Source organism: Chelon labrosus, assembly GCF_963514085.1.
Source record: "Chelon labrosus genome assembly, chromosome: 5".
Lineage (NCBI taxonomy): Eukaryota > Metazoa > Chordata > Actinopteri > Mugiliformes > Mugilidae > Chelon > Chelon labrosus.
This window is the reverse complement of record NC_140341.1, coordinates 22,249,388-22,537,745: the sequence shown is the minus strand read 5'-3', so window position 1 is coordinate 22,537,745 and position 288,358 is coordinate 22,249,388. Positions and strand designations below refer to the sequence as shown.

The 288,358-nt window shown below is 39.9% G+C and overlaps 20 protein-coding genes across 23 annotated transcripts; 4 read left to right on the top strand and 16 right to left on the bottom strand.

Moving 5' to 3' along the window:
• The first annotated feature begins 56,723 nt into the window (after positions 1-56,723).
• Positions 56,724-135,491, top strand: asic4a (acid-sensing (proton-gated) ion channel family member 4a). Its single transcript, XM_084544213.1, has 10 exons — positions 56,724-57,314; positions 123,576-123,720; positions 124,110-124,237; positions 124,371-124,524; positions 129,748-129,801; positions 131,839-131,992; positions 132,781-132,872; positions 133,042-133,121; positions 133,710-133,820; positions 135,191-135,491. Exons 1-10 carry the CDS (start codon positions 56,739-56,741, stop codon positions 135,326-135,328), a joined length of 1,632 nt encoding a protein of 543 aa, XP_084400339.1. The 5' UTR covers positions 56,724-56,738; the 3' UTR covers positions 135,329-135,491.
• A 4,517-nt stretch (positions 135,492-140,008) lies between these two features.
• Positions 140,009-148,385, bottom strand: chpfa (chondroitin polymerizing factor a). The gene is made up of 4 exons (XM_084545052.1): positions 147,971-148,385; positions 145,796-146,360; positions 144,161-144,343; positions 140,009-143,983 (listed from the first exon to the last, which is right to left on the bottom strand). The coding sequence occupies exons 1-4, from the start codon at positions 148,258-148,260 to the stop codon at positions 142,721-142,723; spliced, it is 2,301 nt and encodes a 766-aa protein (XP_084401178.1). The 5' UTR covers positions 148,261-148,385; the 3' UTR covers positions 140,009-142,720.
• A 2,615-nt stretch (positions 148,386-151,000) lies between these two features.
• On the top strand, positions 151,001-158,949 carry LOC311488134 (pyridoxal kinase-like). Of its 2 annotated transcripts, XM_084544647.1 has the most exons (11): positions 151,001-151,516; positions 152,460-152,514; positions 154,886-154,990; positions 155,096-155,179; positions 155,264-155,298; positions 155,489-155,574; positions 155,723-155,768; positions 155,845-155,956; positions 156,085-156,221; positions 156,714-156,780; positions 157,607-158,949. In XM_084544647.1, exons 1-11 carry the CDS (start codon positions 151,436-151,438, stop codon positions 157,732-157,734), a joined length of 936 nt encoding a protein of 311 aa, XP_084400773.1. In that variant the 5' UTR covers positions 151,001-151,435; the 3' UTR covers positions 157,735-158,949. The 2 variants fall into 2 exon arrangements, with proteins under 2 accessions (XP_084400773.1, XP_084400772.1); XM_084544646.1 differs by having other exon boundaries at positions 154,886-155,179.
• A 1,163-nt stretch (positions 158,950-160,112) lies between these two features.
• agpat3 (1-acylglycerol-3-phosphate O-acyltransferase 3) lies at positions 160,113-177,609 on the top strand. Of its 3 annotated transcripts, XR_014699064.1 has the most exons (11): positions 160,113-160,321; positions 169,148-169,205; positions 169,437-169,667; positions 170,323-170,492; positions 170,623-170,784; positions 171,921-172,074; positions 172,161-172,263; positions 173,342-173,417; positions 173,667-173,865; positions 174,057-174,247; positions 175,408-177,609. XR_014699064.1 is itself a non-coding variant. In XM_084544493.1 (10 exons), exons 3-10 carry the CDS (start codon positions 169,490-169,492, stop codon positions 174,146-174,148), a joined length of 1,134 nt encoding a protein of 377 aa, XP_084400619.1. In that variant the 5' UTR covers positions 160,113-160,321; positions 169,148-169,205; positions 169,437-169,489; the 3' UTR covers positions 174,149-177,609. The 3 variants fall into 3 exon arrangements, 2 of the variants coding, with proteins under 2 accessions (XP_084400619.1, XP_084400620.1); XM_084544493.1 differs by having other exon boundaries at positions 174,057-177,609; XM_084544494.1 differs by lacking the exon at positions 160,113-160,321 and adding an exon at positions 161,003-161,135 and having other exon boundaries at positions 174,057-177,609.
• A 929-nt stretch (positions 177,610-178,538) lies between these two features.
• LOC311488036 (GTPase IMAP family member 8-like) lies at positions 178,539-181,962 on the top strand (the record flags this gene model as incomplete). The annotated part of the gene is made up of 3 exons (XM_084544539.1): positions 178,539-178,584; positions 178,919-179,635; positions 180,270-181,962. The coding sequence occupies 3 exons, from the start codon at positions 178,539-178,541 to the stop codon at positions 181,757-181,759; spliced, it is 2,253 nt and encodes a 750-aa protein (XP_084400665.1). The 3' UTR covers positions 181,760-181,962.
• Positions 181,963-184,273: 2,311 nt separating this feature from the next.
• On the bottom strand, positions 184,274-185,374 carry LOC311488035 (olfactory receptor 4E1-like; the record flags this gene model as incomplete). Its single annotated transcript, XM_084544538.1, has 1 exon — positions 184,274-185,374. Exon 1 carries the CDS (start codon positions 185,225-185,227, stop codon positions 184,274-184,276), a length of 954 nt encoding a protein of 317 aa, XP_084400664.1. The 5' UTR covers positions 185,228-185,374.
• Positions 185,375-205,052: 19,678 nt separating this feature from the next.
• Positions 205,053-206,052, bottom strand: LOC311488131 (olfactory receptor 11H6-like; the record flags this gene model as incomplete). The annotated part of the gene is given in 2 exon segments (XM_084544643.1): positions 205,053-205,967; positions 205,969-206,052. Coding segments are annotated over 2 exon segments (918 nt in total). The 3' UTR covers positions 205,053-205,133.
• Positions 206,053-207,748: 1,696 nt separating this feature from the next.
• LOC311488034 (olfactory receptor 1D2-like) lies at positions 207,749-217,712 on the bottom strand. Its single transcript, XM_084544537.1, has 3 exons — positions 217,215-217,712; positions 208,129-208,460; positions 207,749-207,950 (listed from the first exon to the last, which is right to left on the bottom strand). The coding sequence occupies exons 1-3, from the start codon at positions 217,506-217,508 to the stop codon at positions 207,830-207,832; spliced, it is 747 nt and encodes a 248-aa protein (XP_084400663.1). The 5' UTR covers positions 217,509-217,712; the 3' UTR covers positions 207,749-207,829.
• A 368-nt stretch (positions 217,713-218,080) lies between these two features.
• On the bottom strand, positions 218,081-219,380 carry LOC311488132 (olfactory receptor 4E2-like). The gene has a single exon (XM_084544644.1). It carries the CDS (start codon positions 219,015-219,017, stop codon positions 218,196-218,198), a length of 822 nt encoding a protein of 273 aa, XP_084400770.1. The 5' UTR covers positions 219,018-219,380; the 3' UTR covers positions 218,081-218,195.
• A 5,820-nt stretch (positions 219,381-225,200) lies between these two features.
• LOC311488129 (olfactory receptor 6N1-like) lies at positions 225,201-226,431 on the bottom strand (the record flags this gene model as incomplete). The annotated part of the gene is made up of 1 exon (XM_084544641.1): positions 225,201-226,431. One exon carries the CDS (start codon positions 226,429-226,431, stop codon positions 225,499-225,501), a length of 933 nt encoding a protein of 310 aa, XP_084400767.1. The 3' UTR covers positions 225,201-225,498.
• A 1,546-nt stretch (positions 226,432-227,977) lies between these two features.
• LOC311488033 (olfactory receptor 52J3-like) lies at positions 227,978-228,916 on the bottom strand (the record flags this gene model as incomplete). The annotated part of the gene is made up of 1 exon (XM_084544536.1): positions 227,978-228,916. The coding sequence occupies one exon, from the start codon at positions 228,914-228,916 to the stop codon at positions 227,978-227,980; it is 939 nt and encodes a 312-aa protein (XP_084400662.1).
• An 11,334-nt stretch (positions 228,917-240,250) lies between these two features.
• LOC311488032 (olfactory receptor 2G3-like) lies at positions 240,251-241,734 on the bottom strand (the record flags this gene model as incomplete). The annotated part of the gene is made up of 1 exon (XM_084544535.1): positions 240,251-241,734. The coding sequence occupies exon 1, from the start codon at positions 241,181-241,183 to the stop codon at positions 240,251-240,253; it is 933 nt and encodes a 310-aa protein (XP_084400661.1). The 5' UTR covers positions 241,184-241,734.
• Positions 241,735-243,666: 1,932 nt separating this feature from the next.
• Positions 243,667-245,006, bottom strand: LOC311488031 (olfactory receptor 6N2-like; the record flags this gene model as incomplete). Its single annotated transcript, XM_084544534.1, has 1 exon — positions 243,667-245,006. The coding sequence occupies exon 1, from the start codon at positions 244,594-244,596 to the stop codon at positions 243,667-243,669; it is 930 nt and encodes a 309-aa protein (XP_084400660.1). The 5' UTR covers positions 244,597-245,006.
• A 3,449-nt stretch (positions 245,007-248,455) lies between these two features.
• On the bottom strand, positions 248,456-250,025 carry LOC311488125 (olfactory receptor 6N2-like). The gene has a single exon (XM_084544637.1). It carries the CDS (start codon positions 249,851-249,853, stop codon positions 248,810-248,812), a length of 1,044 nt encoding a protein of 347 aa, XP_084400763.1. The 5' UTR covers positions 249,854-250,025; the 3' UTR covers positions 248,456-248,809.
• Positions 250,026-255,242: 5,217 nt separating this feature from the next.
• LOC311488133 (olfactory receptor 10J4-like) lies at positions 255,243-263,039 on the bottom strand. Its single transcript, XM_084544645.1, has 2 exons — positions 261,791-263,039; positions 255,243-257,539 (listed from the first exon to the last, which is right to left on the bottom strand). The coding sequence occupies exons 1-2, from the start codon at positions 262,012-262,014 to the stop codon at positions 256,765-256,767; spliced, it is 999 nt and encodes a 332-aa protein (XP_084400771.1). The 5' UTR covers positions 262,015-263,039; the 3' UTR covers positions 255,243-256,764.
• A 649-nt stretch (positions 263,040-263,688) lies between these two features.
• LOC311488128 (olfactory receptor 10T2-like) lies at positions 263,689-264,773 on the bottom strand (the record flags this gene model as incomplete). The annotated part of the gene is made up of 1 exon (XM_084544640.1): positions 263,689-264,773. The coding sequence occupies one exon, from the start codon at positions 264,771-264,773 to the stop codon at positions 263,826-263,828; it is 948 nt and encodes a 315-aa protein (XP_084400766.1). The 3' UTR covers positions 263,689-263,825.
• Positions 264,774-268,500: 3,727 nt separating this feature from the next.
• On the bottom strand, positions 268,501-270,122 carry LOC311488127 (olfactory receptor 52J3-like). The gene has a single exon (XM_084544639.1). The coding sequence runs from the start codon at positions 270,004-270,006 to the stop codon at positions 269,053-269,055; it is 954 nt and encodes a 317-aa protein (XP_084400765.1). The 5' UTR covers positions 270,007-270,122; the 3' UTR covers positions 268,501-269,052.
• Positions 270,123-275,958: 5,836 nt separating this feature from the next.
• On the bottom strand, positions 275,959-277,063 carry LOC311488126 (olfactory receptor 2A12-like). The gene has a single exon (XM_084544638.1). It carries the CDS (start codon positions 276,942-276,944, stop codon positions 275,973-275,975), a length of 972 nt encoding a protein of 323 aa, XP_084400764.1. The 5' UTR covers positions 276,945-277,063; the 3' UTR covers positions 275,959-275,972.
• Positions 277,064-281,888: 4,825 nt separating this feature from the next.
• Positions 281,889-283,304, bottom strand: LOC311488071 (olfactory receptor 4B13-like). Its single transcript, XM_084544577.1, has one exon. It carries the CDS (start codon positions 283,111-283,113, stop codon positions 282,142-282,144), a length of 972 nt encoding a protein of 323 aa, XP_084400703.1. The 5' UTR covers positions 283,114-283,304; the 3' UTR covers positions 281,889-282,141.
• Positions 283,305-285,841: 2,537 nt separating this feature from the next.
• LOC311487874 (olfactory receptor 6E1-like) lies at positions 285,842-286,960 on the bottom strand (the record flags this gene model as incomplete). The annotated part of the gene is made up of 1 exon (XM_084544274.1): positions 285,842-286,960. The coding sequence occupies one exon, from the start codon at positions 286,958-286,960 to the stop codon at positions 286,013-286,015; it is 948 nt and encodes a 315-aa protein (XP_084400400.1). The 3' UTR covers positions 285,842-286,012.
• Positions 286,961-288,358: the final 1,398 nt, after the last annotated feature.

Here is a 288,358-nt window from a genome sequence, read left to right as displayed (position 1 = left end):
CGTCATTCCATTTCAGCCCCGTCCATGGTCCACTGAGTGGGGACACCTACTTTAAATAACCCAGCTTAACATTTGCATCGGTATGGATAAAATCTGTGTGGTTAACATTGTCCCCCTCCCCTCTTTAGTGTCCGTGACTTACTGAAAATAAATTATTGCTTTCAATTTGACAAAAAAAAGAAATTGTGGATTTATAATTTAATGTACTGGGATCTAATTAAAAATTGGGCATATGATTTGTGCAATAAAAACCAGTGGGCATTATTAAAAATATATTTATTAAATCCCTCAGAGTCTTAGAAGATTTAATATTCTGAAGATCACACCATGTCATCCTGAGCATCAGTGATGGTATAGTGTGTAAATGGTGCCAGTGAAGTAATTGCTCATCAGCAGTCCTGTCATTAATGAATCCAATTCCAAATAGGAGGAACTTTCTCTCATTTGAAAACCAGACTGAACAAATGGTTGTGCTACAACCATTTCTTACATCTCTAATTATCATAGAAAGTAATACATTTTCAAACTGATATGTAAATTGCTCTGTTCTCATTATTACTTGTCAAGTATTAAAAAGCATCTGTGCCCTGTTGAAATCCTGTCACGCATTTCTCTAGCTGATGAACCAGCCCTTTAATGTTGTCCTTTATGGAGGCGTACTGTTGTTTGTTAGCTCAGCTAGTTAGCTCAATTGCAAGTGGTTGATGCCAAAAAGAATTACAGAAACTCAGATAGCAGGCAACACTTGGAAAGGAAGGTCGCCTTTTTCCTTATTACAATTTCTTGGGTGCCCTGCTTTGAGTTTATTACTAAATAATAAAATAAAATAAAAATACATTCAGAAAACAATTCTTACATCTACTCAAGACTTGCACTCTAAATGACTTAGCCCTTTCTTGGCAAATAAGTGCTATGTGATGGGTGCACAGATTTCAGGATTACCCTCAAAGAAGTCAAATTTTGGGCTGGAGTGGAAATATGGATTGTTGTCAAATTCATCAGATATTCCCTTCCACTCTGGAGGTCTCTGTACCCAGACCACACCATAACTGTCATTAAAAAAACACCAGTGCCATATTTTGAAGAGTGGCACATTTACTGAAGAGGCTGCCAAGTGCTACTACAAAAATGGCCGTAAAATGTGTTTGGTTTCTCATTTGTGTTTTATTGTAATTGGTAGAGCTGCAGCTGAAACTTTTTTGAACAGGTGCAGGAAGATCAGCACTGATTTATTCATTGTTATAAGGGAATTTACAGTTTTAAATGGGTGGAAGTTGAAAAACAAAACAAAATCAAAAGTGTCAAACTCTCAAAAATGAACATTAGCTGTATAAGAGTGCATTGTATTGTCGTATCCATACTCTTTTACAGATAAAACCACACGCAGTGACATGTTAACACAGGGGAAGGCTGTATTACCTGAGGTTATTTTCAACAACAGATGTAAACCTATAGCTAAATAAATGAAAATAAATTACACTATACTTGACAGGCTGTTTCCATGTTTTCGGGGGACAGTAGGCTGGGCTGAAGGACACTACAAAACACCTTTCTTCACATGCCAGTAAATAAGCTAGGGTAAAACAGTTTGGCCAGTTCATTATGACACTGAAAACTGATATTGAGATCAATTAAATATTTTTAGTTCTTAGGGTTTGGGGGGTTTTATTTGCACCATCTTTGCACAGTGACTTTGTTCAAGTTGTGTCCCTCCTCAGAATCACATAAGCATCACACAGCTAGTCTTCCTCCATTTTTTTTTCATTCAAAATGACATTTTGAACACCACCCCACCAAACCGATTAGCACCGTACACCAGGAGCTGCTGATGTGTTCAATTCAATGATTCCAGAAACACAGAGAGGAAACAAATCAATTATTGTCTAAACACAACGCTCTGACAAAAGGCTTCTATGTCCAGGAATCAATAGAAGAGCTGTATTACACACAAGATGTTTTGTAGAGCCCTGAAAGTTCTTTTATCCCTGTGGATCGCAATATTGCATGGAGCTCTTTGTCATTTTTGACCTAGTTACAATCCCTGCTAACATATTACTGTCAGTACCTGATACATTGTGCACCGCAAATCAAAATCTTATTTACTGAAAGACAAAATCAGGCAGTGCTTTGTGGACATGCACTCATACACTGCAGTGTTGTGCTATTATTATTCCGCTTGTGATGAATAACATTCAACATGAGGTGTATAGAATTTTGTTTATATCTTCTTGTCTTAAGCATTACTTAAACCCATATTCTAACTCCATAAGCATCAACACAGTGTTTAGTCTGGGGTAAGTGGAGGTGACTTCACATCTATAACATAACAGTTTCAGAATTAAACTGTACGATAAACTACATGTTTGTATTTGTATTGAAAATGTATTGAAATCATCCAAGATGAAAACTTGTGTATTAATTGATTAAAAGATTAAATGAAGGCTAACTTGACAATATGTTTTGTATAATTGCCCTTTACTGGTCTGGCATAGCCAGACTCAATGCTTATTAGAATATGAGGATGGAAATGCACCTTTTGGACTTCATTATACGGTGTTATGCAAACAGTGGGAAAACAATAGCTCATGCAATTGGATAGTACTACAACCAACCAATCATTTTGTTGAAATTTATCTCCACGGCACTCAAAACTTGTGTATGACTATGTCGCTGTTACTCTTATGCCCATCACAGAAGCACAAACTCCACCCAACAGAGTCTGTTGGCTCGGCAGGTCTTTGCTGGAGTATAATCAGACCATTTTTTTGCCAAAAAAAATATTGTGGGCCACAAAGCTGGTTGGGCTTCCAGTATAGCCTTTTACAGTGTATGTGTTTCTTTTTTTGTTGTTTTTCTATTATTGCTGTGTTGTATTGCCAAAGCTGGCACTGAGGTGCTCCACACTAACGGTCTACAGCTTTCATGTGAAGGTCATCGTAAGCAATGACTGAAAGAAATTTCTCATTTATTTGTGAACTCCCACAGTTGGATAATTTGTAATGGTATCCAACACATTGGCAGAAAAATAAAGAAACTAGTGGTATTGTATTATGCCTGCTGCCATCATGGAGTGTCATTGCTATGGAGTGGGGGTCCCTGGTCTGGTCTAGGTGGATGAATGCCAGGTCCAAGGGTTTCCCAGCAGAACATTGAATTGTCACAAGACGGTTAATGTTATTCACTTCAGTGTTCATAATGTTTTGGCTCAATGTGTGTGTTTATATATAGATAGATAGAGAGAGAGAGAGAATTTAGACTTCGCACTTTTGAATTATACCTTTAATTTGAAATATGAAGTGACGACATGATGAACTGCTCTTTCGCAATCATTATTTCACCGTCACCCTGTCACTCAAATAAATTGTGGCAGAATTACCCATGATTGCATTTGAAATGCAAAACAAGTCGAGTATTTTAAGGCAGGAGTGCTGTTGAGTTGCCAGCAGTTCCAAGGTAACACAAACTTCATCACAAAGGTCTTATTAAATATTTCTAACTGTACATCTGTATTAAGGTGATGGTGCACAGCGTGCAGCCATCCCCTGTATCCGACTCCTCCTATTAGACGCATCCAGCAATTTCATTAATTACTTCTCTAAATCACAAGGTGTATGCAGGGGGTCTAGTGTTCATAGTTGATGGATTACAAGAAATGAAAGAAGACGCTTGTGGTTTTCGCCTTTAGTTCAAGTCATTTCTTGTTGTGGTTTTCTTGACTGCAGCAAGGGTACATATGATGTTATTTATCAGAAGCCCGCTACCTGTGATGTCTAGTTTCAAGCAGAACAGCAGGAGATGCAGTTGACACCCTGAAAACTCAGTTGTATCATGCAGTGGAGCAGCTGCCCTTCAGCAATTATGGTTATGAAGCCATAAATCAGAGCTTAATAGGCAAGAAAGCGCGGTGAAGCTATAAGACATTTGCTACCACAGTGGAATTGTCTTCTCATGTATATTGCCAGTTAATTTATTTAAAAAAAAGTCTTCAGATGTATTTTTTACTGACTCTGAACCTATATATGGATCAGAATAGCCTTCAGAATTACAGCTTATATTGGTTACAATACATTCTTGGTGCAATGTATGAAATAGTAGTTTTGTGTGTTTGTAATGCATGAAATTTCACCACACCACTTCCCATTGAAGTAAATGTTTTTATTTCACATGTTTTCATCAGCACACTTGCCCAAACAGACTCTTAGTGGAGGTCTTCATCAGGGTTGCAGCACATTTTGAAGTTACATGAATGATTTACTAATTCACAGCCTCAGCATGATGGCTCTGCTGCATGTGTTCTCCTGTAGGGTGGTATTTATTGTAGCTTTTTCTTCATTATGGTTTGGTAACATTGATAAAAAATACTAAATTTGCACTCAGTGATATAGATTATGAGAGAATACAAGACAGGCACATACATGCATACAACCCCCCAGCTCTCCTACAGAGGTATAAGATACTTCAGGATGATTGTTTTGCAATTATTTATAACATTTTTAAATAATTTGTGGTAATTTAGTATACGCCTTTGAGGTTATTTTTCAGTTTTTTTTTTAGCTCCTCATTAATGATTTGGGGTTGTTCTGCAATGTCTTTTTGTGTCAGCTTGTGGTTCTATTGTCCTTATCATGTATATTATGTGTGTCATGATTATTGTCCATAGTCACATATATTTGAACAACACAAAGTATTTATTCAACTAAAATATCAATGAGGGCAATATTCCTCTGAATAAAATGTTAGTCTATCCATGCCCCCCTTTAGCAAAAATAACTTTTTCCATAAGTATCTACCTCTCTTTGACACAGGCTTACAGGCATTTTTGACCAATTTTCCATGCAAAATGTCTTCAACTGCAAGATGTTTGATGGTTTTCTTGTGTGAACTGCCCATTTCAAATGTTTAATGTGATTCAAATCTATTTCCAGACATTTTTTATCCCCCCCACCACCACCACCCATTTCGTCTTTTTGAAACCTTCCTTGGTGGATTTGCCGGTGTGTTTAGTATCATTATCCTGTTGAAAGGTCTACCTTTGGTTCAACTTCAACTTCCGGATAAGTGGCCTCACAGTTTCTTCAAGCACTCTTTGATATGATGCAGAATTCATAGTGGAATTGATGACTGCAACCCCATACCATTTTTACAGTACCAACATGCTCCACAGTTCATACAAATTTCTTCTGAAATGCCCTCTTTAGTCTGTTCTGTGAGACAGACCAAAAGATCTGTGAGACTTCAGTTTATTTCTGTTTGAGGATACGTTCTACTTGAACACCAATAGCTGCCAAAGTTACCTGCAGATCTTGTGATGAAATATTACCGTTCTTGGAGAGTTCTTTTTGCATCAGATGGTCTGCTCTTAGGCTGAATTAGCTTTATTGGAAATCCTTGCCAAACTTAGGAATCCACAACATTTCTTCCGAAGGCCTCAGGGAGCTCTTTAGATATTGCCGTGATGACACACACACACACTTCAATAAATTAAACAGGTTCAATCTGTGACTCCTAAAAGGTTCATATTACTTACTGTAGATGGAGTTAAAGGTGGAGTTAAAACTGGGGAGCACTTAGTTTATTCATGTGATTGCTCTTTTTTTCGTATTGTGTAAATTGTCCATATCACATTTACTGATATGCACTGTTTCAAAGAGGATCAAATGTTTGCCTGCTCAAATATATATAAAATCTATTTCAATGAAGTTCCTTTGGTGGACATTTCTGCAGTTTTCATTAGAAGTACCTCCTTTTGGACATGAATGTATTACATTGTGATATATTTAAAACATTTAAATTCAGTCTTGTCTACTTTTATTTATATTAATACTATTTGCACTGATAATAATGGACAACTACAAAACATCTCGAGGAGATGATGCAAGGTGGAGGCCTGAAGAGGGCATGCTGATGCTCCCAGTGATCCCAGAGGCACTCGGCTGGCTGTGGAAGCCCTTTGAGTGGAGGCTGGGATAAACAAAGGTTAATCCTCTTAGACAGGCAGTGGAGAACAGCTCTGGTGTGACAAGCCTCCTGTTCATTCACCAATGCCTGTGTTACCTAGAGGCAAAATCTTTCCTGTCTCTCCATAAAGGCTCTTTGCTTAAACATGGACAGACACTTGCTGTCCTGGAGTGAATGGAAATGCACTGTTGATATTCACTATGAAATGCAGACATTATTCCTGCCTCTGTCACAAAGTCAGTTATAACACATGTACGTAGGGCATTTAGACTGAAACAAATGCTTCTTCAGTGATACAATATGTTCTATACGTGCAAACATATTCTTTCACATAACACAAAATAGATTTACAAAGCCACCATTACTTTCCCCCCTACTTTATCTGAAATGGTTTGTATGGCTACTTTCTGGATGCTGGCAGACAGATCCCATCGTATGTGGGTTCCCAAGCAACAGGATGTGAAAATGTAAAAGCAAATACACCAATGACACACTCAATATAGAAGGGCGGCGGTGGTAGTGAGTCACACCATAGTTTGTCAGCTGCTTTTAGGTATAAAAAGACATTTCAAGAACCACCAGCAACCTGAGCATTGAACATAACTGAATGAATTCAATGTTAATAAAGTTGTGGTAAAATATATATAAATATATATATATTTGAATTCTGATTGACGATTAAGAACACGTAAACACATATATGTTAAGGGATAATTTTATCAAGCATCCATGTGAACGGTTCATTTGGAAACTCTGGTCAGAATGATTTCAATGGAGTGGAAGAAATATTGTTAAAATGTAGACAGTGTGATTGCTGGTTTTTACTGAGGTAGTGATTTTATGTTTGATGTGTGAGCAACCTTAAACAACCTGTTGTATAACAGGAAGAGTATTTTTTAAGGCACAGAATAAAAGTCCAATGATAAATCTCAAAACATATGTACTTTCATTTGTTGTTGTAATACTGATGTATGGATACCCTGTTGCTGCTGTGAGGGATTGTGGCCCCCTATAATGGAATTTAAAAGGGACTTTGGTCTGTCTCTGGCCCCTTTGTGTATTTATCATCTATCAAACACAATATTTTGGATGGCACTGATTGTATTTCCACAAAAATGTACTGAATGAAGTGTCCTTTGTGGCATTTTAAAAATGATAATTGAAAAAATATCCAAGGGGTCTGGGCAACATGGTCTGTTCACTGCCTGTATGTGTGTTATACACAGTGCTGACTCGTTGTAATTGTCTTTACCTGACACCTGATCATTGGACTTTACTTCATTGTTAAAGGAAATGTATGTTTGGAATGCGAATTTGGCCGCTTTGCTGTCAAGAAGCATGTGCAATTTAAAGGGACGCCTATCAGCTTCATGTCTGTAGTCATTTTGATGATGCGTTTCAGCTTGTTGGGTGTTTTCTTTCCCTCAGTATAGCTAAACAATGGAGACTACATTTGCAATACCTCATATGTGATGTGAGACAGACAGCTTGCAGCTGGCACACTTTTACACCTTACATGAACTTGGCTCTGTTTGGACAAGGTATCTGTCATTGAACCCCTTTTCCATTTTTAAAATTGGACTAAAAATTACCAGAGGACTGTGCTTTGTTTGGTTCTTGCGTAGTCATCTGTTTTCAGTTAATACAAAACATGACATATTTCACCTGTTCCTTACTCATCTAATTATGTAATTGGGTCTGTCAGTCTCCTAATAATTCCATCTCATACTTTTCTATTTTTAGATTCATTATGGTTATACTTGTCCATTTTCAGCTTGGCCAAGACTAGTTGTCATGAGAAAATCTTTTAAACAAGCACTTGGTGATTATCCATTGGTTTAGTTCTACGTGACTGCCGCAAGCAAATATTAAGCAGTGATAATTATTAAAATATATTCTTGTAGCAAATTGCTAGGGGGAAAAAACGCAACTTGTTGCCCAGCTGTTTCATCTAAATGTAAAGAACCTGCAAACTAACCCTCTAAAAGGAGTGTCTGTGGGTGTAGAGGGAATAGGGATGCTCCTCTCACTCAACCCTCCAGGGTGGCAGGGGCAGGTCAAGGGCTGTGATTGTCAGTGTTTATTAATGGGCCCTGCAGAGGGGAGTGACAGCAGGGTGATCTCTGTGATGATGATGTCTTATTGCTTTCCATGAGCGCCCAAGGTACATACATATTTATGATGTGCTGCCTCCTTGACGCCAGCTAGAAATATCTGTTTAACACCCGGCCGGTCGAATGCTTTACCAAAGTACGGCCAGAACAAAACAACCCTTTAGCACTAATGCTTAGTGTGCCACATTAACATTAAAAACCACCGAATGAATTTCCACCATCGCTTGCATGTAAGGTGGCACAGAAGTTTGATGATTTGACATGGTGGGCAGTTTAGAAAGTGAAATGAAAAAACGCTATGTGCTCACAAGAGAAACCCCGCTGACAGCCACCTCTAAATCTCTACGGGACTGATGTCAGCACTTTATGGTAATCAGATGGCTTTTTGACCACCAATTGAATTAATTTGGACTAATTTGTATGACAGATTGATTTGTGACACTACACGTGTATGTATTAAATATTAACCGCGAGCACTTCCCCAGGGACAGATGTGATTTTAAAGGGCAACTCATACGCAGTCATTTAGGTGATTAATATGGGTCACTCATTTCGGGCATACAGATTTGTTTTACTTACTTATTCATGTCTTCACACGGTACAAGTCTCCTCGGTCTTGTTCCTTTTATTTCATTGTCATTCATCCAACGTGGCACATTCAATAGTTCAGTCCTGTTTACTGTCTGCACGGTGACATTCCTTTTCATCACAAATCAGCAGCATAATAATGTAATCAAAGTACTTCTTTACAGGAAAGACACGCAAAAAGGAAGCAAGAAAAGAGTGAGTTTCAGGGAACTATAGCTCATAAGGATTTCCACCACATATAATACTGAAAAAATTGGAAAGCACATTATTTATGTTTTGCTCAATGATTGATTTTAGAAGAATTACTCGTAAGGCTCTCTGCTGTACAGGGAAAAGAGGGTTTTCCCCATTGCTTTTAGTTTTGATAAATGACCCCAAAGCTGAAACAAGGTGTTAACTAATGGATTAATCTGGGTAACTGAATATTTGCATAAAAAAATTAATAAAACTTCTAACCACTTTTACTTTTAGTGATATTTTAAGAAATATATATATACACCACACAACTAAGTGAAAGCATAATTGTCACACTGATAAATAATGAAAATAGTAATAGTCATTGTTCTAAAGGCACCAAGGAATTGTAATTTTGTTTGTTAATTCAACAATTCATTCTGCCCACACCAGAAGTGTTTGAGCGATATCTGAATAGTTTTATAATAAAGTTGCACAGTAGTCTTGACAAAACAGCCACGAGTTCAAGGAAAAGTTTTAGACAAAATCCACTTTGAACTCATTGAACATACCATACTTACCATACTTACGTGTTCATCAACTAGCCATTTAGGGCATGGCTCTGATAAAAATGTTTTTTTGTTACCAGCCATATTGGTTCTCCATTTTTGCTTTTGCTTGGGTATCAGTGGCACCAACAGAAAAGGTAAAGCACTCTTCCTGAAAGGATTGTTGGGAGCAGCTGCTCACTTACAGACAATAAAACTGCATGTCTGAAAAAGGGTTGAAAGGGGGCAGATATGTAGAGCAGAACACATTGTATATACTCCTGAGACTTAAATGAACTCATTTAGTTTAGTCAAATACAGTATACTGAGTAACATGTTTTTTTGAAGTGCTTATAATACTATATATAAATATTACAGACCGCAAATGTATCTTTTTAAATTCATATTTAGAAATACATTTCTGATCAGCTGAGCAGGTATAATTTTTGTTTGCTTTTGAAATTATCTTTAATTGTATTATTTACTGACAATAACCAGTATCAGTTGTTCTGTTAAAGTGATGCGCTAATCCTACTAGTCATTGTATGAACTACAGTAGATTGTGGTTTGAGTGCATCTCCATTTTGGAAAAGCAGATGGGAGTGATGGCATAGAAGATAAGCAATGGACTATTATGGACAGGTCAGCAGGAAGAGATCTTTTTTTGACTTGCCGTCAGTCTTTTATGACTATGGGAACTGTGATAACATTTGTTCAAGGCTGAGCTGTGACAGAAATCTTTGTAAGTCACGTTTTAAAATGTATGTGTTTTTTTTATTATTATTATGTGGCACATATGAGTATATGCAGCTGCCAGGACCAGTGTGCATTAGCCAGTATAGAAAGTGTAATTTGTGCAATGTTTCTTTAAAAGCATTGTTGGCATTGGTTTGCTGAGGCATAATTTTTCAGACAACATGAGCGGAGGAGACAGATGAAGTTTTTAAAAATTAAATTTAATTGATTAAAAATGGAGGATTGTGTCCTGAATTGGACTGATAATGAATAAATGTAAACAGAAATATTAAGATAATATTTTTGGCCTATAGCTACTGCCCTGCCAGGAGTATGCTGGTGCTTTTCCTGGCTGTTATTGGGTTTAGCATGTTGCATAAATGCATCAGTGGTTCATGTACTATAGATAAACTCGAGGTCAAATGGCTGTTAAAGCAAACTCTGAGAGATGGGCCACAAATCATTTTGCACTAGATCTCACACTAGTTTGGTGTCTGCTGCACAACGTTTAGGCTTTTAAATCAAATTGCCTTTATCTTTTGTACCTCTCCTTTTAAACAAACAGAAAATATCTCTCTTCTGGAAATAAGTTGTAGGATTTATCTAGCGTGCCGTTTGCTGTGATTTGTGATGACAGGAGTTGAATATTATGCTGATACTGTATGGCACTGTAAATCCACCGCCTCATCTCTGTTCCTGCTGTCAAATGTATTCTGAAGTTGTATTTCAGCCATGTCCCCTCAGCACCGAGCTCACTGAATAGAGAAATAATGAGTGCTGTCTAGAGACAATGTCACTATTATTTTAGATCTCCCAAAACTCTCTCTCTCTCTCTCTCTCTCTTTCTCTCTTTCTCTCTCTGTGTATGTATGTCTGTGTCCATTTTCTTGGAGGCTTCTCCTGCACCTCGTTTCTTCCCCACACTCACTGCATCTCTGGCTCTGTCCCCTCAAAGCAGAGTCACACCACCCACTCAGAGTTGATTCACTTGTCTCCCTCCCCTTTTGTAAGCTGCACTGTTAAGATGCTGTCATTTGTGAATATGTGTGAAATGTGCAAAGGCATCATGGAGGAGGGGTTTCAGTCATCGCATGTGATGGTGCTTTAGAGAAATTGGATGGCTTTATGGCAATGCCAAGAACATGTCTTAAAGACTTGGATGCATCATGCCATCTGTTTCAGTGTTATCCACTTGTCTTTGCTGCTGTCACACAGTATGTCACATTAATGTCACAGTAATTGCAGTAATCACAGTCACATCACAGAAATAAAGTCTTGCATACAATCAACATATACATCTCAAGGACCTATACCAATTAGCAAGAATGGGAGGGACAGGTCTTGTGATCCAGTCCAACACTGACTGCTATGACACCACTTTAATGCTCACTCTTATCCTTAGAGTGGAATATTTTATGCTTTTTGTCCTTTTCTTTTCTCATACGCACCAAGACGTCATCAAAGAACTAGCAGAAACCGATGCTGACTGTAAAGTTGCCTTTGTCTGAGCCAAAAAGTTGACCCTGACGTACATTTAGCACGTACATTTTGCTTGTGAATAAGAGAACATACTTCATATCAATACGTGGCAGAAGTCTACTGATTGTTCAAAAGGGCTACAAACCGTCTTACGGTGCTGGACTCTGCATTGTGTGGATCAGTTGGTCTTCAGTTTATTCGTTCTGTTTAAACATTCAGATGAGGTGGTGATGAAAAATGAGAAGAGCCTCCTGTGTATGTCCTTTCGACTTTGTTGTTTGCTTATTTTAACCACTTCACTTTCAACCAATCAGAGTGATCTCTCACTCTCTCAATCTCTCTCTCAGACAGGGGTCTGGCTCGCGATAGTGGACACAGAACATGTAGCTTGGAGCGATTACACAAGGGTGTTATTGTATAAGATCAGTAATGTCACATTTAGTTACGTTTATATCTATTCAATTTATTGTTTCATTGTTTCAAAGCATTGCTTTCTACTGGGTTCTTATTAGTAAAGTCATCAGCGACTAGTGGGTGTCGACTTGACTTTCATCACAGTCAGCTTTCAAAAATCTGACATCGTCCAACCCCTAATACCTACCATGGTCACACATTGTTATTTAAAAAGCTGGATATGACCCTTAAAAATACAAAGTTGGTTTGTAGCCTTTATATTATGAATTTTTAATGCACAGAGAATTCATATTGTTGGACCTTTCCTACAGCTTTGAACTAATATTCCAGTTTAAAGAGTGAACGTGAGAACATATAGGCAGGGCCAGCGGGGGGAAACACTAATGCGTGAACTGTGCAGTGAGCAGTGAGCCGCACAATGTGGAAGCAAACCTGGAAGCTAGAATGTTTTTTTTTTTTCTTCTAATGTGCCAGACATGCAATTTTAATTCAAGTGAATGGGTACCATGTTTGAGAACAGTATCCAGTTCACCTTAATATGTCCTTGTTGTAGTTGGCGGGCGGTGCTTGTTCTGACCAGTCAGAGTAGGATGGACTTTAAGAACTATTAAGACCACATGTAGAATACAGTTCAAATACATCAGTGCTGCAGAGTTTAAGATACCCTGACTATTTAACTGGGTTCTTTCTTCAAATAGTAATAGTGTCAGTGTGGGGTAAAGTGCTGATAGTGTAGACTGGGCATTGTAAGCCATACTATAGCTGTTACTATGTGCTTTGTCCCATGTAATATGTACTCCAATATGTTTAAGTTAACAAATCATATCACATAATTTTTTTTAACGTTTATATGACATCGGACACGTTAATTTGTCTTTCCTGTGAGTGCCATGGATTATATCAGGAAAAACAAGGCAGGAAAACCAATATGGCGAGTCATGGAATCAACAGAGGATGATGCTATGCCTGTTTGAGGACATAAGGGACTGCATACCCAAACGTCCCAGTCAGACAGATTTTTGATTGATGCTGAAAGGAACGAAACGAGGGGATTGTTTTTTTTTTTTTGTCATATTTTGTGGGTCTCTAGACACACAAATGACATGTAATTATGTCCATAACAATTTAAAAGTAGATTTTGAATAATATAATATATAATATAACCCCTCTAATAATAGCTCAAATCCAAAAATCAACTGCCCACCATCCACCCATTCCCCACAATGCCTCAGTACTAGAAAGCAATTTGTTAAATACATTAACACCTCAGTGAGGAATACGATGAGGGAATTCATCATTCTGCCAGATGCTGAAGGAGCACCTGATTACTTCTGTTACTTGAAAAAGAGATATTATTCAGACATGCATCTGGGAAATACAGGCACATATTCTTGGTGTGGATTACCCTTTATCTTTTTAATTCAAATGACTGTGGTCTGTCTGCATCTGTTTCACCAGATTTTGCTACCATATTTTGAACGAGTTTGCTTGTTTTGTATCTTGAAATTTTACCTCAAAACTCATCATCTTGTGAAAACCATACACTGGTGAGATGAGCATTGCAACTTCGGTTCATATCACTCACTTGACAGCATTTTCAAAGTCACTTGAATGGTAAATGCCACCTTTAAGTGGCGAAGCCTGCAGGCAAAACAATAAGACAATAATAGATCTTTTTTTTCTCCATAAGTGGATTCTTTCAAAACCTTCTGTGATGATTCAAAATGTAGGTCTTGACAGTGGCTTTTGAGTCGTGAGAGAAAGTTTACATAGACATACCTGTCCTGGTTATAATCAGAATTTATTAGAAATGTCTTATTTTTTTGCATTAAAAGATCAGTTGCTGAACTGTGGAGATACCACACTTATCCAGGTTTCTGAGAGATGCAGCAACCTGCAGACATAGCTGCAGCTGACTGACACAAAGAGAAACAAACAGTGGTATCAGTGAAGGGGTCTCATTTTGGAGTGATGAAATAGAAAAATGCTGTCTTTCAATGAAACCATATACATAATTGCTTTTTTGGCATGGCAAACAAGAATCCTTGTTAACAAATATGATATACTCAAACAAATTACACACATATAATATTCTTTATAATTTGAATAAATAAACAGATCACTTACATGGAAATCTACCATGCCTTCAAACCCTTAAAATTAGAATCAGCTTTCAGGTTAGGTACCAGGGATTCCTTATGGAATGACAGGTGGAAGCTGTCTTATTTAAACCTCTGACATCTTGGGTCCGCTGTTCTCTTTGCTATTGAAGTGTGTGGTGTCATCATGCTTAGATCTAAAGAGCTGTCTAAGGCTTTCAACTGGTGCACATAAGAGTGTCAGTGGATTCCCAAAGATCTCCAAATTATTTGAAACAACCAGTGCATGCAATTTAAGGAATTTTGAATGGAAGAGTGGTCAGAAATGTCAGCAAACTGATGTCAGATAATAATAATTATGCAGAACATTCATAAGAAGAGATTTCTGCTCAAGCTTTATTGATATTTGTGTTGAATAAATTATTGAAAAATGCTGCGGTGGTGTTCAAGTATACCACATTTAGCTGCATTGTATTAAAAAAAGGATTTCTTTTCCAAATAGTAAATAAATTAAAACATTTATATGGTAATTCATTTTTTACATGACTGTACATGTGATAATGAGACAGAACATGAGAGTACCGACCTATTCAAGTCTACAGTGGAGTAGTTTCACGCATGAACACATGGTGTGAAGAAGGTCTATACAAGGGAATCCAACTATGTTTGCCAGTGTTGCATACAAACAACCCATCACATATATAATCAATAACAAAACAGGCCTCATAACTGGAAAATCCATGTCTTTGTAAACACATTTGATGTGACAGTTTTGCAAAACACTGTTTCAGTTTAAAAGTGAAATTACTGGGGCTGATTGATGACTGAAAGCTCTACAACGCTACAGAAAAAAAAGTCAAACTGTTTTGTGTTGGTGGTTGTGATATGTTTGCCTCACTAAGCACTCCCTCAGACAATCAAGAGAATTTTCTACTGATACACTGTATGAAAGTGACTTTGACTGATATCATTCACAGGCACAAACAAAGGTAATTTAGTTCCTGCCTTATTTTGCTTGTTTTAGTGTAACCCAAGGCTATTTAGAATGGATCTATCCAAGTCCCCTAACTTAATCTGCCATTTATAGGCTGAATGGTGGGGGGGTGAGGACATGCATTGTGCTTTGTGATTGGACAAAAAAAGTAACCAAGGAAACCATACAGCTTTAAGTGTTGTAAATTGGTTAAAATTAGTTTATCTGTAATGCGAATTGCGAGATGGTTGAGGTAAACATGATCAATCAGCAACTGTGTCACGGCTCCATTTGTTTAGACACCAAGCTGTGTTTGTCCAATTGCTGAGTTAGGCGTGTGTTTTGAGGATGTTCTAAGCAGAATGAACAAGTTCTGTATGGAAATTTGGAACATAATTAAGGAAAGCATTTCAAAGGTAGCCTCATAAATAATGCAAATTAGTTGTTAAATGTCCCTGACAGCCACTGCTGGCGCTGCAGAACGTGAACATCAAGAAAGGCTGAGCTGGTCTCTCTGGTCATCAGGTGCCTCCCTTGGAGCACTATAAATTGACAGAAATAGGAGACAGCGCAGAATAGATGAGATAGCTTAAACGAGTAACACTCCCTTTTATTAAGATTCTCAATGTGACGTTATGAGGCTGTAATTCAGGACATAAATACTTAGTACAACATAAAACATATTAGGCTTAGCCTAAACTACATACAGTGTGCCTGAAAAAAAAAATATCAAAAAATGAGTTTGAATATAAATCCATGATAAATCCTCATTTATGTACTTTTATTCATAATGTTTTAAATTTGTTAAAGCGTTTTTATTAGGACAAAAATATGAAAAAACAACAACCCTAAACCGTGTTAATATAAAACATATGTGAAACACTTAAGACAAACACGCCTACATAACAGGTTTTTATACTTATCATAATATATGCAGTAGTTTGATGTTGCTGTGGCTAAAGCAGCCAGGAGAATCATTAACATTTTTATTATATTTTGGATAAGGATAAAGGCTGTCTAAAGGAAAGCTATGTGCATTGACATGACTTTGAACTGACTCATTCTGACTCATTACTTTTCTTTGGTTTCCAAAAGGCATATTTGGTGTGGTCCTTCACTCATAGAATGCACCAAGTAAAGAGATCCACTTACTGATTACATAATTACCTTCTACTTTAATCAGACACTAATTTCACACAGACGGTTGAGAAAGAAATACGTTATTTTTCCTGCCTTGGTTAGAACTGGTTGTGGGGTGAAAAAAAAAAGAAAAGTATTTTTGTGAGCCTGTTCATATTCCAAGTGTATAGTTCTTTTATTCTTTTCTTACCGGTCAAGTGCTACTTAATAATAATTTTTTACCTGCATCTGTGCCAAGAGGCTGCTGCTTGATTGGCTGAATCGTGAACTCCTACACACAGATAATCACATTAATTATAACTGATTAATTTGAACTTCCTTAATCAAGGAAACATATATTTTTACATGTATATTAATGACAGCTTTATCATTCTTTATTATTTTCTGTGGATACACGTGCACACACACGTATACACACACACACACGTACACCCATACACGTACACACATACACACACATACACAGACACACCCATGCTGCGTTAGCCTCCTCAGATGTGTCCAGTACAGTGAGTTACGAGGCCCACACTAAACTGATATTTTAACCACAGTGTGAGTTCAGCATTTCCAAAGTGTTAGTTTAGCCCAAAGGCCTGTGACGGATGTGGGTGATGTCTCTGCCCCAGATCTCTAGGACTTTGTCCCCTTTGATATTCCTTGACTCCGGGGCTTGCATAAGCACATTGAGGAGAGAAGTCAAGGTCACTCCCACTCTGGCGCTGGAGCCTCATGAATATTATGATTAATCAGAGTCTTTTGGCTCAAATTAATAACAAACAGAATTGCTGTGCACAGCCCGTAGTTTCAAGGCTATTTTTTGTGGCACTGTTTGTGCTGCCCTCCCCAATAACCCCCATCCCTTTTTAACCGCACGCCCACCCAGTACTCCCTAATGCCACTTCTTACTCAAAACAAAAAACACATAGCTTTGGCTAGAAAAAATTCTAGACATGACACAGTAAGTGGTCAGATGCATCAGGCCCTTGAGGTTCATAAAAACTTAAACATTAGTGTTTACACTCTTTGCTTGAAATAAACAACCCATCACCTCCCACTCCCTTTTAATTTTTCAAACAGTGCATTTTTCAGGATTTATTCATTCAGGAGCCATTCACATGTGACGCACAAACAACCAAATGATTAGACCGACCTACTAATTAGAAGGTCTTTGGTTCGTCTTTGTTGGTGATAACTAAATAATAAACCTTATTAACAATGATGTTTGCATCTTTTCTGGTTATACATATTCATGTGGCACATGTTTTGAATATAATTTTCCTGTGATATGTTTGGATAGAGTAAGTACACTCACGTCTAATGAAAATGCCTGTTTTATCCCTGAACATCAAATTTAATTAATGTACTAAAGATAGAAACATTAATATAATTGACTTAGAATTGTTATCACGGATAGAAAGTTGCCTGTGGCACTTTGTTAATAAAACCACAGAGCCTTATATCCACAAGGTTTTCTAATGGTGGAGAGAACTCAGAGTTTGTTTGTTGTACAGGTGGGCTTTGCTTCACAGAACCACGATAGGCACATGTAGAAGGCTTTTGATTTTTAATCTTAATTATATCTAAACATTCCTATGTGCAAATGTTTTCCTGATGACATTTCAAATGCAACAACTACAGACCAACTAATCAGCAGGATTCAAGAGACCTCTGGTCTGTGTGACAGTTTCTTTAATAACAAAGACTACAGTCACCTGCTTGCATGGAGAGTTATTTCCTCTCAAGCAGACACAGAACGTACATGCTAGCTGGCCGTTGGCTGTAGTTTTTGCGGTGTAGTCTAGTGCAGCTTTTTGGATCAGACACAGGCAACGTGAGCTAACGCCACAGTCTGCCTGTTCCTTGAGGTTGATTGGTTGTGTCTAGTCCTTGAGCTGCAGTAGCAGGATAGTTGTAGTAGAGTATTGTTGTCTTTACCTGGTGTGCTGGCTTTAGGAAACGTTTCATTCTGTCTGATATTAAATTTGCAGCCAGAACTGGGGGAAAATGGGGGTTAACCCTTTGGATGTCTTGAGTCCCTGATGTGATCGTGATCAAAAGTGATCGATCCGATAATTTTAAAAATGCGTGGATTGGCCCCCGATACCAATCTCTTAATACTGATCGGTCCTTTGTTAACCCATTCCCTAGCTAACTTTAGTTGTATTACATTCTGTGTTGTCGTTTGCTTTCTCTTGTTTGTGTTCAGGACTTCAGGGGCTGAGGTTCTGACAGAAAACTAAAGGGAAAGGTGTGTTTGTTTGGCTGTGGGGTCCAATTATCAATAATTGTTCTCAGGAATGGCTCACCGCACTCTGTATTAGTTTCATTTCTATGTATCCAGATGTTATGTGATGTAAAAAAAAAAAAAAAAATTTAGTTGATACTTAAAGCCACTGCTGCAGATAGTTATAGTATACATTAGATCCTGTTTGCCCTTTTAGCTAACATGTCATACCTGTCATGATATGGCCAGTCAAGAGGTTCCTGCTCTGCACAGGGAGGCCACTCGTCGGTCACCGTGCTACTAAAATTGTAACTCTGTTTCATTTGATGTTTTCGAGTTCTTCAGTGACTTGTCTATTTATTTTCGCTTCAATACTGCACACGGTCCTCTCAGACTGAGATGTTCCTCCCACTGGTACTCTCTGCTGAGTGACTGAAACCTCCTGAGATGTCAGAAAGCTTGATGAGTGCTGGACAGATTCACGTACAGTTCATTCATGAGGTCACCATCACACACTGTTCAGCTATCACATGCAGGTTATCACTGTAGATATTTCATTTATTGAAATGGTTTATGTTGTAAGGAGATGGAAGCATTCTTACCTTCAGTCACATCCTGCATTATTTATTTTTGTCTACTTTGTGAACTTAATATCATTTATAACTGACCTTAAAATTTGCATCTACTGCACCCCCACTAATGCTTTCGTGAGTCCTGCTTGAATACAGGCTGTAACTCAAATCTTAGACTGTATTAGTCCTTACACAGTGTGAGAAAAGAAAATGGAATAGTTTGAAAAAAACAACAACTTTATCACAAATGCTGACCTTTAATTACAAAACCTTTGCAGTGGGAGACCTTAGCTTTTACTGAAGTTGACATTTATAAATACCGAAATGTCCCACTGAATTGCTTTTTGTTGAAGTCAGTATTGTTGAGGCAGATAGCATCAGTCCATTCGTCAAATACTGTAACTGTTGGCTTAGAGGGCTGGCAGGGTGTGTGCAGAGGACAATGTATAGCTGATCTGAACTGTCCATGTATGTAGAGAGCAGACCTGCTAGCAAAGGGCCTCTCCTATCAGTCACAGTAGTGATGGAAAGTCGAGATAAAGATGGTACTCTACCCCGCTACTGTGTTTGTGTGCCCAGGACAAGAAATCGATCTAGCTGGTTTCAGAGACTGTTTTACAGTCAGGGCAGCTCTCAGCTTAAATGTTTGTCTGTTTTATTCAATGACACTTCTCTGCAAACTATTACCCACAGGGAGCAGAGAACAAACGTGAAACAAATAAACTGGCGACCCATCTCAGCATTGTTTGCACTTACAGATGGAAACTGGATTGTGTGGAAATTTTCTTTGCACAATGTCAAAGCAAAATCTATCACAGCTAAGATCCGAGCCATTATATTACAGCCTCAGAGGAAATATTACTTCTCCAGCAGGCTTGTTTTATCCCTAATCTTTCTGCCCACCCATCATCTCAGGGATATGGAGGCATCTGTGGGGACATGCGCCGTCCATTGCCTCTCCCCTGATGACAGAGGATCTCCTGTCTGATATGTAGTAAAGGTTATCTGGATCGCAGTCGTGTTTCTGTATAACATGCACTGGCAAGCAAAAACAGGAAACATTTCTTCGAAAAAACTCATCTCAGCTTTGCTTTTCATTATAACAACCTCGAACATACTGCACTTATGTGACCATAATTCTCTTTTCGGGAGCACAGCACAACTCTGATGCATTCTGGTCTGAAATGAAAACAAAATCTCTTGGTGATTCCAAGAAACCTTTAGGCTACCATTTTAGCTACCAGTATGTAGCAAGTACTGTATGGAGGAACATTAGATGAAAAAAAATAAATAATATATATATATATATATATATATGTATACACACATACACATATAATTGGAAGTCTGCACAAACTGTCAGATTACTGCCTTATCACAGCAAAATACGTTCACAGATTTACCACAGTGAGTGGAATAGGTTAAATACAAATTTGAAAAGGATAATGTTTCTTTCTACAATCCAATCTTATATTTTGCAAGACATCAATGTGCCTCTGCATTTATACAGATTATTTTGGAAATTATTTGCTGTAATTTCTCAAGAAAAAAGATTTTGCTTCTAACAGTAGGCCTCATTTGACAATTCACTGTTTAAAAAAAAAAAAAAAAAAAAGAGAGAGAGAAAAAGAAAAGAGAAAATTGAGCCTGAGGCTGAGTAGAGCAGACAAGCAACAGCTTCGCATCACTCACCTGGATTCAAAAAGGACAGAAATAGCACTAAAAGCACCCACTCTCACTTTGTAACTGGTCCTTTGTTTCCATGTCTCTTGCGTTAAGGTACCTTCATGGCAGCGCGAACACCCTGTGTCTCATTTCCCAAAGGGCTATTCACCCTCACATTACAGTCAGAGGTCATTTAAATAGTTGGGCAGTCAAATGAAATTGGCAAAAAAAAAAGAAAAGTAGAAAGTAATCTTTACAGGTGCAGGTTTACAGTTCAACAGATCGATCATATACATTATATTTACAGTGAAGAATAGTATAAGTTTAATTTTATTAAGAACCCTTTCCACCTGTCCTATTTTAGTATTTTCTAAATAATTTTCTTAAACATGCCAAGAGCCTGTTGATAAAGGTTGTGAAGTCCTCTGAAACAAAGTATGTACGAGTGGCATCAATGGATGTGTTTCAGGTTTAACTACAGTGGGTGCACAAGCCAGCAAGAAGTGATCTGATTTGTTAATGTCAGCCAGTGATAGATGGTGATGGTGAATTTTCCAAGTAGTTTTTGAAAGTGCATGTTCTGTCCCAATCAGTTTCCAAGGATGATTTCTCAATTCTGTATAGCAAACTGTATGGCATGGCAGTTTGAACCCACATAATTTGTGGTACTTGAGACATTTGTGACATTTGCATTATTGTTCCCTTCAAAATTCCCTCCAGAAATGTAACACCGTGCCACCTTAATCAAAGTTAAGACTGCCCACTGTGATAGATTGTCTGTCTCAACCAACATCAAGTTGATTTGGATTCTATGCTGCATGTTTTCTATTTAATGAACTGCTTGCTAATACATGAAAAATGAGAGGCCTTTTAACACATAAATTCAGCCAACATAGTCAAATATAATTTTCATTCGACCTCATACCTTCATCCACTGAGGTGTTTTTTGTCAGGTAAGGACGATTATGAGCTGCTGAGAGGTTGACGTTGTGCTACTATTGCAGCCAAGGCAATCACTTGTTGTGACAGGGACAAGGAAGCTCCCTCTACATGCAGGAGGCTGATTGATTGGGCAGTCAGAAGGAAGGAAACGCCCTTCACAATGGGCACTGAAGGACAGCAAGCCCAGGATACTCGCACTCTCCTCCAAAATGTTTCCTTTTGCTGAACTAATCCTCACTGTTGACATGAAAGAAGTACAGCTGACATGGGAATGAGCTATACTGGAAATGTTTCTGTCAAGCAAGATGGATGCAAGTGGTCCAGATTCATAAAGTAGTCCCTCCTGCTTTGACGGCACTTTTTCACACTTATCCAGCACCGCCAAAATGTAAGGCCTAAGCATCGGAGTGTCAAACAGAGAGGATGCTGCTAAGCAAATATTGGATGCATGCTGCACTACAGGGAAGATCAGGGCGATTTTGTAAGATCATTTATCTTATCCATTTAATAATATAACATTCTCTTATTTAACAAAATGCATAGTTTTTTAGATTCCAATACTGCACTTAATTTTGAGTAGAAGGAGAAGATGATAATTGTGATTCCATTTTTTTATTCTATCCCTTTTTGTGATTGTTTTTATTTTTAATTTCTCGCACATTACACCAGAGCTCATGTCTTAACAGTCTTATGTCATTGGATATTTATAGTGTTTTTGTAATGTGTTATTGTACTATTGCTATTACATTTTGGTAATGTTAAAAAAAAATAAATCTTTCTTTTGTCTGTTTACTGCACACATATTGATTATATAGACATAACAGGCGAATACAGCGCTGCCTGTTTTAGACATTCATTCATTTGAGTGAAGACCTTGTTAAATATTTGCACTGTGCCAAGTCATACAGAGCAATGGCGCCATTGCCATTAGCAATGAGGTAGACTCCCCTTTTAAATGTTAATTGCCATTCCTCACATGTTCTCATTACACTCATTCTAAATGATGTGCTGTGGGCTCCACTGAAAGTGTACCCATTTATTCTCAGAATGGTTCCCAGATCCACACAGTTGTGTTGCATTCTCCACACGTGGCATAGAAAAAGAGGATTGTTCCTGTGTTATTTGGCGAATGATTACGCCGGGAGATATTGGACTGTTTTTGTCAAAGAAAGTCTTTATTCCACTCAGTGCAATCCAATAGAGGACATTAAGAATGGACCCATGCATTTCTGTGAATGTGATATTTTAAGGCTTCTTCAGTACTATTATTATTAATGAAAAATCTATGACACTCTTAATATCGCGCTCCAACAAATCAGTGGGAATGACGATAATCAGTTTTAGTCAAAAGGCAACAATGGTTGTTATAAAAATCCTCACACCATGTACAAACTGAACACACATGGAAAGATTGGCTGGATAAGATGCATGCAGTAACCATTTTGTTTTGCTTTGAATGAGCACCAGCTTTTATGACACATTGTCCAGCTCTGTTGTCTGTCTCGTTTACTGTGTCTACATAACTGGTTTTATCTAATAATCAGAATAATCACCAAATCAGAAACAAAATTAAATAATCTAGTTAATGGGACTATAGTATATTTCTGAGGGGGACATGAACGTAGCGGTAGCAAAATGGGTTGTCCAAATAAGTGCTTGAAAAGATGCACCAAACCCCAACTGATGTAGGCAGCGCTGTTGAATATATGTATTCCATATTGGTCACCATCTTATGTTAAATGACTTCAGTGTTGCCAATCAAGCTGTGGATGTGCATATCAAAAAGTGCATGTACAGTATATGCTATGTATCAGACCATTTTATTTAGCGTCCATGTAAACTGTTGTCTGTAATCAGAATTCAGTGGGAAATAGGCCAAAAACAAAAAATAACTGCTCCACTTGGAACTGGTCAATCACATAATGAACTGATGCAAAAAGGTATAACACAAATAAACAACGTTGCCTAAATGGATGTATGGTGCTTTAAAACAAACATAGAAGTTCCTTTTATACCTTTCTGAGTATTTTTTTTCCTTTGTCAGGTTTTCAATTTGAGTGTGCCATCAGTCACCTTCCATCCTCTGCTGCGTAGCTGGTAGTAGAGTATGACCTCTCTCCAGGCTTTGTCAGTGCTTTCATTAATGATATAGGTACCCTCACTGTATCCTGCAACTCATATAGCTGTATGTCACCACCCAAACCATCTTCTTAGCTGTTTTTGTACCTGTTGTCTTATGAAGGATATCTGAACCTAGGAACAAATGTGAAGTCACACAGTGACACAACAATGCAAACTCTGATGGCCTTAATTTACAATAAAAGGGTTACTTGCAATCCTATATTGAGTATAGAGGTAGTAGACTTGGCTTGGATTGCTTCACATTCCTAGTAACTCTGAAATGCAAGTATTGTCATTTAACAGTGTTTAATAGCATCTGGCAGTGTTATTAAAATGTTTAAGGTAACCTAAGTGCACGGATGGTCAGAACAGTAATGTGCAAATCCATCCACGGTTGCCCATGTGCCAGCCACCAGGGAATGAGGCTGTGTGCCCTCTTCATCCAACATGGCTAAGCCTCCACATACTGTAGCACCAGCTAGGGAAAGTAAAACCAACCTTATCTTTAATTTAAGGTGCTGTTCTTTTTAATACTTTGGTTCTCTCTGAGTTTTTTGGTGGATACAGACAGTGTTGCTTTCAGTTATTGGAATACACATTTGACAAGGACGTTCAAAAGGAAGCTGAAGTATTTGTAGGAGAGGAATTTTCAGCAGGGTGACATGTCAGGAAGGGTTTGTCTGCTTGTCAGCCACTTAGTTAAACCAGTATGCGTCATCCATAAGCATCATATATCATCTCTGAATGAGCAAGCTGAAAATACCTTGCCTGAGGGAGCTCACCTCAGTATCACCAAAGTCAGCAGCACAGCACAGAAACTGTCATACACTGACACCTCTTGTGATCTTTTGGATATGGCATGGAGACAGCTTTGATTGGACAACTGCCTACCAGGTATTACAGTCAAACACTCGCTACATGCATATTTATAAGGTGCACGTTCACTTGCTTTGTACCAGGGTGTGGAGCGCAAGTTAAGAATGATGAGGTTCATTACAGGAATCCACCCATTTCTCACTGCATGTATTGACCATGTCAGCATGCACTTTTTAAATCTTTAATAAGTAATTAACCTGGCTGTAGTGGTGGAGTTGAGATGGCCTGCAATGGCAATCCGGCTGCATCTTGCTTGATGCCTTGTTGCCTTGGAAACATTGGATTGGAAGCACCAAGTGGAGGAAAAAGATAATGTTTTAAGGAGCGTCAGCTCAGTGAGGAGAAAAAAAAAGTTAATTGGTTTTGAGATCATCCATAACTGACCAATACCGCCTTTTGTAAACATGGGATGGAAACAGAAATATTGAAAAAAAAATGTATAATCTGAACTCACCGGAAATGAGGCTTGGTTAATGCCACGGACAGGAATATGCTGCCTTAGCCTGTGAAGGCTATTTGGATCGGGAGCTTAAGCTTGACACAATGTGGCTATACAATGGGTGGATCTGAGGTCTTGGGGATCTGCAGAGGGAAGCACAGCCATAACAGAAATCCCCACTACAAAGAGAAGAGGTGAAAAGACAGTTATTTAACCAGATGCCCCACTCAGCAGAGAGAGGATTAAAATGCACTACTGCTTATCTGGCATAAAGACTTTGACTTTAAAACTGCAGGTTCCCTCAAAAACATGGTGTGAAGGTCAGCCTTTATTTGATGCCTTTTGTGTGCTAATGAAAATGCAGGGGGATTTATCTGTCATTCCTCTGTTCCTTTACCCACTTCATGCTTAAATGGAGAAATAAAAGAATTACAAGGTTACGAACAAGTGCTTTTTGTTTTTTAAACATCTTCTTAAAGTGGTCTCTGATTACAATGAAAACACCTCCAAAGTCTAGATAACTGTTCAAGGTTTGAGCAGTTTAAAATGTGGTATATTACTGCTGAAACTCCACTTCAGATGTATTCACTATGTATCTAAGATTACATGTGCACAGTCAGGTGGGCAGCAGTCAGGGCAGTCTGTCACTGGTGTTCACAATGGTAATTAAAAGGCTTCATTTAGCCGTGTCAGTTGGAACAAACTGGCTCTAAGAGTGGTGGAGTAAGCCTTCTGTAATCTGTTCAGTAGTAATAATAATAATTTTCTGTGGATGTTTGACCCATGTGGGCTAAACCCCAGGGGATGTGATGAAGATGAAAGAAGTCAAAAGTGGTGCTGGTGATGTGGCTCTGTGCAGCCCGTCTAGGTCATCTTCTTCTATTGACTTATGGACAGTACCATTTAATCGATGTCAAAAAAGTGATATTCCCTTTGATGTATCAGGGCATTTGAAAGTATATACAGTATATCTTGGATTGGATCTTGGATTATTTTATTACGTCCATGAAAACAGTTAAGCTGTATTTCCGACGGGTTAAAGAAATATGATCCAGGTAAACATAGCTAGTCTCTTGGAAATTGCCCCAATTTTATTATGTCTGGACAATCACAATACTTGGTTAGGGTTAGAAAGAGATTATGCGCTTAGAAAATTTTGCTTTGTAACAAAGGTTAGGAAAGTAATTTCAAACACATATGTTGCCATTGTCCATATTCCGGGGAGAAATTAGGTCCAACGTATAGTTTTTGTTAAACCTAAATAGTAGAAAACACAATATCTTGCCTGGGGGATGCAGCCCAGAGGGGTCCCAGGGAGTTTGCAAGAAGATGCTAAAATAAGTTAATATAAAATAAAATCTAGAGCTGCAATGCTGAGTTGATTAATCGATAACCAGCAAATAATTTTCCTTGGCTTCATATTATTTTGAAGATCTTTGGGATTTAGAGTGGTGAATGGACAAAAAAAGACGATCTGATGAAATCATGAAAACTGGGATGGATGGGTTTCACAGTTTTTTCTTTGTTGTATAGACCAAAAAAACAATTGAAATAATAATCAAAGGCTTAATCAATAATACAAATGACAGTATAATTATAATAACTGCTGATTTTTGCCTCCACCTCCTCTCTGAGCTGCGATACGCTCAAACACACACTCACATGAGCAATAAAACAAACACCACACATACGCATACAAAGAGAAACAAGACTTTGCTGAATTCAACTCTGATGATGAAATTGTCTCTTAACAACACAATCGGCAACAAAACCCTCCACTAATGAAAACATTATTCATCATACACTTGCTGAACACAAACTTGCTGTCAATGTTTCAATCTATTCTTTTCAACTAAACCTGGATGTTTTACACACCCTGGTTCTAGTAATCTTAGTAATCCACTTGTCCATCTTATTTTAACTTTAAAAAAATGCTAACTGTATTCTATTTAGCTAAGTATATGAAAGTACTCAAATTCTTAAGTTTGAGGGTGAAGCCAAGTAGCATCTCCTCCTCTCCTCAGAGTCTGATATCACTCAGAGGTGAGGATAAGGCCACAGGCCGTTAGCTCGTTCAGTGTTAAAGTGTCCACGCATTTCAAATTAAAATTTTAAATCACAGACTAGGACATTATGCGCTCAGAAATGTTGCCATTCTGAGAAATGGCCAGTGGGGGAATTGGGAGTGTTGGTTGCAAAACTTTTTTATCCTCAACAGTAGATGTAGAGTTGGATGTTTACTCCTGCTAACTGACTAACTGACCTGCACTATTGGGCATATTTAATGTTTCTTAAAATAACTCAAATGTACCAGTGAAGCTATAGGGAATCCCTCAGCACACAAATAGCTGCAGACCATGTATGTGACCATAAAGCAACATGATTCCAAAAATGAATGAACATCTGAGAAGTTATTTTTGCACTAGTTGAACATACTTTGTGTTGTGTACAATGCAAACAGGGTTTTCCTCTGTCCTTTTATGATATGATATGGTGCAGCCATTATTGGATCCAGTGATACTGAGAACAATGCAATATATAACCTGAAGCAGCCCTCTCCCATCATAGCCTCCAGCTCTCAGGTCACTGAATGTAGCAAGCTCTTGATCCTGTGGGTCTATATGACAGCTATCTCATTCATCACCTGCAGTAGATATGATCTTATTACATTTTGGTCATAGCACAGAACATGGAGTGGTTGAGCGCATTAATCAGTCAATCGAAGGATTCCTATCACAGCCATATATATTTATATATATTTAATAGGATTGCATATTTTTACACTTTTCTCAGCTCCTTAGCACACTTCAAAGCCATCAGATCCTTGTAGTGACATTAGTATTCTGCTCACACGTACAATAGCCTGTAAGCAATGGGCATTGAATTAGGGGAGAGGTTTATGCCGAAGGTATGGCCAGAGAGCGCATTAATCTTTTATTTTCCTTCAATATTGTGGCACAGCTAATGATGAGTGAAAGATTAAGCAGCAGTAAACCCAACATGTTGTACACGATATAATGGCACAATCCCGACAAAACCACAAAACTATGTTGGTGGAATGATTTCTTGGTACTGATTACTATTTAGATATTTAGAGACAGCTGATCTGATATGTTACGGCACCTATTTTGGCAGTCTTGGCCACACAGCAATCTCCACACCTGAAGAAATGTGCTAATAGTCAGTCACCAACCTCTCCTGTTGTGTTTGTGTCATGACTTGTTGAGATGATACATATTTTGGAATATCCTCGAATCCTGAAATCTTCCATGCACACAATAATCTCACGGCTCGACACAGCTCCTTTGCACACATCAACATGCATAAAATCACACACAGCTTACTCATTAAATAATTTCTTTAGTTGATTATTGTTCGGATGTTTACATTCATTTTTTATTTGGTTAGACAACAGCTACAAGACCAAAATATTTAAAAGACTCTCATTACTATGCACACACGTCACTTGTGCTGATTTTTCCTTTTTTTTAGCAATCATTCAAAATGCGCCCCTTAATGGGACATGGGACACATTGTGTGTTCACACTACCAAACTGTGAACACACAATGCAGTCACACCTCCAAATATGATATGAGGTCAAATCATTAAATTACGTCCTGGGTGTGTTCACACTTGTACTTTGAGCTGGCCATTTGCGAATGGAGAGAATGTCAATGGATGTCAATGTAAGGACTGAACGGGGTCTTGGTTATCACCCACTTGTCTTAGCTTCACTCAAACATGTCACAATTTGAATTGTGAGTCAGCAATTTATTTTATGTAATGTTCAATAATTTCTCACAAACAAGTGCAGTAACTTATAATAACAGTGTTATGTCGTGTTAGTGTCTATAGTTTTGTACATATTTTTTATTCTAGTTTCTTTTTTTTGTTTTTTACATTTCCTTACCTTTATTTGTTTTTTTTACTGCACCTAAGGGGGGACCTCAGGTCACCTTTATTTCGTTGTACTTGTACAGTGACAATAAAGACATTCTACTCTATTCTATTCAGATCGAGTCAGTCACTGGCAAGTTGGCGACGTCCAGCTTCAGCACACCAAGCTTCAAAACCACTCTCCAGTTATCCTATAGTTGCCATAGCAGAGTGTGTGGTCATCTTCACATATAGTCCGTGGTCTTTACTTACATGTTTGAGATCCACAGTGTTCTCAAATGATTACATCTTACTTTATTCTAGCGGTGGATGTTAATATTTGTCTTTGTTTTGTCACTTGTAAGTGGAGAAAGAGAGAGAGAGAGGCAGAGACCATAGGGAAAATACTAGGTGGATATAGGTTGTAAAAGAGAGCACTTGTACACACAGAGCACACAGAGCAGTACCACTTGCCCCAATACCAGTGATGGCATAATTCTTTGAATGAAAATCAGTAGTAGTAGTCCTGCCACAAGGCAGCCTTTTGTTCAAGCCTAATGTAAGCCCTTGAGCATAATCAGAGTCCTGTAGAATGTTTCTTGCAGAGGACTGTGTTGAGTGGAAATCCACTTAATGTGTTCCTGTTTGCTGCTAAATAGCAGATTAACCCTAGAGGCTTAAACTTCCCTGCAACTGGCACAGAGTGTTGGAACAAGGTGTCTCCTGGGACCCCTCTTTCCATCTCTATCTTGTCCTTTTTGGTTGAATATGAATTGCCAGAACAGAGGATTTTTCACAAAAGGTCAGCAACACTCAAGTTATCAGAAGAAAAACAGACAAAGGTGTGTGGGGCTTAAGGACAGAGACAGTTTTATAGCATGATAAGGTTCATTTTATCAGCCCAGGTTGATTGTGATAACGCCACACTGATTAAGACCTAGAAAATCTTTCATATGAAATCAGACTCCAGCTTTTCAAAGGAATAGTTCAACATTTTTGAGTAATGTTATACTAAAGTATGCCTAGCAGCACCTATAAAACTGATTCACAGTGACAACTCGTTTATTCAATCCATACACAACAGAATTGCTAAATAGATGTTCTGTGGTGTTTCAGTGATTACTGGCCAGTAGCAGTAGCTAGTTGTTTGTATATGTACCTGTTATATGTGTACATTCTTTGTGCTAAGCTAAGTAGCTGTACTCAGAGAGTAAGAGTGGTATTAAAGTTCTTATCCAACTCATTGCAAAATGATTTCATGGCGGGTGATGTATATGCAGCCGTTTTCAGAAATGAACACTTGAACACCAACATTTTGTGTACATGGCTTCTCAGGTTGTAATCAGAAAAACACTTTTTCCTTTGGAAGGCAGCATGGGCCCATTGAGGATGGTTGTGTCATCCTCTGACTTCTTGAAAGTAGAAATAGATTACATTGCGTCCATTTATTACTGAGATTACTTTGCAAGCAAAGAGAGTTTCACTTGCTTATAAAGAAGCTGCAAAATTATCCAGATTGTTTCCAGGTCTGTCCAGTTTACACAATCCTATTGTTCCTGAGCGGCAGCTGCTATGATAGGGACACACACTTCATCAGAAGCTGTTTTTGATGACGTTGTTTGCATTTACGATGGCCCTGTTCGTTTAACTTTAGACATGCAAGGAAGATATGTCTGTGAAGGTTCTCAGTCGTCCAGGTCATAATACATTTTATATTATATAGGCATGAATTTTTGAAGTCGTTGTGTAAACATGATGGACACAACGTGAGGTCGGATTTTCTTTTTACTACTCTTTTAAGCTTCTGTCCATCCAGTAAAAATGTTTAAATAATGGACTGAAGACGCTCTTTGTGCTGTTTTAACACTAATCAGGTAAGGAGACACTAATATTGTATTGACATTAATGGTATTCCAATACCGTATACCGAGCAGAAAAGGTCAAAAGCCGCCTTATGTTGCATTACAAAACTAATTGAGAATCATTAGGACCAATACACTGACTGCTGTCAATTACAGCCTCAGGGCCAGTCACTTATTTATCAACAAGTTTACTGTAGGTTACATGTAAGAGTCTGTTTGTCTCTGCGTGTGTGTGCGCGCTTTGTTGTATAGTTTAGTGGTGAATGCCCTTAGGTTACTCCAGAGTTTGCTTCAATGCATTTGAAGGCTCTTTGTGAATATTGTTGGGGTAATTCTGAATATGTCACGGCACGCATCTGGAATACACATTTTCTCAGTGCCTGTGCTGCCTTTATTCCCATTTTGCTGTACAACACAATTTACACTTGTCATTTTCCTGAGAGGTCTTCCTTTACATAGTGCTTTTTACTTGAAATCAGAGCTTTAAAGTCCTGCTATGTGTCACACACTTGCACAAAACATATGGGGGAGTATTATAGGCCCTCTGAGGTTGGGAAGAAAATTGGCCATTTGTCTGTCACATTCGGCCCATTCTCCCATTACCTGTACAGACCCATTACAAAGCTACAAGTGTAATAGCTCCTCATGATCTATGGCTGATGTGGCAACCAGTGAAACACACGGACCCTGTGCAGGAGTGTTAGGTTTATGCCTATGTATGTATTCCCGGTGTGGGTTTTACAGCTTTGTTTATTTTCCTCTTTAAAGTTCAGTTTGTAGAGCGTTTTCCTTCTTGATCCCCAAATGACTTAAGTTCTTAATGTCAGTGTTTTTCACTGTACTCTGGTCTTACCTCCTGAGATTATAAAGCCAATGACATATTCAAAACCCCAGAACTCATTCCTTCTGCTCAACAGTTTCCATCCTCTTTCAGGTCCTTGCCACAGAAGGGGAGCTCATGCAGAAAGGATTTGCCCTATCCAAGTATTGTACCTGCTGTAAATGATAGATTTAGAGAGAGGCAGAAGAACTGCAAAAAAATAATAATCTCTTTGACGTAAGACATGACAAGTGAATAGACATAAAAAAAGAAACCAAGCACACAGAAAATTGGATTTTCAAGAGTGCCTTGTCTTGCAAAAAATGACCAGTCAGAGGGTGTTAGTGAGGCAGACTGGCTTTCATTAGCCTCGTCATTTGGCATCAGTGAACCATGAAGATGGTTAAGTGATATTATGTTAACCTCCTGTTTTACATCTAGAGTTGAGATTAAATGTAATTAGGTGGCTTTTGTACTTCCCACGTAGTCTTCTGGGTAATTGATGACTGGCTGTCTGCGCTATTGTTCTGATCACAGCCCTGCTGCCTGCCAGTTTCGCAATGATTGACCAAGACCACAGACATCAGCGAGTTTGCTAGGGCTTTAACTTTTACTCTGGCCACATCAAAAGGGAAACAGTGTGTCCCATTTAGCAATTCATGCTATCTCTGCCCTATTTTTAGCCTAGGGTTGGCCGAAAAGATGTGATGAATGTTGAATTTCTTCAAAAACACACAGAGAAAAAAAACACTGAAGCGCCTCTGTACCCTCTGTATGCATGGGTACGAATGACCTTTAAAATATAATTGATGGATCTGATTCTAGCAGCCTTTTTGGACCAAAATAATGTATTGCAGAATATTATTTTTTAAAAACGCATAGTAGGTCTGCACTGCGGTATTGTCACAATGTACTGTCTTGATTTGCACAGTTGGTTATGTGCAGTTATTGGCTAAACATACAGTAGGCTGTTAGATTCTGTGGCATTTTATTTCAATCATCTGATGAGGTTGTTTTACTGTATCTGTGCAGTATTAAATTAACACCCACGCTGTGAGTTTTTAACCCATGACATTTGAAAATAATATAAAGACTAGAAATTAGGAAGCAGCACATGTTATCCCCAGATGATCATACAGTACGTATATACTCCGGGCAATGCGCTACAGAACCCAGTCAGACTTTATTTTGAGTGAAGTGAAATAAATAAGTTGGTGAGTTGTACAACCCGCTAATTAAATCTTAATGCTGTAAAACTATAATTCACACAAGAGACTTATAATCACATCTGCACAATCATTTTCTGGCCCGTTTAAAGTACAGGTGTTAGACTGGGAGCAGTTATGCTTTCAGAAGGGCCAGTTAAATTAACCCTGAATGTAAGAGCGCTCAGTTTAGCAGCAGTGTAATGTAAAAAACATTTGCAGGAAAACCAGTAATATAATAATAATATATTGTAAAGTGAGACACTTTACATTTAATTTAATTAATTTAATTGCATTACAATAATAATGTAACATATTTTGAAACATTGCAATTCAATACAAAAAACTGTTGTCCAAAATATATATATTTTTAAGATTATATTGTGATTTAAGTTTAAATGACTAAATTGTGCTTGCATTTCATAAACAATCAGTGAAAATAACAAAGAAATTTAACTTTATAAGAGAAAAACTTAAATTACATTTAATTGCCTTCAATTTACTGGACATTGCAGGTGTTTAATCTGTGTGTGCTTTTGTCTGCACACATTTTGTACGGTGTAATTGGCTCATGCTCAAGAGGCTTTCTGCCGTATTAGTTTTAGATTGTGTTTCATTGTAGCCTCAAGTTATTGTAAGAAAAGTTGTTGACTGGTTTCCAGGTGAATCAAGTAGAGTTTATTTGTGAAACCTGAGGTGAATTTTCACACTGTGATGTCCAGTGTTGCAGCTCCAACAAGGCTGTCATTTTTCATCCTGTCCAGTTGGAGGTTTGAACACTGAGTTGTCAAACAGTAAACTGAGAGTGAACAGGAACAATAACCCCAAACACACCTCCAGGCTATGTAAGGTCTGTATGAGCAAGAGGGAGAGTGCTGCTTCAAATGACCTGGCCTCTACAATCACCCGACCCAAATCCAGTGGTTAGGCATGAGTTGGATTGCAGAGTGAAATCAAAGCAACCAACAAGTGATCAACACTCTGGGAACTACTTCAAGACTGCTGGAAAACCATTCCAGGTGACAACATTTTGAAGCTGACTGAGAGAAGGCCAAGAGTGTGCAAAGCTGTCATCAAAGCAAAAATCGTCTTACTTGAAAAAATCTAAAACATTAGTCTATACATAGTCTATCACATAGTCTATAACGTAGCAACTACATACTGTACTATACCTGCTATATCATGAGGGTGTGAAAGTATGTTTACAGGCACACTTGTGTTTTTTAACATATTATTTTATGGCATTTAAGCATCAGTCTTGAAGTTTTTCATTGTAATTAATATAGTTAACTGCATCTATGACCCACAGAAGAAATTATATAATTATATATTGTCATCACAATCCATACATAACTAGTGATGTTTGGCAACACACCTGCAATGACCATTTATTGTCATAGGTGCAACTAAACAGAATGAAATGGGCTTTAAATTACATGCGAGATGCTGAGGGCGAAGAACAGATGAATGCGATCCTTCATCAAGACTACATGGCATGGAATAACATGCCAAAACTGGAAAATGTGTGCAGGATGTGGCATGTTACTCATATGCTGTTGAGACACCTGCTGGAGATGTGTTAGCGCGCGGAAGGAATTCACACACTGTAGCTAAAGATTATTATCTTAAACCAGCAGCAGCTTTTAGTATCTGTAAGCCCCTTGACATTTATTTTTGACTCTTTGATTTTATTTTGTCTCGTCCAGTTTCATTTTCAACACGTCTTTAGTTAGTTCAGGTTCTTGAATGTGACCTCAGAGTCTTAACAGTTTCCAGGAACTGAGTTTATGCTGCATTTCAGTGGCTGCAGGCTAATCTTTTCTCCTACATTTCTGCCCTGCTGGATGATGATGATGATGATGGTGATGATGAGAGTAGCCTTGCGGCCATAGAGGCAGATGGGCCCTCATCCTCCCTCCTGCTTGCCGCTGCTCTGACCTCCCCATCCCTTGAAAGCATGATACCTGTGAATACCCTGATTATGGCCAGGCCAGACTGCACAGGCCCGCGACCCCTCACTGTGCAGGTGAGTGTTGAGGCAGAGTGGACATGATTGACTCTCACTGCAAACCCTGTTGGAGAGATGCGTTCCAACAGGGAAAGACAGACAGATAGAGGGACTGGGAGATGAGGGGGGAAAAGAGAGAGCCCACCCTGCACTCTCTGGCTAATTAAGTGTTATTATCCAGCACAACAGGAGGTACCTGAGAAATAATTGGCCACAGCGACAGCTAAATGTTCCAATCTGGAGGTGAAGCCAAAAGTACCGCAAAAGGTCACATGCCATTATGCATTGTGCTGATCTTATTAGTGCTGCAGCCTGTCAAAAGACCAACCATTAATTCATGGGTAAAATACTTCCGAGATTAAAAATACACCCCTTCCTTGATTTAAAGCCAGTCTTGTTTAGGTGAGAAAATTAGTTTTTTCTCTTCTTCTGTGATTTCTGACCTATTAGTCAAAGAAAAATTCCCCTTCAATTTTGGCTTTTTACGCCCACTTACCTTGTAAGGATTGTCTTCTTTGTAGTGCTAATGCCAAATTGGATATAATAATTTCCTGCTATGTGCACATATTCTCTTCTATATCACGGGTAAACGACATTGTTCCTTAGTGTGCTGAGAATTTAGTTTCCATTGAAACACTATTACTGGGTGATTTCACCCACTATCATTCAAATCGGCTGCTATGTTCAGTAGATGGCTTTGTCTATTAAGTGCCATACACAAGAACGTCTGTGCCATTTTTTTATTTAAACATAATTACAGCACACATTCGCTCTGGAATTGTTTCAATAAGCTTCTGCAATGTCACAAGATTTATTTCCATCCAGTGTTGCATTAATCTTTCACCAAGATCTTGTATTGATGATGGGAGAGTCTGACCACTGCACAAAGCCTTCTCCAGCACATCCCAAAGATTCTCAGTGGGGTTAAGGTCTGGACTCTGTGGTGGTCAATCATGTGTGAAAATGACGCCTGATGCTCCCTGAACCACTCTTTTACAATTTAAGCCCCATGAATCCTGACATTGTCATCTTGGAATATGCCCGTGCCATCAGGGAAGAAAACATTCATTGACGGAATAACCTGGTCATTCAGTGTATTCAGGTAGTCAGCTGATCTCATTCTTTGGGCACATAATGTTGCTGAACCTAGACCTGAGCAACTGTAGCAACCCCAGATCATAGCACTGCCCCCACAGGCTTGTACAGTAGACACTTGGCATGATGGGTGCATCACTTCGTCTGCCTCTCTTCTTACCCTGATGCGCTGGTTCCCTACTATCTTTCCAGTTTTTTAATAATGCATTTGACAGTTCTTCACCCAATTTTAGTAGTTCCTACAATCTCCTTAGATGTTTTCTCTGCTTGATGCATGCCAATGATTTGGCCCTTCTCAAACATCTTTTCCATGACCACGGGATGTGCCTTTAGACATTGTTGTTTAATAAATGAGAAGCAACTCATTGCATCAGTTGGGGTTAAATAACTTGTTGCCAGCTGAAAGATAATCACCCATGCAGTAATTATCCAATAGGAGGCTCATACCTATTTGCTTAGTTAAATCCAGGTGGCGACTTTTTTTTTGGCCAGGCAGTGTAGATTCTCTTGATTAACAGCATTATAAACCTGGATTACAAAACACGTCAATGGTGCACATAGCGCAACTCATAAGCCCGCAGCTGTTTATTTAATTAAGTTTCCATGCTAGAATGACTGCTTTCAGTCCAGCTGTGTTGCGATATCTTGTTGGAAGAAATGTCAACAAAGGAGAGCACCAAAAATAATTCAGCAAAATCTTGTAATTAAACCCCTCCAGCTACCTCGCCTACCAATTAACTTAGATCAACAATGTATGAATATGCCTCATTAGGAATTGATGAAAATAGTTTTGTATTATTTAATGTACATTGGATTCTAATAAATATAAAGAATTTCAGATAGTGAGACTGCTTCTAGAAAAAAACTGAAATGGTGTTAAGTGTCAAAATCAGACACAGTGTGATGTTCTAGTCTGTCTGTGGGACAACGGATCCTCTGACTGAACTAAGCAGAGACTCCAGTTGTTGTTTTTTTCTTGAGTGCTGTCCTTTTCTTTGTCTCCATACATTCTGCCATGCATTCAGCTATCATGCATTTGCCCCATTTCACGACAATTGTCCGCTTGTCTTTGCATTTGCCGGAACTTAAAATATGGCTGAAAACAATAATATGAGTGGCTAATGATGACAATGCGTTACATGCTGTACTGTATGCATCCCTGAATGCAGCACAGGAATGGCTGATATCAGCCAATTAAAGGTAACAAATAGAGAGTTAATTACTAAATTTAAATACACTGAAGGGATGTTACTGTAGCATCAAATTGGTGTTTGACTTCATAAAAATCTTATGGAACATAACCTGCAGCCTGTTTTGGCAGTAGATGTCTCATTTTTGAATTGATCTATTTTTTTTATTATTTTTTCCAGTTTTGTATAAGTGGATTTCAGTATGTCCATAGTAGAACCAAAAAATAATGAGTAGTGTCAGGAGTATTGGTTTCTTTTATGGATGCATCAGTGTATTGTCTTTGTCTTTAAACCTTACTTTTAATTAGTTTTGTCCTCTTTTACGTTTTTACTGAGCCACACAGACATATCTTCATATCAAAAACAGGAGTGCAAACGGTATGTTTCAAAGAAATAACCCAAATGTGAGAGCTGTGAGGCAAACTCTTTGATGCCGAGGCTCGATAAAGTCAATGTTGGTCTGCTGTGGTTGCACAGACTTTTACATAGCCGTTATGTCTCTAGGGAGCTTTAAGCAATACCAAAGCAATATTTCTAATATTTTACCCAAAATCTGATCAAAGTAAACAATCATATTTTGCAAGCAGTGTCTCAAACTGCAGCAGAGGTAGCTTCAGTTTGCACTATTTAAGAGGTATACATGCAGTTTGCTCTTTACAGCTTTGTTCTTTCGCTGATGAACGTCAATGTTCTGTTTTTAATTTAAAGCTTGTATAAACCCAGTATTACCTGAAGAAGTTATCTTCACTCCGTGGTGTATTTATGTTTTCAGGTTCAGTAACCATCATGTATGTGGATGACAAAAACCTTTATTCTCATTATTTATCTGTCGTGTGCCTTATTCAGTAGTCAAGTGTCAGGTTCAGTCATCCATGCCTATTGTCTATTAACCACGGCAGTTTGCCCAAATGTGATCAATTCATACCCCACCTAGTGATTGGCATTTACAAAGTGATCGCTTATAGAAAAGAATTTCTTACTACAGTAGACCATAGACCGGGAACTGTTAGTAGGGGTGGGAATGCATTAATTACGATTAATTAATCACAAAAAAAATTAACGCGCTAAAAAAAAATAAAGCATTTAATTGCAGTTTGCATTCCAAACAACGCAGAACTTTTGCCAGTGCACAATTTCCTGGTAAACTGATTACACTGATGTGCACGTCACTGCTCAGCTAACGTACGTTGTTAGGACTGATGGAAGGCAAATTTTATTTAAAAAACTACCTGATGGAAGCCTTGATAAAAGCAGGGTTTTGTGAAAATTGTGCGGAAAAAAAAAAGAGTTTGCATACCACCGAAGCACTTCAACCCTTCAGTGCCATCTAAGAGCTGTTAGCGCTAGCACTCCCAGTCCGAGTACGGACAAGACGTGTCAGCAGCCCAAACTTTCTTTTTTTTATTTTTTCTTTAAAAAAAAACAAAAAACTAAACAAAACATTTTAAGTCAATACTGCTCTGAAAAAGTAGCTAAAATGGCACTTTAACTTTAGGCCTGTTCAGTTTCGGCCAGGGATATTTTCTTTCTTTTTTTCACTGTTTTGAATTAAAATGCAATTAAATGCTTTTTTCCAGTTTCCAATATTCATGTCTGTGTCTATTATTTGATTCAGTCATCCACTAAAATACGTTTAAATTTAAAAATGTTGCTTTTTGGGGCAAATATTGTTATGCGATTAAAATGTGATTAATCGAGATTAATTAATTAAAAAGCCTCTAATTAATTAGATTTTTTTTTTTAATTGAGTCCCACCCCTAGTTATTAGACATTTACTTTTTTGAAGTTGGAATAGAAAAGTCAAGCTGGCTTTCCATGTCCTTACATGCGGCAAACTGCTACTGTACTGGAGATAGTCACCAGGTGCTCTTTAGTGATGCACAGGGTTTGCAGTTGGCTCCAGTGTTAACCCATCCATGGCAATACTGGACATCAGGAGGCTGTAGTCAGATGTGTTGCCCTCCATTCGTGCCTATTGCTCCTTTTCAGACAAGGACTGTTTTATTTTTTTAACCCTAAACCACAAGCTTTTCCTAAACCAAAACAATTCAGTCAGGACTACTTCAGTCAAAGAAACTTCATTTGCATTTACAGTCAATTATTTTTGGAGGTGTTGGCTCTGTTCTGGGATTTCACTGTCCTTCATATGCCTACACGGACAGCCTAAGGCAGGGAGAGCAGCAGCAAACACAACCAGATATGGTACAAAGCCGAAATCACTGACACAGAAATGACACTGATAAAGACATACACCATAAAGGGAGGAGCTGGGCTGGAGGTAGGTTGTGAAGCGGCTTGCTGAGGAGACAGCAAGGCGAGGTAGGCTAAAGCAGGTTTTAATAAAGCCCCCTGACTGAGATTTGCCAATGGGTGTGTCAGCTGAACTATCAGATGATACTGTATGTGGCTTATAGATTAAGCATCGGCTAATGCCTAAACCCAACCTTACAATGTGTGAAAACAAAAAAATAAATCCCAGCCAAGTGAAAATTGGTCCCCACATTTGACACAAACAGCCTTCTTCTAAGGATTTTCTATTGGTGGAAACATCCCGGCACGGCGGGTGGTTTAACATCAGAATCAGTTGAAAACCCTGTGTATCACCGCACCGATGCTCAAAGACACCTGGTGCGTGTCTCTTAGATGCCAGTGGCTTTGACAAAACAGCCGTATTGTGCAGTAAAAACACGTTTAAAAGTCAAAGGTCATTTTCACAGCAGACCTTTTGACTCGTCATAGCAGAATGAGCACAGGTGTTACTAATAACATTAACAGTGGCTCTGTTCTGTTCAGGTGCTCTAGTAAGCTGTGACAGGGAGCCAGCATGCACAATAATAAGACCCTGAAACTCAAACAGCTGAATGGAAATCACCCATTATTCATGTTAGTGACCCACAATTTTCCTGTGTGACACATCAGAATGTCTAAATACAATCACTTTGCCATTATACAAACTGTGTATTAGTTAATTTTGTAATTTGTTTGCAATTGCCAAAATTATGAGTAACACCCAGTTTATGATCAGTTTAAAGTAATAGTGCCTCTAAAGTGACTAAAAGAGGCGGTATTTGTTCAGTAAGGACAGTAAAGTTAAAATGAGGAAAATACGGAAATAAGATTGTCGAGTGAGACTATTTGTTCCTGCTGTGAACAAATGTAACATGAATTAATCACCAACTAGTGGCTCAGAGTGTTGTTATTTCACAGAGCGCTCTGATGAACTGAAGGAGCCATGGCAATACTTTTAATACAAAGGATTATTGCTTTCTTTATCTGTGCGCCACAGAACAAAATAAGAATCGACGTGCATTCATAACCTGACTGAACAATAAGGGATGTTGTCAGATAACTGAACATCATGCTGTGAATAGACGGATTTTGTTATAAACAACTGACCTGGAGTAGAGCGCTGTTCAGAGAAATAATAAACAGTTCCCATCAGCAGAGTTTGGACACAGCAGATGGCGGACATGCAGCCTTACCAAATAGAGTAAAATTGATCTGTTTTTATCTGTTATTGCAAGAATTCTATCATTTTGCAGTATTTCTGCTTTTCTCCCCTCGTTGCCCTTGTTATAAGTGCCTTCCTGCCCCCACGTAGCTTTTTGTCATCCAATCACTCATGTGATGCTAATGACCAAGTGTCGGCTTTACTGTCCCTCAGATATCATGCCCAAAGACTGATATATTGATCGGGTAAGATTGATCAGGACAGGGATGATACAGCAACATTACATGATTAATTCAGGATCTAATATCTTGCGTCAGGACAGCCCTCTTGGGACCGTCTGTCTACGCCCAGTGTACTTTCATCTTCCGTCCAAACATCACACCCCCTTTACAGACTACAGCTTCAGTTTCTCCAGAAACAAGTATCAGTGACAGTCAACTTAGTGGTGAGATGGAAAATTTACATAAATCACAGCACAGTCAGGAAGCCAGTCCTGTTTCTATATATATATTGTGTTGTTTGCTTTCTGCCTCTCATTTTACTTAACTGATTTGCACTCTGTGGATGGAAAAGTTTAAACCAATCAACTAAGCAGTTTCCCATTTCTCCAAAACAAGCCTTATCCAAAACAAGACAATCCAAGCCTCTCAAAGTAACATATTTGTATTCATCAGCTGGGAAAACAATTTGCGATGCATTAGACATACTCACTACATGTGGATGCTTTGCTTGGAGCACTTATACCATTTGCTTACAAAAACTCAAACACTTAATGAACACAGAATCACCGTCAAACTGTCTCAGAGTGGCAAGCAGTGAATTTGTTCAGGCACCAGTGGGGCAGCGAAGCAGGCTGTTCTGCAGAGCTGAGAGAGTAAATAGTTTCAAGTTTGCACGTAAACGCACACACTAATAAATAATTAAAAACATCATCCATATGATGCTAAAGGCTCTTTAATGAGCAGCTGACACTAGAATAAACATTTTAGTCTGTGGCCGTCCGGGATACACCTTTCATAGATCTCATAGGCCTGATATGCACTGATGCTACAATTATTTTTAAGGTTAATTCTAAAAGAAATCATTACATTATTTAATTTTTTTTCAGGGAGAGAAAGAGCATCCTCCTATGCATGTTTTGGTAGTTCACTAAATACTTTTTCCATTTATATTTACGCCATACATCCCTAATGAACATAATGTCTCAAAGTGGCGAACAGAGAATTTTTCAGGCACAGCAGGCTAGCGGTTCACGCTGTTCGACACAGGTGGTCGAGGAGTGTGCCCTGTTGTTCAAGAGGTGCTGGAGGGTAGGTGAGCTTCTGTCAGAGGAGGGGATGGGTTGGACCCATGATGTGTGTGCCATGTTGTTGGTGCAGCTGATGGGGAGGAGAAGGGGGTCAGCGGTGCCTCCCAGGCTACCCATTCTGTCTCCCCCATCCCATCTGTCCAGCCAGCGCTGACTGGGTGTGCGTAGAATAACAAGTCAGCATCTGTCCAGTAATGAGAGTCCCAGCTCAGCATCAAGATATCAAACAGGTAGATGGGAATGATAATACATACTCATCAGTTTAGTCCCTGTAATCATATACTCCTCTACAGTGTGCGCTAAGCAATAATTAGTAGTTTTGCAAGGCAGTGACAGCACTAAGCCAGTATCTTATCAATATCTCTATTTTGTAATCATTCATTCATTCAGCTTCTGTAACCGCTTGTCCCTCACATGCGCACCTACGGGCAATTTAGAGTCACCAATTAACCTAACGAGCATGTCTTTGGACTGTGGGAGGAAGCCCGAGTACCCGGAGAGAACCCACGCAGACACAGGGAGAACATGCAAACTCCACACAGAAAGGCTCAGTCAACCCATGGATTCGAACCCAGAACCTTCTTGCTGTGAGGCATCAGAGCTAAAACCACCACGCCATACTTGAGGCTGAAGCTTTGTGCTACACCAGATGTGCATTTTTCCTCAACAGTCAACAAGTGATTCTGGTCCTCACATTTCTGCGTCAATGTGTAAATTAAGTAATTGTATATAAATAACTCATTCACACACAAAATTAAAGTCTTGATTTATCACAGGAAAGGTTTTTATTGCTCTGCACTGGCAGCAGTTGTCATGGGAGGGATTGTATTTTCTGGTCAGTCATAGATATAGTCTTCTGGTGGATACGATACCTCTGGAACACATTGACAAAACTTCTTCATATTTGGCACATATGCACACTTGGCCTCATAGATTAAATGATTAGAATTTGGTGTTTGCTATACACTGTAACCAACAAATCCATTTTTGGCCTCAACAATGTGATTTTAGATGTGTGGTTGCAGTAGTTCAGAGGTGCCCACACTTTTGTGGCTTGCGAGCTACTTTTACAGTGACCAAGTCAAAGTGATACATCCTAAGTCATATTAATTGTTGCTACAGTGTTAAAAGCTCTATCCATCTCTGTTTTTATTTTTATCAAGAAAAATTGGTGCACTGCACCTTTAGAAAAATAGCGCTGTCTCTTTAAGAAAGACGGTAGTCTTGAGTTGTTGAAGTTGTGCCTGGCTGTGGATGTGTGCCGCTGAACTGAGGGCATGTTGCAAATATATAGTAAAAAATAAATAAACATGAAGGTTTGTCTTGCTTTGTGTTTTGGAGGTGCGACAGATAAATGTTTTAGACTAACATCTAAAACATTTTTTTCAATGGCACACGATCTACCCGCACTACCTTCGCGATCTACCATTCGATCGCGTTCCACGTAATGGGCACCCCTGCAGTAGTTTTTCTTATCTGCTTCCATTGACAGATGTGGTCAGCGAGCATCGGTTTTGGCTTGCTGTAATCATACAAGACTGTACAAAGATGGATGATGGAACAGCTCCTCAAAAGTGAAGCCAACGCCAGTAGAGCTCCCCCTGGTGACTGACTGCAGTAGAGGTCAAATAATGTCAGTTTGGCCAATGCAAAGAAGTGGGGACGCATTGTCCATATTTATATACAGTCGATGGCTGTGATAGTTAAAACACAGCTCACTAAATAAATCAAACTAAATCATTTTTGGACAAGACATAGCTAAAAGCTAATTCCCACCTGTAGTCCCTGGGTTAAGGTCACCAATTTTAACGATAGAAATAAAAGCAGTCCCCTGTTGGGTGAGTCCTCTATCAGAGTCTCACCCTCTGACTGCAAGAAGTAGAGATTTGTATGTTGACATAATCTAATGTCTGTGTGGTATAAGTCTCCCGGCTCAGAAAACCTGACACCATGAACTCTGAAAAGTGTGTCAGACTGTGTTATTGTTATTAAGAGGCTTGTTGGAAAGTAAACTCATTTATTATTTACAATAAACTACATATATTGTAGGTGTTCCGCTTGAATGCTTTTTTTGGTCAGAAAAGATTCAACTGGTGACATTTAGCTTTTGTTCCACTTGCTTAAGGTAAAGAGGTTTTCTTTCATTTTTAATGCAGGGGTCAGTTTAGAGAACTAAAAAATGCACTTTAGAAGAAGAAGCAAAGGATTGCTTCAGTTACCTGCTTTGCCGCTCTGACCTTCAGCTATAGAGGCAGAGCCTTGCTATTTTGCAAGTCCATTTTTTTGGTGCCCTTTGTCAAAAGCCACCTTTTTTAATTCAGTGTTTAAATAAATTATTTTACATTTTCTTCTATTTCTTAGGTTCTCTTGCAGGGAGTTATCAAGAGAAATAATTGACATCCATCTAATAAAAGGAATAGGACAATCCAATGCCAGAGCCCTCTGGAGAAGCTAAGGCAAATGACACAGTGGTCACATACATTACTTAACTTTTTGTCTGTTTTGCATATAAATGTTGAGAGTGTGTGTGTGTGTGTTACATGGCTTTGCCGCATAGAACAGTATGCTGTGTGTGTACATGAATAGAAGTGATCCTCAGGGCTATAAAAAATCCACTGAACCCTGCTCTTTGCACTCATGTGCAAAGCATGGCAATTCCTCAGTCCACTGCACAAGCTTCCCATATTTTCTCTTCCCTTTGGGCAGTGTGTTCTTACATATACAGAAAAATGAGTACCCATATGGTCCCTCGCAAGATACTACAACCTTAATAATGAGAGCTCTCATTAGGCAGTGGAACCTCTGACTTTCATCTGCTATTATAACATGGTTGCAGAATTTGTGCAAAGGCTGAACTAAGCTACTGAACCACACCCTGTCCAATCTCAGCATTAATGCAGGCTGATATGTTACCTAGCAAGCTGCACCAGTCATTTCAGCATTTTCATAGAGATGAAAGCTACAGTAAAACTCAAGTGTTCTGAATTTGCAATGAAGTGCTTAGTGAATGCCTCCAAATTCCCCTCTGCAGATTCACAGTAGAAGCGGCCTAAACTAGAATCACAAATGAACAGACATGTGTGAGTCCCACTGGGCTTTACTTTGATCATGTCTGGTCTTATTCAGTGATGTCAACATAATTCCAGGCCTGTTAGCTTATAGAGACTGACCACTAATTTCATCTTACTTTTTTGCATCAACTTTCCAAAACCGTAAGTTTCGATCACTGTAAATATTTACAACACACAAAGCTGCTCATGTCCCCCCCCCCTTTAACCTCCTTTTGTGTTACTGCTGCTCACTCCATTTTTAGTTTTGAATCCACAGAATAAAAAAAAAAAGAAACATCCCTCCAATCTTGTTCTCAGGTTTGTTTGTAGGCTAATTCTAAAGAACATTTAGATTTGTAACCAAGCTGCCATAATTATAAATATACAACAAAGACAAACCAAAAAGACTGCACAAAAACACGCATTTAAATCTTAAACACCTGTGTAAATATTCACATAACAAGAGAAGAAGGGTTCATCACTTGCAGCCATTACATACTGAAGATATAACAGTCATAAAACACAAGTGACAAGACACACCACTGTCTGAGTCATGTAGCTTTAATTAGTGTGGAAGGTACATACCACGCAAACTTGACCTCTGAGAAATGTGGAGGTCAAGTTTGCGTGGTATGTAAACTTGACCTCTGAGAAATGTGGAGGTTCAGTAGTAAGATGTCCCAACAAACGGTTACAGAAGATGAATGAATGAATGACATCAACCACAGTCTGTTGGATTTAAATACATATTGGAAAGTCCTACAATATTGTTGATTCACAGTATTGAAGATGTTACACAAAGAATTCCAGATATCCTTCTTTCCAGAAACACAATCCAGTTCCTCTTGAGAGATCCCAAGGCGTTCTCAGGCCCATCAAGATATAAAATCCCTTCAGCGAATTTTGGGTCTACCTTGGTGTCTCCTCTAAGCTGCCAATGCGAGGAATACCTCCAAAGAGAAGTGCTCAGGAGGCCAGACACCAGACACTAAAACAACCTCATTTGACCACTTTCGACAAGAAGGCGCAGTGGCTCTAATTTTAGCCGCCTGATTCTGTGCTGCCGTACTTTGGGTGACTGCCCAAAGCTCATGGCCATAGGTGAGGGTAAATTGCACTAGTATACGTAGAGCCTTCCTCTTCACGACAATAGTGCGATACAGAGCCCACATTACAGCACCCGCTGCACCAAACCAACGGTCCATCTGTCACTGCTTTCTGCCATCATTCTTGAACAACGTCCCAATATTCTTAATAGCTTTCTCTTGGAGGAAGAACTTGCCACCAACTTGGAGAGAACAATCCACTGTTTTTCAGAAGAGCACCATGGCTTCACGCTCAGCTTCAAACCATCCCAGTGCATATGGAATGTCCTGGTCTTATGATGCCAACAGGATCAGGGAGTCAATTCTGAGGTTCCCATACCAAACACCCTCCTCACCACAGCTGCGCTTTGAGATCCTGTCCATGAATACCATAAACAGGACAAGGAGCACCGTTGTTGAAGTTCCTGTACCTTCAGAAACATGCTTGACTTAGCATAGTTTGTTATGACATAGTTCTAACTTTGGATTGTACAATCACTAGGGGTGTGCCGACACATCGATTATTAGATTCATTGCGATGCGACACATGACGATTCGATTACGATTCATAAATGCTCAAAAACGATTATTAATAATAACTAATAGTGTAAAACCTGGATCTTTCGAGGGATTCGGATCATTCTGAGTCACACTGATATGAGCCGAGATGAGAATGGCGCTTCACTCGCCCACTCACTCGTCAGAGAAACGAAACTTATCCCTGCTCTCGGTTAAACAGGGATCCACGAGTAACGGTTATGAGTCGGGTAAGTTTATTTTCTCTGCCGGCCGAGTGATTGGCTGCTTACTGTCGGTTAAGCAGGGATTCACGAGCAGCGGTTATTAGTCGGTTAAGTTTCGTTTCTCCGCATATTGTATGCAAGTGAATGAGTGGCTGAGTGCCTTAGTTTGCGCTGCTTGCTAGTGGTCAAGTACGTTTTGTTTCTCTGCCGAGTGAGATGTAAGATGTTTGAATGGTGCCGTTTATTGATAATATATCAATCAAATGTGGTAGGACGCAACTGCGCAGGTTAAATAGACATCTAGATCCATGATTATTGAGTCGTCTTTGATGGCCGGTTATATGAGCCGGATCCGAATCTTTTTTCCACCGCTAATAATAACTAAATGACCTGCTCGTACGGAAATCTGTGAAAACCTCGAAGGATTTTGATTAAAAGAAGTCTTATTTATTTCTAAAGGCACTTTGTTATTTGTTTTCCTGAAAATGTGGAATTCATTCCACCGAAGTTATTTTTTTGTACTATTAATAGAGAATTCTATATTTTGAAAAGTATTGCTTGTGGTACAGCAACTGTTTTGCACTTAAGGAAGGTAATTGGCAATCTTTATTTGTTGTGAATAAGAGCAGCTTTTTGTTGTATAGGCCGCTGCTAAAGGCACACTATTTTCCTGTTGGTTCCAAGGTGGAAAATATGTTGGATCATTTGGTGGTTTTACCTAAATAAAAGATAATGGAGATACATTTGTTTGGTTACTTTAATTAATGGATACAAAATACTTTGTTTAAAAGTATGAAGTAGCCACAGAGTGAGAAAAATAGAAATCCTGAATGGGGAACAAAAGATGCATCGATAATCGCCATAATCGCCATAATCGCGATAATCGTTGAATGATCGAATCGTAGCACCCTGAATCGTAATCAAATTGAATCGTGAGGTGCCTTAGATGGCACACCCCTAACAAGCACTGGACAGCTTGTAGCTACAGCCCTGGTTCCCCATACTCCCTCAGTGCTGCCCCCAGAGATGAATACTGGTAAACACGGTTGCCTTCTCCAAATCCACGAAACACAGGTAAACTGGTTTGTCGAACTCCCATGACACCCTAACCAACAACAACTAGCACAAAGTATTTGGACTGTTAGTTAGTCTGTTTGGCAGTTTGTGTTTAGTGCGTGGGAGTTGTCCTTTCTGTTGTTCTTCAAACAAGAACTCATCAAAGTCTCTTTCAAGAAGATGCTAATGGATACTATGGCAACGCTGCTTTCCAGTGCATTTGCAAGTTGTAAACCTTTTATGTGAATATAGACATGGAACTAAACAACGTCAATTTCCATTAACGCTGTAAGTGGTTTTATGCAAACTTTTTCAGATAACACAGGTGCATTGTCAGTTCCAATCATCATTAACTGTCTTTCTTAATAAATGGTAACACAACATGGTAAGCAACACCTTTGTTAATTTGGTCTACGCAGAATACATTTTAACTTGTACAATAAATTAGAAAAAGTGAATATTTGTATCTGTAAAATAATGAAGGATTAATGGTATAATCTTATGGTAAGTCCTTAACCAAAGGACAAATTGCCTCCATGGATTGGGTGATAAATGTTTGTTGCAGCCCTATTTTTAATCCACGTCCGTGACCTTATAACTGTCTTGGGTAAATACGAAAATGTGTTAAAAACAATAACTGATATTATTAAAAGCACTTGCAAAATGGGAAGACATTCTTCATCTTCTGCACATTTCCAGTTTTGTAGACCCAGAGTGCTCCTGCAAAGCTCAGCATCGGAACCGACTCATTAACCACAGTTATCTCTTAATCAATTCTGGACTGACCCACCCTGACACATTAATATAAAGCTCACAACCTAACCAGTGGGCTAATCAAATATTCTTCAAGTTGGCTAAATAAATGTTAATACACAAATAAATGAAAAATGCAGTGATGTGTGCAAATTGAATAAGTAGGAGTGTTTTCTGTGCAGTTTAGATTGTGTTTTACCTCACACACACAACTGGCTCTTCCGATGCGGCAGATTTCCAAAGAAACTTAATTTTCATCCACGTATGTGCAGAAGAACTGTGGAGATGATAATAAAATAATTTACGATATATTAAATGTATAGTTTGCAGAATTACAACTGGTATCCTTGCAAGTACTTTTTTCTGTGTTGCTCCTCACTTTTCAAGATTTAAACATGAAAATAAATTTTGCAGATATAGATTAATATAAAATGAGGCGCTGCCATCCAGTTCATTTTGCATGAACATGGCATTACTGGGAAAGTGTAATGAACTATTGCTCCAGGAACCCTGCCGCTCTGCTGGTACAGTATGTGATCAAATAAGAGTTGTTACTGCAGCAAGAACACCACCATTCCATGCTTTTCCACCTGCGAACATCATTACATTATTGTACAACAGGAAGCAGGCACATTACATTTGTATTCAGCTTGCTACAGAAACTTACACACCATTATACCACAAACATACACAATATATATTAACGCCATGGGCACACAAATATATACAATACAACAGACACGCAGTACCTTAACGTAGCTAGCTGATTGATCTTTGTTATGTACCAAAGAAATTACATGGGAGAGGGGACAGCTTTTGTTGAAGCAAGTCCTCCTCTACTTGATTGTCCAGCATTCAGCTGGAGGGACGGAGAGAAAAGCAACAGTACAGCACATGGTCAGAGTGCCTGCCAACAGTATATGTTCTCTGTGTTAAGGTACAAGCTGCCAAAATTACCATTTTGACAGTGCATGTGAAATTTCAGGTTTTGTATGATGAAAAAGCCGACACAAGGAAATACTTCCATGTAATAAGACCAATGCAGTAGTTCCTCATATGGCTTACTTGAAATGGCTGTGACATGACTGTGATTATTGACCTGTCTATATGCCTCCTACCTTTGAAATATGATTGTGTAGTTCTGCACTGACACTGTCTGTCATGACCGCTGACGTCTGATCTTCTTGTGATTTTGCATCAGAGAAAAAGGACCAAGAAACACAACTCCCCATAGATAAATGGGCTTTACGAATGCCATGAATTCATTTTTCTGCTCACACGGGGGCGAGGATGGCTGTTTGGATATGCTGGGCTCCTTATCATAGTTTAGTTATGCATATCATGGTGAGAATTTGAATTGAGAATTTGAATAAGACAAAAACTCAGAAACAACAGACACTTCCATCACAACATAATTATACTATGAAGACGTCTGTATACAAAACTCAAAGAAGAAAAAAATAATCTGAAATGTTAGTGATGAAAGAAGGTGCACATAACCCACATGCTAGTTTAGATAAGAGGGTTGCAAAAAGCTAACAAGCAGATATCAGATGGGGATGCAGAAAACCGCTCTACAATAAGAGGCTTTGTGAACAGACATTAGTAACGTAATTCACTCAAGTACCCTTCAGTACATTCCCTCATTAGACTGTAACGGTTCAGTCTAAATATTCCTCTCATTGCTCAGAGATCTCTGATGTTTGCACAAGGAAAAAAAGAACAAATATCAGCCCGCTGTCTGCAGCCTCTACAATTCCACACCTTCAAATATGAAACATGGAGAAAAAAAACAAGAAATACAATATTTTGTGGCTTTTATGCAAATTTGACATTTCCCCTGCCGGTTCCACAGAGCCAGGCTTTCTGTTGACCACAGATACCTGCCTGCATTACTGCTGAGGAAGCAGCAGCCTCTGTTGCATTGGGTCTTCATTATTTGTTATCAACACATTCGTACCTGTCAAACAGAAATTACACACATGCAAGTCTAAAAGTAGAGCTGCTTGTGTATTAAATCTAAATGGGAGGTATCTGTCACATGCAGTAAATACAACCACAGACATCTTTTAACCACACCTTTAGAATTTAATTGCACTGCATAGGTTGTATTTTATTTCAGTTTTATTGAGAAGAAGGTTAAGACAGACAGTGGCGGCCTACGATGCGGTAATTTCCTGTTTGAGGTTCAAGCATTTCAAGCAGTTTAAACTGTCCTTCAAACCTATCAATAAAATTAAATCCTTGATTTGATATTTCCAGATGGAATTCATGGTACAGCCAATATTTTAAAAAATCATTGCCTCCAGCGTTTTGAATGACATTTGCAAAAATTTCACAAAACTTAAAGCAAACCTTGACCACAGCTTAAATTCCATCCTGTTCACTTGTTTTCAGGCACATTATCATGGAGAGACATCACAGAACAACGCTGCAGTAACTTCAGGCGTTCACAATCACTAGACCATCACTAATTCATAATTAAAGCTGCATTTGTGAAATATCTATTACGTTAACAGCTGTGACTACATTAGCGTGTTATTTGGTGATCACGTTAATATACCAAATTGCCTTTAGCGGCGCATGCATTTTAATAGATCACATAAAAAATAGAAACGCAATAAGGTCATTTAAGTTGATTCACTTGTCTGCAGACTTGGATGTTGTCTCAGTGTAATGTCTAAAGTATAATGCTTTACCACAGGATTTAGAAAACTTGCTTTGCACTTAATTTTTCTGTTAAACTGACACAAACACTCGATGCAGTGCGTAACTTTCACCACCAGAGGCCAGTCATGATACAGGCAACTGGATGAATAAGCAAGTAGCTGAGAAAGATTGTGGCTGACAGTGGAATTGCAGGACTCTTTGTTTTGCAATTTTGTTTGACGGTACCGCTGAACCAGCCAACCACAAATATGTGCGCATTTCTTTGGCCAATAAAGTTTGGCCAAACGGGGGAGCACTTCGGACTGGTATTGAACCGGATAGGATAGAACACAAATTGGACAAATAGATAAATAAATAAATAAAATTATTAAGAATAATATGGACGTTAAGCAATAGAATTAATTTGTGCAGTTACAGCCAGTTTACTTTTCAGTTTTATCAGCTCAGTGCTACAATAAAATACAGGTAGGAGCCATTTTGTGCTCATTCTTATTTTGTGAATTTTTTTTCTCCTAGAAAACGTTTTTCGAGTTTAAATGTTCACAAAACATTAATTTTTCTCACACTTCTCACACGCCCAGACTCTTGTTTTTGGTGAACTGGTTTGAGTGTGTGTTGTCCCAAACGGGTCGCTAAGCGGGCTTTGTGAAAATGTGTTACACGGTGCTTAATAGATAAATATCGAACATTAAATGCTAAACTCAGACCGAGTTGTGTTTTTAGAGGGAACACATTAATATGCAGGAGCAAACAGCACTCCACTAGCCATGCGATTTATATTTTCTTTTATAATAGCGACAGACTCCTTTTAGAAGTCAACATCAACAAATCAATCTAGCCTTGACTAAAGTCAACAAAGGAAAATCCTATTAACAAAATGATACAATCTTCAGAGAACTGAATATCGTTACAAAAGTTGGCATTAAAAACCATCACTATGTACTAAACATGTAATCATGGATTATTAATTAGTTTATATATTTGCAAGATCAGTGTATCAGTCAAAAGTTTGGACATGCCGTTTTATTCAATGATTTTTCCTTATTCTTATTTCGTACTGGATTAATACTGAAGACATCCAAACTATGAAGGAACACATACGAAATTATGTAGTACACACAAAACACAAAAAAGTGTTAATAACACAATATGTCTTAAGTGGAGTTTATGCCTCTGTGGGACATAGACAGCGTAACCTATGCTGGTGCAAGCCATTTATACTTATGCGCTTGTCAGTCTGGCTCACTCTGTAACAACGCCACCCAAACGCTGTATCTTTTTGTCAGTCGGGTACATTTTTGTTTCTACTTCCTGTTTCACTTTCAACAATGGCGACTGAAACCTTCGGCGAAATTTCGGCCAAACTTCTCAGAACAGGAGTCATACAAATGTCTGTATCTCCAAATCTCCTCAGTTAACCTTACTGATTCTTTACTGATCCAAAACAATCAATTCGAAAATTGCTATTACCAAGCGGACCATCAGAGCTCTTGCGTTCTGCGTCGCCGTTCCGTGTAGGCTCTGCGTATGTGTCTGTGTTGTCGCCGTAGCCTCTGCGTCAACATAACGCAGAAGTGTAAACCGCCTATTAGATTCTTCAAAGTAGCCACCTTTGTTTGATGACAGCTTTGTACTCTCTTAATATTTTCTCAGCTTAATGCGGTAGTCACCTGGAATGGTTTTTATTTTAAACCTGAATTTGAGGTCCTAATATGTTTGACACCATCAGTTGTGTTCTTTACAGTGAACCCCTCAGCTAAGTAAAGAGAAATGACACTACATCATAACTTTAAGACATGAAGGTCACTTAAGTGCAGTCATGAAAACAATCCAGAACATATAAAACATATTCTGGTTTAACTAATTTTCATTTAATGTACTTCAGTGTAGAAAATAATAAAGAAAAAAACTCTGAATGAGAAGCTGTGTCCAAACTTTTGATTGGTACTGTACGAGAAATCACCAAATCTGCTGTAAACATTCATGCTCTCGTGGCGATGAATACATTCGATTTTAAAGACCTCTTTATGGGTTTAATGAAGACTGTAGCCTCCAGGGGAAGCCAGCGAGGCTTCGGAGTTTAGGTCTTGAAAAATTACTATTTGATTAGTAGTGCTGCTGTTCAGAGAGCGAGAAGCTGTGTTTTTTAAGATTAGAAGAGAACTGCGGTAGGTCCCACAGCTTTCACTCCAACAAACACCCTTCAAAATGTTGCAAAATGTCCTCATTTTTACTCCTTTAATTATTTCATTTAATGTGTTCCTTATTGTAAACACTGTGTACATTTGAAGTAGCATCACGTTTAGCTACTTCTGACTTTCCTCGCAGAATCAAAAAAAAGTCTAATGTAGAAATTCTTGTCAGTCTATCACTGTCTGAGCCTGAACTTTCATTTGGGGTGTTTCACTCCCAGCTCTCTGCCAACACAAGACTATCAGCTCAGACAGGTGTGCAGTGTTTGTCTAATTAGTCTCTCCTCTGGAAACTGTAGGCAAAGCAGGCTTCCTGGCTGATGCTCTAATTCAGCTACTCACTAGTTCTAGGAGGTAAAAGTTGAAGTTCAAACTATAATTTAGCTGTAATGCATGTGGCTTGTCATATATCGTGACTTTTATCCTTTATTAAGAGACTCGCTTTTGGAACAGGTTTGGACTTAAAGATTGGGATGCATCCGGGGAGAGTTTGCATGGCTAAATGTGGCTCGCTTGTCAAATTAAACCACACCACTAGACTGGTAGCCGCTAGTATTTTATGTCTAGGGTTAAGACGTCTCTCTGAATCTGAAAGCTGAGAGTGAGATATATAGAGTTTCCCTGAACAAGAGAAAGAGGGGGCAATTGAGAGAGCTGACAAGAGAACAAAAAACAAACTGGAACCGGGGACATTACAAGAAAACACAAGGCCGTAATGTTGTTTGGTTGCTTGTGAAAATTGTGTGTCAAGCAGCACTGTCATTTTTAAATCCATTACTGATTGTTGCAGTCAAACACATTGCCTGCAGGACTTCTTTGTTCCTGATTTAGATCCGCTGCTGACCACCTACTGTGGTACCAAAAGTTATTTGGTTAACGTGGCCCAAATACTGAGAGGTTTTCACTTCAGTAACTGCAGTGAATCAGCCCATTTTTAAGCTCAGTAGTTTTCTGTTTATTGGTGATCATTCTTAAATCTTAGGCTATTATTTAACTGAACCCAGTGGTGATTTTACCCAGTAATTAAATCACTTCAGTTTATAATATTTAGAATTTTACATGTGAACATTTCAATAGACAATCAGTTCATGCTTTTTGATGATGATGGGGATGACAGGCTTTTTAAATTTTGCCAGATGAGTAGAAAATGGCTCGAATTGCCACACTCTAGTCAAAGCAACCACTGACTATGCACACAGATAGATGGAGCTTTTGCACAACATGATAAAGCTGTCAGCCTTTTCTCTAGGAGAGGCCATCATCTTCCAGTTCTACAAACTACTTTTATTTCCTGGTAAACAGGCCAAAGATGAGCAATTTTGAAGGGTTATTTTCTTTAAACATTTTTATTCTCAAGTGAGCTTCGTATTTGGAAAAGAGGAAAGCACTCATTTGTGCTTGTGTAAGAAGTGACCATGAGCTCGGCAAAAAAGCCTTTTGCTAATGTTCTTGCAAAATGAGACATTATTCATAGTGTCAAAAATAACTTGAAGGTCAGCGACATTTAATCCGCTGCATCTCATGTTTAAGGCATCAAACACAAAGCAGGCCTCGGCTTTGGAGTGTAATTGGCTCTGACAAACAAATATAATGCCATCCACTCCTTGAACGGTTTTCATGCGCCAGATGTGTCTGCTTGTTTTTTATTCACATTTGGTATTTAGTCATGGCGTGGACTGTGAGCTTTCATTCCCTCTGTGAGACTGTAAATAAGCCCAGCATCCTCTGGGAGTGACTACATAAAACACTCTGTGGTTAGCAGACCTCAGTGCCTGCCAGAGGCATAGCTAAACCATGGACGCCTCACTTCTATCAAGTAAAAGCAATATCCTACATATCTCTGTTTATCTTGCCAAAGAACACACCATCAAAAGACAATCCTGTCAGAAAGACTGCAACGACAAAAAAACCCAAAAAACATAAAGGACGAAAGACATTATTCAGTCCCTAAAGGAGATGGTCTATTTTAACCAGCCAAATAGATCAGACTGACTATTTAATTCTCATTATTCTTAACATTCAGTGTTTTATAATTCACAGTTATGTTTCACAGATCAACTGCATCAAGGGAAATGTTTAGGGAAGAAAAAGAGGTTTCTTTTGTTCCCCTATTCGTTCCCAGTTTGGAGTAATTTCACATGTCTGATGCCCTCTGTGACTTGACTTGGCTCGTGTGTTTATAGCGGTTGAATTCACTTTTAAATATGCCTTCTCTCCAGAGGTCCCAGCCCCTTGTGATGTGACCCGCATGACTAATTCCATTTAAAGGGGACTAACATGCATTAGGGCTCTCAGTTTTCTGCCTCCCATTTGCATAATTTTGTTTGGCAACTTGGAAAAGGGCCATTAACAGCACCAAGACACACACTGTAAAGGGTAGGCAAGGCGGCTGATCGATACTTTATTTCAACATGTTTAGCAGCATCGGGGTCCAGATCAGGATGCATTCACTAATTCAGATTCGTGCAGGAGTCTTGTGATGCTACCATTAGTTCTTGATAAGGAAACACTGTTGTACTGGCTCTCTTAATCTCTGACAGACACATTCCCTCAATCGATAGTCTTTTACTTTTTTGTTGCCAAGACAAGATTGATTGCCAGGAGTTGCCTTGTGCTCAATTCCACTTCTCGCTCTCCTCATTATTGTTTCAATTAGGCATTCCCTAGAGACCTTGTTTGGGGTGGCATTCAAATGCGGTGACCTCCTGCGATTCACATCAAACGCCACATGTTTGGCAACACAACCTCTGACACCAACTTTATTCAGGTCAGGAAGTGAAAGCACCATCCAAACAAGTGGATTAAGCAGGAGGGGGGCTGTGTGCGGAGAGCACAGGGATGACCGGGGGAAGTTGCGACTCGCGCCAGTGAGGAGGAAATAATCACAATGTTACCTTCTCATGAATAATTAAGTTCCCTGTTTCTATTTTAGCCCGACTGAAAATGCAGCATTTTCATCTGTGGGTCTGAGGCAGTGTGCAACGGTGTTTTTTTGACAGCTGTATTACTGCTGATAAGCGAGCCTGTGTGAGCTGATCAAGTAGTGAGACAAGCGTTCAGAGCAGTAGCAGCACAGCAGCAGCAGCGCTGTAGTCACTAGGAGCCGTGGCGGCAGAAGCAGCAGCAGCACTATCAGTCACAGCACAGGCAGCAGCGACAGCAGCAGCAACAAACTCTCTCCCGGTGTTTTTCTCTTCTTTCTGGAGTTTTTTCCTGCTCGGAGGACAAAAGCCAAGGAAGTAGGAGGGAAGTGATCCAGGGCTGATAGCTGCCATCAAACACAAAACCAAAACGCAGACCTGGCTGCCCCCATGCCTATCGAATTTGTTTGCAAAATCAAATTTGCAGAGGAGGATGAGAAGCAGAAAAACAAGCAGGATGGGGACAAGGAGAGTCTGATCGAGGAGAGCTGCACCCCTCCGGCCAAGGACTTGGCTGGGTTTGCTAACTCCTGCTCCCTCCATGGGATTAACCATATCTTTGTCTCTGGTCGCCTGGGCATCCGGCAGACTCTCTGGGCTCTTGCCTTTTTGACTTCACTGGGGCTGTTTCTGTATCAAGCGGCTAAGTGTGCCATTTCTTACCTGGAGCACCCTCATGTCACAGCTCTGAATGAGGAGGCGACCCCCGAGATGGTTTTCCCCGCTGTGACCATCTGCAACATCAACCGCTTCCGCTTCTCCGCGCTGACCGATGCCGATATCTATCACTTGGCTAACTTGACAGGTCTGCCCCCCAAAAACAGGGACGGGCACAAACCTACTGATTTAATGTATCCTGCTCCTGACATGCAGGACATCTTCAACAGGACAGGACATCAATTAGAAGAGATGCTCATGAGCTGCAATTTCAGTGGACAGAACTGCTCAGTGGAGGACTTCTCTGTGGTGAGTGTAAAAGTTTCTCAAAGTTCTGATTCGCCTGACTCTTACAATATCACGTTACTCAACTTTGATTTATTGGTTTCATCAAAACTTTTTTGAGAGACAAATTTTTATTAAATTAAAAATGTCATATTTCAGACATTCTGGTGAAGCATAAGTGTGTAACTTCACAGAGTTCTTCTTTTTCACACATAACTACGGCTAAGCGTGAAAGCAAAACGAGGACTTTGAGGCGAGAAGGACTAAAATTCTCTTTGTGTTTGTACTCTTCTCCGGGGACCATGTGCTTCCCACGGTGCAGTTCTGCATGCAACATTCATGGCTTTGACTCAGTCATTGAGCTGTATCTCTTCTCGCTAAGTTCTTCGCAGCAACAGTGTTTCTCTTCAGCCGTGCCTGTACCAGAATCTGTTATGTCAAAGAACAAAGGCTGCTCCCACAGAAGAAAACACGGAGAGCTGTCGTATGTGGTTGTGTACTTTTCCGAGGCAAACTGTGCTTTAATGTTACCTTCAACCCCCGTAGCTGAGAGTGCATGGCACCAAAATTGTCATCAAAAATAGCAGAGTCTCTACTTCCCCTCTTCTTCCATCTCTCCCTGTCGCTCCCACTCTCGCTTTCTGACATTGCAGAGCAGCTGCCTCCCTCTCTCTCGCTCTCTCTGAGCTCTTGTACCTTTCAGGAGGGAAGGAGTAATGCTTCTGCAGCGTTGTATTTCAATCTTGCTGCTGTTAAGATTAAATATTTAAAGACTGACATACATGATTTTTGCATTAGCCAGATTGACTAAAAGGAATGAAACAATTTCCATGAGAGGAAAGGAGCATAAGTGTGTGTGTGTGTGTACGAGAAAGAGAGAGGGGAAGAGAGAGAAAAAGCGAGAGAGAGGGGAAGGGATCAGGTAGGAAAGAGGGAGAGTTTGTGCCTGTGTTCTGTGCACTATTTATTAAAGGCACTGTCCTTGCAGGAGATGGATTTCCCCATCTCTCCTGCAGGAATAGGAATATGCAATTGGTTTAGTGATGATAAAGTGCAGTTGTCAAGTCTTAATAGGGTATGTTGAACATTGATATGCTCACCTTCCTGAGACCTAAAGATTCTGTCTTACCACGGAGATGGCACCGCATTATGTCTGATGTGCCAGATTACACCAAAGAAATAACGCCATTTCACTGCTCTCCTCTTGATACCTCCAACAAGATATTTATTTGTTTTTCTATGTCTAACAAGAGGGCTTAAAATTAACTGTGACATGAGAATGGATCCTTCTTTAACAAATTTTCACAATTTTTCTATCTGGCTAAAGAAAATGCCGTGTTCCTCGAGGGGGATGCGGAAAAGTTTGACAAAAATCTGTCTGAAGCGGTAACACCACTCCAAAAGTTTATTATGTGCTTCTAGCACGTTTGACGCCAATATCCTCTGACACTTTGACACTCACTCCTCCCTGAGTACATTAATTAGCAGACAATTCTGACATCCAGGAAATGTCTGTCCCGTGTCAGTCGATGAAACGTCCTGTAGCTGTCTTTGGACACTGGGTGACTTCATCACAGATTAGGATCCCGTTGAGGTTTCCTAAGATGCTGTTTCCTCTCTGTCAGCTGTGTGATCTGCATTTTGGGAGGCTGTCAGTTAGATTTGTTACAGGCTACTTGCTGCCTCCACGCATGACAAATCACTTACTCCGAGTCCTGGTGGGGAACACAACTGGGAGCGCACAGGGAGGAAGGACTGGGAGTAGTGGGAGCAGGTCTGAGAGCAGAATGTAAGAGTGCAAATCAAGCTCAGTCACATGCATTCGCCGCCGTGTGTGTGTGTGTATTTTCTAGCTACAAACTGCATGTCATTTGTTACGGCAGGAAAGCCATTATTACCGGTGACGTACTATTAATCACATGCAGGCATGTACAAACCCACATACACACATACAAAAGAGTCCTCCACAAATCGGTCATTATTCTTCCTCTCATGGGGCCCTCCTTCAGGATCCGCTTCTTGTATTGTATTTTTATTCGATTGATCATCCTGGGATGTTTTATTTCAGTAATAGCGTCATGGATGTAGGGCTCTAGGCAAAATTGCTTGATGAAATATAATTACAACATTTTCCGACATTTTTGCTTTTCGGCAAACACACCATATTCTCTGCAGCAGACCTTCAGTTTGAATTTTGCATTTTTTTCCCTCTGAATGTCGTATTTAATTTACTGCAAATGCTCATTTAACTTTGCATTAGAATGGTACATTTAATGTCTCATGTTTGTGCTTTGTGATGCTCAATTTTAAATACAAGTGCGTTTATCGTATTTATTTCCTTTTGAAAAATTATTGCTTTTTCCAGAATATTCTGAATTGACCTTTGTGCATTCACAGTTCAAAAGAGTTCAATAAATGTAAGTCTCAAGGCCAAACAAAATTGTCCAGCTGCTCTAATAAATGGCAGGAAATACATAATCACGTAGCAGAGAAATTTGTTTTCCTCCTTCCCAGCATCGGGGACCGGCGTGATTATTTGACGTAGGTAATAAGGCCATTCTTCATAATTAAAGATTACATTATTGACTTGGATTAATCACAGAAGATAACGCTGATTCAACAAGCCATGAATAAATAGATTAATATTTTTCTTCCAGTCCAACTCTGAATAATTGTTCATCTATTGTGTGGTGCTGTCGCCGAGATGAGCAGCAAGCCCTTTGGCTTTTTTTTTTTTTTTTTAAACAGAGCTCCGAATTGGTTTGCTCTGACTCTCAGCTGTGTTTGCTGCTGCATTATCAGATTTTGCTCTCAGCAAGGACAGATCCCCTCTGCATATATTCATGGAGATAACTAAACAGCTATAGGGTGGCATGTGAGGTGATCTATAAAAACCTGAGCTAACAGGGACACCTCTGAAGAGCTCTCCGCCTGCAATTTGTCATTTCACTGACTGAAGCCTCTATTGTGTGTTTTATAGATAATTGAATGTTTAATGGTGTAAGCCACAGATGATTTTCACCCTCTCCCCTGGTCCTGTCCTTCCTCGCGGGATGAAATCTTAAACCACATTAATGTAAATCAATACCGTATAGAAACGGCACAAAGGGGACATTATAGTGAGTTGATCTCATTGGGTATAGTGCCCTTGTGTGGGTCATGAGTACAAAGAACAGGTGACCAAAAAGAACAAAACATAATTTCAGTATAAATAGGAAAAGCAAAGTCCTGATGGTAACAAGCTGTGGAATCGGTTTGCACTTAAAGGTAGAGTTTGTACCTGCAATGTGCAGCATAAGACCGTGAGGTGCAATCATACGGAGATGACTCACAAAAACAACTACATGCCTGGTAGAGTGCCCCGGCTCAGTTTTGAATCATGTTTTTTTACATTTCCTGGCGTGCTAAAGCCATGCTCAACATTTATTTTCTGCTTTTTAAGGTGGAAGGTGAGTTTGTCAGTTTCTTACTCAGACACGATGTAGTGTGCGAGGTAGGTGGGTCAAGCTGATGCGTCTGTGGGAATTTACATGAGTGTGACTTTGGTGTTGTCTCAGAGTCCTACAACAGTTCAGCTACCGGCTTCCATTCTCAGTTATATATATATGTGTGTGAGAAAATGTGCTGTGTACATGTGCAGACGACTGTGACAGTGACATCCACTTCCCTAGTGGGTCCAAAGCCTGCACACCCACCCACATACATATACACACACATACACGCGCGTCTCCCCCAGCAACCCGCCTTCCCCCTGGTGGAGAGCGCGGCGTGTGGGAGCGTGAAAGTGACTGGCTATCTGGACTGGCTCCGTCTCCAACAGCCTGTCAATTAGCCGTCTACATTTCCACTGCTGTGGGAGTCCCTGCAGCTTAACATGCTGTCTGATATCTGATCCACACCCCCAACCCTGGAGGCCAGTGCTGAGCGTTATTAACCCCCCCCACACACACACACACACACCTCATAAACAAACAAACACACGCAGTCTTTTCTTGTCTCTAACCCCTCTTACAAAATGCAAAAGAAATAAAAAAAAAACACAGATTCCATATCTATGAGGCAAAGGAAAGGACTACTGCTTCAGTCCCACTGCACTTCTTCCCCACCTTCTCCTCCTCTTCCAGTGTATCAGAGGAAGATGAATTACATTGCGATTGGTCGGCTGCTCCCCCTGATATGCATCACTACTGTCTAATCAGATGAAACCCACCTGTGACCAGCCACTGGATAACACCAATATGCAAACAGTTTATATTTGGGAAGATTTACCTTTTCTATCGCTCCCTGAGCCGGTTTTAAAACCTCTCACCGCGCCTCGCTTCGGAGCGCTCGGTTTGATGAGGAGAATCTGCGGCTCAGGGATGGCTTTTAACTCTACGATAAAGGCTTCCGATGCTGTGGTACTGCTAAACCCCACTCCTCTAACCCCTGGGAGTCTTTTACTCACATAGACATTTGTCTCTTTCTGACAAGACATACACCAAGCTGTTGGTAGTGTTAATGCGGCTCCACACACACACACACACACACACACACGCGTGCACACACACACAAACATGTGTATTTAGAGTGTGTGCAGTGTAGATGTAATGCTTCCCCATACAAACACACAGGTCTCATCACAGATTGAGAGAGTTGGCTCGCAAGATTGATCATGACTCCTGAATGGGTGCCCCTCCCTCTCTGGAGGATCAATACATCCTTCAGTCAGATTGCTTCCCTGCCCTTCCTACTCGGAGCCTGGTGTGACTAATTATCTTGTGCCTGTGTTTTGGGCCCAGTCTCAGCTGCATTTGTTAATGCTGCGAGAGTTTGTGGAGAATTTGATCTTTAGAACAAGATATCTGTTTGTTTTAGCGTATATCCAGCCCAAATCAATCAATATACACTGTCTACCTTTTCCCTGAAGGGACACTGAAATTATCGAGCAATATGAGATGACTCACAGTTTGCACTGCACGGAGATGGGGAGGAATGAGCAATTTGATCATGTGAAACAAAATTCAAAGACCCACTTTTTATATGTGTATAATGTAGTATGGGTTCCCTCAAATACTTCCATCTGAAGCGTGTATCTGCTAATCTAACGAGGAGTCTAATGAAATGGAAACAATGGAAACCTAGAAAAAAGTGCTTCAAACAGTTGTGGCATTTTCAAGGGTTCATTTGCAGCTATTCGGTTTCGGTAACCCCCATCAAACAAATACATCTCCTCTTACAACTGCCCACAAGATGTATTATTTTCTCTAAAAAAGACTCATTAGCCATTGTGTTTAAGAAAAGACTGAGTAAAGCTAATCAATGATTTGAGCAGTAAGTATGTATTTGTCTCCCAAACATATAGTTAACTCAAACTCATCTTGGTTAATGAAGTATTCTTGGCCATCCGTCGTAATAAGGGCTTTTCCTTACACTTTTGCGGTGATGATGAACCACATTCATGTGCATATGAGTATGATTACGAAAGCCTTTGGCCAGGCGTGCTTTAAATATACACTTGTCTTCTTGGCTGCCGATGTGAGCTTTTTATTTTTTCGTGTTTCCCACTCTCTGAATACATTAGTGGAAATTTCTCTGAAAAATTAACCAAGCTTGCTTTTAGGCCGCCACATAATGGGTTAGTGCTTCTTCACTCCCAGTCGGCTGTAAGGTTTAATTACTCAGTGAGAGATAGCACGTGAAAGTGGACAAAAAAATGGAGACACCTTACAAAGTCATTCTTGACTATACAGAAGTGGTATTCTTATTAGCATAAAACTACAATTTGAAATATGTACATAAATGTATAAATATCGGCATGGTTGAATGGGTTGGTTATTATATGTTATATAAAAAGGTCTGTGTTACTGCACCGAAGGAATGTCCACATAAATATCACTGCCAGAGAAAGTGTGCCCTTGCGATCATGGACTTGAGCCACCAGATTAGTGGTTTCAAAGGATAGTTCAGTGTCTGAGATCGTTTTGAGCACTGACCAGAAAGTATAGAACTCAAGTGCTTGATGTCTTCCTGCAGCTGTCTGTGGTTTGAAATATATGCGAGACATAAAAAGATATCTCTCAATACATTTCAACTCAGATTTAATGGATAAAAGGCCCAAAAATTGCCAAACTATGCTAAAGTTCCTCATGTTTTATAAACGTTCTGACGTCTGAGGTGGCTCTGGTGACTTTCTATGTGAAATGAGGGATTTCCACCACACTATGTGAAACACTGACCTTCAAAACTTCAACTGAGCCAAGCTTGACCCATAGTCTATACGGCCCGGTGGTCAAATTGAGGTAAAACTGAGGTGAAATACATTTCTAAATGAATGTTCACAGAAATCAGTCTGGGTAAAGAAGTGAAATAGATGATGTCAAAAACACTAAACTCTGGGGAGTAGGACTGTCAGACATTTTAAATCGTCTCTGTGGATATCCCTGAGGCCAACAACATCACAACAACATCTTACAATCTATTGTCAGGTGGTGTCGCTTGCTGTATGCAAACCATGTATGTCTGATGTTTTAAATAGATTTGAAATGTAGAAATCACGGCCACTGTGACATGGATGAAAATGTCAGTTGGATACAAGTCAGCCGATGGAAATTGCATACAGCACAAATGTCAAAGTGAATATTTACCCCTGGCATAGTCTGAACATGAGGGGCTTGTCTGTCCGCTTGGCTGGACACTTGGCCCTTATTCTGAATTATGTCTAATGTCACACACTTGGCTGTGCCTCTTGGTTTTTGTGTGTGTGTTTATTTCCACCCCCACAAACCCTCTTTTTAATATCCCTTTTCTGTCTCTTTTTTCCCACTCTTCTCTGTTCCTCATTACCACTGGCCACAGTTAATGCATGCAAGGGTAGAGCACTGGTTTATAGACACTAAGGTGTCATGACAGGTGTGATATTTTGTCTGAATCTATGTGACTTTGGGGTTTAAACCACCTGAACAGGCATGGCTGTATGATGATGTTTGGCGTACCTCGGAGCTTCCTCTGGGGAGATGCATGCGATGATCTTTGAAATCGCTTGGAGGCTGATTCACAAGCAAATGCACTGAATGCATTTTTTTTTCTGCCCTGCGTTCATCCCTTACGTTTTATATTGCTTAATATTGTACAACATACCAGGATAGAAAACGCTGAATAATTCAAGCTAATGCTTTCCTAACGTCAGTAGCGCCTACTGGCTATCTTTGAGGCCATTTGTTGTGGAGGGACTCTTGTTGTGTTTATTCGGTTCTAAGAGAAATCAATAGTGGTTTAAAAAATCCACTAAAATGATTTTTTCCATTGCCGTTGAAGAGTTCCTGCACAGATAAAGCTTAGCATCAGTCAGAGCCACTTTATTCACAATACCAAACAACTGCACACGTTTATCCTGTCTAAGGTGTCCTGGTTGAGCTGGTATATTCTATACACTAGTCTACATGTCTGTAAGATAAATTAAAATCAAGCCTTTCACCGCAATATGGTAATAGCACACTGCTGGTAAGTTACATGTGACAGTGGTTTGATTTTGGCTGTCAACATGTAGTTGACAGCTGCGGTTTAGCTGCCAGAGCTAACGTTAGCGTCACACACTGACAGGAGAAGTTATTTCACCGTTGATATGTTGCTCTTAAAAGTTTAACTGGGAGATACCAGCAACTCTCAGCTGTCGTCTGCACCTGACAACTCGAGATATATCCACCGACATTGTTTATGTACTTTTGGCTTCCGTGTAACGGCAAAAAAAGAAAACATACAACTCACTTTTTATTAAATTAAATATCTTTGACAAAGCTGCCTTTACCTTAATATTACAGGCTTTTATTTTTTTCTTTTGCAGTGTAATCTAAATGAATTTTGTAGATCTGAGAATCTACAGCAGACTCCTCAGCTTAAATGTCCACTGGCCACCACTTATGAAGACACTTCTAGTTATTAATAAAATGTTAGTTTATCATTTCTAGTCTGGAATTGCAATATAAAAACAGCAAATTGTTAATTCTCAGAGAAACACAGAGTCTGTCCATCCATCTGGAGATTGTTGTTGCATCCTGTTTACCTCTTCCTCTCTTCTTTCTGTCTTTACAATAATCAATGTTTTGTTTTTCACACACATAATTTTGCATATTCACACTGTACGAGCATGCGCAGGCCTGAAATACAGCACAGTTCGTCCTCCACGCATGTACGTACTGTATTATTATATGAGCCTTCAGTATTTCAGAAATCTGCTTTTCCCCTTCTTTTTTCCCCTCAGCATAAAATAACCTGCCACCCAGCAGGATTTGCCTCCTCCTCACATACGATGTGTTCGTGTCTTGTTTGGGTAATATGTTAATATGTGGACATTAAATCTTTCACCTGATGCTTGGCAGCCTTGTCGGCCGGCTCTGTCCTTGTTGACAAAACACTTGACCTTCAGGTGCAGCAAAATGTCGTCTGATTTAGCACGCCCAGTTTGAATTGGCACTCATTTTGTCATCCAAGCATTGCATTTCGGTTAGGGAGTGTCAGGGCAAATGCATTACAGTGTAATGAGCTCGTTTGATGCGGGAGAATCGTGCTCATCAGGGTTTCTAATGACATTTCAATGTAGCATTTCCATAACTCTATGTTCCAGTGTAAATATAAAGAATATGAAAACTGATGGATATTCAATACATGTGAAGCGTTGATCGTTCGTGAGTCGTATGTGAAACATTTCATGCTCTTATGCCCTGCGTGACACAGATTTATGCTCTTGTGCTTTAATCTTTGAAGTGGCAATAATGCTGAAAACTGTGATTTTATGCAAAATGACAGTGAGGGGAAACCTTAGAGCACTAAGGTCTTGAAACATTGAAGATGAGCTCATGGGTTGCTTTATCATTATACATGTATAATGCGGTGGTTCATGGATATCAAGTAAACACGCATCCCTTTTACTTCCCTAATTCATGCCTTCTCTTAGCATAGTAGCTTTTTGTCCAGTATAACGTCTGTCGAGCTATATTTACCTACATTTGTCATGTCTCCCGGTCACGTGATCGCCAAGTCACTGTTAGGCTTGTTTGTTTAAACAAGCATGTAACTGTAATCTTGTTTCCCAATGGTGTTGTCAAGATTAATTCGGTGTTTTCCTAATGCATGCTAATGAGAAAGTTGTGTGCATTTGATTGTCAATAACGCGAAATACGGCTCTGCTCGCTAAATGCTGGCTCCGTTCAATATCCTATTAAAGTTGAATCACAGATAACTTGGCGCGCATCAGGAAAGCAATCTGAAATTTGTGCTGACATTGATCCAGCAGGAAGGAGACCTATTGCTCCGATTAACACTGTTGCCCCAGGAGAGGAGTCCCTTGGCCATTAATAGCCCACTGTCCTAGATTTTACTTAGACCGTATAAAATGCTTTTATTTATGAGACACATAGTGGCAAAGCATCATGGACACAGCAGAATGTACCGACCTTTTTTAACTATCCCTGTGTTGCTGTGTTGTTCATCAGGATGTGATTAATTTCCAGGTAATATCCTAGCTCATATTATTATTTTTATCTGCTAACATAACATTTGCTGTTTGATTACTTTGATGAATTGAAATCCATCCCATGTAACCCTTTACATGGATCGTAAATTAAATGATTTTTGTCTTTAAATGCCCCCGAATCATCAATGAAAATAGAACTTTTTTTGACATGTTCAAAGACATGTTCTGCCCACTGTGGAGCATTGACTCTGTCTGAAATGCAGATTTACGGCAGATTCCTCCCAGAGAGAAACAGTTGGACCAAGCGTTTGAGTGGTCAGTAGGAGCTAATATTTCCCTGTTGAACAAATTATCTAAAAATACATATCACTCCTCTCAGCCCAGTTAATTCCAATCAGGCATCAGTTTTGTAATCAGTTGTGGTTATTGAGTCATTTTTATTCAGATTGTTAGTGGAATACTTTTGTCTATGTTAACACAGCCCGTGTTAGAGTTGGAAGTGGACCTCTATATAAAACTTATTAATTCAATTGAAATACTGGTACAGATAATTGTCATGAGTTCCACTGTTAATGGCAATCTGTTAGTGGTTCCTCTCAACCTAAAAGTCGGAGTTTATGAGTTCCCATCAGGAAGCTTTAACTGGAAGTTAAACCCTAACTTCAAATTCCAACATGATTTCAATGTGCATATTCAGAGGAAAAGCTACAGTAATATATTGTGTTTGCATGCACAAGATATGGTGTATGCAAACACATCATCTTGGAATTCCAGCTTTTTATATCAGGGCGCCGTGATCTCAGATCTGACAATATTTCTAGCACCGACTTGCAAGGCAAATGGAACGCTGCATTAGTTCATTAGTATTGTGGACCATAGTTGTTTAGGTTTGTTGCCAGGGCAACTGCAGTGGTGAGCTGAATGAAGATGGTTGCCACAGGAAAAGAGAGACAAACTCTGGCCCTGTGCTGTTGATGGGTCAGTGTCAGGTGGGGCTTTCATCTAAATGATATCATTTATATTATGGGACAAATGGGCACACGTTTTGGAGGTGTAAAACTGAATGTGAGATCTTGTCATTTAGTCTTTAACCCAGAAAAATGCAAGGGCCACCCTCGCATAAAAAATGTGAAATAAATGTAATGACTGCAAATCAGATCAAGAGAAGGAAGGTTTTACTCCTGTTTCTGAATGTCCTTGAAAAAAAAAAAAGATAATTTCATAATATTGTGGTTTTGTGAATAAAAAACATAAGGGAATTATGTATCTTTCTGTAATACTCCCATTTGACTAAATCTTTTTTGTTGTTCTTTTATTTTTTAGCTTTGTTCCAAGATCTTAAAGATGTGGCATTTATGGTGCCCCATCGCACCAGACTGAGCATTTGAAGACAGGGACGTTTTGAATTTGTTTTTTTCGCTTTAAGAATCGTCTCAGATCCAGCTAATGGGTGTCTTGACACATTTTAAACAGAGAACATCTGTAAAATGCCACAGAGCCTTTCTAAGTGTGCCAATTATTTGAATACCAGACGTCGGTGCGCTGCCGTGGTTTAATTCCAACTCAAGGCAAGCTGCTATAATTACACCCACTCGGAATCTGATCGTCTGATCCTAAAACTCGATGAAACGTATGTAACATGCATCATGGCTGGAAAAGACAAATAGCTCATCCATTAAAAGACCACGACAAGCTGGAAGAAACAAAATGACAGATCTTTGTTTTCTTTCTTCTTCTTCTTTTTTTTTTTTTTTTTTAAAGCCGTGGTCTCATCCATTTAATTATAAACACTGTGATAAGGGCATCTCCTTAGAATAAATATGACCAGTAATGAGCTGTGGCATCCGTGTTTATGCATGTCCTTGACATTCACTTTGAGAAGAGGTAAAAGGGGGATACCGGCATCCTTCTAAACAGATCTTAAAAGTCCACTGGAAGGGATAAATGTCAGTGGGCCTCACCAAGAAACCAGCCTGCTTTTTTCTTCTGCTCTGACCTTCACTGCGTCTACTCTAAAGAGAATCAGCGGGATATTAATAAATAATTGGTATGTATACTCTGATGAAAGGGATCCCTGGAGACAGATTGAATATGTCTTCCATAAAAGCATGCCCTTAAACTGACAATTAATTAGTGCGTTTAGGTAATGATAAATAATTAATTAGCATGACATTGAGGGACTTCTGGGACAGTGTGACAACTGGATAAATTGCAAAGCTTCAACATAAGCTAAATAAGCCTGAGACTGGAGCCACATAAATCCATTGTGCATTTGAATATCGGTTTAATCTAATTGGTGTCATCATATCTCTCTTGGCAAGAGCCTCGCCTAAGGATACTGTTTGGCTGCTCCAGTGGAAGTGTACTGTGGACAGATCAATAGATGTAGTGGGTATGATTATGTTACGATTATACACTGGAGAGAGGGAGAGAGAGAAAGGTGATTTGGAGAGAGGTACCACACCTCTTGGCACAGTTCCTTCGGCTGAGAAAAGCTCAGTGGGAAACAGAGCGGTCAGCGAGCTTGGCTGCAGCCCCTGCTTCAAGACCAGCTGGCTTGAGAGCAGAATTAGAGCCTCCCCCCTTGTTTCCACCTGCCGTATGCTGCTCAAGTGTTCCAAATCAAGCCATTATTTGCTTCATTTCCTTGCTGTCTGACTCAGCTTGCAAGTAAAGTCAGCTGCTCACCCTGTAGCCTGACATCTCACTGCCTGGAAACATCAGTCGAATTTTGTGACAGGGAAGTTGTTCAACCAAAATAATTAGTATCAGTTTTTACCGGTGTAGCAGTAAAGGCAAAATGTCAACATGAATTTTGCTGTTTCCATGTCTTTTCTCAACATCAGAGCCCGTTTTCATTCGTACACCTCTGAATAATTGAACTTACCACTCGTAGCATTCAGTTGTAATGTGGAAAATAAATCTGAACCGACCCTCCCAGAGCTTATGATGATACTCAGAAGAGGTCACCTTTAACCGAGCCTCTGTCCAATGCAGGTTACTGAAGACTATGGCCTGATCTCACCAGACACTGCCTGTGTGCAGAATAGATGCCAATGAATAAATAAAACCCTTACCCTACCAAACACAAGTGTAAGATACCAGGATTAGCATCTCATTAGACAGTACTTGCACTTGTGCTATGTTCACAAAGAAGTGAGAAAGAGGAACTGTTTGAAGTTTGGACAAGATCTTACTTTTTGTGGGTACTGTCAACTTCTTAGTGGTTTGATCTGTTTGACCAAATGCATTCTTATAACATACTGTGTCTTAGAGGTTTTATAGAAGCCAAGTTGGCCCTTGTCAGTGTACGAATATTGCTTAAATCTGTGCACCTGGGAAGGAAATGCAATCTAGAGAATACTTGCGCTGAGAAACTTGGTGACAGTTTGCCTCTGAGATAAATTGGCCTCCGCAAAAGTGTCTCCTGCTGGTGGCTAGTCTGTGTTATCTGTGCCATGAACATGCAATTTCCCCTTGATTGTGCTCCCTACGGATAAGTAAACACATTCAGCAGTGCAGTAAACTACAAAAGACAAGCTCCCAAAAGACAGTAGTAATAATCTGCCTGAAGAGACAAATCCAGCTCTAATTTATAGAGAGTCTATGGTATTCATTTTTTTTTTTTTTTTTTTTTTTGGAGGAATCATTTATTAAGATAAAACCGGGTGTTTGTTTGTTCCTCCTGCATGGCTGCAAAATATAACCCAAAAAATCTTAACGTAGCAATGGTCTCCTAGATGTCTTGAGGAGATATGAAATGCATATAAAATATGAAATGCCTGGACAGCGTGGATTGTCCCACACCACCATCTCAATTTAACCCTTCAAACAGGACTTAGCAGCACTAAAAATCAAGGTTAATACTGCAGACTTACATGAAAAAGAGTTTAAGCAGAAGGTTAATGTTGGCACGTTAATGTCATCCCCAGGTGAGCTGTATCGCAAGTTTAAACTTGAGGGGATTCGTTCCCATATGGATTGTGAAATATATATTTCCATATCTGAGGTGAAATGATATCCCTAGTGTTATATGCTGTAAATGGAAACTGCAGTACACATTTTGATTGAAATGGAAGTGGTGTGTTTACTTCTGGTGGTTGATAGGACCATAATCTCTTTCCAACTCTGAGGACTGCTCCTCGTTAGTGCTCCACACTATCATAAAAATCTTCATGTCACTATGAGCGGTGCAAGGAATCACACTGTGAATTTTACTGAAGTTAAACCGCCTCTCCTTGTCATCGTGTAGGCAGAGTCTGAAATTAACTTTTTAGCTCACTGCCAAGGGCTGTAAACTAAAAAATTACCTGCCAAGAATACCACCGCTTATAATCCATATAGAAGTACATAACCCTGCACGTTCTTAACCTTCTTTTAGATATAATTTTAATACACGCTTGGATAATAATTGTTTTCTCTTCCTTCTTTTGCCATAATCGTTTAATGTGTTGGACCTGGTATGTGCAGTAATCATAATGGAGTCATTTTAAGCTAGAGACATTAATTTAATAACGTGACATTTGTAGTTGATGGTTCAGTGAGCGGTTGGCTTTCGGTTGTTTTGATTTACTAAAATGCCTCACAAGTTGATTTCACTGTGAGAAATATTGAGGCTTTCTGCCTGCTGACAGGTCAGAAAGGTTTTATTCGAGCACATGGTGAACAGGCCATTAAAGATTTTTGAAGCTGGTGCAAAAGGGCAAACGCAGCACAGGAACAAGGAGGAACACAGACTGTAGCAGCAATGTGTACGCTGTTGTGTGAGTGAGTCGATAAAACCATATGTTGTGTTATTTAAGAATATATTCACCATATAGTGAAAAGAGAAAGAAAAGGTACAGAGAATGTTTGAAACTGACCTGTGACCAGATGAAGCTTTATTTTGTAAAAAAAATACTACTTTACTGGTTCCAAGAAGATGTGAACTCCACATCACCTGGAGGTACTGTAGCTGCATGCAGAAGATTCCAGCTGTGACTGTATACCTCGTTGGTTCCTGCAGACTGAAACAAACACTAACAATGATACATTGATACATGATACATTGTCCTTGAGCCATGGTGGGGTCATGGTGAGATATTAAAAACCTTATGAGCTAAACATGAAGTTACATGGACTGACAGGTAAGTCTATGATTTGACAGTTTTTGGTGACATGTTATGCCTGCATCATGGCCACAACATTGACCCACGGGAGAAGATCAAAACACACTTTATTTTGGTGACTGACAGAAGATGAATAAAGCCCTAGGCTTTATTCATCTTCTGTGGTGGTCACAGTGGAGCTTATAAAAGAAATGGCTGGTCATGGGCGTTACTTTTCGCTGCAGCAACTGGACTTCACATTTCTGTTATAATGACAAACATACAAAGCAACTTCAAAACTGCATCTTGTATTCTGTCTCCTTCTAACAGTCATGTTAGTTATTTTTAATCAGACCACATTTCTACCTTCACTCTTTCTGCTTCAGTATAGCCAAACTTTAAGAGCTGTGGCAGGTCAGAAAAGACTAATTTGAATTATTTTTGTGACTCTTATTTGCAATAGCTGCAATTTTGGAAAAACAACCAGTGGGGTGCTTTTAGAAAGTACTGACAAATTACCTTATTTTTCTATGATTTAACAGAGCGAAACAACCTATGTGAGCATTTTGTGACCTGTCACCTTTGATTTAGTTTAAAGACAGAACATTAATAATTAAAGTAGTCAGATCACTCACTGTGACCTGAGAATTTCTTATGGTTATAAAAGCCACTACATGCAATTATTTTCCACATGTGAGCATACTCCATGTTTTTTTATTTAGTAATATTTCACAATAAACTAAGGTAGCCATCATAAACTGCTTCCACAATGCTGTGTTGTTGCTTTTTTCATTTATCAGATGTGGAATGTTAGTCTTATGTAGACATACCTATCTCTCCAAGGCTGGAGAAGGGTCTGGCTGTGCTCATTATCATTCTGGGTTAGGGGGAAAATAAGCTCTGGCTTGTTTGTATTTCTTTGAACCAATCACAACATCTCGGCCAACGCTAAACCCAGAAAGCAGTGTCGGTGCCCCTGCAAAGTAGTGTCGGGGGTGTTCACTTGTTTTAGTGAACATTTAGAACATTCAGAGGCTTATACTTTGGCTCTGGGGAAGTTGGCTGGACTCATTGTACCCACAGATGATTTACTAGCTGTACTCTCACGGAAGCAGCAAATGTAGTAAACATATTATTTGTGCATCTTTGCAAGTATTCACCAAAAGAATCAAACAGGCCTGCCTCCCTGCACGATCCAAAACAAATCTTTCTTCAAAACCTGTAATTTTCAGCATGTAGGCTTCCAGCTCTATGGTTGTTCTTGTTTCCCATTGCAAAGATGTTGACAACGGAAGGGGAGGAGGATTCTGCATGAAATATGAGCCAGAGTAGTCACCGCTTGACAGGGAGCCTAATTTAGCCATATCAAGACTCTCTAGTCCTCCCCTTCGATCATTGGTACTTTCATCTTCCATTCGTCTTGTATTTTGTCTGTTGATAAAAACTCTGATAAATGTGAATCACGCTTTTAATGAGCATTGACTGGTGTATTGTTCTGATACATTGTAGAACTACCTGCGATTCTGTTCACAATGATGCATTCAAAGCAACACTTTGCTTGAAATAAGTTTTATTAATGACATAATGGTCAGGGTAAGGCAGCACTGAATTTGTTCATGTTTAAATTTCGCTCTGTGTAGTCAAAATCAGAGGGTAAAGCTGAATAAAATTGTCACTTCAGATAGAATACGGTACTTAAGCATTTTATCAGCTGATACTGCTAATGATCAGAGATGTGGAGAGGATGATAGAGCTCTCCGCTTGTTTGTGCAGTTAGCATTAGAAAGACTGACAATAGCGGGGAAATGTATTATTGTCATAATTCAAAAGGAAAGGGAAAGGGCATGATCAGATGATGGAAAAGTGGTGGGAGGCACTATCATCCTCTCCCGAGGCCAGTCATGTAATTTCTTTTTTAGATTCACGGCCACAGAGAAACATTATCAAACGGAACAGAAACCAAAAGGCTCCGGCTGCTCAGCACCACCAGCCTCCAGTGGAAAAACACAAGTTTAAATGTTGCAGCTCTGTATGGAGTGAATGACTGAAAACTACTCAGAGTCATTGCTTTGCTTTGTTGTAAGTAGCAGACAGTGGGTGAAGGCAAGCAGGGACAAAGTGTAAGAACTGCAGCAATCAAACGTTGCTATCCTTATCACCAGGCAGCAATAGATCCACCAGTTACAGTTTTTAGGGTTAAGATTGGCCATGATTAGTCACTTAGGTTTAAAAAAGGCAATTAGAAAATTTTGAATGGACTCCAGTTTTAAATAAAAATTAATTAGAGCAGTAGTTTTTCAATGATATCCCAAAAGGAAACATGGTTTAAGAGCTTTTCGGTTAGGGGACACAACTTGTTGTTGGGAGGACCGGCACCTTGAATGCCGTCTTTAACGATTTTCACCAAACGACTTTACAGAGCAGAATTCCCTGTTCAGTAACTTGATCACGGAGAAATGCATATGTTGAAATTCACTGTAAATGTGGCTAGTGGGTTTGTTGCGATCAATGTAAGATTTGATTCAAACAGTCTTGGGTAACTCCTGTGAAATATTGATAAGCGTATCTGGGAACCGCTACCCCAACAGACTCCCCGTGCTGGAAAGTTAAGATCATTTGATCACCCACCTCAGAGACATCCATGGCAGTGATTTACTCACTGTACTTTATTTTATATTTTATCCAGCCGATCATCTATCTTGGCCTGGCGCATGGAGCCTGGATTTGCCCTCTGTATTCTGTCTTCCAGATTACAACAGGTTCAACAGCCTGTCCAACGCCCACCCCTCAACTGAAGCCTTCTGTGGGGCCTGTGGGATGTGGCTTGGTGCCGAGGATCCTGAGATGTTGCTCAAGGTTTAATCCCCACACTGTGAGAAATGAGGTTCCCCTGCTCTCTCTCTTGCTCTTGCAACTTTGATCAAGCCCTAATGTGATTAGGCAGTGACCCTGACATGAAGGGCCCAGGAACTTGTAAAAGATGCGCAGGTGGGGGGAGGGTGCTGGGAGGGCATCCGATCCAACCAGTAAACCACGAGAAGAAAGGAATTATTCTGAAGGTGTCTTTTCTCTGTTGCTGCTCTGCCTTGTGGGTAATAAAGGTTTCATGTATTCGTTTTACCCCGGCAAAAATTGCGATCTATAATGACCTGACATTTCTTTTTAAAACTAGCCAAGAGGCTCATGATTTGAATGTTAACCAGGGTTTTACTTGAAGTAAGGTGCAGTCCACTGGGAGGAAGCTACTTCTTCTGAATTCTATACGATCTAAGCTCCTTTCAGTTGAGTCTTCTGATAAATTATTGTAAATCTTTCAGTGCGTGTATTACAGAGCACAAACATTTATGCACACACCCTGTCACTGTGTTGCACTACACAGAACACACGACGGCAGACAGTATTTCAGTTTTTCACGCGAGGCCGGGGCTGCTCTATATCGCTCACAGACATGTCGCGTACAGCATCATGCACTGAGCCTGTTTACTGTGTCGTGTACTGGACCGCTCCCATATGTGGCGCACATTATTCTTGCCGTCAAACTCGCTGATGATGTGTGGGGTGAAATGCGGCGCCTTAACTTCCGAGGCCAAATGTGTCAAGTCTCGATATATTAACTTCACTCTAATGGACTTTATCAGCCATAGTGCAGAAAGTCATGGAGATTAGAGCGAGAGGGAGTGGATGCTTGATTATTTTTGCATTCTGTTTGGTTTCCCTCCACCATGTCAGCAGCTGCATGAGGATGCTTAAAATGCCTTTTGGAAATGGTTGAATATGGCATTTTTTGTGCTTATACAGAGCAAAATCAGTGCAATGGTTTTGCTTTGATTTAAGCCTGCGTTTGTTGCCTTGAGATTTCTCAAATATATGATGTGCTTAAGGTGTATGCAAAAGAATGTGGTCTAGCACAAAACTGTATTCTGTGGACATAAAAGAAACATTCTTCACGTACACTGGTGTTTTTAATAAGTATTTCACTCAGACACTGTAGCTCTGACCTGTGTATTGTGTATTCCTTGCTTGCTTTGGCAAACCAGAAGGGACAATGTCAAAGAAGAGACAGAATGTGAAAGATGTCCTGTACAATTGGCAGTGAGATGGAAAAAGATGCTACACCACAAGGGATCCGCTGCCATTAGACTAGAACGAGGGAGCTGGTGTAGAATGGAAATGGGCTGATTTACACACATGATGTTCCTTTGTATGAAGAACGATGTGTTGAATTGCTCACATTGTTGATTGTATTTATTGTTTACAATGAACAAATATCTTATGAAAATTAGCAGCTGCACAATGTGGAACTAACAAAGCTGCACTGTTTACTGATGATATGTAACCTATGTACAACTGTAGTAGCTTCACATCACAACAACCAGCATGTGGCAAACAGAAGGTTTTGATTCGGTTCAGTTTAAATCTAACATTGGAGTCACTGTACAGCGTCTGCATCCTGCACATCCAGAGCTCTATAGTAGCCTTAAATTAGACTGAACACATTTTCAAAACTGGGATACAGTTTCCTTTTTACATTTGAAGGGATAGGTTTGTATTGAGCTTCTCTACAACATCTACAGTTGCAGCTACGTACACATACAAAACAAGCCTCACGGTGTAAGGGGATGAGTTCGAGTGTGTCTAAGGTAAAATGTCATTTGTTTTTTTGGGGGGAAAAAAACAACCTTGAAGCAGGGGACAGTTAATCAGATAGGATAGAATCAGATACTTTTTAACCATCCTTTTATTAATCAAAGTCAATTTGACAGACTCCTTCACATTAACGTGCTTACAACCTCAAATGTGAACCAGAGCTTAACTTGCTGGCAAACAACCAATTGCTCTCAGTTAGCGTAGGCTCAAGATTAAAGGCATTAAAATAGCCAAAACAACAACAACAACCAAAAAAGTAAATGTCACTGGATGTTACAGCAATTCACTCATTTGGATTTGGATTTGCTTCTTCCATATTAAAACCATCTACACATGCTTTGCAAAAGGCATAGGCCCTATCCTGGGGACTAGCAGGTATAAACAGAAACTGCCTTGGCATTTTGCTAGCTAGCTACACTATTCGGTGTTCTGGCTTCTGCTGAGGGCAGCTGTGTATAGCACAGTCTCCTTGAATCTGGTTGCTGGTTGCCATGTCGCAGAGACAGATAGGTTGAAAGTGTATGAGAATTATCAGTTGTATTTCATGAATGAATGATGCGTGGGAAAAAAAATAAAATCATTGCTGTTTTCTGGATCCAGCTTCCTCTTCTTTGGTGGTCATGTGTTGGAGTTTCGGGAAAGTAATTTTTTTGTGAATGAAACAAAATTGCACCTAAAATTACACTTAAATTTGAGGTAAGAAGAGCACACATGAGAGCAGAGCAAAAATTATCTTGAAAAAAAAAACTTCCCGTTTCGACAAAGGCTTGGAAAATCTTGTGCTCCATTAGGCCACAACAGAGCACTCACAGTCCAAACAACAGTGACTGCCTCACTGCACCAAAATCAGCAGCGTCGTTTGGGGCTGTGTGGGGCCAGACAGGAACATAAACTAACAGAGATGTCTGCATGGTGGCCTTGATGGATCAAGCGATAAATACATCATGACCAAGGTTCATTTTGTTTACCTCGCCGATCTTCAGATTGTTTATTCTAGTCCGTAAATGTAAGGATCTTGGATTAAGTCAATTATAATTTATCTCTACCAATAAATGCCTGTAGTGCTGAGCACCTCCCAGAGATGGCTTGTCAACTGTTTTTGGATTAAACACACAATTTACTGAATGGGTGGATATATTAGTGGCTGGTAAAGAACTTAAAAGTTCTGTTCCACGGCTGTATTTTTAGTATTTTCTCTCGGCAGTATATCATTTGTTGTGTTTCTTAAATATTTGGGTTTTTTTACAGCCGTTACCAGACATCATTTCCCACAGGTCCTAAAAATGTCCATTGTAAGACTAGAAGACAGAAGACATTAGTGTATTTTATAGATATGGATGAAACTTCCAGACGATTATAAAGGTTTCTGTGTATTCCAGGAAGTCTTATAGTGGAGTGGATGGGGATTTGTTTTATAATATGGATCCTAACTAGAGATGCACCAGATCCAGGTTCCGGATCCGGATCCGGCCGGATAATGGCGTTTTTATGGGGTCCGGTTACTGCCGGATACCTAGCGTGGCAACCGGATCCGGACCCGGAAGAACGTGATTACGCGGTTAATGTTTAGAGAAGCCATCCACTACATTGTGTTAGCAGTCCTCGTCGGAAATGGAAGCAGGGAGCCGAAAAAGTGCTGTGTGGCAGTACTTTAAACTGGTAGAGGGAGATTCAAGTCATGCGATATGCACGCTTTGCTGTCAAAGTTTGTCTCGAGGTAAAAACGTTAAAGTGTACTCAACATCTCCGCTGTTTTACTGCATTATAATGTACAAGCTGATGATCGGAGTAGGATCCGGATCCGGTTCCGGATCCGGCAGGATCTTAAGCAGTGGATCCGGTATCCGGCAGGATCCTAAAAATCAGGATCCGGTGCATCTCTAATCCTAACCCCCTGGAACATAGTTAATTCTTTCACAAAGACCAATGAAAGGAATTCTAAATGAGAGATTGAACTGAGTTAAGAAGCTGGTGTCCACAGACTTGCCCAGATAAGACATCATGACTTCAGCACTCAGTGAATCAGAAGACAGTCACAGATGAAAAGGGTCTCAAGTATGAGCTAAAGTAGGCTGTCTTTTGTATGATTGAAGGATATTATGTGAAGTAATTTCTCTCTTTATATTAGCTGGGTGGTGTGCTGGTCTGGTTTTTAAATTGAGAACTGCAGATTTTTTCATTCAGGAGTCCAGTGTGACACATTGCTCTGCAGCCAAAGTTACAGAAAGCCAGACAGAGTTAACCACCCAAAAGTATACCGATTTACAGCAATGCATGTTTGCAGAATCACTTTGATACTGGAAAGACTTTAAAACCGGACAACTAAGGAAGGTTTTGAAGTAATAAGGAGCTTTTTTATGACATATTGGTGGATTTATGAACTTTTGTTTGCAATGGGCATCTGGGGCCAGACGCATGTTGACAGGTCTATAGCGTTAGACTGGTCTGAAAACAGTTCTTAGGTTAGTCTGATGCAGTTCAAACAGATAAAAATAAAGACTGATTTATTCTAAGCCCAAAAACCTAGCCACCTGACCTCCTGGCTAACTCAGAACTACAACTGTTTCCGTAGTGACACTCAAAAGATAGAGAAATATGGTCATGATTTGTCATTTTTAATCATATTGTGCACAGTAATCCAAGTAAAATATCCCTTGACTGTTAAATTGTTCATGGAGGCATTGGTTGTCTGCCGGAGCGTGGAGAGCTGAGTGGTTTAATGTGGTTGTTCGGTCAGCCATGGTTTATAGTCTGCAAAAAGATTCATGGCAAATTAGTTCTACTAAGACAGGCAAGCCTTGTGCAACAGATAAATTTAGATCTGAAACATGACAGTTAGGTCATCTATGTCATTCTATGTGAAAGAAAAGTCGCACTGAATCTAAAACAATATGTTCTATGTCTGTGAGTGGACTATGTTGTCACTCAAAGAAGGAGGTTCTGCGGCAGGTTTTTGAGCACTGAGGATTTCTGCGAGTTGTGTGTCGCCACAGCTGATGTAGCTCTAACTGCTGACCACGTAGATAAGCAGGCTCAACTACAATAACTAACTTCAGAACACCAACAGACCTCTGTCCTTTTGACACTCAATATCTTTGCCTCACGTCCCGTTTGCCACCTCCAGAGAATTAGGCTCGATTAGTTTGACAAAATAATGATGTGGCGTTGTGTTTGGTAGGTTATTTTGTAGTCCTGATTTGGATCTTCCACTTTGTTCATATGCTGTTCATCTCTCTAAACCCTTACACACTTTTACATTTCACGTTGGAGCTCTCACCTCAAAACTGCAATACAAGGCAGCCTTCCACTCCACCCAGAATAGAAAACATACTCGTTTACATCCCACACAGAGTGGGCCACACAACCCACCTTCTCCTCTGTTGGCCTTTTGTTACTCCTCTTCTCCAGCATTACACACACAAACACGTCCCTGCTTTCTGCTGCTCCGTGGACTAGTATATCAACAGAGGCCTCGAAGTAGTTCTAAGGCAGTGTCCTCCCCAGGGGAAGTCAATCAAAGCCTCCCAGCGGTAAGCCATTTCTCCAAGCCAAGCTGATCATTTTCCCTCTAATATCCCCGGTCCCAGCAGCTCAGAGGCTGATCAATGTTGTTGAAAACAGAAAAACTGTCCATTCTGTCAGGGAGCGGAGGGTGAAGTGAAAAACACACTGAATTGATGACTTTGTAAATAGAAGCGGGGGTAGATTTTGTGACACCCGTGGTTTCCCCCATCAAAACCCGTTCCTTGTCGCCCTCATCACAAACAAATTAGCAATTCAGAGCGTGGCCCTGGAGAAGCCGAGTGTTTATGTGGATGCCCGATGTGATGAAGGCTCACATTTGTTTCCTGTCGCTGACCTGTCACTCACTCGCCCCTCACAGCCCAAAGGCAACGCCAATTTTAACCTCAAATAGTTGGAAATACGTTAGCAGCGACCAAAGAGGGAAGGGTAGAAAAGAAAGGATAGAGGAGGACAAATCTTCGCCAACACCCCCCCACCACCACCACCACCACCACCATTCCCTCTCACACACAAACAAAGCGGGTGTTATATCATCAATGCTTTCAGGGAGCAATGCCCTTCACAAAAGTGGTGAGCTGGCACACTCTCACAGTAGATTACACGGTGAGACACTGGCTCCCTGTTTTAAACATTATTATAACGGATCAATATTTCTAATTAGCACTCCTAAAGCAGCCAAAGTACTTGTCAGATTTTTAGATTATATTTTCCAATGACTGGATCAATTAGCCGTTTGAAGTACCATCTCACTTTTCCCACCCCGTGCACTATAGTAATTTAAAAGGCAATTTACAGTAACTTTACTACACTGAAATCTGTGGCTTAGCCCTGAAGCACACACCCCACGATGTCTAGTGTAGGTTAGACACACGTAAAATGACATTTAATTTCATACATCAAACTGATCCAAATACCAACAGCAGGTGTTAAATGAGATTCAGTATGAGGAATGCTAGAGGGCTGATGAGATGTAACGCCTTGTTTTATGCTCCAGGTTATTATATATTCAGTATTTACAGATACTCCATGCCTCCATCCTCACAGTATATCTGCTTAATGCATGTTGGCTATTAGCCAGTTGTGTAAATTCAAATGAGAGGTTTAAGCCCATATGACACTCGCATCCTTGCTCTTAATTTTTCATCTGGTAAATGGGATTTCCGTTAGAAGTGAAGGAGAATCTGTCCACACGGTAATGTAACCAATGTGTTAAATGTAACAATCCAAAACGTAGCTTAATGAAAAAGTAATTTTTTCCAGATCTCCTTAAAGATCTCCTAAAAGCCAGTATACAGTGCATCTGGCAGCTGATGGCACGGCGCATCTTCGTCAAAGGCTTCTTCTGTTTCTAACGGTGACAGCACAGCTGGATCAGCTGTCAGTCTGCAGGTGTTGACACCTCTGTATGCCTTGGAGTTTGTGTATGTGTTTTCCAAATAACTGTGAGAGATTATAGATATTTTTGCCAATAGAGTAGCGTAGTGATCTCCTTCAACGTGACAAGCAGATGCAATTTCATTGTGAACGAATCCACAAAACTACAATTTGTAAAATAAAAAAATGCCCATTAGCCAGAAGGACCGCCCCTCCATTTATTGATCTCGTTTGTAAATCATGCAGTGATCCAGGTTGTGGTGATGCCATATAAATTATGACAACATTTTTCCCCCCTTCATAAAAACTGTATTAAATTAAAAATGTACTGGTTAAAGAGCAGACCCTTTTATCTGACAATAATATTATCCATGACACATCATGAAATAAATAATCCCATCCAATTGGCTGTAGGGTCTCTAATAATGCCACTGAGTATTCATAAAGGAGAGTGTCAGTATGTTAAAAGAAATCTGCAAGATGAGGTCTCCGTCTTATCCAAGCCTCCACTGAGCAGCCTCCTCACACAGACCTGGGAATTGAGACATCCTTCATTATAGCGGACCGGATTGATTTCCAGGCCACCTGAGGAGGAAAGCAACATGAAATAGGACAAATGAGGAGAACCAATTGTTTACATGCATGTTTGCTCGCTCGCGATCCTCTTCCTGTTTGCCCTTGTTCTGTGTATCTCTATATTCCTTGGGGCGTTACCACCAACAGCTTTAGTGGAACGATATGAGCAGCCAAATAGCATAGGAAGCTTTAAATGCAACACTTCAGGACATTGGCACTAATTAGGAGTGTCCAGTATTTGCTTCCCTTTTAGCCCAGTGACGCAAGTCTTTTTAGCTGCTTTATGCTCCTCTATGTTCACACGCCATCTGCCGCAATGCTGTTAATGTACGGTCAGTTTTTTTGGGAGATTTTGTCCCTGAAAACAGATTATACATGGGGCTAGAAACAACAACTAAATTAGGGCGGTTAGAAGAAATCCACATGAAACCAAAGCAGTGAGCTGAAGGACACTAAAAATCTACACATAAAAGAATAAAAGAAACAAAACAAGAGGTTTGTCAGGCCAGAGTTTTCCCGCATTTCCAATACATTTTTAATTCAAGATAGTTGTTTTCTAGAATAACAGACAGTTATATAAATAAACTCAGAATTCTGGCGGTAAAAGGATTTTCGTCTTTTTTTAATAAAATAATAATGAGTAGTAATAATTCTGCTTAGATTTTGCTGCTGAATGATTAATAAGAATCATTGTTATAATGAACACCGACTAGAAGCTTTGGGACGGTTCATTATATCATTCATTTGTGTATGAATGTCACTCAGTGTATGCAGATCGTGATAAAACAGAACGATGCTCGCTGCATAAAACAGTCTAATCAAGCTGCTATTTCTCCCCACATTTTTATCCAGCAGTTCCATATGGGATGACGGCTCATTGTGGCTGCACTCCCTTATTAAATTCAATAGCAGCCATGTCAGCTCAGGCTTTATATATGTGGTGTTTGTCCGTTGCTGACCCTAATTATTTAAATGTAACATTAATCCTCGGAATCCAGGGGATTGTGAAGCAGAATTAGGGTCAGCCAGAGGTTAATGATTGTCAGAAGTACCTGGGTGGTTCTCAACGCAGCCTTTAAAAAAATGCATTTAACATGGCTGCTACGTGATTATAGCTTTGTGAGCTCACTTTAACCCACTTCTCCGATGTCCTGTTGTTGTCTGAGGACATGGGGCCAGTTGTAACCTTTACTTTGTTGAAATATGAGTTGTATATTTCGGCCCTCTGCCAAATGGTTCTTTTATTTGACTTTTTTTTGTGTGTTTCTGTCAAATGTTATCAACCACACAGAGCTGTTTAATAGCACCGATCCCAGTGGGTGAAGTGTCAAGGTTTGACTGCTTTTGATTTTTGTCAAAAGATTGCGAGTGTCTGATCTTTCAATGCGCCATAGCTTAATCAATAAGAGCCTGGGTGGCCACTTACATGTTCTGCATGAAAGCATTCACTCGGCTGCAGTTGCTTGAAAACAAAGCACTGAGGAAATTGAGTGAAATTTGGTGAAAAACTAGTAGAGGTACTGTTTGTGGAAAAAAAAAATGTGAACACTAATTCAATACTGCTTGAAAGCCCTTTGATGTGATTTAGACATGGGTTTTCCGTCAGGCTATACTGCAGTCTGCTCAGTCAACAGCTCCAAGTGTTAGTGGAAGGTATGCAGTAATTTAAAGTGCTCCTTGCTCTATATTGTTATAAATAATCAGAGCAGACCGTACAGGCATTTTTCTCTAGTCTGTTGTCAAATAATGTATTTGTTTGCATTTTGTTCATCAGGATTAAACTCTGTGGTTTCGAGATGCGCCCGCATGTTGGCCAAATTACCCCAAGACATAATGATGAGGATAATGGTGAAGTTTTATTACTCTGTTATGCATTTTAATATGCACAGGCTGAGCGGGCTTAAAAGACACCACTAATTAATAAGGACCCGCTCCAGACTGCAGTGCCGACAATTCCAAATAACAGCAGTTTTAGTAAGTTACAAATTAAATGTTGTGAACTTGATGTATGCAGTACAGTTCACTATACCATGTTTGTGATTAGGACCTTAATACATTTTGCTAAACAACATGGAAAGAGTGCATTCATTGCTAAGCATTGGAATCACATACTTGCCACAAAGTTTTGCCATCCAGGGCTTGGCTGCTATCAGGTGCTGCATGAAAATTTCAGTTGGATTATCATTACCCTTCATGTTGTTTTTTGCTATCCGTCTTGCACTCGCTTTTTGTCTGTTTTGTCTGACCTGCACTCTGAGCGCTGACCTTATTTTAATGCAATCAAAACAATAATTACATGGTCTGAATATGCAAACACAAATCTAGATTCTGAGATCAGTGTGGCGACGTGAAAAAAATGCCAGAATCTCATTGCATTTTTTTCTTTAACTGAATCCATTTTATTTTGTCTTTTACGTACTGACATTTTCAGAAAAGTTAATGTGTTAGCTCATCGCATTGTCACGTTCAGAACAGGCAAAGAAGCCTGGAGCCTCACCTGTTTGTGATCCTAATAAGAAGATCAGGCAGCCTGACAAGAAGGGCTTTAACTTAATTAATAACATGTCATGCCTTAGCTTGCATACATGTAGTATTAAAAGCCCTACAGCTCCAATCAAGTCCAACATGACGGCACCGGTAGCCCGTGACTTGGCATAAGCAGTATCTAAGGAAGAGTGCACAGGGCCCAGGGGTGCACTTGATTTGGTCATCAACATAATGAGGTAATTTTAAACAGATTGCCGCTGAGACAGATAATAGGCACATCATCAATGTGCCAGCCTGACCTTTACTAACAAAGCATAAAACTGTCTTGCTCCGACTTGATGTCCACGTTCTCAGGGCGGCATTGCATTAAGCCTTCGTATCAAATGATGAAGTTTCCAGCTCTCCAGGTTTTACTGTTTTCTCTCGCTCTCTCTGGCACTTACACAAAGTAATATGGAAATATTAATTAGCATGCCCCTCCCACACATCCCATTTTATTATTGCGTTATCGTGCAGTGAATTGAATTAAAAGTGCTTTGATTTTATCTTAAAAAAAAAAAAAAAAAAGGCCAGGCTGCCTTTTACAAATTGAGTCAAAGGTCTTTTAATGCATATCTGCGCAAGAACTAAATCTGTGTTATGGCTAATGTCGTGCACATTTTCAGTTATGTTTAGCAGCTAAAATGAAATGTAATTTTTAGAATTAATATATTAAAAATACACGAGCTTTCTTTTTGAATAGTTTCTTATGTAATGTTCAACAGAAACAAACTGGAGGTTTAAAGAACAAATAACTGCACATTGAAAAGATGAAAAATCATATACAGAATTTTTCAACACAAACTGAATTCAGCACAGAAATTGAATATTATGGTAAATTAACCAACATTTGAATACACTTCTTGATTTAGAATCGTTTCATGTTCATCTCTGGTACAGACACACCTTGAATTCAAACTGCAGCACATTAAATGGAGGAACTGGCCGCGCGAGCTCGTTATTTACTTCGTACAAATTGACAACCTCAAATAGAAACTCTGCTCTGACTGATGTTCTCATCTTACCCTGCTGCTCTGTGAAAGATGCACGCTCTGTCTCTGGCCAATGAAAAATTGTGGAGTGCTTTTGCGTAGATATGCCAGCTTGTATGCGCGGTCAAGTCTCAGCAGGGCTCAGACTGATCTGCTGGAGCCGTGGACTTTCATTTTGAGGGCGCGCCTGATTTTATGTGTTTTCCTTTTTTTTTTCACCTGCTGCGCCACGTTTCCTGTGCTGTGTGAGAACATGAGGCTTCCACGAGCTGTACATCTGTTTTATGAAGCAAAATGTCACATGAGACATGGCACACAGGATGATGATTTCAAATTGGTCTGCCAGGAAATAGCTCTATGTGGGCTTTCGGCGCTGTGGTTTATCTCAGCATTAACTTGAGGCTTTAAAATAACAATCAGCATTACATCACCTTGTAAAAGAAGTTTCAAATGCATGGCAAAACAAGTAAAAATGCCTAGAGAACAGATGTAATAATAGAGCTTAATAGTGCCCATGCATCATAGGTTGTTATGATGCCTGTTATCAAAATCTTGGGCATTAGTCATCAGAGACAAATGTTCACTACTGCTGGCAACAGACATCACAGAGATGGAAGACAGCCATGTCATGAAGAAGCTATCATTATATTTTTCTTGCATCTGAGTGACACTTTCTGTCCCCACATTTGATATGTAAAAATGTTATGATTTCATGTGGATAGATGCTGACTTTTGTTTGAATTATCTCATACTTTTTATCACTTACATTCACTTGGCTTAAAAAAAGTGTTATGATGTTTTTAAAATAAATGTCTTTCTTCGATTAACGTCCGCCCCACCCTTCAGTCCTTGTCGACAGTACAGTAGATCACATGGGAGAAGCACTGCAGATTAAAAATGTCAATTTCAAGCGTCACTTTGTGATATACAGCCCAGGGTTGGGGGCGCGCACAGGAATTTCAACGAGGAATCTTCTCTTGAATGTTGCAGAGAAAACACCTGCTAAGCCATATTCATTTGCGCACATGTAGGATGTGACTGTCTTGACTCTTCATGACATGACTATACACTCTAATCTCCGTCAGTGTTCACCCAGCGTGCTACATGCTTCGGTCTGAATAATGTTTCTCCATCCTCTGCCTCCTAAGCCACGCTGGCCTTTGACTTGTTTACACAGATTAAAGATGTGATGTTGAAACATGTGCTGGATCAAACAGCGGCTCTGCCGAGGCGTAACAAATGTCAGCATGATGAAGGTGAGGACTATAATGCTGTATTATCTCTGCTACATTGTTTGGTGGATACAAGAGGAGAAGCAGGTGTGATAAATGTCCAGCAGAGACAGACACACATTTCTACCTGTCTCCACCTGCCTGTGGAGAGGGAAGGGGGTCTATTTAGCCTGGGGGGTTGTGGGGGTTGGGTCAGACAATCCAATCTGAAGATGTTTGCTGGTTGACGGGGTGGAAGCGGTGAGTGGACATGGCACAGTTTGGCCCTGGGAGATTTCTGTCTGACACTGCCAGGGAGGATAGACAGGAGCGGGTCGAGGACAAAATAGGAAGGTCAGCACAGGACAGGCAGGTGTCACCTGATGTATTGTGGGTTAAGAGCCTCAGAATGATGTTGTTGATCGGCTCAGCCTACAACAGAGACATCTATGAAACAAAGCTGTGCATGCCTCCGATGTTACACAACTGATTCTAACAAACCGTGTCTCCTCTGATCTTCTCGGTCTGGTTATGTTCAATCTAAAACACAGTGCTGTGAAATCAACACAATAAATGAAGGCAGTTATTAAATAATTTATTGATAATGTGGTAACGCTAACCATAGTTATGTCAATTAGCTCATTACAACATGGCCTCCAATTTAACAACAGCATACGTTTGTTTTCTGATCTTACAGATGTTTAAGGTAGGCAGTTTGCTCCATGATGGGGCACAAACTCTAGTCTCCTTCATGAAGGCGAGTCAGGATATTCCTCCATTTCGTCTGCCTCCCTCACTTTCTGCCATACTACATCCCATAAGGCTCACTACTATGGCATTATATATACTGTAGGTTGATCCTACATTAACATAATTACTTATAAAGTGTGAAGAAGGCTGGTAACAGTCACAGTCAGCAATCCTTTATTAACCGTACCCACGTAACCACAATCAGAGTTTAACATGTGATAGGAATTTTTTATTTTTTTTGTCTCAGCTGGTTGCCTAGCAACCTCATGATGATGACGAGCTAGTGTTAGCAGACAAAAAAGTTTTTGCTGATAATCTGTAGTTAAACCAGGACATGTCGTTTTTACAACAACGTTAATGAGCTTTATGCTTTACACGTTGCTAGGATTAGTTTAGGACAGAGCTGGGCTCGTTGTTTCTTGCTGTTGCTGGCTTAGTTTATAACACTGAGACATACACAGATCAGGCATATAATTATGACCACCTTCCTAATATTGTGTAGGTTTCTCTTGTTCCTCTAAAACAATTGTGACTCATCAGAGAATGGACATGGGTCTTCTGAGGGTGTCCCGTGTGTCTGGCAACAGAATGTTGTTAGTGGGGGCCTTTAGGATCCTATGGGTTGAGGGGAGGGGCCTCTGTGGATCATCCCACAGATACTTGATCAGTTTGGGATCTAGTGAATTTGGAGGCCAGGTCAACACCTTGTGCTGTTCTTCATGTTTTTTTAGTTGTTCCTAAGCCGTTTTTGTGTGTGTGTCTGTCAGACTGCATCCTGCTGGGGATGGCTGCTGCCATCAAGGAGTGTCAGTGCTATGGGGTGGGGGTGTCTGGTCTGGTCTAGGTGGGTGGTACATGTCTAAGTAACATCCACATGAATACCAGATCCAAAAGTTTACCAGCAGAATATTGGATTGTCACAAGATGGTCAATGTTATCCACTTCTCCTGTCAGTGGTTTTAATGATGTGGCTGATTGATGTAGATAGTCATATTAAGTTTCACCGTAATGACAAATAAACCAACTCACAAAAACCACAAATTGCTCCCATAACGTAAACATAAGCAAATGTTTTACTTCCTAAACCTTAACCATAGCTTTATAATTAGTGATTCTTTCTCCTAATAGTAAACATGCTGGATGCCCTTCATAAAGCCTGTCTAATGTCAGTGTCCCTGGCTGTTCATAGCTTTTGCCTATCTGAACCCTACAAGCTCTTAAAGCTGTTTGTACTCCAACCTGACAAGCGGCATGTTTTAAATGTCAGCTGGAGGTCATGTTAAGGTTAGGCCAGATTAACATAAGCACAGGTCTTGCCAGTCTTTATAACAAATGATAAATGTCGTTGTGAATCATAATTTTAATGTGTGAACTACTCAATGATAAGGCCCTTCACTTCTCAGTCAAAAGCTAATGTTTAAGAGCCATCGGCCACAAACGTGGTAAAAATCAAGAGTCAGTCATCTTCTTTTCAGGCTCTTCACAGTGACTGTAAGTGAAACTTCACACAACTTCCTTTGTATCAGATCATGTTGGTGTCAGATTCCTGAGGAAAAAAAAAAAAAAGATGGACTCCGGTTTAAACCTGTAAAATAATTATAATATAGCACGCTGACCTTTTCTCTGACCCTTTTTTTAAAAGGCTGCTCTGCTGACAGGCTCTAATTAACATTGGACTCCAGAAGCTGACTGCTGTCTTCTGGGAAGCACAGAACAATCCTGGCCAGGCTGTAGTCCTGTAAAACACAGCAAAAGGCCATCAGTTCATCTGTTCATCCTCCCCCCTTCTCGTCTCCTACTCCTTCCCCTCCTCTCACCACCCACCTCCTTCTCGTCTCCCACTCAACTGAAAAAAAAATAAAAAAAACAGCTTGAAAGATGCTCATAGATCTCACAGATGTGGCTATTAGAGATGCTCTCCCTCTGTTGTTACATTTAGTCTTTTCAATCCATATTTACAGTTATGTAGCTGACAGGCAGCTTGTTGCAGACACCGAAAAACATGAAGGACGTGGGCATGTTCAGACATGCTGATGATTTTACAGCCTGGCCAGGCATGGTGGTACAAATATAGTGATGGTAACCACGGCATGGTCCTTATAAGGGACTGGAGGAATTTTGATGGCAGAACTTCGTTGAAATATTTCCTTTTGGAAAGTTGATGTTGAGATGGTCCTTTTCCCCAATACGAATGCTTCAGAAGTAAAACAATTTTATCACATTCACTCCCCAGATTGGGAAATTCTCCATGTTCCATCTTAAAGAGGCTCACCTTACTGATCACTATAATAACATAAGTATGAGGCCTTCTGAGGCTGTGCAGAGCGCTTTCCATAGTTTGAAAAAAAACAGCTCGAATGATGTAATAGTGATGTCATCAGGTTGAAACTAGGTTTGGACTTGAATTTTTTTATCAGACAGCTTCTCTAAACCTGAAGTGTGGGAACGAAATGGGAATTCAGGAGGTAAAGAGGGCTCTAAAGAAAGACGCTGTTCAGTTGCATTATGGGAAATTTATGATGGAGCTCTTTTGGACTAAGAGTCATTATATCTGGATGTCTGCGATCTTTTTAAAGTCAGGTTCTCGTTAGTCCCTCAGCTTTACAGCATTGGAATAGAAAATATCTTAAAGCAGTGATTCCCAACCTTTTCTTTTATTATTATTTTTTTTTTTTATCAGGGCCTGTTAAATGAGCTCCAGCACCACTTCAGCAACACAAACCGACATGTTTCAAATGTGTGCATTTGATTTGATGTTAAGTACTTTAAATCTATTTACAGTTCATTTTCATTAATCTTAACAGTCAGTTTTTAGGAAGTGCATTCATACCATCATTTGAAAGCAGAACATGCATGTTTAAGCCATTGATACATTCACTGACTGTATAAAATATGGAGTCTGTGAAGTACTGTCTGAGATTGGAGCTGCATTATCGATGACCCACCCACACTTCCCTTAGACTCGCTCATGCCAGACCAGAACAGAAATAATTATAGAAAAAGAAAAAATAATATTTGTTGTGTAGTATTTTAGTTTGTCTCAAGTCCCTTCCACTAACATGGAGGAGGTGGAGCTTATAACCTTTGCTGGAGCCAGTCACCAGGGGGAGCTCTACTTTGGCTTCACTTTTGAGGAGCTGTCATGGCATCCACTTTCATACAGCCTATGGATTCATAATAGAACATTTCGTCCAAAATGACAAGCAGTAATTGATTGTTTGCAGAATCAACATGTATGACAAATGTTTACAAAATTGCAGACAAACAGGGCCATGAAAAATTGAATACAGTCCACCTTTAGAGGAGGAATGAGGTCAGGTGTTCTCAGTCAAATGCCAGGCTTTCATCCAGGAGACTAGGGTTTGTTTCTTATGTAGGAATATTGGTTTTTTTTTTTTTTTTCACATAATCGAGTTATTATTCATTCATTTTTAATTATTACTTTTGATTTCGGTTGCTTTTTGGAAACCAACTTATTTGGTAAGGTTTAGAAAGAAGAGACCGCTTCACAGTGGCAGACTTCAATTTATTTCTGTGCTACCAGGGTGACAAGACTTGTTTCATTTGCGAGATTATACATACACCTTTTCACACGACCACAGGAGGGAGCGTAGGCAGCAAAACACAGGTCATTTTAGTTCCCTTAAAAATTTGACTTTTTAATCATTTTTGTGTTGAGGCTAGATATATAGATACTTCCCTATCCATCATTATAGCTATTTCAGCCACTACAATACATACAGTATATAAACTATTTATTCCTAAACATTTTTGTCCATTGTTTTCAGATGACTATTTCTAAATTATAGTTACAAAAAGTTACGTTTTAGTTAAAACTTTTCACATTTAATTTTACTGTATTAAATGCAGCATGGTTATATTTTAGACAAAGGAGAGGGAGAGGAAGTCTTTCATCAAAACGTGAAGCCACACCAAGACGCCAAAATACATACTGATAACATGGTGTGGTATTGTATGTTATTATATGATACCAGGCCCATTTGTTATGAAACAGTGCAGATGTTTCCTATTTTAATCAATCTGTTTTTTGTTTGTTTTTTTGGATTTTTTTTGTTACCTTTCATTTTATTTAATTTTTTTAAGATAACATAATCCTTTAATGCATCCCTCAGTAAGTGCAGAAGTATCCCTGGTTGGAATCACAGGGTTTAAGTAGTTGTTGTATGGTCTTTCTAATGTGTAGTGTGCAGATGTGAAATGAAGCAACAATATGCAACACATTCAGTGTCTGTTTCTCTTTAGGCTCTCATGCAAGCAGAGCAAGAGCTGAATTAAATGTAAAGCTGATATTTGGAGTCAAACCTAGTAGAGTCAGAAATCAATAAATTGCGCTCCAGTCTTTTTTTTCTTCTGAAGTCTGCCGCCCTTAATCTCAGAAGCACCTGATTCAGCTGCACATGGCTGGAAACACCCTTTTTCACCTTGTGGTATTAACCAAGGTTTAGGCCCTGAGATCACTAAATCGTGCATGTTTCACATGTGGATGACGTTTTCTTTCAGGCATCTGTTAACCCTTACTAAGACTGCAGTGTCAGTATCGATTGATTCTCTCAGCTTTGAAGCTGTCAGCTGAATCACTTTGAGCTCTCTGCATCTTTTTGCTTTGAATACATTTTCTCTGATTCGTAAAACCAAGGCGACTTGCTGGCACTTTTACATGTGTTTATCAGGCATAGATAACCTGTATAACATAAACCCCGGGCGCGTTTTTAATCTGATTGGTTCAGATTTTTCAGTCAAGGTCAGAACATTCCTGCTCTGAATCTCAAGGCTTGCCGTTCGCCCTCATTCTCCATGATGAATTCAGGTAGCGCGAGAATGCCTAGTGAAAACGATTCCCCATACCTTCTGCGATTTGTGTAGTGCCGGCAAGTACTCCCTACGCACCTGCCATTTTTCACAGAAAAAATCAATCAGCTGCATCAGGGGGGCTCATTTTCATCATCACTTCATTGACTTTCTACCCAGCTAAATTTTCTTTACAACTACCTGGTGATACAGCTGGAGGCCAGGGGGATCGTAGTACGTCTTAATGAGCTTGTGTGTGCATGCACTTCTTTTTCCTTTAGCCTTGTTAGCTGACATTTAGTGAACGTGCTCATGTTGCTGACAAAAGCATTCCTCAGTATTGGTCTTGCTGGGTGAGGCACGTATAGCTCCTTGTTTGATCTTGACAGCTCAGAGGCATGATCATCACACGGGCAGTCAGGAGAACAAACCAGGTGACACGGAAGCAACCTGTGGGGATTTCAGGTTGATTTAGCAGTTTTATGATTTACATTAATGGCCCTGCTCCTGGTAGGATGGATGAAGCTTCACAGAGATGTAAACTGTGTTGTGTTTGATGTATATAATTGCCATCAGTGCAGCCATTTTTGGGACACTACATTGAATTAGAACCCAAATTTTGGGTTCAAAAACCCATTCAAATTGTGCACACTGTTAAGTTAGGTTGGACCAATTTCAGACACGTAAATAATCAGGCATAAATGCAGGGGTTTCTTCCTGACACCAGATGCAAAAATGTTGGCGAACTGATTCAGCATTAGTGCACTGTCTACACTCTCGTAAAACAAAGCACAAGTCATTTTAGCGCAATAACTTCTGCTGTGCTAAATGTTTGAGCAGTGAAGGGTACTCGAACGCAGCTTTTCATGTGCATGCGTGACAAAATCAAAAGCATAATTTCAACACAAACCCACAGTTTTATTGCCCAGAGGAACAGGAGCCGTTATTGCCACATGCCGGCTGTGATGTCATGATATTGTGCAACTTCCTGTTTCCTGTGTTGCCAGATACAGCTGATGATTTCCAGCCCAAAAGATGTGGAAAAATATGAGGTCGATAGTTAGATTAGTACGTTAATCACCCAGACTGGTTACTCTAGTGTTAAATATCATTAAAGGCAATGCAGTTGAAGCAAGTGAATGATCTCAAACCAGACAAACTTCTGTTCACCAGTTCACCAATATATCATAGCTCCCTCAGTTTTTCTAAATCTCTGTGTACAGTGGTTAACTTTGAACATTCACTTGCTGCACTCAGGCACCTTTTATACAGAATGTGTTATTTTAGGCCTGCTAGCTTGCAGATAGCAGTCCCTCGGCTTCTCCCTCTCTTTCCTGCTCACTGTGTCAAATGTTTAGTCCTTACCATGCCTCCTTTAACAATAATAGTATTTGTACTAAATGTGGTCTTTGTGCAACACTGGAGGCAAGGCTTACTCAATTGGAAACAAGACTCTGCACCAAGAAAAACAATCCATTAGCTGTAGTAGCTAGTCAGGCCCCACGTAGCAGATGTGAACTGACCCAACATAGCCTCTTGTCCCGGGAGTTTGAGTCCTATCAGCCCGAGCTACACAGTGCTAGAGCAAGTGTTCCAGCACAGAGTACAAATGAAACACGTCACTCTCTCTGTTAAGCTGGTGTATCATAAACATGAAGTTGTTATTTTAAAGTCAAATAGTTGGTTTGATGTACATTTATTCTCACCTCTAATATTTAAATGTTACAACAAAGCGTACTGGTTGGAAATGTAATATTCTGCCTTTTATAAATTGGTACAAATTGCAATAAAACATCGTCATTTCAGTCACTATTACATCAGTAATTTCTCTTACAAATATGTTGTTATTGATGAAGCACTAAGCAGCAATCCATGCAATGATTTGTTGCCAACAGATCAATATTTTTCATTTTATAACCCTTGCATTTCTTTCTTATTTTGCTGTAGAGCTTTATCTCTGGTCCTAAAGTAAACACTAGTTATCCAGCGTATTGATCCACTTTTAAACCCAGCACAGAATGGCTGTGTCCGCTGTTTCCATCGAGATAATTGCAAGGAGTAGAAACATTTGATGGTTGATCTAACAGATCTCGTTTTTGCAAAATTATGCAGTCTATTTATGATCGTAGTTTCTTTTTGTCCTGACGGGCTGAGGAAGCCTGTCTGTCTATGCTTAGGTAGCAGTTGTGGTTGTCTAACAATCCTTCATCTTTACTCATCTTTGTCCTTATAGCCATTCAGGTTTTCCACTCTTTTCATTGCTGACCTTACTCCCAGTATGTGTGATGTGATCCAACATGACATTCAAGTATGTCCCCTGGACCATCGAAAGGCTCTTAGTGCTGTGCGCCATCAAAAGAGGCCCGGCTCTGTGGTTCCCTCCACTATCCTACAGGGAACGCACTGATCGTCTCTAGTTTTCCAAATGGACCCCAGTTTTTGCACTGTGGCACTGCAGAGCTGATCCTCAGGTACTCAAGTAGGTAGAAAGGTGTGAATGAATGTCACTGAAGGAACCAAACACACATGTCATGGATTGTTCTTTTTTTTCTTTTTTAAATCACATGTTCTGCACATCTACCAATCCTTGAGGAAATAAAGTGCACCATAACACAATGTCCTTACACTCATCTCTAAAAGCGCTGGAGTGTGTTAAACAATCTGCACGTTCAAATATCCTAACCAACATGGCTGTGGACTCACCCATGGGATGTGAACTGTGCTAATGGAAATCAATGAAACCACTGGCATTTCAAATGCAGCTTGATGAGATGTGTGAAATTACTATGAGAAAAGGGATACATTGATCCAGCCAATATATTGACGCAGAGTGAACAGGGGGACAGACGTTACTCGCTGGTATTGTATAATGTTCCTCAGAGGGAGCAGCCAGGCTGAGTGACCTGTAGCTTATCATCGTTCCAACCAACATTTTGTCAAGACATCACGTTTAATATTACTGTAGGGAATTCCAGGGGTTCACAGACGACTGGTGCCCAGGGGTATCCACAGGTAAATAACAGGAACAAAAGACAACACATCAGGACATGGAACAGTGAAATGTTAGTTTGTAATATTATGAGCCGAGGCACCGATCTCAAATTGAAGTTATGTGGGTGTTGGATGTGTGTTAGAAAGATCCCCGTGAGAATTGCAGTGAGAAATGTTCTTCGCCGAAGGAAAGGGAGAAAGAAAATACATTCCTACTTTTTTCCTCCAAGGTTCAAAGGTGAACTGTCAGCCTCCTCATCTCATGCTCTCATTATTTTGGGACAAACAGCATTCTTGCCACGTCAAAACTTGAAAAATCAAACAGATCACTTGCTCCCTTAAATTATGCTTGCCCAATAAAAAAACAATCCTCTTCGTGCACGCAATGCAAAGACCGCTCTTCAAAGCCTGACCAACTGAAGTCTTTCATGCACATTTCCATCTGTTTATTTTTCAAATGTATATTTCCTAAAGGCATGCTTGCATCAGTTTATTTTTTAATTCTGACTTTAAAACATTAAAAGTCAACTGTAGACATGAAACAACAATGCTTTCTTTTGCTCTGACAAACCTGTGGTTGTTCATATGTCGATGCAGTTTTGACTGTTTTTCATAATTGTTAAAAATGTCTATTTTCAGGAGATTAGAGGTTCTGAATCTGATAACCCTTGATATAAACAGAAAAGGGATTAATGGATTTCATTAGCTTAATGTGCATTGTGCTTGACTGCCTGTTATAAATATGTCAGCATCAATCCCCAGTGCCCTCTACTTGACAGTTCATGAATAGATGTCAGGCTTGTTGAAGCGGCTTTGATAGAAAAATTACACAGAGCCCTTGTGTTCTTTATATATTCTTTGTACTTAAATGAGAGCGTTGTTCCATGAAATGCAGAGAACAAAGTCAAAAAGAAACTCTGAGCAGAAAGCTGCCCATTTGGCAGACAGACAGCTGCTGTAGCAGCTCCCAGCAGCTTTCTGTCGACTCTGCCTTTGACAGCCAGGGATAAGTGGCCATTAAAATCCCATGATCACTTAATACACCTGTCATTAGCCTTCAGCTGTGCATTAACACTACTAGCTGGAGCTTACTACATGGGAAGAAATAGTCTCGCCTCAATTAAAAGCAGCAAAAAAAGCTATCCCACAAGTTTTCAGTTGGTCTGGTTATTATTGTACTAAGTTGTATTAAGTGCTCTCGGGACAGTAAATTGAATTTATATTATATTTATATATAACATGTAAAAATACATACTATCCTGCATATCTTTATACTTTATATACACAGATGTGTCTTGAACACTGAAAAATTCCTTGAACAAAATGTATTGGCACTGAAACAATCACACAACTGCTTCAATGTACATTCACACTCACATCGATTACCATTGATGCTAATAGTAAAAATAAATACTAACTTTAGGAGAACGCGACAGTAAACAGTAATAAAACATATAAGAGAACACCTTTAAACACCTAATAACACACCTCAAATTACTTTTCAGAATTTTTTGCATTGTATGACTACATCAGACTGCAACCATAGTTTGGTTAAAAGGTCCAGGATGTAGGATCTGTTAGCAGAAATATAAGATAATATTCATAATCAGATTTTTATTAATATTTAATCACCTATAGCTATGAATGGCTTAACTTGTGTCTGTGGAGGTTCTTAGTCATCCAAAAAACAAACTGAAACAAGGGCATCCAGAATTATAGGGTTTCTCGAAGATGTTTCATCCAAGGAGCTTTTTTAGTTCTAAATGACTGGTATGGAGTTGGGGTTTTAATAAGAACATCTGTGGGTGTTGGCCACCTGAAACTCGCATGACTAGGGTCTGTTAACAACTGGAAACCATTTTTATCCTGCTCGTGAATGGTACTCTGACAATCCTAACCCTAAAATCTCCTAAAAAGTCCAGTTACCCTTGTTTCAACTATTTATTTTTATATAGCAAACACTGTCTCTAGAGAAGGGCTTTTGCGTTGAAGTGATAGCTGCTGTAGGTTCTACGTGCTTGGAAAGAGGGGGTTGGAGAGAGGTATTTGGTGCGGTTGTAATCTGCAAACTCACTACTAGATGCCACTGAATTTTACACAGTGGTTCTTTAAAACAATGAATGACCAGTGTTGTGTTTTTCTTCAGTCTTGGCTTTCTCCTGTGTTTGTAATCATCTTTCCACTTCTACACTTCTGTTGTCCAAAACATCTCAGTGGCTACAGTTTTCTCATCACCTATGCAATAATTGCATCTCGAACCATCCATCCAGTCGCTCTTTAATCTAACAGCAGTCTCATTTGCACAATCTTCACGTTTTTATTTATTTATTTTTTCAAAGCAGTGAGAAGAGAAAATGTGCTTCTTGTAGTTCTTTGAACTTGACTTGTGGGCACTGGCTGTACTCTGAACGGTGTTCATTTTCATATCTACAATTTCTAATCATGAAAAGCTTCTGTAACTCAGGTCCTGTTGTCAGTGAATCACCTCTAGAAATCATAGTTTGGTAAAGGTGCTGTGAACTCACTTTTCCTGATTCTGGCCCTTGGATTACACAGACAAGCCTGTGTAAACAAAAACAGCACTGACTGAGCTGTCTCAAATCTCAGACATTCTGACTCACAACCGATGCTTTTATTGCAGATTTCTGCTGTAAACACAACGGACAATTTCTGTCAAAGACAATCTTTTCTCCCATTTTACTCAACAAAATGGACGACAGAGTTGGGGCCTTGGCCAGTCAATGAAATGTTGTCATTAATAGAGTCATTAAAAGAATAGGAAGCTGTCTATGTATAAATGGATTTTCTGGTAATTGTTTTTGTAGCCTGAGGCTTTGGATGTGGATTTGTTTTGTTGGACTGTTTATTTCTTTCAGTATCATAGCTAAGGGTTGCACATTTTCTGCATGAACATACCATTTGAAAAGACTGAGTGCCAAGTCATTTTAATTAGGTCCAATTGTCCAAAACAGCAAGCGTTCCCTGCCAACAATCGTAACTCTTCTTCTTGCAGAAAGAGAAGGCTCAGACATTGATATACAAATTAGACTGAATTAGATATTGCTCATTTATTGAACAATCTGCCTTCCACTGAGTCTCTTTACGTCTACCAGTGGTACAAGAGAAACAAAATTGCCGAAATGAGTTTCACACAATTCCAATGGTTTCGAGCAGGGTTATTACTTACGTTTATTTATTGTCACTTCAGATTGACCAAACACAATTATAACCTGTGTGTGCATTATATTTGGCCTTTAGAGCTCCATTATAAATTATAATAATCCATGTCAGATATGGTCTGACATTCTTGTAATTAGAGAAAGTCTCAGGTATTTGTGATGAAGCCTTCATGAGTAAATGTATCAGTACATAGTGGGATAGAAATCAAACTGAATGTGAAAATATCTCACAACACACACGCACATTTTTGTTTCTACAAGTATGCTTTTTTCCATGAAAGATACAGGTAAAGCAAGTGAGAGAAAATAAATGAACAAGGAAGTTACTTTGGTTTTGTCTCCCTATGCCGATGTCTATAATTTATTACTCTAAATAAGTGAATACTGTACTGCACTCCCCATCTGCAGTCATCAAGGCCCCTGTTGTTACTTGGAGCCCTCCAGAAATGTTTGCTCGATCCAAGGCTGAAACCTAAATGGTGTTTGTAAGGTCAAGTAGAAGTCACGATGAAAAGATCTGGAGATATATGTTCTTTTCTCTTTTCCTGGAGGCAGGTCACTTGTTTTCAGCTGTTATTTTGTTGTTGAGTTGAGCTTGCTGCAGGCCTTCAGTACTTGCCTCTCTTGTGCATATGACACTGTCATCTCCTAACCAGATACATGAGCTAATCCATGGTGAGACGTGGCTTTTTGACAGATATGAATATCCATGTTTCAGTTTTTCCCAAACATGTACACTAGCTAAATGTACGGCCGTGTGGGATTTTTCTTGCTGCCTGAGGGTAGTTGACAGCTGTTCACTTTGCCAACAGTCTTGTCAGAAAGAAGGCCAATAAGCTCCAGCATTTGTTGGCTGGTCTCTTCCCTCATCACGGTTTAGCAAAAAAACAAATATGGAAACGGAGGTTTGTCAGTGCTCTGTCCCACCGGATGCTGAACAGAAGCGCCAGTGTCTGGCTCTCTGTGGTCGAAACATAGCCACACAACGGGGTTTGTGGGAGGTACTGTATCCACCTGGGGTAGCACTGGCACTTAATGTAGCTCCAGCTAGCTTGTCTTTCCTCTCCCCCTTCACCCCAGCAAATCCCCACCACCACCCGGCACTGAGTGATGTCAGACAGTCAGGGAAGCTGGATGCTGAAGGAGAGCGCAACGGCAGCAGGCGGCAGAGATAAGGCCCCCCATACCTCCACAGATTAAACAGCAGGATTAACCTCTCTACTCCACCACTGCCACCACGGTGTCTTTCACCCCCTTATCTACCCCCACCTCCTCCTTTTCTCCTCCAACATTTGCCACCATACATTTGTACAGTTGTCATGATGTGGGAAATTGCTTTTTAACCCTATGTGGCTTTGCTCTGTCCTTGGCAATTGAAACATAAAAACATGGAGCAGGTCCTGCCAGGTAAAAAAAAAAAACAAAAAAAAACACACACACACACAACTGTTATCCCCCTAAAATGCTTTCTGGTTTCCACCCATGACAGATTTCAGATGGTATGTCTGCAAAACTTATCATAAAAAGAAACCCAGCTGAAAATATCGCAGAATACGGTTATTTTGAGCATTTTGTCATTCCCTATGTCTTTTCTTTGCGCCATATTTAATAATTTGAAAATTGAGTTGCAAAATTTCAGCTATTCATGCCAGAAGCACAGATAAACAGTCCCAACAGATAATGTCCTCAGCTGTGCCACCCTGAAGCCACACTACAGAAATGATTTGCAGATATTTATTTCATGCTCCAGTGTTCAGGGCTCCAGCCGCGCTTCTCAAAATACATGTCCAGTTCTCAGGTTTCATGGTTATTGGATAGCAATCCAGACAAGCCCACTAAAATGGAATGGTGTATATTTAAATAAATTGTATGGCACAACAGTACTCCACTAAGAAGTCAATGCATTTCAACTATTTTTACCTAAGGCTTAATGCTGCAGTTATATAAAAACTACATTTAAAATGCTGTAGCTTTGTTACTCTTACACTAGATTATTTGTATACTTCTTTCATATTTTCTATTCTATTAATTTCTTCAGTTTTTAGGCTGTGATAGCAGCTGTAGTGCATAGTTTCCAAAGCGAGACAGAATTCACTGTAGTTTGCTTCTAATTGTAGTACTTTATTTAGTCACTGAAAATATGACTAAATAACGCAACAGATCACCTATCGATTTTTGTTTGACAGGTAACTATTTGAATGAGTCAGAGGAAAAATCTTTATTTTATGCAAAGATGGAGAAAACGTAGATTCCTCGCTCTCCAAACCAGGCAATTAGCATAACACCCCCTCATGTGTTAGGTACCTGCGATAAGAGGGCTAGTGACCAAGTGAGCTATGACAATCCATTGATCCAGAAAATTGCTGCAGAGCCAGCCTTGAAATTAGTTTGAATTGCTGAATCAAAAAATGTTATCCTGGATTCTGGCGAGGCCAGCGTAAACCTCATGCCTCTAATCCCCTGACTGATGTGAAAAGTTGTCAGGGATCGTGTCGCCTACCGTCACGATTGATGGGGGAATTTGGATTCCGTGTGACAGAGAGAGACACATGCAAGCAACTGGGATTTGACTTGGATGGCACTTATGGCTACCGGGGTCGTGACTTGGTTTCAAATCTGCAGGCTTTGGGAATTTCTAGCGCGATCTACCACTGGCTTTGTGCTTTTCAATTCAATTACACACCAACTCTTTACTCTGTGACAATGTCAGATCTCAAGCTCTCTTAGATGTGAGTTGAGTCATAAATCTGAGCTTTGACGCACAGTTCAAGGATTGGGGGGGAATAATTTACCATCAGTCAGGTGCCTGGTTTTATCCTCTTTGGATATTCTCAAAATAGCTACAAACAGCCGCTGTGGAGTTGTAGATTGATGGAAGGAGGGAGCAGGCAAGAATATGTCAACTCTAAACACCCTTAATGTGGAATAAGTTCCGCTAAGAGGATCACTCAAGCAAACACAGGAGTGGATTACAGTCAAATATATTCTGTTATAAGTATAATCACCAGTCTGTCTAAAAGCACAGCTTGATCAAGAATAGCCGTGTTTCCATTCGCACAACAAAAGATGAACACTGATTACTCACAAATAGTAGGATATCAAACTGTGAAGTTATAAACTGAACTTTTAGGGCTCACCCACATGTTGCTGGGCACTGATTGGCTACCGGGTGCTACTGCCCAGGTGTGCTGAGACTGCTCACGAGTAAACAGCTAAAATATGATTTTAACACAGCAGATGTTCCTTTAATCAGTTCCTACGGCGGCTATTGTGTGGCTGTACGTTTGGAGCAGAGCCCCAACCGCTGTGCCGCCTCCGCCCCACACCCCTACAACTAGTGGATCTTCCATTCTTGGCCGCAATTGGGTTTCAGTTTCGCATTCAAAGAATTTTTTCATCACTGAGTTTGAAGAATGCCAGCAACCAAAGCAAAAGGCATTTTATCTGTCAGTTTGACCGGGCAATCTTTGCACAACCCCTGTCTTTTAGGTTTGTTTACCACGACCCACAATGTCAGCAAATATAAAACCGATTTTTTTTTTCTTTTTCTTTTTTAGTTTCTCGTGTAGGCTTGTGGAAAAAAAAGTTGAACTCTAAGTGGGTGAAGCTTTAAGTATCGTACATAATCCCTCTTGCTTCTGACAGGAATAAGAAACTTGCCCTAAAGACCACTCAACGGATTTTAAGTTAGTGTGTGAAAATCCACCAGGATAAGAGAATGCCCCACTGGATACACCAGGATTAGTATATCTATTGATTTGTGTCATCATGAGGAACGTGCAGTATATTACAAGCACATTAGAAGACTGTATCTCTCCACATTAAAATGTGAAGCAAAGGGAATATGCAGGGGCACTTCAAACAGCTGCTTAGCTCCGTACTGATTTGCTGAGTGCGTGTTTCTTCCCAACAGGTACGTGGTAATATGTTCTCATTAGAAGTCCAACATCAAAGCCCCAAGCCAAAGAACTTCTTATCTACTAGTCAAGGCTTTGGACTATGCTCAGAGAGAAACCTTATAAACTCAACATCATGAAATACCCTCAAAAGCAGTATGTTTGATGAAGGAAGGTTTTGCAGTGACCGGTGCTCTACCTGAGCACTCCTTAGTGCTTTGTCTGCTTAAAGTCTCCCACTGGGGACCAAAAAAACCCACAAACCCTGACAGTATGTTGACTCTGCAATGCGTTGACATTGTCCTGCATGTCACACCAGCGCAGATGCTGAGGTGGAGCAAACATAGCCAACCATACCGTGGTTCAGCGTCCAGCAAAGCGAAGTCATTTCTGTCCTTATTCCAGCAGCTCCTGCAGCCTGTACGTGTTTTTAATGGGCTATCACAGCACACTATCACAGCACACACCAGTGTATTCCTCTGTCAAAGTCAGAACTCACACACATAACTAAACTGTGTGACATTGATCTTTGCTCTGTTCGTAAAAGACAGTGCTCTAATACACAAGCTCACATATCTCTGGGAGTTTCCCACTGACTTGGTATAGGTTTTGGATCACCACCACTGCTAACTGTAAATTCGCATCTTGCAAACAGACAAAACCAGATACTAAATGACATTAATAGAAAAGGATATCTCTGCGAAGGTTTTCAGTCATCCAGGTCAAGGTTTCAGACCTGTCCAGACGCCTCGGTTTTGGATGAATTGTTCTAACTGACATGGTGCACGCTCGTAAAACATTGATCTTTCCTATGTCTATTGAAAACCATCATAGTTGAGAGCATACTATATGTCTTCATAGTATGTGTGCTGACCTGGCTTTGGAAAACATTTAGTTTTACACACACTGACTGAGGTGTCATGACGATGACATTGTGACCATCTGGAGAATTTTCAGAGATACAGAGAGGACACGCCGTGCACTCATATCCGTCATTAGGTTCTGTTGTGAGCAATGCTTTGAATGGGCATCATCCAGTTCAAGCATGTGAATCACAGACTGACTCAAAGTCAAGACAGATCATCAGAGCTGCTCATCAGCTGCTACCTCATGACACAGATTTCAGACTTATCACCGGCAGTATGCTTTTATAAATGAGCACCTGAACTATGCTGTAGGACCCTGTGACCACACTTGCAAGACTGTTGATGTGATTGCCAAACTGAATGGACTGAACATATATCCTAAAGGTAAATAAATCTAACGAGGTTAATAGTTTTAAAAGCACGGTCAGATGTGAGGACGTTAGCTGATGCCAGTGGACCACATTTTCGCCGCAGCAGACAGAGCTCCTGTGGCGAAAATATGCGAGCTGAACTCATATTTGAGCGATATTGACAGGACATCTGTTAAACTGGACGGGGTGAGAATCCCTTTCAGTAAGACGGAGAGCAGCAGCAGCAGGCTTCCCACCAGACTGCCGGAACAGATGATGGATGTGTCCTCAGACTGTGGGCTGAAGATGAAACACGCAGACAAGATACTGTCACAGTGTCCACACCTTAATGAACCCTTATCCGCTGGATCTAACTCTAACATGTGAATGACTTCCTCTGGCTTAACGTGAATCAACACGTAGCAGAGGAACTGAGTCAGTGTGGAGACAAGCCTCATCATAGTTGTAGTCGCGCCAGTGTTATAGCTTCTAAGAAAAAGAGATCTGATATGTCTCATTAGAAGAAGACTGAACCAGTTGGTGAATCTGTTGTTTTCTTCTGGGAAATTACTGTAATAATTGGATTTTAGTTATTTTAATAATTATCAGAGTAATTCCATTTCTTTATTTGTTAAATCACTGATAAATGGAGCCTTAGTTACAGAGCTGTGGGCACCAAACGTTAAACAAGTTCAGGAAATTCTGCCTGAGACAGCTGAGCCACTAGGAAGCCCCCAAAATAACTATGCTTCCACTGGAAATGGCACCTGCATGAGTACCAAATTGACTGGAAAGCACTGATCTGAATAACCTTGAATCTCTTTCAGACTCCACTTTATTGTAGATTTTACCAAACACTTGACATTTAAGACTTTTTTTTTGAAGGAAGAAATGATGCGGATTCTAGTTTTGTGTTGCCTTGACTACTTGACTACTCTGTCCATCTGTGGCGTGAAGGTCTGGGAAATACTCTTCCAGATCTCTGAGGACACATTGCTCAGGGTCTGATCGGTCTGATCGGTCTGATCCCAAGAGTCCATGCTGGCAAACAGCAATCCCAACAGCTTGAACAGTTTAGCGACATACAACTCCAACCGCGTACATAACATTCATAATTACAAACCTCCTGAGTGTGTGAAAGACCACCTTCCATGGTGCCACTGAAGGTGCAGGAGCAGTGCTTAACTGTGCATACAGATGTTCAGTATCAAAATATAAACCTGTTCCTTTAGCATTCAAAGTATTTATTATGTTGGTATATTTGTGACAATGATGTCCTTATCACCTGGAGTCTGCCCAACCAAATATTATATATATATATATATATATATTCAATCAAGTTATAACATTAAATAAACAGAGCTTTGTCAGCATAGCAGATTGGTGAATTAAAATAAGTTATACCACAGACACGACTTCTTCCATAGACTTCATTGATGTACACAGATAACTAACGATAGCTTCTTAGTATTGCATTTGTTTAGAGTGAAGAGTAAAAGAGGTAATTTGAAATAATCCACAGTTAACAAATCTGACTTGACACTTCAAAAAGCTTGTTATGTAAAGAACTAAATTAATGCTAGCTAGCTAATATGGTAGCCTAATTTACCAACTAGCATTTGGTGCACTGGCATGACCGTATATTTTTTTTACTGTGTAAGCTGCATGTGTATCAAGTGTCCATGTATATTCCTACACGAAAGTCTTACTTTTTTTTCAGTGAATGATAGATGTAAAAAATATCTCAGTGTGTGCTATAAGGACTTTACACAGCACCACCTGTCTCCTAACAACCTGTTTGCACACTAGCTAAGGAGTATTCACACTACTTGGGAAAAAAAACAAAAGGTTAATAGTCTGCAACATCAAGCTACAAATAGATACTTAACACTTGACGCTGTGTGACGCACAGCAAATCAAAGCTTCCACACAAAGGGATGTGGGGAAGTCCTAACCAATAACCAATGATAGTTATGTTGTCACTCATAATGTGAACGTAGCATAAGACATTTATTATAGTTTAAGAATGTATCAAATCTCTGGTTACAGAGAACATAAAGTAGACTTATGCAAACATGCCAACTTTATATTTGTTGTTCTGTGTGAGATCATGTTTATCCACAGTTAACTCTCAGCTGTGTTTTAGATTAGAAATCCTACTCGGAGGCTAAATGAAACACTAAGCATTAAGAAGAGATATCAGCATTTGAGAGATACGAGGTATTGTAGTTTGATCCAGTTGCTGCACTTTGGTGCATGTCCCATTAGAAGGCAAATAAAAGTAAATAGTACACAGCTATGAAGAACACCAAGTGAGGACCATGCAAATAAGCGGAATATTTCATGCTAGGGCCAGTCATAATGACAAAATGGAAAAAGCACACCTTTTACTTTCATTCAGCCAAGCTGCACCATCGTTAAATAGTTGCTGTGCAAGGACCTCCTGGGAAATTAAAAACATATTGTGCCACAATTTCCCTGTGACTCCAAGGGTCCCTGGGGAGAGCACTTTTAAAATTTCTAATAAAGGAGACTTCAAATTACAGAGAGGGGACCTGGCATTAATTAAACTGGGGATTTCAGTAGGGTCAACTTCTCATATTTATCTGTTTATACCCATGGTTTGGTGTTCTGTAAAGACTGCACCGTGTATTGAGGTCACTGCTCATGGGTAAAGCAAACATGTGTATGGTATCACATATGATACAGAGATGATTTATGTGTTACAATAAACTAAAATCATAGGGTGATATTAAAAAATAAAAAAATAAAAAAATGTCGCAGACCGGTCTTGAAGAACTGACAGAGTTTGCTCTTCAGTTACTTTTCTTTTTTGGAATTTCTTCAAGGGGACTTTCTCTGTGGAAACTGTGCTGTTTGCTTCATAATGATCAGATTTTATTGTCATCACCACATTTGTCAGATTAACCTTTTAAGAAGACATGCAGTGGAATTCTTTTTAACAAGGCTTTTAGCATGCATCACTGTTAAGCTGCAATTATTTCTGACGTACCAGTGATCACTCTTGAGCTACCTGCAGTAACCCAAGACTTAAAGGACCGCTAATTTACAGTCCTGCTGCATGAGACATTGTTCTAAACCTGTGGCTCATGCAGTTTTCAGCCTTGAACCAACTGGCTAAATTTCAGACTGCTTGGCAGGCAATATACAGAGCATATAGGATGTTGTGTTTCTGTGTATGTAGTCTCTCCATGTATTCATCTGAAGGAGAACTGTGGGCAGGCATGAGTAATAACATACATAACTGCTAGAAGGAGTACCTACGACTGCAAGTTTTAGATTTAGGTTTTTGTCCTGTACGCCAGCCAGACTGCTGATGTCTGACGATGGGAAATGAAGCCAAACTAATTAGTTTGGACATTAACGGTTCCAAAGGATGATTCCAATGATTTCTGTGATTTACTTTACTCAGGTATAAATTTCCCTTGACCACAAGCAAATAAAGGCAGATAAATTCTTTGTAATTACAATGTTCAGACTGGCATTTTCCTGTCATTCCTTCATAATTAATGTACATCTCTTAACTTACCATTTCATTTATATTCCTCTGTGCCTCTGTTTAAGTGTTTACATTAAACCTTAATGTCAGACAGAGCATTGCTGTCGGAAAACGCTGCAAAACCCTGATTTACATTCTGTGACATTTTAAAGCTGCTCCGATCAGTATTTTCGTATTAGCAATGGAACAAATAAATATCTGTAAAATGAAAGGTGACATTTGTGGTGACAAACCCGCTGAGCATTATCACCCGTCTCGGAAGGTCCCCTCAGCTCTAGGGAGTGTTTCAGCTTCCTTTAACCTGCTGTTTTGGTTTTACACCTCACAACTTGGTTCAGCCACTCTGTTACCCAAGCTACAACATTCAGGGTTTTCAGGAAAAAAATCTGACGTGCCAAATGACATAAGATAATATACTGTATAATAATTATTAATTGTTTAATAACTATTACACAAGCAGATCATTTCCCTCAGGAGCTGAAGTTAAACCAAGGATGAAACGGTGAACACTCCAGGTGGCCAGAAACAGAATGCTATTGTGTTTATTTCCAGACCACCAGGTACGCTGGAAATTAACACTGCTTGCCAGTACAACTTCATAAAATGATAACATGTTGATGTTTGTTGGCAGCTTGTATCAAGGTTTAAGAATTATCTCTCCTGCGTCTATAGTGCTCTCTGTTATGGTAAAAGTTTGAGAAAGACAGGATTCCTTTCATCTTGGTGTATGTCTCCTGTCATTTGTTGCTTCTTCTGGATGAAATATGATTGTGTTCAGTGTTGTTCACATAAGAGCTAGCTCAAAGACCAGTTCATAGAGATTACACACGAGTTTTGTAGTTTAGAATTTATAATTTTAAACTAGGTTCACAGTCACATTAAACTTGCTAGTTTGCATTTATTTCTTAGTTACTTTCCTCTATTCTTTTGTAGTAGAACATCATCCCCATCCATCCTCCAGTCTTTCCAGTTCCCAGCGGTTGTTGCATACTTGCACATTTCCATGTAATATGGAGCTGAAAATATCGTGGCCAGTTCAACGCATTGTGAGCTTTTAAGACGCAAGAGATAGTTGGGTTTAGGGTAAGGGGTCGGCAGTATTTCATCAAAAATATACAGAGCAAAATGATGCGGGGGGAAAAAAGCACTACATTTTCTAGTAACACACTACACAACTTGACGAGTTACTCATTTTACTTTTGTTACAATGTGTTTTACATCACCTGTGGACTGCGATGCGATTCACCACACGCTTCCATTCCATTCACCCAAAAGGAGGGTAACTTCTTTCATTAGCCCACTAAATATTAGTTGCATTGTCATGTTTGCTAAGGCAGTGTTGTGTTGACGATTGCACAAAAAAACGTGCAAAAATTTAGTCTTACAAATTGTCATTCAGGTTCTTCAGTTGAAGGTGCGTTCCAGTTCATAATAAATGAGAACTAGTGAACCTCCTGCATGTTAAATATAAACCTTAAACTGACTACAAAATAGAATTTCCTTATGTTTCAATGTTTGGAGATACTTGATTGTAAATGCTGAGGTACTGTAACGTAGACATGTATTCACAGATATAGTGTCATTTTGAACAGTACATGGATTCTTGGAGAAACAAATGAATGTGGAATCCATGTCAATGCACTCGATAGAAAAACCTGAGAAGAAGGATGTGGCTACAAGTGCCTTGCTTATGGTACGGTCCATGGTTGCATGACTTTAATTATATTGTCTGTTTGGCAGAGCAGTGGCACATCAATCTTATCTGCTCAGTTGCGTGCAACAATCCCAAAGCTCAACAAAAATCTCTCAGCTGACACATGGCCCACAAACGTACAGTAGATATTCTGCTTTCTCTTGTTGTTCAAAGTGAAAGCCCCTTTTGTTTTAATAATTTTAGCATCCCATCTCCTGTCTCTCGTTTGACATACTGAAATGATCCCAACAAATCAAAATCAAAATCTCTCTTAATTTCCATTAATTGTTTCAGTTAACATAACTACTTAAGCAAAGATGAAAAAACAAGCCAAGCTCCACATGCATTGGTAATAACACTAAGGCTAATAATAATGAAATGAATGCTGGTTTACAGCTATAATACTCCTAAGCATTCTATCAGTATAGCCAAATTAAAACATGTCCTTTATCCTGAGTGTGCCTCTTTGTTTGTGTTGGTTAGCATTACAGATTAGGCCTTAACAACGTTTGATCAAATTTAATTGAAGATAAGACCTGCTTTATCTCCTGCTCAGCAAACAGCAGGGTGTTGAGCCAAGTAGGAGTGATGGATGGTCCCTCCCAGCATCTCTTGTTGTTTGTTTCATCCCTGGCTGTGTTTAAAAATGACCCTTCAAAACGGTACCAAGGGTGGAAACTAGTGTTCTCAGCTGCTCTGAAGGAGGACATGCTTGCTTGGGTAATCCTTTACCATGGCTTTTACAAGGGCCATTCTTGACACCAAGGCAACCCTTCAAACATCAATATCAGCGCAGTGCTTTCCCCTTTGGGTATGTTCAGTTGATGGCTTTCCATTCGTGTATGAGGGCTCGCTGGCAGAGATGGAAGCGCCACGGGACTGGCATGGACTGACATTGATTTCTTCATCCCAGCGCACACACTGATGTATTGACTGCCGGGCTGATCAGTTAGAGACATTCTGTTTGCCAGTGTTCGATGGAGCTGAAAGACGCTGCACATATTTAGACAACACCACGAGTCAAAGGCAAATTTCATTTCGTGGTTTTCTTTTTCTTTATTTCAGGAAATGGACTTAGTTTTATTCTGTGAAATTTTACTGGAGTCGGTTTAGAGAGTCGAGTCTTGACTCTTCAAGCTCTGATGACAACCAATGGGGATTATGTTGAGGGTGTCTGAGGCTTGCACTTTTTGTCATTCACTTGAACTGCTGATGTTTAAAAGGTCTATAGACTCTCTGAAGAGTAAGAACTCAGAGAAAGAAAAGGCACGGCATGGTGGAGTCGCGTGGGCTTCCCCTCTTTTTAACGTGAAGAGTCTCTGATGCGTGGGACTTTGTAATCATTATTCACTCATCTCAGCGGTAGCTCATTGCTAACTAATGACGAAGTCATGCAAAGCACAGACTGCAGGTTGGTACGGCATCTGATGTCTTCAGAGGTATATTTTGCAGCTTGTTGTCACAGCGCAACCAAAATAAACAAGTTCTGTTTCTGACATCTGTCAATGTGAATTATAGATCTCGAGAAGAGTTGCAAAAGTCACAATTCTTCTTCTGGGTGTACAGCTTTGTTGTTTGTTATAAAAAGTCGTTTCTAGTGCCTGACTCCAACCTGACTGATAACATGTGCTCTAGAGGCAGAATAAAAGAAGAAAACACGCTGCGGCAGCTGCTTCCTTACCTTCTGGTATGAAGCTGATTGTGTGTCAGCTGTGTGTGTGTGGCTGAAGGGTGCAAATGACCTTGTGACGGGAGAAATAATCATGCATACTTGTTTTCCTAATATTAAAAGATAAATTATTTGTCTGTCTTCGCTCACCTCGCATCTAATAGTTTCATAATTATTCAAAACAGTGCTTCCGGGATGTGACAGATATGTAAAAGGTTCCTACGGCATCATCTCACTTCTGCCACTGAAACTGCTCATCATGAGAGGCATTCAGCTTTGGCTTTGTGTCTGTTAAATGCAGTGAAATTGCTTTGAGTTGCATTAATGGAACACACTCACAATTTGAGCAGCTCGGGACAAGGTCAAAGTCGAGCCTAACACCTTTGAAATTGATTTGAGACAGATTCATCCGCATGGAGCGAATGTGTGTTAAAAAATGCATGCCTCTTGGTATTTTTATAATATAAATGTTGAAGCCATATTCACCTGTGACACAGAGGGGAAATCTATCTCTCAGCTATTTATCCAGTGTGTCTGTTTGCATTATGGATGGTTACATGTAATTGTTAAAGTTTACATTGAAAAAAATGATGTTTTTGTTGCTGCGGTATTATTGCTAATTTTAAAACTGAAATAAAATAACAATGTAAGTAGCTGATGACTGTGGTTTATTGTATATATCAGGCCTCTAATAATGAATCATCCAAGGCACAAAAGATGAAAATTTGCATTTTGGCTAGGATTTTGATGAATGTGCAACATCTCTGGAAAAATAAAAAATAAAAATAAATAAAGAACAAATAAACCAAGCCAGAAATGTGTACAGCTTAAGATAGAAAGACTCACTCCAGTTTTATTTATTTTTTTCTTTACGCTACTGGTAAGTCTTTTTCAATAAAGAACCATTACCTACACAATATGCATGACCGGAGCTGTCAATAAACACTGAATAAATTCAAATGACAGTGAATGCACCAAAATAGCATATTTAAAAAATATATATCATATATAATAATATCTTTATTTTTGTTTAAATGTATTTATTTATATAATATTTAGTATTTATTTTTATTTATCTGTTTATTTCTCCATTAACAAGAAATGAAATGAAACAAAACAAAAGCCTCGAAAAAAAAAAAAGAAGTAAGCACAAATGCTGCCCAACAGCCACCACTGGCACTCGCTGGGTTGTTCCCTTCCTGTCTCCAACCTGGATGAGCAAATGGAAACAGCTGCGCTCAATCACTCGCTCCAGGAACAAAGGAAGACAGTACCTGAACAAAGAACATGGGGCAGAGAGAACGGCACACACATCTTTTTTATTATTATTTAAACACTCACGCACAGATTCATGGTCATGTACGGATTCATACATTGAGATAATGTATTCATAGTAATAAACAACAGCAGTGAAAATACAAGACAAGTCTACATCCTCTATCTGAGGCTGTAATGCTCTGTGCAAACTCATCTGTTAAATGGTAAAAAACTGGGCTCCGTGATTTGTCCGTCATCGTTAAATGTGTGGTGAAGCACAATTAATATATAATTGGTATCAGAAGAAATATCTTTGTTTGCTTAAATCACACGGATGTGTCATGTGAGGAAGTGTGTGGCATTATACACTGCCGGGCCCAAAAAAAAAAAAGTCGCCACCTGGATTTAACTAAGCAAATAGGTACAAGCCTCCTATTGGATAATTACTGCATGGGTGATTATCTTTCAGCTGGCAACAAGTTATTTAACCCCAACTGATGCAATGAGTAGGTTCTCATTTCTTAAACAACCATGTTGAAAGATACATCCCCTGGTCGTGAAAAAGATGGTAGTCTGTTTGAGAAGAGTCAACTCATTGGCATGCATCAAGCAGAGAAGACATCTAAGGAGATTGTAGAAACTACTAACATAGAGTTAAGAACTGTCCAACTCATTATTAAAAACTGGAAGGATAGTGGGGAACCATCATCTTCCAGGAAGAAATGTGGTCGGAAAAACATCCTGATTCATCATGATCAGCGATCACATTAAACGTTTGGTGAAATCAAATTGAAGTAAAACAACAGTAGAAGTCAGGGCTCTGTTTAATAGTGAAAGTAAGAGCATTTCCACACGTACAATGCGAAGGGATTGGGACTGAACAGCTGTGTAGCCTTAAGAAAACCACTAATCAGTGAGGCTAACCGGGAAAAAAAATGCTTCAATTTGTGAGGGAGCATAAAGATTGGACTCTGCGAATCCATGGCCGATGTGTATTGTAATCAAAGCTAAGGCGAAGTATTGGAGTGTGACTTCTTTTTGGTGGTGACTTTTTTTTTGGCCAGGCAGTGTATTTCTGTGAGGAAACTGTAGTAGAAAGGTCACTAATATAAGAGGGTGAGGGAACATGTGAAAAATGAATCAAGTAAAATCAACTGATCATCACTCCTGAACCGTTTCCACATGATTTCAGAGTTTACCACTGCTTTCATTTTTGGTTAGGAAAGGTCATTAGTTTTGAAGGTGTCCACAAAGTCATTTGATTTTTGCACAGTATAACTGTTTATTTAAGTAAAATTTATTTTATGTTTGAATATATTAGGGGGAAGAAGTGTTACTATGACATTTAAAAGACAGACTTCCTCTAGATGTTGGGATATTTCACTGGATAACTAAACATTTGATTGGATTTGTTTGGTCCACCGACGTTACAGGAATTCATTCTCTGGGGTCCAAGAAATACCTGTGCTAAATTTCATGACAATCTGAAATTGCGATATTTGTCTGGACTGGCATCCCTTGGCAAATATTTTTGTGCACTGAACCTCTCCGTGTGAGTTAGGCTTGGTAACATTGTCATATGAGAGTTGATAGCAGTGCACCAGTTGTCTGTCAGAAATAGCATGGTATACAGTTAGCCCTGAAAGCCTGACAGACCCTGTGGCATATTCATAAATTTATATTCATAAAGCTAACTCACACTACACATTTTAATCCACTTTTCTACCCGCCCAGCATCTGCGACTTCTCTCTTCAGTCTAGAAGTCAATCGACCAGCAACAACATGAGGCTCATATGAGCAAGAAAATGTACAGAACCTTCACTTGAAAAAAGCTTCACAATCAGAACCATGAACGCGTGTGTGAGATCTGTCCACTGTATGTCCGGTCGAGTGTAGGATTCCCATTGGCCGTCATTCTAATCTTCACAGTGAGAAATGTGTTTTAGTAATGGATCGTATAATTACGACCACCACCACCACAGCTCAGCCGAGCACACAATGGCACAGACCTACTCTGAGGCTTTGGCTTTAAATAACAACAAACAACTTCAGTGTGAATAAACTCCAAGGAGATCAAATGCACATTGACAGTCTGGGCTGTAACCACAGGAAGCCTTCCAATATTTTGAGGCCCTATCACAAGCAAGTTCTTTAGCTGACAGTCAGAGCCCAGGCAACAGGGCTGGGATTTCACGACTGTGGGATCTGCAGAGGCCAACATCAACCCTTTCTAATCCACACTGATCGCTGAGCCCTCTGATGCAGGATATCAAAAGTGCCTGTTATGCTCATAGATTGATGTTCATAGAGAGAAATTAAAATGTAAAAGTGAGGCAGCTGCGTCAACAACCTCTAAAGGTGTCTGGAGCAAATTTAATAACCTTCTTAGCAAGGTGTGAAATTAACCTTCTAAAAACGGTTTTGTAAAACCTCTAAGTGAAAATGGATAATACAGAATATCTGACAGATCCTGTAAAATATGTTTTTTTTTTTTTTCATTTTTGGACCAAAGGCTTGTCCTTGACGTCTGGGGAGCTTCAGATGCTCCCTGGAGGGTGTCCTGTGGTCTCATGATCCCCATTTGGCAGAACTGGAGTCCACATGCCAAACATCTGGGCAGGTGGCATCCTGCCACTCCGCTAATAGCATGCCAGATATCTCGCCTGTCTTTGAAGTGCAGACAGGGATTACAGTAGTCCTCTGCTCTCTCCCTTAATAACCTGGAATTAAAGGGGCATCAAATCATCTATAATCTTTATCGACCTCCATTGGCGAACAGTAGGTGTTGCAACAGTGATAGATCAGCCTGAGGCTCAGAGGAGACGGAGAGAACGAACGAACGGTCTATTGAAGAAGTGAGGGAAACTGGAATAATTCAAATGTTTGAGTAAGATTTATTTGGGTGAACCTTTAGTATTCATAACTGAAATGTGATGTCTCATTTGTACAACAATGCTGCACTGTCTGTGTATGTGGGTGGATGGTTAAATGGGCTTGTGGAGGTTTCAGCAGAGAGCAGATTAAGCACCAGAAAGTGAGTTTAAAATGCCAGAAATGTCACCACCTCATTTGCAATCATTGAATCACTGAAATTAATCATCAACTCTATCAGTCCCCTGCAGTCCTGTAAAAAGAAAGAAATAAACGTACTGTTATTTTGATCAGACTGAGTCAAGGACAGGTTGAGTGGTCTGAGGTTTTCGATTCCCATTTGATCTGTCTGCCTGGTCTTTTTTTCCATTGCTGCATTATCTCCTTTTACTCGGCCATTTCAGGGGCCAAATTATATCGGGTGTGTTTAGGTGTGCAGTTTAAACCTCTGTGTCTGCCAAACTTCCTTGGGCTCTGGCGTTAGATCCAGCTTAGTGTAATGGACTGTGAGATCTGCTTTTGACCCAAAACAAGCTCTTTCGCCTGAGCAAAAACACTAATCAGACTTGTTTACTTGAATGATTTATGTAGCATGAAAAACATAAATCCCTGTGCTCATAAATGTTATACGGTTGAGAGGGGAATATTGTTTCACTGTTGCGCTCACAAAAGGGAAAGGTTTGGGGTAAGTAAGTAAGTAAGTAAGTGCACTTATTGCACCATCTTGTGAATAAAGCAAGTGTTGCACGTCATTAGGAGTCCCAGGACAATAGACATGTCCAATATGTATTTATTATCATCTCATGTACAAGCCACCTTTTTTTATAATACTTGGAATCATAAATATTTGTATATGCTGATACATTTTGCTCAATCCTGAATAACTTGTCACAAAATGACAGCAGCTAGCTGCTGATATTTATTTGCTTCAGTATCACTCTCATATCCCTGAAGAGGACACCATATTTTAAATTGATGATTCATGTCAAGAGATAGTAGATCCTGCTTTTACTTTCCGGAAGTTTCATCAACACGAACATGTGGCCCCAATCCAACAGATATCATTTCCCCAGAGCCCCTGGAAAAGAAAAACAACCAAGCAGGTGTCTTGGTTATGATGAATACTAAATAAAAGGCTGGCCAGGGAACTGTGCCGGCGTTTCTTCAGTGGCAGTTGGGTGGGAGTGTGTTGTGTCTTTTGGAGTAGTTGCCAGAGTCTGAGAAAAGCTGAGTGTGGTGTGAGATTGAGAGCTTAGGAAATGAAATCCTGTGTTAATGACGGAGGTACCTTAATTAAACCTGAATATCTAAATGACTGCAGGAAAACAAAGTCGACAGTTAGACAAATGCCTACGGCGGGACTGTTTGTCGGTGCAGTGCCCGGGGCAGATTTCTCCTTGGCTATATCGGTGTATAACACACAGAATGACTGATCAGGACTGTTGACTCCTTTGGTATACATGTTACTGTGCTCTTCTCTTCCAAGACAATGACATCAAGCTTTGGAGAGGAATTTCTGAGTCATCAAAGCTTATAAAACACACACACACACACACACACACACACACATATATATATATATATATACACCAGACGTGCAGTTAAGGTTTAACAGCAACAATCCTGAATTAAGCATATTTATTGAGTCACCACCTAGACTGACTTATTTTAACGCGGATAAATGTATAATGGTGACCATCGTTCTCTAGGGAGCACAATTAATAGATTCTGTTCGACTTTTAAGGTCAAGAATTACTTACCTGTTTTGGATGGATCCAGGCACAAGCTCCGGCTGCAGGAAATGATTCATCTCAATTACACGTAAAGACTGATTAGGGGCCTGTCTCACTGTGGTGATCCACATAAATTATCCCCATTATGACAGTAGTTTCTAATCACTTTTAGAAAACGTCACCTTTATGGGCCTGTGGCTGTGATGTTCGTGCAGACAGTGCTCACAGGAAGCTTTCACATCCCTGAGAGTGCTGAACATAGTGGACTGTTCTGTTTGGGAGTTGCTGCATTGAGCTGGAGAGCCTGTCCATTTTCAACCGCTTTTTCAAGAGCTTCCGCTCCATTAGCTGAGTATGCTTGGAAATGCAGGGAATAGCATAAAGGGGAGAGTGGGGGACACTGAATGCACTGTTCTGGCTGAGGTGCTCAACTTATTTTTTATGCTCTGTCAGAAGGAGTGAGAGAGGGGGCAGCAACGGGAGAGACGAGATTAGTCAGAACTCCTACACTAATAACTGCAGGTTTATATGTGAGTTCATCATTTTAATGTATGGTATTTAGTCAAATGACAGAGCAAAACATAGAGGGAAGCTACATTGTAATGCAAACATTTTTGACCGTGAACTCAGTCAGAGTCAGTTCAAAATTCATTCAGAAAAGGTTAGATTTTATTATTATCTAGCATTCATTCCAGAGGAATTATAAAACATATTATTCTACCTAACCGCATGATAACAGTTTTCTGATTGCACTGTATTTACCTCACTTGAATGACTGTATTAAACCTCCATTGAGACCTCATCATTCAGTTGTGTAATGAAGGCTGGAATTGATACACAATAACTGTAATGTGTTGAATGGCAATCTAGAGCTGCTTCCCTGGTGCCATGTTTAGAGACTGCCGTTGAGATGGAGGTTAATGGTGCAAAACCTGTGTGCCTCACATACCACTGCACTGTTTGGGCATCATGCCTGAGCCTCTCCTCTGTTTACTCAAACTGTTGTTCTCTCATATATATCTGAAAGAGGCGAGGGGGGGGGTTATGATAGAGCCACATTTGTATTAGTCCCCACTGCATGTATGTAGAGATCTCAAAGCTCTGACCCATGATAAAAAATAATCCGCCTGACATTTGATTGAGGATTATTTACGAGTTATGCAGCTTAACCATGGTGCAGGAGAAGAAAAAGGTTTAGCAATGACTTCTTATCGCTGCATGTCAGTTTCTCAGACATATTCGCTGACTTAACAAATCGCTATCATTTTTCTTTCCTAATCTTGAGCTAAATATGTTGAGTATTTCTGCAACCTTGCTGCTAGCCTTGTTGGTGTCTTCTGACGGCTCCTGAAGGTTTTGTCGCAGCGCTGGGATCTCCTATCACATGGTCTGAAGGCACCAAGGTTTTAAAGGAATGCTTGTGTTGGTTTTTAAGTAAGATACTGTGCAAACATTTAATTAGATACATGCCTCAGTCAATGCAGTGCAATACCATTGTAATGTGTTCCATTCACATTACTGTATTAATGTTGTTGTAGCTGCCTGCATTATAGTGAAATCTCTCTTCCACGTTTTCATACTGAATTCTGTTAAATTGTACAAGTGTACCCCAACAAAGCTGGTAAGAGGAAACAGGTGCACATGTTTCCAGTCCTCCTGCACTGAAATTCAGTGGGGTGCACTAAAAGAACAGTCGGCACTTTCTAAAAGTGAAGTAAAGAAATGGTGGGACACCAGAGACTGAGTATACCAACTGTAAATGAATTAACTCAAAAGAACAAAACAGTTACAAGGTATTTTTCTGCTGTTCTTGTCTTGAGGATTTTTTTTTTTTCTTTTTTTTCATGAGCTCTTTGGTGGGTTCTATAGGCAGTCTAGTGAAGGCAAGGGATCTCTGTCTGTGGTGAGGACGGGAAACAGTCACTTCACAGAGTAAAGTTTTGTATAAGAACACAAATAGAATTCTCAAGTGCAAGGCTAAACGCAAGAAATGGGATGCAGCAAAAATGCAGTAGCTGGCTTTGTGCCCTGCACTTAAGGGCTATGTTCACTGAGTAAATTGTGTTTTATTTTTTGAAGACTCATTCCTTACATTCTTTACTCTTCTGTGTTTGGAATGCGGCCTGAGAAGAGGACACACTTTCACTCTGTCCTGTAACGCACAGCTTTACAACAACTGTTTGGAGAGAACTAGGTGATTTCCCTGAGGAAATTTAAAGTCAGCTATGTGACTGTACCCTCTGACCATTAAAAGACAACCGAACATTAGTGTGAAGGGGATGATCACTCTTTTTTCTTTTTTTTTTTTCAAACAAAAGCTTAGAGTCTGGAGAATTATGGAGTAAGTTATGCAGTACGCTGGATGTGATGTTATGTGATGCAATGTGATATGATACGAAATGGTATTGTCTGACACACAGGTTACACAAACAGTTTCACATATGTCACTTTTCATAGTTGTATTTTAATGAAAATGAATGTTCTAAATAACCCTAAATGACAGGGTGATAGGGGGAGATTTATTTCTGTGTATTACCTTGACTGGCAGCTCCGTTGCATATACTGTTGGTTCCAAAAAGAATTTAAAAAACACATTTAGAAATATCATGTAAATACTCGGTGTATGTCACATTGTGATTCAAGTCTCTCCGCTGGGAAGCTGTAATGAAGCCATTAAATCAAGGAACACTCTCTCTCAACCTTAAACCCTCATGAGCCGGCCTTAATGGTTTTCAACTGCCAATCAGTGCTCTGGCATATTCCACCACCCTCCGTAAATGAATTCAAATCCTCCTTCCCTGCACTCAGAGAGCCACCCGATGACACGCAGCCTGCCTGGAAATGGATGTCCTCCGGAGAAGCACTGGAGTGATTCCTGTGGTTTATTTAAAAGGAAAAGTTGGGACTGTCAGATCACGGTCATAAAGAGGGTGTTTAAGGGTTTTAGCCCACCAGGGCTTATGAATTACATGGCAAGGGGTTGGTCTCTTAATGCATTTAGCATGGAGAGACGGAGAATGAAACAAGGCACTTGGGGAGAAAAACACTGGCAAAAGACACATAATGAATTGACATTTAAGGCGGTTACATTATAACAGGCGAGATGCACGATATGCAAATGACATAAAGACAGGCATCTTCTGCAGTATTTATGATACCGCTGTTCATGAAAGCTTCGTCTTAAAGCATTTGTACTTTCACTGTCTAGTCAATTAGAGACTTTATCCATGTGGACCAGAATCACAGATTTGTGTTTAAGCATTTAAAGTACAGACACAAGACACAGTCGATCCTTAGCTCTTCAGTTTGATCAGGAAAAATCCACAAAAAAAATATTAACAGAGAAAGGCAGACACCTGAGAATGATTAGCATACCTCCTTCAGGATGAAGGATTACCATTCAGTAATGTCACTTAGGCAGAGTTGACAAAAGCAAAGAAACCGGAGTAAAATAGGGAAATTACACTGTTTGACCATTCTGTTAAATGCGACTCGTGTACAGTGCACACAGCAGTGGCAGACTGGCAGCTTCATTACATTTAGGATTGATGTGCAAGTTAGCTCTCGGTCATTCGATTAAACTCATGTTTATTTAGGAGCATGTATCATAAAAGAAACATGTTAGTGGAAACGCTAAACATTTTGCCCCTGAGGTCTCTCAATAAGATGAGGCAAAACTCTTTAACTCAGTTTTTTTATCTTCAGGCTTTGAGTTCACTTACATCTATTAATTAACTCACAGCCCCTGAAGCAGAACGTAGTCCTCTTCTGCCAGATGGTAAATCATACTTAAATGCTAGAATTGCTAATGTGTGGTAAATGCAGTGTGCATACAACAGGACAACATGGGCGCTAATATTTGTGTAAGAAAAGTAGGTTCTGGTTCATGAAAGAAACTGTGTGCTCAGATCTAAGGATCAGGATAATGCAGAAATAAAGCCTGGTTTGATCAATTTTCCATCACCTAAGCACCATCACATCTAAAAGACTGTCGCACAGATATTGTTTTAGACCTCCAAATGACAACAGTGGGAACAGTGCTGCATTAAGCGCTGCAGTAATTAGCTCTTGAGTTGCTCAGTGGAATACAATACTTCTTTTCATCTGGTGTGTAACTACCATGCCGCTGCTCTGTTTCAGCTTGTCAACAGCGGTGCCAAGTCCCCTCTTGGGATCTGCCCAAGTCGGTCCTGTTACTTTTGCTAAATTTGGTGCAAGATATAACAAGAGAAAAATGCTCCATCAATCACGCTGGAGATGTAGAAAAAGGAGTCGGGAGCTGAGAAATAAACCGATGGAAGCTCTGCCAACAGCCATTTCCTGCGTGAGATGATGGGAAAACTTCCCCACACTCTCTGGAGATTTCATTTGTGAACACACCAGTGTCCTCTGGAGCCTAAAGTTTTAAGAGCGCGACTCGGGCACCTGGTCAGGCTGTTTCAAGCATTTCTGAAGTGAAATCCTCCTTCGCCTCTGCTACTCACTCCATCAGATAAAGACTGCCAGTTGAGGCTTAAGTGTGTCAATGAACCCGAGTGGGGGCGGGGAATCGATGATAAGTGCAGCTTACCTCCTCAACTGCTCGGCGCCAGCCAAGTAGAGATTAAACCATTTCAGCCTAATAGCACATGTCAGTCAAAAGTCACACTTGAATACTTGGACCGTCTCTCCCTGGGCACCCGCGCCCACATTTTGCCACCTCCCATTTTTTGATCTCACCAGCTGAAAAAATGCTGCACTATAGAATTGAAGAAGCGGCTGTAGGAACAAACTGAAAACCATGTGTACCACATCCCAGCTTGAGATCTGTAATTGTCAGCCAATTTCTCTGAATCCCCAACCAGGGCTCACTTTGAAGGTAATTTATTTGTACTACACTGAAAAAACACACACCCAGTACAAACTAGCATACGCTAACACTCAGATCAAAGGCCCTGAGGTTTATGCAGCATAAAGCACAGCTGCCCTCCTAAACGGCAGCTTTTGTAAATGGCCCTCATTTCTTGCTCTAATCACTGTTGTGGACATCGCAAAATTGCCCACTGTTCCCGGGAATTACTTGACTGAACCCCTTAACCGTGTCTTTGATTTGTTGCTCAATCGTCTCAGATGTGGATACACCCTGTGGTCTGTAAATGAGAGCTTGTGTTGTTCCGCCAGTGTCCCTTATTTAGACATCACAGCACTCATTAGGCGGATCAAGTTGATATCAAAGTCAGAACACAGACATCTATGTTTTGGAGAAGCATCTCCCTTTAATGATATGTCTGCTCGTTTATTATCTCACTGCTATTTCTCCCGTGCCTTGTCTATTGACCTCCCCACCATGTGATTTCCCCCAGCTTTAATACATTCATCACTGTCCTCTTTTTTTGATGATGATGATTTGGACAAAATGAACCCAAACGATGGATTTTCTGCACTCTGGAAAAATGTATTATAAATGTTCATCACTCAGGGGGAGGAGGGGGTAGCTGTGCTTTCAAGATAGTTGTTTAAGGCATCATCGTGACCAGCAGGGCTTTTAATTCTAATGCTGTTTGAATTCATCATTATTTCTTCATCATCCCTTCAATTTCACACAAGCAGACAAGAGCAGCCTTCTTATTTCTAGCTGGGGATCGTCCTTTTTCAGCTGGATGTGTTGAACATTTTTTATCAGGCACAGCTACCTGTTTATATTGAGATAAGATAAGGTGAAGCATTATTGATCCCATGTTGAGAAAACTCAGAAGGAAATGCACAACAGGAATTAACATCAAGACATGACAAATTACCACGTGCTCATTAATAAATCAAAAGCGTTTTGGGGGGAAAACAAACAAACAGAAAAAGAATATGTGGGAAGGCTGTAGAAAATAATGTGCTGTGGAAAAAAAAAGCATCCATCTTTTTAGTTTAGTCTGTACGTGTGCAAATACTAATTATACATATATCTGTGTGTCTTTATATGAGCACATGTGCAACACCTGTGGTTTGAAAACAGTGTGTATACAAAATAAATATGAATGTCAGCAATATCTGTGGTGAGCACAACTGAATAAAATAGTCTGCATGTATATAAAGGCGCCAGGATACGGTTTGCAATAACTGTAGGTAAGAAAAAGACAAATTGGCTGAAAAATGCTGTCTCCAGCTTTTTCAGATTTATTTTTTTTTTCCCTACTTGTTTTGACATTAGAAGACACTTTGAAATGGTCTTAAAGATCTCAAATATTCAACATACAAGAACATGTAAATTTGAAACAACAACATCACTTTATTGCAGTGTAAAGCAGCATAGTTGTATTATCATAAATGAGAGATCAGACCCAGGTAGTGTGATTGCAGTTACTGACACTATAAATAAAAACACACAACTTAACTCATCCCGTATACTTTTGCTTGTGCTTCTGGTTTTGGAAAGACCAAAGAAAATACACTATGTTCCACTCTCTTTAAATGCAGAGTCTCACTCTTGCTAGAGCCCAACACACACACACACACACATGCTGCTTTGACGTGCAGAGAAACCCAAAGCTGGACGCCTGCCATAGTTGGTTATGGTGGCTAAGCTATGATTGTACCACCGCTGTTCAGTGGAGGGATTTAGCAAATGCTTAACTGAGTAGTTTTTCCACAACAAACTACTGCTGGAGTCGAAACTTAATCAGAATCAGGAGCTATGAGGTTACATAGTTTGTTAGTGTTAGGTTGTGTACTATTGAACATGGAGCAGCCCATCCTGTATTTCTGTTTCTGTATTTCAGTGGTGGAGCTACAGTATCCTTCTTTTAGCATGTGGATCACGGATGGCCCTTTTAAAACTCAAAGGAGATAACAGTTAAATGACGTGTAAGATGGATATATTCTGCAGTGCAGCAGTTTAGATGAGAGGTATAAACAAAGAGATGTGTCCCACAGAGACAACTCCTCTGATAGGTGGTGGCATGATAGCTTATTCAAAGCAGCCTCTCTGTTACTGTCTTTTGTTTCCTTTTGAGGAAAGATTAAAGAATCTCTTATGCCATTTGATATTTCACTGGGATGGTGGTTCTATTGAGCTGCATTGTGCAGAGTTTGCGTGGTGGGTGTGGGAAATTGATTCAAATACGGCTTATCACAGTCCATGAGGGACTGAGCCAGCCGGCTGTATCCAGAGGTTTCTGGGTAATATTCAGCAACACGGGCAGGCAGAGACTTCTTTATTTATTTATTTCGCCCCGTATCTCTGCCTTCATTTCATTGCACCAACACTATAAGCTTGTCACATCCCGCACATGGACGTCATGTTTATGGTGATGTTCATGATATGAATCTGTTCTCTCCCAGGTCTACACCAGATATGGGAAATGCTACACTTTTAATGGCAACAAGACTACATCCAGGAAAACCAAGCAGGGCGGAATGGGAAATGGGCTGGAGATCATGTTGGATATCCAGCAGGATGAGTATCTGCCCATCTGGAGAGAGACAAGTAAGCCTAAAAACTTATTTGGTCATCATAATCATACTATGGTACAACATGAGATGCCTCTGCTGTTGCTTAAATCAAAAACCACCTCCATCCTTTCTCGAGGTCACATACTGTTAATAACAGAAAATAAGGTATTGCTTTCCTGCATCAGAAGAAATTTATATAAAGAGAATTCCTGAACAAAATACACTACCTCACATCTGTGCTTGCATTGCAGATGTCACATACTATTAATCCCTCCTGGATATTTTTCAAACATGACTGAAATATGGTTTGCAGTTAACGTCAAACTCAGCCAAAGCTGTCAGATGAGGCAGTCATCTGAAATTCCCGTGTGCTCTCCCTTTGCAATGTTCTGCACTCGTGCTCTCTTTCATCCTGATGAGAAGATGAGACATCCCTGGAGGCCGGCATCCGAGTTCAGATCCACAGTCAAGACGAGCCTCCCTACATCCACCAGCTGGGCTTCGGCGTCTCTCCGGGCTTCCAGACCTTTGTTTCATGTCAGGAGCAGAGGGTAGGTCTTCTTCATCTCAGCAGAACGTGCCTGATCCCCCACCCCCTCACCCCACCAGCAGATTACTGTTACCCCTGCCACCGTTCGCCCATGGTAGCGCAGACTGGGGTCTAATAAATCTTTTTGTGCTTAGCTGACCTACCTGCCCCAGCCCTGGGGGAACTGCCGCTCCACCAGCAAAGAGAAGTTCCCGGGATACGACACATACAGCATCAGTGCCTGTCGCTTGCTCTGCGAGACCAACGAGGTCCTACAAGTGTGCAAGTGCAGAATGGTGCACATGCCTGGTAAGTTCACCCCTCACACTGTCTTTACACAGAGCACAGACGGTGTCAGAGCAGATTTGTGTGCATGAATTACAAATGTGCACAATTTAATAATGCATTTTCTCAAATAAGGTTATAACATTGACATAAAGTAAAAACCAGGAACTTGCCACTGAAAGGCTCTAAGGCATAATAACTAAATGGTTTGTTTTGTGCCAACATCAAGGTCAGGCTTACATTGGAGAATTTGAGAAAAAAATAAAATAAATAAACAACTCCGACAAAGTTAATATTGTCAAGTATTTCCCTCCCCTTTGGTCCAGAATAATGGAAAAAACAGCTAGTCAGTAAGTCCAGTATTTGCACTGTATTTGATGACCCATTGTGCTAAACAACTCATCGTTTCTGACCTACTTGAATCACTGCAGCACTGATATAATTTGGGTTGCCACATGCCTGACCTTGATGCTTGATATTTGGAGTGGGATGCTCTTCAGCTGTGCCGACAACTCTCTGACCAATGACACGTCACGCTAAAGTCTCAATGAGTTCTTTTCGCTCATCCATCTCCATCTGTTCTGGGAATAATTCTCTCGTCGTCCTTCGGCCTTCATTATTTATTATGACTGCTTATCATTACTGTTCTTGGTTGTTCTCGTGCTTTGCTTGGTAGATTGGCTTGCGAGGGCCGCTGCCTATATTGGATTATTTGGTCATTTACTTACGTGCCAACACATTGCCTGGAACACATATCTAATTTAAACTCAGCCGTGGAGCACAGAGTAAGTAAGGCTCTGTCAGTGGTATGTATTATAATTTTAGGAACTAAATTTAAATAGGAATCAGGAAACATTCTCAAATAAGGCCCATTGTTTTATAACCAATCATTATTAATATAATTATTGGGCACATTTTATGCCATTAATAAAGAGATGAAGTTAATATTATAGACTGAGTTTCATATCGATTAGAAGAGCCACGTTCTTAGGCCAAGCTAAGCTGCTTTAAACTAGTGCTATAGTGCACTGATGTACAGCTGTAACTTTTACCATGTTCACCGTCATTGTTTAGCATCTTAATATTTAATAATTAGAACGAAAGACAAAGCAAAGCTGAGGTTGATGGGTATTTCATTATGATTTAACTATGTGGTCATAAACCCCTTGGGACCTTATGATGACACGATCTAACCACAAAAGTTATTAGGATTCATTATGATGGGTACTCTGTGTACACCCTGTTAACATCAATCTATTCAACTCTTTCTTAAAAGAGTTGCACTCAAATCTCTGACGTGAACCTCTTGGTGGTTCTGGAGGAGAGGTCGGAGAATAAAGTCAGTAGGATACATCCTTTGGAGACACTGAATGTGGTCATGGAAATAAATCTAAAGGTGTTGAGACGTGATAAGATGTATCTGTCAGGTTGATAATCTTTCAGTGTGAATGCTGTTTACGGCAGTTGCTCCATTTAAACCATTTCTCTCCTCAGTGTTGGAGTATGTGGCAGAGATGAGTGTGACAAACACGAAGTGAGATGTTTGGACTAACTCAGTCTGTGCGTCATCGTGGCTAGAGTGCAGGAAGTCAAAGAGCTGAGTCATCGAATGCAGGCTGTTTGACTGATCTGTCTAACAAGTAGGCATGTTTGCTGAGGAGGGTTGCATTTAAAGTTAAGGCTGGAAACCTGCAATGAATGCATTTTCATATTCACAGCTAATTGAATGGATTGATTAAACATTTGATTTTGGGGTAGAAACAGAGTTAATTTAACCTCATATTGTTGTAACTGAGGTGTTGTATTATGATTTTTTTTGACAGATGAAATCCCATCTCAGTGCTATAAAATATAAATGTGGTTCTCAGGTTACACATTTACATACTGTAGCAGGCACACATTTCAAATTTCCATTTGCAGACTGTAATGACTGGACCAAAGAGGTGGACTCATGATGAGCTCATGATTTTTGCATACTCTAGTTAAGACTGCTGTTGGCTGAAATTGGTTACTGTGAAATAACTTTTTACATTTTCATTACATTAATGTAATGTCCAGTGAAGCTCCTGCAAAAAAAATGATACATGGAAATTGTCTAAGGTGGCATATGGTAGCCTGGTGTGGCCAGACTGTATTCTTATGAGAATTTGGGTTTGGTAACACATCTTTTGGATTTCAGTATGGGGCAGGTTCATACTAATACAGAGAAAGAAATGATTCTGTATGTTACTGACTGGTCCTACAACAAATTAGAGCAACAGATTATGTGACGTATGCTGTCCACAAAGGTCTAAATCACTGATAACGGTTCGTCCTTTAAATATCTTGTACAACAGAGACAATTGTTGAATCTAAACATCCCACTTCTCAGCCATTTGTTGTCAACAATATTAATTCAGTGATGCTTACATGAAGTTCAGTGACAGGCTGCTGTCTCTGTCCTGCTCCATGGACAGGTTGAGGAGGTCGTTTGTCCCTCAGGCCGTAAGACTCTACAACGCCTCCCTGTGAGGACCCAGCTGGACTGTGGTTATTGCTGCCACTACTGTATATTTTTTACACAGCACTATATTTTCATGTTATGATATAACTTAAATATCTTTTATATCTGTTTCTATGTGATGAAGCTCCTGAACACAGAATTTCCCACAGGATAAATAAAGTATCTAGTCTAATCTAATTACTGCATGAAGCCCACCCAAACTCAACAGATCTTTGTCAGGCATTTATTTCCAGGCTTCATGTAAAATTCCTTTTGTAAGATGACTTTTTTTTATGCACCACTCATAAAATACATCCACAACATCTGAGTGGGATACACAACTGTCCTTTGACGAGGCCATTCCTCTACCGTCCATTTCTTCTTTTCGAGTCAGTGTGTCCTTAGGATCATGATATTGTTAAAAGTTCCATGTCTCGTTCATCTTCAACATTTGGATGAATGGCTTCATGTTATTTTCAAGCACTCTTTGATATGATGCAAAACTCAATGACAGCATGCTGTCCAGCCCTCAAGCAGCAGCTTCCATCATCGTGCTCAACAGTTGGCATCACTTTCTTCTACTCAGAAGCTTGTCTTTGGTCTGAACCACCCGTTTGTACTGTTGGACTGTTAGTCTCTCTCTGATTGTAGACACAAGCACTTTGACACTTGAGGCTCTTGTTATTAAATATTAGGGTTTCTGGAGACTGGCCTGTCCTGGGCAGATTGGCAGTGGTTTGAAATGTACGTCACATCTAAATGATTTTCCTTATAGTGGAATTATTTCCAGTAATGTATAGATCTTTATAAAGACCATGCCAGACTCAAAGGCATCCATAACCTTGTTTTCTGAAGGCCTTACGAAGCTCTTTAAGTTCTGGCTTGATGACGCTACACAGCAGGTCCTAGATGTCACGTTTAAATACATGCTGCTTCCACTCAGCCAGTCTCCATGTGACTTCAGAATGGGAAACCTTTCCAAATAAGAGATAGTATGGACAGTATTGTTTGCAGCAGAATCAATTTGATTTTTATTATCCATTAAAATGATGACTACAGAAGGTCATTCTGTGTGTCACTTGTTTAAGTTGCCTGTGTCACCTTTGGCTGTTGGCATTGTGTCAAAGAGGTTCAAATATTTGCATTAAAATATCAGCAGTTTCTACACAATACAATCCATGCCTTTATAAAGTCATCTGTCTCACCGATCATTTGTCTGGAAATAACTGCATACTTTGCAGAAAGTCTTTAAGGAGCTCTTAACAATTCTTCAAATGAATAATATCCGTTAAAAATAGGGCTGTAGAATGGGAAAGGTTTGAATTAATAGATAGGAAGGACAGACAGAGCAGCGGTATTAGGAGAGCAGCAGAATCACTCTCTGTGACGGTGTCTCACATCAGATATGATATTTATTAAGTCAGATATAATAACTGGGAGCTTTTCCGGGCCATTTGCTCCCAGCATAGGACTCTGGTCAGGTAGCTGGTAATCACATTGAAGCAAGCTCTCCAGGGAAAGATGAGGCCAAGAGAAACTACTTTTACACCCTGGGTGCGACCACACACTACTATATCAATGAAAAGCAAGAGACCTGTGACTTACACAATTCACACTATCTATTTTTTTCTCCAGCAGCCCCCTGTAGTCACAGAGTTTACAGACAGGTTTGTGAGGCTCAGATTTATTCCTTATGTTTTTGTTTTTGAGAAAACAGAACAAGTTTGTAAATCAAATGTGTTTCAAATCACATTATCCAGCAAACCTACTTGTACTACTTTTGTATTGTTTCTTGTCTTTTTACGACTCTAAATTGTATTATTTCTGTTTTCATGTCCGTGTTACTTCTACTATGTAGATAATATTTTTACAGACATATTTATGAATCTGTTTCATTCAGATTTCTTAGTTTGGTGAAAACAAGTGATTGGATTTGGAGTTGATTGTGCCACCGTGTGGCCATTTCTAAAGCTCATAACTCTTGGGCTGTGAGACGGAGAAGTAAAAAATTGTGTATTCCAAGATTTGCTTGGTTCAAGATTAATATTTTAGTATTTCGGCCTATTTCTATATTCGGATGACCATCCAAAAAGCTATTAAGTTGTTCTTGTTCTTGATGTGTGGACAGCATACAAAGACACTGCAGAGCTTTTGCCTCTTCACTCAAAAATTCTAAAAATAAAATACACAAGAAATTTGAAAGAGAAATATTAAATAATAACTAATGTTTAATGATGCCTTTTGCAAATCACTGCAGGTTATTTCAGGGGGAAAACCATGATGACAAAAACAGAATCAGCAGAAAGTAAAGATTGACTCCTCAGATCATCAGACATGAGTTTACTGAGTATTAATTAACATTTTTTAGTGACTTCCACAAAACATTAACCCCATGTTCATTTCACAGACAGACAAACACACCTCTGCCAATTAATTGTGCTGCTGATGAATACCTGTCATTAATGGCCCAGGCAGTATGTTTGTCTGCAAGGAAGTGACTCACTGATTGGTTTTTAAAGACTTTCTAAATATGCCTCGCGGGTGGAGTCAGCATGCTCCATTTCTCAGTGCAATCAAGGACGGACGTCCAAGATGGCCCAGGCTCTGTGGATGGAAGTCATCCTCTGTGGGCCTGCCTTCATTTGGAGATGAATGATAAGCTGTGGAGTGTTGTTCACAGCCACGGTTTCCTCATTGCAGCAGACACGGGTCACTGATCATTTTGTTTCTGATTGATCAGACTCATTTTCCGTTCTCCTTTCCAGGAACTGCAGATATCTGCCCTCCCAGTAAAATCAACTGTGTTGACAAAGCACTCGGTAAGAAACAATCTTCCTTCATTTCTTTTCTCATTATAATATACTCCCCCAAAGGGAAATGGAAACCCAATCAGTAAATATGATACGGATTTTTTTTTCTGTTAGACAAATACCTGGAGGTAGACAGGATATTTTGAAATGGCTTCTCCTCAGTGTGATTTAGTCACTTTAGAGCTTGATGGCTGTGCTGGCTCCATTGTTGAACTGCTAATATTAGACCCACGCTTCATTTGTGGAAACCTGCAACCTCCACCCTAAGGGTTGACCTCACTCTCCTCTCCCAGCAGATAACGTCTCTTAAACTTGGTTTCAAAGGCAGCCCAGTTAAAAAAAGAAATTTTTTATTGCCATTGCAGACATATAAGTACAATTATCATTTCTCAGCCAAATAAGCCGGAAATTTAATTATGCCTCTCTCCATTGAATTCAACCCCTGTTTAAAATATGACTGAATGAAATCTTAGATATATCTTGCAAGAATGGACTATATATTAATGTCGTCCATATTCCTGAATGAAACGTGAATAAATTCACCCGCCACAAAAGGTAATACATTAAATTATAATTTATATACCTATATTGTATGGGAGATTTGTTCTCACATCAGACAAAGAATATATGCCGTCGTGCTCCTGCATGCAAATAACCTAATTGTTAGAGTTATAAAATACATAAATCATAAAATTATAACTACTGCTTTCAGTACTTCCCCTACCCATTTTTGTCTTGACTGAATGCGTTTAGAATTTAAACGGAGAGACTGAAAAGTGATTTACTCTCCTGTGTACGTTGTGTTGTTTTAGATTATGGACTATAAATATGTATTTGTTAATGAGCAAGCAATTTGTGCCTGCATATCAAGTGGGTGTAAGTCACCGTGTGCAAAATCCTCAGTAGCACCATCTTTACTTCACTCTTTATTGTTTAATCAAATATTGTCACAGAATTACGTATTAGATTATAGCGTGGTAGAACTGGAAAGTAATTGTTTCATATATACAGAGAGAGATTGGTTTGTAATACAAACCACTGCTAGATGTCTTTAAAACCTCATATGACCTGACATTTCTTGATTTGAAGTGTACTTATATATGGGACACATATGGACCAATCAGAAACAAGTCTTTTTGTGGTATAACTATGTTAACAGCCAACAGTATATATAGAGTACATAGCCCTAATATGTTGCATTCAAGCCCTTGCCAGATGAGTTCCCACAATGCTGATTAAGCCAATCATTGCCAGGTACATCTGGTTTTATTTCATAGTGTACATAAATCTGTCGTCTCTTGCGGCACTCCAGCCCAGGTGTGCAGGTGGCAGCAGAGTTGGTGACAGCAACAATGAAATGTCCAAGACGAGTTTCTGATTCTCCAGATGCAAAAGAAACCCTGTATTCAGAAGAAGGGTTACAGACAAGTACAAGTACAGGCTTGTGTTCAGAAACTGCGAAATAGCTAAATCTCTACAGTTCCAAGACAATAATATATTATTTAGATGAATCTTACATTCAGCACTTCCAACTACAAAAAAGCCCCACCTATTAGTAAACTCGTGCTGGCATCATCATTTGTTGTCTTGGGAAAATGTGTAAGTGTTTCATCGCTCAGGTTTCTCAAAAGCCCTGACACCAACTGTGGGATGTGGGCTGGTACATATTCAAAGGGGTCTGACAATGATGCATTTCTCTCAGTCGCTATAGCTCATGTTCCAGCTGGGTAACTTAGCTCTGATCCCACAGGCTGAGCCATGGACAGTCCTGATGTTGCACCATATTTTGTGACCCCTATGAGGATGAATGTGTCAACAGTGTTAGTGTAATTACACTCACTGCCAGCAGCTATGCCAAGAAATATTTTTGTTGTCTGAATTAACCAAATGATTATGTTTAATGTGAAATATTTCATGACAATTATCCGGGTTTTCTCTGAAGGCTGTGTGTAGGATCATGAACAGTATGTTTCCCTGGTAAAGTGACAAACAAATCAGCAGTGCCCCAGTCTAATCTGTTAAACCTCTGTTTCCATCGTGTTGCAGCACAGATGCAGAAGAACAGCGGGGATGGCTGTCCATGCGAGACGCCCTGTAATCTCACCCGCTACGGTAAAGAGCTCTCCATGGTCAAAATCCCCAGCAAGGGCTCGGCTCGCTACCTCTCCAGGAAATACGACAAGTCAGAGGACTACATCAGGTACAGGGACAGGGAACCCTCGACGCGACTTAACTCACTTATGAGCAGTGATGTGGTGCTCAGTAACAGGGCTATAAACCATGACCTCCAGTCTCTCACTAGGAGACAGACAGCCATAAATATAAGCAGAAATCTCTTTTATTTTCATGTGAGCATAAATTTAAAGTGGTCTGATAATAGATAGTTGATCCATTTTTTAAATTTAATTTCATAATGTTAAATAATTATTGTGTTATGTCATAAGATTAAAATTATTTTATTCATAATTGTGTGTCAGATGGTCTGCTGAGCACAAACTAAAATATCCTAATAACATTTAACTCATGTGATCATTGATAATTTCTTCTTCTACCTAAGTAGAAGTAGTTTGCTCTTCTACGATATGTTTAGTTTGCTAATATTTTGAATAAAGCAAATTCAGCACCACAGCTAATGTGCCTATACTGTAATTCCTCTCAGCACCTAATCATCAGGGACGTGGTGCTGGGTAAACACGCCTAAACCGCGCATGAAAGAGCGCATGATGCCTCACAGCATTTAATATAGCCAGACTTAGTAAATCCAGAGGGATCGGAGACGTGGCAGTGACTAAGCACACTGTCAGGGCACGTTCTCCTCATCTCAGTTAAACCCTTAAACACCTTATTATCCTACAATCGCTGGTTAGATCTGTGTAAAGCGCTGTGGACCTGGCAATCTCATTATGACAGTTAAAACAGCAAGCATAAAGATGACATTTTCTTTTTCAAACCATGTTTATCTCTAACTGCGCCATTTACGCTCCCCAGAGACAACTTCCTGGTCTTGGATATCTTCTTTGAAGCGCTAAATTATGAAACAATTGAGCAGAAGAAGGCATATGACGTTGCAGGTTTATTAGGTAAGAGTTCTCGCTGCTTTTCCCTCTAATTTCTGAATACTAAATAGTCTGCTGGTGCAGAGTGTACGCTGTTTTCATAGCTGCAGAGCTTAGTTGTGCCATTACCAGAAAATAGGAGCAGCTTTGGTATTGTGTCCATGGTACCTCCTCATAAGTACTTTCTTTTCAGGTGACATTGGTGGACAGATGGGCTTATTCATTGGTGCCAGCATCCTGACGGTCTTAGAAATACTGGATTACATCTATGAGGTAAAGTGTCCATGCGAGCCCACGCACATCTCCCAGACACAATGTGAAATCAGACCTGCAGGAGCTGTGCTATGATTACCAGTGATTAACAGCTATTGTCCTGCTGGATTACAGTAAGAACTCTGTTGGAACTAACAGGTCACTGTTTACAACAACACATTAGTGCTTCATTATTGGCATTAATTTTCCTCAGTATTAACAAAGTTGCCTCAATGTTCTTCCAAGACATACATTAATGGTCTGAAAGTCTGAGGAAAGGACTGGCAGTGTGAGTGTTATCACTTATTATGCATGTGAAGATTTATTTGATTCTCAATCAGAAGAAACTAATATCCGCTCAGGTCTGTGCTGAGGACATGCAACTAACGCTGGTCATGAAATGAACTCCTGCCTCATCTGTATCCCCTTTAAACTCTGTAGCCAGCTGCCTGCTGACTGACAAACATGTATGAATAAAGCAGAATCAGAGGGATGGGCTGAAATGCTTACACCAGGCTGGATGAACTCTTCACACTGATGCGTCTCTTGTCTCCCTCCCTTCTCCCTGCTCTTTCACCCGCTCTGCTGCTGCGGTTTCGGTCAAACCAGGTGATCAAGCACCGACTACAGCGTCTGCTGAGGCCGCAAAAAGAGGAGAAGAAGAACAAGCAGCAGACCAGCACTGTTGCAACAGTGGGTCTAGAGGAAATGAAAGCAAAGGTACAGCACATACTGCACTGCAACAAACCATACCTAGACTGTTTTCATGCCGAGCGGAGAGCCTACCCTGCAGCGGTGCAGCTGCATTAGAAAACAACAAAAGAAAAAGTATGAGAGAAACAATTTAAGATTTTTCCACAAATAATGAATGAGTGTAATGTTCCTAATTAGTCTTAACTACTGTGCAAAGCACATCCTTCCCTGGAGCTCAGATGTGTTTTTGCACAACTTTATTCTGAAAACACTTATTTCTGAACAAAAGACTTCTTTTTTCATATCTAACCATAATATTGTCTTGATTTAATACTGCACGCTAAAACAGATGATGTGAGACTTTGGCTAACATCAAATTCCATGGCAAGTCTAATTCCTAGCATGCAAACATGACATTGATCTTTTTGAACTCGTTCTTGTAAATAAAGTCGGTAAGCACGCTTCTCAAAATGCTGACTTGTCTTTTCAATTATAATTATAAAAGTAGCACTACTAAAATTTAAAGCACGGTCAAAGTATGAGCTTCGGAGTAGTGGTTAGAGCAGCAGCTTTGGGTGTGAAGGGTCACAGGTTTGCCTCCCCTTGCATCCATGGCTGAGGTGCCTTGAATAAGAACCTAACCCCCAAATTGCTCCCTGAGTGGGGAGAGGCAGCGGCCCACTGCTCTGAGTGTACACACTAGTGTGGAATGGATGCGTCAAATGCCAGAAAATAATTTCCTACGTGTGGATCAATACAGTATAAATCATTATTATTATCAGTGTTGTGTTTACATGGACATGGATAGAGATTTAATATAATCATCCGAAGCATTAATCGAAATGTAACGTTTTCATATATGGTGGTTTCACCCGCTGTGTAGCATTGAATAAATATAACAGAAGAAGAAGAATTAAAAAGAAGGGTTTTTGTTTCTGTCTATGGTGAGAACACTGAATGTATGCGTATCAACGGCACTGCCCACATCAGTTCCTACTTCGTTCATCTTTTCAAAGATTTGTTTGAACAAGTCGTCGTTTAGCTGCCGCCTTGTTTCTGTCCCCCATGGAGACTCGTCACATCACCTGATGTTTACCAGACGAGGGGTAAACATGCACAGGAAGAATGTATTTATCCCAACATGAGAGGATCAATCCAATCACACCACCCCTCCCAATCCCGTTGAAAATTCCTTGCTATCAGGCCATTGTGTTTCTATTGAGGTGGTCACATGAGGCGCTCAGACCATTCCAGTTATTTGTGTAATACTGGTAAACACAGCAGTTGAGCTTATTCTCGATCCACGTCATTTCCCTGCACGTTACCAGCTACATATTGTCACAAATGACGTAACACGTGATCTTGAAGTTAGACCTTGTTTGCTTTGCCTTCACCAGGAACCCAATGACATGGCACGGAGTCATCCAGAAGGAGCGTACGCCAACACGATTCTCCCCAACCACCACCAGCCTCACCCTCACCCTCACCACCATCACGCCGGACGCCACGGGGTGTTTGAGGACTTCGCGTGCTAAAGCCAACCATTGTTTCCCGTCCTGGTGACAACAAAAGATAAGAGCTGTCTGTGTTGGGATCAATAACAGACCCCTGGCATTTCCGTCATTCCTTTGCTGTCACCAGAGAAAAAGCTACAGCCAAAGTCAAACACCAAACTTGTGCTGCTAACAAACCACTTGTACGTGCAGTATGTAGGCACAAATCGGACACGGCTTTTTTCGTTTTTCTCTCTCTCTCTCTCTCTCTCTCTCTCTCTCTCTCTCTCTCTCTCTCTCTCCCTCCCTCCCTCTCTCTTTCCCCCTCTCTCTGGATGGACCCCGCTCCACTTTGCCCTGCTTCACTTTGTGATTCCAGGACCAATCTTTGGTACGCGATCACTACAAGGGAGCAAGAGGAGGACTGCATGTCACCTTGATCCAGTTTATACTCCAGAAATGGAAGAATATGATTTATTTATTCAGCTAGCATCTCAGATTTTTTTTTTCTGTCTGTATCCCTCCATCTTTCTTCAAACTCTTTCTTCTGTTTCATGACGAACACACTGTACCATGTCAAGTCATTGCACATGATAAATGATGTAATTATTTAAAGAGAAAATATTATCTATATGTTCTATATTGTATACAAGATGACAATACTTAAGTAAGCAAACCTTATTCGTGTTACACAATCCAAAGTATGAGGGGGATTATTTAGGCTGAAATGTGTGACCTTGGCTTCTAGCAGCATCTTTCCACATGATACACTTTGTCTGGTTTGTGGTTAAGGTGTTAGAGAGTAGCATTGTACTTGTACATAAAATCTGACTTAAAAATGAGGAAGCTCTAAAAGTTCTGTTTCAGTGGTTGTTGTTTATATTTTGTTAATATATAACTTATGTAATATTAACTTTAGTTATTTATACATTTTAGAGAAGATTTTTATATGAAAATAGCGATCACGATTGTAGCATATTACTGTACACTTACAATCTGCAGATATGATAGACTGCCAAACATCAACACATTTGTCCGGGTGACACGAATGGATCGTGACTATTTTCTCCATCGTTTCCTTTTAAATTTACAACACACACATCCTTTGCATATAGATTAGGGGTGGATTATGTTTTCAGTTATGGCTCTACTTGAGGCATTCTTCATATTCGACTCATTTCTGCCCACCGTCCTTTCTTCACTTTGGTTAGCATCATAACTTTAAGCTGACATAAGCAATAAGAGACAGAATTTAGATTTTTTTTTTGCCGAGTCATCTCTTTCAGCTGTGGGCCAGAACCACTGTAAAAGTGCAGCAGCTATTTACTGCGTGGGTCTGGCAACAGTGTGTGTGTATTTATGTGTTTGCATGCACACTTGAACACTTTGCACACGTGACTGAGCACATTAGACCGACACAACTCAGCTGAGCTGATCAATGAAAAAAGAGGCAGTTAGACTAGTAGTGCTAATAGTTAGCAAGAATTACGGGAGTAATAATGCAACAGTGAGGTATTTATCAACTAAATCCAGCTGTGGAGGCGCAGAGAGTTTTGTAATCTAAACAGAATTGTTCCAGAGACTGATATATTCTTCCTGGTTTACTTAACCTTTAAAGGGCAGGACAAGGACGCCACAAATTTTAAGAGCACAAGTTTGCAGAGTGAGAGTAAAAAGGGATTCAGTCATAATCATATCACAGAAGGTCAGCCCTTTTCCACTGCATGAACTTACCAAGAACTTAGAAATAAGGATTTGGTTGAGGTCTGTCTTGTCAGACATTTGGAGTTACCACATTCTTTTTTTTTTTTTTTTTTCATGATAGGAGTGCTCTGTACGCGGTTGTGAGGTACACACGCATGGAATCAGGGAACTAGTGGGACTAGCACAAGCCAAGCTTTTGCCATGTGTCTACATTTCACTTTTAATTGCTGAATTTCCCAAAACATGTTTGTGTAACAAACATTTTCCAGTGTAATAAAAAGTGGTCCTGCTCTGTATAGATGCAGTATTATTACTCCTTATTGCAGTCACCCACGTTGTTGAATCTGCTCGATAAATTAGCTGAATGCGCTTCAACACTTGGACAGATCCCAGATTTAGTTCCACGACAGCAACATGTTAAGCTCCGCCCCCCACAATGAGGTCAAACACATGCTGGTTTTTTTTTTTGCTTTGAAAAGTAACGCTTTGCCAGAATATGATACCCGTGAGTCTGAACAGCTTCAAATTTGACACTGCTCGATCAAGCAGTCGCCAAGAGACACAGAAAAACAGATATTACTTTGTTTGCTGAGGTTTTCCCCATTGTGGGACAAGCTATGTCTACATGTTATGTTTTGTTGTTTGCTGTGATTAAGTTCCTGCAGTGGAAACACACACGTACACAAGGCTACCCAGCTAGTGCTGAATTTTTACGACTCGCTGGACAAACTTTGTGTGAGAGTGAACTGGCCTTTAAAATATAGTTTTCTTGATTTTTACTCATTTTGATGTCACCATTGGGCTTCTGTCTAAAATTACTGGTGATACAGTAAGACTCGCATTTTGCAAATACACTGTATGCTCAGCTAATCGTTCATCTGTATTTATAACCATAAGATGTATTCGGGAATGATAAATAATTTCTATGCTTCATTAGTCTGTTAGAGTTTCTGATGTTGGCTGCAGGAGCAGAGCTACATAACTGCGTAACTATTACAAGATAAATACTCTTAATCTGAGTGAGATTTTTGGAACATGCTAGCACAGTGCTATCGTGGTGCGAACAGACATTGTTTTGGTGGAAAGTGTGAACAAGAGTTGTTGGACTAAATTGTAAAGTTACAGCTCAGTAGGTGGCAGACAATCCACTTTCAACATATGTCTTACAATTTAATGGAATACTCCACATTACAGGATTTCATGTTAACAAATGACAACATCATTTTTTTTGTTCCTGTTCACTCTGTTGCCGCAATACTGCCATATATCAGTTTGCCTCACAGTGAGAGTCCACAGTCTGCATCTGTCAAATCCCCTCCTCCTTTCAAGTAATCATGGGCTATACATGGCTGTTTAATATTCATAATCATGTGTCACTTTGACATTTTCAAAAGGTTCCCAATCACAGTCTCTGATGGCATCCTGTACAGGCTATGCATAACAATCTTCTCCTCTGTCATCAATAATTGTAGCTATCCTCTGAGAAGTCACACAGGGGCTGGTGTGTTGAGATGAATACAGGGTTGCATTATCACCACAGAGTTTTGTTTGAATGATAGGGCCTGGAGTCGCTGCGGAAAGGCTTTCTGTCCTTTAGGCGCCGCGTTTAGCTGCGCTGTCAAACACAACTTAGTTAAAACACAGATAAGTCGACGACAAAGAGCTGGTTTTACGACAACGGTGTGTGTGAGGTGCCACAGGTCTGCTCAGTGGGCGGCAGGTCTGCACAGTAGCAGATGGGACGACTTCCCCACTTGACGACATGTAGCTCACATTCCTGGGATTCCTCCAGCCACCTCCATCAGCTCCCTTCTTGCACAGCTCTTGGGACTTACCTTTTTACAGCTCCATGAAACTGAGTCTGTTTGTGCTTATTACATTATCCATGTAAAACTATGTAATCCAACCAGCCACAGATGTTAAGTTTTGAATATCTGCAGTATTTTTTTTCAGCTGATTTTATTTTATTCGTTTTAGCTGAGGCCTGAGAGAAACATATAAGTGCAGGGTGATGCAAGCAGATGTCATGAAGTCATACGGAGAAATCTCATCTTATATCTGACAGAAATGGAACTGGACCGCCCCTGCAAGTAACAAGGAACGCTTACATTTTGTACATAAGTGTGATCTTGTGATTATTTCTTCTGTTAAAACACATTTTATAAATGTTAAATATGATAAATACAATGACTATTAAAGTTTAGATAAAAAACCAGTGCCTCTTAAATCCAGTTACGGTTCATTCCAAGCGTCCATTTTTTTTTTGTTTTGTTTTTTAAAAGCAGTCAAAATGTATCTTAGATTGTTTGAAGCATTTCCTGATTAAAACACGGTTTTCTATGATCCATAAGAAGGTTACAAGAAGACCCACAGGCATCTCAATGGAGGGTCAATGAAGCCGAGTTTTCTCAACATTATTTCTACATAATTATGTAATTCTGCTTCTCAAATTACTCTCCAGGCAAACGCATTTTTAGTGAGAAAATTAAAATAAGCCAATTAAAACAAACTGATTTTTCTCGTACCAATTTCTAGAGGACTTGAAACAACCGTGTGCCCACGTGGGAGGAGAAAGTCCTGGGACGGAACGTAAAACGAAGTACAAAATAATGACTTACAATTAACTCCCAGCTGCTCTGTAGTTATGTGGTTTTACAGCATGCCTCAGGATAGTGCATATAGACCCTTGAAATAACTAAGGCTGTAATTAAGGTTGCAACGTTTTCCCTGTTTTTACCCAACCCAGACATCAGGAATACCTCGAGTCTGACATGGGAAGGAATCTTAGCGCCAGTCTTTCGAAGAACATGCTGCACATGTGAATAATACGGATAATAGGGATTAAAACCGTATTCTTTGCAGCACAAATGATTTCTGAATGTTCAGTAACAGTCCTGAGCAACCGGCAGTCATTACTGGTGAGACCTGTGTTGTAGACGCTAAACATGTTCTTCTGCTGACACCTAAAGGACACATTTTGTAGCTGCTGCACAAAAAGAAAGAAATCGTGTAATTTGGAACAATGCCGACAACAAAAAGAGAAAGTTATATTCAAATATTCTTTATTTAAAAATTAGAATATTTCACAGTTTATTGAGATTTACAGCACTTGATTACAGTATACGTGATGAGTATTAATTGAAATGTAATGCTTTGGTTTTTTAGTACCCATGTGAATAAAACAATGTAAACCAATGGGTCCAAACATTGGTAGAAATGAACAACTTGAGTCTTGTTTGTGGTTTAAAATGAATGAATGAGTTGAAATTCAAACATTTTAAAATAAGTAAGATAAAGCATAATAATAATAATAATAATAATAAAATATTGGTTGCTGTGTAAATGAAGCTATAAAAGGTTTAAAAATAAAGTGTCTATAAAATATTTATACATGTACAAAGAATGTCATGAAAGCCTCAGTTAGTGCAGAAGTATTTAGAATCAGCATAATTCAGGAGACCTGACAGATGAATAAATTATGGACAAAATACTTCGCTCAGCGACGGTGAGTGTGTTAACAACACAGGACGATTAATCTGCCCACTCCCTCGATATTGGGCTTCTCGTCAATAGAAGGCAAAGCAGATCATCACAGCAATTTCGTACTGTAATCTCAGCCCCTCCGTCTTTCACAGTGGTTTTTGGAAGATTCGGTTTCCAATTACTCACGCATTAAAAGTGTCACGATCGTCAAAGAATTACCAACATTCATGCTACGGCTGCTGGCGCACTGCGACGGCGAAAGCTGCTCTCGTCAAACTAGAGATGCGTTAGAGAATGAATGTAAAAAGCCAGAAAAGCCTGACCTCTATGGTCTGTGTTCACATGGCAGAAAATACAGTCAACACTGTTCAGGGCGTATGTAGTGTTTCCAACATAGATCAAATCCAATTACAGTTAAATAAAAGGACTCGCCTTGATTTGATGTATTTCAAAAGTTAATTTGAGGACAGAAAGTGTCTAGTGTCGACAAAATACATTAAAAGGATAAAAATACAGTGTATTTACTCAGCTTTATACAGACAATGTGAGTCATGGATGGTACCTGATTGCTGTACTTGAGGCTCTCTGAAATTAAAAATGATGTCCTCCGTCAGACATGTACCCAGCTGTGTTATCTGTAATATTGCACATTATTATATACTCTGAACTTTCTGGTGTCCACTGCCGCTGCTTTCACTGCAACTCACTGAGCAACGACTGAGAAAGCAGAGACTACTACAAATGACACCATTCAGTCACCTACAAAATCAAAACAATACCGTCCAGTAATTAGGAAAAGCTAAACATTTCCTGTTAGAGTATATAAACTGTCTTACACTTGGTGACACGGAAAAGTGTTTTGTACATTCTGGATTTCGAGTATTTCTAAACTAATTAAATTCTATTATGAAGTACCATTACCAAGGAGGACTCTTGAAAAGAATCAAAAGCCTGGGCCATCACTTCAGACCAGGGTGGTTTCCCCTCCGTTATTCAGAATTTTTCTCCTGCGTGTGATTTTTCTTAAATACACAACGATGGATTACTGGAACACCTCTTCATCTTATACATGTGAAGAGAAACAAATGTGTTCCAGAAACCGCCTCCCTGCTCTAAAGGCACATGTGTGTGTGGATGGATGGGATCAAGATATTTCCAAGTCACCTACAGAAAAATGTAAATTTAATGAAGCAAATCCCCTTAAACCTCCCAGGCTTTATCCACATCTCCCATCCATTCACAACACTCACTCATGTTGTAACAATACCAAGTCTAAAATGAATAAAACCCATTTCACCCCCATGTGAAAGGGTGAAATGTAACACAATGCAACATAAAGGTAATTTCAGAACAGCTAACATGTGAGAAGTCAATGACAAGGCACTTATGCATAATTAACTGAACTGAAACACTCAGTACATTTCAAAAAGTGCAATGCTGCATTGCCCGTATGTGAAGGGCACACAAACTGTTGTGTAATGTACCAATGTAAATCTATCACAGCCAGACGTTTAAGCCAGGATTTAAAACGCCTTTGATATTACAATATTATATCAAAGAACATTCTCCAAATCCCGAGTGGTTGCTGCTAGCACTTCTGATCCCACTGAAAAACAACAACCCACTAAAGCTTTCTGTCACTTGCAACTCATTGTTTTGATTCATTTGTTTTAACTATGGGTCTCCCCCATACGAAACCACAGGCAGCTGCACCAGTACATTGGCTCTAATGAGCCTCAGAGAGGAAAGTATTTGCTACAGGAGTTTGTGACCCGAGCCAAACATATATTCCCAATAAATACAGACTCCAATCCATTACGTGTGCAGCTCTGGGTCTGTTTGATGTGTACTGGGCGACTTAACCATAAGAGGTCTCTGCAGCGATCGAAAACTGCTTGACGCAATTTTTTTTTAATTTGTCCGAATAGCGAGAACATTTGGCTCGAGAAACTGTATTGTTATATAAAATTGTCTCATTAAGAATGTACTGCATTGATTTATCCATACTCAAACACACCTAACAGCTCTTGATGCACACAGGAAGATGGGGAATGTCAGGCGGAGTCACAGATGTAACTGCAGCCCCAACATGGGTGTGTGCAGGGAAAGGGTGAGGTTCAATTTGGGTGGTTTACATGTGTCGCTCTTTCTCACACCAAATTCTAGCTTGCATCAAGAAACTATTCCGACCAACGCGCATGTTTGAAAGTCTGTTTAAACATGTGCAGAAGTTTCAGTGTTTTTTTTTCAAGTGCTGTTTCCTTGTTCTTGCTCAAAAACCAGCATGGCAAGCTGGGTGCGGGAACCGAGACCTTCCAAGTTGCTCTGAACACACCTATGATAGATGTCTTCGCTCAGCCTCGGGTTGCACGCTTGGTAAAGGTATTGCTGGTGTAACGCCGGCTCTATGGCCCTGAATACATGCAGGCCTGAATACTTTACAAACATTTCATAGATGTCCAGGCTATCTAGAATCTCCTCATTCTCTTGGACGTCTGCCACCATTCGAGAGCGCGTTGTCATGTAGTCCGAGTTATAAAAACACGCTTCCTCAAACGACATGCGGTCAAAATGGCCTGCGTCCTTGACCAGATCCACTGTGGTTGGATGTGGCTGGTTGTGATAGGCCACGTCCTGATTGTACTCCTGGAAGTGGATAGGGAAGAACACCTGCCAGTTGTTTATGGAATTCATGCGGCATCGGTTCAGAAATTCAGAGTTGATGTTTGTGTTGATTTTAGCCAGGAAGAACAGAGTGTCAACCGGGTGCTTCTTTGAGATGATGTCCATGAATTTGATCTGGGATGGTGTTTCTGTCTTGACACTTATCCACGGGATTTTCACTGTGGGGTATTTGCGTTCGTACGTGTTTATCTGAGACTTCACACTAGCAAATATATCGTTCTGGTTAACTTGCTGCGCCTCCATCGGATCATAAATAAATAAGAATGTGAGGATGGCATTTTCGCTGGTCTCAAAGGCATTTGAGGCAAAGACTTCCAAGAAATGGTTGACATAGGTCCGGTCTTGCAGAGTGAGAGGTATTATGATGTGAACCCTTGTAGCTTCAGTGACATAGGGCATGGGAATTATCTCTATCCGACTCAAAGGTCGCACTAGGTGAACCCTCTTAGTGACAGAACGGCTGTGACCTTTCTGATTAACAACCTCTAGCTGAAGGTCTAAGGTGTACTCCATGCCTCTGATGGGGTCGAAGCGCCTGTAGCCATTAATCAGCTGCTGTTTCTTCAGGTGCAGGACGGGCATGTACTTCTTGTTCAGCTCCCGTATGGCTGTGTCAATGACATCAGCCACATCCAAGCGGTCAATGCCGCGCAGCTCACACTTGGGAGACCCGTCGGTGCATGAATAAATCTCCTCCTCTGTAAAGTATTCCCACTTTAAAACTTCAAAGCGAGATTTGGGCTCAAAAGGTGGATTGATTCCCACTGGCCACTGGGCACTTCGGTTGCCTTCAAAGGCCACCACGCTCACATTTTTTATTTCTGCCTGTGGAAACACAAGAAATGTTCAACTCTATACTTTCGTGCCCCTTAGGTTTATACCACTGAGGCTAAACTAAAATAGAGGTATTTTGTGCCTTCTATAGAGTGTAAGTAGAGAGAAGCCAGGTTTTTATTTCTGACTGCTCCACAAGTGATTTGTGACACTTGAAAATCAGCTTACCTGCAGCTTAGCAATCTCTTCGTAAGTCTTCTGGAGTTCAATCTCTGTGAAGAATCTGTGCAACCGGTACATCTGTTCGGGGTCAGACACTGGATGGACGGTCAGAGCTTTCTTAAACTGCTCGCTCTGTTCTTTATTTGGATCAGAGTTTTTTCCCAGCTCATAATGGTGGTATTGAAGTCCCTGAAAGGAAACACAGAGTCCTTTTCATGAGGCATGATGGCATGACACAAACATGTCTAATCTCATTCCAAGCTCAGTTGTTATGCTCCGCTGCTTCCATTCCAGAAAACATTACATGCCATCAAGGCAGCATCTTGGCCTTGTCTCCGCTGCAAGCAGACTGGTTTCAACCATAATTGTACGGTGAAAGACTCAGACTCACTGCTTAAGAATAAAATAGCATGGTTATACAGCTAGAAGTAGTTGTCCTGAGAGTTTTGGTAGTTTTTATATGTCAGTTCCAGGGCTATGATTTGATTTCACCATTAAACTTTGAAATTATTCCCGTTTTAGTAACACCATGTTGACTTACAAGTTAAGAATTTAAGGGGAACACCTAAAACAGAAGTGACTTGACACTGGCAGCATTTGAGCTGAATGCAGAGTAACCAATCTGATCGAGCTATTAAAAGAACAAAGAATGGAGACATTGCTTAACTGAGCGTCGGGGCCACTCGGTTGAAAATGCTTGCCAACAGCTTACTGCCTCAAGCTGTAACACTTAGTGAAGCATTGTCCGTGCCTAATTGCCATCAGTGTTTTCTCTTTAACAGAAGATACTGATGCCTGGCTCTGTGGTCAGGGCTGTTCTCCTCACCCATACAAGGCATTTTAACTCCCCCCCTGCGCCTCTCCTTTATCTGAGGGGGCTCTGCTTCTGACTCAGGGCACTCCAGATTAGCAGTGAAACTCACTCTCAACTGTGTAACAAGATGGTTTCCTACTTTGGGTCAAGGCCAAAATGGAAGCAAAAGTCATTTTAACATCTACAGACACACAAAACCTAGGCTCGTGCAAATGTTGCAAATACAAGCCACTTTTTTCCTGTAACAGTAGCTCAGCATGGCTGAAGCAAACTGTGCTGAATGACACACAGTTGCCTGAAAAGGGCACTTGGTCAGAGCATGTTTGACCTTAAATGCTAATGACATTACAGAAGCAGAGCATGTTGACCCACAGGGGATTTTCACACCATTGAACCCAGCCTGAACCTTCCGCTGTGCTCTCCGTGCCTGTTTACCTATTCCACGTCGCTCCTGTAGCTGTGGGGGAAAAAATGAAAGGCTAAAGGGTATTAGCAATCTCCTCTGTAATATAAATACCATCTCTGTGCTAGCATGGTAATTACAGTTTTATATAGCCGTCTGTCAGCTCTAAGTGCTGTCCCAGAGGCAATGCAGGATTTCTACTGTGACGGTTTTGTTTTTCTGCCGAGGAGAAGAGCCCCTGCTGTAACCTGTCACACAGCGGTTCTGAATGACAGCATTCAAGCATTTGTCTTCTTTGTGGAGCATTCATTTAAACTGAGAACTGCTTTAAGCACATAAAACACAACATACATAAAAAAAAATGTACTGTGTGCATTACTGAAAATTGAAATGCATGATTATCTATGTTAAACTCTCAACTTACCTCATATTCACTGACACAGTTTGTGCTGGTGTAATCAATGATGCATCTTCCAAGCCACTCATCCGGCCTGGCACTCAGGATGTCGTTCCTACAGTTTTCCAAGAAGGGCTGGAGTCGCAGGAGCAAGCTTCGTGACAGGAGGTATCCAAAGCCTCCGTAGCAGTACTTCCCTTCCATCTCCCCACCTATGAACTCCTCAGGACTGCCCATGTAAAGCTCCCGATCCATGCTCAAGTGCTCCACCAGGCCTTTGATCCTGTCGGCCTCCGTGTAGGCGTCGTCTTGGACGAAGTAGAACCAATCATACTCATTGATATGATGGTCTAAAATGTACCTGATGGTCTGGAACATGTTCCATATGAGTCTCTCGTCTCCGTGCGAAATCACAAACATGCCGTGAGGGACTTTGCGGTTGCGCGAGCCGGTGAAGAAGATCACGGTGTCCAGGTGATGGCTAATGGTGCGGTTGACGGCCACGCCCAGGGTGTTGATGGTGTTCTTGGATGTCAGGACCCCGACGAACAGACGCTCTCGCATCCCCAGCTCTGTGCTTATGTATTTAGCCCTGAAAAAAGACGCCAAACAGCAAGTGAGTAAATGCTCTGAATACAATCTGACACTAAAAGAACTAAAAGACAAACCTTAAGCTGTTCTTCAAATGGTTAAGGTTTGTACCAAAGTCAAGTGAAATTCTGGATTTCACAGAGAATCACAGATTATTTGGAAAACTCTGCAAGCACAAACTTGCATTGTGATTCATCACTAACGATAACTGAATCTTCATTTCCTGTCACACTCTACACGCCATCAGTAATACACTGATCAGCCACAACATTAAAACCTCTAACAGGAGAAGTGAATAACATTGACCATCTTGTGACAATACACTGTTTTGTTGGGAAACTTTTGGACCTGGTATTCATGTGGATGTTACTTAGACATGTACCACCCACCTAGACCAGACACCCCCACCCCATAGCAATGACACTCCTTGATGACAGCAGCCATCCCCAGCAGGATGCAGCCTGACACAGGCACACACACAAAAACTGTTTAGGAACAACTCAAAAAACATGAAGAACAGCGCAAGGTGTTGACCTGGCCTCCAAATTCACTAGATCCCAAACTGGTCAAGTATCTGTGGGATGATCCACAGAGGCCCCTCTCCTCAACCCATAGGACCCAAAGGCCCCCACTAACAACATTATGTTGCTAGACACCACAGGACACCCTCAGAAGTCCATTCTTAGATGAGTCACAACTGTTTTGGAGACCTACACGATATTAGGAAGGTGGTCATAATGTTATGACTGATCAGTGTATGTTATTTAGTTTAGATAGTTAAACATTTTTAATGAAAAATGTAAAACATTTGTGGGCTTCTCACGGTACTTTTCTCTGTCATATGATAGTAAATGAAACTCATAATTGAGTCAGTCAAACAAGATGTGAGCTGATCACTTTGGGCTTCGGATTATTACAATGAGTGTTTTCAGTACTTTTTGGCATTCCATAAAGTAAACAATTACCCAACAAGAGAGATACTGTATTAATGTCATTAATCATAAGACGCGGCTACATATCATCGTACAAGCCAATGGATGACACAGGCTGCTTTTGGAAATTGGGTGATTAAATGTTTACACATCTGGCCTCAGCAGAACTGCTGGGAAAAGACTCTTTCGGGGAACTGAAATGAAATTCAACCACACTGGCTGTGAGGGCTAACAGTCAGACAAGGTGTCCATCCAGGAAATCTTGGAAAAGTTTGCCTGCATCCAAAGAAAATGTAAGTTGGACATGGGTCAGTGGAGGCAGACTGTGGTCGGTGTTAGAATCTGTCAGACTTAGTGTGGATATTTGATCAGGGCTAATAACAAATGAACTGTGAATTATACCTAGTTAATGCTGCCAGTTTTGTTTGGTTTATTCATTTTATGTTACTTTAAAATCACATGTCAGCAAGTGGCAGCTTTAGACCTGGTACAATGTAAAGAAACACAATGATTTCATCATCATCATCATCATCATCATCATCAGTGATCATTTGGTGGGGATGAGCTAAGCTGCGGCCTGCGGTGCCGTCAGAGTTATAATAACATGACCTGGATTTATACTAGCCAGCTGACTCACAGAGTGTGATCAGACTTTAAAGAGAAGACAGAAAGAAGTTACCTGAAAACTTTCTTCGGGGCACTCGGCTGGACTTGTTTGTATGGGACTATTCTCGGCTCAAAATCCTCTTCGGACTCCACATCGTTGACACTGGAAATTGAGTTGGGCTTTCGGGCTCCTTTGAGCAGCCCGTCCTGACCCAAAGTCACATCCTCGCCCTTCTTCTCGTCCAGATAGCACGCTTCTTCCGTCCAGTTGACGCTCAGCAGACTCAACGTGAAGCCTAAAGAAATACCGATTACCACGGGGCCGAGCGAGCGCAGGACAGAAATAAACACTGAAAATCTCATTTTGGACGTCGGCTCTCCCTGTCCCGCTTCGGTCGCGTCTACATTAAACAAGCCGCTGAGAGGGGCCTCTGGTCCGGGACAGCTCAACTGAACATCAAGTCTGAGGCGAAGCAGGCGTATCCTCAGTGAACTTGAGAAAAAGATGTAGCTTCTTCCTTAAATTTTACGCAGGATTGTTACGTGTCAGTCTGGCTGGTACCTGGCTCCTCCCCAGGGGCGGGTCTACTTGCACACTGGGCGGAGGGATATGATCCGCTGACTGACTGCAGGTAAACGCAAGCTGTGGCCTGTCTACTTTTACCTAGTTACCAGAGGTTAACAGCACATGTACTGAAAAATTACTGAACCTTTATTATTTTCTTTTTCATTTAACTGGCACTTAAATAACAATTGTAACCCATGGAAAATAAGGTCTTGTCAAACCATGCGGATAGGGTCCGTTATTTCTCAATGAAACAGATGAATTCTTTACGGTAATCATAATTCCATATTATAATTTCACCATGCTTTACTGACAGTATTACAGTGAAACTAAGTAATTAATTTGGGTGCTTTATTTTGGGTTTTTTTCATGCAGCCTTACTTTTCATATAGATTTATTTCCTTTTTTTTTTTTTTACACATCATTAATTATTTATATAAAATTATATATATCCAGACCTTTAAGCTTATTAAATGCTATTCATTGTTAAGATTATGAAGCACTGTCTCTAATATGATATTTACAAATAAATAAATCAATAATAATGATCTATCGCTGGGATGGGCTCCAGCAGACCCCCGCGACCCTTAACAGGAATAAGCGGGTACAGAAGATGAATGAATGAATGAATGAATAATAATGATCTATGGAAAGAGAAAACGCTCACAAAGGCCGTTTTCTTGTATTTTCTTCTATTTATAATAATGTGTATATATTTAACCTATAAACATTTTGTTATTTAATTTTGTATATACATTATACTAACTACATTTTCCTTGACAAATGTATGCTTTTAATGTAGCATTTCTACAATGTAACGTTTTTCTACTTGCTCTTAAGTGAAGAGACCCTTCCTCCACCGCTGTGTGCACCTTCATTCCTTTCCCTAAACACAGGAACACATTCATTAATGGACTGATCCCATCAAGTCACACCACTGAAAGCCACAGCAGGCCCTCTCTCCCTGTGGTTATGTGTTGTGTAATAACTGCTCCTTAACTGACAAGTCTAATTATCCCACACTTTTGTCTTAAATCTTGTATTTGGTCCTTTGATCATCTTAAACCTTTATTCCTAATATGCTTTTTCTTTCCAGAATTTATAATATTAGGACAATTAATTATAATGTACTTTCTTGTAGTGTCTAATTTGCATCTCCCCTTTTGTGTCATTGGTCAGCCTTGTGATATTTTAAAGTAAAGTAAAATAGTGCACTAAGCTTCTTTAGCTAAAATATCACTGTTATGAATGAAATGTAATCAGTTTGTCTCATACATCTCTCTCTGCAGCTGCTCCATGCACATTTTGTTGTTGATTAGCTTTCTGCTCGTCCACCTGGTCCTTACTCTTCTCTGTAGGCCTCTGTGCTCCTCACCCAGGTGTGAGGGGCAGTATGCTTTGTGACCAGTCGACCATTCAGCTGCATCTCTTTGAGTGTTGTTTCGAAACTTGCTACCCCTGATCCCACCCTTTCCCCCAGACCCCAGACCCACACAGACAGGGAGAGACAGGGCACCAACTCCTCATTGTGTAGTTAGAGGTCTTCAGACTGGTACATCTGCAGGGTTGTCCTATAGTCTTGCATTTTTAGCTTGATTAATTTTTAAGTTGCTGTCTAAACATATTATAAAGTGTAACATGATTCATGTGCAAGCCCAAGAAATTGCTTTCTTTGTACAACTCTTTCATTGTTTACAATCGTCTGAATACACATTAGACAAAAAACAAAAACAAACAAAAAAACACCAACATATACATGTCCCATTAAAGACAGGAGCTTTTTTGACTATTCATATGACCCAATTTATAGGAGTAAAAGTTTATGTCCATAATGCCATCACTTCTGTCCCTCTTTGTGCTGTACTTTAAAGAATATATATAATATATACATATAATACATATAAATATATACATATAATCAAATAAAGTGTCTTCTCTCAGTAAGTTGCCAGCGTGAGTAAAACTGAGTGTTTGCTCAGGTCAGACACTGAGCAAATCTCTGTTCTCTTGTGCCCTCTGGTGGCAACCAGTATATTTACCAACGTTTAACATTGGGTAACATGCATATTTCAACACAAAATTGACGACACTTTTCTGTGAAGTGTCGTGTTTTTACTTCGATAGCAGAGACCTTTTCAGTTTGTCAGTATAAAACATATTCTGCTTCCCCACTGTGGGATAAATTAAGGAGTTGTCCTATCTTATTTTATCTTAACTTATCTTATCGTAGTAGTACATGAATATGTCATATGTGGCTTAGTACATTTTACGGAAATTCATTCATTCATTCATCTTCTATACCCGTTTAGTCCTGTTAAGGGTCACGGGGGTCTGCTGGAGCCTATCCCAGCTGTCATTGGGCGAGAGGCAGGGGTACACCCTGGACAGGTCGCCAGTCCATCGCAGGGCATTTTACGGAAATTTTATAAGTAATGTTTCACTGCCAAATTCTCTTCAGGAACAGCTTTGACAAACCATAAATGTGCGCCCGGATGCATTGCAGAACTTGATGGACTTTCACTAGACGACATAGGGCAACATGACGAGTTTAATTCATTGGTAATAATGAGTCTTAGCAACACTGACAATGCAGCCCTGGCATGGGTGTCTGTTCTCTTAGTTACTGTTACTGTTGTTTGATACAGTTGTCATTCATCATACATGAAGTTATATTTAATTTCCATGGGTATATGTGTTCTTAGCTAGCTGTTTAACTTATTTTTTTGCTCGGAAACTGTCGTCTCCCACATTCCTAGAGGGCGTGTAAATGCACCTCTTTAGGTGTCCCTCTAGCTGCCTGAAGAAAAACTGTAAATGTCACAATCAGCGGCTCCGCTTATGTCCTTCAATGCTGGACTTCTTTCCTTCGTGCTAAGTTTCAGCGCGTGACAGCCTGTACAGATTTTGATGCTACTTTAGGATATACTGCACCATTTCCCCTCCGTTTGGTGTTTTTAAAAGCACGTTGCGGTAATGGAGTGTCGTGTGTTGTCCATTCAGAGTCATGTTGTCAGGGGATACGTTGGGAACAAGTCGGCAACATTCCCGCTGCAGGTAAGAACAGGATCTTACATCTCGGTCGAGGTTCTAACGGCCCTGAATGCTGTGAGGACGGAGATCAACGAGATAAAACTCTCACAGAAAACAGTTTGTCATTGGGACACAGCGAGACTTCCGGAAAAATGACAAGACTGTTACATTCATTCACACACACACACACGCACACAAAAAAAAAACCTTCTATCAGCGACCTTTTCTGCTCTGAGATTATAGGCCGTTTTCCATTTCTTTAACCACTTAGCTTGAGAGACAGTTTACCGGCACCCTAACAGTATGACAAAACATGCTGCAGCATAGAAGTGGAAATTACATCACATTAAATTACACATTTCACCATGCATTAGGTTCCTCCTCTCATGAACACTGTGTACAGGGGTAGCTACAGGTATCACATCAGAGCAAACCACTGATAAAAGTTGTAGGTGGTGATGAAATGTATTAAATTTTCCACAGGATTATAAAAAAACAAAACGTATAGCCAGTATTAAAGCACAACACCAGTGTTTAAGTTGTGGACCATACTTACTACACAATGGTTCAATATATATATTTTTTTTAATGTGAAGTGTAACAAGTTGAGTTAGTATATCCAATGTACACAGTGCATGTGTACATTGTCTTTTGAGTATGCTGTTGTTGCATCGCATACATTTTAAATGTGCTCTGCGTGACTCTACAGAGGCAATAAAAGCTGTTATGACTGTCCGTTCTGTGTGTCGTTCTTATCTCAAACTGGTTTTATAACTCAACTTGTTGTCCACAAAGAGGGTTGTTTTAAGTACAGGAGAAAACATTCAGAAACTAAAGCAACAAATCATTTAAAAAACGCTGTAAATGATCTGTGGTTCACAGTGCCGTTCCCACAGTACAGTGAAAGCTCATTGTACAGAAGTCATTGTTCTTTGTGTTCACAGCTGCTTCATTCCTGTTTTCTCAGGTTCTGGGCTTTGAAGTGGACTCCATCAACTCTGTACAGTTCTCCAATCACACAGGTTGGCTAAGTGTTTGTCATTGCATTTCACATAGTAGATTGACTAGTTTTCTTTTTCCTCTCATCGGCATCGTAGCTTCTTGTTATTACTGATAAATGACATGGATTGAAAATGGGATACATATTAAAGTAGCACTATAGAGCTTTTGACCACAGGTGGTGCTGTAGAGTAATATGTTGATGAGCTCGGTAAAGTTATTTCTCCAATAAATGTACAGAGCAATAGCTTTATATACTAGTGCAAGACTGTTCTTTGCATTTTCTACAGTGACGTTGTGCACACAATACAGTCCATACTTCTAAGGCACTTTCTGGTTGTAAACGTTCATTGTTGCTTGATATTCCCAGTTTTTTGTAAAAATAATAATAAAAAAAAGAAACAAGTGTTTAACTGTCATTGAAGATCTGGTCAAATGTACAAAAATAAGGGAAAGAAAAACACCACTAGCTGGGAGACCAGGTTTAAAAACACTGTGTTTTTGTTAGTAAAGATATATTTTAAACTGATTAGTTAGGCTTTAAGAGTACATTTGCTGCTGCTTGTTGGATTTTGAGATGCCAACTGTGAAAAAAAAACGCATTACGAGAACACTCTGTCATCTCTAGAGTTAATCACTGTCAGCGTACTTTGCCTTGTTAGCACAGAAACCTTTGGATGCGCTCTGTATGTATGCTTTGTCTTATTCATTGGAATACAGGCAGGTTTAAAGGAGGGGTCTCGTCTATTTAACTAGAAAAGCTTAAGTTTTTCTATGAACCGCATCCTGCACCTCACCGCTCTTGGTATGTATAATTTGTGGAGTTCTAAGAAGAAGCATGATTAAAAGTTGATCAGTAAGTGAAATACTTATTGTAAGATAACTGACAGAGTTTAAAACAGAGTAAGAATAAGATCCCATCAGTGCACACATTTAATTTACATTATTTAACAGTACACTATGAATATCATCATACAGTATAGCAGAAGCATATATTATCATCATTTATGTCCTGTAATATGTTATTAAGCCCATTTAGTAAGTATGGTTGTGTGGACTTTACGTAAGTATTAAAACACCAACTCAGAATACTCAACAAGGTCAAAGAGCACCATGGAGTAATAGATTAGGGCTTAAAGTAATCACTGGAGCTGACAATGTTTGTGTTTCTAAGTCTTCTATAAGCAAATCATTGATCAGGCATAATGTCCACTAGCCCCAGTTTGTCCCTTGTGTAATAAAGACCATTAGTTTCTGTAACGGTGTCTTCACCATTAGATCAGAAGATCAGATGATGATCAGATGTTCAGAAGATCATTTAAAACACTGTCATTGTTGTGACAGTGTCTTAAGACTCCTCTAAACACCTGGATGAAAAAATACTCAGTCTACTGAGTACTTAAAGCTGTCCCACAGATATACGGTGTAACAATCTTTTAATCTTGTGGGCTCAAGTCACCTGCAGAGAGGATAGGATTATTTTCTGGGGTTCATATCCCAGACAATGTGTATCCAAAAAACAAACTGAAACAACGGTAACTGGTGCCATGACCTGGATCACTGAGAACCTTCTCAGTCACGTGAAGAATGTGCTTACCCCACAGGGGCGCATTCAACAGAAATCACTCCAATCAAAATTTGTATCTGCTCCTCTGAAAGAATAGACCGGTCAGTTTTGTACATTTAGAATAAATGACACTACTGCGAGACTGCAAATCTATGGCTAGTCCGTACCAGTATGTGTAATCAACATCAATATTCACAAATGTTCACTCTCAGTGGAGACATTCATTTACACACGGATTCTAACCACAGCACATGTTTCTACTTTGCTGTGAGCCGCAGGAGGTGCACTCGCTGGCTCAGGTTCAAGTTTGGGCTCTGTGTGAACTCGGTCCTCCAGTATACCAGAGTGTGTTTGTGTCCATTTTGCTTCTAATCATTAGCAGTCAGAACAGCTTTTGAGGGGTTATTCTAGGTTAACGGTGAAAGGGGCACAAAGAAAGGAGGGAGCTGGCAGCAAGGATACAAGCGACCCATTCAGTCAGTATAGAGGCCCCGCTTGGCTCTGGACACCAAAAAAAGAAAAGAGGGACCTCAGCAGAGGGAGTTGTGGAGATGAAAGGATAGAGCAAGGTGGAGAACTTCTGCTTAAAAGATTTTTGCACAGCAGGGTCTAATGCAATACTTTAACTTTAAGTAGTCCATAAGTTTGTATCCTGGTACTTCATTTATTCTCAAGAGATCTAAAAACATCTGTTTCCCAAATTCAAAGTAAAAACAAATATGTTGAAGTGTTGAATCAGAAGGTGACGTTATTTTTTTTTAGACAATCTTTTTGAAAGCATGAATTTCTTAATGTTGCTAATCCATATGTCTTTTCTCTCTTCCCAGGCTATGCCCACTGGAAGGGACAGGTACTGACAGCAGAGGAGCTGAATGTGTTATATGAGGGCATCAAGCTCAATAAAGTGAATCACTATGACTACATCCTCACAGGTGAGTCTAAGGAGTGTCTCCTTTTAGACTTGGTTAAAAAGTTGCAGGCTATTTGCAGTAGCACGAGACTTAGCCCTTTTCTTTTCATTATGTTATTTCCCCAAGGGTACAGCAGGGACACGTCCTTCCTGGAGACGGTGGTTGATATTATTCAGGAGCTGAAGAAGATCAATCCCAGCTTGGTGTATGGTAAGCGAAAGATTTATTTTTCCATTTTGAAATGTGAATGATAGCATGCGACTGAAGTTTAATTTTGAGATTTCTTCTCCTCAGTTTGTGATCCTGTTATGGGAGACCAGGGCGCTATGGTGAGCCTCTTACAGTGTCTTTTTTTCCCCTTCCTTACAGTACAGCTGATGATGTGTTCTTTTTGTGCCTTTGGTGCACACCATTCAAAACTTTAACATTCAAATCACTATATGAATAGCAGATTTTAATTCATAATTTTCAGAAAACAGTTTTAAAAAGTGAGAAACATGTCTTTGCCGTACATTTTAGTATGTTCCAGAGCACCTGCTGCCAGTCTACAAGGACAAAGTTGTGCCTTTGGCTGACATCCTCACCCCCAACCAGTTTGAAGCAGAGTGAGAGCCTTTTAAATTATCATCAAGGATAAATATGAAAGATTAAATGGCTAAACTTGCAGAAATGATTGAAGGGATGATGTTAAAGGCAAAGTGTGTTTCATTTGTCCTGTGATTGGTACATCTGTCACTTTCTGTTTGCCCCTAGACTTTTAACTGGCAGGAAGATTAAAACAGAAGAAGATGCTGTTGAGGTGAGTGGCATAAACATTTCTTGTTTTGTTTTGCCTGTGACAATATAAAGCTTGAGAAATGGTATCTGCTCTTCAGGTGATGGACTTACTTCACAAAATGGGTCCAGAGACGGTGGTCCTCACCAGTACTGACCTGCCCTCAAAACAGGGGGACCAGTTCCTGGTGGCCCTTGGGAGCCAAAAAATAAGTAAAGTATCTGACCAGCTTTCCCCAGGCAGAGCGTTGCTAGAGAAGACATTTTGGAATTTACTGTAACGTGTGGATTTATATTTATATAATAGTTGTCTCTGACCCTCTCTGTCCTCCTTGCTGCAGCAAAACCAGATGGGACCAACTCCAGTCAGAAAATCTGCATGGACATCCCCAAAGTTGATGCTGTATTTGTAGGAACAGGAGACCTCTTTGCTGCTATGTTGCTAGCCTGGACTCACCACCACCCCAAAGACCTGAAGGTCTAACATAACTATACACCAATCAGTCACTACATTAAACCCACCTTCCTAATATTGTGCAGGTCTCCCCTGTGCCTCCAACAGTTCTAACTTATTTGGAAATGATCTTGGGCCTTCTGAGGGTGTTCTTTGGTGTCTGGCACCAGGACGTTGTTAATGGGAGTCTTTGGGTCATACAGGGGGCCTCTGTGGATTGAAGTTTTTGCAGCACATGCTGCAGATGGTCAATCCATTGGGGATCTGAAAAATGTGTTGACAAGTTCTCCACGTTAGTCTACTTTTATGTTTTTCTGGCTGTTCCTCAGCAGCATAAGTTTGTCGGTTGGGCGTGCAGCAACATTTGAGTATGTACATCTACATGAATGCCAGGATCAAAGGTTTCCCAACAGAACAGTACATTTGTAATGAGATTTTAATGTTGTGGCTGATCAGTGTGTGGATAATTTCATTCTTGTGCAATATAACCTGGTCTTCTCCTTTGTCTTTTTACAGGCTGCCTGTGAAAAGACTGTTTCAGTCATGCACCATGTCATTAAGAGGACCATTACTTATGCCCAGGGTAGGGTTTGCATGTGTTAATTGAAGACTTCATTTTGTCATGAGGTCTCCTTACTGAGATGTTTACTGGACAAGGAACACTATTTGCTCCATTCTGCTGTACAGCAATACTTCGAATCGTATCAATTCACTGTGAATGTTTCAAAAATTAACATCTAGATGCCAAGGTCACAACACTAGCAAGTAATGTAATTTAATGGCAGTAATATAACTAACTTTAGCTGGATAGTGGTCTAACAGTAAGTTGCTACAGTTGCTGCTGCAAAGTTAGCACCCAGAGGGGATAAGAAAGTTTCACAAAGCCCAACCTCTGGCTCTAGACAGAGATACTCACATCTCCCACACTACTAGAGCTAACACTGCAGTAACAGTATGTCTTAGTTCTGTTAAAATATAACAAAATAAATGTTATGCATCTGTCAAGCAGCAATGGCAGCCTCCATAGCCATCACCTCGTCAATCTAAAAGCAGCTCCCACCCCTTGCCTGACCATAATCTTCTTTGTTTGCTCCCTCCCCCCACCTGCACTCCCCTTCCCCCTAGTCCTGTGCATGAGAACTGGGGCAAATGGAGTACAAGGGATCAGTCTTACCCACTTTTTTCCCCCTAATTGGGAGAGTCAGGACTTGTACAAATACTGGCGGCTAGCGGATCTTGAGGAGATATTTAAGTGTACTGGATTACAATCTACCTTTAATTTATTTGATTATTTCACAATTTGGTATTTATAGCTACAACACCTCAAGATTTACAAGACAAGAATGATCCTTTCTACATTTCAAGGTTGACTAGTAAACTACAGTAAAAACTTCTCTTCTCTCTACCAGAAGTGGCGAGCCCTGGGAAAAGGCCCACTCCTGCACAACTGGAGCTGAGGATGGTCCAGAGCAAGGCTGACATCGAGAATCCTGCTATCGTAGTGGAAGCTAAGGTTTTGCAGAAGTCTTCACACTGAAGGTGGCCACGTTTCTGTGATCATTCTACGCTGTGGTGGTACACGTCTGCTTCAGATCTAGGCCGGTCAACCAGGCACATGTAGGATTTTTGCATCAAAGACCATCACTTGTCTCTGCCTTACAGAATCTCTTGAGGAGGGGGTACCACTATGTTTTTATGAGTGGTCAGCAGGATTTCTTGTACGTACATTCTGCTCACAAACACACTGCAATCACTGCCATATGTGTCTGTATTTGGCCTGTGTAGACATCCTGCCCTTCAAAACAAAAAAGGACATCAGCCAACGATGTTTAGTATTAATATAGTGAAATAATGTCTTGAATAAAAACAACTCATTCCAGTTAAGAAGAAACAACAATGATGTATGCATGACCATGCCTCGACATGTTTTGATTATAGAAGGTCAAAACTAGTCAAATGTACTTACTGTATTTCACTCACAAGGCATTATAAGCACATTCATATACTATTGTTATAAAATTAAAAGATGCTAAAGGCATAGTGCGAAAGCATTGTGCACATTTTACTGAAATTATTTTAATAAAATGTTATGAATGCATGCAATGTGCTTTAATCCACTTGAGTGTTTTATCAAGTGTTGCTATACATTGAGACTGGATGCACTACAAGTGCTGACATATGTACTGTAGCTGACTTTATTTTGGACAAATTGTAATTTTAATGATAATCACGACAATAGTTGATGTCAAATGTACGGTTAGTTCCTTTAATCGATTTTCTGAAAAGGTTTTTCACCTCCTTTTTTAATTATGCAATGCTTTCTTGAACTAGTTAGATCCATGTCTTAAACATCTCAAATTGAGGTATTTGCACAGATAATCTATCGACTAATGATCATTGTTGCATTTTCAACCATTGTCATATCTCAAGAAAAGAGTCTGTACGAGAGACCACACTGTTGTAGCCTTAACATGGTTAGGAAGGACAAACTTTGATTGTGAATGTTTTTGTGCTCTAATAGCTGATCCTCACACATAATGTTAGAAAGTCAAGTGCCAAACCTTGAGCTGCTGCTCTGGTATAGAGCAATATGTGAACAGAAATAATAAATTATTAATCTTTTACTGCCCTGCTCTCTTTTTTTTGCACTAGTTTTACACTTTTAGGACTGTTACATCTGAGTAGACTACTAGGTGCTACATATGAGGGAGCTTATTGTTCCCTGAGTATATTTTACTACATTTGCATTCTGATATTAGTTCACAAGCTTTTTATTTAATTTTGTAAAAGATACAGAAAGAAGAAAAAAAAAGTCCATAAATGAAATTTGATTTGAATCTCATGGCAAGGGGTAAATAGCTGCCCGGGATCAAAACTACTGACTGTGATAATGGCAAAATTAACAACAGAAATACAAAATTAAATTTTAATCAAAGCTCAAAATATTCTTCATGTTATAAAAAATAGCTTTATCCTGTATTTCAACATGAAATGTATGAAGACATAAAAGAATAAAGTGAAGAAGTCAGCAAGCCTTAGTCGTCTTGCCAGGTGCTTACTACATTGTGTGATTAGGTTCGGGTGACGCAGCTCTGTTTTGCCAACACTAATCCAGAGTGTGAATAGCCAGCATTAGCCCAGATAAACAGACAGGCCAACACGTTTCCCAAACTATAAACTGAATACAGCAACAAAATAAAGACATCTTCATTGTGGTCACAAAGCAGTAATCTTGACGAATGTCCTACCACAAGTTCGGCTTGATAAGATGCCAAATGTCCAGATTTCTCTCACAAAGGGAGTGAGTATACAACAAGCTTCTTTTCTGATCTCTCGGTTTGTCTCACCTCCTAGTTTAGGTGCAGCTATGCATATACACCAGCAGAGGGCTAAAGAGGCCCAGAGATAATCAAACACACACACCTGCTCAGGAAGGGACACGCTTTAAGACAGGACACTGGCTGTACAAGGCTGGAAGAAAATAACCTTGGTGGAGTTTAAGTCTCATGCACCATTTCACATACAGAGTAAAAAAAATAAATAAAAGAATATCTAATAATAATAATAAATAATAATAAAACGTGCAGTTAGACTTAATGTTTTAGCCAGATTTGGGGGACATACTCTGTCGCGGGACAGTATAATAAATAAGATATAATAAATCCAATGTAGGCACTTATTTAGTGTTAATAAAAAATAATAATACTGATTGTGTGCTGGCTGTGAGTAGTAGCAGGTAATCAAAAAAAAAAAAAAAAAAAAAAACACAATATCGGCTTATATGTGAAGTAATTACTGTAGCTGTAATTAAACGTGCAAGTGTGTCTGTTCTGCACAGATCGTGCATTTTATTTATCTCCGGGATAATGAATGAGGGGGCGGACCGGATATAGGATATACCACCTTCAGATGGGCTTGGAGGAAATGTGGAGCTTTAACCGACAAACAATAGCGCTCCTGCAAATCGTATTACATCAAGTCATTTTTATTGCGCTTCGTGAGACGGATGAAGTGGGGAAGCATTCCTTAAACGATTAATTTCGCGGCCTCTGAAGACCAGAAAACAGCGAAAAAGTATAAGAAAAGCTCCAGGGTCGCCTCACCCCCAAGTGAATAATCTTCAGGTAAGACCGTAGTACCGTAACTGACACTGGTGGCTAACGTGAGCCGGCTAACTAGCATAGTACAACATTAGCAAGAGGCTCGGGTCAGTTGCTCATTTACAGATGATATATATGTGGAATTCAATGGCAAATGAGCAATTTTTCTACCGGGCTGTATAATTTTCTCTACAAACATCCATGACCCTTGCTAAATGAATTTTGCTAACGTAGCATGTTAGCGTGTGTCGTTAGCAGCTCGCTGTCCTTCTAGCGCTGCTCGGTAGAGTAGCACTAACGGTACGTTTAGGTTAGGCTGTTGTCAACCACCGTTCACCGCTTTCCCGTCTACGATAGCAGCAACTTGAGAGGTGGGTTGTTTTTTCTCAAGCTTGTGGACGTGGAATGACGTGTGTTTGCAACTTTTGAGTCCAGCAGGCAGCTAGCTCACGACTCCGGCCGCAGCGGAGCCATGTGTGTCAAAAGATAAGCCCTGTGACAGTGACTGGATTTAAGGGCTATGCTGGCCGGTTGGTCATTGAGCGTTTATCAGAATAGCCACGCCGCATTGGTGCATTGCAATAGCATACTGTATAATGTGCCAGAGGTGATAGCGAAATATGTAAGGGTATATTTTAAACCTGCTATTACTCTGCATGCCCTCCATGACCCCCCCGTGCGTCATGCGCGGTCTGGCCGACCAGTGTTTTGTCGTTCCCTGGTCGTACCACACATCAGGCATAAGGTTACTGGAGTTCATTTAACTCTGCGCCACTTAAATCCAATGCTAACTTTAGTCTTCAACCTTAGTTTTAACCAGCGAGGCGAGCAGAGACAGGCAAGTACTACATCATAAGTCATTATTCCTTGCACATTGGCATTGTTGCTCGAGATTATACGAATTTCTTAATCTCGTGTGACAGTGTAGGGCTTTTTGGCCCTGTGATGACTGGGGGGGTGGGGTGGGGTAAAAATACAATTATTATTATTATTTTGCTGTTGGAATAATTATCCACCCACATGGATCCCTAATAGGTATTGTTCACATTAGTCAGATTAGTTGATCTGTGTACATTATCAGTATGGTGTATAATACAATGAATAACTGTAAACATCTAAATGTTCACATATGTACACATAATTCTTTGTGGCTTCGTTTCTCTGTAAAACTTTGCCAATAGTTTTAAATGTAAAAATGCCTTTATAGCAAACATTAAGCCTGTGTGGTCTTCTGTGAAGCAACACAAAATGAGGAATTGTATGATGAAATATGCATGTGTTGCAGTGATGGCGACATTGAAGTTTCTAGATTCGTATGTTGGTCCTCTGAGTCATTATTGCACTTGTTCATTGAACAGATAGTTTTGGTTCAATGGTCCTGTGCCGATCTGGTATTAATTTGCGTCCTGGGTGATCCGATCACAAGTGACCATCTTAAAGTACAGGTTTTAATTAGGGCCAGCCGATACTGATTTTCTAATTAGATTAAATTAATTTAGAGAGATTTCAGTTTTCAATCAAACTAATGTTGTCCTTGGCCGCAGAGATTTGTGGTATTTTGACAATATTTAACCTCTAGTTGACACTTTTGCGGGGCTCTTCTCTTCTGTCATGTTTTGGATCTCCCTCACGTTGACTAATCTCACAAGATTTGTCACATTTCTAACAAGAGGATGGCTTGTATTTTAAAAAATTGATCTCGGGGTTTTATGAATTGATCTCAGATCTTTCAGACCCAAATCTATCCCCAATTCATTCAGATAAAACACATTATTTTGAAAGCCTTTTAAGCCCTTTTTGTCCTTGGAGATGTTAGTGACTAAAGTAAATGCATACATATGTCTAATCTAAAATCTTTATTTATGAAATTAACGAATATGAGTGGGATATGTCATTTAATTATTAGCCTTGTGTTCATTTTAATGTGTCCCAAGTAGTGGAGTTAAGTTGCCATATTTCCTTACTAATGACCGGTGCTTTTACCTTTGTGCAGTTATTTAAAATAATTGAAGGCTGGAGATGGATATATAAATAAGAACTTGACTTGTGTGCTTTCAGTGATCGAGAGAGACTTCATGGCTTGTTCCGCAACACCTTTTTTTTTTTTTTTTTTTCTATAAATATTGTGTCTCCATACGCTTACACCTCAAACAGCACTGTTTGTAGTTCTAAAATGGCATGAACACACATAGTCATGGTAGCCCACTTGTGATTGGTTCCCCCTGAGCGCATGTTAATGCCATGTCTGAACGGGGCCAATGTACAATGACAACGTTGTTTACATGTAGTGACCTATTGATCTCCTTATCTGCCAATCAAGAACAGTATTGTCCTGTAGGACTTTGAGACACAGACACACCGATAAGCCTTTATCTCAGCAATCCCTCTGTGGGTGGAAAACTGAGGCTTCTGGCGCAACGTAGACTTTAATACCCCTAATACTTTTTCGTTGCAATCTGGTTAACAGTGAAGTCACTTTGAGCTTTGGAAATTATGATATTAACTTCTACTCATCTTTTGGGCATTGATCTCATTATTTTACTGACTAGCAAGAAGGACCTTATGTATCCTTGAGTCTTATTCTACATCAGCCGACTCTTTGCCTCCTTGCTGTCCTTTCTAAGATAAAGCCTTATCTGGAGGATTTGTATAAGGCAGCTTTCAAGATTTCTTAAATATCTAATCCCATTTCTTACTCTAATAAGTGATATATCACACTATAGTTTTAAACAGCTGCCGATAGCTACAGAACCAATACATACTAGTGTATACTGACTTTCAGTTTTGATGAGATTTGTCAAGTCACTATTCTAATATGTTGTGTATCTTTCATTTACTAGCAAATATGAATTTATTTCTGGCCTATGTGTGCATGCTCATGATTACAGAAACTTTTAGTTAACAGTTATTTGACGTGCCAAGAGCAGCACCAAGTGCGACATTGGGGTGTAGTTAGTGATGTGGCTTTAAACTGTGAATATTAGTGGCTCAACTAATGACATCACATCTGATGTTAAGTGTTGAGCAGTACAGTGGTGCTATGTAAGGATTGAGAACTCCTCACATTTAAAACATGACTGACCTTTATTGTCTAGCTTTCACAAGGTATTTTCATCTCCATTTGTATGTGGCTTTAATGCCTGGCAATAAGGCCGATGGCCTGTGCCGTAACCTTTGACCTATTTGCTTCAGTTAACACTTGACAGTTTATTTCTGCCTCTGTACACAGCTTGTCGAGACCACACTGTGTAAAAACCAGAAGGCTTCTGTTGGCATGCCTGCTAGCCCCATGCTTGTGTGTGTGTGTGTGTGTGTGTGTGTGTGTGTGTGTGTGTGTGTGTGTGTATATATATATATATATATATTCACTTCAAGGTTATGGTATTCAACTTTAGTTTAAAATAACTGCAAGAGCTGTTGATTCGACTGTGTTTTCACTGTGGAGGCTGTGTACTTTGTAATTGTATTTTGTTGTACCAACACGTTTTTATTATTTTGACAACCCTCTTTACTCAGTGGGCTACGCTAAATACCAGAAACACTTTAGTGTTTAATTCAATCCAGTTTAAAAGCACCACAAACTATATCCTCCAGTTGAATTACCATCTTTCTTACACTGTTTCAGCATAAACTGAACATAACAGTCATGAAGGGAGATCTAGTGCAGGTATATTAGAATGCATTCATTTTCACTAGTGTATCTAATGTAGGGGCAAGTGAGTGCCTGTCATGAATGAGTTTCTATACCCAAATTACTGCTAAAAAGAGAGCGTAAGGACATCTCTGATTTCCAGGTCTCAATGATGTCTCAATGATGTCTCATGATCGCTGAACCACTCTTTCACAATTTGAGCCTGATGAATCTGGGCATTGTCATCTTGGAATATCCCCGTGCAATCAGGGAAGAAAAAAATTCATTGACGGAATAACCTGGTCATTCAGTATATTCAGGTAGTCAGCTGACCTCATTCTTTGGACACATAATGTTACTGAAACTAGACCTGACCAACTGCAGCAACCCCAGATCATAGCACTGTCCCAACAGGCTTGTACAGTAGACACTAGGCATGATGGGTGCATCACTTCTCTTCTTTCCCTGATGTGCTGGTTCTAGATTATCCTTCCAGTTTTTAATAATGCGTTGGACAGTTCTTAACCCAATTTTAGTAGTTTCTACAATCTCCTTAGATGTTTTCTCTGCTTGATGCATGCCAATGATTTGACCCTTTTCAAACAGATTAACGTCTTTCCACCACCACAGGATGTGTCTTTCGTCATGGTTGTTTAAGAAATGAGAAGCTACTGCATGTTGCAGTTGGGGTTAAGTAACTTGTTGTTAGCTGAAAGATAATCTCCCATGCAGTAATTATCCAGTCGTATTTATTTGCTTAGTTAAATCCAGATGGCAACTTTTTTTTGGGCAGGCAGTTTACTTTATCCCAAGTTACATTTGACTCAGGGAAACCACGTTTTGTTAATTCATAAAGAGGTTTTTTAAGGAAATGGTTACCATCCCTTTGAACTTACTCAGTGTAGGGTGTTATGAACAAGTGTCTAATGGAAAGGAGTCAAGTAAATCTATAATATGATATAGATATAGTTATGTTAGCTTCACAGATGTAGTTCTGCCAACCCAACCCTGGCTGGAAACAGCCTAGGCTTGTTCCTTGTTAATGTTAATTAAATGTGACATATCCAGGGTGCCCATAGCCTCCTAATCAGCACTAATCTGATCCATTGGATTAGAGGATGGGGATGCATGTAAGACACTGCTTACAGTACATGTGTGCCTCCTTCCTTCTTGAAGTGAGCCATCTTTCGAGCTGTCTTTCTGGCATTCATCACTGGGCTTTTATAATAATCCACTGTGCCATTGTGGTGTTTTCTTTATGCACCTGTGCTCAATGGAGATCCACTCTTTTTAGGATTTTTTCTGTTGTTGTTCATAGGCAATACTTTGGTGCCAACTGAACTATTGCGCTGATCAGGCAGTTCCTCCAACAGGTCCTGGGATCTAGCTCTGTTCTTGCTGTCATCATCATCATAATCTCCCTCTTTCCTTCTGTGGGATTATCATGGCGATGAAGCAGGAGAGCCTGTAACGACCCACTGCTTTCTGCAGGCCTTTTTGTTGTTTTCTGGGTTTTTTTCTGGCTCTGAATTGGTGCGATACCAGGAGCCAAAATGCTGAACCAGAGCGCTGTCATGATCTTCACTGGGATTTGTGGGGCTTTGGTGGTCATGGCAATGGCCTACTATGTTTACTGGTAAGTTAAATGTGAGAGAGGTGGTTTGGCTTGTGGCCAAGACTTTCTGAGAGGAGTCCTGCAAGATTCATTACAAACTAACAGAACAGAAGTCAGCGTAGTACCTCTGGGGATAACTCACAGCAGTAAGTGGAGCATAGACCTTTGCCAGCCAAATGATTTATTTTTGTTAGAATGTCTTTTATAAAATAGCCAGGATGTTGTTGAACTTGTTATTATTTATCTGGCATCTGTAAATGCAGATTTCAACAGTCAGTGCTCATGTGAGAGACTCCTAGTAAGCAGTTTTTGTTTGGTGGTATTGAAGCTGTATTCAGGTGAGGCAGAGCAGAAGCAGCTGTCCGGCCTTAAGCAGCTTTAACTCAGTCAGCATTACTAATCTTTCCTCCAGGCTGAGTGGCCTCACAGGTGGGCCCCACACCCTCAGGGAGGTAGACCTCCACTGATTGTGCTGTGTTTCTCTGAACATCTCTTATGAGCATGTTTTTCTGGGCTCTATACTGAAAAGTCTGCGTTCTTAAAATACTGAACTACTAACCCACATAGCTGACATGGAGCAGTGATCCAGTCAGTTACACAGAACTGTTTACCTGACACAGAGAAAGATTTACCTTTTTAAAATATATGATAGTAGTCAGCTGTTTGTGTATAAAGCCTTTACAAGGAGTCAGCATCACAATGTGGTTGGCTGAAAGAAGAAACAGAAATTGCAGGTCATAAATATCAAAGACATGTTGTGGAAAATGTTGAAATTGTGTCAAAAGAAAATGAAATGAAATTTTTCGAATACCCCCGACCTCAGTTGTATTCAGTTCCAGCATACTCTTTGTACTTTTAGCAACGCTTGACTGATGTAAGAATATTTCTTCATCCTTCCTAATGGTTAAAAGTGTGTGGAAACCTTTTAGATTGTCCAGTTTGCTAGGTTTATTTATTAAAAGAAGAGAAAAGAAAAATATAACAATGTGCACATGAAAATGAAAAAAAAAAAAAAACATTAAGGTCATGAAAATAAATTCTCGAATGTTTTTAGTGCTTTGTATTTAAAGTAATCTAAGTGTATATGTAAAGCTAACATTAACGCACAAAAGGGGTTGAGTCAGCTCCATTTTGTTTTGTGAATCAAGCCCTCCGTTTAAACTTGAGTGAAAGTTTGTAGTCGCTCCACGTGACTCCAGGCATGCTGAGAGAGAAGAGCAGAAAGAAGAGTGAGTGGAAGAAACGAGAACAAAGTTCATGGTAAATTTGGAAATCAGTCATGCAAAGTCCCTACTTGTTGCCACAGCAAAAGTGAGGCTATGGACCTGCTGCTTGTGGAAAAACAGTGAACAGTAAACCCAGTAAACACTGACCAATTAAGTTAAGAAATTCCCATGGCTTGAACACTGTTTGATCTGGGAAATCTGCCAAGCTTTGGTATTTGGTATTTGATAACCGCTGGATACTAAAAACAAGGCAATTTGAAGGGGAAATGTGAGCACTTTAAAGATCCCCATTATTATAATTCACTAATGTATCCGATGGCTGAGGGCAAAGGTGCAAGCCCATAGATTGGCTGCAGTTTATTGATCAGCAGTATTATTACAGGAGAGCTTCACGATTAAATATCAGGGAAGTTGGATTCTAGGAACTGACTCATTTTGGACTTCCTCATAAACCTGTTCCCCTTCCTGCAGTTGTAAATTAGAGCAGACGACAAAGTCACATTTTTAAAATACGCTGGCCTCTTATATTTAACCATTTTTGTAATATAGATTATGACCTTTCAAATAATGTTACATCAGCCTCAACTGAAGAACGCAGAAGTGTAACTTTACCCTCCCAGTCACTCTCTCCCAGTATGAACAAAGGTCACATCTGTAACGTAATGCAGGAACAGCTGTGTGGATGTTTGGACTGATGGTCAGAGTCATCAGGTGATACGTGACAGGTGTGCACAGGTGATAGTGTTTCAAGAGAAATTTCACAAACTCCAGAGATTTGGAAATGTTTTTATGTTTGTTAGATGGAGTGATGGGGGACTCATACACCTCACATTACTGAGGCTTTGCTTATTGACAGATTTTCCTCACTGTCAACATCCCTGTAGGTATAAATGGTTTAGAGCTAACATTTACTGTACTCTGGTCAAAACAGTGAGATTTGAAGACACAAGAAACTAGTTGTTTTATACTGAACAAGACGACGCCTGTGACTGAAGATTGTTATGCCAGTGGGTCACATGACAGGCAGACGTTTGCTTTTCCCTTGTTGTCTAGCATGCAGACAGATGAACATTTGTGGCATTTGTATGTACGTGTGTTGGTGTTGCTACCATCTTGTTATGAAATAGAGCAGTAGTACAGTAATACAATTATTTGCTCCCTGTCCCTATTCACTGATAAACCACAATCTATTTGTTGGATGTGTATGTGTGTAGTGAATCAAATTAAAGAATTAGTTTATTGGTATTTAGATAAATACCATAAGTTTGTTTAAAATATTGCAACAAACAACAATTACAACAAACCGTAATGTTGAACAAAGCAGGTGGAAATCTTGTGAACAGTCCAAGTTGCCCGGGGCGTCCACAGATCACAGATTAAAATTGTTTCTCAGAACAGCTTTAAACTGGCTTGACCTACACTTTAATGGGCTTTGGTGCAGATGTGGGAACAGTCAATTCAAACCTAGTTAACCTATGGTCATCTTAATTGATACCCACTAATAGCAGTTGCCACTAAAGACTAAAATGCTTTATGTCATTGTAAACAGCGTTATGGAGACTGTAGATTGACCTGTAATCTAGAGTTCTGTTTCAGAACAACATCTCCTGGGGACCTCGTGTTTTTACTGGACACATACTCTTATGTGGATAAGATGTTTCTAAAGAATAGGATCCATCTTTTCTTGTCCATTAAATATTGAGAGAAACACTCTGGACTGCTTCTTTGTCTGTTGCAGAGCTAACAGTGAAACACACTCTGACCCAGGGGCAATCAAATGTTCCCAGTCCACCTGTGGGAGGATAATGGAGAACCCAAAAGAGACTCTCACAAGCCCAGACAGAGCTCTGAGATGTAGTGCTCTGAACGGTGCTCTTGACAGTGGATCTTGGGCTGCAGCTGTTCATTACTTTCAAGATCAATGTTGTCTTCGTAAAGCTCATTCTTTCTGGCTAGCAGTCCAGAAGCCAAAGTTTTTTTTGTTGTTTTTTTTTATTTGAACTGATATAAACAAAGAAAAGCAGCAGTCTCTCACATTTGTCTCACAGTCTCACAGCTGTAGGGATGTTTTTGAATTTTTGTTTTCAAATTAACATTATAACCAGTTCCCAGTGAACCCCATTGCTGGTCAAAGCCGGGATGCTAACCATCATCTTTGTCAACCCACTATGAACTGGTGAACACATTACTCGCCAAGGCAGCCACGCTGTCACAGCATGTACCTTTCAGCTCATGCTAACCTGCCAACCAAACTAAGAATAATGGAGACTATATCTAACCTTATTTTACTATTTACATGAAATATCCTCTTTGATGAACCATGCACAGTGTTTGTGTTGTAGTAGTTAGCTCAACCTTTCTCCTGCTGTCTTTCACAGGTCTGTGATACTGGCTGAAGGACCGTGTAAACGCGGCTTGTAAAAGGATTCCACCGTGGTAAGAATCCCTGTCGTCTACATGAATTTCCTAAAGCGCGTTTGCCTGAAGAACAGCATACATAAACGGTCCACAACCTCTTATATATGCTGTTCTATCAATCAAATGCTTGCACACCCATTAATTCCCTCTTGTCTCTTGAGCTCTTTTGCTTTCTTTTGACACTCTTTCTCCCAGTAAAGTTGTTCTCATCGCTGTGGCGCTGTCCGTTCTGTGTCTGCTGTCTATCAGGTTGGTCGTTGTGTATAGAGAGGAGCCCACTCCGCTCTTCAGGCTCCTCAGCCATGGCTCTGCTGGCCTACCTGAAGAGCCTGTTCATCCTGCAGTTGCTTATGGGCTTCGTGTTTGTGGTGAGTGGGCTCATCATCAACTTCATTCAGCTGTGCACCTGCGTCCTCTGGCCGTTCAACAAGCAGCTCTACCGCAGAATCAACTGCCGGCTCTCCTACTCCCTCTGGAGCCGTGAGTACATGATATTCCTGTCTGTTTCTATAGATTATTTTTATCACTTGAAACGTTGAGATAAAACAAGGCGCCACCACACACAGATCATTTTCCAAGTTTGTCTTTGTAACTTTCCACGTAGCGGAAACACACTGTTACAGAGATTTTTAAGATTGGTGTTCATGTCCTTGGGTTCAAGACACAGACATGGCCTCAGTGCATTCTTCCTGGCTTAGCACCAGCATTTAGGGATGTACATTTGGGAGCACTGTGTTAGGTTCAATCAGAGCCCAATGCCAGGTGACTTACAACTAGGCATTGGGCTCTGATTGAACCCAACACATAGATGGGAAGAAGGTAAATTCCTCCACACTCAGCAGCCAGATCTTCCACTATGTTCAAGAGTTGTTTGCAGCAAATATCTCGGCTGCTCCTATTAACCAGTATGGTGCCACGTTACATTTGCACCAGAATAATTATCTATGTAAACAAAAACCTCCATACAGATTTGCCGATCGTGTTCTGTGTGGGTGTCACAGTGGCAGATTGAAGCATGAATCACAGTACAACTAAATGATATAACATTAAAATGCTTAGATTTAGTGTTTTTATGTAAGATATCACCAGTGATGGTTTGCCAATATCTTCCTAATTTACCCACTGTGTTGTGCAGAGCTGGTGATGCTGCTGGAGTGGTGGTCAGGCACAGACTGCACCCTATACACTGACCAGGCTACGGTGGACAAGTTTGGCAAGGAGCATGCCATCATCATCCTCAACCACAACTTTGAGATAGACTTCCTGTGCGGTTGGACCATGTGTGAAAGATATGGCATCTTAGGGGTCAGTCAAACGGCAAACAACACACGTCTTTAAGGCTTGTCAACATTATACGCTGCTCTTAATGACTTCCGTCCCACAAAATAAAATCAAGATTCGTTATTAAAAACATGTACCTTTCTTTCTTCTATAGAGTTCTAAAGTGCTAGCCAAACATGAGCTACTAAAGGTTCCTCTAATTGGCTGGACCTGGTACTTTCTAGAAATCGTTTTCTGTAAAAGAAAGTGGGAAGAGGACCGGGACACTGTCTTCAAAGGACTGAGCAGGCTCAAGGACTATCCTGAATATATGTGGGTAAGTGCAAATCAGACTGTCCGTCAATATAATGCAATCATCTGTTAACTCTGGCCCAGCAGAACTGACCTCTGCTTACTAATTTTACACATCACAGATAATGGCATTTATTTGTGTATAAAAACATTCAGTGTGTTACAACCAGTAGCTTTAGCCATCTTGATAAATTGAGTAATGGTCCTTCATTTCACAAGAGCACACAGCAAGTAAAGTAGATCAAAGTTCACACAGTCTTTTAGTGTGAGTAGATTAAGTTTCTTCCTTCAAACAGGTTTGCAAAACTTGTTTATCTTGTTAATTTTACCAACTGTGAATGCAATTTTATTCCTATCAAAACACTATACAGTGATAATGGCACATATAAATAAGTGATAAATGACCAACCGATAATCTCTTAATATCTTACCAATTCATTGGTTTTGTAGGGAAAACTGTTTTTCCTTCCCAAATGTGAGAACCAAAGCTGCTGCAGTTGCTGCCCTTTGATCCAGTTTCTCGTAGACTGATCTTGGCAGTAATACACAAAGACAGCTCTGAGCGCACCAGCTGCGTTTGATATGTCTCAACAGGAGGTTGTGGGTTTATTTATTTATTTATATTTCTGTGAAACTTCATAACTCGAACTCTTCACTGAACAGCCTGAAGCAACATTCTCCCTGCTCCGGGATGCAAAACAGCTCTTTTCTGTTTAAACAAACTAATAAGTGGCTTCCATTCATGACATCTTACCTGATGACAGCAGAGCCCGCTGTTTGTTCACCTTTTCTCAAGGTGTGAATCTGTGTTACAGGTTTTCAGTGACTCATCCAGTTCGCCAGCTGACCTTAGGCAGATCAGCAGTTGATCTAATTACGCTATAGGTCAAGCATCAGGCCACTGCTAATGGCATTGCTTTATATGTGTTGAGATAAACATACTGAACAGTCTTTCGTGAGCCGCCACCCACCTGTCTGTTTGAATACCATACTGATAAGAGAGTAACTTTATTTTAACACAGTGCTACACTATGTTAAAATAAGGCAGAATAGTAAGGTAGTGGATTGGACAAGAGAAAAGGGGTCACCTCAAGCCAGTGTGTAATTATTATTTATTTATTTTTGTGCATGTGAATCAACACATTTTCTTTCTCTGCACAGTTTCTGCTGTATTGTGAGGGCACCCGCTTTACAGAGAAGAAGCACCAAATCAGCATGCAGGTTGCAGAAAGTAAAGGCCTGCCCAAGCTCAAATATCACCTACTGCCCCGAACCAAAGGATTCACCACCACTCTGCAATGTCTAAAAGGCACAGGTGCGAAACATAAACAGAGTTCGCCGTATTCAAAATGCATGTTTTGTTTTGTTTTGTTTTCCAATCTCATTTTCTCTTTCTTACAGTAAAGGCTGTGTACGATGTGACACTAAACTTCAAGGACAACCAAACTCCCACTCTCTTGGGCATCGTGAACGGCAAGAAATACAGAGCTGACTTGAGTGTAAGGTGAGTGCCGTTGATAGCCACCATTTACTCCAGAGTCGACAGCTTTTGTAATAATGATGCATGGCACTGCCAGCTGCGCTGAGATTGTTCAAATGGAAAATGATGAATACATTTTGAGCTCTGTGGCTTCCTTCGAATTCTATTTTGTCCTATAACAATTAAAGGGACAGTAAGACTGGCTGGACTCTCAGCTCCTTAATTACTCCAGTACAATAACTCTGATGGCTGGGGCACTCCTTGGAGTAAAGGTTTGGGAAAAGCTTGCCTCAAACTGCAGTGGCTGAGAAAAGCACGTCTGAATGACAGAAATACAGTTTCTTGTTATGCTATACCATAAAAAGCACAAGACTGAATGATGGTTAATTCCAGTTTGATGGTAACACGGATTAGTAGAGGCAGTAAAGCATAACAGAGTTAAGTGACTGAAATCACTTTGCATTAAAAAAGATTCTCAGTGCAGCAAAGTGGATGAGGTTTAGGGAGTCCTCTGGTGGTCAGAAGCTGCAACTGCAGGGTACTATTGATGCATTAATTGTCAAAGCTCCAGAAGAAAATGGAAAGTGTTGGTGGGTGTGAGTCATGTTGGGATGTAACAGATCAGGAAACTATGGTTCATCCTGTTGTCCATTATATAATAACATGACTTGCTAACAATGGTTTTAAATTAGCTGGTCTGGCTCGTGGTAGAGAGACATCTCGCCCAATGACAGCTCGGATAGGCTCCAGCCCACCAGAGTATAAACGGTTAAAGAGAGAATGGATGAGTGGTCTGGTTATTATTCTTATTGATATTATGTGAAAACGTTGTCTATGTCGCTTTAAAAACTTGTTTTGGTTGCTTGGCCATGATGATTCCTTACTTTTTTTCTTGCTGTTCTGAGTAAGAGATGCCCTTCAAATACATTAGCTGCACGTCAAGATTCATTTTGGACATAATATTTGAGTGGGAGTAAAATGAACAAGACTAAAAAGGCGTACGTTCTGTCCCAGCTTTTATGGTTTCTAAATTGTATATAACCCTGAAGCCACATTGTCTACTCAGTTTTATCATTATCAATATCTACTCTTCCTCTTCCAGACGGTTCCCTGTGGAGGAAATACCAGCTGATGAGAAGGAGTGTGCCGCCTGGCTGCACAAGCTCTACCAGGAGAAGGTATACTCGCAATAAAGGCACAGTCCATGACTAGAATCTAAGCAGGGGCCATCACAAAAATTGATTGTTCAAATGACACCCGCATATCGTATTATATAAGTAGATATATTTATAACTCTAATAGTGGCTCCATTATGTTGAACACATCATATTAGCATACTGATTAGCACAGTAGTTAAGTTTAAATCAGGTGAATCAGTGAATAATATGACTGAATACCGTGCCAACTAGTTTTCTCTTTATCCTCAGGATGCTTTACAGGAAATGTACAACAAGGAAGGCAAGTTCCCTGGACCCACGATTATCCCCCCTCGCCGACTTTGGACGCTGCTCAACTTCCTGTTTTGGGCCACCTTGCTGCTCTCGCCCCTCATCAACTTTGCTTGCGGAGTGGCTGTCAGCGGCTCCCCTCTCCTTATCATCGGCTTCATCATCTTCCTCATCATTGGTAGGTAAAAGCCGCACCAGTGGCTTACAGAAAGAAAACTGATGCAGCTTGTGTCTTTTTGGCCTTTCCCAGGGTTTTTAAAAAGGAGCGACATTCCAAGCTCCTCAAATTACCTGAAGGCCTATTTTACCTTTTGCATTGCTGTCCACACTCGCTCATCTCTTTTTTTGTCTCTTTTGTTCTCTTCCCAGCCTCCATAGCCATCCGCCGGCTCATAGGGGTCACCGAGGTGAACAAAACAGGCTCCAGTTACGGCAACCAGGAGGCTAAGAAACAAAACTAAAACGTGTCACCCCCTCCCGTGTTTGGCCGTTTGTGTACGGCGCCCTGCGGTGTCTCACCTCTCCCCAACTCCATTCTCCTCCTACTGTCGAGTCCGTTGGTAGGTCGGGGAGGAGACGCAGCTGTGAAAACATAATAGAGACCAGAGTTAAAAACTGTAATGGCACTAGAGTGAGTGAGAGACAGTATAGAGATTGAGGGGTTTAAGCTCTCTGGTGTATCACAGACCATAAGGAGGGGGAGTACCGTATTCCCCAGCATCTTTCTTAGCCCACTAAACCCCCATCCAAGTCCCATTACATCTCAGCAAAACCCGAGGTTAAGCTCTTAACACATCTGAGGTCACATGGGCTTCCATTCAGCCCATTTTCTGCTCTGCACCACCCACTTCTTGTCACAGTCATCCGTCAGCCAGAGTGGATACATACTGATTCTTTTTGCCCACAGTCTATTTGATCTTTTCTAATCTTAACCTCCATCTGGGGCATTAACCGCAACAATAATCTCTAACATGCAAGATGTCTCCCTCCTATTTCTTACTAAGTGGGACTTGTAATGGGAATCGGTGCCTTGAGGCCCAGCCTGGTTGTCCTTAATGGAGTCATTTCACCCAAATCACGCAAAATTTACCTTTTTACCTGTATGTATGTAGCCAGGCGGATAGTTATGGTTTTTATATGGCCAAGGTCTGAGATATCAGCCTCTCAGATTTTTACTACTACACCTCTACAATGAAGGTAGATACATTTTTGTTAACGGTGCACATGTCATTTTAAAAGTACATGACAAAAGAAACTGTTGAATGTAAAAATCTAATGGTAGTTGGAACAGTGTTTCTAGAAAAAGAGACTTTTCAAGATAGAAAACAACCTCATTGTGTTGTGGCTTAGCAGCAGAAGTCTCAGTGCAGAGATCTCAATATAAATACTGTATCATCTCTAGGGCTAGATACCGGAAAGGTTAAGTGGCAAATTTTATTTCATTCATGTGATTTTGGTGTATTGGTCCCTTAACGTCCTTGTTTGGAAAGGCTGGTGTCTGTTAAACTACAGCAAGGGCTTTGAATGTGACACTGTCCTTATCAAGGATACCTACCATCTGTTACAGGTCTCATTTCAGCCCGCAGCACCAAAACCCAGTCACATTTTGACATTATTTTTTCCAGTTTCTATTCCTGTTTTCACTGGCGCTACACATTTAGGAATTAGCTGACACGTTCATGTTCGATTTCCCATTCTCTGACCTCCTACATTCTAACAGCAGTCCCAGTCCAAACACCTGAAGCAGCTCAACATGCCACCCCTTCCCCCCGCGATGCCAGTCATGACAGTCGAAATGCAGCTCACCGTTCGATGTTCTGATGAATTGGCAGAGGGGCCAGATTCCAGAAAAAGGTCACCAACTGTCTTCATGTAGCCACACAGCTGTTAGCATATTACTTTGGTCTCCAGAAATAGACTGTAGTAGAGATATTTTAACCTTTGCCTTAAATCAAGCTTGCTCAGGCAAGGGATCGCTTATTCGCCACCCCTTTAAAACAGCACCCACTTCTTACCTCTGTGATGTCTGGATACTCACCCTCTATTCCTCTCATTACAACAATGCATGGTGGAGTAGCATGCATTCATTTGGTATGATCACCAACATGAGGGAATCATTTAAAATCATTTAGAATATCTAAAAATGGATATCTAGAAAGTTTTTTTTTTGTTTTATTTTTTAAAGGCGTCATTTAACTTCCTCTGGATGTCAGCACATTGTTGGTACAGGTTCATACATGTCACAATTTAAGAATAGGTCATCTATGACTTGTTTTTAATTGTGTCTCAAATCAAACGTCGGTCCCTCAGTGTGATAAGCCACATCACCATGGTCCAAAACTCAACTGTAGCGAGATGTGGAGGGGATATTTTGTGTCATGCTCTCTTCTCCACTTCGCGTGCCACGTGTAGTATAAATCATGCATTTTGTTTTGTTGGCTTCATTTTTTTTGGGATCATCACTCCTCAGCAGCGGTATGTTGTGTAGTCTCAAACCAGACAGAGTTCATGCAAGCCTTAATTAGTGCTGCTTCATTTTTGTGTGAAAGTGTAGAGGCTAACCCCTGTGGTAGTGTGGGATTGGATGTTAAAATAAAGGTTCACCAGTACAATTTGCAAGTTGTTGGGATTAGTTGCCAAGTAACTTGATTTAAAGTTTTAAACATAAATAAATAAAAACTAATGAGAACAGATAGTCTGCTCTGCTACATTTTTTTACACAAAAATACTTTGAGTTGCTTTACCTCAGATATTTGTGAAAAGTTTAGGATCCTTTTTCTTCAAGAGATAACATCAGATCATATTCTGTCCGTCAATAAAAAACTGTTTCTAAAGCAAAAAAGGCTGCTGAGAAGTTCAAACCAGTGCTTGGAAATTCTTTTTACACTGGATGTTTTTCTTTCTTCTTTTTTTTTTGTTCACTTAAGAATTTAATTTCCTTTCGTGAATTCTGGTATGCAATCAGATTAATGCCACCTTAGACGCACCAGTTTTTAAACATAATCTGGTTAATGGCACCTCTAGCAGCAGCTTTTCTTTTGTTTTCTACAGCTCTTTTTATGTTTTCTTCAATTTAAACACTTGGGACTATTAAAGGATTTAATCACAAATCAACTCTTTTGACTTCTTTCGATTTGTGTGAGTTTCCTGTGCACGCAGCAGTTAAGGCCAAATAAATGTAGCTCTGTGTGATACCAGGGGTAGAAGAAGCCACATGTTTCCTCCTCTCATCTCTTCTTCTCTTCCATCAACAGAACCATTTACTCAGAAGTACATCACTGTTCAACATCGTCCATTCATCATGACACATCCACACTTTTCAATTGAGAAATGATACGAAACAAAGTACATGACATGACGTGGGGGCTGGAAACTGAAAATATGTACATAACACACATGATGAATGTCACGCTCACATTTAGGAATTGTAGAAATGTACTTAGCTGCTCTTTAGACCATTTGAATGACACATTAACCATCAGATATCCACAGGACACTTTGGATATATTGTCACGGGATGTGTGACGGGATATTGACTATACAAATATGTACATAATGTAAATGATGCTTGGTCACAAAAATAACAGAAAAGCTCCTCTGTTCTTTTACAGTAGTTCTTTTGAATGAAAAGAATTAAAGTGAGCTCTCCTCCTGGGTGCAGTTGACGAAGCTTACTGTACTAAACAATACAGAGCTGTAAATACCTTCAGCAATGAAACAACAGAAGGCTGAAGTCAGCGATGATGCTTACATACGCATTTTTCAGACTTTGTAAATTCACTCATTTTTTTGCATGATGTGCATTATTGCACAGTCACTGAATTGAGTTCATTCTGACTCAGGGACTCTTTTAAAGACTGGCAATGCAACAGCTGTGGCATTAACTCTGAATCTGAATAAACAGGCTTTCTGGGGAAGCTAAGCTGAAAGAGTGTGAGTCTTGCTTTGGCAAACACTATACTGTACTGTTCTTGCTCTTCTGACTCAGTCAATGTATATATTTTTTTATTTTTGTATATAGTTTAAGACCACTGTTACCCTCCACAGGAGCAGACCAGAGGTCACAAGGGGACCCAGGGTAACTTCCCAGCAATGAAAGGCCTCTTGCACACCGGCTCATGTTAATGTGCATGAATCCACCATGAGGAGAACACTGAACAGCCACAGTGTGCACGGCAGTGGAAGAACAAGGCCACTGCTTTCCAAAGAACAAAATTATTGCTTTGGAATGGCCTAAGGACATGTGATGAGGAAACTCACCAACATCTCCGAACTGAAACAGTTCTGCAAGGAGGAATGGGCTAAAATTCCTCCCAGCTGCTCTAGATGACTGATCAGAAGTTACAACGTTGAGTTGGTGTTATTGCTGTTCAAGGGGGTCACGCCAGATACTAAAAACAAGGGTTCACATACGTTTGCAACACAGATATGAACAAACAATTGATTTTCTTTAATGAATACATGCACAAACATAATATTTCAGTTTCATTTGTTTGATCTGATTCTCTTTGTCCACTGAAAGGACTTATGCTGAAGTTTTGAGTCATTTTTATGCAGAAATGGAAAAAAATTAAATAAAGGGCACTGTAGGTGGTGCTAAATCTACTAAAATGCAGAAATGCACTAGCAAAAGCAAGAAGAAAAAGAATGTGGACGTGAATGGTGCAGGAATCAAACTTTTTAGGTAAACTGCCTTTCCAAGTGTTTTACATTCCAGTCATCAGGAGTTGAACTCTTAACCTCAAAAGGGCAATAAGTGTCTCAAGTGTTTCATTTGATGAATATGAACAATTTTCAATTATTTGGCTTGTTGTGCATAAACCAAGTCTCCACTATTACATAAATATCACAATGTTACTGCATTGGAACATCTTGGTGCTGGATATTGGCCTTCAATGTAATGGCCACATAATGTAATCAGCTGGTATCTCTACTTAGCAGGGTTTAGGTGGCTGGACTTTGACCGTTCATAAAGCTGAGTCAAGCATTAAAGCTCAGGTTGACATTGAGGTCGACCTATGTGGCTTCACTTTGTGTGGGGAAAATATTGATTTCAAATGTAACGGATCCGGTGCCAGACAGGGACACTTCATTTCAGTCATATAGAGGAAGGTGGAATTTAAGGTTCTGATGTCCTGCAGATCACGGGCATGGAAAGGTATGTCGTTGATTTACATTTTCACAAGTCTTGTTTCAGTAGCGCACTGCTGATCAATCTTATCTGCTGTCAGGGGACAAACACTGTCTTCAGGAGCTGAGGATTGTGCTCCTTGGGCACGAATGGCTGGAGAAGAACTTGACGGGAAACACCATCCTCGGCCAACAGATGTTTGACATCAGCAGAGATGTAAAGATGTGTGTTAAGAGACAACATGTCCTAGACAGCAGACGTAAGGTCGTTGTGGTCAGTACCCCTGAAAGGTGGTTGCACTACTCCGTACAAGACCCCGGCCTGGTGAATGTGAACATGGCCGCCTGCATGGCCATGTGCACACCAGGACCTCATGTCTTCCTCATGGTTATACCTATAAGCTCTTTTAAAGGACGGGAGTGGACAGTAGAGGGACCTCTCGAGCTGTTAAACGACACCCTGTGGCAACACACAATAGTAATATTCACCAGGTGTGAGCGGCTGAGGGGAGAGTCTGTGGAGACCTACACTGCAAAATACCAGTTTCTCAAGGCCATTTTGGAGAAATGTGTAAATAGATACCACCTTCTAGACACAAGCATTTGGGGAAATGATGATAATGCTCAGGTCGCAGGACTTTTGGAGAAGATTGATGCAATGGTTGAGGGAAACTTAAAGGCAGGAGGAACTGGTTACATGACTGTGAATGAAAGAGTCTCTAGGATCACAGAGAGGGAAAGGAAAGAGGTAGATGAGAGGGCGACGCTGAGGAGAATGAATGCGCAGATGGCTAGAAGTGCACTGAGATCTCTGATGGGTAAGCATCACTTACTGCAGCTATAAAAAATAATTTCCATAATATGAGTGGATCACATGTATAATATGTAAAAGATCACTTAATGGGATAAAGCCACACGCAACCCTACAGTTCCCCTCAACTGGAGAGAGATTCAGCTGCTCCAAGCTTTGTTCAGCAGTTCACTATCGCCATCAGTTTTGACCAGGGCAGGCAGCTGTTTCCTGTGTATTTCCTGACCACCACCTAATGATAGAAATGTCTTGTCCCCTACAGCCCTCAAAGGAGAATAAATATCCTTTTACTGTATATTTGTTAGTTGAACAGAAACTTGTCTCCAGCAGAATGGTCATGTTGCTCTGTAATTGCTGGATGTGTAAACATGCAACAACATGTCACCATATCAACTTCCAAATGATAAATGTTACTGCTGAACAATTTCAGTTTAGATTACATGGTTATGTCATATCATATCAAAGAGCCACTATCTTGTCGAAGACTTCTATAATAGTTTGGAAACTGCTCTCCTATCCTAACCAACCTAATGGCCATATGTCAGTTTCAACTGCATCCAAACACGAGATTTATTGAAGGTGAAAAGGTGTTCTTGAAACTAATATTGTCCCTTAAATCTTTTTCTTAAAAAAAAATGTAGGAGACGTTCCTTCGATTTCAGTGCTTCGAATTCTGCTTTTGGGGCCGAAGCAGGTTGGGAAGAGCTCAGCTGGAAACACAATTCTCAGCAATGAAGTCTTTCCTGCTGGGCATCCAACATCAAGGTGCATTGAGAGGCAGGGCGGCGTTGGCAAAAAACAAGCCACTGTTGTTGACACTCCTGGCTGGCATGGGCGATACTGCTCTGAGGACACTCCAGAGGAAGTAAACCAGCAAATTACCCACAGTGCATCCCTGTGTGCTCCCATTCCTCATGCTATCCTGGTGGTCATACGTGGCGACGAGACCTTTACAGAAACTGACAGGATCAAGGTGGAGGGACACTTGACCTCGCTTGGATTTGGGGTGTGGGCTCGAAGCATTGTGTTGTTCACGTGGGGAGACAACCTGGGAGTCACTCCCATTGAGGAGCACATTGAAAGATGGCCCGCTCTGCAGTGCCTGGTGGACAAATGTGGAAATAGGTATCATGTTTTTGACAACTCAAACAGGGCCAGAGACGTTCAGGTCAGAGAACTACTGGAGAAGATTGAGGAGACAGTGGCGGAGAATGATACTGGACACTTACTGAGGAGTTTCATGAAACTCCGACAAAGCAACACAAAACTGGATCAGAGTTCCAAAAAGACTGCGAGGCAGCTCAAGAAGGCAAAGGCGGAGTATGATCTCCTGAGGCAAAGAGTTGAGGAGAAGGAGAGAATAGTAGAGAATATGATTAAGACAGCTAAGGAGAAAGATGAGCAGGTTGAAGCTTTGATAAGAACAACTGAGGAGGAGAGGTGGAGAGAAATGAGTCGAAGGAAAGACTACGAAGAAGAGCTTAGCATCAAATTAGTAGAGGCTGAGAAGGAGAACAACCAGCTCAAACAGGTTATTATGCAGAAAGAAGAGCTGATAACAAGTCTGAGAGAACAGGGTGCCATGAAAGCTGATGTCATAAGAGCTTCAAAGACAAGTGGTGAGGTGGAAAAGGAAATGCTAGAGGATAAAGGGAAGGAACAAGAAGCTGCAGCCTTAAAGGAAATGTGCGAGGAGAAAGATAAAGAACTCAAAGAGACTGAGCAGCTGAAGGATGAAAATGAAGAGACAAAGAAAATGTTGAAAGAAACCACGGAGGGGGTGCATAGGCACTATCAGAGACAAGAAACTGAGAGAATGAAAGAGGTGAACACTATGCACTTAAATGAAGTAGACCATCACAGGGAAACAATGACTGGCCTCAAGTCATTGGAGGATCTGAGATGGAAGCCTAAAGGGGCTTTTACAGTACCATCCAGTCACCATGGACACACCACCAAACTCGGTGAGTTACAATTAGAACATGTGGACAAAACACACCTCCAACTGACTGACACGTGTCACTCTTTAAGTTACAGAGACAGAAGAGAAAAGCCTGGTGTTGAACAACGACATTATGCTCCAGGAGAAGGTCAGTACAATGCAATCACAAAGAGTTTCTGCATTCCTTGAGTGCATTAGTTCACATTAGATTTATAAGAATATTGCCATAAAGACATTTTGACTGGCAGTTGGTGCTGATCTGTTCAGATCATCAGAGTCATACAGAATGTGGGGAGAATGAATGTCTTATTTAGTGGCAACAGGCCCAATAGCAAATGGGTTCCCAAAACATCGGATTTCAACAGATGGACCGACCGAGTTGGGGTGTCGTGTTAGGATCATACTGTACATAATGCCACTATGTGCTGGGACAGGAGCCTGGTAATTTAATCCAGCTCTTCTGATTCTGGGTCCACCCACAGACAGAGCCTGCAAACCAAGCGTGCCAGCTTGAGACTGGCTGGTCTACATCATGGCTGAGAGCTGGAGGTGCAGCACTGGGAGCTGCAGCTGGGGTCTTTGTGTCCTCCCCCGGGGTGGCGACAAGGATAAGTGGCAGGTCAGCTGGTGGGGCTGCAGCTGGTGCTCTGCTGGGCAGTTTACTGGTCCATGCAGCCGGGTCCCAGCAGAAGAAATGGGAGCAAAAGAGAAGTCATGGACATGAAATTCAAAGCTTGGACAATCATGATCATATCTATGAGCACAGCAATCAATGTGAAAACGACTGAAAGGTGTTTGTTCTTCTTTTTGCTTTTTGGTCTCAACCAGTTATCTGCAGTAGATTTACTTTTGTTAATATGCTGTCGATACTTGCTGTCGACGGTTAGGATTAGAGTATTTGGAAATCATACCAGAAGTTAATCCGATTTTTTCTTTTTTTCATTATCACCTATAAAGCTGGGATTTCTTGTTTGCCCTGCATCTCAACTCCAGATATAAATCTCAAACTTTTCTGTCCACTGAGTCTAATGTTCCTAATTAGTAGAGTATAAAGGCAATTAAAGTCATAGATGGATGCCATAGATACTGAGAATTTATGCGTTATTGTTTTTAATGTTTAGTTTGTTGCTTAAAGGCCCCTAAACATCCACATAGGTGTTTCAGCCTACTGAGTCTTGCACAAGTCCAGTTTTTCAAACCAGCATCCGCCGACAGCCACATGCTGCAGGTCAGTACAAGAGCCGGCCAGTACCTCATAAATTAAATCCAAGTCAAATCCGAATCTGTAATTAATCACACAGTCTGTAAATGATCACACCAGTCCCTCATTTTATTGTGCTGTGTTTTTACTTGTTAGCTAATGAATGGCTTTCAGAGTAAACAACCTTATGACAGGGATCTGTAGAGCCACAAGAGAACTCATAGGACAAAAATGAAGACAAGTGGAACAAGAATATCATGATCAGGGATCAGAGGTGAACTGAGGTGTGAGAGGTTGTGTTGTCTGATTTCACAATATAAAAATACAGAGTATGGGATTTCTTTCTTCTTGGCTTGTTTCCTGTTTTATTTTGACACGTCTCTTGTCTCTTCAGATGCCTCGCTTCCTCCCCATGTGTGTTTCCTCCCGCTGTAATTACCAGCACACTTGGTTACATGCCCTGATTTGTGTCACCTGCATCTTGTTATCCGAGCCTCCCTCGTTTACGTAGTCTGAGCTTCCCCTTCCCTCCGTGCCAGTTCGTCTCCAGACTTCGTATCGTGTTTAGCTCTGCCGGTAAATCTAATTCTTTGTGTAACGTTTAAACCCCCCTCCTTTGCCTGCTCCTCGTCTGCTCTGTTTATCTGTCTTTATTTTTGGCTGATTATTTGGCTATTTTTTCTTCCTGGTTCTTCACTGTCCTCACAATTACCATCGGCTTCCACAGATTTTAGTCTTTGACAAGAAGGAACAGGCACCTTGTAACAGTCTAGACAGCGCATTGAATGATCCAAAATGGCTAGAGCGACCTTAGAAATGTCAAGTTTTGCCTGTTCTTGTACTAAAACTACAAGGTCCGAGAGATTATACTTTTTATATGCGGGCCGGTTGAACAGGCTGAGAAAGGAGGGAGAAATCTGAAGGTTGAGCTTTGATCCTGGATGGAGAGGTGTATCAGCTTTAGCTATCAAACACTGGGTTGGAAGACTTAAGATTTGAATCTTTACATGTCACACATTATATGACTTTTTATCTGTGGATCATCAGTAGCGACGGAGCCAGACAGGGACACTTCATTTCAGTCAATCCAGTCACTGGTTCATTATCTGTTATCCTTTAACAATCTGTGATTTTAACCAAAGGAAAAAAGGGATGTTCTGCTGCACTGTGGAAAACATTAAATTCACTGCATTCACAATGAGGTACAAACAAAAACTTAGAGACAGAGTTAAATGTTTAAGACAGCAGTTAATTTAATCTTAGCATAGAAAATATATGCTACATGTATATTTACAGCACAAACACACATTGTATGTGGTGTGACAAACTCTTCCTTGCATTACACAGAGAGGCAGAACCACAAACACAATGATATATTCATGTGCATATGCAATGTTCCAGAAACTGAGAGGTTAAATGCTTTATCAGTAATTGTTCAAAAAACAGAGTTCAGTATTGTCCTATTTAAATAAACAAACCATATAATAATAAAAAAGAATACATTAGAGATGGAACTTAATGAGAGGTGATTTTTTTTTAAGACAAACTAAACCCAGAATTCTGTTTCGTATTTTGGTCAGTTTAAATCCATAGATGAGCGGGTTCATGACTGGAGGGATGAGGAGAAATTCTATAGCGATGAAGTTTTGAATACTTTGAGGTAAATCTGTGGAGCCGAATCGCATGTGCATCAGATCTAAAAGTATTACAATCAGGAATGTGATTAAAGAGACTAAATGGGGCACGCACGTCTGCATGAACTTTACCCTGTCTTCTTGGGACCTTGCACAGGTTTTAATGAGATGCATGTAAGTCCAAATGATGAAAAACCCATGAGAAACATAAATGACAATAGTCGCATATGAAACAATATCGTTAGAAAGGATGTCAGAGTCAGGGCAGGCTAGCTTCACGATTATCCAGTTCACACAAAAGAATTTCTGGATTTTTGATCCACATAGCTTCAGTGTGCTTGTGAGCATGATACTGATGGAGAAAATGCAGAAAGGTGTTAGCCAGGAGAAACATACCAGCTGAGAGAGCCTCCTCTTAGTCATAAAAGAGTGATATTGCAGTGGTCGACATATAGCCAGATATCGGTCATAGGCCATAACTGCTAGGATGGACAAATCACAGCAAGCAAATGAGTACATGATAAAAGCCTGTATAAGGCAGCCTTCATATGAGATTACTTGAGAGGACGACAGCAGATCTAAGAGGAATTTTGGGTAGAAACCTGTGGTGCCATAAAGTCCATTAATGCAAAAACTCGCCAATAAAACATACATAGGTTCATGCAGGTTTTGATCTAAGACAATGATCACAACAAGAGAGATATTGACTAACAAAATCAAACAGTAATACACTAAAGTAAGTGAGAAGATGGCAATTCTGTAATTCATCGTCTCGTTTATCCCTGAAAGAGTAAAAATCCTTATATCAGACACATTATCCATTATCAGACAGCAAATATTCAGCTTTAAAATCGTCTAGTTCTACCTGTCTACATAAAGTGAAAGTTTAGAGTGAGGAGCTACACTGAGCTATCTGACTCTTCTCCTTTAACGTCCTCTATTTATAATCCCTTTGACTTGTGACAACACACCAGCTGGGAATTCAAACTCAGACCCATAGTCCTCAGGACCAAAACAACCAGTTCATTAGTCTAGATGTATTTTTTTAAACTACCAAATGAAAAACTAGTAAACATTAAACTAACTAAAACACATTTGGACATATAAACTGCTATTTTAAGTTGGTCACCCCTGACTGAGTTAGGACGTTTCTTCATTTTTCTCATCTATCTATATTTGGGATAGATTAAGGCTTGGACTTGGAGTGGAGGTAAAATGCATACATGGGGTGTTATTCATTATTATTAAATATTTGAGTAATACACCAATCAGGCATAACATTATGACCACCTTCCTAATAGGTCTTCCTTGTGCTTCCAAAACAGTTCTGACTCATCAGAGAATGGACAGAATGTTAGGACCCAATAGGACCCAAAGGCCCCCATTGGTTGAGGGGAGGGGCCTCTGTGGATCATCCCACAGATACTTGATCAGTTTGGGATCTAGTGAATTTGGAGGCCAGGTCAACACCTTGTGCTGTTTTTCATGTTTTTAATGTTGTTCCTAAAGAATTTTTGTGTGTGTGCCTGTGTCAGGCTGCATCCTGCTGGGGATGGCTGCTGCCATCGAGGAGTGTCATTGCTATGGGGTGGGGGTGCCTGGTCTGGTCTAGATGGGTGGTACATGTCTAAGTCCAGGGGTGTCAAACAAATGGCCTGCAGGCCAAAACCAGAGGATATAATCTGGCCCGCGGCATGAATTTGCAAAGTACAAAATGTGGAAATTACATAGAAGATTACTGGTATTTGGGAAGGTTCATTAACTATATGGAATGTCCTATGTTCAACATGGTTCCCGAACGCACCATTTTCTAAAGTGATGGGATGGGCAAAGAGGGGTTTGCCAAACTATATCTAACAGCACTCTGCATCCCAGGAACTGTGAGTACTGTTAAGACACTGTCAACTGGATTCAAATGGGCTCCAAAATGGGCGCCAATGGTTTGGTACCATACACTAATTACCTAAGATTCTATTCAAAATACATTTTTTTGTTTTGATATTAAATTCAACACCTGGTCACAAATAAATATTATGTGTGCTTCTAGAAGTACCTTCATGATGATGTATTTTCTGGTAACAAGTAGGGACCTATGGAGCTACAGTGGTTTTGTTAATGTATGGGAGGCTGAGCTCTCATGGGCAGCATAGCTGTATATGAAGCTAATCAGGCCTCTCTGCACCGTAGAGAGAGTCATACAGAGAGTCCCAAATTTAATAATTTAGTAGACCTGTTCACCTCCCATGCAAAGAGTGATTACTCAGAATAGATTTGAGGCGGTTTACCAACCCTCCTGTAAAATAGGAGTGTTACAAAAGTAACCGCTATTCCAAATTTATCCACTGTTTTAGTAAGACTAGCGAACAGAACATCCAGAACTAAACGGCAGACAGCAATAAAATTGCACTATAAAGAAATTCCAGGTTGTTCATAAAATGTTTTGTGAAAGGATAGCTAATTAAATGTAAATAAATATTTCATAATGTACTTGTTCTTCTTTGCACTAAAACAAAGGAAAAAAATTGGAGTCCTTGTTATTTATAGGTTATTGTACTATAATGTTACTGGTCTGGCCCGCTTGAGATCAAACTGGGTTGAATGTGGAACCTGAACTAAAATGTGTCTGACACCCCCAATCTACACGAATGTCAGGTCCAAAAGTTTCCCAGCAGAACATTGTATTGTCACAAGATGGTAAATGTTTTAATATTGGTGTACACTAACTTAAAACTGAATCTTCACCCATGACTGCATCCCTGTACATGGTTTTAACACCATAAATGTGTTTGCAGACTGACCATGATGATAAGTCTGATCAGAGACAATGACGAGACAGCCTATAAGAAAGAGGTTCACCACATGGCTGCTTGGTGAGCCAACAACAGCTTGACCCTCAACACAAAAAAGACCAAGAAAGTCATTGTGGTTTTCAGACGTGCTGGGAGCCACACACATGCCCCTGTTCATATCAATGGGACTGAAGTGGGGCATATGTCAGTCTTCAAATTCACTACCATCCTTATCTCCAATGATCTCACCTGATCTTCAAACTCCTCCATCCTCATTAAGAAAGCACATCAGTGGAAGCCTCAAGACCACTCACCTGTGTCCCAAGAGGATAGTTCCCTGGTGGACTTTTATCGCTGCACCCTTGAGAGCATACTCATAAACCGTATCCCAGTGTGGAGTGGAAACTGCTCACATGTACTACCGCGGTCTGTTCACTGTCTAAGCATCTGGTAGGCAGACTCGGGAGAACCTTCTTCTCTGACGCAGTGACCACACTCAAAAAAAGGAAACTGGTGGGCTGTTAGGTTAACTAAAGTGTAACGTGTTATGTAAGCTATAATTTCATGTTTCAAAGGTGAACATGATTAAATTATGTTGAGTTTGCATGAAATCAAACAACTAAATATTCATTAGATTCATTCATGTTGCCAGAAAGTGAGGCAATTGAGTTTCTACAGGTAGGCGGGAAAAGCAAAGCGACATCACGCGAGAAGACATGAGAAGATCCTCATCGTCCGCTGTGCACATGGAAAAGGTAAGCAGAAATCCATTATCATCCATCTAAATTCAAACGAAATATAAATGTCATCAGCAGTTAGTCCATAATTTTCAGCGATATTTGGTCACAATGATAGTTTGTTATTTATTGTTATTAGACTAAATAGCCGCCGTCACCATGTAAATGTGCCTCTTAGCTATCATGGCGGTGTTGATGATTACAAATGGGAAAACTCGCTGGGAGGAATAATAATTGTGGTGAATTGCCGGGAATTGTGTGTTTCTTGTGGATCTTAGCTAGGGATGTAAACCGAGGACCATTTTTGGTCTCGGTACCAGGGTACTTTTTGAACATCTACCACCGCCGCATAATTATGACACTGCCGGGACAGCAGCTACGACGACGTGGTTCGGATTGTAAATGAACACTCTCAAGTAGAAACGTCCAAACTTAGGAAGGGATACAAGTTCTTCTGGGAGAAATTCATTTTCAATTACGCTGACTCACCTTCGTTAACGTTAGCTAGCTTGAATGTCAAAGTCAAGTGTATTTATATAGCAGAGATAAGTGTAATACATGTGTCAGATAAAACATCCTTTTTAATTAATCGAATTTTGTTTTATTTAAAATCATTGGTGGGAATACATATTTAGTTTCTCAGTGGCTCCGAAACCTTGCCTGAAGAGCCCCAAGATTGGTAGCATAGTTAGGTAGCAGCTGTACATGTAAATGTCGCTAGCATGTCAGAGAAGCTCCAGGTCACTACGTGAAGTTGTTACGTTAGTTGTTAATTGAGTTAGTTGTACGTTAGTTGAGAATTATTATTATTACACTACAAAAACAACTGCGGGTGGAGGCTGCCATTGTTGTTATCGTTACAGTAGCGTTACTAGCAACGACCGGAAGTTCTATTTCCCTACTCCGCGTTCCGGAAGCAGGAAGTGAGACATAAGCGTATTTATTATTTGTTGTCTTATGTTTAAAAAAGAACAATGTATCTCGATTTTTTTGTGCTATAGTCGTGCAGGTAACTAGTTTAACTTTTTACTGTGTATGTCTGCAAATGAAACATTTAATACATACACATTTACATTTTTCTCATTCTAATCTCAAAAAGCACCTTTTTCAGTACTTGAGTTTGCATGTCTGTCAATGATTACTTGCTAACTTGACCTTCATGGACATTAATTCATCTCTCTCAATTTATCACAGCAATTTGTCACAAAAGTGTCCTGTGTCCTCCATCCGACTGCAAGAGTGTGCTGTCCGACCACACCTTTGTCTGCTGTTCAATTGCATTGATGCCTGCATCTTTTCTGAAAAAGGTATGAAGTGTGTGTTGGGGGTTCGGGGGTTGCTGCTTTTTTGTCCTTTTAAGTAACGTTTTCAGTGCAGGATTTTTACTTGTGACAGAGTATTTCTATTCACACACCCTGCGTGAGCTATGCAAAAAAAAAAAAATGCATAGTGAAAATTATCTCTTGATAGTCATATTGACATGATCATACCAGCATACACCTGCTTCACTCAAATATCCCGCTGTATATGTTTTGAACTTATTAATCATATCTAATTGATTGATCAATTCCTAGTCTGTCTGTGAGCTAGCTACCTGTTCCACTCGTCCAGATCCAGGTCTGTCAGTAATTATATAGTAACTTTCATGGGCATTAATTGATTGTTCTCTCAATTTATCACAGCAACTCCTGACCACAAGAGTGTCCTGTCCGACCACACTTGCATCTGCAGTTCAACTGCATGAGTGCCAACTCGGAAAATTCATCGTGCCCGACCTGGAGGTGGTCTGCCTAAAACGTGAATGTCTTTAGGTGAGGAGATGTGGAGTTGTAAGGAGTGTAATGTCTCTCTATCCAGTAGACTTGAGCTACTAAAACATATTAGACTACACCACCGTCATGGGCAATGCTACCCATGCCCACACACAAAGTGCCCATGTACTTTTAAGACATGGAATGCACTTCACATTCATTTAAGTAGAGTCCATCCTAAACAAAACTCTCAGGAGCTGCTGGAATTATCAACATTCAGTTGTCATTTGTGCACTCATAGTGATCTGCCTACAGAAAAGGATTATTTTGTACACATTGGCACTCATTTGAGGAGTAATGAAACTGTTGCTTGTATGTTTGGGGGTTGCAGTTTTCAAACAAATGTTTATGGAACATTTCACTCTCACAAGAATAGGAAACACAACCCACATACGTTAGATTTCAAGCCAGGTGTAGTTATAACCACTGGAGTTTCACAAGAATCCTCTGATAATCCTGAGGAAGAGGCACTTAATCAAGATGACTCTGCAGTTGAAACCGACCATGCATGTTCGAGTAGTGGTGTGGATGTAACTAAGAACTTGCCTAAAGTAATTGAACAAAATTTTGCTGCAGCGTTGCTCAAGTTGGAGCATTTTGCACATGTGCCAGGCACAAAAATTGATGACTTCTTAGAGGAACTGCACTACTTGCTAAGTTCAGCAACATTACCCCTCTCCATGAACATTCTTGAAGGTGTTTTTCAGAAACATAGTCCCACAACTGATAAGTCTGTGATAACAGAAGTAGCCACTGCTCTCTGCGCATCTAACCCATTGCTCAAAGCCATAGGGAAGGGTGGTCCCCTGAGCACATCTTATCTCCGCAAACAGTATTATAAAGAAAGCTTTAAGGTTGTAGAACCCATCGAGTACATACTTGATGCCAAGGAAAAAAGAAGTTTTCAGTATGTGCCTGTATTGAAGTCTTTGCAGCAGCTCTTTGACAGGAGAGATGTTGTAGACAAGGTAGTTGAAAACCACAAAGCACAGCAGAGTAATAGGGTGACTGGTGAGCAGCATACTTACAAATCTTCTCAGGATGGTTCATTATTCCAGAAAAACACTTTTCTGTCAGGAGATGAGTTGAGAATTTTAGTATGTTTATACATCAATGATTTTGAGATTTGCAACCCTCTGGGTACTTCACGTAAGAAACACAAGCTTTGTGGAATCTATTGGACTTTAAATAATTTCCCTCCAGGCTCGCATTCATCACTGTCTTCAATTTACTTGGCAGTCTTGTGTAAAACTGAGGATGTGAACAAGTTTGGTTATAACCGTATCTTACATCCTCTTCTTCAAGATATGAAAACTCTGGAGCAAGAGGGGGTTTTCGTTCCATTGCTTGGCAGATGTCTTAAAGGCACGATTCAGTTGGTTGCAGCAGATAACCTGGGAGCTCACAGTTTAGCTGGTTTTAATGAGAGCTTTTCTGGTGGGTATATCTGCCGATTTTGCACAGGAACAAGAACAGACATCCAAACAAAAGAAGTAAAGTCAGGTGCATTCAGTCTCAGGACAAAAGAACTCCATGACTTTCATGTGAAATTAGCTCAGGAGAATGGCACAAGCTGTTGTGGGGTGAAAAGCCATTGTGTTATCACTAAAACTCTTGCCCACTTCAGTGTGCATACAGGCTATCCACCAGATGTGATGCACGATGTGTTTGAGGGGATCGTGTCTGTGGAGCTCGCACATTGTTTGGCATTGTTGATTTCCAAACAATATTTCATTCTTGAAACCCTCAACAAATCTATCCTGCATTTCCGTTACAAGTGGGCAGACTAGACATATAGGCCACATGCGATCCCACACACGTTTTCAACAAGGAAAACAATAGGTGGGAACGCCCATGAAAACTGGGCCCTCTTAAGACTACTGCCATTCATAATTGGACATCTGGTGCCTGAAGATGAAATGGCATGGCAAATACTGTTGGACTTAAAAGACATTGTAGAGCTTGTGGTTGCGACGAAACACACAGATGAGTCCATTGCCTATCTTGAGGGAAAAATTTCAGAGCACAGACAAAAGTACCAAGAACTCTTCCCTGACGTGAAACTGCTCCCAAAACATCATTATTTAGAGCACTATCCCCAACTGATCAGGATGTTTGGTCCTCTTGTGGGACTCTGGACCATGAGATTTGAGGCCAAGCAGAGTTTTTTTAAACAGGTTGTGTGCGACACACCAATTGCTTTAAAAATGTGCCCTTTTCACTTGCTATTAAGCATCAGCTAATGATTTCATATCATTTGACATCATCCAGTTTTGAAAAAACTGCCCTAGAGATTACAAATGTGTCAACAGTTCCTGTAGATGTTTTAAAACAGGAAATAGCTCAGACTATTGAACAGAACTTCCCTGGTACAACTGAAGTTCACCTTACTAAGTGCGTGTCAAGCAAAGGTGTAAATTTCAGAAATGGGATGATAGTTGCTCACGGGTCTACAAGTGGACTGCCTGACTTTGGGGAGATCCTTCATATTTGTGTTGTACATGAGACTGTTTTTCATGCTGAAAAGGCTTTCTGGGTGGTACAGGGAACATTTCAGAGCCTTTGAGCTGAGTGCATGTCCTGCCAGAGAAACTGTTTTGGTTGAGCTTGGTGAACTGGCTGATTACTACCCGCTTGCTGACTACTTTGTCGGCCCTCTCAGAATGGTTACTTTAAAACGACACATACACTTATAAGGTAGGGTAACCTTCAGATTAACCCTCTGTTTTGACTCGTCCTTCTTTCCTCCTTTCCTTCTCCTTTCTCCTTTCCTTTCTTGTTCCTTCATTTCTCCATCCTTCTTTCTTTCCTTTCTCCCTTCCTTCTTTTCACCACCCCTTTCACTTCCTTCCTCCCTTCTTTCCCCTGGTCCTTCCTCCTTCCTTCTCTGAACCAATCTGTTCTCCTTTTCCATTCTTCTTTCCTTCCCGTCTCCCTTCTTTCTTTCCACCATCCCTTTTCTGATCCTTCCTTCCTTCTTTCTTCCTCCCTCCCTTCTTTCCCTCCATCTTTCCTCCTTCCTTTCTTGACCAAACCTGTTCCCCTCCTCCATCTTTCTCTCTCTCTCTCTTCCTTCCTCCCTTCTTTCTCTCCATCCTTAACTATTTCTTCCTTCCCTTGACCCAATCTGTTCCCCTCCTCTATCTATCTATCTATCTATCTATCTTTCCTTCTTTCTTTCTTTTGTCCTCTTATTGCTCTGTTGAGATCTACTGTTGTTAAAACATAATATTCTCTTTCTCTTTCCACAGACTGTCGTGGAATGGCTTCCCCAGTGAAACTAAGAATCATACTAGGAGAAAATAATTCCCAGAGATTGATTCTTCCAGATGGGATACCAGAATCTGTCGATGAACTCGCACAGCAAATAAAGAGACAGTGTGGAATAGAGGGGATTTTCAGGCTTCAATTCATGGATGTGGAATTTGGGAATGAATTCACCAATTTGCTGTCAATATCAGATGTTCAGGACAAAGGTACCATCAGTGTTTGGAATAACGCCGTTTAAAAGAACGGCGTTAGGTAACGCATGTAATGTGTACATTATGTCCAGGAGCGAAGACTTTGTCGACATCCGTCGTAAGCAACTCTAATTTAATGAAGCATCTCACAATGACACACGCATCTACAAAGCTAGTGGCCAAAAACACCGATACCTCCACCACAGATGACAGCTCGCCGTCTAAACCCTATCGAAATATAAATATTATAAAATATATATATAAATAGATAAATATCGAAAGTTATGTACAAACACCTGTCTGTTCTACTCATTTCAACTGACTTGTGAAAACTGCTAAAAAAACCGAATTATTTGACATATAGCAACTTTTTTTTTTAACATTAACGCAAATAGTTACTTTCCCTGGTAACGAGTTACTTTTATTATAGAGTAATTCAGTTACTAACTCAGTTACTTTTTGGAACAAGTAGTGAGTAACTATAACTAATTACTTTTTTAAAGTAACGTTCCCAACACTGGGTACCATTAAGGTCATCTTTATTTCAGATGCACTTGCCCAGCCTGGTGGCTCCGCACCCCCTCCCTCCGCACCCCCTCCCTCCTCAGCTTCAGCGTCCTCCTGCTCTCCAGAGGACTCCTCATCCCTTTCATCTGGGTGCTCATTTGATACAGACATACTTTCTTCTCCAGAGTCCACCTCTTCTAGGTCATCTGCATGGCCGGTGGTCTTCCAGGTTCCCAGGTTCTCCTATGATACTGAGCTACAGCTGGACAGGGCCAGCGCTACTTTCAAAGCAACCGGAACTTTGTTGAATCCTGATGCAAAACTAAAATCCACCATTCTTAATGGCTTAGCTGAAACGATCATCCAGTACAAAGTGTACCTCTCTGACTCAGAATTTGAGGATGTGGCAGAAGCTCTTATATCAAAACATCCGTGTTTAAAAGAGCCAGGTTCCGTCTCTGGATACGGTGGATGGAAGGCAAGCTTGAAATATAAACTCGGTAACTACAGAACAAAGCTCAGGGGCCTCGGGTGCCCAGAAGTTACAGTGAATGCCCTAAAACACAAACCTGATGGCAAACGCAGTCCTGCCTATGGTGTTAAGAAGCCGAAAAAAGCAGAAGTGAATTACTGCCCTGCCTATCCAACTGGTGAAACAGCAGAGACACTAGAAAAGACAAGAGTGGCCCTACTGTCAGAAGTACAGAAAAGAAATAATGATGACAAGGTGGCGAAGATGATGGACAACACCTTTGCACTCAGAAGAGAAGAGGTAGTTCGAGAGGCACCAATGATAGCAGATTTCAAAACAAGGTGGCCGGCTCTCTTCCATGTGCGTGAGGTAAGTGAATGAATGTGTGGTGGAACAAACTGATATCAATTTAATACACTGTGCTACATTACAGATAAATACAAAACAAAGTGAGATGTCTGTCTTTCTGCTGCGTCAGTCTCTCTGTCTCGCTCTGAAACTTTTTTTCAACTAAGGTTTACAGACTGGACTGTATGTGCCATAGAAAAGACATAGAGAAAGATAAATACACATATCAGGCATTTGCATGTCTTGAATGGCCTGAACTGCCATATCAAATGTGACATTGACATGAAAGTAGGCAGAGTTGAGTTTTGTTTACTATTGTTTTTTATTGTAATTGCAGGTGAGTTCCGAATTCAAGAGACTCACAACAATGCATCTGCAGTCAAAGTTCTTCTCTGAGTTGGATGCACACTCCGCAAATCTGCTCAAGGCGTATGCGAAGAAAGGTGGCGCTCAGGGGAAAAAAATCAAGAACATTATGGTGCCCATAACCCAGGTATGATAACAATGGAAAAGAGAAACTGTTCAACCTGTACTGCGGTCATGTTTTTCAACTTCACTGAAAACCTGACCATTGTGGAAATGGCTAATGTTCTGGAAATAAGGGACACTCAAATCAATTCCTGTACATTTTTATAGATTTAACAGAAGGGAGTAAATTTACATAAGAAAAGGTATGAGCTTGCTTCAGTTTGAAATTGTACACATCATACATGAAAAAGCCAGACTATTCCAAAAGGGTTCACAATCTTTAGAGAACAACTGTATTCACTATTACTCTAGTTTCTAAATGTCTTTAATGTTGTGACTTACTGTGAATCTAGTTAAAAGTTGTCCAAGCTGGGTGAAACCTGCTCTGCTGGTAGGTTGAGATGGTGTTCCTAATGTTTTTTTTAAATTATTTTTTTTTTTGGGCATATTCTCTCTGATCTGTATACTTAGACGGACAGCATTGAGACGAGAATGTGTCCTCAAAAGTCTTTGTGTCTACTTGAATGAAGATCCGGAGAAGCTGGTGAAGGAATACATGGTATGTTAATTTTGCTTTTATGTTTACTAAGGTTTTGATCAGTTGGAATGGATGGGGTTTCCTTTGGGTTCCAATCAGCTGTAAAACTTTTAATGCACAGTGCAGCCAAACACCAGGGAGGAGGAGGTACAGCAGCAGCATCTCTGACAGCTCCTCTGTGGAGCTGCAGGTGAAGCGGCGTAAGAGCAGAGCGCCGTCTTTTTTGTTGTTGTTGCTGTTGTTTTTTTAAAGCAGATTCACAGCCCTAACCAACATGGAATTAGAGTCAAAAACAATAGAGAACAGGGTTTTTCCTGGCCTAAAATGAGGTCGTGGTGGTACCTGATCGTGGGCTCACAGGTGCACATGTACTGTATACATGTTCTTCAACTAGTTCGAACAAGTGTTTTACTAGCAGTCTATTTTAGGAGTTGTAATAACATGAATTTTAAAAAAATGTATTAAAAGTATTATTTTAAACCATATTTTATTTTTGTTGAAAATAAAATATGGTTTGTGCTTTGTTTAACATTTCAGTTTTTGTTACATGGCAGCTTAACCAACATTTTACTTGCACAAGACACAGCTAGTGGCAGAAAATTTGGCCCTTCTTGTCTTCGTTTTGTAGAACTTCCTCATGCAGTCTTCCTGGTTTGGACCATCAATGGCCACCTTACAGCATACACCCAGGTGCCTCTCTTTAAGCCTGTTGGGCAGGGGTGTTTTTATCTTTAAAAAAGTTAATGCATTATAAACTGCATTACTCTGGTTAGGGTTAGGCCGCCTGCAGTGAGGACTATAGCCTCAACACATGGGACGGGTGCTCTACCAACTGAGCCAAACACCGCCCCATACACCACCTTTCTGCTCTGCCTCCCTCACTCTGCGACCACAAGCCCTCCCCCTCCTCCAGCTGACTGTTTTGTGTGTGTGTGTGATGTTTTGATTATGTGAATTAAGGTAATACTGTAAAAAATGGATCTAATGTATATCAGTGAAAAATCATTGCCCTTTGTAAATTGTTTTGTCACAGACGGATGACAAAAACATTGGAACGGCCATGGCAGAGACGGTCTTTGGAATATTTGTCATGCGACATGAAGGAGCAGAGCCCGGTGATAACCCCGAGGATGTTAGAATCATTCTGGAGGGGGTGGAAGTACTCAATGATTTGGGAAATGTACCTTTTGCTGTGGCGATGTTGCTTGGCCTTGTGTATGCGCTAAACCTGAGCTACCCTCCAGAGCTAAAATATACCTTCGAAGCACTGCAAAAGATAATAATGGAACTAGATGGAAACAGACTGTCCAGAAAAATACAAGTTCTCAAAACATTGCTTTGCCATTAGTAAAGTAATGGAGAATCATTGTCACCGCAATTGACAGAGAGGATTTGGAGCTCTGATAACCGGTTACATTTGAAGGAGTCCCTGACACTGATTCTTAACCCTCCTGTTGTTCCCCTAGGTCAAACTGACTCTGTTTTGACTGGTCCTTTCCTCCTTTTCTTATCTCCCTCCATCCATCCTCCTTTCCTACCTTTCGTTCTCCCTTCTTCCCCTCCTTTCCTTTCTTCTTCTTTGTTCCTCTTTGTTCCTCTATTTCTCCATCCTTCTTTCCTTCCTTTCTCCCTTGTTTTTACCACCACCCTTTTCACTTCCTTCCTCCTTTCTTTCCCTTCGTCTTCCTTCCCCAAACCAATCTGTTCTCCTTTTCCAGTCTTCTTTTCTTCCTTCCTGTCTCCCCCCTTCTTTCCACCATCCCTTTACTGATCCTTCCCCCCCCCCCCAACAGAAAAAAAAAAAAAACAGGAGGGTTAACTTATCTTTCTCAGTTACATTTTGAACTGGTTTTCTATACTGTAAATTACTTTTTGAGACTGCCTGCTGATGGCTTAAAAACAGGTCGAAGAAATGTCCCCTAAATGTGGTATGGACATGATCTTTTGTTAATCTGTGTTTCTGTGAGTTCACCAGCACATACAGGTGCAAAACTTAATAAGTGCAAATGTTTAAGGGGAATGTGACTGCGGAGGCATTGTCCAACTTCCCAACAGGTCAAAGGTCAAAAGCAAGGCAAGGCAGCATCATAGACTTGTTTTTATAGGCTGCTTTTCATTCCATTTCAATTGATTGGCACTTTCAAAAATCATTGTGCTATTTTATTTTACCAGTTTAAAAAAACAAAAAAAAACACTGTTGCCTATTTGGAGAAAAACAATTTTATGGCAACCTACCTGTTATGTTTCTACCATTGACACTAAGAAGGCTTTAGACTTTGAGAGTAAAGTCTGTTAATGTTTACCATTTAGTTTAAATGTGTTGTGCAAATGTTTTAGGGGAAAGAGAAATGTTTTAAAGGGGAATGTGACTGCAAAGATGGGATTCGACTCCCACCACTTTTTTTTTTTAATGAAGTAAGTACTAGGTACTGTGATTCATTCTCTTGGCACTTTAAAAAATAAGGGGAAGCAGTGTGCTGTGTTTACCAGTTTGTCAGAAACAATTTTTGTGTTGTTGCTTGTGTAAAACACTGTTGCACTGTCATTTCATTTGTGTTACTACCAGTGCATTGTTAGTCATTGACTAATTTGGACAATACAATTTTTTGGCAATATCTACCGTTTGTCTTATGTTTCTTTCTACCCTTGACACCAAGCATCTGTAGACTATGTTGAAACTTAGTTTCAGTTACTATTTACTGCAGACCTTAAAGTGTTAACACTCAAATTGTATTCTTTGAATGACCTTAATTAAATCATGGAAAGTATTTCCATGTGATTAAAAGGCTTTTTTTCAGCATTAAGCAATTCTGTTGGGCCAACTTATTTTATTTGGGTTGGATCAACTTAATATACTGGTGTGATTTTACTACTGTCAAATTAGTGGGTCCAATACTATTATATTTAGTCAGTCTCAACAAGTTAAATCAACCCTAATGAATTAATTGACCCAACACAATTAAATTGAGTTGGACCCAAACCTAGTAAATAAGTTCAATCAACCCTTATAAATGAAGTTGAACCCATGCAAGTGCATCAAGTTGGATTAACAAAATTGCTTTATGCTGAAAGAAAGCCATTTAATCATGTGGAAATACTTTCCATGATTTTTTTAAGTTCATTCAAAGAGTTATTTTTTTGAGTGCATGATAAACACCATACCACACCACTGACTGACACAACCACTACATATATAATGTCTGTGCTGATTTATTTTCTACTATTAACAATGTACATACTGTTCATAATTTGTTTATAACATATAATCTATTCAAATGTCAATTGTACATATTTATTCTGTATATTACATTTAATCTATTCAAACCATCAATAATGCACATACTTATGCTTAATTCTGTGTACAATATATAAGTGACAGCACAGACGAGAGCTACGGACACTTAGGGGCCAGTACAGAAAGGCAAATGAGCAAGAGAAGGCAGCCCTGGCAGAACTTAGAGGTGTGGTGCACCGTAGGCTAACCAGACTTTGATGTGCTGAGTGGCACAGGAGGAAGAGCCCTCAAGAGCAGAGCCTTCATTGCCAATCCATTCAGGTTAACAAAGGAGCTGCTGGGAGAGAAACGCAGTGGTCAACTCACATGTCCCAAGGAAGACAACAGCCGCTACAGCATGAGAGCGCAAGACCTTGGCCTCTGTGCAGCCCTCATATGAGGATGGTACCTCAGCAGTGGAGACACACAGAAGGCGTTTGGATTCCTAAGGAGGAGAATGCTAGCAACATTGAGCAGTTCAGAACAATCTATCTCCTTAGTGTTGAGTGCAAGACCTTCTTCAAGATTGTTGCCAGTCGCCACATGGGATTCCTCCTGAAGAAGACCTACATAGATGCCTCGCTATATAAGGGAGGAGTCCCTGTGTTGAACACACAGGTGTGGTGACTCAATTAATCCGAGAGGCACGGGAGAACAAGGGGGACCTGGCAGTGCTCTGGCTCGACCTTGCCAATGCTTAAATACCACACAAGCTGGTGAAGCTGGCCCTGAGCAGATACCACGTCCCAGAGAAGATCCGGAACCTGATCCTTGACTACAACAACAACTTGAGTCTGAAGGTGTCCTCTGGGACTTCAACATCGGAGTGGCATCGTCTAGAGACGGGTATCATCACTGGCTGCACAATTTCCGTGTCCCTGCTTGCGTTGGCCATGAATATGCTCGTGAAGGCAGCAGAAGTGGAGTGCAGAGGTCCGTTGTCCAGATCTGGAACCCAACAACCCCCGATTAGAGCATTCATGGACGATCTCACGGTAACTACAACAGCAGTGCCCGGATGCAGGTGGCTCCTCCAAGGTCTCGAACGGCTCATTACATGGGCAAGAATGAGCTTCAAGCCCACAAAGTCCAGGACCTTAGTCTTGAGGAAAGGCAAAGTGAACGACTTCTGTTCAGCAGTCTGGCAGAGAAGTTTATAGTCACCCCAACCAGAGAGGTCCTGCTCTACAGACACTCCACCGACACCAAGGTCTCCTCAGCAGGTGTAGAGGTCAGAACAGGGTGGAAGTGGCACGCCCAGGAAGCAGTGAAATCGCAGAAGGCAAGGTAGCGACACATCATCCTGGTGAGCATGGTGGCTACTGGTTGGGCCAGGCTTGGTAGCAATCCTTGATGACCAAGATGGCGGCGCGAGAACATAGCGCGGCTCAGCGTCTCCCCAGTTTTTGCAATTTTGCAGTTTTATTCCTGCTCATCTCGGGTCTGTTTGGTCAAAACAGCTGTGCCTTTACATCCTACACCCGACATGAGCTTTTCGACATCGGATTACGTTTCTCGGACACTTTTATCACCGATCTCCCATCTATCCCTGAGATCGCCAGAACACCGGTGGCTTCGCACTCTACCCGGCCGGGCGGAAGTGCTCGCAGGCGGCGCAGAGATCGTAAATAAAGGCGAGGGAAACGCGGAGAGCTAAAAGCTAAGCTAAGACTAACACCACACCGGCTCCCCTTGCCCAGCATCTTCCTCGCTAATGTTCGGTCTTTGGCTAACAAGATGGACGAGATACGACTACGCCTCACCCACAGTAAGAGACTTTTGGACTGTAATGTCATGATTCTCACCGAAACATGGCTACACGGTGGTGTACCGGACAGTGCTATCGAGCTAGCCAGACGCTACACACACCGGGCGGATAGATCAGCTGATGACTCCGGCAAGACCAAAGGCGGAGGTTTGTGCATTTATGTCAACAAAGCTTGGTGTACGGACTCTGTTACTCTTGGAAGCCACTGCAGCTAACCTGGAGTTTCTCATGGTTAAGTGTAGACCTTTCTATCTGCCACGGGAATTCACATCCACCATCATCACTGCTGCTTATATTCCACCGGATGCTAATGCTAAGCTCGCAATGAACGAACTTTATGCGGCCATTAGTAAACAACAGACTGATCACCCGGAGGCTGCTTTTATTGTTGCGGGTGATTTTAATCACTCAAACTTAAAGACTGTACTCCCCAAATTCCACCAGCATGTTTCCTGCCACACCAGAGGAAACAAGACTTTGGACCATGTTTACACAAACATGGCTGCCACTTACACCGCGACCCCCCTCCCCCACATCGGACAGTCAGATCACCTTTCTTTGTTCCTCACCCCCAAATATTCACCCCTCATCAACCGTGTCAGGCCATCAGTGAGGACCATCAAGGTGTGGCCAGCAGAGACAGACTCTGTACTCCAGGACAGGTTTCAACACACGGACTGGAGTACGTTTGCTTCTCAAGCCACCTGTGGCTCACACTTGGACATTGACAATTATGCCTCCTCTGTTATGGACTACATCACCACCATCATCGATGACGTCACGACAGAGAAGCAGATCACCACGTACCCCAACCAGAAGCCATGGATGACCAAGGAGGTGCGGCTCCTGCTGAAGGCCCGTAACACTGCCTTCAGATCAGGGGATGCACAGGCCTACAGCACATCCAGGGCAAACCTGAGGAGGGGCATCAAGAAGGCCAAGCACTGCTACAAGCTGAAGATAGAGGGTCAGTTTTCCAACTCTGACCCCCGACGCATGTGGCAAGGCATCCAGGCCATCACCGACTACAAGCCCAGCAACCCCACCCCCACAGCCACCGACGTCTCCTTCCTGAACGAGCTAAACAACTTCTACGCTCGCTTTGAGAGGGACAACGGAGACACCGCCACCAAGACAACACTCCCTGCAGACCACCAGCCCCTCTCACTCTCCCCCACTGATGTCCACACGGCACTGAGCAGAATCAACGCACGCAAGGCTGCTGGACCAGACGGCATCCCAGGACGTGTGCTCAGAGCATGTGCGGAGCAGCTCACCGGGATCTTCACGGACATTTTCAACCTGTCCCTCGCCCAAGCAGCTGTGCCAACATGTTTTAAAGCGACATCCATCGTGCCAGTGCCAAAACACTCCAAGCCGACGTGCCTCAACGACTACTGCCCTGTAGAACTCACACCCATCATTATGAAGTGCTTTGAGCGACTGGTCCTGGCGCACCTGAAGGACTCCCTCCCTCCCACACTGGACCCACACCAGTTCGCCTACCGTAGCAACAGGAGCATAGATGATGCAGTCTCCACAGCACTGCACTCTGTGCTCTCACACCTGGACAATAACCACACATATGCACGATTGCTGTTTGTTGACTTCAGCTCAGCATTCAACACTGTCATCCCCTCCAAGTTAAACACCAAACTTGGAGCCCTGGGCACCAACAACACCTCTGCAACTGGATCATGGACTTTCTGACCAACAGACCACAACACGTGAGGTCAGGCCACATCTGCTCCACCACTGTCACACTCAACACCGGTGTGCCACAAGGCTGTGTGCTGAGCCCCTTTCTGTACTCCCTCTTCACCCACGACTGCAGTCCTGTGCATGGATCCAACTCCATCATCAAGTTCGCAGACGACACCACCGTGATTGGTCTCATCACTAACAACGATGAGACAGCCTACAGAGAAGAGGTACAGCACCTGGCCACATGGTGCGCCGACAATAACCTGCTCCTTAACACCAGCAAGACCAAGGAGCTCATTGTGGACTTCAGGAAGGAGAGAAGAAGCACGCATGACCCCATTCACATGAACGGAATGGCCGTCGAACGTGTCTCCAGCTTCAAGTTCCTGGGGACCCACATCTCAGAGGACCTGTCCTGGACCACCAACACCTCCAGCCTGGTCAAGAAAGCTCACCAGCGCCTCTTCTTCCTGAGGACACTGAAGAAGAACCATCTGTCTTCAGCCATCCTGGTGAACTTCTATCACTGCGTGATTGAGAGCATCCTAACCAACTGTGTCACAGTCTGGTATGGAAGCTGCTCTGCTGCGGAGCGCAAACACCTGCAGCGCGTAGTAAAAACTGCCCAGCGCATCACAGGAACTCCACTCCCTGCCATTGAGGACGTCCAGAAGAGGCGCTGTCTGCGTCGTGCCTGCAGCATTCTGAAGGACTCCTCCCACCCGGCACATGGACTATTTTCCCTCCTGCCCTCAGGCAGGCGTTTCAGAAGCCTCCGGACAAGGACCAGCAGACTGAGGAATAGCTTTTTCTCCAGAGCTGTGACCTTACTGAACTCGAACCCCCGCTGACCCCTGCTGACCCCCACACACCAATTCACACCCCTTAACTCATCATTCAATCACTGACCAAAGACTTTTACACCATCACCACTGCACTATTGGACTACTCTGCACATGCTCACTTTATACAATCTGTTTGCACAGTACTATGTACCGAATATTGCACTAGTCTAGTAACTTAGATAGCCACTGCTATTATTTATTTTTGCACTGTAAGTTGCTCACGTCATCTGTTTTTGTATCGCCTAATTTATCATCTGCCATCTCCTCTATTGTAAATTATGTTATGCTAGTTCCTGTTTATAGTCTACTCACACTTAACGAACAAATCCATCTGTATAACATGTTCATAGTACCTCACTCAATCGTTATGTATATCTTGCTCATTAACCTGTATATATGGTCTCACCTGTACATAGGTTCTGATCTGTAAATATTGTCCATATGCTGTAAAAAAACAACCTGTACCATACTTATTTACCATAATATTTATGCCACGTGCACTTACTGCCTATTGCACTTCTGGTTAGATGCTAAACTGCATTTCGTTGCTCTGTACATGTACATGTGTAATGACAATAAAGTTGAATCTAATCTAATCTAATCTAATCCAAAACCTAGCTACGGCAAAGCTAGCAGAGAGGAGAAGCGAAAGCTGACCCAGGAGGCGGTACGTGCCAAGCTAGAGAAAGCCCGCTTTAGCAGAATCATGGGCATGTCCACGCTGGTATCGTTGGTGCCACGACCAGGTCCTGCGGCAGTAACAGACACGATCTATACTGACATCAACAACAGCAAGCGGCAACGCCCCTCCAAGTCTACCATTACTTTCGTTCGAGCAGGCAAGAAGCCCCAGTCCCCAAAGAAGACCCAGGGGGGCGGCCTGCTTGCAACACCGAGGGACTGGCAGACCTCCATGTTAAAAAGCCCAAACTTACAATGTAAGTGTAGCATCTAATTTCTACATACATAAACTTTGTAGAGGGTGGTTTAAAAAAAATAATACATTAAGGCGTAAAGTTATTTATAGTGAAGTGTGTGGCTGCTTTGAATGACAAGAGGGAAGCGTCTCAGCTGTCTGCCTATATTTCACTCAATTTCATTGTACAACATGATGACTACATTGATAATTACCTATTATTAGATAACAGCCTCATTTAGGAGGATAATGATCCAAAGCTTATCAGCAGCCTGTGGATACTGATGCTCATTAATGCCCCAGTGCTGAAGCATGGGTAATACTTACATTACAGCCAAAAACTAGCTGATAATTTTTGTCTTAATTTTGAATCTGCTCTTTTACCATCCGAAACCTAACAGACTTCTGTCTCTCTCTTGACGAATGTGCTTTCTATAATTATTTATTTTGTTGTATAATGCAACGAAAATCCCACATTTATACATTCAAAATGTATATATGTATGTATGTATGTCTTGAGTGTTTAACTACATTTTGAGACCACAGCAATGGTAAATAAAATATTCACTTGGTCAAAACAGCTTCACATCAGAGACATCACAGATTATGCAGTACATATCTTCTGAAAGGGGGGAGTCTAATGACATACTTTAAATATGTCATTCATCTTCTGTAACCACTTGTCCTGTGGAGGGTCGTGGGGGGGCTGGAGCCTATCCCAGCTGTCATTGGGTGAGAGGCGCAGAAATATGTTATTAGGCTATTTCTATACAATGTAGAAAACATAGAAAACGTCAGGGTGTGATATTTTGGGGTTAAGGAGAATGTGATCTTTTTGACCTGGACGTTTGTCCCTTGACATTTCTGTACAAATTCTGGTTTATAATACTCTAAAACAGAAAGAAGAAATGTCCATATATTCACACAGGTCATATCATAACTATAAATAACAAACAAATGTGACATAACATAAAACCGAAAAGTACCATACACTGAGGTCTGCCCTTATCAGTCGTGTGAAACAGATTAGATAGATCACAATATGTATTATTTAGGAAACATTGTTGAATTAGAAACTTTACAGAAGTGCTCATTTTCTACGAACTAAACCCAGAATTCTGTTTCGTATTTTGGTCAGTTTAAATCCATAGATGAGCGGATTCATGACTGGAGGGATGAGGAGAAATTCTAAAGCGATGAAGTTTTGAGTACTCGGAGGTAAATCAGCAAAACCGAATCGCATGTACATCAAATCAAAAAGTATTGCAATTACAAAAGTGAGTAAAGAGGTCAGATGGGGCACGCAAGTCTGCATGAATTTTACCCTGTCATCTTGGGACCTTGCACAGGTTTTAATAAGATGCATGTAAGTCCAAATGATGAAAAACCCATGTGACACATAAATGACAATTGTAATATATGCAAATATGCTGTTTGAAAAGGTATCGGCTTCAGAACAGGCAAGTTTAACAATTAACCAGTTTACACATAACAGTCTCTGAATGTTTGTGCCACATAACTTTAGTCTAGATGTTAGCAGGACGTTGATGGAGAAAATGCAGAAAGGTGTTAGCCAGGAGAAACATACCAGCTGAGAGAGCCTCCTCTTAGTCATGAAAGAGTGGTAGTGCAGTGGTCGACATATAGCCAGATATCTGTCATAGGCCATAACTGCTAGAATGGACACATCACAGCAAGCAAATGAGTACATGATAAAAGCCTGTATAAGGCAGCCTTCATATGAGATTACTTGAGAGGACGACAGCAGATCTAAGAGGAATTTTGGGTAGAAACCTGTGGTGCCATAAAGTCCATTAATGCAAAAACTCGCCAATAAAACATACATAGGTTCATGCAGGTTTTGATCTAAGACAATGATCACAACAAGAGAGATATTGAAAAATAAAATCAAACAATAATACAGTGAAGACAGAGAGAGTGACTCTGTAATGAATTGTCTCGTTAAAGCCTGACAGAATGAAAATTCTTACAGTAGAAACATTATCCATGATCAGACAACAGAGATTCACAAAGTATACACGAGCATGTAGTCCACCATTGTTGTTGATGTTGTTATGAGACGTCTATAAGAGGTGGAAGGCTCGAGGGTGTGGCGATGACATCATCGTTTTCTCCGAACCCCGTTTCTCCCAGTTGACACGACAACACATAACCGGCGTTTTCAAAAATCTGCACTTTGGCCGGAGTTTTTAGAAATAATCGTTTTCTGTGATAAAAACGGGGTTTTCATGTAAATGAGAGACCAAACCGCAGGGAAATATCTGCGTCTTCCCTTCGTGTAAACGGGGCCTGGATCTGCCCAACTCAGCCTGCCAGCCACGCCCACCTCGTCAGTCTACTCAGCTCACCTGTGCACACAGCTGCCTCTCATCTCATGCAATCAGCCCAGCATATAGGCACCAGCTCCACACTCACTCCTTTGCCAGATTGTTATTTGCCATGCAAGACTTTCCAGCGTTCTCCTGCCTGACTTCCCGGTATCAACCTCGCCTGTCCCTGATTCTTCTGCTTCGTCTGCCTCCTGGTAACTCTATACTGACATCAACAACAGCAAGCGGCAACGCCCCTCCAAGTCTACCATTACTTTCGTTCGAGCAGGCAAGAAGCCCCAGTCCCCAAAGAAGACCCAGGGGGGCGGCCTGCTTGCAACACCGAGGGACTGGCAGACCTCCATGTTAAAAAGCCCAAACTTACAATGTAAGTGTAGCATCTAATTTCTACATACATAAACTTTGTAGAGGGTGGTTTAAAAAAAATAATACATTAAGGCGTAAAGTTATTTATAGTGAAGTGTGTGGCTGCTTTGAATGACAAGAGGGAAGCGTCTCAGCTGTCTGCCTATATTTCACTCAATTTCATTGTACAACATGATGACTACATTGATAATTACCTATTATTAGATAACAGCCTCATTTAGGAGGATAATGATCCAAAGCTTATCAGCAGCCTGTGGATACTGATGCTCATTAATGCCCCAGTGCTGAAGCATGGGTAATACTTACATTACAGCCAAAAACTAGCTGATAATTTTTGTCTTAATTTTGAATCTGCTCTTTTACCATCCGAAACCTAACAGACTTCTGTCTCTCTCTTGACGAATGTGCTTTCTATAATTATTTATTTTGTTGTATAATGCAACGAAAATCCCACATTTATACATTCAAAATGTATATATGTATGTATGTATGTCTTGAGTGTTTAACTACATTTTGAGACCACAGCAATGGTAAATAAAATATTCACTTGGTCAAAACAGCTTCACATCAGAGACATCACAGATTATGCAGTACATATCTTCTGAAAGGGGGGAGTCTAATGACATACTTTAAATATGTCATTCATCTTCTGTAACCACTTGTCCTGTGGAGGGTCGTGGGGGGGCTGGAGCCTATCCCAGCTGTCATTGGGTGAGAGGCGCAGAAATATGTTATTAGGCTATTTCTATACAATGTAGAAAACATAGAAAACGTCAGGGTGTGATATTTTGGGGTTAAGGAGAATGTGATCTTTTTGACCTGGACGTTTGTCCCTTGACATTTCTGTACAAATTCTGGTTTATAATACTCTAAAACAGAAAGAAGAAATGTCCATATATTCACACAGGTCATATCATAACTATAAATAACAAACAAATGTGACATAACATAAAACCGAAAAGTACCATACACTGAGGTCTGCCCTTATCAGTCGTGTGAAACAGATTAGATAGATCACAATATGTATTATTTAGGAAACATTGTTGAATTAGAAACTTTACAGAAGTGCTCATTTTCTACGAACTAAACCCAGAATTCTGTTTCGTATTTTGGTCAGTTTAAATCCATAGATGAGCGGATTCATGACTGGAGGGATGAGGAGAAATTCTAAAGCGATGAAGTTTTGAGTACTCGGAGGTAAATCAGCAAAACCGAATCGCATGTACATCAAATCAAAAAGTATTGCAATTACAAAAGTGAGTAAAGAGGTCAGATGGGGCACGCAAGTCTGCATGAATTTTACCCTGTCATCTTGGGACCTTGCACAGGTTTTAATAAGATGCATGTAAGTCCAAATGATGGAAAAACCCATGTGACACATAAATGACAATTGTAATATATGCAAATATGCTGTTTGAAAAGGTATCGGCTTCAGAACAGGCAAGTTTAACAATTAACCAGTTTACACATAACAGTCTCTGAATGTTTGTGCCACATAACTTTAGTCTAGATGTTAGCAGGACGTTGATGGAGAAAATGCAGAAAGGTGTTAGCCAGGAGAAACATACCAGCTGAGAGAGCCTCCTCTTAGTCATGAAAGAGTGGTAGTGCAGTGGTCGACATATAGCCAGATATCTGTCATAGGCCATAACTGCTAGAATGGACACATCACAGCAAGCAAATGAGTACATGATAAAAGCCTGTATAAGGCAGCCTTCATATGAGATTACTTGAGAGGACGACAGCAGATCTAAGAGGAATTTTGGGTAGAAACCTGTGGTGCCATAAAGTCCATTAATGCAAAAACTCGCCAATAAAACATACATAGGTTCATGCAGGTTTTGATCTAAGACAATGATCACAACAAGAGAGATATTGAAAAATAAAATCAAACAATAATACAGTGAAGTGAAGACAGAGAGAGTGACTCTGTAATGAATTGTCTCGTTAAAGCCTGACAGAATGAAAATTCTTACAGTAGAAACATTATCCATGATCAGACAACAGAGATTCACAAAGTATACTTCCCTCATGCAACAGCATAAGAACTCATGGAGCAAACAGTTGTACTGAGCTGGTAACAGAGTCTGGTCTCCCACTACAATTAAGCTGTTAATAACAGCTTGCTGTTCAACAACAAAACGTACACTGGGGATTTTTTTTATTTATTTATTTTTTTGACCACATTTCTTCCTTGAAGACGATGGTTCCCCACTATCCTTCCAGTTTTTAATAATGCGTTGGACAGTTCTTAACCCATTCAGTCTTTGAAGAATCAACTATCTGTTTAAAACAGGGTTCTGAATACTTATACCACTGCTCCGGATATGAGTGCTTGGTTATTTGTAATGTTGCACTTTTAAAATACCATGTTTACTGTTGGCACTGTTTGATATGCAACTTTTTATGAGTGACCAATGAGAGTGACTGCAATAATGTTCACATAGTATAAGTACTGACATTGTAGTTGAAAATGTTAAAAATGTGTAAGCTTTGAAAGCAATTGATATTACTAATGATTTTAAGTTAAACAAACTTAGTATTAAGTGTACTGAGCTCAAAATATCAACGTCATCATCCACTCAATTTTTACATTAAATTCACTCGTTTTCATCACACATTACACATTACTTAAATGTAATGTGTGCTTATAACGTGGATTACAAAGGGGTGTTGCTCATTCAGCTCTAAAACTACTCGCAATGAGAAAGAAATCCGGGATTAAACAGTTACTTGTTATTGTAGTTACGTTACTGTCATGAACCTCCTCAGAAAAATTCTTCAATGTATTCTTTCAGTGACTCTTCGGAGTAGGACGAAGGAAAGTTAAAGGATATTGTATGCTAACTCTTTTTTTTTGCACAGTTTTCACAAAACCCAACTCATCAAGGCTTCCATGAGGTAGTTTTTTGTTGTTCCATTTTAAATAAAATTTGCCTTCCCTGAGTTCCCTCAGTCCTAGCAATGTACTTTGATCCGATTCCTCCATTGAGCTCTGACGTGTGCATCAGTGTAATCGGTGTACCAGGAAATCGTGCACTGACAAAAGTTCCGCGTTGTTTGGAATGCAAACTGCGATTAAATAAGTTAATCGTAATTAAAGCGTTAAAGTCTCATCCCTAGTAAAAATATATTTAAGATTCTGTTCATGCACTTGTTAATACAATATTCTGTTAATACATTGGCTGAAACATTTTCTAGTCCCTTCTTATGACCATAAGCAGCCTGGTTTTTCTGTCTCCCATGGACCTTAAGTGTTCAGGATCACAACCTTGATGTACATCATAAGAAAGAGCATTAGAGTAGAAAGTGTTTTAGCCGATGCTCTGTCAAAAATGTTATGGTACACCGTTTTTTTCTGTGTCAACGAAAGCAAAAAAGACAAAAACTGATGGTTTTAGGAGAGGAAGTTACGGTCCTTGGCTACCATTAGCACAGGAATGTCTGCATACCTGCTAACTGTATATGTAACATTACAAAACGTGCTAACTTTGCAGTAAAAGATGCAGTCAGAGCTGTTCCTGTAAAGGAAGACAAGAAATGCATGTATTGTCACAAAACTGGTCACGTCATTGCTAATTGAGAAAAGAACAGTCTCCAGCTCACCTGCAGCCAAAAGGTGTGGTTGGGCTTGTTAAAAGCAAGTTGATGGTTCTGTGACAAAGTGGGTGAGAACCACACCATTTGTCCCAGTTACCATTTCTTCTTAATCATGCTTGTTTAATAGTTGTTTGCCGAATTCCACCTTTTTCTCTTATGTGCATACACTTACCATCCCGGGGTTTGTGTTTTGCATTATATTTGGTTACAAATCATACACCAACATTTCCATATGAAATCAGACTCAGACAAGTATTAAGTTGAAACTAGTTTATTTCAAATGTGCATTATTCAAGTTAATTGTTGAGTTACTTACCATACCCACCATGTGTTCCAGAGACAAAGGGAGGAAAGAAAAAAAAAGAGAAAAATCTCTTCCTGCTTTTAAGGTCTCTGTGACCTCATCATTGAGGACATCAGACAAAACCATCGATGGGGGTGTTTAGAAATTATGTTATGGATTATTTGGTCTTTTAAGATTGGGTAGAGATGGTACAAAGTTAATGGAAGTTAAAGGCCTAGTGGAAGGTGTCTGTCTATTTGTGCAAGAAGTACATTTACAACCTTGTCACTTACCTTTTCCAGAATGGGAATGGTGAATATACCTGCTTCATGGGATGCACCAATGGGATGCCAGTCAAGTGCTAATGAACAGCACTATATAAGCAGTTGCTTGTCAGCTAGTGATGGAGAAACTGAAGCTTTCTGTCACAGTTCAGTCACAAGACTCTCAGTATTTTTCCACTGACCCTGAGGCCACGTTTACACGTACGAAAACGATCTTTTCCCTCTCCGCTTTCGATGGCATCGTTTCAAGAAATATCCGCGTCCACACAAATCCGTTTCACCACGACTGAAAACGCTACTTCATATTCCAGGCCTATAGGTGGCGCTGTTTCGGTTTCAGAAATTCACCAAAAACGGAGAGGAAGAGGCGGAGCATGCGCATAAAGCTTGAGCGCTGTTTACAAATCGACTTTACAAGAAACCAAACTCAAGGAGAAATTATATTTTGCCCTGGTAACCATAATAGGCTCAATATCTTCTCCAGCAGGAACACGAGCATGTAGTCCACCATTGTTGTTGATGTTGTTATGAGACGTCTATAAGAGGTGGAAGGCTCGAGGGTGTGGCGATGACATCATCGTTTTCTCCGAACCCCGTTTCTCCCAGTTGACACGACAACACATAACCGGCGTTTTCAAAAATCTGCACTTTGGCCGGAGTTTTTAGAAATAATCGTTTTCTGTGATAAAAACGGGGTTTTCATGTAAATGAGAGACCAAACCGCAGGGAAATATCTGCGTCTTCCCTTCGTGTAAACGGGGCCTGGATCTGCCCAACTCAGCCTGCCAGCCACGCCCACCTCGTCAGTCTACTCAGCTCACCTGTGCACACAGCTGCCTCTCATCTCATGCAATCAGCCCAGCATATAGGCACCAGCTCCACACTCACTCCTTTGCCAGATTGTTATTTGCCATGCAAGACTTTCCAGCGTTCTCCTGCCTGACTTCCCGGTATCAACCTCGCCTGTCCCTGATTCTTCTGCTTCGTCTGCCTCCTGGTAACCGTCTCAGCCTTTTGTCTTTGACCAAGATTTCGGCCTCCGCTCTCCGGATCCCTGTTTGCTATTTTCTGACTGATTACCTGGTTACATCGTTCCTGCTGCCTGCTCCTCATTGGATTGTCTGCCTGTGTTATCGTCTCTCTGGTACCAAACCCCTGCCTGCCTTGACCAAGCCGCCTGCTATTGTGGTTGTTGTACTGTTTGCAAGTGCTTCAGTAAAACTTTGAACTCTTTCCATTGTTCTGAGTCCTTTGTGCTGCAATTGGGTCCATACACCACCCGTTACACTTTCTGAACCACTGAATCAATCTGAAGCAATTGTGTTGAAATGGTTCAGGTGTTTCGAAGAATTTGATACAATTAAATGTGGCAACATCTGCTGGATAATATTATACTTAGTGTGGCGTACTCCGATGCCACTGTGAGTCCTACAGCAGAGAATCACCCGGAGAGCTATGACGTTTCAGTTACTTTATTCACAACACTCTACACAACATTTGTTGTCGTTCGCAGGCTGGTTCTCCTTTCTCCACTGCCGACAGCCGTGAGTGTGTCTCTCTGCATTGTGTTCCTCCAGGTCCAACACGCTACTGTGTTAACAAGGAGAGAGTGATTAGTCCAACAGGATGCAGGTGTGCCAATCACTCTCACCTGATGCTGCTCTCATGAGCCCTCTCCACACCTCTCTCCTGCAGCTGATGCACCACGCCCCCTCCGCCTGACTTAGGCCGGGGAACCGTCCGGCCTAACCTAGAACGTATTGAACCTCGTTTTTACTGGGGCTTGGACCTTCCTCCCAGCTTTCTTTAACCAGGTCCAAAACCCTGCGTGGTTTCCTGCCAAACAGCAGTTCAAAGGGAGAAAATCCCTTGGAGGCCTGGGGTACCTCGCGCACTGCAAACAACAGAGGATCTAGCCACTTATCCCAATTGCGACTATCATCGTGGACAAACTTACGGATCATGGACTTCAAAGTCTTATTCAGGTGCTCAACGAGGCCGTCAGTTTGAGGGTGGTAAACACTGGTTTGAATTTACTTGATGTCCAATAATCCGTAAAGTTCTCTCAGTGTTCGTGACATAAATGAGGTGCCTTGGTCAGTCAGGATCTCTTTCGGGATCCCAACTCGGGAGATAACTTGAAACAGCGCCTGCGCCACACTCTTTGCAGAGATGGTGCGCAGCGGCACTGCCTCTGGATATCGCGTTGCGTAATCCACAAGAACTAACACAAAGCGATAACCACGTGCGCTCCGGTGAAATGGCCCGATGAGGTCCATCCCAATACGATCAAACGGGACCTCAATCAGTGGTAATGGGCACAAAGGCACTCTAGGGATGGCCGGTTGGTTAACCAACTGGCATTCAGGGCAAGACGCACACCAGTGGCGCACGTCTGCCCGAATCTACAGTATTTCTTCACCACAGTGACGAGACACTGCTGAAGGAGGGTTTTGCCCAGCTATACTGAACAAAAATATAAACACAACACTTTTGTTTTTGCTCCCATTTTTCATGAGATGAACTCAAAGATCTAAAACATTTTCTATATACACAAAATAACCATTTCTCTCAAATATTGTTCACAAATCTGTGTAAATCTGTGATAGTGAGCACTTCTCTTTTGCCGAGATAATCCATCCCACCTCACAGGTGTGGCATACCAAGATGCTGATTAGACATCATGAATATTGCACAGGTGTGCCTTAGGCTGGCCACAATAAAAGGCCACTCTAAAATGTTCAGTTTTATCACACAGCACAATGCCACAGATGTCGCAAGTTTTGAGGGAGCGTGCAATTGGCATGCTGACAGCAGGAATGTCCACCAGAGCTGTTGCCCGTGAATTGAATGTTCATTTCTCTACCATAAGCCGTCTCCAAAGGCGTTTCAGAGAATTTGGCAGTACATCCAACCGGCCTTACAACCGCAGACCACGTGTAACCACACCAGCCCAGGACCTCCGCATCCAGCATGTTCACCTCCAAGATCGTCTGAGACCAGCCACTCGGACAGCTGCTGCAACAATCGGTTTGCATAACCAAAGAATTTCTACACAAACTGTCAGAAATCGTCTCAGGGAAGCTCATCTGCATGCTCGTCGTCCTCATCGGGGTCTCAACCTGACTCCAGTTCGTAACCGACTTGAGTGGGCAAATGCTCACATTTGATGGCGTCTGGCACGTTGGAGAGGTGTTCTCTTCGCTGATGAATCTCGGTTTTCACTGTTCAGGGCAGATGGCAGAGAGCGTGTGTGGCGTCGTGTGGGTGAGCGGTTTTCTGATGTCAATGTTGTGGATCGAGTGGCCCATGGTGGCGGTGGGATTATGGTATGGGCAGGCGTATGTTATGGGTGACGAACACAAGTGCATTTTATTGATGGCATTGTGAATGCACAGAGATACCGTGACGAGAGCCTGAGGCCCAGTGTTGTGCCATTCATCCACGACCATCACCTCATGTTGCAGCATGATAATGCACGGCCCCATGTTGCAAGGATCTGTACACAATTCCTGGAAGCTGAAAACATCCCAGTTCTTGCATGGCCAGCATACTCACCGGACATGTCACCCATTGAGCATGTTTAGGATGTTCTGGATCGGCGTATACGACAGCGTGTTCCAGTTCCTGCCAATATCCAGCAACTTCCCACAGCCATTGAAGAGGAGTGGAACAACATTACACAGGCCACAATCAACAACCTGATCAACTCTATGCGAAGGAGATGTGTTGCACTGTGTGAGGCAAATGGTGGTCACACCAGATACTGACTGGTTTTCTGACCCCCCCAGACCCCCCAATAAAACAAAACTGCATGTTTCACGCCTAAGGCACACCTGTGCAATAATCATGCTCTCTAATCAGCATCTTGATATGCCACACCTGTGAGGTGGGATGGATTATCTCGGCAAAGGAGAAGTGCTCACTATCACAGATTTACACAGATTTGTGAACAATATTTGAGAGAAATGGTTATTTTGTGTATATAGAAAATGTTTTAGATCTTTGAGTTCATCTCATGAAAAATGGGAGCAAAAACAAAAGTGTTGCGTTTATATTTTTGTTCAGTGTAGATGATTATGGTCCAAAACAACATCAAATGCAGTTTTTTTCATCAAGGTACATGAAACTCGTGTCTCCGGCTGGCTGGCTGGCTCCCCACACCGCGCATGAAGTGGGCCGGTCTGTCAATGACTACCGGGCCACTTTCCCCCCCCCAGTCTGCCCCTGGCTGCAGGTCAGGAACATTGTCCGCACCAGGTATTTCATTGCTCGAAAAAAGCACACCTGGAGCATGATATGGGTCTGTGATATATAATCTGTTGAGTTTTGCCTTGTACTGGTCAGTTTCTATCAGTTCTAAGTGCACAGTAAACTCTGACTCCCTGAAATCAGTGGTGGGGCCATTTATTTTTCCTCAGAGTCTTCCTGCCAACATGGTGGTGTCAACAAATAAAGTTATGTGACGCCCGGAGCTCTATAGATAGACAACGGAGCACCTTCTCCAGAAGGCTCAGACAACTTTGTTGTCTCAAAGAACGCTACAGGAAATCTTTCCTGCCACAAGCCATCAAATCCTCATTTGTGTGTGACAGATGACACTCTGGACTGTTGTTTTATGCACATTTGCACATTGTTATTGGTTGTAAATCCATTTCATTTCACTGTATTTCATTTTTTTCTTTCTTTTTTTAATATTCACCTATTTTAATATTCACTTATTTTATAATCCTATCTATCTTTCTATCTTTATATCTATATCACAAAACTTGACTGGTGGGTGGAAACCTACCGCTAGGTGTTAATTGTGGTTGTTCTTTTACATGCCAGATTTTTCCCTGACAGCCCCTGTGTTTGTACATTTTATTTGTCATACATAGTGATTCTCAGATCTAGTTATATGCAATATAATTGACTATTTTAATTTAAATTGCATTCAAAGATGTGCATTTCTCTTATTTGTAACTTACTGACTGTGAGCCATATGATTTTTAGACACCAGACTAAATGTTTTTAATATATGATATGTAGCACACTGTCTTGAGTTCTTCATCCAAACCAGGTTCAGGGTGATATATGTATATGTCTGTTCTGTCTATTCAATACTGCATGTTGAAAATGGGGAATAAAAGACAATACACTAACATGACAATACAATTTTAATCACAAAGTTTACACAATCAGAAACCTGAGCCTTTATCACTTTCAAAGATTGTAACACTAAAAAGCTAAAAAGACACACGCAGTGAACTTTCTAATAAATAAAAAACAGGCACATAAAATACACATTTGTGTGCTTTTACAGATTCCTCCTACTCATTGTGTAACATTTAGAGAAGCATAAAGACATAAATATGAGTCACATGCTTATTTACTACAGTGTGGTGCAGTACAATAAGATTTACTATTAAACAAATAGATAGCCATAATATTGGTCAATTTCATAAAATGTACACGCAAAAAAAAAAAAAAAAAAGTTAAATTTGAAAGTTGTTTGAGGACTAAAAAGTGTAAAATTATATTTTCATAGTTTTGTATTAATAGGTTCAATGAATGCTTTTCTGGTGCACATTTTTAGCAAGGAGAGGTTTCAACATATACCTAAAGAAAAAAACAAGAGTCAATTTAAATTAGTATAAGTTAAATCAGTAGCTATTACGCCCTTTTTGTTGACGAATAAAACCGAGAATTCTGTTCCGAATTTTGGTCAATTTTAGGCCGTACACTAAAGGATTCAGAATTGGAGGAATTAACAGAAACTCCATCGTCATGAAGTTCTGAAGGCTCTGTGATGACATTCCTAAACCGAATCTAGTGTACATTAAATCAAACAACACGGCAAAGCCAAAGTTTACCAAAGAAACTAAATGTGGGACGCATGTTTGTGTAAACTTCTTCTTGTTCTCTTTTGACTTTAAGCAAGTTTTCACCAGATACATATACGACCAAAGGAGAAACAAAAAATGCACAACATAAATTGCAATGTTGAAATACGCAATGCTAGTATTTGCTACAGAGGTAGAGCAGGCTAGTTTACCAATTAATGCATTTGAACAGTAAAGTTTGGGTATGTGTGAGCCACACAGCTTTGTTTGAAAAATTGTCATGGTGTTATTGAACATGCAAAAAAGAGGCAAGAGCCAGGAGAAGGCTACTAATAGAGATACTCTCTGTGCAGTCATAAGTGAGTGGTACATGAGAGGTTGGCATATAGCGACATATCTATCATAGGCCATCACAGCTAAAACTGATAAATCACATCCAGATGCTGAGTGTATCACAAAACTCTGCAGAAAGCATCCGGCATAAGAAATAACATGAGAGGGAGACAGAAGATCCAGAAGGAATTTGGGGTAAAAACCTGCTGTTGCATAAAGTCCATTAATACACAGATTACACAGGAAGATATACATAGGCTCATGAAGCGTTCTGTCCACAATGATGGTTATGATGAGAACAGCATTTACGACCCAAATTACTGAGTAACACAGCAAAGTGAAGGTGAACAGAATGAGCCTGTGGTGTACTGTGTAATTCAGTCCTGAGAGTGTAAAAAATGTCAGCACAGAAATATTATCCATGAGAATCACATGTCAGCCTGCACAAATGAATTCATTCAAATCTTGTTTCATATCAAACCTGTGTATCCTCATATATGCTGATCATATGTTGTCACTTCAGAGACATGTTTTCGTCATACATGCTGCCAGCCTACATCCTACGCCAAGTGTCTCTGAAACCTCCACCATTGGTACCCCCGCTTAAATCATCTCTCTCTGATGACCTAAATCAAGCTGGGAATTCAAGCACAAGTAGTGGAGAGAAGAAACTAAAATCGAATTAGATTTTAAAATATTTCAGTGTTGGGGTTGTGGGGTTTGGCTTGGCAGCAGGGGGGAGACGTGGGACAGGCTTGTCCAGGGAGCAGAGGAGGAGGAAGCATGATGGAGCCGCAGCTACTGCTGGAGTTAGTGTCTGCTCTATGTCATGCAATATTATCCACTTGTTTTTGTCAGAGGCTTTAGTGGCATTACCCTGAAAATCTGTTCATGCTGACACACTGTATACAAACATTTTGAACAATATTATTATTGAAGCCCTTACATGTGTTGGAGTATAAAGATCACCCTATGCATTTTGTGATCACTGCGAGAGGATGATTAAATCTAAAGGTGTTCAGGACGCAGGAACTGAATAATCCTGTTTCTTATTTGTGTTAATTTTAAACCGTATATGATGGGATTAAGAATTGGAGGCATGAGGAGGAATTATATCGCCATGAAATTCTGGACACTTTGTGATAAGTCCTTAGAGCCAAATCGCATGTACAACAAATCAAACAGCAAACACACAACTAAAGTGAGTAAACAAAATAAATGTGGCAAACATGTTTGCATGAACTTTCTTCTGTTCTCTTTGGATGTTCGGCATGTCTTGATCAGACATATGTAAGACCAAATAATGAAAATGAAATGGCTAAAATAGAAGGTATAATTAAAAGCTGGAACGACAATTTTAGCTAGAGAGGCAGAGCAAGCTAGATTACAAACTAACAAGTTAACACAGTAGATCTTTGGTATGTGTGAGCCACATATTCTCAGTGTTGATGTTGTTATTGTCCCTATGAACACCAAATACAAGGGAACCAGCCATGCAAAGAACACAAAGACACAAACTCTTTGTTTAGTCATCACAGAGTGGTACCCCAGAGGTCGGCATATAGCCACATATCTGTCATAGGCCATTAGAGCTAGAAAAGATAAGTCAGCACAGGCTGAAGAGTGCAACACAAAACCCTGCAAAAGACATCCAGCATAAGAGATGACATGAGTGGCAGACAGAAGATCACTGAGGAATTTGGGGTAAAAACCTGATGTCCCATAGAGTCCATTGATGCACAGATTACAGAGGAAGATGTACATGGGTCCATGAAGATTTGTATCCATGATGATTGTCACAATAATGGTTAAATTCACCAGCCAAATCACACCGTAACACAGTAAAGTGAGAGCAAAGAGAGGAACTCTGTAGTATGAAATCCCACTTAACCCTGCCAGAGTAAACATAGTGATCACTGAAACATTGTGCATCCTATTGAAATAATAGTTTTCTATGTCATTCTATATGTGAAAAACATTTGCATACCTCACTTATTTGCTGGAGAAAGGACGTCATCCAGACTAAACTGTCATCTTGATGTCAATTATATCCTTTCACAACGGCAACAGATAATGAACTAGTGAATATGGTTATTCAAACTATCCAATCCGTGAACTAGAACGGGCCACAGAAGACTTTTCATATAGCGGTAAATAACTAATCATCTTCTGCTGATCACTGCTGTAATGATGAGTTTACATAGACTACTGTACATACAGTATGTGTACAGGTAGGCCTACAGTATGTAGACTGTTGCATAGTTGTCTTGTTTCCCTTACAGTAGATGGATTTAACATATGTATGCAAAACAAAGTTTATTCATTTGAGATATTATTTAAAAATCAATAAATTCCTTGAATTTGCTACCTGTGGTTGAAGGTGTTGTTCAGTAATGTATTTTTACCCGTCACTTTAATTTTTTAAAATGATAATGCAATTCAATATTTAATTTTCACTAACTTTAAGTACTTTTTCAGCATTGACAGTATTGACTTAAAAGGGTAGGAAAAAAAAGTTTGGGCTGCTGACACATCTTGTCTGTACTCGGACCAGGACTGCTAGCGCTAACAGCTCTTAGATAGTACCGTAGGGTTGAAGTGCTTTGGTGGTATGCAAACTCTTTTATTTTGCACAATTTGCACAAAAACTCATCAATCCTAGCGACGTGCTTTCACCCGATTCCTCCATTTTGGTAGCCGTTAGCCGCACAGACATAGACATAGACATAGACATATACATATGTATTGTATATATGTCCATGGTTAGCCGAGCTCTGACGTGTGCATCAGTGTAATCGGTGTACCAGGAAATCGTGCACTGATAAATGTTCTGCGGTGTTTGGAATGCAAACTGTGATTAAAGACAAGAGCCAATTAATAACGTCACTCACCACCAAGTGGTCAGGGGTGTGAATTGCAATCTGTCAAAATGACAGATGGCCTTCAGATTTTTCCGTCACAGTTTTAAAAAAACGGTCAATGACGGAAAATATTCGGTTAACACAGTTCCCAAACTTTCCCATTAGTATCTGGTTGAACTTATCCATTGTCCCAATGGCCATTGTGATAGAAGGCAGTCCAAATGTGTGAACCAGGTTCAGGGTGTGTGATCTCCTTGTTACCAAGGAAGGGTGCAAAATATGGCAAAAGAAAACTGCAGGATATTATTTTTAGTGATGATGTTGAGCATAGAGGCAATGGAGTCGGTGACCACTTGATTTGTACCTATGTCCTTCAAACACATGACTATCAGGATGCCGTCAATGATGGTGTAGATTATCTTCTGGAATCAGCTAGGGATAGGACTAAAGCCCCCATCCCGTTTTTAAGAAAGCACTGAATCTATAAATAGCCCCTGCGAGTTTATTAGAACATGGAGGTTTTGTATGTGTTCTCTGATGTTGGCAGCGAGTATTTGTCAGGGATCACTGCCTTTTGCACTAACCTGGGACTGATGCACAGGTGCAGGCCCCCTGTCTTTTCCTGTTCTGGCATGTGGGGTAACACATCCATAAACTTGATTAATCTCTCATCCAGCCTTGTCAGGTCAAATGTCATTATGTAGCACAACTGGTGGGTGACACAAGTGTTGAGTGACTGGATGCACCACATGTTTCTGAATGGGGTGGTAATGATAGGCTCATACCCTGGATGATGCAGCCAGTATTGTTCTTAAGGTAGATGCCAATTCACAGACCAAGTCCATTTTGATGTTGAAGGATATAAACTTTGTGGTCCCTGTGCCACACAAATTCTCTACATTGGTTGTGAGCTTCCACAAGGTAAAGAGCCTTCAGATTGTGGCTATGTGGACCATGACCATGAAGTCCCTGTGTACAACAGTAGCAACAGGCAAACACCATCAAACTCTACCGGTGCACCACCTTAATGACAAGCAAAGTGACTATGTTTGCCACAGCATTGATACCTCTTACCTTTGGTCAGGCAGTTTGGGCTTCAGGTTTGGCGCGATGAGAAGCCACAATTACAACATGTTGTAACATGGCACCCAACAAGATTCACACCTTGAAAATGTCACCTGGGGATTGGATGGTGCTGGAGCTCAACTCATCTAACACCTTAGTGCCGACAGTTGGTTGCACTCTTGAAGCTGTGGTGGCTAACACTAGCTGTTGATTTTGAGTAGGCAGTAAATATGAAAAAAAAAGTGAAATTGTAGAGCTAATAAGTTGAACCTTGCTAGCTGTACCTTCCAAACGGTAAGCAGTCTGCACCTTGACTTACTTTTTTCAATACTGGTGATTTGGTCATTCAGACTTTTTTTTTTTAAAGTATGATTTGTTAGGCACTGTTCTGAAAGTGTTTGATGATGTGGATATCATTCCTCCATAATACACCGGTTGGTGTTTTAAGATTTTTTCCATAGACGATTTCTTGATATTTAGTTTTTAATTTATTTTTTGTTTTCCACCCACAGCGTCGTCTACCCTGGGTGTAGAGAAGTGTGGGCAAAATAGCTGTGTTCTGCAGCCGATAAATTCCATTTCATTACGGGGGTGAGGCGGAGGACAGAAGAAGAAAAAAGATTCGACACAGGGGAGTATGTACAAATATCAAATGTAATAGAATAAATCAAACTACCTATATAAAATGTGTGCTTTTCTGACATAGTCTCGATAGAATTAACTGTGAGTCTTATCAAGTGAAAAAAGGTAATTCTCCACATACTGACAGAATAAAGCAGGCCTGACAAAAGTTGGAGATATACAGTAGATACATAAAAATATGTTTTCTGCCACCTAGGGTTGGGAAGTAGGTGGTACAGTCTACCCCTTTGGATGACACAAGGGAATTCTGCAACACCTACTCATGATATTTTACGAAGATGAGGCGATGAGATCTGTGGGTCTGCATTGTTTTCTCCTTCTCCTTCTTGTAGAGCTGTAGAGCAGCTGCTAGTCGTTATGCTGGGGCTGGGCTGCCATCTCACCTGCATCTCATCAGCCAGTCAAGCTGTACACTACTTAAGGGCTTTCTACTGCCCCACTCATGGCCAGTTCTGCAGTTAACACTGTGGGTGTTACCTGTGAACCAGCTATCGATGTTAAGTCAGTTTCTGAAGTGCTCTTTCTCGTGTACCTGCCTTTTCTACAGGTGTAGCCCACACTCCAGCTTTCTTGCCAGCCCACTCTTGTAGACTCTTTTGTTTCTTTTTGGAACTGTACTCCAACTTTAACTTTTGATCCAGAGAAGTTTGAGCTATCTGAGCACTGGGCTAACATTTGCCTGAGGAGCTAATATGAGCCTGTAGCTGGTCTTGATGTTACACCTGATTTTCTGCTCGTTCTAATTCTGATGGGAATAATGTTGCGGCCTGTACGCAAGGGTGTGTTAATGCTGCTGTCTGTGAGCCTGATAGTCAAATGCAGATTCAGTCATTGGCTGAGTCTGAGGACCATCATGGTGCTGGTGTGTTTGATGATTCTGTTAATGTTGTTGCAGCATGTAGGCCATGGTCATAGAGAGAGAGTGGCCAGTGTTATTGACCAGGCAGTAGATGAGGCTCAATCTGGCAGTTTTACACACCAATTTTAGAGACCCATCGGTTTCACAGGCCAAAGATGCATAGACAGTCTTAAATGCCAATCAAAATTACAATGCAAATCAGTTTATGGAAATTGCACAGGTTTTGCAGACTAATGACTCCATAGCTGATGATGAATTGCAGATTCTTGTTATGGTTGCACAGAACAGAAGTGGTGTGGCTCGTCTAAAGTTGGTTAGCGTGCCATATGACATTGTTAAAGCAGCACTAAAGAAGTTTTCCTCTTCGGCCCCCCTACTGGTTGGAAATGGAATTGTCCATTACTTCCGTCGTAAATAAGTATGCCTACTGCATCCTACTGTCGCAAGCACGTTATTTGTTTATGCAGAACCGGCTTTGGAACACCTTAGCTAGGTTTAGCTAACATGAGCATAGCGATAGTTACATACAATAGCGAACACCTTAGCTAGGTTTAGCTAACATGAGCCATAGCGATAGTTACATATATATTAGCACAATAGCTAACGCCTTAGCTAAGATGAGCTGATAAAATAATTGACAATGTATTGTACACCGATGCACACTGTTTAAAAAAAAAAGATTACTGGTATTACTTACAAGTCCAGCAGCAGCAAAGCCAAGTCACCATCCGTCTTGCATTTTGTTGCCTCCTTCAGCTCTCGCCAACGAGTATGAGCCGGTCCGATATTCACTCTCGTTTTAGCTCTTTCTTTATCATGCTCTCGTTTTCTTTTCTTCACCTCATCGGACACTACACTCCTCCTTTTCTTTGCAGGCTCTGTCATGGCGAAAATTTTAAAACTATCTAGCTGGTATCTTCCACACACCTGCTGAGTGTTCTCTCGCTGATCTGATTCACTCTCTCACTGATTTGAGCCTCAACCTACCGGCTTTTGTAGCCGCGTTGCCGTAAAGCAGGTCAAATTTGTAGTCTTTTTAGAACTACAAAAACGCTACCCGACGAAGCAAAGTTACATAGTGCGGTTACAGCCAATAGAGGGCCGCAAAGCGAATACAGAATTGGCTTTCACCCGGTTCTGAGGTGATAAATCACTGAAACATTATTTTAAGGTACTAAAAACTCTTTAGTGTTGCTTTAAAGAAATGCAGGTTTCTGTACAATCCTAACAACGGTAATGACAGCAACTCGTGTTTCTGTTCATACCTTGCACGCTTTGCCAATCCCTTCACCTCTACAATGAGCAAAACGGCTTCCCATTGCTGTAGGGCTTGACCACGTGCATGTCACCAAATCTGAAAAACATTTAAATGTCAAGATTTTCATTTTCCACCATGCTACTGGACATAAACATTTTCAGTGTTTCCAGACACAAAACACACCACATGCAAATACAGTTTGGCTCTATTTACACAATGACCATAACTACATGACTGAAAACCCTCCAGTTTTACCGGTTTTCCATATGTTTGTCAGTACTGCTTCAGTACATATAACGCTCCTCTACTTCACAACCACAAGGCGTCTTTAAAGTTGACACCAGCAGTAACTCATGATGTCACTAATAAAAACACAGTAGAAAGTAATGCTTGGCAACGATGAAATCTATATTCTTGCCCTGAATACGTATGCTGAGGACAGACCAATTGACAATAATGTTGTTTATTAGTACTCCACAGCATGTTGTAAGATGGGATAGTGTGGCCAGGTTAAAAATTTGCGGTATTTCCAGCCTGACAGTGCCTGTTTTGATTAGAGACATGTTCCCTGAGCACCCTTCATCTTAGTTGAAACATAAGTTATCAGGCACCAAAATCCTCACGAGTTATCACTAGTGGTCCATCATTCACATGCTGGACGTTTGTCCATATCAGCTGGCAATGCTCTCTGGTATACTGGCCTCTGAAAATACGGTTGAAACAGCTTGCCCGGATACGACTGTCCATCCACATAAAGGCTGCTTAATTCTATGTCATTATTCTCAAAATTAAAGAGACTGTGCGTATATCACTCGTTATCAGTGTGAGGGGCGTAACACCAACATGCATATACGTGCGTGCATGCAGCATATATTATTATATTATTATATTATTTCGTTTGACTTCAGTTTTTGAGTTCAACAACAGGAATGACTGACCTTTATATCTTAAGGTAATGAGGAATTGTTTTACATGAGCACTTCTTGCCATAATATGTATTACTACAGTAGCTGAATAGGGCTGTTTGATATATGCCAACACTGCCTTGGTACTACCTCACCTGTTCACTGAAAACCAACATAAGTAAATCGTGGGTACTTTAAGGATTCTGAATACAATTTTTTTTTTTTCTTAATTTACATCTTTTTCTTTTTCATTTGTTATGTAGCTCAGTATGTGTTCTTGGATCAGACACTGTACCTGAAGTTAGCCGGTTCTGGTGCAAAATTTGAGAAAAAAGTTGAGGTTTATGATTCAGCATGATACACCAGTGCACACCAGGAACAGCTGCTTAATTTGAATCAGAATGAGTATATGTTAAAAATGTAGTTTCCTTCTCCAATGTCTCGAGGCATGTACTTGTTGAAGCACTATGTTGAGTATAATGTATTTTAACTTTAAGAGTAACGGGGTTAAGCTTTTAAGTTACAGTGCAGTATACATGTCCAGCCTGGAAACTGAAAACTGACAAATTGTCTGCTTGATACCATATTAAGATATGCAACTTAAATCCTCTGAATAAAGGTTGGTTGGTACCCAGATGTTCCTAATGCTTCCACAATGTACATACATGGACTGAAGGCTGGTTCAGTTTAGTCCCAACTTTAATTTTTTTATTTTTAAAACATGAGTCAGGGAGCCTCAGGCAGACCGTACTGCCGTAAAAGAAAGTGACTGACGTTACACTGTATGAATATACTTTAATGCAGTGAGTTGTTAAGCAGTTGTTTAAGAGAGAGGTTTTAAAAAGGGTAACATCTTCAAAATGTGTCTTCTAATTTCTGGTAATTTCAGGCCATATATGAGCGGGTTTAAAAGCGGAGGAATTATTAAAAACTCTACAGATAAAATGACAGCAAAAAATGGGCTCAGCTTTTCAACATCAAAACGACTTAGGGCAATGTCACAAAATACGGCAATAGAATAGGTGGTAAATGAAACAGTATGTGGTGAGCAGGTTTGGAAGACTTTGTTCTTGAATTCAGAGGAGCTTCTCCTGCACACAAGAATAATTCTTAAGTAAGTATACAAGACATAGATCAGGGGAAGAATTACTGTTACTACAGTTAAAAACAAACCAACAATATTGTTGGTAGATGTGGAAACGCATGACAATTTAGCAATATTCCAGATGGCACAGTATACTTTCTGGATTTTGTTTCCACACAAAGGAAGCCGTATAGTCAAATAAAGACATACTGCTACAGAGAAGGCTGGATAGATAAAAGCAAAGGCTACCAATCTACACACTGTCTTAGGCGTCACCTTGCTATGATAATGTAAAGGCTCACACACAGCAACATATCTATCATATGCCATAATACTGAGGATGGTCATTTCATTGGAGCCATATGTGTAAATTACATAGATCTGAGTGAAACAAGCAGGACGTGAGATTAAATGAGTATCAGACAGGAGGTCCATGAGGAACCTGGGGAAGAAACCAGTAGAGCCATACAGAGAGTTGACAGATAAAAATGCAGTGAATATATACATGGGCTCATGAAGTGTTCTCTCTCGAAATATTACCAGTATTATAACAAGATTAGCAGAGACAATAATGACAAACAGCAGGAAGCACACCAAAAAGGCTGGGTAGCGGTAAGATCCAATAGGCATAAACATGGTGAGGTTAAAGTGAAACACCGAGTCATTATCCATTTCACACTATCAGCATGTACCAGATTCCTTGTGATAAGCATTTAAACCACTCTTGAACCAAAACTTTCCATTATTGTTTCTGCAAATCGTCTACTTTTATTAACTTTTGTTAAGGTATTGATTGTGTAAATTATTAACGGTGCTAATGTTAGAATATAGAGAATAACTTGTATTTATTAAATACAAATAATGAAAGGTTGTTACCTCTATTCTTTTAGCTTGAATATCTTTTATATGTTCATGCAGAGTCGCTGATTATGAGTTGAAAGACTTTATACTGAATGGGGGGCGGGGTGGGGGGGCTGTAGCAACAGAAAGAATACATTGGAAATTGCTGATTGGCTGATTTACTGCTGCTGAGTCAAAGGCTCATTGGGATAACTCTAGATTACATGACATTTGCGGGGCATTTTTTCCAGTCACACCAGCAAAACTAATGAAACTTTATTAAACCATTTTTTAATTATTAGTCAAGTAAAGAAGAGCCCTGTTAATTCTCCTTTGGGCTTTAAAATATATAATAGCATGAGAGGATTTCAGTCAAATCAAAATGCAGGACGATGAAGTACCAAATTCAAATTTATTTAGTGTAAACCTGAGTTAGGTAGCTTCAGACAGACCTTACTGCATTAAAGGAAATTCACTGACAGATAACACGATATGAATATACTTTATACATAATGCTATGACATTTTATATAATTAATTAAGAGAAAGTTTTTTAAACAACAAAATTTGTCCTCTGATTTCTGGTAATTTCAGGTCATATACAAGAAGATTTAAAAATGTCAGAATCATTAAAGGCTCTAATAATAAAATAACAGCAAAAAGTGGTAAAATCCAGTGGGTACATACAAGAAGAGGTTAAAGTGAAACACAGAGTTATGATTCATTTCACACTATTATTTTCTAGCATTACTAGATGTTGTAATGTAGCCTTAGACTTCTGCTCAGTACCATGTTGTTTTTTAAGGTATTGGCAGGTTTTCCTGGTATTTCTATGCTGACTCTAAGTCTTCCTGCTGTGGTCAGCTTTTATCATTTCATTAACTATACGCTGATTTACCGTGGAGGTCAACTGTGACACCTGAGAGCTGGAGATATCATCTGACTGAAACACACTCAAACACGATAAAATCTGCAAGTGATCAGAACTGCTTTGTTGGTTTGAGTCTTAAGCTTCTTCAACCGTAACTTTTAAGTGTCTTAAATTTTCTCTTTTCCCCTTTCAACGTTCTTTTCCATATACTTTCAAACGACGACAAAGTTGTGGAAGTGTTTTAATAAATGTAACCCTGAAACCTAACATTCTGTTCATTAACTTTTGAAAGTTACATTTCACTGGTATTTCAGTGCAGACTGTAGTGCTAGACTGTCATTCTGACTTGACACACTGCAATCAGGGCTGGTCAATTTAGTTTTACTTTTATTTTGTAAAACCCTTAGAGAGACTCAGACAAACCTTAGTGTTTTAAAATAAAGTCACTGACAGATAAAATGGTATGAATATACTTTATACATAATGCTGTAACTTTTTAGGCAGTTGTTTAAGAGAGCGGTTTTAAAAAGGGTGACATCCTCAAAATGTGTTTTCTGATTTCTGGTAATTTCAGGCCATATATGAGCGGGTTTAAAAGTGGAGGAATTATTAAAAACTCTACAGATAAAATGACAGCAAAGAATGAGTTCAGCTTTTCAACATCAAAACGACTTAGGGCAATGTCACAAAATACAGCAATAGAATAAGAGGTAAATGAAACAGTATGTGGTAAGCAGGTTTCGAAGACTTTGCTCTTGAATTCAGAGGAGCTTCTCCTGCACACAAGAATAATTCTTAAGTAAGTATACAAGACAAAGATCAGGGGAAGAATTACTGCAATAATAGTCACTAACAAACCAACAATATTGTTGATAGATGTGGAAACACATGACAATTTAGCAATATTCCAGATGGCACAGTATACTTTCTGTATCTTGTTTCCACACAGAGGAAGCCGTATAGTCAAATAAAGACATATGGCTATATAAAAAGCTGGATAGATAAAAGCAAAGGCTACCAACCCACACACTGTCTTAGGCGTCACCTTGCTATGATAATGTAAAGGCTCACACACAGCAACATATCTATCATATGCCATAATACTGAGGATGGTCATTTCATATGAACCATATGTGTAAATTACATAGATCTGAGTGAAACAAGCAGGACGTGAGATTAAATGAGCATCAGACAAGAGGTCAATGAGGAACCTGGGGAAGAAACCAGTAGAGCCGTACAGAGAGTTGACAGATAAAAATGCAATGAATATATACATGGGCTCATGAAGTGTTCTCTCTCGTAATATTACCAGTATTATAACAAGATTAGCAGAGACAATAATGACAAACAGCAGGAAGCACACCAAAAAGGCTGGGTAGCGGTAAAATCCTATAGGCATAAAAATGATGAGGTTAAAGTGAGAAGTAAGCACAGAGTCATTATCCATTTCACACTATCAGCATGAACTAAAGATTTCTTGTGATAAACCTTTGACCCGCTCTTGAAACAAAACTTTACATTATTATTTCTTTTAAATCATCCACTATTATTTTTTACTCTATTATTTTACTATTATTCATTGCTATTATTTTTTAGAAGAAAAAAAAAAAATTATCAATACATCCAAACAGACAATATCAAAGTTTGTTACTTCTATCCTCTTAATTTTAATTTATACCTGTCTCGGACAAAAATCATTCATTACATGCTCCGGAAGAATCCCTGATTAGGGGTTGAAAGACTTTGTATTTTATGGTGGGAATAGCAACAGGAAGAACATTATGGATGCTGCTGATTGGCTGACTTCACTACAGTTGGGACAAACAGGCTCAGCAGTGTAACACTCTAGGTGGCACTTTATTTACTCTTTTTTTTACAATAAAAAAGAATGTATAAAAACCTTTTCCATTTAATCAAATTTATAACACTTCATAATAAGTCATTCTTACCTAATGGGAAATGGTACAATTTCAAGAGTTTTGACTTTTTCTTTTTTTTTGTACTGTAAACTAATAACATGAAAAGATTTCACTCTAAATCAGGGATGGACAACCTAAATGATGGAGGGGGCCACAATTTTTCATCGACACTACCTGAGGGCCACATAGGACCGCACACTTTACCAGATATGATAAAACTGCCATTTTAAATATATATATGTGTGCGGGTGTGCGTGTGTGGGTGTGTGTTTAGTGAAGCAAATACAAAATAACCACTTACTGTGATTTCGTTTTTTTTAATTAATTTGTGCATTTTTACACTAAGAAAGAGTTTAACATTTTCCCTGTGTACCCACTCTACCTCACCACTATCAGCAGTGGGCACTGGTAAAAAGTTGCTGTAAAGTAGCTTCAGTATGCTTCTTGTATTTAGCTTTGTGCAACGTGTTGTAGCGGCGACTTAAATTGAAATCTTTCATGGCAGATAACGTCTAAACTAAGCACAGGTTTGCTTTTACATTCTGTGAACAGATAACCTCCTTTCTCCTGAAAGACACGATTTTCTCGATCAAGTGATTTTCTGATCAAACCTTTCCTCCGCTACGCCACGGTTCAACGTCTCTTCTTCACTGGTAGAGAAGACCCGGTGGAAGCGTGCACGAGGCGGCGTCTGCATTAGAGGCGCTATCTAGTGGCCAACTGTGTCATTACAACTGATCCAGTGCTGCAGAGGACACATTTTTATCATTTTCAAAAATTAATCTAAGGGCCACTTCGAGTGAGGTTGCGGGCTGTGTGTGGGCTGCCAGTTGTCCATCCCTGCTCTAAGTCAACAATAGAAAATAGAAAATGAATAGTTTGTCACAAAGGTTACCTCATTCTATATTAATCCAGTCACACATGAATGCTTGGATCCTTTAAGTGGATACACTATAAGTGTAAGGGCCTGTTCAGACTTAGATTTGAATAATCCAAACTATACAGCATGTCCTGGGTAATACTGAAGACCACCTATTCAACAGCTGTGCTCTTGCATAAAGTTTTAACTCAGTCATTCAGAAAAAAAAAACAGCTTATATTTGGAATGATCACCACAAAACCAAAAAGCATCATAAGTGACGTCTCTTTAATGTCTCTCTAACCAAAAGATAAATACATCCAAGCATTTAACAAATGATACCCTTGAATACAAGTAAACTGTGTGAGATTATATCATAAGAAACATGTTGTTTGTATCCCCCTCTAAGTTTACACTTGAGTTTACGTCTATATTTTATTCTATATTTTATTTTATTTTTCTCGGTTTACACTTACACTTATATTGTTTATCTTGTGTGTTAAAATGTGCAATTACTACTGTTTTACTGTAGTACTTTTTTTTTACTACTGGCTGCAGGTACAAAAATACATTTCACTGTGCATGGTACCATGTATAACTGTGCATGTGACAAATAAAACCTATCTTATCTTATCTTGTTAATGCTTGCAAAGCAGCCCTGTGGAGTTTGCTGAATTTGTTTTGGTTTGCCTTTATTACTGTAGTTGTTTTTCTCCCTAAGTCTTCACATCATGTCCGCTGTTCATGGTTCAGATACAACAGCTGTTACAGTGTCCCCCAAATAATGCTTGTGTTTATTTAGTTACAGAGCGGGAGACTGTGATTGGATCTCGAGACACATTTGGAAATGTATTTATAATGTCAGGAGTTAAAATGGTATTTGTAGGTGGTCACTTGTGATTGGTTCACTGAAAACCCATTAAAATAAAAAGGTCTGAACAGCCCCCAATGCCATGTGTCCCTCTCCCCCACTCAAGCTCTGATCACAGTTTTGATTTCTGTATGCAGACAAACGCCTGCATCATACACGGTGGGAACAATAGATTATTGTGCAAACATCTGCTGTTTCAAATAATGAAATAATGAAAAAATGTACAGTTTGTTACCTCTATGCTATTAGTGTGACTATCTCTTCTATCGCATTTGAGACTTTGAGTATATGTCACCAAAGGGCCCCTAGATTATGACCTGAAAGTTTTTATAGTCTGTGGTGGGGATAGCAGTATGAATATTACTGACTTCTCTGCCATGGAGACAAAAAAATGCTTAGTGTCATAACATACAAGACTGACACTACATTTGCCGGGCATTTTTATCAGCCTTTAAATTATAAAACTTTTTCCGTATTGGTAGAGAAATCCCCAGCTCACCCATTGTACGTTGCCTAAGCTATTTTTCCTGTTATCCCTCTTGCTCTTCTAAACACTTAAAGACAAAAGACTGGATTGCTGACCACACCAATGGTCTCCTCCACTTTCAGATCTGAAGTTGGTTCCACAGTGACATGAGTGCCTTAGGCATGAACTCAGAGCTATCCAAGAGTGAAACTTTATTTAGGCAGCAACTTCCAACTTAATTTAGAAGCAAAAGCAGCAATTGACAAGTCCGCACCAATCTGCCAACTCTGCAATGATAACAAAAGAGTTTCCAGTTTCCTCCAACCTGCATCATGAGAAAATGCACAGGAAATAAGGCATTCCTTTTTGGCACCACAACTATTCCCAGCTGTTTCACCAACTAACAGCACACTCCTTTCCTCTTATACATTGGTCACTAACTCAATATATTCAACTAAGATAGTGTCTTTTTATATATTAAGTATATTTAATCACATTTGACTGTATATTGTCATTTTAAGGAATGCTTTTGAATATGTCAGCTAGTCTGTTTAATGTTGCATAAGAGTGAATGTTGCAATCTCTTGCTATGTAGAATTCAAAAAACCCTTCAACCTTTACTAGCTATTAATATGCTAATTTTGACCGTAGACTGATATTCTGATTATATGAGACTGATCCGAATAACAGTGTGGCCCAACTTACATGGTGCCCTGTGTGAGGCATAGTACTGTTAACAACTGTGCATTACGATTGTGGTGTAATTTTTTTATTTATCAAATTTAGCGAGAGAAATGTGAGAGATTCAGGTTATTGATAATTACCACTTTTAGGATGCATAGTTTTACAGCAGTTCCTCCCTCTTGCTGTTAACCAGCCAATTTGGACCAGTAGACAAGTAGAAGTTAAAAACAATGTGACAGATTTCACAGTAACATATATAAATTAAAACATGTAGCATATCTTAATGTCATTAGTGTATGTTTATAACTGATAATGTCTATGTTACAAAATGGCCAGCTAAACGGTTGAAAAGTCACTGATGAAGTGTTGCTCAAGTGCTTGTTGGTGTTTAACAACTAAATGGTAAAACGAAAGGGAAGGTTGGTTGATGCGTCACTGTGACATTCGACAAATGTTGAAGCCAGCTAGGTTTTCATATATAGCGGGTCATTCCAAGGTTCAGTTTGTTTCTTTGTTTTGCTAGTTTTCCTTGATCATAAATTAAAGCTCCTTGCTCAATCACTGCTTGTTTGAACACACCCTTAAAGTGCAGACTGTCAACTTTTATTGAAGGGTATTCACACCCACATTGGAGAAAATCTGTAGAAATTATAGCTATTTTTATATACAGTCCCTTATTGTCAAGCTCAAAAATAATGAGAGGGCCTTCTCTGCCTTCTGATGTTGAGAAATTTATTTTGTCCCCAACAGAGAGTCTAAATCCTAGCTACCCTAAAATGACTCATCACTGAATGACATATTATGCACATATAAGGCCCATAATTCTTGCTTCTGAATTTCTACTAGCAAACCAGGCTTTCCTTTAAGAACAAAGGTAGCCAAAGAAAGATGCATGAATTCTGATAGGAATGTTGAGGCTAAAGCTGCACTGCATCAAATCAAAGATTGAATTCAAGATCAGACTTCAAGTAATTTGATTTGCTCAATTGGTGTAATAAAAAAAAAAAAAAAAAAGTTCCTACTGTTTCTTTTTTGTTGTTTTTTTGTTTTTGTTTTTTTGTGAAAGGATCAATTATTACTCCTGCATTTCATTGTAGTCGAGTTGACTTGCTGTATATACTGTATTTAGTCTGGAAACTGAAAACCTCCTTTCTTTGACTAAAAGTTACCATGTGGCTAAACATATTGAGCCCATTGTTGGTTACATCTGCAGACATACCACAACTGTTGGAAATGGGAGGAGTTAACCCTTTTTAATGCTGTCCGGCACCGGATGTCATCCCAGTTTTTCAACTCTGGGGGTTTCTGACATCCATTTTAATATAATAATGAACTTCTTAATGCCTATGATGTATCCAATTTTGCAAGTAAATAAAACATATGAGAATGTTCAGTGTGGGTCGCTTAGAGGATAAAATAATAACAAGAACAAATATAAAATGGGATTTCAAGTTGCGTGATAGAACTACTCCCTAGGGATTCAAAACAGTCTTTTGTGGTGTGACTTTGTTATGAAACTGTGTCTTTCCACCACTACATCACATCATCAGTTGTGTAATCCAGCCTCATTGGGCGTCTCCTGTGTGTATGTTGCATGGCAACCATATGGTCATTTGGCAGACCACATTGTGTCCATTTGTGTCCCCTTCCTTTTACATCCCTGTGGTGTGACCTGCTACAAAGCTGCCGCCTCTCTGCCTGAGGTGCTGGAGTTGAACCAGAGGACAAGTTCTGGGCGCTGATTGGTAATTACAATTTCGCATGGGAAGATGTATCTAGTTTAAATTAGCATGTATTTCCCAGTTCCTGGCTGTATTTAGCAGGCAAGAGTCAGAAGCTGGGGGCTTGGTATGCTGTTTTTCTACTTCCCAGATGAAAGGTGTAGATTTCAGTGGCCCCTGGGCTCACCCCTGTCCACTGCCGAAAACGCCTACAACGGGCCCTGAGCATCAGAAATGGACTATGAAGCAATGGAAGAAGGTGGTCAGCTCTGATTAATCACCTTGTCTTTTACCTCATGTAGATGACCAGGTGTGTGTGCGTCATTTAGCTGGGGGACATATGGCACCAGTTGGACTATGGTTAGAAGGCAAGCCAGCAGAGAGGCTGTGTGATGCCTTTGTCATTCATGTGGATGTTACTGTGACACTTACCACCTACTTAAACAGACCACGTACATCCTTTCATGGTAATGATATTTCCTGATGGCAGTGGTCTTTTTCAAAGAGATCATGTGTCCTGCTATGTCAACAACTTGAACAATGGTTTCAAAAGGTATCTTCCTTGCATTAGGCTATTGTTACAACCTACCAGGATGGAGGTGTTGCTGGGAATGAGCACTGGTGACAGGCTTGGTCTTTGATTGATTGATTGAAGTGTTTATTTCGAATATGCAAACCAAAATAAAAAAGAAAAGTACGATAAAACATTTAAACATAGAAATACATATTCGAAAAGGAGTGAGAAGAAGAATAACTTATAAACTCCCACCCCTTCTCTTTAAATAATGAATACCAAGCTTCCTTGCAACTAGTTTAGATATGCCTCATACTTATAAATAAAATATATTCCTGACTTGAATTACAAAAAAAACCCCCAAAAAACAAAAAACAAAAAAACAAAACATAATCTACATATACACTTAATACAATATACACACACACATACACACAAAGAGAAACAATAAAAAAGAACAAAACAAAAACAAAGGAGACAATAACCTAATAACACTTAGTGCTACCCAACACCTCCCTGTGTACCTCTTAAAAATAGTGTCTTTGTACCTAATTTTAAACTGTTTCATGTTTGGACATTGCTTCAACTCCATCGTAAACCTGTTCCATAGTCTCACCCCGCTAACTGAAACACAAAAACCCCTCCTCTTTGTCCGAATTAAAGTTAAAGTTTATTTTTCCCCTTAAATTATAACTCCCCTCATGCGTAATGAATTTCTGTATATTTATTGGCAAAAGATTATTTTTAGCTTTAAACATTATTTGAGCTGTTTGATATTCCACAATGTCTGTAAATTTTAGTAGCTTGGACTGAATAAATAAAGAGTTTGTGTGTTCCTGATAGCCAACGTTGTGTATGATTCGTATTGCTCTTTTTTGAATGGTGGTTAATGGCTGTAGTGATGTTTTGTAGTTGTTGCCCCAAACCTCTGCATAGTATTGAAAATATGGTGAGACTAGGGAACAGTAAAGAGTGTGAAGTGATTTCTGATCCAAAACCTTTTTTGCTTTGTTTATTATTGCAATGCTTCTTGAGACTTTGGTTTGTACATGTTTGATATGTGATTTCCAATTGATTCTGTCATGGTTACCCCCAAAAATTTAATTTCGTGAACTCTTTCTATTTTAACTCTCTCTAATTTTATTAATACCTCTGTATTCGGTGGACAATTACCAAAGCACCATTAATTTTGTCTTGCTCAGATTTAATGATAACCTATTTCTGTCGAACCATATTTTTAGTTTGTTCATTTCTGTAGTGATGTCCTTTTATCCCCAGAACAGAAAATATTTGTGTCTTCAGCAAATAACACAAAATGCAACACTTTAGTGATTTTACATATATCATTAATATACAAAATGGAAAACTTGGGTCCCAACACTGACCCCTGTGGGACACCACAAGCAATGTCCAAACAAGAAGAGACACAATCACCCAATTTCACAAACTGCTGTCTCCCACTTAAATAAATTTTCACCCAATCCAGCACTATTCCCCTGATGCCATATCTTTCCAGTTTTTTGATTAATATTTCATGGTCAATTATGTCAAAAGCCTTTTTTAAATCAATAAATACTCCAATAGCCTTTTGCTTACGGTCTATTGCATTTGTGATTCTATCTATTGCCTCTATTATTGCCAGTGATGTTGATCTTTTTGACCTGAACCCATACTGATTCTCAGCAAAAAATTTGTGTTTTTCTAAAAACATGTCCAATCTTTTGTTGAAGAGTTTTTCCAGTATTTTTGCAAATTGTGGGAGCAAGGAGACAGGTCTGTCGTTTGTGAAATGATGCTTGTTTCCAGCCTTGAACAGAGGTATGACTTTAGCTATTTTCATTTTATTTGGAAATGAACCAGTTTGAAATGATAAATTACAGATGTATGTGAATGGCTCAACAATGCCTTCAATGACTTTTTTTATTAGTACCATATTGATATCATTGAAGTCAGTGGACTGTTTATTCTTACATTTTTTGACAATATTCAAGATTTTGTTTTTATCCACAGCTTGTAGAAACAATGAGCAAGGATTTCTCTCTAATATCTGTTCATCAAATGTCCCTGGATCAGGGATTTTTCTTGCAAGCTCAGGTCCAATACTTACAAAGTATTCGTCAAAACTATTAGCAACATCTGTCATGTTATAATTTTCAATATCCTTATCAATGAAATACTTAGGCAGACTATTGTGTTTAGATCCATCTCTTATAATATTGTTTAATATTTTCCATATTCCTGTAATGTTATTTCTATTATCATCTAATATCCTCCTATAGTAATTTTTCTTATTTGCCCTTATAATATCAGTTAACTTATTCTTATATTTTTTATGTTTACATTGTGCCTCCTTAGTTCTCTGTCTTATGAACTCTCTGTGAAGTGTATTCTTCTTCTTGCAGGCATTTTGTAGGCCTTCAGTAATCCATGGGCAATTTGTATATGCTAGTTTCCTGTTATATTTCTTAATTGGACAATGCTTATCATATAATGAAGAAAATATTCTTAGAAACTCGTTATATGCAAGATAAACATCTTTTTCTCTAAATGTTATTTCCCAATTATGCTCCAATAATTCATTTTTTAGTGTGTTAATGGATTCTTCTGTTCTTACTTGTCTGTATACTGTTTGCTTGTTTGACTTTTTCCTGTGTCTGATGTCATAAACTGTAAACACTGGCAAAAGGTCGCTTATGTCATTGATTAACAGTCCACTTATTGTATTATTATCGATGTCATTGGTGAAAATATTATCAATGAGAGTGGCAGAATGAGAAGTGATTCTGCTAGGTCTAGTGATTCTTGGAAATAGGCTCATACTGTATATTGTATTGATAAATTCATCTATAGTGTTGTGTTTATTGGGATTTAATAAATCAATATTAAAATCCCCACACACGAAAGTAGTTTTATTCCCTATTTTTGAAAATACACTTTCCATCCACTCACTGAAGGTATCTATGCTTGACCCTGGCGTTCTGTAAACACAGCTAACAATAACATTTTTATTTCTCTCCATGCAGATTTCAATTGTTAAGCATTCAAGTAGATTATCAATGACAGTTGTCATTCCATCCAGAACCTTGAAGACTAGAGATTTATCAATATATATTGCAACTCCTCCACCACCCTTGTTTTGTCTGTTCTTATATCTGAGTCCATAGCCCTCTAATTCAAAGTCTATACCTTTTTCAGTGTCAATCCATGTTTCAGATATTGCTATTATATTGAATGGTTTATGAAATGCATGTAGATAATTCTTAATGTTATTGAAATTGGCATATAAGCTTCTGCTATTGAAATGAATGAGTGATAATTTGCCTTCAGATTTAATGTTCTGGTTGTACTGATCATCTGTATAGTAGCAGCAATTATTTTTTATGGTGGAGAAAAAATTGCTGTCCGTATCTATATCCTGTTCCAAATCCATGATGTTGTGATCAGTGTGTTCAAAATCGTCCAGTTCCAGTTGCTGATATCCACTTATCGCCTGTGTTATGGCTCTATATTCTCCGGATGTAATGTGATTTCTGTCCTTGTCTGTCATGGTTGTGAATTGTTACCTCAGAGTCCAGTGCAGTTCAGTTTAGTCCGGATCATGACGATCATTGTTTCAGCAGCTGTAGTGCAGTTCATGAAAGTCATTGGAATTTATCCAGTTTGGCAATATTCCTGATGCAAAATACCTAGGCTTCCTCGGGGGTCCAATTTAGTCTTCTTTCTGCCATAGATGTAGATTCGCTGGAGAGGGCTGCGCTAAGCAGACTAATGTTTTTGCTAACTAAGCAGAAAATTACGCAAAAACTTTATTTCCATGTTCTACAGCTCACTCCATGTGCTTTTGCATCACCCTACGGCTACGCCATCCCACCTCATTAAGCAGCAGTCTGCCAAGACCACTGCTCATGCACATCTGGCTGTTTGTAACTGGCAGCATAAGGAGGTGGACAAGGAGTCAAAGCTTCCTGAGTTATAGCCCATACCCTCACTCTTGTCCCTGGGTTCTTCCGCACCAGAAGATCACCTTCCATCTCCACATTTGACCTTATTCATCCATTCCCTCTGACCCCTCTCATCCCTCCATCAATTTTCCTTACGTCTTGTCAATTAATAAACATCCTTCAGTTGAGGTGTGGTCTCCAATACCTATCCAGTACCGATACCTATAATTCTTTTCTTCTGGAGAGTCAGATACAGAGATACAGTATAACTCTCTAAGATCATCTTGTGTATTTGGGTATTCAAGTATATTTATTTATTTTTTAATAACATGAAAGCACAAGTTAAATCTTTTACAGAGTTTACTTTCAATTGAACAGTTTTTTTACACAGTAAATTATTAATATTATTTTAGATTAAAGTTATAAACAGAAGGGAAGGTGATATTTCACTAAGATGTTTAAAACCAAATAATCGGTATAATCAAAATTATGAAAATTACACTTTATCTTCATACGTGAAAAAAGTTCACAGATTTTGTTAATTTTTCCGCATAGAGGGTTTATTCAAAGCACAAATGATTCAGTGACCATTTCCAGAATCTGGAATGGGAATTAACTGCATAATCACCATATAAATGAAGTTTAGAATGCAGTGCAGTTCCGCTGACTTGGTATGTTGTAGGGCTGGGCGATAAAAAATATATCAATACATTTTTTAATGCGATATGAAATTAGACTATATATATATCCCCATGGTTATATGTAGATAGTGCCATAAACAAGTTACAGCCAGGGGTGGAAGCACTACAAATCTTTTTCACCACCTAAAACACACAAACGCACAAACTGCAGTACGAAGAGTGTGTGAAACTGCACACTGCAGAAGCCCCAGTCACAAGCCATCCACATCCCGAAAAAGCTCCATATCGGGATATATATCGTATATCAATATTCAGCCTGAATATATCGGGATATGACTTTTGGTACATATCGCCCAGCCCTAGTAGATATTGTTCTTGGCTTTTGTGGATGATTTGACCCTCGTAAATGGTTAATACACGGCACAAAACATTCACAGGCCATCTCAAGACTCGTTACAGGAATCACATGTTACTTGGGGGTTTGGGGTTTTAAAAATACAATTCTCAAAATATGCTGTTTAATCTCTGGTAATTTAAGGCCTTAAAGAAGAGGAATCAGAACTGAAGGAAAGATTTCTGAATTACAATTACAAATGAATTTATCAACTTTGAGGGTTTTTTTTGGCTCAGGACAGCATCACTGAAATAAATATATAATAAATCACAAATTAAATCATATCTGGAAGACAGCTCTATAATACTTACTGACCACTGTTCAGTTTTAATAAAAATAAAAAGAGAATTTTATACCCTATTAAGAAATGGGGCATAACTCTTCTGACAAAGCTGCCCTGTGTGCAAACATTTTCTTAAAAGGCATCTCTTAGGAAAATGTTTTTACTTAACTCTATGTTGGTAGGGCAGTCAGTTAATAATTCAATACAGACAGTGGAGTTATTTAATTTACATTTAAATAAATACAGCCTTAAAATTATTCTGAATAACATCTTGTATTTGAAAATATTGTCTGCCTTTACACATATATCAGGATAGGCTATACTGCTAAACTTACAACCAACTACTGTATAAAAACAAAGAGACCCTTAGAGGCAGAGAGCCTTGTTTGCTTTTAAAGCAGTCCTTACTGCTTTAGAAAAAAGTCACTGACAGATGACATCATATGAATATATTTTATATATAATGCTATAACTTTTCAAGTTTTTGTTTAGGAGAAAGGTTTTGAAAAAGGTAACATCTTCAAAATGTGTTTTCTGATTTCTGGTAATTTCAGGCCGTACACAAGAGGGTTCAAAAGTGGAGGAACTATAAATAACTCTAATGTTATAAAGAAAGAAAAAAATTCAGTCAGGTTTTCAACATCAAAACGACTTAGGGCAACGTCACAAAATATAGTGACAGAATAAGTGATAAATGAAATTGTATGTGGTAAGCAGGTTTCGAAGACTTTGCTCTTGAATTCAGAGGAGCTTCTCCTGCACACAAGAATAATTCTTAAGTAAGTATACAAGACAAAGATCAGGGGAAGAATTACTGCAATAATAGTCACTAACAAACCAACAATATTGTTGATAACTGTGGGAATACACGACAGCTTAGCAATCTTCCAAATGGTACAACATACTTTCTGTATTTTGTTTCCACACATAGGAAGCCTTACAGTCAAATAAACACATGTTGCTATAGAGAAAGCTGGATAGATAAAAGCAAAGGCTACCAATCTACGCACTGTGTTAGGAGTCACCTTGCTATGATAATGTAAAGGCTCACATACAGCAACATATCTATCATATGCCATAATACTGAGGACGGTCATTTCATATGAACCATATGTATAAATTATATAGATCTGAGTGAAACAAGCAGGACGTGAGATTAAATGAGTATCAGACAGGAGGTCCATGAGGAACCTGGGGAAGAAACCAGTAGAGCCGTACAGAGAGTTGACAGATAAAAAGGCAATGAATATATACATGGGCTCATGAAGTGTTCTCTCTCGTAATATTACCAGTATCATGAGAAGATTAGCAGAGACAATAATGACAAACAGCAGGAAGCACACCAAAAAGGCTGGGTAGCGGTAAAATCCTATAGGCATAAACATGGTGAGGTTAAAGTGAAACACAGAGTCATTATCCATTTCACACTATCAGCATGAACCAAAGATTTCTTGTGATAAACCTTTAAACCCGCTCTTGAAATGATACTTTACATTATTATTTCGTGAATCATCCAGTTGTAAACAGAGACAAATCAATGATTGTATAATTACTTACGTTCTTTTTGTTGAAACAAGTCCATTTTGTTTTTACATAATTATCATTGAACTATTACTGTTACCTCTGTTCTTCTAGTTTGAGGCTCTTGCATCACTGTCAAGCAACCCCTGAGTACGTGCTCCTAGAGAGTCCTTTAATATGAGTTGAAAGACTTTATATTTAATATGGGGACAGCAACAATACACAATACACACCACAGATTGGCTGACTACACTGCCGTGGAGACAAACAAAGGCTCAATGGTGTAATACTCTAGGTGGCATTACATTTGCGTGGATTTTTTTCAGCCACATCCTGTCAGCAAAAGTTCTAAAACTCCTTTCATTTAATCCTCAGTACTTCAGTGAGCCTGTTGGTCCATTCTTCAGTGTGCTTTCAAACAGAGATCAGCTATGATCAGGCCCCTTAAGTATTGCTTCTACTGAAGTGTAATCTCAAATATTTAATTCAATTCAATTCAATTTTATTTATATAGCGTCAATAACAATACAAATCATCTCAAGACGCTTTACAAAACCCGGCCTGAAACCCCCAGAGCAAGCCTAAATGCGACGGTGGCAAGGAAAAACTCCCTTTTAACAGGAAGAAACCTTGAGCAGAACCCAGCTCATATGGAGAGACCCATCTGCCTAAGGCCAGCCGGGTATGATGTTTAAACACCTTGCTGTAAATTCACTGACTACATATGTCAAATATGCCTATTTTACCAAGTGGTTCCTGAAGTTTGTCAAATGTCAATTTAGATTAATGAAATGTTTTTAATATGACTGTTCAGACTGTATAATTGAAGTGGCCAATATCAGAACTGCAATGATCTGATTTACTGCTTTTTTCTGGAGTTTGAACATGAGACAAAACATTTTTAAGGCACCTTTTTTAAAAATGACAAGTTTGATGAGAATTTGGACTTTCAACTGAGAAAGGTTGTACTTTTACAAGAAAAATGTCATAATGTAACCAGACTAAAGTAATAATTTAACAGTGAAGGGAACAGGATTTTCTCTCATTGTAACGACCACTGACCGTCATAGTGAAATGTGTTTGCCACAGAATGTTCTTTGGAGGTTGCAGTGCCATGGAAAGCCGTTTAAACTTTTATGTTCATCTTGATCCAAAGTCAGACAAACCTCAGTCGTGCTTTGTATGGAAGCCCTACATGGACACCAACAATATTCAAAATACTCAACTTTGGTTATCTAAATGCTGGTTACAGTCTGTACATCTATAACTAAATGGTGTGACAGTTGACAGACGGTTAGTCTTACTTTTTGTTAAACTGTGTTTGGGTGCAGCAGCTTTTCTTTGAGTAGTTACACAGAGACAAAGATATTTTCAGCTAAATGCATAGAATTACAGGAATAATGTACTTGCCCTGGAATAAATTTTAGGACACAGCTGTATGAAGCACAATTTATTAAGAAAGACAGTTGAAAATATATTAAATGTGATAACTGAGACACATCTAAAACACAAAGCCCTGCGATAGACTGGCGACCTGTCCAGGATGTACCCCACCTCTCGCCCGATGACAGCTGGGATAGGCTCCAGCAGACCCTGCGACCCTTAACAGGAACAAGTGGTTACAGAAGACGAATGAATGAATGAATGAATCTAAAACACAATTCTGAGTTTACAGTCTCAAGGTGGCTTCCTTAAGTCTGAAAGTGCTGTGTTGGACCTAGAGAACAGCCTGGAATGATTATGTATATGTCACATGTTACATTACTAGATAGATAGATAGATAGATAGATAGACAACTTTACTGATCCCTTTGGGAGGTTCCCGCAGGACATCTCCATCGCATACAGCACTGTCAGACATACATGTACACGAATTATATAGAAAGCAGTGAATAATCCCCAAATTCCCAACACCCTGAAAAGAATAATAATAATAAATATTGTGACTGTACATATGTGGTTATTGCATAAATATTGGGATTCCACATGGTTAAAAAGAAAAATACCAGCTGCACATTGTTATTGCACCCATGTTATTGCAGATTAGTTAGAAAGGTCAGAGAATCAGGAAATCAGGAAACTGGCTGCCTCCCCTGTCATTCAGTCCCTTTCTTTTTTGTCCTCCTCCCCTCAAGTGAGTGACCAATAGTTTGATGGAACATGGGACAAAGGAGTTCCTCAGTCTATTTGTCCTGCACCTTGGGAGGAACAGCCTCTCGCTGAAGGTGGTTCTCTGGCTGCTGATGGTCGTGTGCAGAGGGTGGCTGGCATTGTCCAGGATACCCGTTAACCAGGATACCCGTTAAGACATACTGGGTATTGAATGTATTTAAAACAGTAAATATAAGTATAGTCAGAGTATTTCTTTTTTCAACTTCTAATTCCTATTTAAAAGCTGACTTCATACAGTAAATAAAATCTAAAATCCTGTTTCTTATTTTTTTCAGTTTGAAGCCGTACATGAGTGGATTGACAATTGGAGGAATGAGGAGGAATTCTATCGCTATGAAATTCTGGACACTTTGTGATAAGTCCTTAGAGCCAAATCGCATGTACAACAAATCAAACAGCAAACACACAACTAAAGTGAGTAAACAAAATAAATGTGGCAAACATGTTTGCATGAACTTTCTTCTGTTCTCTTTGGATGTTTGGCATGTCTTGATCAGACATACATAAGTCCAAATAATGAAAATGAAATGGCCAAAATAGAAAGTATAATTAAAAGCTGGAACGACAATTTTAGCTAGAGAGGCAGAGCAAGCTAGATTAGAAATTAACAAGTTAACACAGTAGATCTTTGGTATGTGTGAGCCACATATTCTCGATGTTGATGTTGTTATTGTGCTCATGAACACCAAATAAAATGGAACAAGCCATACAAAAAACACAAAGACACAAACTCTTTGTTTAGTCATCACAGAGTGGTACCTCAGAGGTCGGCATATAGCCACATATCTGTCATACGCCATTAGAGCTAGAAAAGATAAGTCAGCACAGGCTGAAGAGTGCAACACAAAACCCTGCAAAAGACATCCAGCATAAGAGATGACATGAGTGGCAGACAGAAGATCACTGAGGAATTTGGGGTAAAAACCTGATGTCCCATAGAGTCCATTGATGCACAGATTACAGAGGAAGATGTACATGGGTCCATGAAGATTTGCATCCACGATGATTGTCACAATAATGGTTAAATTCACCAGCCAAATCACACCATAACACAGTAAAGTGAGAGCAAAGAGAGGAACTCTGTAGTATGAAATCCCACTTAACCCTGTCAGAGTAAACATCACTGAAACGTTATCCATCATACTTTACCGTTTTTACATCTCATTTCGATACTGAACAGATGGAAAACTGCAACTGCGTAATCTGACCAGTGTGAAGAAAAAGTTTCCTGTTCTGAGGCTTTCCATCCCTTGCACAGTATGTGAACAAGAGTATATGTCCTCTTGTGGCTATAGCCCTCAGTGACGTTGTCAACATGGGCCTTCAAACATCCAATCAGTAATGTGGGAGTTTCTCTCACGTTCCTCCCTGTCCCCCCCTGGATCTGCACACATGCACATGCCTACAGCTAGGTGGCGCTATAATAAGCCAATTTACGTTTTGGCTCATATCTCAAGAACTGTGTGCCCTAGAAAGAACATTCTTTCTCCCTCTTATTCCTTATATACACTGTAAACATTTGATGTAAATTTACAGTGAAATATGTACAGTATTTTACTGTATTACTGTCATACAGTATCATACTGTAAACTGCAATGCAATCTGGGAGAAAAAAATGTGATTACAGCCAATTACAGCACTTTAACATTTTTTTACAGGATTATACTGTAAACTTTACTGTAAACAACTGAGCATCATGGGAAGGTGAACAGAAAGTGCGGGAACTAAAATTTAAACATTAAACATTAAAACAAGACTATTGCTTTTGCTGGAAGATAACGTATTAACGTAGCAAGTTTAACCTATTGTGCTTTGTGTGCCTGTTTCCACATGGATAAAAAGAGCCACGGAAAGTTTTGTATTTGCAATGTTCTAGTTAGCTAAATTTAGTGAGTCTCAGCATTGTGTATCGGTTTACATTAACAAACGCTGGTGCTTTTGCTGGTAGACATTTAGAAAGGTAGTAAGTCTAACTTAGTCCATATTGTTTTATTTACAGTTCTGACAGTTATATCCTGTCTTATAGTACAGCTGTTGTATTGTCCTGGTCAAACATCATTTTGTGATTTCTGTTAACTGTTTCTAACTTGTAATCTTTTTCTTAGGTCCAATGACACAGACAAACCAACGTTGGATGTTGAGCATAGAAAAAGTGGTGCTATTTGAAGGAACGTCCTTTGTGCTTGGGGTTGCTGTAGTATTCTCCTCCTACGACAACTTCAACCATAAGTATCAACATGATGCAGCGTGCATGCTGGAATTCATTCAGAGGTAGCTTCTTTTTCACATACACTGTACCACAGAGCTTGAATGACTTTTCTTCACACAACACCATTGTCCAATAACCTGTAGTGATGGTGCCTCTGACACAAGAACAGCAACTACAAACATACTGCCTCTAGTAGGGGTGCAACGGATCAAAAAACTCACGGTTCGGATCGTTTCTCGGATCAGAGTCACGGATCGGAACGTTTTTTGGATCAGCAAAAAAAAAAAAAAAAAATAAATAAATAAACATAAGTTTTGTCTTTTTGTTTATTAACACTTAAATTATTAAATTAAAATATATAAAATCAACTTAAAGTGCACAAGGCATAATATCTTCTTTTTAACATAATTAATGAAAAACAACTTAAAGTGCAACATAAAAGGGCATATCTCGCGTTTTCACTCCTGTCAGTGAAACACCGGGGTGATGTCGCTTCAAATGCGTGGCCATGCTTGATGTGTTTCCACTGTCATATGGCTACACACCGTCACGGTTTTATCCACTAACCTCTTTCCTTCATCATTATATTTGACAGGGAAGCCAAAATGCTCCCATACAGGGGATTTAAATTACGCGGGGCGTTCAAGCTCCTCCGTTCCTCCGCTCGCCGTGACCACGCTGTGTGTGGACCTGGTGTGGACTGAACATGCACACAGCTTTTTTTTTTCTTTTTTTTTTCATAAATCAATCCGCGGATCACGTGTGTTCCGAACCGAAGATGTTGATCCGAACGGATCACGGATCAATGATGATCCGTTGCACCACTACTACATTGTACTGAACATGCTCTTATTTGATATGTCGCATTCATAGACCGATATCACCTGAAAGAAAAATATTTTTGTCTTTCTATATTGTTTTTCAGAAGCTGCATTGACATCAGTCCTGAGAGTGGCACAAAAGCAAGACGTGAGATATAAGGCAAGAAGAGCGGCAAGATGGTCCAAAAGAAGCCAACATCAGTGAATCAGTCAGCACAGTTAGTTTTACTTGTGTTGCACTGTTTTTATTTTAATAAATATTTGAAAAGGAACTGCATAATGAATATTGTTCTGCTGTCATTTCTTTATCATTATCATTATTATTATCATTATTATTATTAGTAGTAGTACAGTAACATTCTGTAATTATCATTAAATACATACTGTAGATTCAAATACTGTAAATATACAGTAATTTACTGACAAAATATCATCAGTATCATGTTGTAAATTTACAGCAATGAACTGTAGATTTATTTCCAGTAATATACTATAATTCTAAAATACAGTGAGATACTGTAAAAAATACAGTAGTTTGCTGGCGAAGCTGCTGCCTGTAAATTACTGTAAATTTACGTCTCAGACTCATTCATTCATTCATTCATCTTCTTTACCCGCGTATTCCTGTTAAGGGTCGTGGGGGTCTGCTGGAGCCTATCCCAGTTGTCATCCGGCGAGAGGTGGGGGTGCACCCTAGACAGGTCGCCAGTTTATCGCAGGGCTCGTCTCAGACTCCCAGTGAAAATGGAAGCCTTTTGGATAAGAGGTCACTTCGATCTATTTAGACCTGGATGACTGAGAATCTTCATACATAGGATGTATTTACTCACTGATGTTCAATTTGGATTGTGTGATTAAGCTGTTCACTTTTGTTGAAATTCTCAAAGAAGACTAACATTTTAAAATACTGTACCTCCAAGTTGGTTTCATAAAATGTGAAGTCAGTGATATTGTCTCTGGAAAACCACTTAGTCCTCTCTCTATGTTAGTAACTATAGCTATAACACCACTACCAACTGTTTGCTAAACAACAACCCAGCTAATGGCAGTTGCATTACTTGCTGTCTTTGAGGGGTTGACTCTCTAAAGGAGCACTGAAGGGAGGGGCGTGTTTGTTTGTCTGCTAAGTTCACATGTCAGTAATTTTTCTCAGGAAATGTTCAGGGGCCAATAAGTCAAGTGAAGTCAAGTCAGTGATAGTGGTGTAAGTTCATTAACATTTCAGTGAATGGGACTATGAAGCAGCTTCCATGTTGTATGCTTGTTTTCCAAGTGCAGAACATTCTTTAAGCTTTTGACTTGACACACTGCAGTCAGGGAAATGCAAATTCATTTCAAGTTAACTTTTATTTAGTTAGAGTCAGAGAGCCTCAGACATTCCTGCTTTCCTGCCCTAAGAGAAAGATGATCACAGTCAAGCTGCAGATCTTGAAGCAAAATTAAGCAAATGTCTTGATTTTGAGGCATCCAGGTTGCAGATTGAAGCCAACTGCTACTCCATTCCCCATGTCTACATTTCCAAGAGTGAAGGAAAACTAGGGTTGCCAGCACTTTAACATAATAATGCACAACGTCCTCTTTACAACTCTCCGATGACTGGTTTGTCAGTTTGTCAGGCTACTGTAGAAACATGGCAGACGCCACAGAAGAGGACCCGCTCCCTAGCAGTAATCTATCATCAAAATAACTGTCATTAGATGGAAACTTGTCATTTTTGGAAGAAAGAACATAACTAATTTATTCTATGTGATGTACACTTACAATAGTTTATTTTTTCTTCTTCTGTTACCGCTTGTCCTGTGAAGGGTCACGGGGGGCTGGAACCCATCCCAGCTGTCATCGGGCAAGAAGCGGGGTTCTCTATTTTATTTTTTTATTTTCTGTTACATGACCATCCTTATACAATTGTAACTCAATATACTTTTTATTTATATTTTTACATTTTCTATACTTTGTGTTCAAGTAGTGCTGACTTGTGATTCCTTTTGTTTCTGTGTATTGATGCTACTGTCTATCTCTCTATCTATGCATAATGAATTTCTTCCCATAATTTTTTTAGTTGTACAATTGTAACCAGAAATATTTCCAATGCCAAAAGATATGAAACATTTTTTATGTTAGTTAGTGAGCAAACATGAACAACTTGTTCAGTAAATCACGTGTTCATAACTTTCTCAGTCAGATTATTTAGGGAACATGTTATATATGTTGGGTTGATCTGATTCTTTTTTAGCTTTATTGTGATATTTGAAGATTGACAAATTTTTCACACCAGGTTGTGCACACAGATGTGTATAATCTTTGTTTGCACTGCCATATCCATGATCATCTTTTATACCACAACAACTTTAAAATGTGTCTTCTAATTTCTGGTAATTTAAGGCCATAAATGAGAGGATTCAGAATGGGAGGAATGATAACAAACTCCAATGATAAAATCACAGCCACTAGTGGATTTAACTCTTCAGGATTATACCGACTCAAGGCAATATCACAAAAACCTGTGATGGAATAAATCACAAATGAAACTATGTGTGGCAGACAGCTCTGTAACACCTTAACCTTGAATTCTGCTGACTTTTTACAGCAAACCAGAACAATTCGCAAATATGTGTAGAGGACATAAAAAAGGGGAAGGAAAACTGTAGTTATGGTCAAAAGCATACCTATGGCATTGTTGACAGAAGTGGTAATGCATGATAATTTGACCACATTCCAGTTAGCACAGAATACTTTTTGTATCTCATTACCACATAAAGGAAGTCTGGCTGACAGACAAATTAATGCTGTAAGATCAAAAGCTGGAAACAACCAAGCCAGTGCTGACAACTTGGCAACAGTTTTCCTGGTCATCTTTCTGTGATAGTGTAAAGGATGACACACAGCAACATATCTATCATATGCCATAATGCCAAGAATGGTCAGTTCACAGCAAGCATATGTGTAAATAACATAGATTTGAGTGAAACAAGCAGGACGTGAGATTAAATGAGTATCAGACAGGAGATCCATGAGGAATCTGGGGAAGAAACCAGTAGAGCCATACAGAGCATTTAAAGATAACAAAGCAATGAACATATACATGGGCTCATGAAGTGTTCTTTGTTGTAATATCACCATTATCATGACAAGATTAGCAGAGACGATAAAACTGTAGAGCAGGAAGCAAAAAGTAAAGGCTAGAAAGCGATAGTGTCCGATGTTCACGAACATGGTGAAGTTAAAGTAAGACGGAAACGTACTGTTTTCCATTTCACTGAACTCCTGTTGCTGTCTTGAGATATCAGTGGTCCAGTTTGACAGCATCTGTGCAAAAAACATGTCAACAGTTGTGTGACAAAATGCTGACCTACTTGGAAAAACTGACATTGAAGGATAATTTGATAAAATACAAGTCCTCCAACAGTGACTGTACTTACCAGACTATGGTTTACTCATGCTCCAGTCTCTTCTACATTTTGCTGTCAGTTTACATTGGTTACATCTGCAGTGGTGTGAATCCGACACGACACAAGTGTTGGAAAGGGGAGGCCTTTTTAAATGTTATCCGACTCCTGATGACATCACAGCTTTTTGTCTCTGGGCGATTCTGATACCAACATTATTCCTTTGATAAATGTGAAAGACTTTTCTTTTAGCATTCGTTGTGAAAATATATAGTTTAACAAAAAAACAACAACAAAGAGATACAGAAAGGGATAAGAGTTTATTACTACTAGTGTTAGAAGTGTCCGGTGTTCACATATGGTGAGGTCCCATAGGAAAAATAAGTTGCTCATCTGTTGTTCAATCTCGTCTCTTGAGATCAGTTTGACCTTCTCATATTCGTATCATTCTGTGATTATTTGTTTCTGATTTACTTCTCCTAAGGGTCCCTTAGGAGCAAGAGATATACGCTAAAGAGACAAGACACCACTGAGACAAAGGAGGTTGAGTTGAGATAACCTATTGAGCAATACTTGAGAAGTGGAATAAACAGAGGAGATCTCATACTTGTATGCCCCTGATCGCAATTATGTCTTGGTTATTTTGAAGGAGAATTGAAGAGAGACTTTTGAGACTTTTATGAGACAAATCTGAGAAGTATTATTATTTCTCTTAAATGTCTTACTGAAGCTATATATGATTATGATATGAGCCATATTTGAGAAATATGAGAACAAATTGAGAATGTAATTTTAAGATTATCTTTAGTAATTAAAACTGTAAAAACACTCAATACTCAATATTGAAAAGTTCAACACCTTTATTTGGGTAACACCATTCAGGTGCCCCTTTCACTTTTGGAGTGAAAGGGGCACGCCTGAAGACCTTCTATGACTCTGTAGTGGCATCAGCTATCTTGTATGGAGTGGTCTGCTGGAGCAGTGGCATCACAGAGAGGGAGAGGAAGAAGCTGGATAAGATCATCAGGAAGTCCAGCTCTGTCCTGGGCTGCCCCTTGGACTCAGTGAGGGAGGTGGGTGACAGGAGAGTTCTGGCTAAACTGTCCTGCATGCTGGACAATGAGTCCCAACCCCTGCATGGTGACCTGACAGGACTGAGGAGCAGCTTCAGTGACAGACTGCTTCACCCTTGATGTGTGAAGGAAAGATACAGAAGATCTTTCCTTCCTGCTGCTGTTAGGCTCCACAACGAGCACTCCTAATATGTGCAATATATCTATTATTTATTATATCTCTGTCATTTCTGCATGCTGTTGCAAACTGCAATTTCCCCATTGTGGGACGAATAAAGGTTTATCTTATCTTTACACTAAAATTAAAACAAAATACACATATAAAATGTAAATAAGATACAAACATAAATTAAATACAAACCCCCTTGCTGTTAAGAAGTCAGGTGTAGTTTAATCCTCAAAACCTAAAACTGTGACCCTAGAAAAAAATTCTTCAGTGATCACAGACAAAACTGAATAAACATATCCCCCAAAAAACCTTCAAAATCCTCCAAGCAGCAGGATGCAGAATTGTTTTAAAAAATAGTTAAAAAATACACCTGACTTCTCAGCAAGGAGGTGAGTAGATGATGACTGAATTTTCATTTTTGGTGAACTATTCTGTTAAGTAAAACAGGACTACATTTACAAAATTGGAACCGTGCCATTTACACCCAGAGATCTGTTTAGAACGGTGTGAAAGCTTTGTTTATGGAACTGGAATAAGCACCATGTGAACTGTGGTGCATTCTATAAAGCAATCCGACCTACATACAGAAAATGAACACTTCCAGATTGTAAACAATGAACACACTGACCAGCACTGTTGAGGTACGTTTAACAATCACACTTGGGTTTGGGATCAAGCACATGAAACCATGTGAAAAGGACCTGAGAACATACTACCAAACCTCAGAGTCAACTTGGTAGGTACTGTCTTAACACCTAAGAAAGAAAGAAAGAAAGAAAAAAGAAAGGGTGAGAGAAAGCAGTCCACATATTGTAGGCTATAGCAGTGGCCTACTCCTTAGAACCTGCTCTGCCCCTACATTTGTGGACAAAGGCTTTCTTGAGCTTGGCCTCCTCAATTCGTTCCCAACCAGGTAGACTAGCACATCTCATGACATAATATGTAAGACAAGAGCATTAAAATCTGGCATGAGTAATTTGACAGAGACTTACCACATAGACCATACACAACTGCACTTCAGGTTAAAAGGACATAACACCGTGAGATGTCCATTTCAGTTCAGCAAGTTAGTTTTTTGGGCCAATCATAAACGTAAATGTAAACAGTCTGTTATCCTTAAAGGTGCTGTAAGTGATACTGGATAAAACTTCATTTCTGGTGTTCTACTCTATACTCTACAACTTCTATTCTGATAATAATAATAATTGCTACACTGTCCTGATTGGATATAATCATTATCCCCACTATCCTGGCCTAATTTTGAGAACTTACTTAGGATTCCATCAACTTTTTTACAGTCTGCTTTCCTTCCTTTCCTGAGGGGCTGTTGCCAGGGCGACCAAAGGGGACTACATTTTGACACTCCTCAACAATGAAGAAATGGTCAAAAAGTGTATGAAACAGACGCATGCAATGTGGTTTAGATGCAGTGATTAATGGCAGCAAGGTGGAACGATGAGATGAACACACTGCTCCCAGAAAAGAGCTCCTGCTGACCCGATGGTGAAGATGGGCTGTCACAATGTCACTCTCCAATGAGGTCGCAAAGAGTCTGAAGCTCTCTGACCCAGCAGGGGCAGCCTCAAATCGTGGCATCGGCAACTAGCAGAGGCATTTCCGGTGGCACCCAAAGGTTGCCACGGTAGTTGCCGCTGTCCGGGGGGAGATGCCATGGCAGACGCCACTGTTTATGGGAGATGCCACGGCAGTTGCCACTGTCCGGGGGAGATGCCACTGCTTACGCCACTGTTTGGGGGAGAATTTAAGGTTGCCACCCATCCCATAAAATACAGAATCGTCCTTTATTTGGTGGTCATGGCCCAGCGGAACCGCGGTGGGCGTCCCTTATTTTCATTTCTGAAAGGTGGCAACTCTAGCCAGCTCCCTTTCCACCTCATGCAGACATTTTTACGTTCCACTGTCTTGTAAAGATCTTCAGGTATATCATGTAAAAGACTTGGTAATGTAATAGTACACAAAATAATATATTTAACTTACATAAATGTTATACATGTGATGCTGGGGGTATGAAAAAAAGAAGAAGCTTAGATTACTTATGTCAAGTACATTGCCCTCTATGTGTGCTGAGATTACTACAGTATAGAAGCCTTTGAGCAAATGCATTACCTTGTTGTGTCACGAAATACATTTTCCCTTAGGTTCAGATCTTTGCCATAAATTACTGTTAACTATTAAATGGTAAATTTAATGAAATATGTGTTTGTTTTTTGAAAAAGACCGAAAGAGAGGCTCCAACTGTCAACAACCAACAAGCTTAATGTTTTTATGTGAATTTATGTGGCTAAACTATATGGAAGGACCCAGTCTTGACAGTTGATGTAATGCAATAATGTTGCCGGTAGACTTACTACCAGTCAAAAGTTTGGACACACCCTCTCATTTAATGGTTTTAATGGTCTTTATTTTCATGATAAGTAACATTGTAGATGCTCTCTGAAGGCATTAATACTATTAATGAACACGTAAGGAATTATATAGTAGACAAAAAAGTGTGAACTACACCGCGTTCCAAATTATTATGCAAATTATATTTTTCTCTGATTTTCCTAAATAGTCAATGTAAAAGACAGTCAGCATAATTTTCAAGTCATCAACCGTTAGAGTATAATTCGAGTGTTATTGGACAAACCTCCCAATGATAACAGTATTTTTTTCAAAAATAAAAAAATTAAAATGCACTGTTCCAAATTATTACGCACAACAGAGTTTCAAAACATTTTATAGGTTGTAAAGAACTGAAAATGCTTATTTGTTGAATTTACAGCATTGGGAGGTCATATTTACTGAAATCAAAAGCTATTTCAATCAAAACGATCTTAACAGGTCAAGTTACATTTTAACATAGGACCCCTTATTTGATAACAGCTTCACAATTCTTGCATCCATCAAACTTGTGAGTTTTTGGAGAGTTTCTGCTTGGATTTCTTTGCAGGATGTCAGAATAGCTTCCCAGAGCTGTTGTTTGGATGGGAACTGCCTCCCACCCTCACAGATCTTTTGTGTGGCTGCAGCCTTATGTTTGGTTTGGTGCTGTGGCATTCTACTCATTATTGGCATTGTCTGTCACTGCCAGCCTATCATATGTATCCTTCCAAACCCTGTCCAGCCTCTCATTCACCTGAGGTCCTACAACCTCTCATTGTTATATGTGTGTTGTGTTGTGATGAGTTACATTCAACACTGTGGATTATGTGTTATCACAAACACAGAAAGAGATGTAAACATAAACGGCTACCACGTGACCAAGATGTGGGAAAAAAGAATATGCATCCCATTAGCTGTATTTGTATAATTTGTTCCATTTATGTCAACTTGCCTCATGTGTTTTACATGTTTTCTCTTTTTCCTTTTTCTTTTTTTATCTTTTGAGTTTCTTGCAAGAAAGTTTCTCACAAGAAATCTGTTTTTTTTTTGGAAATCTGGTGTGTTTGAGCACATTATGGCTGTTTGTCTTAATGGGTTTTGGAACTCAAAATTGTAATGAGTTATATGACTTGTGTAAGAAATCAACAAATTTTGTAAGTTGAACATTATGTAAATAAACCATATATCTCGTAAATTATTTGCCTGAGTTGTTTACTTATTTTCTCAAATTTTGGCATGAGATAATGATTGAGGTATAATATTAAAGCTTGCACTACTCTCATTTTCTTTTCTTTTTTTTTGCTGAGACGCTAGAAAAGAGACAACTGTAAGAGAATCTGAGAACTCAAATAGTGAGCAGTGAGAGACCGAACCATGTTCTCACTGAGACAACACAAATTGAGACATTTGAAAGCGACACAACATGTCTCATTTTTCTCTTAGCTGAGATCAGGAAAAGAGACATGTGAGAGAATTTAGAGAACTTGCACAATGCTCACTGTGAGACTTATTTCTCAGGAGAGACATTTGAGAAGAATGAGAAAACCACTTTGGTCTCGATTAGCTCTCATTTATATCTAGGAGACGTAGATGTGACATAAAGGAGATCTCATCTTCAATTTCGCTTTGCTATGGGGTATTAATAAATGAAACAAACATAGTTGGTAGAATGTTGAGTATACATTTATTGTATTTTTATAGTACATTTATCATTTTTTAAGCATATAACAATAACACATATACTGGGGGGAGGAAGAGCGGGGTCTGCAAGGACTTAAGGGAGAAGGAAGCTGCCCTCAGTACAAAGCATTAGCTGACAACATGGTCTATAAAAGGTTGTCAGAATGTATCTTCTTGTTTTTACTGAGTATATCTAAACTTTTCATATTCCAGGAATTTCATCACCCCATTCATTAGTTTTGAGTGTGTTGGTGCAGGTTGGTGCTGTATCCAAATGGCTGAAAAATTATTACATATTTTGTTCTCCACTGTTTTGTATGCTGGTAGAGTCTGTAACTCCTGTAATCGCCATCAAATGATCTAAATTAATTGGTCAAAAGTTTGACAAAGCCCACAACAATCACACAAAGGACCTACTGTATATTAGAGGTTGCACGACTTCAAATTTTTTAAAGTCCACTATTATGTGGTGAAAGTCAAGTCGAAGACGACTAGTCGCCGATGACGTCATTAATATAAACACAGTAGAAAGTAATGCTATGCAACAATGAAATCTATGTTCCTGCCTTAAATATATAATGCAGCATCTCACACAAAAAGAGGCAAGTCTTCCGTCTCTCGTATGGTGCATTCCCTGACAAAAGAGGACAAAAAACACGCTGTACAACCACAGCAACTATGTCAACTTATAGAACACACTGGAACTGAAAATAAATTTCAAACCAGACCGTTACGCTGAGAACAGACATAGCCTACTGTCTGCTGCAGATATGTATATGCCTGTATAAACTGTCACAGTCAGTAGCATTTTCTAGTACTTTATAGTGTATTGTAAGATGGTATATTGCAGCCGGGTTAAAAAAATGCAGTATTTCTCTGAAGCCTTCTCCGTGTACTGCAGCTAAAGGTCTAATAACTCTGGTGATGAAATTCACCAACAAACTGTTGATTTTTCAGCCTCCTTCTCTCTGTTACTGCGGGACGTAAGTTGTTAATTGACAGTTGTTGAGAGGATTTGGACCGTTCCTCTGCTAACGTTAGGTGATGCCTTAAAGTATTACCACGCCCTTGATGAACTGCTGGTAGTTCACCGCAACCACCCGCTGGGCTCGTCACCTGTCTTGTCTCGGAGGTGTTCATGTTGTTATTGTCACGTGATCAGTGAATGGTCAACTAGTCAACTAGTTTCTACTACTGTATATCTGGAAATATTTTGCTGAGCTTGATGTCTGACAATTGAAATGAATAATTTTCTACATAGAAGCTATCATTCTAAGCTAAAGAAAACAGAGTCATTTGTGGTTACAGTATTAATGACAACATATTTATGAATACTGCAGTCCTAAATCCTAGCTAGTTTTTAGTTGTACAGTTGTAACCAGAAATATGTACAATGCCAAAAGATTCTGAAACATTTTTTTATATTACAGTTAGTGAGCAAAAATGAAAGACTATGTTCAGTCTATCAGACTGACATTCATTATTTTAAGCATGTGGTCATAACTTTCTCACAGCCAGATCAAATTTTTCACACCAGTTTGTGCACACAGATGTGTATAATCTTTGTTTGCACTGCCATATCCACAATCATCTTTTATACCACAACAACTTTAAAATGTGTCTTCTAATTTCTGGTAATTTAAGGCCATAAATGAGAGGATTCAGAATGGGAGGAATGACAATAAACTCCAATGATAAAATTATTGACACTAATGGATTTAACTCTTCAGGATTATTTCGACTCAAAGCATTGTCACAAAAGCCTGTGATGGTATAAATCACAAATGAAACCATGTGTGGCAGACAGCTCTGTAACACCTTAACCTTGAATTCTGCTGACTTTTTACAGCAAACCAGAACAATTCGTAAATATGTGTAGAGGACATAAAAAAGGGGAAGGAAAACTGTAGTTATGGCCAAAAGCATACCGATGGCATTGCTGACAGAAGTGGTAACGCATGATAATTTGACCACATTCCAGTTAGCACAGAATACTTTTTGTATCTCATTACCACATAAAGGAAGTCTGACAGTCATATTAATGATTATTGTGAGGTTGCATGTTGGAAAGACCCAAGCAAAAATTGACAATCTGTAGACGGTTTTCCTGGTCATCTTTCTGTGATAGTGTAAAGGATGACACACAGCAACATATCTATCATATGCCATTATGCTCAGAATGGTTATTTCACAGCAACCATATGTGTAAATAACATAGATCTGAGTGAAACAAGCAGGACGTGAGATTAAATGAGTATCAGACAGGAGATCCACGAGGAACCTGGGGAAGAAACCAGTAGAGCCGTACAGAGCATTTATTGACAACAAAGCAATGAACATATACATGGGCTCATGAAGTGTTCTTTGTTGTAATATCACCATTATCATGACAAGATTAGCAGAGACGATAAAACTGTAGAGCAGGAAGCAAAAAGTAAAGGCTAGAAAGCGATAGTGTCCGATGTTCACGAACATGGTGAAGTTAAAATAAGACCGAAATGTACTGTTTTCCATTTCACTGAACTCCTGTTCCTGTCTTGAGATATCAGTGGTCTGGTTTGACAGCATCTGTGCAAATTAATATGTCAACAGTTGTGTGACAAAATGGTGACCTACTTGGAAAAACTGACATTGAAGGATAATTTGATAAAATACAAGTCCTACAACAGTGTGATTATACTTACCAAACTAGGGTTTACTCATGCTCCAGTCTCTTCTACATTTTGCTGTCAGTTTACATTATTGGCTAAATCTGCAGTGGCGTGACTCAGACACGACAAGTGTTGGAAAGGGGAGGTCTTTTTAAATGTTATCCGACTCTTGATGTCATCACAGCTTTTTTACTCTGGGCGATTCTGACACCAACATTATTACTTTGATAAATGTGAAAGACTTTTCTTTTAGCGTTAGTTGTGAAAATATATAGTTTAGCAAAAAAACAACAACAAGAAAGGGATAAGAGTTTATTACTACTAGTGTTAGAAGGTTAACAGAGGCAATAAAGCTAGCTAGTGTCCAGTGTTCACATATGGTGAGGTATTGTTACGTCTCTCTGCACCTCCACTGGCTATGCATGTGTCTTTGGCTTGTGTGTAATCACCTTAACCAGCCACAACTGAGAAGGCTGAATAAAGGGCCTTGTTGAAGAGGCCTCAAAAGAACACTTTTCAGCTGCAGAAGCTCACCATGTCTCATGTCGCCTTTTTGTTTTTGTTTGAATGAAATAAACCATTATTTTTGTAACTCCACTTTTTAAAAAACAAACATAGTTTATATTGGAATGTTGAATATACATTTGGGTGGCACAGTGGCGTGGTGGTTAGCAATGATGCCTCACAGCAAGAAGGTTCTGGGTTGGAATCTCTTGGCCGACTGGGCCTCTATGTGTGGAGTTTTCATGTTCTCCCTGTGTCTGCGTGGGTTCTCGCTGGGTACTCCGGCTTCCTCCCACCATCCAAAGACATGCTCCTTAGGTTAATTGTTCCTGTGAAGGATCGTGGGGGTCTGCTGGAGCCTATCCCAGCTGTCATTGGGGGAGAGGCGGGGTACGCTGCACTGTGCTGTTACCCCTGTGAATTCACCCCTGTGGAGGTACCCCTTCTTATTTTTTATGAGTTTTTGCCTTTGTGGATACCCTGCCTACCCTGCAATGCCCTTTGTTGTTGTTTTTGTGAGTTTTTATCGAAGTTATTTTGTTTCCTGCTCCTGCCTCTCTTTGTGTCCTGCATTTGGGTACCTTACTACCCCATAATGTAACACAAGGTCCTATATGGTCATTTTACATGATATCACTTCCTGGTTAGACTGGTCCAATAATCTTTATTTGATTTGTTCAAGTAATTGACTAATGCTCAAAGTTACTCATAGCCTGAGCGCCGGAACAGCTTCCTCACCCACAATGTTTTTGTGTTGGTCTGCAATGCCTTCGTTGGTAACTGATTATGCTTCGGCAAAGATCAGCTGGGCAATCAAATTTTTTTGGGTGGGCTTTATGTAGTGATGGACAGAAGAGTAACAGCAGCATAGTCATACACGTCATCTGAGCACCGTGGAGTTGAATTTGTTAACAACGAACTGGTCGTAGGCCATTTGCCTATGGAGGTTTTTTCTTTGTGTGAAACCTGATCTATACTCTGATAGAAATTAAGTCTGACTAGCACAAACAAACTGAGATTTTGAACACAAAGGAATTCTTATTACATCTTTGTGATGTCAGTAACAGGCGTAGCTGAAAGTCTGACTTTTCCTTTCAAGACGATGGAAAGAGGACCTGAAAACTCCTGCAAAACATGGTTAGCTGTCCATTATCACTGAGTCACTGAGTCTCACCAGGCTTCAGAACACAGTGCGGAAATGAAGCCCATGCACTGTTGGAGTGGTGAATGATGGCAAAGACCACCGGTGGTGAAGTGTGTGGTGCTCCACCACATGCTTGGCTGCTGAAGATGAGAAGGGGGCCAATGGGAGCTGGGAGCTACTTGACAATGAGTCAAACCACTGCCAATACACTGCTTGAGGTATCTTAAGTGTGGATAGGGCTCCAGCTTCCATTGGGGGCTGTGTCCACCAGCTGGGTGTCTATCCTCATTGTAGACAGGATTCTCGTCTGTGTGCCAATGTTGCTCACAAACCATTGTTATGAATTGTTGTTTCAGTTGAACAGCAAGCTGAAATCTTGGAGGCGACCATTGTATTCCCACCAGGTGCTGAGAAGGCTTGGAAAGGAAAAAGCATGGCTGTGCAGTGTTGTTGAATGGCCACAAAAAAACACTGACCCCCATGGCACGTCAGTCAGGGTTAGGGTTGGGGTTAGGATACAGCCTGTACCTCTAAAGGTTAATGTTGTAGAAATATGTGGGTGAAGAGGTAGTTGGGCTTATGCTCTCCCAGGATATTCAATAGCCTGTTCTTCAGTTAAGAGGACTTGTTGAATGAACAGCCACCTGCCTGCTCAGTCTCAGTAAGGTTTTCAACGTGTCAGCCTTGAGTGTCTGGTTTATGCTTCTGGCAGTGGTTTGAGTAAGCTATGGCTAACAGCTGATGGATGACACAGTATATGATTATATTTTATGTGATCTGTGGCAATGTTTAGCAATGCAGACTGTTTTTCCATCTGTGCAGATTAGGCTGAGGCTGACTCCTAAAACTGGCAGCATGAGAAACACTGCAGTAGCTGTCATCTTTGTAAAAAGTTGTCTCTAAAGACATCTGGCACACAAATGTCTTTGTCACTAATGTTGAAACAAAGCACTCACGTACAATTCTTCTCCTTCCCACAATACCTGTGTGTCCTTTATTTCCTTCTCTTGCTTACAACCCAACTCCAGATCCCACTGGCTTACAACAGCAACAACTATATTCCTTAAAGGGGCCATGTTCACCAACACAGAAAGGTATAACATAAAACAATATGGAGAACGTACACCAAACCAGCATTACAGCGAAATGTGTCCCTTGAGACTGCCACAATATACACAGTAACATAGATATCTACACCTTGATCTTCAATTTTTATTGTGCTAGTCACAACAAAATTGAAGATATCTATAGTTATTAAATAGTACTTTAAAAAGTGAGTATGTTCTGCAGATACAGACAAAATTCCAGTTAAAATTAACAATTCATTTATCTATGTTGATAACTGTAAGATAATTAATGTTTATGTACAGTACATCATCCAGTATTTGGGCATTCTATTATTTATTGCTAAGAAAAAAAGAAGAAGAAAAAAAAAAGCACAGATGATAACTCGTTTTGATGCTTTGTGGATTATTTTGCCGTTGTAAATAGTTTATACATAACCCCAAACGCTCACAGATCATTTGTAGACTCTGGAAAAGTTCTGATTTTAGTTTTGGGTGTCAAGTATAAAATCCTCAAAATATGTCTTTTAATCTCTGGTAATTTGAGGCCGTAAACAAGAGGATTAAGGACTGGAGGAATGACAACAAATTCTAGTGACAGAATTACAGCCAGGAAAGGGTTTATGTCTTTCAGATTTTGTCGACTCAGGGCAGTATCACCAAACGACGTGATGGAATAAGTCACAAATGAAATAACATGTGGAAGACAACTCTGTATTACTTTTCCTCTGACTGCTGATGAGTTTTTCCAACAAGCAAACACAATTCTCAGATAAGAGAACAAGATGAAACTAAATAATGGAGCGAAGGTAACTGTCATGGCTCCCAGTATAGCAGCAATATTTTTAGCAAAAGTGGTAACACATGATAATTTCACAATATTCCAGGTGGCGCAGTATATCCTCTCTATATTGTTACCACATAAAGGAAGTCTGACAACCATATTAATTATTATTGTGAGGTTGCATGTTGGAAAGACCCAAGCAAAAATTGTCAGTCTGTAGACAGTTTTCCTGGTCATCTTTCTGTGATAGTGTAAAGGATGACACACAGCAACATATCTATCATATGCCATTATGCTCAGAATGGTTATCTCACAGCAAGCATATGTGTAAATAATATAAATCTGAGTGAAACAAGCAGGACGTGAGATTAAATGAGTATCAGACAGGAGGTCCATGAGGAACCTGGGGAAGAAACCAGTAGAACCAAACAGAGCATTTACAGATAACAAAGCAATGAACATATACATGGGCTCATGAAGTGTTCTTTGTCTGGATATTACAAAAATCATGAGAAGATTAGCAGAGACAATAAAGCTGTAGAGCAGGAGGCAAAAAGTAAAGGCAAGAAAGCGATAGTGTCCGATGTCACTGAAAAGTGTGAGGTTAAAGTAAAAAGGAAAAGTAATGTTTTCCATTTCACTGAACTCCTCTTCCTGTCTTGAGGTATCAGTGGTCTGGTTTGACAGCATCTGTGCAAATGAATATGTCAACGGTTGTGTGTCAAAATGGTGACCTACTTGGAAAAACTGACATTGAAGGATAATTTCATAAATTATTAGTCATACCTACAACAGTGTGGCTATACTTACCAAACTAGGGTTTACATATGCTCCAGTTTGTTCTACATTTAGTTCAAAGATAGTCAATTAGGTAGACTCTCGGCTATATATGAAGACGTATCACAAGTAATGGTAACTGAACGAGTTGTGAGCTTTTTATGTTATCTGACTCTGAACGTCATCAGCCTTTTTCTGCTGTGGATGATTCCACGATAGAAAACAACCCAACCCTAAGACCTCTCCTTAAGCCTCAGTTGCGTAAATAGTATTTATATTATGTCTCGGGTGCAATATGCCAATGAATAAAAATATTTAATATCAGTTTGTTGGTACTATTGTGAGACTATCTGAGACATCAAAGTTATAGTTTCATTCAGCATCTATTCCTGCTTGCCATCTAGAGGGTCCCGGGGGGGCTGGAGCCTATCCCAGTGGTCATTGTGTCATTGGGCTTGAGATCTCTCTCTATTTGTGATACACACAAATGAAGCCAGAGGGTATATGAATGGAGTTTAGCTTGACGAGTAATCTTGCATAAATTCACTTAAAAGAATATCATAACAGGCTGTAAGGATCCTGTATTTGGTTTATTCACTCATTCAGTTATTCCTTAAATCAGTACATGGAACCCCTAAAATAACTTAACCCATCATCTACAGTAAAACACTGCAGTACCCACGTGCCTGCACCTTCTTGCTAGCAGTGTCACTGGACAGTGTTACCAGCATGCACTGTTTTAAGTTTAACATGCACCATTGTCAGTGCCGCACTGCACCACATAGAGTTAACAGAGGCAATGTGTTTTTGTGCTTAGTGCCTTAGTTTTCAAGTGTTAAGGTCTTGTCCTTGCTTGCTGTTATTTGAACCTTGCCTATGCTTTTAGTATTTTTTCAATTTTCAGTCTAACGAGTCAGGTACTATGTACTCAGGTACATTAGCAGGAACAAGGACTGAATTAGAAGTATCTCAGATGTATCCCTAATCCTGTTTTAAAAACTATTTATGCACCAGAAAACTAAATTAACAGCAACACCCCATTTTATAAGCTTTGCCAACCTCACCAGTCAGTCACCTTGCATTTCAAGGGCATATTCTTTATCTGATTCACACACAAACACTCTTCAAACAAAGCCATACACTTCTGCAGTTTCTACTCATCTCTAAATAAACAGTATCTACTGCTAAATTAGACAATATGTATTGTAGATATTCTTCCAAGGCAAAATGGGCAAACTGTCAGATATCCATGCAGATAACAAGAACAGTTTTGTATTAGGGCAGTATTGTATTTATTGATTAAACACATGAAAGCACAGGTCAGAACCTGAAAGGACATAACAATATGATAAAATGATGAAGTCTTTACTCTCTGCTGAGCCTTTCTGGTTTTACACAATCATATTTCAATTGGTTTGTATGTTTAAAATCAAAGAATCTGTTTTTATAGATGGACTGAGATAAACTGTTATTAGTGTGATACAATATTTGTAACATACCATTTAAGGGTAATAATAAATTACAATTCACATCAATCTCAACTGAAAACAAAATGTGTTCCTTTAGCAGCCAGCAGCTGCTGTATAACCACCTATGTCATAAAATCTCTTACTATGATGTTGTAGTAAAACTAAATTTAAATATTTTAAATTCAGATTTTTATTTTAAATGGCTTATACACAACACAAATCAATCACAGGATATCTGTGGAGTCTGATTAAATTTTAACAGGAACTGATTTTAGTTTTGGGTGTCAAGTATAAAATCCTCAAAATATGTCTTTTAATCTCTGGTAATTTGAGGCCATAAACAAGAGGATTCAGGACTGGAGGAAGGACAACAAATTCTAGTGACAGAATTACAGCCAGGAAAGGGTTTATGTCTTTCAGATTTTGTCGACTCAGGGCAGTATCACTAAACGACGTGATGGAATAAGTCACAAATGAAATAACATGTGGAAGACAACTCTGTATTACTTTTCCTCTGACTGCTGATGGGTTTTTCCAACAAGCAAACACAATTCTCAGATAAGTGTACAAGATAAAAGCAAAGGGAATAAAGGCTACTATTATGGCTACCAACATAGCAGCAATATTGTTAACAGAATTGGTAACACATGATAATTTTACAATATTCCAGCTGGTGCAGTATATCCTCTCTATATTGTTACCACATAAAGGAAGTCTGACAACCGTATTAATAGTAACTGTAAGGTTGCATGTTGGAAAGACCCAAACAAAAAATGCCAATCTGTAGACGGTTTTCCTGGTCATCTTTCTGTGATAGTGTAAAGGATGACACACAGCAACATATCTATCATATGCCATAATGCTCAGAATGTTTATCTCATATGAACCATATGTGTAAATAACAAAAATCTGAGTGAAACACGCAGGACGTGAGATCAAATGAGTATCAGACAGGAGGTCCATGAGGAACCTGGGGAAGAAACCAGTAGAGCCGTACAGAGCATTTACAGATAACAAAGCAATGAACATATACATGGGCTGATGTAGTGTGCTCTCTTGCAATATTACCAATAATATGACAACATTTGCAAACACGATAAAACTGTACAGCAGAAGGCAAAAGACAAATCCTAGATAGCGGTAGTTACCCATTTTCATGAACATGGTGAGGTTAAAGTAAAAAGAGATTGTGCTGTTTTCCATTCTGCAAAACCCAAGAGCCTCCGTTTGAAAAAAAGTCAGTATGACCACTATTTTTAATTTTCTTTAAACTCTTATCATTCAGCAGCCTTAATACTCAGACACCATGACTCACCATTCCTTTTCACCAAACCTTTTCTAAAAGTGAAAAATAAAAAAATAAAATTGTACTGGTATTTTTTTTTTTTTCTCCAGTAAACTATACTTTGACTATATGTGTAGATCTGTACACAACTAAAACTTCAACTCTGGCCTCTGTCTTTTAACTAGGCCAGCCTGGTAAACATTACCCCATTATTTCACCTCCAGAGAATTTGAACTTCCCAGTGCTGCATGCTTCTGTCCAGACTGAAATATCTCAGCAAATTATTAGATGTGTTGCCACGACCTTTTGCCACGATATGATGTAATGCTTTTTCTCTTTGGCACGGTCAAATACATTATTAGATATTGCCCAGATCGACAGAACCGACACAACCTGGCATTATGATGTAGACAGGGGTGTCTTGGTGAGGTGTTGGGCAACCACATGCCGCCAGGACTTAAGTTATGTAGTGTAACCCCAGAGTATATCTCTAAGAGCTGTCACTGTTGAATTTATCTTTTGGTGTCCAGCATGGAACCACCTTAGGACCGCACCCACATTATATAATAACTGTATGACCTGAGATCTACTGAGCCAACTTGTTTTCTATGGCTAACACCAAAGGAGACAATGGGGCCTGCAGCTACTCGTAGAATCTGGGGGCACATAACCAAGACTTTCACTGTTATGATAAAGGAATAGTTGGTTGATATTAATGCCCTACTGAGATACCAAAGGCCCACAAGTAAATAACATACTCGAAGACAAAAATGCACACACAGTGATAGGACACATGGAGGCCCATCGCAATCTGATGGGCCTGATGCAGATCACTAATCTATCCCAGGATAACAGCAATATGAGCAGCTTCAAACTGAAAGAGTCAGGGAGGATTCAGACACTTGCCGCAGATGTCTGGTACAATCACCCCTCTGCTCAAACCTAAATGTACTTCACTTACATAATGGCATCACATGTAGGTAATTTGCCCTAACATATATACACTGATCAGGCATAACATTATGACCACTGACAGGAGAAGTGAATAACATTGATGGTCTTGTGACAATACAATGTTCTGCTGGGAAACTTTTAGGCACACTCCTTGATGTCAGCAGCCATCCCCAGTAGGATGCAGCCTGACACAGGCACACACACAAAAACTTTTTAGGAACAATTCAAAAAACACGAAAAACAGCACAAGGTGTTGACCTGGCCTACAAATTCAGTAGATCTGTGGGATGCACTGGTCCTATGGGTTGAGAACCCCTCCCCTCAACCGATAGGACCCCACTAACAACATTCTGTTGTCAGACACCACAGGACACCCTCAGAAGGCCCATGTCAATTCTCTGATGAGTATCATCAGTATCAAAAGAATACTTTTGATAGAAATGCACATTCACAGGCACATGCTGAGGTTGCAGTTTATGGTAGCATTGTACTGATTGTGTTATGCATACATTTGTGTTGCATGTAATTGTTAATGAGTTTTGTGATTTGCCTTCAATAAACAACCAAACTGATGAAGACTGATCATTAAAATAAAACTCCAACTGTTGAACTTAAAATAAAATAATGATCTGGTTCATTTGTGGTTTCAGTTTCAGTAAATATGTTTACTGAAGGAACACTGGCTAAAGTCTGTTTGTGGTTATGGGTTAGTGCCCCGTAATACTCTCCAGAGTGATGTTGCTGTATTAATTGCTCTCAGAGGGAAATTAAGTTAATGACCTGTTGACCAGTTGTTCCATAATTGCTACATGTAAGCTCTTTAAAAACAACAACAGAATTTCCTCTGAGGTGCTCATTACTACATTTAGGTTCTTTGGCAACTTTTGGTGTCAAGACTGAGACAATATAGTTATGTCCTGTATTATTATTACTGATCATTTACATTGTCCTTTCTCTAATAACACAAAGTGCAAAAGCTTTTTTGAATCCCTGAGATTAGCATACATTGACCACAGGATCATAATTAGCTGGCTGTATGTATAGCAGCCCTGTTCCCTGAGGCCTGCTGTGTCCCACTGAGACACACCAGGGAGGTTGATCTTGAGATTTGCTGTTACATCACTTATATTTCATCATTGTGACTTTGAATAGCTGTACATCCACCCCTCTGAGGCTCACACAAACACACAGACACAAATCCATATGTTAACTGTGCCCTTTAATGCTGCACAATAAAGTTATGAACTAAAAAGTCAGTCAATAACAGCCCAATGTCAGTTCATAAAAAAAGAATACTTTCCTTCAGTTTCTCATCTTTTCATTTGTATTTATTCAGAAAAGTTTCTGTGATACGTCAGCTTTCTTTTGCAGAAGGTCACAGTTACCTCGTAGTCCTGCTGGAGCGACAAGGGATGTTTTTCTTTACCCAGATTTATCCTGGTAGTGCTGTCACAAGCCCACATATCCCTATTATCTGGTTTTAGTATATCAGAGACAGTGTGCTGCCAGTATTAGATGAACCACCATCATATTGGAAAAATGTCGTTGTAATAAAACTTGGTGAAATCTATGTGTATAGATCGGACACATATTACAATATTCTCCAGTGTTTGCCATGTGGGAGACTGTTTTCAATTACTGCTGCCCCCTTTTAATTACCCTCTAAGTCCAATGATTTATTTTTCTCAAAATGCATCGAAATAGGGCGGCACGGTGACACAGTGGGTAGCGCTGGTGCCTCACAGCAAGAAGGTCCTCGGTTTGAATCCCCGGAACTGAGATCGTTCGATTCTCAGGGCCTTTCCGTGTGGATGCGTTCTCCCCGTGTTTCCGTGGGTTTTCTCCGGGCACTGTGGTTTCCTCCCATCATCAAGACATGGGTGCTGGGCGGCAGGTCAGGTTGGTCCACAGTGGCGGTGCGCGATCACAGTGGCACCGCTGAGATCAGACTGCCACCTGAAAAAGGGTTTGTAACCCTCCATCCGACCATGCAATTTTGTTGTATGATGTATAGTGTATACATTGTATAATGACAAATAAAAGCACTTTACCTTTACCTAAATAGCACTGAACCTTCTCAGAACTACAAGCCTTAGCCCACATGTTTTTGGTAATTCAGAGTCTCCTTCAGTCGAGCCAGAAAACGTGCAGACATATCCTGGAGGAACCTGCATGACACATGCAACGAAATGGGTAATGCATGTTATGAGAATGAAAGGATGTCAGTTTCTCACCTGTTGGTTGGCCTCGAACAACAACACGAGTTGTCTTTAGTTGTGGTTTCATCCTTGTACAAAGTCTTAGAAAAAAGAAAGATTTCAGGCAGTACCAGTTATTAAATTCATATTAAGTTGTATTTTATTATAATTTATTCATGTTCTCTTGTGATTTATTATGTTATGTTTTAGCTGACATGGACAAGTCAACCATGACTGCATTGAATAACAGTTATAACAAATATCATAATGTTTTCTAACGTTTTATATGTGTATCAATATTTTTTCAAAAGTACTGATGGATGAATTTAATTGTGGTTACAGTGTGTTATTTGTGTATATTTCACCTTCAGCTTCATAATAAATCACAAAACTAATGTAATAATATAGTAACATGCATGTTTGTCAGAATGAAACAAAGATAATGTGCCAATTTTGTAATTTTTTTTTTATTTTTTTTTTATGAATGACACAAGGTCTAACAGAGACCTACCAAGGTTGGAAAATGTAGCAATTAAAGAAATAATAAGATGTGGCATAACTTTGAACACGCTCATATTCATATAATGCCTGAGATCAGACTGCCACCTGAAAAAGGGTTTGTATTCATATATATACACCAGCTTGCTTTTAAACTTTTAACTCCACGTCTAGTCTTTCAAACGTCTATGTAATATAGTTTAAACAATTAAAAACATGAGCTGAGAAACAATTAACATTAAAGTGTTTTAACTTCTATGACTGAGAATAAACAGATTGTATAAATGTGGAAAACAGTTCTGCAGTACCTCTCTAGATTATAACAATGATTTTGCATACTGCCCATGTAAATGCACAAACCAAAGGTTAATTCTTGAGACAGGCAAATATAATCATAAATCAGACCGTTTACAATGTTTCGCAACAACCGTGATGTATCATCAAAAACAAGGTCGCACAGGTTACAAATGTGGGGGAGCTCAAAGCGAGTCAGTGTTTAACAATGATCTAGGGATACGTGGCTATTTACATACTACGTGTAGAGATTTCATTTAAACCTCTGACCTGAAATAGTGCACAAATAGATCATTCTCTTTCTAATTTTAGTCAGGATGAGTCCATAAATAACAGGGTTCAGTACAGGTGGGAAGATGAGAAACTGTATGGCCATGAAATTCCTCACGCTCTGCGGCACAGATGCTGATCCATATCGCGCATACATGAGGTCAAAAAGCAGAGCAGTGGTGACATTAAGCAGACAGAACAAATGTGGCACGCATGTCCGAGTGAACTTACTCCTGCTCTCCTTTGACCTTAAAGCTGATTTTACCAACTGCACATATGAGCAAACAATGAAGAGAGCGTGTCCACAATAGAAAGAAATGAAAAACAACCCGACCGTGCTGTTAGCTACTGCTGAGCCACAAGCAAGTTTAACAACTGACCAGTTTTCACAGTAGAGCTTCGGTATGTGGGAGCCACATAATTTCAGCCTCGATGTCAAAGAGATCATCAGTGCCTCTGCACACAAAGGAACAAGCCAGGATAAACTAACTAGTACAGAAACCCTTGGCGCAGACATCACAGAGTGGTACTCCAGTGGCCGACATACAGCCACATATCTGTCATAGGACATCAGCGCTAAAACAGAGTAGTCAACCATTGCATAGGAGTATATAACATAGATCTGCAAAAGGCATCCTGCGTATGATATTACATGAACGTCAGACAAAAGATCAGAAAAAAATTTCGGATAAAAGCCTGCAGTTCCATAAAGTCCATTAATACACAGATTACATATAAATATGTACATGGGTTCATGTAGGGTTTGATCCAATAATATGGTTAAAATGAGAGAAACATTTACCAGCAAAATTGCACAATAACATAGTAAAGACAGAGAGAAAAGTGGGACTCTGTAGTTGACTGTCACACTGAAGCCAGACAGTGAAAAGAAACCTGTACTGTATAAGGATGAGTTACTCATTTTGTAATACTCCATGAAAACACTGTCAAACTGATGAACGTGTTGGTTCAGTGTTGGTAATGGGTCAGCTGGTCAGTGTATGCCTGACTGTTGTTCTGCACAGGGAATTTATGGCCTCATGCTACATGAGTCTCATTTGCTCGTGCAGAGCATGTGTTCATTTTACATGATCACGTGGTTCATTTCAAGATAAGTACATTAAAAAAACAATGGTGCAGGATCTAGCTAAAACATTAATGTTAAAAGCCTTAACGAAATAGGCTCACAAACATTTTTTTTTTTTCAGTGAACGTTTCTAAGCACAAGCATATTTTAAGATCAGTGAAAATGTTGTTGGTGATGATTTCCTGCTTTATTATTGTTGTATTTGGACTTTTTGTAAAGCTCTTTCCTACAACACAACAAGCTCATTTGCCACATACCACTAATGGTCTGTCCTTCCATCAAAGTTATTCATGAATAGTTCATAAATTAATTACTCAGCAGTGAAAGAAATACTCAGATATTATTATTATGTAGAACTAAAAGTTGTAAAATTAAGTTGTCAATTAAGTTGTGAGTATATTTAGAGGGCTAAGACCCTAATTGTGTTGTTGGCTGAGTTAGCTTTTTGCTTTACTGTTGCTTGCTATTTTGGTTAGCTTCATTGTATCTCATTATATAAGCTATGATACTTAGCCTGATGCTATTGTGTTTAATGTGGTTAATAATACAAATATCTCACTGTACTGTGTTTACAGTTTGACGAGATTCCCAGTAAACTTCATGGAAGTAAATCATCTGTGTCCTGGAATTGTTTGGGTGTTTAAACTGAATGGAAACATAGCCCATGATAGTGAAAAGACTGCAGCACAGCCAACGGGGACACAAGGATTGCCATTACACGGAGCTACTCAATAGCAATAGATAAGCGGCTAACACTACAGCTTCGAGACAGCTTCACAACAGCCTTCTTCTCCTGATATTGAAGACACAGTGAGTCATAATGTCACAACATAGCAACAGTAATAAAGGAAATGGAGATAACCAATCAGAGTGTGTGCGCTCTAGGAGCAGTCACTCATCTGGTACATCGTCCAGCTCAAAGATCTGCATGGCCATCGCTGTGGCAAAGGCAAAAGCTGAAGCTGCGCAAGCTAGAGCAGCACATTCAAAAAGGGAAATTGAACTTAAAGTGGAGCAGGCACGTATTCAAGCCAGTCTTGACACATTAAACGATGAAAAGTTAAAAGATGCTGCTATAGCAAATACTCTTGGAGCCGGGATGCAAGATATGGGCTTTGAAGTACGCAGCGAGATTAACAGTATGGTCCCCCAATCTATCAAAGACCAGTGCATCGCCGCCTTTGTGTCTGAACAAGCCAGCCTATGCAGCAAGGGTTTATCTACCATAGGAAAGAATCTTTCACCCCCCGAATCAACCAAAGCTATCCCTTCAACGCCTCAGTCAAGCAATGTGAGCCAAACCCAAGCTGCTGCCTCTGCTGCTATTATGTCACACCACGCTCCGCAACAGAACTTCAATCAGGATTCCACATCTCCTGCGCTAGCCAATCTTTTGTCAGAGCTACAAGTCCCCAAAGAAGAAGGCTACCTCGCAGGTTTGTTGTATTTGGATACCTCCAGAGGAATTAAACTTATCACTGAGAAACTCCCATGCAACATACAAGAAAAGTGGCTATACTTCAGGACAAAATACAAACAAGAAAATTTTTTTAGCTTCCCACCTTTCTCTGTGTTGGTAAACTTCATCTGCACAGAGGCAAAGGTGCGCACAGACCCAAGCTTTAACCTCTTCATGCAAGCTCAAGCAGAGAGAAGGAACAAATGGGAGAGGCCACAAAGACATCTGTACATGTCCACAAGACGCAGGTCTCAGGAACTCCCAGGTCTGAGTCTAAAGAAAGTAGGGAACGAATTGACCCAAATAAACATTGCCCCCTGCACAAAAAGCCCCTCTGAGGAAATGCAGAGGCTTCCGTGAGAAGAGCATAGATGACCGCAGACAGCTTTTGAAAGAACACTACATCTGCTTTTGCTGTTGCTCCTCCTTCACAAAACATCTTGCAAAGAACTGCATTGCTGAGATAACATGTACAGAGTGTGGGAGCACTGCTCATGTTACAGCTCTTACCCCTACCCACCTACCTGGAAATCAAAGTCGTCCCCTTCCACTTCAGAGGACGGCTGGGAGAGGGACAAAGCGGACAATCAGGAGGTCAAGTCAACGTGCACACAAGTATATGGGGAAGGTTTGAGCGCCAGAGCATGTGCCAAGATCTGCCCTGTCAGCGTGTTCCCAAACAGATGCATAGAGGAGTCCAAAAGAATATACGCCATATTGCATGAGTAGAGTATTCGTTCTCTTGCGTGGTCAGAGTTCTTTGAGGTCTTTAAGATCTTCAGGTGCTCCTACTCATGCACACTTAAGACCGGATGCAGCCTACCATCATGCCCACCTAAAATGCATCGCCAGCAAGATACCACCTCTGGATCCGGATGCCAAGATTCTCCTCTTAGTGGACAACATCTTATGGGTGCACAAAGTCAGAGAGCAGATAAGTGGTCCAGGAGATGCACCGTTTGCTCAAAGGCTTGACCTGGGATGGGTCGTCGTTGGGGATGTGTGCCTTGGAGGTGCTCACAGACCACTGGAGATGAGAAGGTACAAAACAGCCGTTCTAGAAAATGGTCGTGCAAGTAATTTCCAGCCATGCAACAACCAGATCAGAATGACAGAGGTATTTGGCCAAGCATCTAACCATCAACACCATCCAGCACTAACCTCCACGACGCTCATTGAAGACAACTTGGGGCAGACTGTCTTTGCTCACCGTCCCAGCAACCACAAACTTGCTCCATCCATGGAAGATCTACAGTTTCTGAAGATAATGGAAGCCGAGTGCTACCAGGACAGCTCCAAAAGTTGGGTTACACCTTTACCTTTTCGGTCACAGAGACAGTGACTGCCCAACAACAGGAAATAGACTTTTGACCCTCTTGTCTCACTTTGGCGCTCATTGGAAAAACAACCACAGATGAAAGCCAACTTCCTGGAGTTTATGGAGAAGATGCTCAAGAAGGCACATGCAGAAGTTGCCCTGCCAATGCAACCTGGAGTGTACGGTTTGCGGCGGGCAGCTAAGGAAGCAAAGGCTGACTATGGCAGTGACGCAAGAAGATTCATTGACTGCGAGTTCTATGTTGACAATGCTTTAAAGTCCTTCAGCAATGAGGAAGAAGCCATCACAGTCCTTAGGCGAGCACAGAAGATGCTTGCAGCTTCTAACCTCAGGCTGCACAAAATTGCATCAAATCGACCTGCAGTCATTAAAGCATTTCCATCTGAAGATCGCTCCAAGGACATCAACAGCCTAGATCTCTTCATTGATGATCTGCCTATCCAGCATAGCCTTGGATTGTTCTGGAACATGCGCACAGACATGTTTCTACATGTTTCAGATCGAGGACGACCAGAAGCCGTTCACCCACAGAGGGGTACTCTCAATGGTGAATACCACTGAGAGTACCCCTCTGTGGATCCTCGCCCCCCTAGGGTTCCTCACACCCATCACAGTTCACAGAAGACTGATACTCAGACAACTCACCATGTAAGCAGAGGATTGGGACGCACCTCTCCCCAAAGACATGGAGATTGAGTGGACTAGATGGAAACGGTCGTTCCAAGACCTGGAGGGGCTCCAGATACCACGCCCTTATAAGTCCCTCTCCACCACATGTGCACTAGAAAGAGAACTCTGTGCCTTTGCAAATGCATCAGTCAAAGCAATAGAATAGCAATAGATGTGCCCTACATCAAGATGACAAGCCACCAAGAACAGACTGAGATTGGCTTTGCCTTCGGCAAAGTTGTCACCCCAGCCTAGCCTAATTATACCAAGACTTGAGTTCTGCGCCGCTGTGCTTGCTGTGGAGATCGCCGAGATGATAGTTACAGAGATGGACACAGCATTTGATGCTTCTCCAAGTTCAGCACTCTCCTCGCAGCCATAGCAAGCTTGATCCACGTAGCTCGCACCCTTTGCTCACTCCATTCAGAAGGGATGTCAGGACTGGCACATATGTCATCCTACAGAAGAAGAGCTGCTGAAAGCCAAATTGTGCATTGTAAAGGGTATCCAGAATGAGTGCTACGCAGAGCAGCTCAAGTGCATTAGCTCAGGATCCAACATCCCATCTCCAGGAGCTTGTGGAAATTGTACCCCATCATAGACCAAGACCGACTACTTAGGTTAGAAGGCCGGATTGGGTAGTCAGGCCTAAGCACAAACTCAGACTCTGATAGCAGTATTAATTAAACGAAAACAAGAGTGAGTCTGGCGGAAGTGTGGGCAGGTCATTGATATCGTAGCTCCACATGGCTCCACTCTCTGTACTGCGTAGACTCCAAAGTCACAAGATGGAGCCGCCCGTATCCCCGGGAAAATAGCATCAGTTTAGCCAATGCAAGGAAGCGGGGACGCATTGTCCATATTTATATACAGTCTAATGGTTCTTACTGAAGAGGTTATTCTGTAGTTACAAATACATGATTGGTTCATTTTTTAAAGCTTTTTAAGTTCTTAGACGTGTTGAGTATTCCACTTAAATAAGTAAAATGTGGATTTGTTAGGGACTATTTCTGATGCAGATTGATGACTTCACGTTAATGAAGTAACATGTGACCCAGTTCAGTGTTCTACCTCACTGATGAGTTTGGATTATTTTTTTATAAACAAATTAAGCAACATCCAACTGTGGAAGACAGGATCTGGATTTGTTGACAAAAATAAAAAATACTTTTCACAAGCTTTAATGCACTGTATATGTACACCTTAAAATAACTCTAGCTCTCTATATATAGTGTATATACATTTCAGTTGATGAATGTATGCTGTGTATTAATACTTAATATTCATACAAGGACTGCTAGAGTTTTCTGACCTTCCTGTGAATGCTGTGCACTCATTGATATTATTTTTTTTTAAGTCAAACTGGTTCAAGGATGCATCTGTGACAACCTGCTTCCTGATTTGACATTAGACTGATCTGAAACCCCTCCACATTTAATCTTTTATCCTGTTGGTTTCCATACTACTTTCTTGACATCACCCCTTGATTAACAGAGTGATGAATAGGTGGAACCATGATAAATGATTTGGTGGTAAAGTTTATTTTATTTGATGCAGAGTTTGATCCACTTTATGATCATGATGTCAAAAAGCAAAGCAGATGTAACACACATCTGTGTGTACAGCGGCATATTTCTTTGTCTTGAATTTAATTGTATGAACTGTGCATAAAGAGAACTAATCAAAAGTTGAGCTGAAATGAAAATGATTGTGGGTTGGAACAACCCATACTTCAGTTAGAGGTTATTAGCCAAAGCAAAAGGGTTCACACAATGAAATAGATATTGTGTTTTCATTTTATTGATCAACATTTCATCTTTACACTTCATTTATATTCCCATTATACTTCTGGTACTCTGAGGGTCCGTGTGTCTTCCTCCCTCAGCAGAAATCAGATTCCATGTCATTGTAAAGCAAAACAGACTAGCACACAAATGCAGCCTTCTCTGCTGGAAATCCATAACTGCTGAATTGATCTATTGAATGAAACCTGTATGCATATCGTTGGCCTCATAGCATAATTGCCTAAGACATATTTTAACATTTTCCGAAAACAAGTAAAAACACAATTTTTAGCAAGCACATGGTATTTTTATTGATACTGTAACAGTGGCCAAAAAAATTACTCAGGCAATTATGCTATGAGGCTAACGATATGTGAGAATTTTTGCATTAATTCACTCTAAGAAAGATATTTCTACAACAAGTACATAAATATTCACAATATGACTTCCGATCAGATCAGTTCTACCTTTGTCTGTCTCTAATCACTTGTTTCTTGAGGCAAACAACCACACCAACAAAACCAGCCCCATGTTTGACCAGAACCGTGCTATATTTCAGTCAATTTCAAAATTTGCTTTTTAGTTTGAGTCTTTGATAAGCCATCATCCACAAATATATCATGCGATGTCTAATCTTTGTCAGGACCAGTCCATAAATGACAGGATTCAGTATCGGTGGAAAGACGAGAAACTGTATGGCCATGAAGTTCTTTAAGTTCTGTGGCATAGATGCTGATCCATACCTCGAGTACATGACGTCAAAAAGTAGAGCAGTGGTGACATTAAGCAAACAAAGCAGATGTGGCAGACATGTCTGTGTAAACTTCCTCCTGCTCTCCTTGGATTTCAGAGCTGATTTAACCAGCAACACATATGAGCACGCTATGCAGAGAGCATGACAGAAATAAAAAGCAATGACAATTAGTCCGACTATATCGTTTGCTTTTGTTGAACCACAAGAAAGTTTAACAACTGACCAGTTCTCACAATAGAGTTTCTGTATGGTGGAGCCACATAATTTCAGTACTGATGTCAGGCTTATTACTAGAAACACACAGCACAGAGGAACAAGCCAGGATAAACTGACTAACACAGCAAACCTTCGCACAGACATCACAGAGTGGTATTCCAAAGGTCGACATATAGCCACATATCTATCATAGGCCATTAGGACCAGAATGGAGTAGTCAACCATCGCGTAGGAGTATATAACATAGATCTGCAAAAGGCATCCTGCGTACGATATTACATGAACGTCAGACAAAAGATCAGAAAAAAATTTCGGATAAAAGCCTGCAGTTCCATAAAGTCCATTAATACACAGATTACATATAAATATGTACATGGGTTCATGTAGGGTTTGATCCAATAATATGGTTAAAATGAGAGAAACATTTACCAGCAAAATTGCACAATAACATAGTAAAGACAGAGAGAAAAGTGGGACTCTGTAGTTGACTGTCGCACTGAAGCCAGACAGTGAAAAGAAACCTATACTGTGTAAGGATGAGTTACTCATTTTGTAATAATCCTCCATGAAAACACTGTCAAACTGATGAAGACAGTCTGGAAGACATAATAAAATGTGCCCAGAGGTGACACTGTTGTTCTGCACAGGGAATTTATGGCCTCATGCTACATGAGTCTCATTTGCTCGTGCAGAGCATGTGTTCATTTTACATGATCACGTGGTTCATTTCACGATGAGTACATAAAAAACAATGGTGCAGGCAGAACATTGTTATTAAAATCCTTAACAAATTGTACTGTATGTTATATCATTCATTATTTTATAATGTGTTTTAAATCATCAGTAAAGTAACTAGTAACTACTAGGGGTTGAACAACTTCAGAGTTTCTAAAGTCATCTATTATGTGGTGAAAGTCGAGTCAATGTCGACTAGTCGATGATGTCACACATGAAAAACAGTACAAAGTAATGTTTTGCAACAATGAAATGTATATTCTCTAATATTGCAGCTATGGAGGCTTTTCTGTAAGTTTATTGAAGCTTGAACACGGGTTACTGTTGGCCATAGTCCAAGGCAACATCATAATCACTGTCAGTCTGACACTTCTAATAGGATGTTGCTCAGCAAACTCTCAGTTCTACCATAATCTCACATGGTGCATTCACTAACATCGAGGACAGGAAAAACACAATCTACAACCACAGCAACAATGTCAACTAATAGAACACAACTGAACTGAACATGAACTAATGAGCTTATCAATACTGTGAGCTTCAGATACACTGCCTGGGCAAAACAAAAAAGTTGCCACCTGGATTAAACTATTGGATAATTACTGCATGGGCGATTATCTTTCAGCTGGCAACAAGTTATTTAACCCCAAATGACACAATGTGTAGCTTCTTATTTCTTAAACAACCATGTCTAAAGACCAGTGTTTGGAATAACGCCGTTTAAAAGAATGGCGTTAGGTAACGCCGTTCTTTTTTCAGTAACGGGGTAATCTAACTAATTACTTTTCCCATCGTTACAACGCCGTTAACGTTACTGGACGTTAAATGCGGTGCGTTACTATGCATTGATTGAATAAACTGTGTAATCCGAACGCACCCCTAGCTCACCGCGAGTGAGGAGGTGGGTTAATAACGAGGTAAGCGATTATGATTGGCTAAGGCAGAGTCATGTTTCATGGTAGCCAATCAGAGCCACTGTTTTTACACACATGCCAGCACACGCGCCACACACACACACACACACACACACACACACACACACACAACAGCTAAACAGAGATTCGATGAAGCAGCAGAGATGGCGAGTCAGGAGCAATCCGATGAAAAGTTGTCATTTTCAAGGTAGAGATATAAGCACTACTTCAAATTCATTGTGGTCAAAGGCAAGAACGTGCATGTAATGTGTACATTATGTCCAGGAGCGAAGACTTTGTCGACATCCGTCGTAAGCAACTCTAATTTAATGAAGCATCTCACAATGACACACGCATCTACAAAGCTAGTGGCCAAAAACACCGATACCTCCACCACAGATGACAGCTCGCCGTCTAAACCCTATCGAAATATAAATATTATAAAATATATATATAAATATATAAATATCGAAAGTTATGTACAAACACCTGTCTGTTCTACTCATTTCAACTGACTTGTGAAAACTGCTAAAAAAAAATTATTATTTGACATATAGCAACTTTTTCTTTTAACATTAACGCAAATAGTTACTTTCCCTGGTAACGAGTTACTTTTATTATAGAGTAATTCAGTTACTAACTCAGTTACTTTTTGGAACAAGTAGTGAGTAACTATAACTAATTACTTTTTTAAAGTAACGTTCCCAACACTGCTAAAGACACATCCCCTGGTCGTGAAAAAGATGTCAGTCTGTTTGAGTAGGGTCAAATCATTGGTATGCATCAAGCAGAGAAAACATTTTAGGAGATTGTAGAAACTACTAAAATTGGGTTAAGAACTGTACAACGCATTATTAAAAACTGGAAGGAGAGTGGGGAACCATCGTCATGGAAGAAATGTGGTCGGAAAAAAATCCTGATTGAAGGTGATCTGTAATCACTTAAACGTTTGGTGAAATCAAATCGAAGAAAAGCAACAGTAGAACTCAGGACTATGTTTAATAGTGAAAGTAAGAGCATTTCCACACGTACAATGCGAAGGGAACTCAAGGGATTGGGACTGAACAGCTGTGTAGACTTAAGAAAACCACTAATCAAGAGACTAACTGGAAAAAAAGGCTTCAGTTTGCTAGGGAGCATAAAGATTGGACTCTGGAGCAATGGAAGAAGGTCATGTGGTCTGATGAGTCCAGATTTACCCTGTTCCAGAGTGATGGGGGCATCAGGGTAAGAAGAGAGGCAGATGAAGTGATGCACCCATCATGCCTAGTGCCTACTGTACAAGCCTGTGGGGGTAGTGCTATGATCTGGGGTTGCTGCAGTTGCTCAGGTCTAGGTTCAGCAACATTATGTGTCCAAAGAATGAGGTCAGCTGACTACCTGAATATAATGAATGGCGAGGTTATTCCATCAATGGATTTTTTTCTTCTCTGATGGAACGGGCATATTCCAAGATGACAATGCCAGGATTCATGGGGCTCAAATTGTGAAAGAGTGGTTCAGGGAGCATGAGACATCATTTTTATACATGGATTGGCCACCACAGAGTCCAGACCTTAACCCCATTGAGAATCTTTGGGATGTTCTGGAGAAGGCTTTGCACAGTGATCAGACTCTGCCATCATCAATACATGATCTTGGTGAAAAATGAATGTAACCCTGGATGGAAATAAATCTTGTGACACTGCAGAAGCTTGTCAAAACAATGCCGGAGCAAATGTGTGCTGTAATCAAAGCCAAAGGTGGTCCAACGAAATATTAAAGTGTGTGACTTTTTTTTTTGGTGGCGACCTTTCTTTTGGCCAAGTAGTGTATGTTTAGCCTATATAAATTGGCACCGTCAATAGCGTTTAGTAGTACTTCACTGCGTGTTGTAAAATAGGATAGTGTAGCCAGGATGAAACAATGCGGCATATCCCTAAAGCCCTCTCTGTTTATAGCAGCTAAAGGTCTAATAACTTTAGACAATGAAATTCACTAGCTAATAGTTGATTTGCAGCCTTCTTCACTCTGTTACCGCGGATGTTTGGTAAAGTTGTTAATTTACTCCTATCGGTCCTCTGCTAGCGTTAGTGGATACTTTTTCAGATGAGTATGTATTGCAGTAGTACTTTTGTTGTATTTTAGGACTGATGTAATATTTTGCATGTCATGGTAGTATGGGCTTCATCTTAAGTGAAGTATTTCCACACACTGCTAGTCCGCTGCTAGTTTACTGCAAAGACCCACTGGGCTCATCACCTGTCTTCTCCGAAGCGTCCGTGTTGTTATTGTCATGTGATCACGACTCGTCGACTTCATGCTTAAACCGTCATGGCACAGCATTAAAGTCGACTAGTCGGTACAACCCCTAGTAACTACAACTGTTGGATAAATGCAATAGAGTAAAAAGTACATTTGAGTTGTACTTGAGTATTCGACATCACTGATTCAATATTTGTTGAGATACTGTGAACCTCATGGTGGAACTAACTAAAATGTCAGACCACAGTCTCAGTGAAAACTTCAACCTGCTGGTGCTGCCAGAGCAAAATCACTATCAGAATCAGAATCAGAATCAGAAAAGACTTTATTGCCAAGCATGATCGACGATCATGCTTAGCGTACATCATTGATCGTACATACAAGGAATTTGCTTTGGTGTTGTTACGCCTAAAATAAAATAAAATAAAATATAGAAACTATATTATAGAATAAATATAGAAACTTGCTCTCAGATATATAAAATATAAAAATACAACAAAATACAAAAATATATACACAGTATATATATGTATATTCCACCAGAACATTTACTGTGGGATGGTAGTGGGTTTGATGTGTTCATGGGGGGGGGGCTTGGCATTGTTCAGCAGACGGACTGCGGATGGAAAAAAAACTGTTCGCCATGCGAGTGGTCCTACACTCGATGGATCGCAGCCGTCTGCCAGAGGGGAGTCTGTTAAAAATTGTTAAAATTGTCACTATGCTTCATGTTGTGGACTCCATCAATATCTGTCAAACTTTCATAGCAATCTGTCTTTGCTCCTGATATTTCAGCCTGGACCGAAGTGCTGGCCTGATGTTTCAGTCCTCAGCCCTTAAACCTGTGGTTAAAAGAGAAGCTGTTCACTGAATATGATCACCTTACCATAATGTTAGCTTCAATGGTAGCCCTACAGCACAACAATACAAGTACTATTATTACATACTTTTACTTATCTATTACAGGTCAATTGAAAACAATTTGTTATGTCTAATACAGACAGTGTATGTAGCTAGCCATACCCACAACATAATCTTTTAAATGTTTTGTTGATTTTTAGTTCATTCAGCTTACTGATCATTTAGTTTGTGGTGGGGCTGGTATTGTGTAACTGGTTCTATATTTATTCCACCCTGTTTATATGAATCAGATAAAAGCTGACATGTAAGTACCAGTATATTTAGAGAGATTAAATTCTTTATGACACACGTTAGTCGTCAGGAAATCATATTGTGTACAAATTACAAATATGTGGATATGAAGAGGCGGCTTTGTTTTAATTTTATTATTTTTCTTATTACCTGATTGTGCCACTCAAACCCAGTCTTATGTTCTTACCATAGACTGTATATAGGTGGACGGTGGAAAAACTCCTCAACAGTGAAGCCAAAGCAAGTAGAGGTTATAGGTTCAGAAATCAGGTTGCTGGTCAGTGTAAAGACGAAACAGACTAACACACACATGCAACCTTGGAAAAGTACATGTGTTTCATAAGTAGATAAAGCTGAACAACATTCATATGCCACCTGCCTTTCTCTGCCAGAAATCCACAACTATTGAATTAAACGCTTTTTGGATATACCATGACCTGGCTGAGAACCTTCACAGACATATTGAATTAAACTCTTTTTCAGTGTCTTTTTTCTCTAGGAAGCATGGAACCTGTATTCATACATAGGATCACTGCATTAATTCACTCTAAGAAAGATACTTCCAAAACAAATATATAAATATTCAGATCACAATATGAATTCTGATCAGATCAGGTCTGCCTTTGTCTGTCTCTAATCACTTGTTTCATGAGGTAAACAACCACACCAACAGAACCAGCCCCATACTTGATCAGAACCTTGCAGTATTTCAGTAGATTTCAAAATTTGCTTTTTAGTTTGAGTCTTTGATAAGCCATCATCCACAAATATATCATGCGGTGTCTAATCTTTGTCATGACCAGTCCATAAATGACAGGGTTCAGTATCGGTGGAAAGACAAGAAACTGTATGGCCATGAAGTTCTTTAAGTTCTGTGGCATTGATGGTGATCCATACCTAGTGTACAGGACATCAAAAAGTAGAGCAGTGGTGACATTAAGCAAACAAAATAGATGTGGCAGACATGTCTGTGTAAACTTGCTCCTGCTCTCCTTGGATTTCAGAGCTGATTTAACCAGCAACACATATGAGCACGCTATGCAGAGAGCATGGCAGAAATAAAGAGCGATGACAGATAATCCAACTATGTTGTTTACTTTTGTTGAACCACAAGCAAGTTTAACAATTGACCAGGTATCGCAATAGAGTTTCTGTATGATGGAGCCACACAATTTCACTGTTGATGTCAGGCTTATTACAGAAAACACACAGCTCAGAGGAACAAGCCAGGATAAACTGAGTAACACAGCAGACCTTTGCACAGACATCACAGAGTGGTATTCCAAAGGTCGACATATAGCCACATATCTGTCATAGGCCATTAGGACCAGAATGGAGTAGTCAACCATCGCGTAGGAGTATATAACATAGATCTGCAAAAGGCATCCTGCGTATGATATCACATGAACGTCAGACAAAAGATCAGAAAAAAATTTCGGATAAAAGCCTGCAGTTCCATAAAGTCCATTAATACACAGATTACATATAAATATGTACATGGGTTCATGTAGGGTTTGATCCAATAATATGGTTAAAATGAGAGAAACATTTACCAGCAAAATTGCACAATAACATAGTAAAGACAGAGAGAAAAGTGGGACTCTGTAGTTGACTGTCGCACTGAAGCCAGACAGTGAAAAGAAACCTGTACTGTATAAGGATGAGTTACTCATTTTGTAATAATACTCCATGAAAACACTGTCAAACTGATGAAGACAGTCTGGAAGACATAATAAAATGTGCCTAGAGGTGATAGTGTTGGTAGTGGGTCAGCTGGTCAGTGTATGCCCAACTGTTGTTCTGCACACGGAATTTATGGCTTCATGCTACATGAGTCTCATTTGCTCGTGCAGAGCATGTGTTCATTTTACATGATCACGTGGTTCATTTCACGATGATCATTTCAAAAAGCAATGGTGCAGGCAGAGCAATGCGGCTCAAATATTGTTATTAAAATCCTTAAAAAATAGCCACACAAACTCTGTTTCTCAGTGAACGTTTCTAAGCACAAGCATATTTTAAGATCAGTGAAAATGTTGTTGGTGATGATTTCCTGCTTCATTAGGGGCCCAAGCACTGAAAGTTGGTGGCGTTACAGTAATGGTGAACGCATTACATTTCTCATGAATGCTATGTCGCTCCTTCACGTGCATTACATCACTGCATTCCATGAATTCTGTTGCATCTAACAGTACAGGCCACGCCCCCTTAAAACCTAACCTTTTTTGCGCAATATAGCAACATATTTGGTACGTCCTAAACAAACTAGTCCTTGGATTTTTCCCTTACACAGGCAAGATTGATGTTAAATTATTCTCTGAAAGCTACTTGTTCAGTTTTTGATTTTGTACATTGTGTGTTAGCAATGTGACATCAAAGTTTTTGCCAAACATCAATTTTGTGAAAAGTCACTGTTACATAGCCAAACACCATCTGCATGGAATCATGGCAAGGATGCAGAGATAACATAAAAATGACCCTGTGCAGCATGTCTGGGGCCAGCTTGGCTTTGGGCTTTTTAAAGCTCTTTCCTACAACACAACAAGATTGTTTACCACATACCACTAATGATCTGTCCTTCCATTGAAGTTATTCATTAATAGTTCATAAAGGAATCACTCAGTAGTGAAAGAAGTACTCAGATATTATTATTATTACTATTATTATGTGGACATAAAAGTACACACCAAATGTGCTCTACTGTGTCAAACTGATTTTACTAATTTTATATATTTCTGATTGCTTTATTGACTGTATATCAATCTATTGCACTGTATGTTATGTCGTTCATTATTTTATAAATCATCTTTAAAGTAACTAGTAACTACAATTGTTGGATAAATGCAATAGACTAAAAAATACATTTGAGTTGTACTTGAGTAGTTAGTTATTCTACACCACTGAAATTAATAATTCATCCTCTGGGGATAGTGAATATGTTTAACTACAGTCTCAACAATCCATTCAATATTTGTTGAGATACTGTGAACCTCATGGTGGAACTAATATGTCAGACCAGTTGAGATACGTGTACTATATATACTATATCACAGTCTGAGTGAAAACTGAGTGAGTGAAGAGCAAAATCACTATGCTTCATGTTGTGGACTCCATCAATATCTGTCAAACTTTCATAGCGCTAGTGCTGGCCTGATGTTTCAGTCCTCAGCCCTTAAACCTGTGGTTAAAAGAGAAGCTGTTCACTGAATATGATCACCTTACCATAATGTTACCTTCAATGGTAGCAGTTACAGTTCAATTCAAAACAAATTTTATATTTCTAATATAGACAGTGTATTTAATTAGCCATACCTATAACATAATCTTTTAAATGTTTTGTTGAGTTTTAGTTCGTTCAACTTACTGATCATTTAGTTTATGGTGGTGCTGGTATTGTGTAAATGGTTCTATATTTATTCCACCCCGTTTATATGAATCAGATAAAAGCTGACACTTAAGTACCAGTATATTTAGATCTGTGGTTGTTTTTTTATCTTTCTTATATTCTGATTGTGGCACTCAAAACCAGTCTTATACATTCTTACTGAAGATGTTATCCTGTAATTACAAATGATTGTTTATTTTTTTTTTTAAGGCTTTTTAAGTTCTTAGACGTGTTGAGTATTCCACTTAAGTCAGTAAATTGTGGATTTGTTGGGGACTATTTCTGACACAGATAGATGACTTCACGTTAATGAAGTAACATGTGACCCAGTTCAGTCTTCTACCTCACTGATGAGTTTGGATTATTTTTACTCGACAAATTAAGCAACATCCAACTTTGGCTCTGGATATGTTGACAAAAATAAAAAATACTTTTCACTAGCTTTAATGCACTGTATATGTATGTTTCAGTTGGTGAATGTATGCCATGTTTTCATACTTAATATTGATATAAAGACTGCTAGAGTTTTCTGACCTTGCTGTGAGTTTAAATGCTGTGCACTCATTGATATTATTTCAAAAACCTTTTTTTCCAAGTCAAACTGGTTCAAGGATGCATCTGTGACAATCTGCTTCCTGTTTTGACATTAGACTGATCTGAAAACCCTCCACATTTATTCTTTTATCCTGCTGGTTTCCATGCTACTTTCTTGACTTCACCTCTTGATTAACAGTGATGAATAGGCAGAACTAAAAGGTTGAAAAGGTATAACAAACCTAACAATACTGAAAACTGACATTTAACTTTTAGCTGATTGTGGCCTGGAACAACCCATACTTCTGGTTGTTATTAACCAAAGCAAAAGGGTTCACACAATGAAATAGATACTGTGTTTTCATTTTATTGATGAACATTTCATCTTTACACTTCATTTTACACTTGTAATGTTATATTCCTACTATACTTATTGTACTCTGGGGGTCTGTGTGTCTTCCTCCCTCAGCAGAAATCAGATTCCATGTCATTGTAAAGGCAAAACAGACTAGCACACAAATGCAGCCTTCTCTGCTGGAAATCCAGAACTGCTGAATTGATCTATTCTTCTACCTTTGTCTGTCTCTAATCACTTGTTTCATGAGGCAAACAACCACACCAACAGAACCAGCCCCATACTTGATCAGAACCTTGCTATATTTAAGTAGATTTCAAAATTTGCTTTTTAGTTTGAGTCTTTGATAAGCCATCATCCACAAATATATCATGCGGTGTCTAATCTTTGTCAGGACCAGTCCATAAATGACAGGATTCAGTATCGGTGGAAAGACGAGAAACTGTATGGCCATGAAGTTCTTTAAGTTCTGTGGCATTGATGGTGATCCATACCTCGAGTACATGACGTCAAAAAGTAGAGCAGTGGTAACATTAAGCAAACAAAATAGATGTGGCAGACATGTCTGTGTAAACTTCCTCCTGCTCTCCTTGGATTTCAGAGCTGATTTAACCAGCAACACATATGAGCACGCTATGCAGAGAGCATGACAGAAATAAAAAGCAATGACAATTAGTCCGACTATATCGTTTGCTTTTGTTGAACCACAAGCAAGTTTAACAATTGACCAGTTCTCGCAATAGAGTTTCTGTATGATGGAGCCACATAATTTCAGTGTTGATGTCAGGCTTATTATCAGAGAGTCACAGCACAGAGGAACAAGCCAGGATAAACAGAGTAACACAGCAGACCTTCGCACAGACATCACAGAGTGGTATTCCAAAGGACGACATATAGCCACATATCTATCATAGGACATTAGGACCAGAATGGAGTAGTCAACTTTTACATTGGAATATATAACAAAGACCTGCAAAAAGCATCCAAGATATGATATTACCTGAATATCAGACAGCAGATCATAGGCAAATTTCGGGTAAAAGCCTGCAGCTCCATAAAGTCCATTAAAGCACAGAGAACACAAAAACATGTACATAGGTTCATGTAGGTTTTGATCCAACAGTATGGTCAAGATGAGACAAACATTTACCAGCACAATCAGAAAATAACATAGTAAAGAGACACAAAACAATGTCACTCTGTAGTTGACTGTCGCACTGAAGCCAGACAGAGAAAAGAGAACTATCGTAGATGCGTTATTCATTCGGCTATCTGGTCATCCAAACACAAGAACTTAAACGTCGTTCACTCACTCAGATGCTCCAGGCATTCTGTGTGCAGACTTGATTTGGTAAGTTAAGAGACTTTAAGGCTGGATCTTAAGGAAACTCCCTTTTTCCTGAGGCTGGTGTGCCATTGGCTTACATTTCAAAAGTAAAAAAAAAAAACAAAAGAAGACTGAATTCATTATTTTTTTAATAATTATCAACGTGGGAAAAACAGCAAATCTAAGTCATCCTAATCTTTGTTGACTTGGAGCAAAGGTTACAATGGTTTACCTGGACAAATGTGTAGTTTGATTTTGCTGCTCGTTGACCCCCTATTTGTGATAGCAAGTATAAGTTGTACATTATTTATGTTTTTTATGACATAAGTGACCCTTGCGAACAATAGCATAGCTGCTGGTAACATTAGCAAACCTTGAAGTGAAACAATGTCACAGATACACGCAGGGCAGAATTTACTTAGGGCCCTCCTCAGCCTTCAAAAAGCCAGGTAAAATTTTCCTGCCGGTGGAGAATGGAACCAAAGTGCAAGACTTTCAGTGGAAGGTACGGCGCTGATCAGAAGATATCAATGCTTGTGACAGGAGCAGCTGTGTGAAGTCAGGTTAAGTACTGTGAGCGAAACATTTGGAAATAAAAAACAATCCGAAGGTGTAGGGAGAGAAGCCAATTTACTCATCTCTGTGTATGACTGGCAGGTTCATGCTACACTGCTGCAGCTAGCAAAACACAGACTGTATAAGCACAGTTGACGTCTAAAAAGCGAAGCCATTTCTTTCTCATGGCCATCAGTAGGCAACTGTTTTTGATTGCAAAAAATGTCTTAGGTCTTTTAAGCTCATACTTCAAGGTAGCAAATTTCCTAGCACAAACCCAAAGTGATGTAAAATTATTAGTATTATTAATTGGTCCTGATATTAGTCCAGTGTTTTTCAACCACTGTGCCGCGGCATACTAGTGTGCCGTGGGAAATTATCGAATTTCATCTAATTGGTCTAAAAAACATTTTTTGAAAACGAATTAATTATTATCTGCAAATAATATGCCATTGTCAAGTGTCTGTGTATATATATCTGTCTGTGTATATATATAAGACTTTTTTCTTTGTGTTTATTTGATTCCTATTCAAGACACTTTGACAAGAATGACTTTATATTGTTAAAGGAACCGTATGTAGGATTGTGGCCAAAACTGGCCAAAGCTGGTACTGCAATCACTTTCAAAATACTGTAGAACGGTGTATCCCCTCCCCCTCCCCCCTGACTCGAGGTTGCCAGTCATAAGTAGGCTAACAAATAACCAACACATTTGCCACAGCGAGTATAACGCGGGGCAAATTACGCCATGTCGGCGTTCAATATCACCAATGGCTATCA

What these genes read in the sequence shown, in the direction of transcription:
- asic4a (XM_084544213.1), top strand. Translation starts at nt 56,739, where the DNA reads ATGCCTATCGAATTTGTTTGCAAAATCAAATTTGCAGAGGAGGATGAG. An exon ending in TTTCATGTCAGGAGCAGAGG is followed by an intron (nt 124,238 to 124,370) that starts GTAGGTCTTCTT and finishes TTTTGTGCTTAG; the next exon opens with CTGACCTACCTGCCCCAGCC. An exon ending in CAGAATGGTGCACATGCCTG is followed by an intron (nt 124,525 to 129,747) that starts GTAAGTTCACCC and finishes TCTCCTTTCCAG; the next exon opens with GAACTGCAGATATCTGCCCT.
- chpfa (XM_084545052.1), bottom strand. Translation starts at nt 148,260, where the DNA reads ATGAGATTTTCAGTGTTTATTTCTGTCCTGCGCTCGCTCGGCCCCGTG. An exon ending in ACTGTGTCAGTGAATATGAG is followed by an intron (nt 144,344 to 145,795) that starts GTAAGTTGAGAG and finishes GTTTCCTTTCAG; the next exon opens with GGACTTCAATACCACCATTA. An exon ending in AAGAGATTGCTAAGCTGCAG is followed by an intron (nt 143,984 to 144,160) that starts GTAAGCTGATTT and finishes GTGTTTCCACAG; the next exon opens with GCAGAAATAAAAAATGTGAG.
- LOC311488134 (XM_084544646.1), top strand. Translation starts at nt 151,436, where the DNA reads ATGGAGTGTCGTGTGTTGTCCATTCAGAGTCATGTTGTCAGGGGATAC. An exon ending in ACAGTTCTCCAATCACACAG is followed by an intron (nt 152,515 to 154,885) that starts GTTGGCTAAGTG and finishes CTCTCTTCCCAG; the next exon opens with GCTATGCCCACTGGAAGGGA. An exon ending in CAATCCCAGCTTGGTGTATG is followed by an intron (nt 155,180 to 155,263) that starts GTAAGCGAAAGA and finishes TCTTCTCCTCAG; the next exon opens with TTTGTGATCCTGTTATGGGA.
- agpat3 (XM_084544493.1), top strand. Translation starts at nt 169,490, where the DNA reads ATGGCTCTGCTGGCCTACCTGAAGAGCCTGTTCATCCTGCAGTTGCTT. An exon ending in GCAATGTCTAAAAGGCACAG is followed by an intron (nt 172,075 to 172,160) that starts GTGCGAAACATA and finishes TCTTTCTTACAG; the next exon opens with TAAAGGCTGTGTACGATGTG. An exon ending in ACAAGCTCTACCAGGAGAAG is followed by an intron (nt 173,418 to 173,666) that starts GTATACTCGCAA and finishes CTTTATCCTCAG; the next exon opens with GATGCTTTACAGGAAATGTA.
- LOC311488034 (XM_084544537.1), bottom strand. Translation starts at nt 217,508, where the DNA reads ATGGATAATATTTCTGTGCTGACATTTTTTACACTCTCAGGACTGAAT. An exon ending in ATGCCGGATGCTTTCTGCAG is followed by an intron (nt 208,461 to 217,214) that starts AGTTTTGTGATA and finishes TGCCTTATACAG; the next exon opens with GCTTTTATCATGTACTCATT. An exon ending in GTCATTTATGTGTCACATGG is followed by an intron (nt 207,951 to 208,128) that starts GTTTTTCCATCA and finishes TTTACCTCCGAG; the next exon opens with TACTCAAAACTTCATCGCTT.
- LOC311488132 (XM_084544644.1), bottom strand. Translation starts at nt 219,017, where the DNA reads ATGCACAATGTTTCAGTGATCACTATGTTTACTCTGGCAGGGTTAAGT.
- LOC311488125 (XM_084544637.1), bottom strand. Translation starts at nt 249,853, where the DNA reads ATGTCAGTTTTTCCAAGTAGGTCAGCATTTTGTCACACAACTGTTGAC.
- LOC311488133 (XM_084544645.1), bottom strand. Translation starts at nt 262,014, where the DNA reads ATGCTGTCAAACCAGACCACTGATACCTCAAGACAGGAAGAGGAGTTC. An exon ending in AGAACACTTCATGAGCCCAT is followed by an intron (nt 257,540 to 261,790) that starts GTATATGTTCAT and finishes ATTACAACAAAG; the next exon opens with AACACTTCATGAGCCCATGT.
- LOC311488127 (XM_084544639.1), bottom strand. Translation starts at nt 270,006, where the DNA reads ATGGAGTATTACAAAATGAGTAACTCATCCTTATACAGTACAGGTTTC.
- LOC311488126 (XM_084544638.1), bottom strand. Translation starts at nt 276,944, where the DNA reads ATGGAGGATTATTACAAAATGAGTAACTCATCCTTACACAGTATAGGT.
- LOC311488071 (XM_084544577.1), bottom strand. Translation starts at nt 283,113, where the DNA reads ATGGAGTATTATTACAAAATGAGTAACTCATCCTTATACAGTACAGGT.